The sequence below is a fragment of the Cyprinodon tularosa genome, unplaced genomic scaffold (assembly GCF_016077235.1).
Source record: "Cyprinodon tularosa strain WSP-4 unplaced genomic scaffold, ASM1607723v1 ctg278, whole genome shotgun sequence".
In the NCBI taxonomy this organism is placed as follows: Eukaryota; Metazoa; Chordata; class Actinopteri; order Cyprinodontiformes; family Cyprinodontidae; genus Cyprinodon; species Cyprinodon tularosa.
In genome coordinates this window covers 1,018,240-1,268,327 of record NW_024038983.1, presented here as the reverse complement: position 1 = coordinate 1,268,327, position 250,088 = coordinate 1,018,240, and the positions used below count along the sequence as shown (strand labels likewise).

The following is a 250,088-nucleotide window of genomic DNA, read 5'->3' as shown; positions in this document are numbered from 1 at the left end:
TTATTTACATTTATTGGCTTACTTACCAGGACTGGAATTGTTTGTTTTGAATTACCTGTATGTCGTCATTTTTACTTACGCACACGCCCACAGCTCTCGCGAGATCTCAGCCGCTCATCTCAGTCTAAATCCAGCCTTGTATGACTGAAATATTTACATTTTTCTAAACAAAATAGCTCAAGCACAGTCAGACTGGATGGAGAACATCTGTGAATATTAAATTTCAGGTTTGTCGACAAATTCTTAGTTGGATTTAGGTCTGTAGGTCTTAGGACACTGATCGGGAATGCAATTAAATAAATAGCTTTTTTGGTACAGTAGGTATGCAGTGCAGCTCTGCTATTTCAGAAGAATGAATAAACCATACTTCATGGAGTTTTCAAAGCCTGATATATTGTTCTAAGATGTAATTCTGTTTAAAACTTTAACACAACTTTATCCCTGACCTTTGTAGTGTGTTTCTTTGTTTTTAAGATGGTGTTTGTTCACTGAAGTTCTCTATTATCCTTTGCCTTATTACGGTTAACTGAGTAAGGGGGAGAAAAACAAAAGCATTTCATTTGTTTTAGTTTTTATTCCTAAAATGTGCATAATCTACCTCCCAAATCATGAATGTGTATCATTAAAATCACTCTAAATAACATTTTAGCTCATGTTTGTCAAAATCTGAAAAAGGTTCATTGGTTGCTAATACTTTTACAAGGCTTAACTGGTCTCCTGGGGACCATTTGTTACCAAAACTAACTTTGCAGTTTGGATTATCAGGCCTAGAGCTGATGCACAGTAAGTTCACAGCCTTCCTCTTAACAAGCTTGCTAGTCAGCTGGGTAAGAAACAATTTTGCTCTTTTATAAACAAAACACCAGATGAACTGATGATGCTTTCATTATGGACTCAAGGCGATGGAAATAAATGCAGATTCCAACACATTTACCAAGTTCTTTCTGGCTAGCAAATTGATTTCTTTGCTATTAAATTGTCTATTTTGACTCAAATTGAGCAATCTGTAAGTGATCCCAGAAACAAAGTCGAAACATTTGCACTTGGGGCAAGCAAGGATTTCATTCAATTGAAGAAAGGAACTACATTTGTTTATTATCAAATTACTGCACTGAGAATATTCAGTGTATTTCTGCTCTGAGAAGTGTGTGTGTGTGTGTTGAGGTATGCATTTGTGGGGAAAAGTTGCTGAATAGGTGTTATCAGGATGCAATACCAAATGCGGCAGCCAGCCATAAATAATGCAGTGACCTGTCTTATATCCCTGCTTGACTGCTTAGCACCATTTACCGCCACTTATCTTGCTTCTGTGTTGGTCTGTGTGTGCGTGTGTATGTGTGTCTGAATCAGACAAGGATAAGTGATGTTCAGTGGTTTGTGTTTGCACATTGGTTGTGAATATGTGGTGTAAATACAAACCTCTCCCTGATGATCTCCACATGCTCCTGTGGTTTTGGAAGAAAAAAAGCTGTGTTGTGTGAAAATGAGGGTCAACGGGAGAGAAGTGTTTATGGAAGGGACGGAAGCTGGGACAAAGAAGAATTTGGGGTTTCATGTGGTTTCTTTAGTCTTATATTAAAGTCGAAGACGGCTACTGCGCAAGTCTAAAAGAACAGCTAAAGGGTGGTTACATTTAGCTGTTCGATCATTCTTGGCGTGATCTCAGTTTTTGTTTTTTTTGCCAGCTCAGCAACTCCTGTATCCTGACAGACGCACACACACCACTCTTTAAAGAAGGCAGATCTGAGCTCTTTGGTGTTGAATACAAATTAGACTTCCAATTGATTTTGTGTTGGGAGCTGTGCCTATATGCTTTCGTCTACCTTTACCCCTCCATACCAAAGCATGTCTTATTCTACACGCCTCTATTTGCATGCAATGTCTAACAAAGCATTGATTTCTGCAGAACTAAAATAAGTTAGTGTAATTTTGTTTAACAGACTGACAGAAAGCGGTACATTATATGAAATAATGTTTTTTTTTCCCGTATGTTTTTCACAAAAAGAAATTCTAAAAATGTGATAGACATTGGTGTCCCTCAAGTAAAATGCAGTAGAACTTGTTGCCCTCTTAAAAAAAAAACCTAAGGCTAAATACTGTCCACCTGTCTGTAATTCAGTCTAACTATAAATCCAGCTGTTCTGTAAAATCCTCAGAGCTTTGGTTGGGTAACATCAGGAAATAACATCATGAAGCTGTATTAGGTTAGACAACACTAGGCTTTGCATCATACATCTCATTAAGCAGTGCTGAATTACGTAACACCACCATAAAATAGGTTGCTGAAATTATTACTTGATATTTTATTTTGATGGGAATGCTGCACTAATAAATATAGTTTAGAGTGATTATTTTAGCCAGCGGTATCTGGACACCTCAGGCCTTTAAGCAACTGGTTATGAGGCTGAGGAACCTAACTAAATATGGCCTCTTCTTTTTCAATTCTGGTTTTTGGGGCACAAAGTCAATAAGTCTCAGGAGAGCTGTTAGGTCTACAACCTTGTGTTGGTCACTCACAGCAATACCCCATAAAGTTTATTGAGCATTTCTATGGAAATTAATCTTCCTTTTGTTTATTTACAAACAGTTCCTAGTCCTCCCGCTTCATGTTTATATATATTGTTGCCTTATACCTTGAGAGACTTGACATTTTACTGAATTTCAACGTGCATATATCTGAATGATTACTTTGGCAGATGAACAAGTACAATCCGATCTACTTTAAATGATATCTAATGCAAGATGATGTCAGCTGTGAACCCTTGAGCTCAGTTTGTGTCACTCGTTGCCGTTTTTGGATGCCATAATTGTTGAATGACTTTGTGTGGATATCTTGGGATTGGTAGAGCTCTGCAGAGAAACAGACACAATGTTTAATTCAAACAGATCCATGTGATTCAGACTCCAGGAGAGACTGTCTTTACTCGAGGCTGAAGGAGAGAGATGGGAGTTCAGAAGGAACCATAATGTTTTCAACATTATGGTTCCTTCACAACATAAGTAGAGAACGGCTCTGGGCTGTTCAGTTAGGCTTTTGTGCTTGTATTTTTACAGTGCTTTCGACTCTAATTCTCTGTCAAATAGACTGGTGGTTGCAGATCGAAGTTAGCTTTAGGAAAAAAATAAATAGTCAGGGTATATTTTAAAGACCTGCCCATAGCGACTACTTTTTATGATAGGATAAATAAAAGATTTATCGCTTGACACACTGACCTGAGATCACTCTGATCTCAGGTTCTTATCTCCCGGTTAAGCTCTCAATGAGTTTTGTTAGTTGTTTTTATTTTTTTTAATAAACATTACAAGTAAAATGGAAGTTAAGATTTTTTTTTTCCAATTAACTTTTGTCTATGCTGTCTTACTCAGGTATGAGTTATTATGTTAAATGAAAGAAAAATATTTGATGTTAGTTTTTGGTACATACATTAACAATTTAGACACACAAAGACATACATCATCATGTATCTACATATAAATAAAAAGCCACAATGACAGCTGACACGTTTTTTTTTATTAAATATACAGCAAATTTTTTTTATTGAAGCCTTGAATTACAAATATATAGTTTTGATATTTCTTTAAAGTTAATTATAATCAGTTTCAGTTGGTTAAATTCAAGGTTTCAGCACAATGATGAAAAGTGGTCACCATGTCCTCCAGTAGTCTAATGCTATAGCAGCATAGCTATAGCGATAGCTCAGGTCAACCTAAGTCATTCTAACTATAAGCTTTATCAAAAAGAAGAGTTTTAAGCCAAGCCTGAAAAGTAGACAGGGTGTTTGCCTCACAAACTAAAACTGGTAGTTGTCTCCACAAGGGAGGAGCCTAGTTACAAAAAGATCTGACTAGTAACTAGTGTTGTATTAAAGACCAAACTGAGACCGAGACAAGATATACCCTTAGATGCTCTGAACAAGTCCTTACATTGCATTGGCCTTGTCTCAATACTACTTGGTCTCAGTTGGTTTGGTCTTCAATATAACACTACTAGAAACCACTAGCAAACCTGTGGATTTACTATGGTCGATTATTTAAGTAACAAATGCATGAACAAGTTTCTCAGCATTGCTTCTTATCAAGATAGTTCTCATTTTTGCAACATTCCAGCAGTAAAAATATATTGTTATTCAATAAAATTAAAACCACTTTAATCTGGTTTATTGCCAATATTTTTAAATTAAGTTAGTATTATAAGACAAGCTTAATAACAGTCAACATGTAACTTAATTTGTGACAAAATAAACCAACCACACTTAACTGAACACAGCTTTGCAATCAAATATATTATAAACTAAATATAAGTTTGTGCCTTTATATCTTTTACCTGACATTTTCTGCAGATTTTTATTTGATAGACCCTGCTAAGAAGGGATTCTATTACTGGTGTTTGGTTGGTGCTGCTGTCAGATTCTGGAGTGGTTAAACACTAATCCAGGTGGTGCTGACATAAAATGCGTACGGCTAGGTTACACGGCCCTTGTAACTCCACTCCTGTATTTCTGTGTGTCACCAGGGAGATTGGAAACAGATAGGAGATGGACAGGATTAGTTGGATCTTAGGGTGACGGAGGGGGAATTAGGGAGAAGCAGGCTGCTGATCATTAATTGTAAGCAGACAGAGAGAGGCAGACAGCAGGTATAAAAGCCAAAATGTCAGTCATGTTGTTTGCTGAACACTGAAATCTGATCTTTTCTCTAAACTTCCCTGGCTTCAGGCTTAAATGGTATCAGATAATAAGTTTGCCCCTTTTTGTATTGCATTAATTCGATCAGACTTAATTAAATAACTATTTGTTATTAATTATAACTGCATCATTTAAACGTAAAGGAGGTGGTCTGTGTGTTTATACTGTGCCTTATGTGTTCATATCTCTAGTCTTCTCAGAGTTGGTTTACAGTAGCTAGTTTATTAATAGCTTTAAACCATGTTGTATTCTGCTGAGCAGTTTGGCTTGACTATGTCAGCTCTCACAGCCTGTAATAAATAAAACGTCATAGCACAGAAGGCCTGATGGTGGTTTGAACAACCTCCTCAGAAAGACTCCGCTCTCTTCTACATTTCTCCTGGAGGCATGTCTCGTGATGCGTATTTAGCCATGGCTGAGTAAATAATGAACTCTGTCAGGAGTCCAATTGTGAGTTTGTTCTCCCTTTCTCTGGAAAACAGGAAATTATTTTAGGGTGTTGCATACCAGCCAAGTATTTTCCCATCAATCAGCCAGCATTCGCAGATGCTGTTTTCATTTAAATAACCTGGTCCATCGTGGCCATCGTTTCCCCAAAATATTTACTGAAAATCCATCTGTTTATTTGCAGATACACTGATGATTTTTTTTATTTAGTTGTTACTGTTGAAATAATGCCACCTTTTTTTTTTGTCTTTTAACAATTGCAGTAAAAAGAGGCTTTTCTTTTCCTTCTTTGCTGTAACACTGGTCATACAACTATAGTTGTGTACTAATTTACACAGTTCTTGGGATAACAACACAGCTTTTAATGTGACTTTAATTTTGACATTTGATTAAAAAAATATGTCACTGTAAACTTAATCTGTATAGAATTTAGTCCACTATTTCCTCTTTTTTATTTTAATATTTCCTTAGGTTTTGATATTTTCATTTTTTCTAAACATTTCTTAGTTTTTCATTGGTTATCTGGCTGCTTTTAATGCCTATTTGTATGTCATTTATTAGATTATTTTAGCAAATATGCTGCTACCATATGTGACAAAACAATACAAAGTAGCCTGAATGTGAAGTTTTATGAAAATTGTAAAAGTTTCATGACTTTCACTTTTTTCTTTCTCTTCATTTAACCTACAATAAATAAAATCTCATGCAGCCAACTGCATTTAGAACTTACTTAATTAGTAAATTGAGAAAACCTGATCACTATAAATCTATCTGTTGAAGGCTGAAGGTCTCAGAGTTTTGTAAGGGAACATGAATGGCCAAATAACATCATTAAGAGACTAAGGAGCACAGCAGACAAGTCAGGGATAAAGTTGAGAAGAATTTTAAAGCAGAGCTACACTGAAGAAAATGTTAACCTAAATAACTAATACTTTCTTAAAATAAGTGCATTTTTGCTTGAACTGAGGACGTAAGTTAGACTCTTTACCAATGAAACAAGACAATTTACATTTAAAATAAGAAAAAAATAATTACATTGTCGTATAAAAATCTTCATTCCATTGGCAGATCATCTTATTATCCTACTGAAATTAAAGGTAAATACACTTAATTTATGTCATTTTTACTTATTTCTAGATCGTTTTTGCAGTGTAGGTCATTGGATAATGTATGTAAATATTTTAAAGCCCATCTGAACATGGCTGTCCCTCATAAAGCAGGAGAGCTTTAATCAGAAAAACAGCCATTCTAGATCAAAAGGAGATGACATATTCCACAGCTCAGGTGGGGAAATCTTTTGAAAGGATAGATACTACTTATGCATCCCATAAAGCTTCCTTTTATGGAGGAGAGGCTAAAAGAAATTCACTGAAGAAGTGAAATAAACCAAAATGCTGTTTGCATTTTTTTTAATCAATGTAGGAGACGTATCAAAAATATAGAAGAAGATGCTTCAGTAAAATTAGATCATAAATAAAGATCAACTTGATTAACCCATCTCCATGCTGAGATACAGTAGTGGTAGTATCATGCTGTGGAGAATTTTTTTTTCCATGGGAACATGGGTACTGTTCAAAGTTGTTAGCATAGTTGCCGGGAAAAGATTAGTTGTAATATGACAGATGAAAAAATGTTAAGAGGTATGTATTATATTTCATGGAACTAGAGGAAGGACTGAACATGAAATCAGAAAAAGAAAAGCAAGAAAAGTCTCCTAAAAAGCTTTAATCATCCTTTAAAAAAACAATTAAAAAAAAGTTAAATATTCACTCATGATCAATCCGCAGATTGTGAAAAGTAAGGTAAATAAATACCATAAATCCACCATCACAGAACAACATTTAAGTTCCTGGACAGTATAGGAGTCCAGCGTTGAGAGTTAATTCCATCAGTTTAAAAGAGTAGCCACTGTTATGGTAGAACAGTTGCATGTGTTATGCTGCTGGGTTAAACAGACGTGGAAGTGCTGTCCATCTGTGTCAGACTGCATCTGCACCAGTGAATAAGTGGCATTGTTTATGACATGAGACAGACATATGACTGCTGACAAGTGAATCCGCTCTGTGACAGTAACTGGGGCTTCTGGAAGGCTGAGTGTGTAAGATATTAAGTTTGTGAGTCATCTTTCTCCACAACTATGCCTTTGTTTATCAGGTTGTTAAGTTTCTCATATCCTGCCTGCATTTCTGATTATAATTGTGTGATTTTGTAATTTCCTGTGTTGATTTTCAACAAACCAACAGCATTGGCACTTAAATAAAGATCTCTAAATAACACAGAATAAATAAAAAAGTTACTTCATTTATTATTCCCAGTGTCACTCATGTCTCGACCATTATCTGTTTTTCTTTACCCAGCATCTGAGCAATGCGGTGGCTATTTAGATGCCAGCGATGCCGGCTACATTACCACCCCTGGCTACCCGCAGGAGTATCCCCCTCACCAGAACTGCCACTGGGTCATCACAGCCCCGGAGCCATCGCAGCGCATAGTCCTTAACTTCAACCCACACTTTGAAATGGAGAAGCTGGACTGCAGGTGAGCAACAACAACAAAACACAGAAATGATCTTAATGGCTGGCAGACAAAGGATCTATTGAGAGAAAAATGGTTTAAATGGTGGGAGGTTTTTAAAGCTACTGTGATTCTGAGTTTCTCTAACTTGTTCTTTCTGCCTGGAGCTTTTGGTCTCGCCTATTTCAGAGTGAGAGTTAGTGGTGAACTTCAGCCCACTCTCCTTCTGTTTCTCTGGCTTTCACTCTGCCATAATAATCACTTTGGGACCTCCCTCCATCCCCTGTCTCTAATTATCAAAGTCTAATTACGACACTTTCACTGTGCCAGAAAGCTTTTTCACACTTTGACTGTATTAAAACAGATTACAGGAAATGATTTTCATCACGTTTCTGGGCTGTTTGGCTTTGGTTGCACATCGAGGTATCAAACACGCAGCAATAAAGTCTAAAACTTAGAATATATTTATGAAAAATTTTATTGTTGGATTAGAGTTCTATAAAGTAATCACAGATGTGTTCTTTCAGACATTTATGTGTAAAATAACAACACATACTCAATAACTATATCATGTTCTCTATAAAAAGAATGAAAAACTCAGTTAGGTTTATCCAGCTAATTTTTACGCTACTTGAGAGCTGTGGGACATGAAGTTGTGTGAAACATTCACCATATGTGGCTGAGATGCAAGAGTGGCCCACCGTCAATGAGCTTCCTGCCATGAGAAATAGCCCTTAATGTAACGGAGAAAAAGTAGTTCCGGTATGGTATGGGGACTTAAGTAATCAAAGGGTAGAAAAACTATGTATTTGTTTTGTTAAATGGTAAAAGTCCTGTACTTATATAGCACTTTTTCAAGTCAGGAGATTTTGACCAAAGCAATAAACTACATTCAGTCATTCATGCACAAACTGATGGTGGAAAAAAACATTTTAGCCACAGCTGCTCTGGGGCTCACTGACAGAAGCATGGCTGCCGTACACTGGCGCCACCCTGGCCCTCTGACCACCATCAGTAGGCAATGCAGGGGGAGTGTTTTTCCGAAGGACACAACGACACAAATAGACGGAGCCGGTGCAGGGTAAACTCCTGCACCTGATGCCACTGTCGTCCCTCTAGTTAGACTAGTTCAACATTTTTTTTAAATCTCAGAACAATTTCAGAACATGATGTCAGTTAGGACTATTTCTTGGCTGCTATCGCTCTGTCCTGTAGATGTAAAATACAGTTCCTGCTAACAGAATCAAACTAAACAGCTTATCAACCGTTGGTGGACGGATCCACTACGGACAACAGTGGGAAAGTGAGAAGGTGTTCTGGAATTCCGGAGCAGCAGGAAAGAACGCGATCTTACCTTTCCTCTGTTGTCCGTAGTGCAAATTGCTTTCGCTGGCCAGACATATTTCAAGGTTAGCAAAAAGAGACGAGGGGCAGCAGTTTGCAGGTGCTAGTTCAGGAGGAGACCAGAGGAAAACATGTGGTAGTTTGGAGAAGCCTGCCAAGCAGACAGCGAGCCAGAGCTGGGTTGAGGGTCTGTGGTCGACCCGTGTCTCCTCTGGAGGTAGGACCACAAAGCAGTCCTTCTACGGATAAATTAAACCTTCCTTTTTAAAAAGCCAACAACAAACCATTAAGAGCATTCTCTACTTCATCCTTTGTCAATGTTGTTTTTTTCTATCTTAAATTCTGACTTTAAAAATGGTCTTGTCTACTATCTTATAACAAGTGTCACAAACCTGAGCAGGTGTTCTTATATATAAACAATATATAAAATATATAAAAAATCACAAATAATGGTCTAATTGTTTACTTTCATAAACAGCTTTTAGGTGTTTGGCCTGTTGATTAGCTGCTTAGTTTATTTCCTTTTACATGAACTGTCGTCTACATCTATGCAGCAGAGTGATAACACCCAAAAAATAGTCGTTAATACTATCAAGGTCTGATGTAGTTATGGGATGTTTTAAAATTGTTGAAATAGTCCAACAAAACACATGCATGTTTTTTTCTTTCATTATATAAGTATTTCACAAACCTTTTTTTCTCTGGCATGTTGGCACGGTGGCAAGTTCATGTCCAATTACCGAAACTATCCCTTTTAGTGTTGCATTAATGAAACAACAACAAAATCAAAATACTCCACTATACACTGCTTAATCTAAAATGATACTGGGCATAAATAAAAAATATTTTTAATTAATAAAACTTACCCTAAATCTACATTTTAAAGATACATTCTAATGACGTATAGGGTCATATGAGGAGTTTGCTTTCTAGTGTGGGAAATTCCTATGAATTTATGTTAGATTAGTTGTGTTTGTTAGAATTAGCATGCTAACATTAGCATTAGCAGGGTTAGTAAGTTCACCAGGCAGAACACTATAATTATTTTGACTCTGCTCTGCTCTGTTGGCTTTTGTCTTTATCTTTTGACAAATATTTGTTGTACTGTATAATGTCCATTTTTCATTACAGAAAATATTTGTTTAAATTTAATATTAATAATGGACATAAAGTATCACCATACTAATGTTGTTGTATATTTCTTCTTCTATTTCTCAAATTTGCACTTAAAATCCAAGTCATTCTTACCTCCTTAAAGTAAATCTGAGGTAACTCAGGATCTAAGTGGAATCACTATTCTGACTTTGAGTGATATGTTCCAAATTTAAGCCAATTCTTGTTGGGTTTATTAATAAACCCACAAAAGTCAGCAGAGTTTGTTCGCATACACAGATCAGGATGTACTAGGACCTCTGGGTAGTACATTCTGCACATAAGTTTTACTGCATTACTGCAAACGTCCAGTTCAGCAAGCAAAGAAGAAATTGCCTTGGACATTTTATGCACTGACACAAATTTGCTGAATCACTACATAATGGACTAAGGGTGGACAGATCAAGGACAGCTGTTGACATTTACGAGATATCTGCAGAACTAAAACAGAAAATAAGACCCTGAAACAATGACTTGTGAAGTCTTAAGTATCTAAATCCTGCAAGTTCTTATCTCTGTGGCAGCCACAAATGAGTGATTGCTAAACATACACAGTAGAAAAAAACCTTTGGTAAACTTTATGAGTAAAAAGCTGCAGATAAAATTTTTGTGTCCCAGACAGCAACAGAGACAAATACAGAAATACACATAGTAGAGCATACAGTTTCCAGCCTCAGTTTCAGTGGTTTCTCAACCCATTTATTTCAGCAGTATCAATTATAGATAGGTGAATTCTTCCTTCTCAGAAGCACCAAAATCATTCAGACATTTCTTTCCTGGGATTGAAGTATCAATATTTTACAGGCTGCCTGTTTGTTAACAGGCAGAGAAGTAGAAAATGCCCACTGTGCTTTGTTCTGCTTTGCTTTCCCACAGAGCTGTGAAAATGAAAAACATACTTCTCTCTTTGTCCCTGGGCTCTAGGTATTTCTCCAGTTATACTCACTGTCCACATTATTTGGGGGTTTTGTCCATTTTTCTTTCTGGTGTTTTCTCTCTATATTTTTCCTCACTGCCCTTTTTCTCACACCCTTAACTTTACTTGTGTCCCACTCCTCTTAGATCCATTTAAGGTTGAGCCAGTTTGCAGGAGAATAAAATGCTGTTGTAATAAGCAATAGCATGGTTGGATTTTTTAGGACCTCTTCTTGCCTGCAGAGTGAGATATATGTAGTGTTGCTGGTGCTCTTTTGGTGAGGCGATATTTAGGTTTACAAGCTCCTGGTCCTCAGTGGGTCTTGAGTATGTGGGCCTGAAACCGAGCCGTAGGGTTCAGAGGGCAAAGAGAAGGAAGGGCTGTTGGTGTTTGTTCATATAGACATCCATGGTCGTCCACTGATTGTGAGTAACCACAAAATATAAAACATTCACCCAGAAATCTGGGTGTTTTCCTCATTTATCATATGGGATGTCTCTTGGGTATAAAATCACAGTTTTATACCTATTTTTGCTATTTTGAGAGTAAAATCATAAACGTATTTATTTAGAACAAAAAAATCTAACTGTGCCCATATACAGGGGCTAATTTATTCTGAACAACCCCCCCCACAAGCTTGAAATGTAGTCGCACTAGTGTATGTTGTACACAATAATCAATAAGTGTACACACAAGCACCAACAAAGGTATAGTTTTTAATCTGATAAATGGTTCTAGAGGGGGGATCTTTTGTAGTTATGCATTTCGTTTTAATATAAATAAGTAGAGCATTATCTTTAAAATATATATTTTTCATGGATAAGCATAAAAGGTGAAATATATGCTTATTTTCACTCACAGGACCGTGAATATATATGTTACATTATGCATTTTGCTTAAAGCAGCAGGTTTACAGTTCTTTGCAAATATGCTGGATTAGAAGAGTGCTGGTTGTACTGATCATTTTCATAGACATGGAAAGACAAAGACAACATTTCATAACTTATTTAATATTCTTAGTTAGGTTGGCATCAGTGTTGCTACTCATTTCCTATTGTGATGTTTTAAAAATGTTGTGGCCCTGCATAATAACTGGTAAATATGCTTAAAGCTACAGTGTGTAATAATTACAGGCATATAAAGTCAGAAATTTAATATATTATACATAACTATGTTATTTATCATCACCTATGAGCTCAGCCTTTTAACCATAATATTTGCGTTGCCTTAGAATTCGTTATTTATAATTACATAGGAGCGGGTCTCGCAGCCATGGAGGCTGACATCTTTGCGCTACGGCAAGCGCAGAGGCAACAAACTAGCGATTGCGAGATCTCCCATTACGCTCGAAAATAACTACGGCAAGTTGAGAGAGATGAACTGAGACGGTACTGAACAGTAGATGGCAGTATTATGCCTGAGAAGCGTTTAGTCTGCCTGAAACCAAAGAAGAAGAAGAAGCAGGTATGCTGCGCCTCAGTAACAAGAAAGGTGAACAAGGCGGCAGGCTTGAGTGACTTTGCAAACTGTTTGGCTCTGTGTGGCCAAACATCAGACGAATGGAGGATCATACCTACTCTGTATCACAACGAAAAGCGGCGGACACCGAACCCCCGTCATCTAAGAAGCGGAAACACGACGAGAATAAACGCAAGCGTGACAAGAAACGGCAAAAAACACGGATCAACATTGGCACGGCATTTACACGATGGAAGTCACTGATGGAGGAAAAAGGTTTTCAAAGTGACGCTCAAGTTGCCAGTTTTCTCTTGGACAGGTAATTAATCCTACACACACAATTGTCTAATATCACTGCAGTTTTTGGAGTACAGGATGCTCAGACCTGTCTAAAACAATAACATGCTGCGTGATGATGCTGTTACTCTCCAGTATACTTATTCAGCAACGTCCCTGACGTTTCACAGGTAATCATTCAGTAATTTTCTTTAAAATAATTTTCTGGATATATACCTCGGTTACTTCTCTCCGGCTCCTTTGGAGATCTTCAAGCCTTTCCTCCTCTGCTCTAGTCTGGCCCTAGCTGCACGCCCACCCCGGCCTCTCTGCCCTCTTCCTCGCCCTCTTCCTCGCCTTGTAACCCCCGTGCCACAAACAAGACTTGGACTCTGTAAACGGGTAATATGTATTCTTCCAGCGAACACAATCTCGCTGTTAAACTAATGACTACAATTACTTCGTCTGTTTATATCACCATGCAAAGCAGCTCACCAAAACGTCACAACGATGTAGAAAAAATAACGGGTATATTTATTATCTCAAGTCTACATGAAATCTATACCCTACACAGACTAATGAAATACTATCTGTAAAATTATCTATGTAAACAAACCTCATCACTTGAGAAGGTAGGTGATGTGGACGTCGTGGAAGACATTTTGTCCCGTAACGCTCGCCGTACTGTTGGGGGGGGGGAGAAGCGGTGGGGGGGGAGACGTTCATGTTGCTGCGGTCTGCAGTCTGACCGCTAGATGTCGCTGAAAATTACACACTGTAGCTTTAATAATATGCTTCTCTGTTTCCTTAAGTGCAGTCGTGGCCTGAGTCTGAGTGCACAACTAGTAAAACTGCAATATAAATTATGCACATTATGTTTTTAATCTAAAGGGTTTGCATTTTTCCAAAGTTTTAACCTTTAACTATGTTGTTTATCATCAAAAGAAAGTATTGGCTTCTACAGCTAATAGTCTTTTTGTACCATGTTACTTCCTTTGCTTTTGACTCATTTACTGCATCTCAAGCTGTCCAAAAGATCACAGTCTGCTATGTTCTTTATTTTTTATTTATTTATTGTTTTACTGTGTCCTATTGCAGTGGGGCAATAGGAATAATTGTCTTGATGCCAAAAAAGAGGCCAACAGATTTTGCTTTCACAAGTGGAGCAGTACGGCTATCACCATAGTGTTGATTTATGCATGTAAATAGCTTTATTATAATTCACGTAGGGAGTGTTACAGATTATATGGACACTGCAATGTACAGTAAGTAGAACAGGAAAGGAAAAACTGGAAAGAGGAGAAAATGAAAGAAGGAAGAGAAAAAAGGGAGACAATGAAAGAACCTTTTTTTATTGCTATGTTAGTAAAATACAAAAAGAAACATGCTAGTTTTGTCCTAGGTCTTTTACAAATTGGTTTTGTCTGAGGTATCATTATAAATAAAGTAATGTAAAGGACTAAGGGTTGAAAATAGAAATAAAATCTGAAAAGTGTAAAGTTTGGAATATCATTGGTGACTAATACAATTAAAATCAATGAGTTATTTAATTACGCTTAAAAAGTTCCACATTTTCAAGCAGTATATTCAATTATAAAAGTGTTCAGAAATGTATAAAATATATGTAGCAAATAAATATATATAGCAAATAATCATTGAAAGGAAACCTGCTTCTTTTAATTTATACTTTCTTCATTGCTTTTAAGTCCCAAGTTTTGCTGTTTTAGTCTTCTGGAAACCCCACACTGCCGTTCCTGCACTGATGGATTAAAATGATCTTATACTGAGAGACCTGCTCACAAATTGCTTTGATTGAGATTGTTAATTTGAAATATGGACCGTCTGTACAGAATCTACCAAGTAAAAAAAGAGATGGTGCACCTGCCAGAGGAACAGCACTTAGTAAATATAACTTCTAGTATATGGTGCTATATGTATTGAAAAAAGTTTCAATTCCTGAGGTTTTTGCACACCGCTCAGCATCAGCGTATCTCCTAAAACAGATTTAAAAATCTTAGCCATGCATGTTAAAATCAGTGTTTGAACAATGAAGGGCTGCATTTCAGATGTAAATTAAAGGGGCAAGCTTGTGCTTCCTATCATGTTTGATTAAAATACCAGAGAATAATTTAAGAGAGGAAAGGAAAGGCTTTAGAAATTAGTGATCCTCCATAGTGAGCAGCGCACAGTGAGCAGTCTGGGGTTAAGGGTCTAGCTATCCAGAGACCGTTTTAGTTTTTAATGATTACTTTGTTTACATGAAATAACACAGTATGATTCTCAAATTGTAAAGTTGATAGTTTTTAATTACATTCCTACATAAACAATACGATTGTTATCCTGGATTTGAAATGTACTCCTTTGTTTTAAAAGCTGCATTTGTCAAGAATAGTTTCTTGCTGGACATAAACATTCAATAAATTGAGCGAACTTCTGGGACTTCTGATGAACTGTATACAGTCGTCATTATGATGCAGAATATAAAAATTTAGTGCTTTGACTTACTGGTTTGGTTGTTTATCTCATGTTTGTCAATGGCTTGCTGCCCTGCTGTGCCTCTAAAAACAAGATCTCAATTTGGAGCATTTGGAGAGGGCTAACACACAAACACAGACGCACACACGGCCGCTTAGGGAAAAGTGCAGTGTCAGGGTCTGCTGAGGGCAAGCACAAATTATCCTGACAGATACCTCCTGTCGCTCTGTCTCCTCTCCTCTTTCCTACTGGCTCTCTGCCCCATTCTCGCCACTAGATTCATGTCCCCCACTCCCACCCTCGTCACCATTGCTCAATGGATTCCATCTATCATCTTTCATCTGCTCTTGCAACTTTGCCCATCTCACCTTCTTCGATCTCTCTTGCCCCCCTCCCTTCTCTATCACCTCTGCTCTCTTTTTTTGGCCTATATTTGTTTGATCCACAATGTGTCCTTAAGTCAAATTTATCTCCTTTCTTTCTGTCCCTCACCAAGCCGTCTTCATCTTCTATAAGCTGGTATATCAGAAAATGTTAACTGCAAGTTAAATTCTGGATTGTCTTCATTCAGTGATTTACTTCTTAAATCTTAGATCCATCTCTTTTCTCCCCCTAAACTTTCGTTCTATATTTGTGTCACCTAAAACTCTGTTTTTGACCTCCATTAATCCATCTGCCTCTTCAAAGACAGGAAGTAGACTAACATTTAATATGGTGAGTTCCAACAATAAAATGCTCTCATACAACATGAGGCATGAACTATGAAGTGAGAGAATATTTTTGGTACTTAAGTCCAGTCATGAATTCAACAAGCAACATATGGAGCCTGTGTGGAGAGTAGAAGGAAAAAGCAATAGTGTGCAGTGCCATGCAAAACTGTTTTCCATATTAGTTCATTTTTCATCCAGAAACTTGTACTTTTATCTGAAATAATAAACACAGAATAGTTTAACATTTATAAAAGAGTAAAAAACACAGACAATGTGAGTGCGGTGATAGATTCATGCCACATGTGTTTCAGTATTGCAGCTTTTAGTCCATCCAGCTCTCCTTCTTTCACATAGTCTCTAACATGAGCAGCAAACAGGACTTCTTATGCCCCTTTTTTGCATTCAGCTATAAAGGCCAGACTTTCACAGCTAGGAGCTGTCTTATCGACAATTTTCTACAACTCAAAGAGATGCACTTATGGTGGACTATGGGGCTCCTCCAGAGTCACTCTTACAGGCATAACTATCCTCCTTCCCAGGCAAACATTTAAGGTAGGCGGCGATGTCTGGTTGGTTTGCAGTTGCGCCGTCCTTACTCATTTTCTACTGATAAATTAACTTGCGCTCAATGAATTTTCAAAGGTTTCTTTTTAAACCCAACTTAATTTTTTGAATAATCTTTTACATTTTCAGCTGTTTCTCTGTCTTTACGATGATGTTCAAGTCTTTCAGATAGCAGCAAATCTATGTTTGTTATATCTTACTATTGGAGGAAACTGGATTTTTTAAGGGTATAAGATGAAAGAGAACTAACTACAAATGTAAACAACACTTTGTTAGATTGTTATGTTAAAACATTAAACAAATTATGAACAATTTCCCTCCCATCCTCATACTTTGTGTTGCTCCCTTGAATACATTTTAGGTTATGCACATTTCCGTTTGTGAATGGATCATAAATAAAACAATCTAACAAAAAACATCAAGAAATATGAGTAGGTTTGTATGTCTACTGTAACAAAAATATATGACAGAAACTAAAGTGAGTAATATAATTTTACCAGTGACTGAGACCTTTTTTTTTGCTCTGCCCCAATCCGTCATTTAATTTCATGCCCGTTTCCTTGTCTTCTCTGCGTGTCTCGTGTAATGTGAGTCACATATCAAATGTGAACACTGCTGTCTGCAAATGTAGGAATATTTTATCGCACATTCAGATACATCTGGCCGGCAGGCAGAAGTCCTGCAGACCTGACCAAGAGAATAGTGAAAAGATGGAGTGATGTGATGCGACACTGGCCTCGGGGCAGAGCGGCAGAGAGGAAAAAGGTGGAGGGAAGAAAAAGGATGGCAGAGGGAGGAGGAGAGAGCAGCAGCATGTGGAGTGACAGTTCGATTACCAGCTGTGGGCATTTAGCAGCAGCCTGCATGTTTGGATTAACATCACGGTGACTCTACCAGCAGGAGAGTCAAGCATCTAGACAGAAGTTCAAACAAAGAGCCAAGAAAGGGGTTATCACTCTGTTTAGGAAAAAGGAAATAAATGATCACTCAAGGAAATGAACATTTTTAGCCTATTTATGTGCTTTTTAGTTAAAAGTATCTTCTTTGGTTAACAATTATACAGCAATGGCAACAAGTGATCTCGGAGAAATGTCTTTTAGGATTTCTCTTCATGCCGGGGTTCCTTTTTTTAAAGAAAGGTGTCTGTATACAAATAATTGAATGGAAATTTTTTTTTTTTTTTTCAGGAAAGGAAACATGTTAGCTAGAAGATAATTGCAGCAATTAAATGAGAAAAACAACATTTGCCCTGCAGTGAAATGTAAATATCTGGGCATATGAAATCTGCCTGCCTGAAAGAGAAAGAAGATATACTGTATTTAATGTTGAATGATAAAATCTCCCAATGAGTAAACCTTTCTGTAAGTCTGCAGAGATGCATCTCTCTTTAAGCCCTCAATTATTTCAAATCTACCCAATCAATGGTGCCGTGTATCACAACGACCCAAGTTTATACAAAATCGACAGATTTTCTAAAGGCTCTAAATATAATGGAGTTTTATGTGTTCTATTGTTCACTTCACATCTGCTTGCCAACTTAGCTGTGTATGTCCATTGCCGTCTCACCAAGGTAATTGCAGACGATTGTCTTTAACTGTTATGCTGTGGTTTGTTGATAGATAAACCACTAAAAGCTGGGAAGAACCCACATCAAAGTTGGCTTAAAAGCGTTTCCTTTAAGGTGATCTAGTTTTACTGTTTTCAGGGTGAAAACACTGATACGCTATAAAGAAGAATGTCTGCATATTTCAAACTTGACATAAAAAATGTAATCTGAAGGTTTATGTCCTTATGGTGCTTCTGTTTTTGAAACATTCAGCAAAAATATTCAAGTCCTTTAATAGATTCTCAAAACAAGATTTTGGTGATGACCTGATTTTTCAAAAATCTGTTTATCAATGTTGAATGTGTTTCTAAGAATTTCAGGAAATACTTAGCATACCTGAGGAAATACTTATAGCCCTTTTTCAATTGTCACTCTATTTGTTTTTTCTATAACTTGCGGGAAACTAGAAGAAACAACTGTCAAAATCTTCACCTTAGCTCTGCTTTAGTCAGACTGAATTTGTTTATTGTAAATTATGACTTATTTAACGTCGGACTGTCCCCATAAACAACCCCGTGTCACATCCAGATAGTGTAGATGGAAAGTTTAAAATAAAAACCAACAGCAGAAGCAAAGGACCAGGCAGAGCTATCGGCTCTGCATTTTAGTTGATTTTAAGTTGATCATCGTTGATATCAGTAAAAAACATCTAATTTAGCTTTTTAGTTGTACGTTTAACACCGGTTCCCAAGCCATTCTAACTTCTGTTATGTTGTATCAACAAGTAGCTTTTCCATTTTAAACTTATAAAAAATGCGACCCAAATGAAGCATTTAGAGCATAATATAGTAGTCAATGGATAGCAGAGGTCATCTTTTATCCTTCCATCTAGAAGACCCCCCTTACCCCAAAAAAGCAATGAAAAACAAAAACAAAAAAATATATATATATATAAATATGATCATTATTTTTCTATGTGTTGTCAAAGAAAATGAGCTAAAAGCTTTAATGAAATGTTAACCTCTCATGTGTTGAGTTTAGAATAGGTATTTATGCATAACCTCCTTCAGGTATGTTGGCTATAATGATAATACTACTGCTGTGATTTATGGATACTGCCTGGAGCCCTGAGGGTCTACCTGATCAATGTCTGCTACTGTAATAACTCTATGCGTGTCAGTGTGTGTGTGCTTCAGTGAAGGACTGATTCTGATCAATGTGTGTTAAAACCATAATGAGGAATCGATTAGTTGTCCTGCAGACTATGGCTGAACACTTGTACATACTTCCACATAAACACTTACACACATGTACACTCACTAGTTTTCACTGTCCAGCGCAAAGCAATAAGAAACCCATTACCTGATATCAGTGAAGCTCGCTCTCTATTACCTGCTTCCCTGACACGCTCCCGACTGGTGCTTTAAGTCAACACCGTTGCTTAAATATGTGGTCCAAACAATACGCATGTGTTTAGGTCACATTAAAAAGTGCTTCTAACTGCTTTATTATGATATATAGCCTAAAGAGAAAACAGAATTTAAAAATCCTGACTTTAAGAAACGACAAATTTCATGCCATGAGTATAGACTCTTCTTTAAATTAATTTGGCAGATTTGATTTATGTTTTGGATCTAATCTTACGAATACCGTAAATTCTCTAATATTGGCCTGTATTCCTATAGCGGCCGGGTCTCTAATAATGGCCGGTCTCGCTGTCAGATGAGGTAAATAATGGCCGGTCTCTAATACAGGCCGGGGCTATAAATGTTTTTTTCTGGGCATACCTCAACATTATACTTGTGGTAGTAAGTAACATACAAGTACCACAGCCCTGCGCAGCTAGACGACAGGCCCTGACTGCTGCCCGTCTGCGCGAGGAAGAGAACAGACACGCAGCAGAACAGGAGGAGCGCGAGTGATGAGGAGATTAAAGGGAGAGATGAAGAGGAGGAGAAAAACTGAGGAGGAGAATTAAACAGAATTGGAGGATTTTTTTTATTTTTTTTACTTCAAACCAAGCGAGACATGGTAACTGTACTTTTTCAATAAATGAACCTAGTGTTTTATAGGTTCAAAAAGACACAAAATCTCATTTTTATTCATTCCACTGGTAGTCTGTTTTGCTCAAATAGCAATAGAGGCCTGTCTCTAATTCTGGCCTGTATCCAATAAAGGCCTGGACCGCAATGCACTTGAGTGAAATAAAGGCCCGGGCCTATATTAGAGAATTTACGGTAGTTTGCAGGAACTGAACATGATCAGATATGATTTGTAAGAACTCATTAAATCCCTCATGGGTTGTTATTAGTGTCTGGAAACAATCCTTTCAGCTGCTCCTGTGCAGAAGCCTCCCCTAAATGTACCAGCAGAGTAGACCTCAAATTCAGTCCATAGTCTGTCCTTCACTTTGTTCTGCTCTTAGCAGTAGTTTGGAAAATTAAAACTGGATCTTTGTGCAAAAACAGGCTTGGATCTCATTAGCCAAGAAAGACGGTATGTTTTTTTTTTTCTTCTCATTTTTGTAAAATCAATCTGAAAATAATGGGCCTGAATCCGTGTATCATTCGTTCTTTCTATTTTCAATTGCCAATCAAAAAACAAAAAATAAAAAATTGACTGGTTATTTTGTTTTTTGTTTTTTATCGTTAAACCAAAAGATCAAGAATACGAAATGGAAAAACGGACAGCAACGCAGAATTTGTTTTTAATATTTAATCGGTACAGTTTACGTGACCCGGAAATAGCTCTTTGCGCAGCAGTTGGGGTAATGAAGTGGCTACCATGGCGACGCTAGAACCATCAGTGATGGGACTAACGGCGTTGAAACTAACGGCGTTACTAACGCCGTTACCTTGTTTTAGTAACGAGTAATCTAACTAATTACTTTGACTGTAACTATAACGCAGTTACCATTGCAGGCACCCCGTTACTGCGCGTTACTCAGGTCGCACAATGAACCTTTTTTCATTATAGGACTCGTGCGCAGCTGCGTGAAGCTGACACCCCACCCACATCAAAAAACTCTGCAAATAGACTGAATGGTTAGTGCAACGTTAGTGCAGATTTGTGCAGAAAAAAATATTGTTTGTTCTACTTTTGTTTAAGAGATATTAAAGATTATTTTTTTAGGTCATCCAGAGGTGCGCGCCTTGTCATGAGAGAGGGGAGGATGAGATTCCGTCTGTCAGTTGAATAGGTGGGTGTTTCTGCTGGTGGGTGTTAACGTACAGCACACACAGAGAGATGGAGAGTGAGGATGACTCCAGCAGCAAAACAGCGTTTTCCACATGGAAATACCGGTGTTACGTCGAGCTGCGTTTCCCCATCACATAACGGTTACCTCTGCATCTCCACACAGCGCAGGCGGCAAGAGTCACCGCGCAAGCGACAGGAAACGCGCATGCTCGCTAAAGGCGCGCAACAGTCGCTCTGTGCTCGCGCCACAGGAGAACTATAGAGAGCGTGAACGATCAAATGAACCTGACAACAGCCAGAAATGATAGCCTGTATGGAGAAAGGGAGAAATCTGGATGGATGGATGGATGGATGGATGGATGGATGGATGGATGGATGGATGGATGGATACTCTGCCTTCTCAACCTACTGTATTTTTTATTTTAAACATTATTTGATGGCCTTTGTGGCAGGGATGGAGATCCATATTTTATGTCACACACAGAGTATACATCTAGATAGATAGATAGATAGATAGATGATAGATGTTGCAGTATCTATAACAACCCAAACACACAGGATTTCAGAATTAGACATCCCCAGTTATTAATTTCATATACTCACCGGACCTGAATGTCCTGTTATAAAACTTCACATCGCGTTCCCCCTGATGTCATTTACGTTGAGTTGCAATAAATGCTAAACTGTCTGCAGGTTCTTGTCTTTGTCGTCCGCTCTATTCAGCTGGCTTTGGAAACACAGGCGAGAAGGTGGGGGCCGGGTGGTGAGGTTTACGGGGGCGAGAAACGCAAAAGTAACGCAATAGTTACTTTTACTAGTAACTAGTTACTTTTATTGTGGAGTAACTCAGTTAGTAACTCAGTTACTTTTTGGGAGAAGTAACTAGTAACTATAACTAATTACTTTTTCAAAGTAACGTGCCCAACACTGAGAACCATACACTATGTTGATCGAGAAGCTGTTTGTTGTTGCTAGTTAAAAGTACAGTGCACAGAAAAGTTTCAAGAAAAAAGTTATACCTGGAAAATCCTGCAAATTTTCTCCGTTGTCATGTCCTCCTCAAGAGTCACACGCTTGGATCCTCGAAATAAAACGTAACTGTCCATGGCTGATAGGTCCGACTGCCTTATCTGGTGCAGTTTGATCGAACGTGGTGGGAGTAAGCCAATTGTTTTTTTAGCTAACGCTCCACCAAACTTCCGGGTCATGTAAACTGTACCGATTAAATATTAAAATCAAATTCTGCGTTGCTGTCCGTTTTTCCGTTTCGTATTCTTGATCTGAGCTTAGAATTGAAATATGAAAAACCAATCCTTTTTTCGTTTTTGGTTTAACGATAAAAAACAAAAAACAAAATAACCAGTCAATTTTTTATTTTTTGTTTTTTGATTGGCAATTGAAAATAGAAAGAACGAATGATACACGGATTGGCCTGTTGCCTGAACAAAGCTTTCAAATCTCCTGAATTCTTTTCTGTTTGATTGGATCCCTGTTTAAAAAACAATCAGGCATAAGTGAAGTGTAGAAGAAGAGGAACGACTGCAAAATTACAGTTTGCTTTTGCTTACAGGCATTGATGCTTTGCAAGAAGCATCTGTTATCGGTCAAAGGGGTTGGAGGAAACTGGCAGATTTATGATTTCTTCCTTTGTTTGACAGAGAGCCAACAGTGCGTTTTGCTTCTCTAAGAAAGATCTAAAAATACTCCTTATGGCTAAATTTTACACTGACACATGACTAAAGCAGAAGTGATATGTATGAAACGATTTACCCAATATAAAATTCCAGCATCTGCAGTTTGTATTAAAACTATTATTAACAACTGTCATTTTTATCTGATTCTCACATTTTTAAATGCAGACATTTGGAATCGCACCAAGAAAAGATGTATATAAAACTTTTAAAAAATATCTTTATTTAGCAGTAATGAATATTACTGTGGAAGTTTAGGTAAAAAAAAAAAAGACATTAGAAAAAATGTTGTTTTTCTTAATGTAAAATTGCTTGAGATAAACTTATTTAAAATCAATTTAAATTTAGCTTTTTTTTCTTTAGTAATTTACTTGACATTTATGCAAACTGATGTCAGTTCCTGTTACCATTTAATTAGTCATCCATGTCAGTCTGTTCATTAGACTTCATGTTTTTGCCTATTTCTTTGGACAGTTTGCCAACGTGCAATTTGCTATGGTACACAGTCTTGTAAGAAAGGTAAAAAAAAACTCTCCAAGGCTTAATCTTAGAAATGGCTTTAAGTTTCTATAGCAACCATCTGGATGTTTAGGAGATGCCCAGGAGAAAAGCGTTCTTCTGGCCTATGACAAGCTAAATGTGTAAAGTTTGCTAAGTACAACAGGGATTTAAGACTTATTGTGGGCTTTAATCAAATGAGACTGAGATTGAGTTGTTTAATTTACAAACACTCAATGATTGTTTATAAATAGTATATTTTATTGAGTTTTTTTTACTCATTTTGAAATGGTGCTATTGGAAGGTGTGGTCATTATGTTATTGGTCCTTTGTTTTTTCCCCTCCATCATCACAATGTTTCTCACATAAAGACACGATGACAACTTTGGTCCATAAAAAAGTCTGAAAAGAAATATAAATAAGAAAGCTGTAGGGTAGGATATTTATCTGACAGCCTTATCAGAGCTTCCTCGCTCATTACATTCCTTATGTTACCGTGACACTTACTCAGGTCCACTGTTAAAGTCTATTTAGTATCAAGAATTTATTCCCCTTCCATTTACTCAACATAAAAATGACTTAAAAACATGTGTGGGAGAATCTGATTTGGAGGTCTTGTTGTTCTCTTTGGCGAGTCTAAGAACATCTTGGAACAGCTACAGTGGAATATATTTGGGGGGAAAAGAGAGACGAGATGATGGGATTAAACAGTTTGTTAGAAGCCGTGTAACTCCCACTCTTGTATGGATTGGAAACCTCAAACCCCTCTGACCAGAGCTGTGTTAAACCGCTAGATTTGTTTTCATCAACATAAACATGCTGCATGAATGTAAGGCTTAAGAGTTGGTGGGTTTGTTTAATTTTAAAAGCATGCAGCAGAAGGAATGGAGGACACCTGTCCATGCTAGTCTGAGGCGTGGAGAAGGCAGCTTAGATACACTTCGGTGTCCTCTCAGATCAATCTGATATTGTCTTCTTTGCTTTCTTGTTTTTAGACAAAGTTGATACTATAATCTCTAAACTGCTTAACATTCATTAAGTTTAAAGCAAGAACAGAAGGGCAAAGCAACACATAGAGGAGTATTAAGAGAATGAGTTGCCATTACACAAAAGAGGTGTGGAGAACTGTCTGGATAATGAATCATTGTTTTAAGAAACATATGAGACTCACCCACAAGTGCTTGCAGAAGACAAGCATGCATATAAAGTGACAGTTTGCAACATAAATCTGAAGAGGGGGAGTTTCTGCACAAAGCATGATGGGAGAGAAGGAGGTGAGTGACCCTCAGCATGTTAGGAGGAGGCTCACCTGTCAGATCAAACACAAACATAATTCTTCTTTGCATTTGATTTTTTTTTACATGCAGGGATCTGTTAAGTTTATGTTCACATAGAATGTCTGTTATGTATTTGTAAAATGACACATGGGGTAATTAAAAAATGTTATTTGGGTTTCCAATTAAGAAAAACAATGCATAGATTGAGTCATATTTAAAGGAGTCCAAACTTTTCAAAGAAAGTTCTCAAGCTTTTAGTCTTAAGGTTTTTTTTTTGGCAGGACATTAGACAGAAATGTAACGTACAAACCCAGAACAGTTTTTACCATGTTACTCTGTACTTTAATTGAAACATAATAAAAACACTTTACCGAGAACACAACCTTCACTGATTCTAATGGAAAAGAAAGAGAAAATAGAAGAAAATGTTTATCATCTGGTCATCAGAAAATATGACCATATGGGACAGTTTCACACTCTTAGCACCTAAACATTATGAACTTAGTGTTAGATTTTCTTGCTTCTCACCATGTAGTCTAAAATTTCCATCAGACTATAAACATTCACTTCTTCACATATGAAAACAAGAATGGCTTTTAGGGATGCCCCCGGAGGAACGGCTCATGTCTCTAAAAAAACATGGCATCATCACTTCGACATGACGTTGCATAAAGAAAAAAAAAAGATTTATGGCTAGATACTGTAGATGCTCGTTGTTGACTTGTTGAAAATCAGAAACAAGCCTCAAAACTCTCAGCCTCAATGGACCCAAAGAAAGGTTTGCAGGATCAAATATCTGCAAACCTTAATGGTTGAAACAATGTTGTAAAATAAAGCAGGCTGAAATTTACCCTGGATGAAAAGAATCTTATAGTTGTTGCATGTTAATTTTAATATGCACACATTTTTTTCTTTTAATATTAAATGAAAATGTTATATTTTGTACAGCTAAGGTTTTCATTTTAAAGTATATCCTCCAGTGCCATAAGTCCTGTTTGCTTTTAGGTTCCAGGTTTGCTAACTATATTTAAAAAAAGAAAAGCTGCAACAAATGCCAGCTAACAAATAGTGAAAAGATTAACACCCTTTTCATATGCATGTATTTTTAATATGTGTGCTGTGTGGGAGCAGCTTACCATGAGCTTAACTTTTATTATCCAGAGGTACATGATACCTTCGTGTTATAAGTCAGTTTAATGACCAGGGTTGCTGGTGGGTGTTATTTTTAACAGCAATAAAGTCAGAAATAACTGTTAAACTATACAGAAACTCAATGCTGCACAAGCTTCAGAGAAATATATAAAGATCTGCGCAGCATAAATTATTCAGCTCTGATGTGGTCAGACGTAATTGTTATGCTGTAAACGAGCATACAGGTAAAGTTCACCCTAAAGTGTTTTGCTCTGCAGTAGTTAAAGAAAATTCCTAATTGTGAAGAAGATTTTAGTTTAAATCAAATGTTAAAACCTTCCTTTATAACGCCCTCCAGGAATTTATTCCCAGGAAGCTATTTTAGAGACAGGCAGGTGTGCCTTTGGTATCCAGACGCAGAGGCAGCGCTCCTGCTGTGAGTCCACAGATAGACCTTAACATTTGTTGTCAGAAAACATGAAAGAAACAGGAATAGAAATAGATTTCTTGCCAGTGATGTCCTTTTATGGTAGAAAACAATTCCCAGCATCCTGTCTGCTTATATTTAGTGTGAGGTGTCTTTCAAGTTTTTTTTTTCCAGTCCACTTTTGTAATTCTCAGTATTTCTTTCCAACAATAGATTAAGCGGACATTGATCTACGACCGAATGGTAAAATAATGAGAATTTATATTTTGATTTTAATCTGCAATTATTTCCATCCATCCATCCATCCATCCATCCATCCATCCATCCATCCATCCATCCATCCATCCATCCATCCATCCATCCATCCATCCATCCATCCATCCATCCATCCATCCATCCATCAGGACATATTGAGGTTGTTAGATTTTCCATCTCTCACAGGGTTTCCGCGGGTCATTAAAAATGATTAAAAGTCATTAAATAATTATTTATTTTTAATTAAGGCCTAATTTGGCATTAAACTTCTTTAATGCTATGATTTTGGCATTTAAAATGTTTTATTTAAAAAAAAAAAAAATTTATGAAACAATATATATATTTGCAAATATATTGTGATATATTTGCGCGGAACTGCTTCCGGTTGATCGGGATGTTCGAAAAAGAAGCTCGCTGCAGAGAAAAGGCTAGAGAATGGGGAAAAGGCTAATTTCAACAAAAGTGGCTGGAAATTGAGGAATTGCAGCCTGCCGAAGAAAAATATTAAGGAATTTACCGTGTATATATGAGAGTCATGGGTATTTGTTGATGGCATTAAAATAATTTCTAAGAGCATTAAAAATCATTAAATTAGAGTTAATAATTCCTGTATAAACCCTGTCTCACATCTCATTCAACAGTTCAAACAACAGATGACAGCATGTAAAAATGTTTTTTTTCCTGCATTAAAAAAAGGACAAGAAGCAGCACAAGTGTGGGATTTTAGTTTTTTAAGAAGATGGAAGGCAGGTTGTTAAAGTGCAAAAACATTATTTGCTTCCAGCAGAGCAGCAGACTAAGCTGGCTGTGTATCGAGTTCACCAGAGAGCCCTCCTTTGGGAAGAACATTTTTCTGTATTGGCTTATTTTTTTCCATTTGTTCTGAGATAAACATTAATACAACTTATGACCAGGATGTGTGGGGTCTACATCAATGTTAGCTACTTTTGCAAAACAAGAGATCAGATTCATAACGAGACTTGTTTGTCTTTTTCAGATATGACTATGTAGAGATCCATGATGGGAACTCGGAAGCAGGCGACCTGCTGGGAAAGCACTGCAGCAACATTGCCCCGGCTCCAATCATATCGTCTGGTCCATCTCTTCACATCAAGTTTGTGTCAGACTACGCCCAGCAGGGGGCGGGCTTTTCACTGCGCTACGAAATCTACAAAACTGGTAAATCACTGCGTTCTATCTTTTTTGGGAGAAACAATCCTAACTTCTAAAAAAACATGTTCTGATTGTTTATAAGAATATTTCATAGCATTTTAATTTTTTTTAAATCTTGGATTAAATAAAAAGCAAGAGTTTTATTTCGTGCAAAAAGGAAAAGTGGGCACGACTTGCCCCAAAAGCAATTCAAAGATTGGACCTTTAGTTAAAAAGAGTGGGTAGAAATAAAAAAACATTAATTGTAAATTAAAAGAACAATAAGTAATAATGACACATAGCGTTTGAAATCCGTAAAACATGCTACACACGTAGCATTCCTTCCCTCTCAAGTGAGACCAGTACATGATACAATTTCTGCTTCACTTCTCACCCCAGCTTCCATTTTTGCTAGCTGTTGTGTCACTACCCGATCCGTCCTGGATCCCTAACATCAGCTCATTTGCGCATTCGCTGCCAGATATACATCCAGGTCGCTTTTGATTTTACTTGTAAAAAAATCCTAAATTACTGACATCTTGTGTAAAAAAGTACCTATTGTCTCACTGTGCAATAACACATTCCAGCTACTGTGTAGCTTGTGTAATAATGTCAGTACCGGTACATCTCTGCAGTACAAGTGCAATAACCCAAGTCAATTGCTATGTAGTCTTTCCTCTGCTCTCTGCTGTGCAGATATTTTTATATCTAAAGGAAACATTTTCCAGGACATTACAACTTTTTTATGCTTTTTTGTACTATATACACACTTTTATATTGTCCGTTGTATTTTTTATCTTTAATGCCTTTTAATGCACTCTGTATAAGCTACTGGAACCAGAATTTCTCTGAAGGAGTAATCCCAAGGAATAAATAAAGCTGAGTCTAAATACAAGTCTAAGTCTAAGTTTTTCTGTCCTTAAAAATAGTAAGTGTACTAAACTATAATGTATTAAAGGTTAATAATGTATTTCCAGAGTAAATAAATGCCTTGAAATCCTTTCTGTTTTATCACTTGTCTGTGCCCAATCTATACTGGAAATGGGCTCCTACGCTACTTCCAGGAGCTAACTTTTTCGGCTTTGAATTTAAACATAAATCTAGTCTTTTTTTAGTTTTATGTTTTCCATTTGTGTTAACATTATGTTATATAGAGTCTAATCCGAAGAAAGAAACAACTAAAATGCAGATATACTTGTTTTATCTATATTTTGCCGGACTCCTCTGAGCATGTCTGATGATGATATTAGACGAGCAGTTTAATGGAGAAAATGTAAAAAACATCAAACTGTCTCTGGAAAGTCTTAAAATATTTTTGAGCAATGTTAGTGTTTTAGTATTTTTTAGTGATTTAAGGATGGAAATAATCTATTTTAGTTCCATAATTACATTATTTATGGCGACCTGGATGAATATCTTCCTGCACATGGCCAAATGAGCTGATGGAACAGATCGGGTAGCAACATGCTGCTCTTTTGCTAACATAAAACACCAAAGGCTGCCACCTGTTATGGCGACCCTGGAAACTCTAATATGATTGGCTCAGGAACCACTAGGTAAACTCAAGTAGTTCTGTACTGCATTTCTAAGTTAAAAAGGTCAGAATTTGACCAACGTTGCTGGGGAGGACTGATCCTGGATAAGAAATGATAATTATTGGGGTTAATTATTTTGGTTTTACGGTGAACGTCTTACTCATTGGTACTTTAATCAATAGAGTGCACTTTTAAAGAGGCTTTTATTACAAGTAACAAGACGACTAAACACGCTTCATTTGGTGATCAGGCTTCTTTTATCTCCCCGGTGTAAATGAAGTCGGAGAGAACATGTCAGGAGACACAGCAGAGGACCCCTGAGGGTCCTCCAGCCTGTCCAGGCAGGTCGTTTCTTCACTTCATGACACTCTGTGTGTGTATATAAATGTGCGTGTCTGACATGGCTCCCCTTCACGCCGCCATGGGTCAGCCGAAGCGAGACCAATTGAGATGAAGGGCAAGTGAGACACAGAGGCGCACATTGGCGACCTCATAGCCATCTTGTCCCGTTCCCTCTGAAAGCATTCCACTCATGCCGGCCTAATTGAGTCCTGAGCTCCTGTTCCCCTGAGACACACAAACACACACACAGAGGGCTGAGGTTACTAACACAACACGTGTGGTTGTTGGTGTTTCTCACTTGTTGGCATCAGCCTTTTGGGATTCCCAGAGTGTGCGTTTCTATGTGTGTGTATGTGCATGCCGTTGTTGCTTTGTATGACCACCTGATGAACTTCAAAAACAAGCCTGGTGTCAATATCCAAACACTGGTACCTGAGGGAAAAAACTAAGACAAGTTTGTTTCTGTGCTGTTCTATCAAAATTGCTCTTCTAGGCATATTTAATTCCAGTTTTTATAGTTTTGATTATAAGGCTTTATTGCAGTAGACAACATTCTTATGCTGGACAGAATATGGCTCATTTTATATGAGTTTGACAACATTTAGAACCAATCTATTTTGCCGAACTGCTGCTTGATTGAAAGTATGGTATCCATTTGAATTGTTCCCTTATTTTTAGCTTACCCCAACACTTGGAGATAACATGATGTTCACAGGGTCACCGTAAATTTATTTCTAACTGTAGACTTCAGCTAGCTTTGTGTTTGTGTCCGACCCTCTCTGGCACCGACGATGGAGCCATTTGGAACATTCAAGCTGTTGCCGGGCTGCTAACAGGATCTTGTTTTCCTGGAAGGTGCAGCCGAACGTCTGGTTGTGTGGGTGAATTTTGTTGGAGATGTATGCCAGTCGCAAATATTGTCCAGCCTTAGGGTGAAGCATCTAAATATAAAATATGTTGCTGTGTTTTGGTCCACTGTGCATTTTTGTTGAAGAAATAATTTGCTTTCAAGAAACAGACTTTGTCAATAGCTCTTGTCTCTCAGAAGTTGTTTTTGGACTTTAGTTATTTGCTACAAAATGTCATGTACAAATACAGCTAAATGGTGTGAGGAAAGCTTGCAAGGTTTGACCTACATTGTTTTTATTGAGTCCTCTGAGCTCTGATACCCTAAATCCAGCATGCAAGGAAAACATTAATTAGGTAATCTAGCAAGAACCACATAGTAAAACTGGAGGAGCAGCAAAGATCGACAGCTCAGGAGGGAAGACCTTTTTTTTATACTGTTAATGATGTTGTCTTTCTGGAAGAGCAGCAAAAAAGGCTTTTTGGCTTAAAAAAAATAAATCCTTCTTTCTGTTTGTTGTTAGCCATTTAAAGAAACATACAGTAGCAGACATGAAAAACAAGGAGCTCCAGTCAGATGAGTCCATGATTGGTGACCAAACACCATTGCCACCTTGAACTGTGGTGGTTGCCGCCTTCTGCTTTGGGGATGATTTTCTTCAGCAGGATCAGGCAGGCTGGTTAGAATTGATAGGAAAATGGATGGTGCTTAATAGAAAGTGATTCTAGAAAACCTATAGAGGCTTCTTTGCTGGAAGCCGGTAAGAGATTTTGAAAGACTGTTGTGGCTGGGGCAGAGATTCACCCTCCAGCAAGTCTATAACCTTAAGCATACAGTCAGGGTTACACTTTTAGCATTACGATCAGAGCACATTGGTGTGTTTCTATGGCACACTCAAAGTCTAGACTTGAATTTAATTTAATTTAACTAATTCTTTGTACTGTAAATGTGCAAAGAGAGTAGAGAAATATCTGCCCTGTAATTACAATGAGGCTTCTACAACATATTGAATCTGGGGCTTTAAATGCAAGCAAATGCTTAACAGTTTCAAGTTTTGGTTGTTACTGTAGCTTTATTTATTACTTTAGATTTTTCTTTATGTAGTGGAACACTGATTAGACATGTTCTTGTCTGTAAACTGTTTACCAGATAAAAAGCATTTTCTGAACTGAAAATACAATCAGTGTGAAAACTATTAAAGCTATCTGTGTGATTTTCTGCTAGATTTGAAATAGAGCAATAAGTCTTCATTGTAACAGAGGCCCTCTCTTTCAGTGTCGTGTGTTGCCATGTTGTTATCTTAGATAATGGCTTTGTTTTTTCTGTTTTTTTTGCCTTTTTCCAACCCCCATCTGTTACTGGGAGCACTGGGAAGGTTTGCCAGTGTGGATGAGGGTTTGCAAACCTTTTGTTTTTACCTAACAGATCGATGGATACAAGAACATGGATAATAATGTTCAGAAGAATCACAAACACACACATAAACAAGTTCTAAAACAATCAGGCACTCCTCTCTTGTTGTTGTTTACAGTCCTGTTACTATGGAAATAGTAGTAAATTTTCCAGCCAATACTGAGAGAAGCATGAGCATGTGACAACCAATCAAACTTTAGCACCCGGGCAGTGTTCCCCCAGCTGCCATTGTGACCCAGAACTCCCCACACGCACATGCACCCACACACTCACACACACACTTGAATGCACTGATGCAGGCTGGATGGATACTGACAAATACGGGACAGCTTGCATGTCTGCACGCAAATGTTAATTCACACATGCAGACATGCAGTCTTTCTCACACCACAAAGTGGGAATTTATTTAAGGGATATTTTCTGGTTTTACCTACAATATGTTGCTACAGAATAAACCTTCAAGTCACTCAGAAAGCATTATCTGTAACTGGAAAATGAAACAAAAACACTGATATTAATATTGCAGCCTATGGGCAGCAGTTTTAAACCTAACGTGATTTGAATCAACTAAACTCAACTGTGTAAGGATAAATCCACCTACATCAAATCACAGAAATTCTCACCTACATGCAGAAACTCACACAGTGGGCAGTGTGGAGTGGAAGTTATCGTGACAACCCCTTCCAATAACTAGTTTTGTTTACATTCTATCCAGTGCCTTTAGGCGCTTTAGGCGCTGCCTCTGTCCCTCTACTCATCAGCTCAGTTTATTAGTAAGTCTGACCAATCATATCACTGCCTCCTCCCTCTTCCAGCTCCCATTGAGGAAAGTGCTTCCAGATCTGACCTAGCAACAAGCCAAAGGTGCTTTGGAAAAACAATGATGAAATGATAAAGGAGACCAAAACAAGCATCTTTGATGGAATAGCTTCATCTGCATGACAGCATGCTTTGGCCTTTTCAAACTCAAATATTTCTATCATAGTATATTAAGTGGTGTTTTGGTCAGAGGGTGTCATCTATTTATGTTGGAAAAATGTAAAAATGTATTTCTTATTCTCATTGCAAACCTTTCTCCTTATATTGAAACCTGATATTAGTGTTTTAGCTTTTTTTAGCTTTTTTAATGCAATATTAGTTTAATATAACAGTCTCACTGAGGTCAAAATGTAAGGGGCTAAGTAGCCTTTAGAGACAAACCTTGTCTGGATAAAACCAGCTTCATTGGCTGCATAGCAAACAAATGCTTAGCAATTAGCAGAGGTGGGTAGAGTACCCAAAACTTTTACTTATGTAAAAGTAGCACTACTTCAACATATTTTTACTCAAGTAAAAGTAAAACATAAAATGCCTTTGATTTATTTTGAAGTTACTTAAGTAAATGTATCTGAGTAAATCTAACTACGTAGTTACTACCCACCCCTAGCAATTAGTATAATATTGTTAGGATCCGAAACTTTACCTAAGACAAGGTAATTGGGATAAATCCAGGATTCTTTTGACAACCTGCATACTCAGCTCTGCTGCTAGACCCATGAAATTATATTTCATTTGAATGCGTCATTTAAAGAAAAAAAATATATATTTTCTCTAACAAGCAAGAATAAAATCCTTTTTTCTGAGCCTATAGGATTATACCTACAGTATAGGATATAGGATAGCTATATAGTTTTGACCTTGTAAAGATTATAAAATTAAGAAGTCCAACCTTTACAATTGATGGCTATTCTGAGAATTGCTTTTAAAAAGTTGTTTATTGCATGGTCACTTGAGCTTAGCAAAGAAAACCGAGTAAATCCTTTAATGTCCCAGAGTTTTATAGCATTAATTGCCCTAAGGTGTAAATATAACATAATATATGTCTAGAACTGTACAGTATGTATGTTTTTTTTTTGCTTTTGATTGTTGCCAGCAGTATCCTGGGCTGCTGATTAAAGCAACCTGGCAACATCAAATCCTTCATTACAAAATCTGTACTTTATTCACACAATTTTGTTTATCTGAGGGCTTTTTCAGAATATGTTCCCATAGAGGATTTTAGAGCCTTAAATGTTTGTTTATCTGAAGCTAGGAAGTATGGCAGTTAAGAGAAATAGATTAAAAAGGGGGAGACAGTCTTTGAAAAGAGTGTAGGAAATTATAAACTTTATCTAAATGTCATTATGAGAATTTCAAAACATTTTTAGCAATTGCATCAGTAAGATATTGCTGGATTCAAACCTTCAGTAAACTGAAGTGACATAATTTTGCTGCTAATTGTCTTGGAGCTTGGTTTTATTTGTTCGTGGGAGTTTAGCTGCAAGTGCAGTAACTGCAAGTTTTTGAAAATAGAAAATAAGCGTAACCCCAATATAAATGCTGAAAGGTTGTTTCTGGGAAGTTTCAGCTGCACATGCCTCAGACCAAAATAACAACTGGGTGGTATCCCAACATGCATAATGCTGTTGGTTTTCACATTGGTATTGGTAAACTGTGTGTGGTCGCCTATAATGTGCGTCCTTTAGTGGGTGTATTACAGTAAATCACCTCAGCATGTGAACTGAGTGTGTTAGATGAGGGGCTGTAAGTTTGAGGTTTACAAATAAAAGAATCTAAAACTTCTGTCAGTTTACATATACTGGAGACATTAAAAGTCTCTGCACTATAGTTCCAGTGTTAGATCTTTATTCTGCAAAAGCCTGAAACTATAATAAATTATAGTGAAACACTTTTCACAAAAACTTAAATGTCTGTCCAATACAATTGAATAAAAAACAAACAAATTATTTCAAACAAATTATTTTTATATGTACCTTGGGGCAAAGATCTTAATTCGTGAAGGTCTGATAAATGTAGACCTAAGATAATAAGACACCCATTATATTCAAAGAGAGGAGGAGAAAGCTTGAATCAGCTAGAACAGAACATTATGTCTGAGGCACGGTGGAGGTAGTATTAGGATATGTGGAATTTTTGCTACATTTTAGCTTGTCATAAAATAGATGCCATTATAATGAAATAACAATTTTTGTAAATACTGAAAAATCCTCTCAGAATGTTGAGACTTTACACACAAACAGGTCTTCATTTGCTCTAAGCACACCACCAAACTAGTTACAAACAGTGGCGGCCGGCCCATAGGGGGCGCTGGGGCACCGCCCTCCCTGATAAGAAGAGAGAAACGTAAAATATATTTTTAGAAATTAACTCATAAATGTCAGTTTTACTCTCTAGACTGTGTACCTATAAGCAAAACAAATTATATAAACTACATTTCCCTATCTACTGTCATTCATTTGTGGATTTCCACAGACAGACTCCTACCGTCTCTGTTCTGGGGGCGCTGATCAGACTGACCCACATTTGCAGAGAATCTGTCAATCATGTACTATTGCTAGGTGAATTTAATGGCCAATCAGCATCTAGGAACTTATGGTATTGGGGCTCTGAAAATACTGCGCTTTAACAGGCTTCTGCACCCAAGCGCAGGTGCAGACAATTAGAGGGAAGATGGCGAATGTAACGAACGAGATGCAGCTTCCACCAAATTCGGTGAGATCCTTATTTATCTACCCGTTTGCCAGAAGAACATCCCTGTTGTAGGATATGAACATTTCCTGTCATGGTTATTGTGACTGTGACGAATCCACCTCGTCGCTTAAAACAACCTCTCTAACTTTGCGCGCCACACACACATTCCTGTTATACTGTGTTTGTGAGGACCAATACACTCGCGCTGAGCCCAGTAGCTCCATGAACTTAAAACACACAAGCTGTTCCTGGTTACCTGCTGGCATATTGAGGGTGCACACTTAATATTTCAGTGGGGTTAGCCGTGTGTGTGTGTGTGTGTGTGTGTGTGTGTGGGTGTGTGTGTGTGTGTGTGTGTGTGTGTGTGGGGGTGTGTGGGGGGTGTGTGTGTGTACGTGTTTATGCTACGGGGACTTGTCATCTTCAGTCTGGCTGCGTCTTTGCTGGGTTCAAACCCAGTTTGGTGTAATTGAATAAGTCAATGAATCTGTGTAAAAGAATTAAGTTGTAAAAATTATTTGTTTTTGTACATCAATTGTTTGTGGAGGTAATATATGGACAAAACTGATTAATGAGAAGAAATCAGAAATAAGAGAGCCTGATGTGAGGGGCTTAAACTATTTAATGAGGGCTGTGGGAAGAAAAGCGGCAATTTTTGTTTTCTGTTTCTTTGTTACATTGCTGGTAACTGGAGGGAGGCTGAGGCCCAGAGTATCTTGTATGTTTAGTTTCTTTTGCACCCTGTTTTGAGTTTTTGAGCTCAATAAATCACCAACACCGGTAACCCGACTGAGACTGGATTCTTGGAGGCCAAAGAACCCCGTCACAGTGACCCAAATCATCACTGTTACTGTTATTATATAGTAAATTAAATCATTACTGTTAAATTGTATGTATTGTCCAATTGTTTATTTGAATTCTTATTCCGGATTAGTTGGAGACATACACTAGGCTATATCAGCCCCACCAAAAATATTTTTCACCAGCCGCCACTGGTTACAAAGTGGATAAAGGACGATTAAATACTATTCTGGACTAGCTTTCATAAAGCTTTGATCCCATTCCAATCAATGATTATTGTTCAGAGCTGGAGAGGTAAGTGTGAGCAACGCATATTGCAAATATAATGCACAATAGTTCTTTTAGGGAACCTTTGAAGTCATTCAGATTCTTTATAAATGATGGTTTGTGCTAAAGAAGACTGAATACTATAATTAACTCAAAAGATATTTTAACAAAGATTTAATTAAGACACTTATGCATCCAATTATTGCAGCTTTTTATCTCTTGCATTGTTCACTCAAACTTCACAGCTGATTATAAATGATTTACTTTATGTCTCACTAAAGGTTGTAAAAAATGTAACAAATGGATTTTTTTCATACTTTACATAAAATATCTTGGAGTTTAAAACCAGATTTGTTGGATTTTTTTATATTCACTATATCTTGTGTCTTATTATTGTACAAACTGAACGGTAATAAACCAAAGTGGTTGCATGCCAACGATTTAAAGACATGCCGACAATCCCCATCCTGAATCCCCAAGATCAACAACATATAAGCATCAGATCTGCCCAGCAACACACAAAGAAACACAAACCGCCATGCTTCTTTCACTTAATCTGTTCAAACACATACAACATAAGTAAAGCAGCACAACTGGAAACACGATGAAGTAGGGATAGGTGTTTCTTTCAATGCAAAGAAAGGACAGATCCGAACAAGACAGGATAAAGGAGGGCATAAGTAAGTGTTTTTTTTTTTTGCAGACTCTATGAACATGAAGTAATGAGAGGGGAATAAAATCGCTACTGGCAACAAAACTGGTCAAGCGTGCACTCGCCACACACACACTTACTGACAGTCACGAAGCCCTTCAGCTATTCAGCAACTGCCTCTGCATGGGGGCCAGACGCAACAGAAACCTCATGTGTTTATGTCTGAACGTGTGTTTGTCTGCCACTGAGGTCACTACGCCGCCAAGAAGATCATGATAACAAAAAGTCTGAATACTATAACTAACTACTAGCTAAATGCTATTTTATTCAGTTTTACAGTGGAAGAATGATCTGAAATCATCAGCTGTTGTGACTGATGCTCATGCAAGAGTGACAGTCATTGCCATCCAAATGACAAATCAGAACCAATTAATCTCAAGTAAAAATATCAGTGGAGATGATAAAAAAAACCCACATGTTTGAGAAATGATAAATATCTTTAGTCACCCCTACAATTGCTTGGATGTTCAAAATTGAATGAATTAAAAACATAGCATCTGTCAGTCTGTACTGTACTTGTTGCATGAAAATCTAGTTTCCATGGAGATCTCCAAGCGGCCTTATCAAATTAAAGGCTTTAACTTTGGAGCTTTACTTCCACAGACACGCTGTGACTCCAACTGCCATGTCGCTCACAATGAAAAAGCAAGGCACTCATTTGCATTTGAAAGAAAAAGAGTTCAGGCTCTTTGAGTTCAAAACACAAGCCCTTAATCGGCTAGTAGACATGTTAGAACAAAAAAAAAAAAAATGCTTCCCCCACTGCTTTGATAAACACAATCTTGTGATGTATTCGTACTTCTCCTTTTTTTTATGGAATCATGTAAGTACAATAGCAGACACCCAAACAGACTGGGGAGAAATGGGTTACAATAAGAGGCTTAGACTGAGGGCGTGTGTGAGAGAGAGAGTCAGGTTTGGTCACACATGGCTGGCTAAGCTGAAATAATGGTCCAATTGGTGCGACTGTGTTCATTCTATAACATGTACTGTATGAATCTGAGTGTTAATAAGGGGGATATTACAGTTGTGTGAGTGTGTGGGTCTCTATGTGTGATGATACGTAGAGGGATCCTCTGTACTCCACATCCATCCATTGAGCCTTTGTTGTGTCTGGTAGTTTTTTGTAGAAAATTAAGAACTGTTATGGATAGTGGAATTAGTCCATGCTTTGCCACAATTTGCTGGCAACTTGAGCCACATGTTACTTTTTAGATTGTAAAAGCTACTTTTTTAGCAGCTATGTGTTGCTATACTGGAACAAATTATTAATTTCATGCACTGAATTAAAAAAGTGAGATTAAAGTTTAGCATCACGACCCGTAGCTTCTCAGAAAGCGGCCTATTAGTGCCATTATGAAATATAATGTTCTCATCAGTTCTTAAAGATGCATTTTAAAGATTATGGAGAGTAAGACATATATTCCAAAAGGATAGTGACTGTAAATGACTACTCTGGAAGGAGTCATAACTAGGTATTTTATATGTACAATTCTTATAGAATTGTTTTTAAATTGATATTAAATCCTATTTATGAAAAATTTTATTAATAAATGAAATAAATAAATAGAGTACCTTTGGGCCCCAAATATATATTATATAGCTATATACTATATACACAGTAGACTGTGGGTTATTTTAACGCAGAAGGTCTGCAGATGCTATGTTGGTGTAGCTTGTAGGTCATGAATGAGGGAGGGAGAGAGGCGGTGCTAAGTGTCACGGGGGGTTCTGGGCCATGTTGATAAGGCTGGTAGCGGATGGGAAGAAACTGTTTTTGTGGCGTGAGTAAGCATAAGTACATTAGCAATCCTCCATGTTTTATTTACCTTTGCTTCCTGTCTCTTACACAGTAGGAAAATGGTTAAAAAAGACATGCTGACTGCTTGCAGGTGAGTCCCTGTTTGTTAGAATCGCCCCCTTTAGTGGAATAGAGATTGAAGTGGTAAAAGAAAGGCAAATGTTTGCATCCTTCTACAAATGGCATTAATTTTGTAAGGGGCTCTTGTGGGCTTTTCATGTTTGACCAAAGAGCTTGCAAGAAAAAATACAATCTACTTTCACAGTGTGGATTTTTTCAACGAGTTTTAGCTGAAGCTAAACACCAATACACATGTTTAACATAAAAAAAAAAAATCAGATTTTCAGGTTGACCCATTTCAACTCGTTAAGATGAATTAATTGGTTTCTGACTGTAAGACAAACGTAAAAGCATCTTTTAAGCTTTGGGAAAGTAACATTAAAATTAAGGAAAAGTAAACTGAAGGCTGCAGGGTTAAAAATGAATAAAGCCAAACTTAATAGTTCTCTAACTTTCATGATTCTTTGATGGTATCAACTGTATACAAGAAGTTAGCGTGTTCTATACTAACACCCAAGGCTTGTTTGGATGGAATCCAATACGTTCTGGAAAGTAATTGTTCCTACTGTACTAGGATCTAAAAAAAAACTGTGGAAAGTTCTGTTTTGACTTATTTGATCTTTTAAGTTGACCATTTGTTTTTGGTTTGTTTTCTTTCTAGGCTCAGACTGTTCTCGTAATTTCACCAGTCGCACAGGGCTGATTGAGTCCCCAGGCTTCCCCGACAAATACCCACACAACCTGGAGTGCTCCTTCATCATCATTGTACCCCCCAGCATGGATGTCACTCTGACCTTCCTCACCTTCGACCTGGAGAACGACCCCCTGCCAGGCAGTGATGGCGACTGCAAGTATGACTGGTTGGAAGTGTGGGACGGACTACCTGGAGGTACAGTTTAATCTTTAATTTATCTTCCTATGTTTGTGATACACCAACAAATTAGGAAGTTGTGATGAAGCGATGAAGAATTATCTATAGTTTTCTTTTTTAATAAATGCTATTCATTTAGCTCCCTTGATGTTCGACATTGTAGAATAACCTCTTGCTGCAAATTACAGCTACAAGTTTATCATGGAATTATAAGCTTTAATTAAACTCAGTCCTCAAGAACTACCACTAGATAATTTTTTTACTCTAGTTCATCAGAATCCTTTTAATTAGTGCCAATCAGGCTTAATGACATGCTGACGAGGAAGTTTAAAGTTGAATAAATCTAAAAAGTGGCAAGTCTGAAAGTTTCCTACAAGCTTTCTTTCAAAGAATGTATTTATAGCTTTTTCAATGTTCGTATTAACTCAGAACAGCCTGCTTATCCCCTCTGACAGCAAACACTCCCCACAGAATCATGGTATCACTACTATGCTTTTCAAGAAGAACATTTGCCATAAAACCTCAGAGGCTTTTTGAGAAAAATTTAATATTTATTGAGATTAGATCACAGTGTCGTGGAATAATATATCCAATTGTCTTCTGAAGTACACTATATTGCCAAAAGTATTTGCTCACCTGCCTTGACTCACATATGAGCTTAAGTGACATCCCGTTCCTAATCCATAGGGTTCAATATGACGTCGGTCCACCCTTTGCAGCTAGAACAGCTTCAACTCTTCTGGGAAGGCTGTCCACAAGGTTTAGGAGTGTGTTTATGGGAATTTTTGACCATTCTTCCAGAAGCGCATTTGTGAGGTCGCACACTGATGTTGGACGAGAAGGCCTGGCTCTCAGTCTCCGCTCTAATTCATCCCAAAGGTGTTCTATCGGGTTGAGGTCAGGACTCTGTGCAGGCCAGTCAAGTTCATCCACACCAGACTCTGTCATCCATGTCTTTATGGACCTTGCTTTGTGCACTGGTGCACAGTCATGTTGGAAGAGGAAGGGGCCAGCTCCAAACTGTTCCCACAAAGTTGGGAGCATGGAATTGTCCAAAATGTCTTGGTATGCTGAAGCATTCAGAGTTCCTTTCACTGGAACTAAGGGGCCAAGCCCAGCTCCTGAAAAACAACCCCACACCATAATCCCCCCTCCAACAAACTTTACACTTGGCACAATGCAGTCAGACAAGTACCGTTCTCCTGGCAACCGCCAACCCCAGACCCGTCCATCAGATTGCCAGATGGAGAAGCGCGATTCGTCACTCCAGAGAACGCGTCTCCACTGCTCTAGAGTCCAGTGGCGGCGTGCTTTACACCACCGCATCCGACGCTTTGCATTGCACTTGGTGATGTATGGCTTGGATGCAGCTGCTCGACCATGGAAACCCATTCCATGAAGCTCTCTGCGCACTGTTCTTGAGCTAATCTGAAGGCCACATGAAGTTTGGAGGTCTGTAGTGATTGACTCTGCAGAAAGTTGGCGACCTCTTCGCACTATGCGCGTCAGCATCCGCTGACCCCGCTCCGTCAGTTTACGTGGCCTACCACTTCGTGGCTGAGTTGCTGTCGTTCCCAAACACTTCCATTTTCTTATAATACAGCTGACAGTTGACTGTGGAATATTTAGGAGCGAGGAAATTTCACGACTGGATTTGTTGCACAGGTGGCATCCTATCACAGTTCCACGCTGGAATTCACTGAGCTCCTGAGAGCGACCCATTCTTTCACAAATGTTTGTAAAAACAGTCTGCATGCCTAGGTGCTTGAATTTATACACCTGTGGCCATGGAAGTGATTGGAACACCTGATTCCAATAATTTGGATGGGTGAGCAAATACTTTTGGCAATATAGTGTATGTTTGTTGCTCTGGGTTGTATTAAGACATGTCAGAATAAATTAGGATAGGCAATCTATCCTCCTACTTTTACTTCACAATTAGGTTCTTCTTTAGGTTGGTCCATGCAGTAAACATGAATATATAGAATCTAGAAATTATATAGAAATTGGTATTGATCTAAAAAGTTGTGAAAAGTTCAAGGACTTTAAATATTTTTAAAGACACTGAGTATTTGTGATATTTTTGGTAAATTTGTTGAACGTTGTTTATAGAAATTTTCAGCACTACCTCACATACCTTTTGAGTTGGTACAGAGAAAACAGGCCCTGCCTACATCCTTATTGACTGCAGTAGAGCAGATACTATTTTAGCAGCTATGTGTCAGTAGATAAAAGCTAGGCTTACAGGCAGGATGCTGGCACCTGTTTTGGAGTAAATTCTAAAGGGGAATAAAGATTAGGAGATGTTGAGCAAAGGGAAAAAGGAGACTGGGGGTGAGAAGGAAAGTGGAATATGGTGAAGATATTTCTGGTCTAGCTGCTTGTAAACTTGGGATATTCTACAAGGAATAATCCATATCCTGCCAAGACCTTGGGTCTACTTTTGAACAATGAAAGAAGAAGAGGGAGCTGGAAGTGTTCATGAAAAGGCAATAAAAGCATCTCTGCAGCTGGAAATACAGGAACAAAGAAGGAGATGTTGGGCTGAGGTTTAAGGTTGAGAGGTTTGTGGTCTGTCTTTGAGAAAGGATAAACAGGATTTCTGAAACTGGGAAAGAAAAGTGGGGAAAGGAATTTGTCCAGATTTTGTATCCAGGCTTGTTTAGGCTACATTAATACTTAGAGTTTTGTTGTTTCTACAACTGGATGGTATTAGTTAAAAATATATCCACTTGCCAAATCTTAAACACTTGATCTTGAACAGTTGATTGTCAAAGAAACATTAAGCATTATTTAAAGAGAACCGACAGTTTCTTTTTTAATGTGCTCGCAATGAGAATAGCTTTAGAAATAAATTCAGCCTGCAGGGCAAGGGCAAGACAGAGCAGAAAAGACGGCTGCTTACAAGAATGGAGCTTAAAGACACAGCTGCTTTACGGCATTTTTAGTTGGAGAATAAAATGCTTTAACAGAGAAAGTCTACAAAACGGAGAACAAAATGAAATAGGATGACATTTCATAGGTGGAGGCCCTTTGATTCATTCTCAAAAGACACATGCTGGTAAATGGTGTGATATTACCTCAGAGGTTTCAAGACAAGCAAAGCAATCTGTTGTTTTAAAACATTCAGTTAGATGCCTAATTTTAAATACACCATAGTTGCATTCTGTTGGTCAGTTCCTTAAAATAAGAAAACTGCACTTTTCTTTTGCTTAACATCTTGGTGTAACAGAAATTAAAACCATAAGTGATACAGAAGGGGGCAAAAACACTTTTGCATGTAGTTACTTTTCTGCACAATATGCACTTGAAATCTGCAGTGTTGTGATTTTATGTTTATTCTATTCCCAGCCAGCTAGGAATTTATATTTCTGATACTTTCAGATGGTTATTGCCCTCCCCTGTAGGGGGGGGGTAAAATATCTTATTTAATCAGATATGATTTCAGCTGTTATATACTGTTTATGACACACAGCCCTACTAACTGTGTGTTAGAACAATAGATGAAAGAGTGATTCGAGCTCTAATTATGGTCAAACAGTTAATTCTGCACATACATGGAATACATTCACCACAACTTCTGTTCAAAATATAAGAGTTTATTAACAAGAATCATTCAGATCCAAGTCAAAAATAATTCAATTTAACACTCTCAACTAAGACTAGTAAAACTAAACTAAACTACTATGTACAATGAGGAAGGGGAACATGGTTCAAAAACATATTACAGTTTAAGATGGATTTTATGTTAAATGACGTAAAATGATGATGGTCAAACATTGATGGCCCCAACTTTTTTTCCAGGACAGGGAGGGATCGCTGCTCATATATCCATAAATGAAGTGAAATAAAGCTGTGGGCGTGATTTTGATAAAGGGAAAGCCTCACTGCATGGGTAAAAGCTCAAGAAGCTGATTTTGCATGATAAAGGCCATTTAAACCTGTGTACAAATTGGAGAAGTTTTTAAAACACAGTCTAAAATTAGTTTAGGCATTTAATGGAGCAGGGATGAGCAGCGTTATAAGTAAATTTTTACTTTAAACAACAAATTAAATAAGGTGAAAACTGAGATAAGCCTCAACCGTTCATAAATTTACCCCAGTGTTCATACAAGCTTTGGTATCCTCAGATTTTATCTCCTCAGATCAACTGACTAGTCAGCTGTTTGCTTTCATACTCATACATCAACCTAGGGAATGGGATGGAAATGAGATGAGCCCTGTCTGTAAAGCAGGCTGTAAATACATGAAGCCTTGTTTAAAAAATAAAAAAAGTTTAATTGCGCTGTATTTTACTCTTATTTCGTTCTACTTGTCTTTTTCCTTGTTTTCCCATCTCTTTGCCACCAACAAGAAAAGAGTTATTGCTATTATTTGGTCAAGAGCCGTATTTCAAACATCCAACCATTCCAAAAGGGAAGGAAAAAATCAATACCGCAGTTCGATCGCCGGCTATTTTCTCTCCTCCTCCTCTTTATATGTATCTCTCTAGAGCTAGGAGTTTGCAGGATAAATGTTTTACTATTTCTACACACACTGCTGTTCTAACATAGAAGCACACACACACACACCCACGCACACACATGCTTCTAGTTGTAAATCACAATCATCTGTTTATGTTGAGGCATTCACATTTTGTGCTACAGTAGGCCTCTGGAGTGGAAAAACAGCACAGGAATCACTTACATCCTTAGATTAATACAAAAACTATGTTTACGCTTTTAGTGCTTGTTGTAAAACTGTGTTTAGTCCAGAGATGGAGATGATAGATGAAGAAAAGCGAGGTGATGACACAAGGAGGATGAGCAGACAGCGCTGCTGGAGGGAGTGATAGAGAGGAGTGATAAAACAGTGGAAGTATCAGCAGAGAGAGACAAATTCGAGGGTTAAAGGATGAAGGGATTTAAAGATAGATGTCTATCCCAGCAGCAGTGGGATCTTGTGTGACTGACATAGTTGAAGTATACTGTCGTAGGTCTGACATCTTGAGTGGATGGAAAAAAATATTCTATTTTTTCCACATTGTGCCACCTTACATTTACAAGCTAAGCAGTGTACCTTATTAATATTCTTTGTGACGTATACAGTGCCTTGCAAAAGCATGAAGTAAGCCTCCTTGAACTTTTGCACCTTTTGCCAATTATCAAGCTTCAAACATAAATATTTAAAATTGTAATTTTTTGTGAAGAATCAACATACAGTGGGACACAATCAAGGGAAAGAAATTTATTGTATATTTTACACTTTTTTAACAAATAAAAACTGAAAAATTGGGGGCGTGAAATTATTCAGCCGCCTTGAGTTAATACAGTGTAGCGCCACCTTTTGGGGCATCATTTTGAGCTGGAAGGAATCTTCTTTTTAGATAAAAAAAAAGTGAAAAAGCATTTCTAATCACCCCATCAATTCCCTACGCCAACCAGTAAGATCAGATAAAATAAATACCATCAGACTTTATTGTATTTTATTAAAACTTAAAAATTCATCAGAGCTGTGAGGGACTTCAAGATTTATTAGAGGCTCAAGATTACCCTGAAGACAAAGCATTGGGAAAATTGATAATGAAATCCTCCTGTTTTGAGAATGTTATTCTAAAAAAGGGACTGAATATATAGTATATGGAGCTTAATACTACACTGCAACATGCAGTGGTTCAGATAAAATCATATATATTAAAGGTAGATGTTCATAGATGACTCCCATGTAATTTAACTGAACTTAATCGGGGGAAAAAATAAATTTTAGTCTCTATGCGTGCAAAGCTAATAAAGAAATGGCCCCAGAATACCAGATAAAACTAAAGTAAAAATGCCTCTACATACCATTCTATCCAGGGGCAGAATAGAAATGTATGCCACTGTTTTAGATTTTCAATCAAAACCTGAAGGACTTCTATCATTTTCTTGTCACTTCAACAACATTTAGTCGAATCGATTCATGAGATCAGAATAAAATAAATTTTGGTACCTCAGGTATCCCTCTAAAAGCTCTGTACACACACCAATACATTTAGACATTAAAACACAATCATCTCTTTATATTTAGGTCTTTACATTGTTTGATCCAAAGTGTTACTGTGGAGTTATGTTTACAATATACTGTATGGTTAATACAGAATCTCTACCTTCAGTATGATGGAGATTGTAAAACCATGTTTAGTCCAGAGATGGATTTGATAGATGAAGAGAAAAGTGGTAAAGACAGGAATTGATGAGCGGACGTCACGCCTGAAGGGAGCTTTAGAGATGAGTGATAAAACAGTGGAGGTAACAAAGGATAAAGAGCAGTTTGTGGGTTGAGGGATTAAAGGATTTGAATATAGAATAGAATTTCACTTTATTGCCATTACATTGTCACAAGTACAAAGCAACAAAATTCACTCTCCCTTTGGGGAGCAGTGGGCTGCTATTGTGTGGGGGTTAAGGGTCTTGCTCAGGGACCCAGACTGGCAGTCCGTGGGAATGAGTGGATCTCGAACTCAGAACCTCTGGGACCCAAGCTCAATACTCCAACCACTAGGCCAGCAAAATCCCAAAATCTGGCAGTGATGGGATTTGAACCCACGCCTCTATCGAGACAGCACCATAGACCACTTGGCCACACTACCGGAGTCTATAGATGTTTAGCAGAGTGATATCTTGTGTGTCTAACACAGTTAGGAATTTGGTCAGTAATAGGTATACATTTAAAAAACAGTATCCAGTTTTCAGCGAAATTGCTTTTTTGATGTGGAAATTGGCTAATTTATTGATTTCTATTGACAGTGGGCCCTCTGATTGGCCGTTACTGTGGGACAAGGGTACCTCCTGAAATCCAATCATCGACTGGGATTCTATCACTCGCCTTCCATACTGACATGGCCGTGGCTAAAGATGGCTTCTCAGCTCGATACAACATGACGCACAAGGAAGTCAGTGAGAGTAAGTTTAAAGTTTCCAGTTGACTTTTGAAATAAAACATGAGTTTTGGGTCATAATCATTTCCTTACAACATCCCTCTCCTCCTTCTCTAGCTTTCCACTGCAGCAATGCATTAGGCATGGAGTCAGGAAAGATCACGGACGAGCAGATCATGGCTTCGTCAAGTTTCCAGGATGGAAATTGGCTGCCGAGGCAAGCCCGCCTCAATTTTAAAGAAAATGGGTGGACGCCTGCTGAAGACAACAACAGGGAGTACATACAGGTAAAATTTTCCTCTTAACTAAAGTCATTAAAAATGTGTTTTTTGTTCAGCTATCATTGACGTGACTTTGGCCCATTTTCTGGTACATGGAGTTTTGCAGGTATTTACTGCTATCCTCAGCTATTATCTCTACACTTTAAACTGATTGAGGTCCTGACTTTTGTTGGGTTGTTAAAACTGCTATTACCATTTCTTTTTGCAGTTTTGTTCATCATTCTAGCATTATATCCCTGTTGATCATCTTATTTCAGCCAACTCAGCAGCAGTCAATTACTGTAAATGTCTATTCAGAACCATTATTTAAATCTACACGTTTTGTCTGGGTTTGGACCCAGACAGTCAAAAAGTGGGCTAAGATTAGATTAAAAATATAAAATTCATAAGGTTCCAAAAAAAAAGCTCTCAAAACAATGCAAGATTGCCAAGAGCAGTCGCTTAAAATCAATGATAGCTTTATTTAATTTCAAATTTTAGTCAAATTATTTTTCATCTTAATGGTATTATTGTATGGTTTGGTTTTCTCAGTTAGTAAAGCATAGGAATAGTAAAAAGAAGACCTGAAGTTGAAAACTGGCTGGTGTCTCTTTGTTTCCCCCCCCCCCCCTGTTATATTTGGGTAAATCAGTTCCAATCAGTTTAGACTTCTAGATATCAAAAGATGTTTTTACCCAAATAACTACCAAATGTTGCCTAGAGGTCTTTAAACAATTTAGACTGTATCTGTAAAAGCATTACCAAGTAGAATCTCACTCTGCTTTTCAGAATACTTTGAAACTGATGGCTGACATGATATCTGTAACATGTTTTGGGAAAACTGAATACATTTGATCATTCAGCATCTTCTAAAACAACATTTATCAGCCATAACTTGGTTCCAATTTAGCCGTTGATCACCCCTTCTCCACTGCAACTGATACATGGTACAGGTTATTAGCGTGTCTTTTGATTTTCAACAAACCTGGAGCTTTTCATTGTTGCTTTTCTTTGTCTCGTCCAAAAAAGGCACATCATTTTGGCTTTACATTAGTGAGATGCAGCTTCGTCCTTCCTTTTATTTTTTATTTATTTATTTATTTATTTTTTTATTTTTTTTTACAGTGTCCTGTCTGGCAAGGTGGCAATAAGAATAATTGTCTTGATGCCAAAAGGAGCCCAACAGATTTTACTTTCACAAGTGTAGCGGTATCGCAATTGCCATACTGCTCCACTTGTTTCATGTATATAAATTGCTTTATTATAATTATGCAGGGAGTTTTACAGTTCATATGGACACTGCAATATAAGTAGAGCAGAAAAACAGAAGAAGAAGAAGGAAAAAGAAAAAGAAAAAAAAGCACAAAAGATGAAAGAAAGAGGAGATAGGAAGGAGACAATGACAAAACATTTTCAGTCTGCTTCATCACCTGCAATGAGATGAAAAAAAAGAACAGCACAACCAAAAAACATGGTACGAGATATACAATAAAGCAAACACCTTGAAACTATCGCTAAAGTAATATTATTAAGTCTGACATGTACTCTGTGTTACCTGAAGATATGAATGTGGGGTTTCTGTTTGGAAGTGAATCTCTAAGTACCTGAAGCCTAGCACCTGTAGTTGTTTGTGAGGGTGAACTTGTGCATGTAAAGTTTTAACCATAGAAAAAATGCTCAATAGTGGTTGTGGAGAGCCGGAGAGGCACACCCCCCTTCCTTTTAGACATAAGAAGCTTTTTCCTGGTACAAGCCGGCAATACTTTTCTGATTTAGCTGCTGTTGTATTGATGTGAAACAACCTTTATCAATCTAAATGAGGTTTGTAGAGGGCCATACAGCTTGTGTTTTGCTTTTGTTTCTACATTGTGCTGTCTGCCCTTGGGGTGAGTTTTCTGTGACAGTAACTTCTAGGAAGATTGGCAGCTTCCTGCTTATTTTTAATCTTTCATAACCCTTACATATATTTTTTTTTCTGTCGATGACCTTATAATCTTCCCTGATTGACTAGTGCCAGATAGTTTTTCTCTACTCCGTTGCTGTCTTTTCTCCCTGACTTTCTGGTAATACACAGTTGTAATCTTACGACCAACAAACTCATGATTTTTAACATGGTCAGACTTGCTTTAAATTGAATTAACCAAGTAAATTTGATCACCTTCAGAATTTTACTTTTCATCTTAATTCCTTTTGAAGAAGGATTGTTGTACATAGTCTTTCTTTCATGTTGGAAACATTTCCCATGGGTTTTTCTAAACTTAACCAACCAAAATTAGGTTTCTTGGATTAGATTTTAGCCCTAATTTGAACATTACGTCTTTAAAAGCTGATGTCATAAAAAGGGAAAATCTTCCTTTTAATAACCTGAACAAAGATGGTCCTCAATCTTTATCCGCTGTTGACATAATAACCCTCTCACTGATATATTTGTGTCAGTGTTAAAAGGAGAGATAGCTGTGAGTAGGAGGGAGCTATGGTGTTGTTTGGGTTTAGCAGCCAGGGTATGTGAGGCTTTGTTTCCGGCGTTCTGTCATAGTGCCAGCTTTATTTTGTCCCTGAGCTAAGCTTGAGTTATGAGGCTGTCTGGCTCAGAGGGAGAAAGTGAAGTTAAGGTTCAGCCAGGCCAGCAAAAAAACAGGACTTTTTATACCGCTGCAGACCGTTAACAATAGATTATGGTGATGGTTGGCACCTTTGGAGAATCTTCCAAAGCCAGCCTAAAGCTTCACGTTTGAGGTTTAGAGACGTATGAACTTAAAGGAAGATTGATTTAGTTTCAGGAGGGTTATCTTTTCTACTCTATAATCTTTACAAGCACCAACTGCTGTAATACAAAGACAATTCAAGATTCTGCTTTCCTTTAGTGACTTTGCTTCTATATAAGTTTGTTCCAGTGTTTCTGATACCTGCCTATTACGTCATTAGAGCTTGCAGAGTTGGGTTGAAATCGGAAACTTAGCAGTGACTATGAAATTATTTAATGAGATTTTAGAAACAGAGTTATTTATCAGAACTGGCTCTTTAGTTGGAACTCATTCTCTATAGATCAGTGACTCAACTATCCAAGAAAACATATTTAGGTTTAGGCTTTGATTTTTATGTATACTGTAGATCTTTTGGTTATATTATCGATAACATAACCTTTTTAATGGATTATGTTTATGTTACTTTTGCTTGTATTTGTGCCTGTCTTTTGCATTATTGATGTTTAGTTTTTTTTTCCAGATTTGTCCAAGTACTGACATGCTTTGGCCATTCAGATTTGAGCTGAAACGGGGCCATATATTTTGCTTAAGCAAAAAAAAAAAAAAGATAAAACATGATTAAGATCACCATGGTTAAATCATAGTTGTGACAAAGTATTTTTTAAGGGTTAAATATTTAGCTCCATACAAGAGTACTAATTGAATATCATTTGAGCCCAACGGTCAACAGTATAGCAAATGACAATTTCCATGTGTTTATTGGCTTGTCCAAATAAGATTTTATTCTATTTAATTCAGTTATGTCATAGAGATTAAAATCTCAAAGTTCAAGTAACTTCATACTGTCTTCTTGACCCTAAAATATGTTCTGATCCATCACATGTCCAAAGTCTCACTTCAATATAACACCTTTGAATGTGCGAGAGAAAAAAAATGCTTCCCATAGTGATATCCAGTCAACATATCTGCAGAAACCAGCTACCATCAATATGGACTAAAATATCTGGAGAATGGTTCAGACAGCATGTTGAATCTATGCCAGTGTGTGAAGTGTGATGTTAAACAGACTCTCATAAAGTGTGACATAATGAAGTGCTAAGTGGGTGTAGTTATTTTTTTATTTCAGGACTTACAGTAATCAGTCTAGTCACCAGTGTTAATTCAACCTTGTTATTAGTATTAATAATAAAAATATTTTTATAGTGCAATATATGTTTTGTATTAATGCATATAATTATGAGTATAATTTAAACCAGATTAAGATTGATGCATAAATTAACTGCTTGTATCTGATTCTGTCAGTATGTATGTTGTCATGAAAGAGCAGAAGACGTGCTGCCTTGTTGCTGTAATACTGAATAAAAAATGTTGTAACTCTAATGTTGTTCGTAAGCAGCTGTGATCAATGCCACTGCATGTCACCTAATTAGATTATGTCTCTTATTGTCTTTAATATCTTAAAATGAATGTGGGACTTTGCTTGGGGAAAATAATTAATCCTCGTAGTACTTCAACAATGATTAGAGGAAAAATTCTATTATTTTCTATTCTGTTGGTGCGATGCAGTTTGATTGTGGAGTTCTTGTGGCTCTGTTATTCTAACAACTCTGTGATTGATGAGGAACCTTCCCTGGGAAAGCGCACTTAGCATTTCTCTCTTTTTCATCTGTTCTTTACCTCTGTTTTCCTTATTCTCCCTCTACCTTTCTCCTTACCTCTCCGTCTCCTCTCCCCTCATCCTCTACCCTGAACTATTGATTAGTTGTCTTGGTAGATCTTGTTCATGCCCTACTGGTGCAGAAGCGTGTGTGTATGTGTGTGTGTTGCAAGTAATCTAAAACACCTGTCTTCTTGACAGATAACAAACGCTGCATTTTCCCTCCCCTGGTGTTTTGTACCTTACCCGTGTGGGACATAACAGCACACATTCGCACAGCAGCCTCAGATTAATCTCCAACTTTCAGCAGCTCTTTTGGAGGAGAATAAATGTTTTGACCAACAAAAGGGACTTTTTTCATCTCTATCTGTCTGTCTTGAATTCAGATAACCAAAGTCTGAAGTTCATGTATAAGAAAACTTTTTTTTAAACATTGACTGATTATTTCTCTGGGGTTGTTTTTATTGTGGTTTCTGTTATTGATGATAAATTTTTGGTTTTTAGCCATGCATTTAATTATGGTTAAATCAAATAGAGATAAAGCTATTGGACAGTAGTCATTCCATGCATTACTTATAGTTCTATTATTGTATAATCATTCCATCATTACAAAACATCTTGGTGGTAGTGTCACAGTTTGTCTAACTTGCTAATTGATAGGCTGCCTTTATTGATTAAACAATTAATCATTGTATAGATAAATCAGTATGTAGTTATAGCAAGAACAGGCTTTAAAAAAAGCTTAATTTGGATACCTAGTCAATTTAAATATAAGATGTTCAACTCAAGTACAGACTGCTTTTTTCCCCAAAAAAATATATTACCTTTTTTTTTTTTGTTTCTTTCCAGATATTCTTCCATAAAATATTTCATAGTGTTTGCTTATTTATAATGATGATAATAATAATTATCTTAATTGATTGGTGCAATTTTATGCAATGAAAGGAAATTTGCATTTAACCCTTCGTTTGGGGGCTTTCATTTAGCATTACCCAAAGAGCATTCTGGGTCTAAGGGTTTTCTCTGCGATTCACAGTGGCACTCTGTGGGATTTAAACCAGGGCATTAAGTTCAAATGTCTACTTTAGAAAGCTGAAATAATTCAAGACCATAAAGACAAATCGTTATCTGTTGTATCCCTGTACATTCATCACAACACAGCCAGTAGCATAACAGGCAGAAAGCCAAATATCCACAATTAGCATAGGAGGTGATTATGCTTATTGAAGGTGAGGAAATTAAAAAGAGCCCCGGGTCATAATAATCGATTTGTTGGGAGAGAGCAGCAGCAGTCCAAGAAACTCAGAGGAGCAGATAAGGAGGGGTAATAAAAAACTAAATAAAATAAAGCAGAATGCTGTAAAGTGCAGGAGTTTTTCTGTTAAACATTTTTCCCACCAACAAATCAACAAGACATTTTCAAAAGTAAAATTCTCCTTCTTTTATCAACAGGTGGACCTCCATACTCTAAAGGTCCTCACAGGCATTGCTACTCAAGGCGCCATCTCAAAGGAAACTAAAAATGTTTATTACGTCACCACCTTCAAGCTGGAGGTGAGCACTAATGGAGAAGACTGGATGGTCTACAGGCATGGGAAGAATCACAAGGTAAGCACAAACAGCTGGCTAGAACTTCAAAACGTATCCGTGCAGGTGATTGTGTACCTATATGATCTCTGCCATTATAGTGAGAAGATGCTAGACTTTTTTTTTAGATTGGTGAAACTGCTCCCTCAACATCCATCGTAATGATTAAGGTAGAGAGAGCTGCAGGAAGTGTTGGTAGCTGAATCTGTTGAGAGGGCAACAATTGGCCGAGCACACCAAAACATCTGGCCTTTTACACAAGACTTGCAATAGGTTCTTGAAAGAAATGTGAAGGCCTAGCCAATGTCCAAGTCTCCATGGAAACAATGAATCAAGGCTAAAACTGGAGGCTAAGGGACTTTTAGAAAAACTGAACTTAAATCGAGTTGTCTCTCATTTAAACCTGTTAAACAGCCGGTAGAGACATATCTCAAAAGACTTAGAGGTTTGATTAAAACAAGTTCTACAGCAAATTTTGAAATTTAAGAAATGTGAAAATTTTACACGTTTAGAATTTTTTAGTCAAATATTTTATAGTCATGAATTCCTGTCCTTTTCCACTACAATCCCTCATGAGGTGCAGTTAACTGCAGCTGCAATCCACCACAAGTTCACGTGTTTAACCACTGTCCCAATTAAGCCTAGTCATTTGCGTTTTAAATGTTTGCAAGTCCAAAAGAGAGAACGTATATCTCCAAACTGCCTTGACTGTAAATACATTTATACTTTCTTCATCTGGTTTTCACATCACATCTGTTTCACGTTACTTTATGGTCAGAGCACTGCTGAATGGAAACAAGGCTGAGCAGGTCCCTGAGATGTTCCTGCCAGAGGTGTAAAATCGTGATATATCTGCAGGAAGCATGCTGCAGTCTTGTGGTTTAATGTAGAAGAAAAAAGCAGTCAGTATTTTGATTTTAACTGGTTGAAAAAGTAATCTAATTAGAGAAGTGGTTTAGTGCCTGTGGTTGTTTTCTTTTTTCCATTGCAGCCATTCTTCCCCATCTCTGTGGTCACACTGTGGTCTATTGCCACGTCTAGCCTTGTGCTGTAAACCTCAATTTCTTAACGAACCCTAATGAATGCACATACTAGCAGATGCATGTTTTTGGCTTAGTTTGACCATCTGGGATCTCTTTGTCGACTAAATATCCCATTAGACATCTGAAGAAATAATAAATGGGTTAAACAGGGTAGGAAATGAAACATGTTGGAACGGATGAAGGAAAAGGAATCTTAAGAAATATTTTTCAATTCCGAGTTCTGCTAATAATTTCAGCAGCATGACAAGGTTTAGGAACTAAAAAGGTCAGAAGATTCCAGATTTGTTTTTATCATGACAAGCGTGAAATTGTTAGCAAAAGTTGTAGGGCTTTTTATTGTAATCACATATTCAATTTTAATGTTGTTTATTCAGCAGCTGCAGCTTAATGGCACGTTGATACCAGACTATGGTATCAAACAATAAAGAAAAAAAAATAAAATCCAATATGCAAAACCAACTAATGACCAGTGTTCCCAGATTAGTCGCTGGTGTCACTGCGTGTAATCCCCCTTAATTCCCCAATAACCCTGGAAAGCCACCTCGAGCTGAATATAAATATAAATGGGTGTGCGTGTGATGTGTCTAGAATAAATCAGCTGAAGATTTTGGTGGAAAACACTCAGTGATGGTGGGGATGTTTTTACCCTTTTAGCTCCATGGTGCATCAGGCTGCAAAGTAAACTGATAATCAGAGCGTTTGATCACTTCCTTCAATCTAGCTGTGATGATTATAATCTCATTGTGAAATAATGGATTTAAACAAAATATTTGAGATTAATTACCTTTTTGCATCTCTGTCATATACTAAACCTGTCTCCATTTTAGACTAGGATTGTTTTAAAGGGTATGTTTGTATCTATGTGTCATTCATTGTGTTTTTCTATTTTTCCTGTATATCAGTGTAATCATTCATTTTATATAACTTCATAGGACTATGCTCGGGAGAACATTTTATTTCATTCAAGAACATTCAAGCATTTCAAGTTGAAAACACTGCTTGTCCTCTTTGAAGACACCATGTGCTGTCTTAAAGGTATAGTGGAGGATTTTTGCGAATTTTTGAAAAGACCTGACCCTTACACTTTATAAAAAAATGGGATTTCAGAGAGCGTACACGGGCCAATGTCTCCTCGTTTAAAATTTGCTGTTTGCAACGCTCATACAAGCTTACTTTCCAAAAGAAAATTAGCTATTTTTCCTCTGTCAGACTCACCACTGGTAAGTGAAAATGGGCATTACGTAGACATATCACCAGAATGATTGACAATTAGGAGGACCACTTATTTTGATGATCCACCTGGAAAAATAACAACCTCCACTATACCTTTAACCTGGATAATTTGGAAAAAAAGATGAGAAATATTTATGTTTGTATACATGCATCTTGATTGGATATGTTTTCCATCCAATACAATTTAAACTAAAACAAACATTTGTATAGTTGCATGTGATATATTATTTGTTCCCCTAGTGGTCAGGTAATTTGAAACTAAATCAATCAAGCATTCAACCATTTGGCACGATTTGGTGATCTTAAAATATTTAAACTTGAGGTATGAATGTCATCGCATTGGGTTTGGTATTACTACTGCTATATTTCCCTAGCACTTCAGTAAATTTGTCATATATTTATATTTTGATGCTTATGCCACATATTTTATAACAGGTCTAAAAAATGTTTTGCTGGTAGAGATTAAATTGAGATGTATAGAAGGGATATGTCAGAGTATTATTTGCTTCAAGCTACAGTATGTGTTTTTATGTCTTTGAAATGCACCATACACATGAGTGATTCTGTGGTAAGGGCAACAATAAGATTTTACATTTTAATGCTTCAATGTTGGACCAAAAGTTTTTAGTTTTTTATGTGTGTGTGTGTGTGTATATATATATATATATATATATATATATATATATATATATATATATATATATATATATATATATATATATATATATATATATATATATATATATATACACTACCGTTCAAAAGTTTGGGGGCACATTGAAATGTCCTTATTTTTGAAGGAAAAGAAGTGGGAGGCCACGTTGCACAACTGAGCAAGAAGATAAGTACATTAGAGTCTCTAGTTTGAGAAACAGACGCCTCACAGGTCCCCAACTGGCATCTTCATTAAATAGTACCCACAGTAGCCTGTTTGTGCTGACCTCTGAAGGGAGTAGTACACACCGATGTAGGAAATCTTCAATTTCTTAGCAATTTCTCGCATGGAATAGCCTTCATTTCTAAGAACAAGAATAGACTGTCGACTTTCAGATGAAAGTTCTCTTTTTCTGGCCATTTTGAGCGTTTAATTGACGCCACAAATGTGATGCTCCAGAAACTCAATCTGCTCAAAGGAAGGCCAGTTTTGTAGCTTCTGTAACGAGCTAAACTGTTTTCAGATGTGTGAACATGATTGCACGAGGATTTTCTAATCATCAATTAGCCTTCTGAGCCAATGAGCAAACACATTGTACCATTAGAACACTGGTGTGATAGTTGCTGGAAATGGATCTCTATACACTGATGTATATTATATTGCACCAAAAACCAGACATTTGCAGCCAGAATAGTCATTACCACATTAGCAATGTATGGAGTGTATGTTTTTAAAGTTAAGACTAGTTTAAAGATATCTTCATTGAAAAGTACAGTGGTTTTCCTTTAAAAATAAGGACATTTTAATGTGACCCCAAACTTTTGAACGGTAGTGTATATATAATCTTTATTGATCTATTTAACCATAAATTATAAACTTTACATTTCCATCTCTACTTTACTGTTTGTCCTAAAATTAATTTGACTTTACATTTATTTCAAACCTGTTTCTAATTTTTCACCCTTTTTTTTATCCTTCAACACTGTAAAATGTATACCTTTCAACTTATATATGTCATATCTAATCAATATAACCATAATGAAAACCTGGCAGCCACATTTTTACTGCCTATACCTATTGCATTTGCGCTAGATTATATTGGTGCTGAGAAGTAATTAGTTCTTTAGTCAATGATGCCAAAAAAGAAATTCATGAAAGACGCAAGGATTAAAAAATATCCAATAGAATAATTTAGGACTCTTTAAAAAGACACGTGTTGCAGAAATGCTGCATTTAAATACAGTAGGTTCAGATATGCATCATAGATACTCATAAATGGGTGTGTTTACAACCTCACTTTTCTTGCATGTTAACATTCATCCCAGATAAGTGCCTCTTAAACCATCCTCTTCACTCCAGCCACTTACTTAAGCATCTGGGAGGAAGCTCACTGAGGGGTGGGGGAGGTGCTATCACACAGCATCCTAATGATGTGTTTGATATTTAAAGATTTTTATAATGTCATTAAATGCATTTTTAGTGGTCAAAAAGAATATGCAAACTCGAACAGACTTTTTAACTCAGAAAATAATGTACAAGCACAAAGAGTTTTTAATTGGAGATGCTGTACTACCAGGAAAGTGCAGTTATTCAAAATGGAAAAGAATTAAAAAACAAAAAAAGGATAACTGCACAGAATAAATATCTACTTAAGTTAGCTTTACTCAACCACAAAGTGGGTATTGTGTCTTTTTTTTTTTACAACAAAGTAGAAGAAAAAAGCTGCAAAACAAAAATGGTTTTACTGACAATGTTTTCATGAAAATAAAGGCTGAAAAGCCTGTTTTTTACAACCCTGTTGTAACTAGGGGTTTGGCAAAAAATCGATTTGGCTTTATATTGTGATTTGTGGGTGCCCGATATAATATTGATTTTCCAGTTCCTAATACTGATTTTTTTTTAAAACAAAACATTTTACCTGCCACTCTGGCAGATAGAGCTGTGAGCCCTTTTGCTGTGCAGCGCAGCGCCATATCTGTATGTGAGGCGCTCACATTGGAAGACGTGGACTGACACCAACCCCTAACTACATAGATCCCGAAATAACTATAGGGTGGAAAAATTTTGCAATATATAGTGATATTGCAATATCATGATAATATTGTATCGTGACCCAAGTATCATGACACATCGTATCGCAACAACCAATCCAATACTCACCCCTAGTTGTAAAAGTACTAGAAATAATAAGAGAGATTTTTTAAACATGAATAACTTGGCTCAGTTTCCAGGGAGTTTTAGGGTTGGCAAAAATTGTTACGAGAACAGAACAAACTATAGACTGTATATCTATCATTTGCACTTTAGGTCATATACTTTACAGCACAATGTAAGATTTGAATGTTTGCCACACACCATGAATTATGAAGCAGAGCATGCAAAAGATGGTTTATTTTTTAAGCTCAAAAAGATAGTGGATACCGTTTTGCTCGTTGTTTATTTATAATGCATGACAGATGTAACAGCATGTTCAATTCAAATAATTAGTTGAAACAAAATGTTGTTTTAACTCTGCCTAACTGAAGGGCTTTCCTACATGAGCAGCTTATTTCAAGTCATGGCACATCATTCAACTGGATCTCAGTTCAGTCCAAAGGGCCTCTCTAAAATCTTCATTTTCTAGTTTTCACTTCTAATCCTTTCTGGAATGCTTCAGCTCATTCATACGCAATCCTCTTTAGAAATTCCTGTTCATGAAACAGCAAAGCTGTCCCAGATCTTAATACTGGATCTGGTTCACATGATGTTGACGAAAAAACAAAACAAAAACAAAAAAAAGATGTCATAGATTGATATATTCAACTTGCATCTTACAGTTTGAGACATTACATGGACTTTCATTGTTTTCATTGTTGTTATTATGGTATAAAAAAATAAATGCTTCCAGACCTGTTGCACTTCTGGATCCAGCCTAAGACACAAAGAAAACTGTATTACAGAGAAACAAGGATGGATTGAGAAAGGCAACATGAGAAAAGGAGAGGTACTTTGAAGTGGAAAAACATGAATATTTGGAAAAGAGAAAGGAAATAAAGCACAAAATGATAGGTTGTCAAGCATTAACTGATAGAAAGAATGAGCTGTGAAGAAGGCAGAAGAGAGCTGGAAGCCAGAGGGAGAAACACGAGGTTCAGGGGGGAAGAGGTGAGTGAAGGGAACAGGCTGACAGCGGGAAGAAGTGTTCATAAGGGAATCACAGAGCAAAAGAGAGAGATGGATGGATGAATTGAGGCAAGAAGGAGAGCGGGAATAATGAGAAAAGCAGACAGGGGTGTTGACCACAAATCCCTCTGGATAGATCGGAGGTCTCAGCAACACAGCCTGGAAGCATGTCAGGAGGGGGAAAGAAAATAAAACGACAGAGTGGAGCGAGGAAGGTTGGAAGGTGAGGGAGAAGCAGAAAAAAGTGGAGAGTCGAATCAGTAACAAATGAAGAGAGAAAAGTTGAGGGCAGAACTGAGAAAGAGGACAAAGGGACATATTACAAAGATGCCAACTGTAATTTTGTCTTAGAAACATATGTGCTGGGAAGTCGTCCCCACAAGGTAACAAAAACATGGCCAACCCACACACACACCCACACCTGGATTTAGCTGTCACAAAGATGTAACCTCCCTTAAGTCCCTGAAGTGCGTATTTGTCCTGGTGTTAGGAAATGGGAGGAGATGTGGAAGGCGTTTTACTATTTTATAACGAGACACATACACACATACAGAGCACAGTCAGCACGGACATCTGCATAATTCAGCAGGTCTCCGTGGGTCGACTCTGGCTGAATGACTGTGGCCCTACAGGCTCCGACTCACACATAGCTACACACACTCGTCTCCTCTTCGATATAGGTTAGATGACTGTATTTGTTTCTTCCTTTAGTTTCCTCTAGTCTTAATACCATTATTCACTCTTAGCCTACAAACTAGAGTCAAATACTCTAAACATCCAGTGCCAAACAAAAGTATTAACACCTGCTGATCTTATTCACATTCTCCATTGTTTTTACTGTGGTGTTATGTGACAGAAACAAATGCAGTTTATAATTATAAAATCAAATAAAATGATACATGGATCTAAATAAAAAAAAAAGGGATCAAAAGGTGTGGTAATTTTGTATACAGACCTCTATAGAGTCTGTCTAAAGACTGACATTTAGGCTTATTCTGTTATAGAAAATAGCTCAAACTCAGTTGGATGGGATTGTGAGTGTTTAAGGTTTTCAAGCTTTCCTGACAATGACTAATTGAATTTAGGTCCATTGACTGTCCACTATTCCCTTCAAACAATGTCTTCCATGTGTTTGTTCTGCTTCCTGTATGGCTTGTTATAAAAAGGGATTTGCAACACTTTGTTTTAAAAATGCTTTGTCATTTCTGCTCTTACATAAATACCAGTGTGAGTTACGTACAACCAATGGTTATCCCTTTAACTTAATTCCCAAGCTCTGGTTGTCTGCAGCTCCTCCAGGTTTACTTGGCTGCTGTTCATTCTTAGCCTGGTAGTGTAGGTACATGGCAATGTGTAGGTAGGTTGTAGTAAATCTCTTACTGTTTTTAAATGATGATTAAACAGTGCGTATTGTTATTGTTAACACTCATTTTTGTATCATCTGAATCTGCTATAGACCCCCCTACCAAATTAGGCAGCCTATTTTTTTTGCAATGACCTTTATTTAGGGTTTTCAGGACACTTTGGCTTCGTTCACACATCAGGCCTTGATGCTCAATTCTGATTTTTTTTTAATGAAATCTGATTTTTTGGCGTTACTGTTCACATTGCCAAATATATGTGACTTGTATCTCCTGTGTATAGATCTCCTGTGTGAACTGCAGTCATACAAAGCAAGTGTCCTGCATGCGCAGTAGATGACGTCACAGGCAAGCGTACACATGGATGCTAGTGCCGCCGCGCATCTAGCGGTCTTTTCCAACCCTAAAAACTCATTCTTTTCAATATGTTTAAACATAAATACTACTCTCCGCATCATCATCTGCCATGGTTGTTGTTTTTCTTGCCCCTTCTGCTTAGCAAGACACAGAATAGTGACATTTGTCGGGTATTAATGACGTTCCGGTCGGATGAATCCGACCTGGCCGTTCACACACAGGTCGCATTTGAAAAGATCAGATTCGTATCGGATTCAGGACCACATAGCCAAGTGGCCTGGGTCGGATTGGAAAAATTCAGATCTGTGTTGTTCAGAGAGCCATGAAAAGATCAGATCCAGCTGGCATATGGGCAAAAAAAATCGGATTTGGGTAACTTAAGGCTGCAGTGTGAACGTAGCCTTTATCATAGTTAATTGTTCCATACCAGGAGTCATCAACCTTTTTAGAGCTGAGAACTACTTCATGGGTATTAAATCATTGGAAGGGCTACTGACCTATGAACAGGAGGGGTTGGCATTTGCCTAAACTTTGTACATGGCAAACACTTTTTGTCATATTACTTAAAAATGTGCAAAGCTCCAAAAAGTTGATTTTGCATGATATATGCCCTTTAAAGGTTTTGAAACCATATGCTGCTTTCTTGCCACTTCACATCAACTTAGCAAATGATCTTGGTCAGTCCCATGCAGTAATAAACATTAGACAGTGTAGTTGTCAGTTAAAAAGGTTACATTTCTTTTAATACATTTTAAAACTCTCAGTAGGTTCGTATCTTCTTATTTCCCCTTGTTGGGAACCACAGGTGCTTAGTAAATGCAGATAGACTTGAGCATGCAGTTAAGAACCTTAGCTGTGTCACAGGTGTAGTTCATTAGCTAATTGTTACAGATGCCTTTTAGGAAGCTACTCTTCAAAGTGAATATAGGAGTTTAGACCCCCAGGGAAGCTCCATATCCTATTACACCCCTCTCTGTGTCTCTGTGGATTTTTTGACTGCACTCCAGGAGCTAGTACAGGTTAAGTGAAGACTAACACTGGCTATAATTAAATGTTTAGTGCATCTCTCCTTTCTGATGTAAATATTAATTATGATTAAGCAGTGCTTTATTTCTCAATCATATCCTACCTATACGGGTCCCTTAGAAGATTTTGTAGATTTTCCATAGTTTGACTTTGTTTCTCTCTATTTCTGTTTTTTTGTTTGTTTTTGTTGTTCAAGGGCTTGTTTTGCATTATGTAAGGCCCTAAAACCATTTTAACGTTTTGCATCCTTGCTCAATCTTACAAAACTTCATATGAAGACTCAAGATCTCTTCTTGTATATCGTGGATTCTGTAAAATTAGCCAATAGTACAGTAGATTAGATACGTTTTAACTTAAAGTTGAGATCAAAAATGTACTTCTCCTTGGGCCAAGAGGGGCCAACCAAACAAATGTGGTAAGATCCGTTTATGATAAAAAGTAACTGTTGGGATGTTTGGATGAGTCCGGCTGAGGCTTCCAACGTTAAAACGTTACCAGCTGTTAAGCATGGTGATGCTGGCGCTATGATCCATATCGTTTTTACAGAATGTAAGACACAAAGTAGCTGGTATAGTTTAGAAGAAGAACTATCGTTTTTCATCTTAAAATGCTAATGTAAATCCCTTTATTGTCACACACTGAGGAAATTCCGTCTCTGCATTTTGACCCATCCCCTTGCGGAGCAGTGGGATGCCATTGTGTGACGTCCAGGGACCAATCAGGGGTTAAGGGTTTTGCTCAGAAACCCAGAGTGGAGGCAGATATTGTTTAGTCAGATTTGTTTTTATGCATGCTTAGAACTGTTTTGTTCTTTTTTGAAAGCTGCACTAAATGATTTTAGAGTGGTGCTCCCCCTATAGGACTGTCCTCTGCATGCTTCTTACCCCAAAGCCACATTGAACCATCACTCTCAAACCAGCTGGAAGACACCTGATTAATTATACAATCGATTTTGCCAAATAATCAGCCAAACATGTAGGCAGTTATTAAGATGCTGCTCTCTTAAGAACAGTTAACCAAATAATACTTAGGGTGTATGTACTGTATATATATGAGCAGTGTCTATTTATGTCATTATGAACGTTAGAGAAAAGGCTTATAACACAGAATTAGTTTTATTAGAACAGATGCTCTGCTTGTTGACCCTGAACACAGCAGATAATTTAGAAAAAAGGGCTTCAAGATTCTTGTCAAAGTGAAGGGTGTACACAGCACTTAGGGGCCCGTCACGCTTACTGACACACTACACTCCACTTGAAAGCTGAGTCTGTAAAGGACAGCAACAAGGATAGACTTTCATATGAACATGCAAGTGCACAATGACTCAATACAGTATGGAAGTGTGTAAGCGTGTGTGCATGTGCTGAGGAAATGTTTCTTTGTGCACCAAGGGAAATCAGAAAGCACCCAGCAGCCTTAAACTCCTCAGAGTGAGACCTCATAATTACACTTTTACACATCGACACACAAACCTACAAGCGCTCTCACACTTGTAATTACAGTCTGAACCACAATCCCATTAATTCTTGTATGGCCTTTAGGCGATTTTCCATCGTTTAGGTGGTCACGGTTTCCAGTGTGAACGCCTTTGTAGGGACATGAGGTCACAGGGGCCGGCTTTGCTGCATTCACCCACTGGGTCACAGGTTCAGTTCCCAGCTGGCCCAGTGGCTCGCTTCTGTTCCCTGCAGTCAGAGACTCTCTTCATCCATATCTCTCCTCCCCACTGAGGGGTCCTGTTGTTTAACTGATGGAGAACAAGAGGAAAATAATAAATCCTGAACACAGAGATGCACATAAGCGCCTAGCCCCAAAACACCTATGAATGTGTAACCAAGCAAGTAATTAAATGCCCTCTGGCTCAGTTAAATAAAGCTCACCTTTTTCTTCTGTAATAAACACATTAGGTTGTGTCATCAGTTTAATTGTACAGCATCTTTGCAAAAAAAATTTTTGAATCTTTCGATTCTTCGAATCACATTGCGACTACAAAAAAAGGTGCTTCGATCAGACTAGATCACAATTAAATATTCTAGCCCTCATGGAAATTGTGCATGAGAAGGAAATCTAAATCTGCACAGACTGTAAAACAATGAGGTTGCAGCATTATGATGCACAAATATTTTTGTCAGAAAGGACAGGAAAACTTAAAATTATTTAGTAACCAGACATGCCCAAAGATGGTCCTCAAGGGACTGCTGTCATGCAGGTTTCCCTGCTTTAGCACAGCTGATTCTGATGATTACAGTTCAGCAGCAGCCTGTTAATCAGCTATCAATGAAAATCAGCTGTGCTGATGCAGGGAATCCTCTAAAACCTGCAGGACGGTGGCCCTCGAGGACCAACTTTGGGCATGCCTGGTAGTTGAATGGAGCTAAATTAAGAGTAGTCATGAAAGAAAATCTGCAACAGGTCACAGAGGGCTGCGGTTTACCTTCTTGCAGGAAAATTAATCTAAGTAAAATATACAGCCAGAGCTACAATGTAAAGGCCCACATCTCATGTGTTAGTTTGGCAGAGTAAAAGACAAGGCTTAAACCTAACTGTATGCCACACTCCAAAAAATACATATAATTTTCTTTCCTCTTGGCACTGGTTTCTGTGGACGTCCATCACATAAGTCACACATTAACACACACACCTACTCAGCTTAATAGCTGAACAACAAATTAGCAAGGCATCAAGGAGTACGAGTATTTGAGTATTCTGTGCAAAATGTAAAAAATATGTTTTGATCAGGAAACCTGACTGTAATTTGTCTGCGATTAGAAAAAACTATGTATAATTGGAACATTTATTCACAGCACAGAAAATCCCAATGAAAGATATTGAAGTTTGTGTAAAATGACGAAATGCAAAATCTTTCAGGAGATGATGGGAATACTATTGCAAAGCAGTGCAACATTGCATAAAATGGTGCCTTTTTCCCCACTTAAATTTACAGTAGTAAATCATCTAGGCAGGGAGGAAGATAGAGTTGTCAATGAGACAGACAGAGCTGAGGGCAGTAAAGCAGAAGCCCAGCTGTGTTTTCCAGCAGAGATGGCTGCCAGAGAGAGAGCGAGGGGAAAGACTTGACACTTTGTCAGATAGACAGTGATACAAAATCGAGATGTCAAGAAACTAAAAAAGGGTGCTTCTGGTCATGTGTTCTTTCATTCAATTTCTTTTTTATCTGTATTTTTTTTGCACTTTTAGAGGAAAGCATGTTTGAGTGTGTTTTACTGTGTGCTGAAGCTCAGACGGCAACCCGTACGGAAAGAAAGCTGTGTGAGAGCAAGGCCATTGTGTCTGGATGTAGTGCACACGGCAGTGTGTGTTAGTGCCCTGAAGGGTGACAGAGTGTGTTTATCTTTGCACTGTGTGCGTGAGGAATTAGAGTTGTTTCCCCGCCTGTGTGTGGTTGAGTCAAGAGGACGTGAGAAGAGGCTTCCTCTCCACCTACTTATGTATCTGATTTATCACACACTGCGTGCCCTCAGAGGGTACGCAGGAGTGTTGAAGTAAACCTTTGAGCTCATTCCTCCCTTTGTCAACAGTCTCCATTCATTTTATGTATTTACTGTAAGTAGCGTGTTTAATAAAGTGAGCAGAAACACTGTAACTCATGTAAAATCCTGTTTTTCTAAAGCTGTAATTTTTGGCACAGCTGTGATCTCATGGCTCACTGATTTATTAATTTATTTTAAACAAATACATTTGGATATCGCTTTCATATTTAACTCGAAGACATGAGAATTCTATTGGTGTTATCCTGCCAAGCTTGAAAAGAAGGCAAACAACTGTGGTCTCCAAGATGGTGAACCTTCATTGAAGGTCACAGTTTAATTAGCCTTGAATACCAATGATTTGTGATATGAAAACACAGCAGTCATTAAAAGCATATATTTTGGAAACACAATAAATACTGTCATTTTATCATTTATGTTTCTGTTGAATTCGTTATCCAAAAAATCTGAACTTTGAAATGAAAAATACACTACCGTTCAAAAGTTTGGGGTCACATTGAAATGTCCTTATTTTTTAAGAAAAAGCACTGTACTTTGCTATGAAGATAACTTTAAACTAGTCTGAACTTTAAAGAAATACACTCTATACACTGCTAAGGTGGTAAATTACTATTCTAGCTGCAAATGTCTGGTTTTTGGTGCAATATAATATACATCAGTGTATAGAGATCCATTTCCAGCAACTATCACACCAGTGTTCTAATGGTACCATGTGTTTGCTCATTGGCTCAGAAGGCTAATTGATGATTAGAAAATCCTCATGCAATCATGTTCACACATCTGAAAACAGTTTAGCTTGTTACAGAAGCTACAAAACTGACTTTCCTTTGAGCAGATTGAGTTTCTGGAGCATCACATTTGTGGGGTCAATGAAACGCCCAAAATGGCCAGAAAAAGAGAACTTTCATCTGAAAGTCGACAGTCTATACTTGTTCTTAGAAATGAAGGCTATTCCATGCGAGAAATTGCTAAGAAATTGAAGATTTCCTACAACGGTGTGTACTACTCCCTGCAGAGGACAGCGCCGTGCTTTTCTTTCAAAAATAAGGACATTTCAATGTGACCCCAAACTTTTGAACGGTAGTGTATGTTTATAACTGCTAAGCCTTTTACAACATAACGGATACCAAACACACCAATACAGGTGCTGGTCATAAAATTAGAATATCATGAAAAAGTAGATTGATTTCAGTAATTCCATTTAAAAAGTGAAACTTGTATATTATATTCATACATTACATACAAACTCATATATTTCAGATGTTTATTTTGTTTAATTTTGATGATTACAAATGACAACAAATGAAAATCTCAAATTCATCATATCAGAAAATTAGAATATTGTGAAAAGGTTCAAAATTGATGGCCCCTGGTGCCACACTCTAATCAGCTAACTAACTCAAACCACCTGCAAAAGCCTTTAAATGGTCTTTCAGTCTAGTTCTATAGGCTACACAATCATGGGGAAGACTGCTGACTTGACAGTTGTCCAAAAGACGACCATCGACACCTTGCACAAGGAGGGCAAGACACAAAAGGTCATCGCTAAAGAGGCTGGCTGTTCACAGAGCTCAGTGTCCAAGCACATTAATAGAGAGGCGAAGGGAAGGAAAAGATGTGGTCGAAAAAAGTGTACAAGCAAGAGAGATAACCGCACCCTGGAGAGGATTGTGAAACAAAACCCATTCAAAAATGTGGGGGAGATTCACAAAGAGTGGACTGCAGCTGGAGTGAGTGCTTCAAGAACCACCACACACAGACGTATGAAAGACATGGGTTTCTGCTGTCGCATTCCTTGTGTCAAGCCACTCTTGAACCACAGACAGCGTCAGAAGCGTCTTGCCTGGGCTAAAGAGAAACAGGACTGGACTGCTGGTGAGTGGTCCAAAGTCATGTTCTCTGATGAAAGTAAATTTTGCATTTCCTTTGGAAATCAAAGTCCCAGAGTCTGGAGGAAAAGAAGAGAGGCACTTCATCCACGTTGCTTGAAGTCCAGTGTAAAGTTTCCACAGTCAGTGATGGTTTGGGGTGCCATGTCATCTGCTGGTGTTGGTCCATTGTGTTTTCTGAGGTCCAGGGTCAACTCAGCCACATACCAGGAAGTTTTAGAGCACTTCATGCTTCCTGCAGCTGACCAACTTTTTGGAGATGCAGATTTCATTTTCCAACAGGACTTGGCACCTGCACACAGTGCCAAAGCTACCAGTACCTGGTTGAAGGACCATGGTATCCCTGTTCTTAATTGGCCAGCAAACTCTCCTGACCTTAACCCCATAGAAAATCTATGGGGTATTGTGAAGAAGAAGATGCAATACACCAGACCCAACAATTCAGAAGAGCTAAAAGCCACTATTAGAGCAACCTGGGCTATCATAACACCTGAGCAATGCCACAGACTGATCGACTCCATGCCACGCCGCATTGCTGCAGTAATACAGGCCAAAGGAGGCCCAACTAAATACTGAGTGCTGTACATGCTCATACTTTTCATGTTCATACTTTTCAGTTGGCCAACATTTCTATAAATCCTTTGTTTTTATTGGTCTTCAGTAATATTCTAATTTTCTGATATGATGAATTTGAGATTTTCATTTGTTGTCATTTGTAATCATCAAAATTAAACAAAATAAACATCTGAAATATATGAGTTTGTATGTAATGTATGAATATAATATACAAGTTTCACTTTTTAAATGGAATTACTGAAATCAATCTACTTTTTCATGATATTCTAATTTTATGACCAGCACCTGTACGTTATTTCAGAAAAGATACCCTAATCAAAAATGCCACAATTTAAAGTTTGCGAGTCATTCTCTACACATTTACAAGAAACTTATCCTTCACATGAACAGAAAAACCTTAAATACATTCATCCCACTGTTGGATTTAGCTTTCAATTTGGTTTCATCCACCCATTCGTCCACCTATCCATCTTCTATTGCTTATTCCTTCAGGGTCATGGTGTAGCTGGTGCCTATCTCAAGCAGTCTATGGACGATAGGCTGGGTACACCCTGGATAGGTCGCCAGTCTGTTGCAGGGCAACACAGAGATGCATAAAGAAATACAACCACGCACACACAGACACACTCACCTAAGGACAATTTAGAGATGCCAATTAACCAAACAGTCATGTTTTGGACTGTGGGAGGAAGTCAGAGTACCCGGAGAGAACCTATGGATACACAGGGGGAACAGTCAAACTTATTTGGTTTCATTCAACCAATATTTTTCTTTTTCAACAGGAAATCAGAAAATCATTTAAAGGAATAAATCAATAGAACTATACCTAAACTGATTCAATATCATGTTAATTAAGTTCTCTGTTTTAAAGAAGCATCCAAAAACATGTAGTAGTAAAGTATTTAAAAAATATTCATACTCTTGTGACCCATACAGTAAGAGCTGAATGACAGCGAGGAGAGACACTTCCATTCCATTGATTTAATTTCACTAATCAATGCTGGACCTTAAACCTCAGTGGAAATGAAGAAGAAACAGGATAGAAATAATCTATTTAGTTCCCTTAAAAAAAGTCCCAGGGGGTCAAAGTTCTTTGTGGTTCTGACTGAAATACGACTCATGCCACCCCCTCATTCCCACCCCTTTCTTGATTAAAACGACTCCTAATTGAGAACTACTCATGAATAGGAAATTAGACTTATGTCACTTTTTTTTTTATAGCTGTACTCTAAATAAATGCTAATTTGTTGTAGGCAGTAGGTGCTAACTGCAATAATGAATAAAAACTACCAATCTCACTCTAAAAAAACAGAATGTCATATTCAGTTATGCAACAAGGATTTAATTCATTTATTTAAATTTTTCAAAACTGTATGTTTTGAAGTGCAAATATATCCTGACGCTGCAAGGCGACTACACCCATAAAAATGACTGAGTCAACAGGCCAAAGGAAGCTAAAATAGGAAACTCCATTTTGAATCATAAGAACAATGTGCTCATAAAAGCCATTAACCAGTCCACACAACCTGACCTTCTAGGAGATGTGTCCCTTCAATAACTACTCGGATAACCATCAGTTTTTGTACCTTTCCAACAAATAATTTTGCTTGATAAAACTTGCAATACTTGGATCATGGGTAACAATGTAATATTAGTATTAACCTATGTGCTATTTTTATTTTTCATCCACAGGTATTCCACGCCAACACTGATCCCACAGAAGTGGTTCTCAACAGGATCCCTCAGCCGGTCCTCACACGTTTCGTGCGAATCAGACCTCAGTCGTGGAAGAACGGTATATCTCTACGTTTCGAGCTCTACGGCTGTCAGATTACAGGTAATGCAACACTGTTCATCTGCTTGGCATTTCCATGAGATCTAAGGAAATGTGTCGTTTACTAATTACTGCTACAGGATTCCCTTCCCTTACATCCAATCCAAAGTCTGTTCAGGGGATTCTCCAGCGAAATCCTTACTGCAGCAGATACACTATATTGCCAAAAGTATTTGCTCACCTGCCTTGACTCACATATGAGCTTAAGTGACATCCCGTTCCTAATCCATAGGGTTCAATATGACATCGGTCCACCCTTTGCAGCTAGAACAGCTTCAACTCTTCTGGGAAGGCTGTCCACAAGGTTTAGGAGTGTGTTTATGGGAATTTTTGACCATTCTTCCAGAAGCGCATTTGTGAGGTTGCACACTGATGTTGGACGAGAAGGCCTGGCTCTCAGTCTCCGCTCTAATTCATCCCAAAGGTGTTCTATCGGGTTGAGGTCAGGACTCTGTGCAGGCCAGTCAAGTTCATCCACACCAGACTCTGTCATCCATGTCTTTATGGACCTTGCTTTGTGCACTGGTGCACAGTCATGTTGGAAGAGGAAGGGGCCAGCTCCAAACTGTTCCCACAAAGTTGGGAGCATGGAATTGTCCAAAATGTCTTGGTATGCTGAAGCATTCAGAGTTCCTTTCACTGGAACTAAGGGGCCAAGCCCAGCTCCTGAAAAACAACCCCACACCATAATCCCCCCTCCACCAAACTTTACACTTGGCACAATGCAGTCAGACAAGTACCGTTCTCCTGGCAACCGCCAAACCCAGACCCGTCCATCAGATTGCCAGATGGAGAAGCGCGATTCGTCACTCCAGAGAACGCGTCTCCACTGCTCTAGAGTCCAGTGGCGGCGTGCTTTACACCACCGCATCCGACGCTTTGCATTGCACTTGGTGATGTATGGCTTGGATGCAGCTGCTCGACCATGGAAACCCATTCCATGAAGCTCTCTGCGCACTGTTCTTGAGCTAATCTGAAGGCCACATTAAGTTTGGAGGTCTGTAGTGATTGACTCTGCAGAAAGTTGGCGACCTCTTCGCACTATGCGCGTCAGCATCCGCTGACCCCGCTCCGTCAGTTTACGTGGCCTACCACTTCGTGGCTGAGTTGCTGTCGTTCCCAAACACTTCCATTTTCTTATAATACAGCTGACAGTTGACTGTGGAATATTTAGGAGCGAGGAAATTTCACGACTGGATTTGTTGCACAGGTGGCATCCTATCACAGTTCCACGCTGGAATTCACTGAGCTCCTGAGAGCGACCCATTCTTTCACAAATGTTTGTAAAAACAGTCTGCATGCCTAGGTGCTTGAATTTATACACCTGTGGCCATGGAAGTGATTGGAACACCTGATTCCAATAATTTGGATGGGTGAGCAAATACTTTTGGCAATATAGTGTATATTTAGGACATGGAAAAATAGTCTGTGGTACGAGTAACACACACTGGATATGCCATTATTGAAATGAACTTAAATGTCACAGCAATGAACCAGCAATAATATTGTTTAATGCTCATAATTGTGCTTCGTCTGCACAATGATTCACTCAACTAAAATTATATACTGTAAGCTGCTCTAGCTTTAGATTTCTAAATTTAGATAGGTATGTAATATATGCATGTTTAAGTTATGATATGATGATATTTCTACCATTTCCTCACAAGTTGAGTTTTTGTTAGATACATTGACAGAGGAAGATCATTGCACTGTTTTTTGCATATTGACTTTATTAAGCTAGCACTGTTTAGTGTTCCTTTATCTTTAGAATTTTAAAAGCTAATAAAAGCATAAAAAGCATATATTTGTGGACCACTTGGGCGATCACAGGCCTAGATGGTCCTTGATGGTCAGGCAATGAATAATTATTGAAAAGATACAAAAAGAGAGAGAAAAAGTAAGCTCCTTTTTTCCATTTACAGGGCAGCCAACAATTTCCTATCCTTAATTCCAATATAAATGAAATATAATACTAAACATTAACAAAATCTCTATGCTTCACATGATGCAAGAGAAGAACAATAATAGAATTTGATCAAGCATAAAGACTTATTAAAAAAACTGAAGTATGTCTCCTTTTGAGATTTTTGTAACAACACATAAGACACAGTTTAGGTGGGAAAAGGTTGGGTCAAAGATAAAATAGCTTTCATAGAAAACATTTACTGGAAAACAACAGAGGGACAGTGAAAGAAATGTTCTATTTCTTCTCACGTGTATAATCTAATGAAAATTCAGTTCATACTTTAATCTTTTTTTTTCTTCCATAACACACCCACTCCTGTGCACTCACACTCTTGCCCTCGCTCTTTCATATCCATATCCTCCTTCTCCGACTCCCACTCATATATCTCTCTCACACACACATAGAGACACACTTGGTCCTAATAGAATAATACTAGAGTGTCATGTGTGGGTGATAACATCAGAGAGTAACAGGCTCTCAGCTTTCATCTGTAGCTCTGGCAAACAAACACGATTTCAACCAGCATAATCAGCTCGATACTATAAATAGATAAAACTTAATTATGCTGTCTGTGTTTGTGTGTGTGTCGAAAAACTGTGAAAGATAGGATTTTAAGTCATGACTGGACCCTTCCGTGTGCGTGTGTCTCTCCGCTCCGCTGTATCATTATTAGGTTAGGGCCTCTCCCTGGTGCCATTGTTGCGGCCATTTAGGGGGGACAGATATGCTTTTATCCAGGAGGGCTATTTCAGCACCCACACAAATCACAATCGCACCAAAACAATATGACAAGAATGGTAGACTATACATCTATGTACAGTATATATATATCTATATTCAGCTATCCTATCTGCGCTCTTTTGTATTTTTAGTATATTTTAATGCCTCAAATTGCAATATATATCACCTTAAGTTTTGCACTGTTTTGTTTCTTCAGATCACGTCAAAAATATATTTACCAACAGATTTAATTTGCCTATTTTCCATTCATTGAGCTTTCAGTGGTGGAGCTAAGGAGCTAAAACTTAAAAAAAAAGTTCTCATATCCCTTAACCTTTTTTGCCTATTTTTTACATCACAAACACAAAAACCAACATAAAGTTGTGCAAAACTTTATGGAAATGCTGTTACATATGCAGTTGTTATGTTTTTCGCCAACAGATATCTAAACAACACTTGTTGATTTAGACCCGTTTAATCCAAGCCCCCTGGATAAAATTTAAGCCAACCAATTGGATTATGTGTAGTTAATTAGTTAGTTATGTGTAGTTAGGTGAGTGAAAGAAAAAGAAGATCTAAAACTAGCAGGGTAGTGGATGACAGAGGTTGAAAAACTCTTGAATAGAGAACATTAGAGGACAATCATCATCCTCAGACAATTTACATTAGTTTTAAAAGCATTTTCATCTTTAAACATTTTTAAGAACCCTTAGTCAATCCATCCACTAAAACATTATAGCACATGGAAAGAACATGTTCAGCCAAACTGACAGTTTTTTTTTTGTCTTTTTTTTTTTTTTTTTTTTTTTTTTAGAAAAGCAGCCAGAGGCTTATATCATCTATGAAATAGCTGCAGAGTATCATAACCTAGGTTGGAGAATGTGTCAACAATAAATAGATTATATGTGCACCTTTGCAGTTTCACCTAAAGGAAACAAAGATCTCAATTGACACTTTTTTATTGTTCTTAAAAGTTAGCCAGTACTTGTTTTTTGTCACAGTTTTGCACTTTTTGATTGTATTTAAGTTTTTTTTTTTGAGTTTTCATGTTTCATTTCCATTGTGTGGTCTGTTTATATTTCAGTTCTATGCATTTCTTGTTCACCCTCTGTTGCCCTCGTGTGTCAGTCTCCTTCCCTTAGCTCCCTTCTAGTTTCTTCTGTCCACACCTGCTCCCAATCAGTTCATTACCCCGGCTTTATTCTGTTTGAGATATATACTCCTCCTCTTCAGTCACTCTTTGCTGGTTCCTTGTTGTTTTTTGATCCTTGTGAGTTTTGCCTGATGTATTCTGGTTTTTGTTTTCTGTACTTTGATATGTTTTTTGGATTTTTACCCTCAGTTGCCACCTTTTGCATTATTAAATCTGCAAGAAACCACTTTAGCTTCTGTCTCTGCATTTTGGTCCACTTCAAACCTCCCAACAACCTGACATTTGTATTCAGTGCAGAACACAGTATAGAAAATTAGACATTGGTTTTGTTACAATTTTAACCAATGTTTATTCACATTTGAAACAAAAAAGTAATTCAAAGTGTATTGATTTGCTAGATGGCTTAGTAGAAGTCCAAACTTAAATCCAAATAACAATCTTTCGCAAGATTAAAATATTTTTAATGCTTTCCATTCATATTTAATAGCCAAAGTATTTTGCAAAAACATCTTGATTTTCAAAATTGGTGTAGATATATATATAAATATGCAAAACGCAATTTCTGATGGGCCGAATTGAAAAATATGTGTAATTAATGGTTAAACCTCATAGTTTTGCCTTTCTTTGTGTTAAACTATTGCATACAATCCTTAAAATAACATTTTGAAATGTGTCGTCATAACGTGATAAAGCGAGAAAACATTTAAAAGTAAGAAATAGCTTTGCAGGACACTTAATGCAAAATATTACCAGGTTCACCTTGTTTAAATGAGTGACAGGGATTTATAGACAGGAGGAAAACATCTGCACAAAAAAATGTTGTGCTGCAAGAAAATGTATTTTCTACAGTTTTATATCTGCTAACAGACATTACATTTCTGCTCATAGACATGAAGACAAGCCCGCAGTCTAACACACTCTCGCTATGTGATAATGCCCTACACAGGCCTATAAAGGCAGAAATAAAGCAGTCAGTCAGTGACATGCCATTAACTTAAATCACACTTTTATTTCTCCTGCTCTGCTGTTCTCTCACCCATCTCTCTTCAATGTCTTTGTGTTTTTTTTCTTCCTCCTCATTCTGGCTTCCCTTCCGATGTCCTTCTTTCGCCTTTGCTGACAGCTTCCATTTCCGCCTCTCTCCAGCCGTTTCTCATTTGCTTCTCTCCGTCTCGTCTTCCTTAAATCTTCCTGGTGCCTGCCTCCTTCAGCGGCTCCTTCCTCACCTTAATCCCATTTTATTTCAGTACTGCAGCTCTTTATCAATCACTCCCTTTCAGTACCTGTTATTATTTCCCTCCCCAGGCCTGTGAGGCACTCGTATCCAGTCATGTAGAGCTCCATCCGCTGTAGTGGGAGCTGGTTATCAGGGAAAAAGCTTCATGTGTGGGTGAAACATCAGAGCATACGTTGGGTGAAAGTGGGCTTCAGTGCATGTGTGAGACCTTGACGGTTTTTGCTGGTGTGCACATATCGGTTTGTGTAAGCCTGTGAGTTTAAGAGCTCTTACGCTGGTGTTTTACATCTGCCTGTTTTTGCAGGGATGAGAGGAGATGATATTCTTGTCGACTCCCACTGCACTCCTGATTTAAAAAAGGCCAGCAGCTCAGGCACAGAAACAGCACATATAAAACTAGACAATCATAGAGCTATGGCTAATAAGTTTTGCCGAATGTTGCAGAGCTTGAGGGAGCTCACGGAGCCCGTCGCTGTTTGTTGTGGATGAATTATTTACAATAACGAGGCAGTGCTGCAAACGTCACTGCATTAAACATTCATTTCCTCAAAGACCTGAAGAATGTCACCATCAATCACTGTCACCTCTCTTTCTTTCTCTTCCCCTGCATCCTTTTCCTTTTTATTCACTCCCCATTCTGTCATTTCATCCTTCTTCTTGACCTTTTGTCCAACCTTTAGCTGTTCCTTCTCCTTTATCCTACCTTTCTTTTCCCCCTCTCTTAGTTTAATCTAATTTTTGTTTCAAACCAATACTCTCCTTGAACATCTTCAAACAAAGGGTGGCCACATTGTTTGATTCACTTTGTTTTCCATCATTATTCATCACAGTGCTGTTTTTGAGGCTTATTAGATTAAAACTCATTTGTCTCTGTAATAAACAGCTCGGCTTTGATCTTCAGCATGCTTTTATTTAGCCTTTTTTTTTTTGCTTTTGGGAGAGCGCTGCCCCAATTCCCCACACAGGATCCCTGTCTGACTGCTCGGTTAAAGTTATGTGTCAACTTTTCAACCGCAGGATGAGAAAATAATGAAACAGGATGAAGGAAAAACAGCAGGAAGAGGCTCTGGGGTGTAAGACATCAATTGATGTTGTAACAAATTGTTTCAGGAATAAACAAAGATCTTTTTCTCCAAAATTATGACCAACATTAACTCTTGATTATTATGTTTATTGCATTCATGATTAGGCAAAAAACTCTTTAAAATTGTTATTGTGGACCCATTTTTTCTACAAGGTCTGGATCTTTTGATGTTGCACCGCCTCCTAACAATCATCTCTTGTTTATTTTAATGGTTAAGGGAGACATGAGATAGAAGAAATCAACCCTGGCCCTTCCTTGCTGCATATTGGACGATAAGCCAGATGCCCTCCTTTTTTTTAATATTTTAGAAAACTCTGCCGCCTTAGTGCTGCAACTCTTACTTGCCTTTTACTCTGCACAACTGCTGCAGAGTTGATGCAGCTTCCATACCATTATCAGACTGAGTAGTAACATTATTAGCTAGTACATTTTACTGTGCTCTCTTATTTACAAGGATTCCCTCATTTTAACATGTTGGAAATTTTAACCTGAAAAGTGAAACTGACAGCATTACCTCCGTTTTCTTTGGTTAGGCCACTACTGTATCTATCTGACCACTTGGAGGATTTAAAGGAATAGTACACCCAAAACATGATTAGCCTTCATTTTCTACTCACCCCCATGCTGAACAACACTCTGGAGTACTTTTTTGATATCTTAAATGCATCTGGAGATCTGGGAGGCTTCTTGCTGTCTGCTGACATTCAAATAATGGAGGTCTATGGTGCCCGAGGCAGAAAGGTCCATAAAAGTCCACAAAAAACGTGTCAATATTCCTCCATACTGCTCGTCCAATGTATTCCAAGTGTCCTGAGTGGGTAGCATCCAGAATTTACTGGAAACAAAGTTATTTAGAATGTTTTTAGAGCATAAACGGTAGTGTATAGGATTTCCTGAATGCGCGTTCACGACGCTACGGAAACCACGGCAGACCAAACCAGATGAAAGTGCGCAATCAGCTCGGCAAATAACTCATGCTCTTCCTCAACACTGAAGTCCTCAGACATTTTTCTTTCGTTGTTTCTTTCTTTGCACAGGTAAACAGCACATTTCTTCTTCTACGCTTGCATTATTGGCAGAGCAGACGCTGAATGCGCACTTTCATCTGGTTTGGTCTGCCGGCTTCCGTAGCGTTGTGAACGCGCAGGTGCGCGCTTTCAGGAAATCCTATACACTACTGTTTATGCTCTAAAAACATTCTAAATGACTTCGTTTCGAGTAAATTCTGGATGCTACCCACTCAGGACACTTGGAATACATTGGACGAGCAGTATGGAGGAATATTGACACGTTTTTTGTGGACTTTTATGGACCTTTCTGTCTCGGGCACCATAGATCTCCATTATTTGAATGTCAGCAGACAGCAAGAAGCCTCCCAGATCTCCAGATGCATTTGAGATATCAAAAAAGTACTCCAGAGTGTTGTTCAGCATGGGGGTGAGTAGAAAATGAAGGCTAATCATGTTTTGGGTGTACTATTCCTTTAACTTGTAAATATATATATATATATATATATATATATATATATATATATATATATATATATATATATATATATATATATATGTATATATATATATATATAAGCAAAATTGCGCAACACTGTAAATGTTTTCTATGTTTCTCTTAAAACAACAAGATCTAGAGTAAAAGCACACCTAGAGGAAACAACCTCGCCCTGAACTCTGTCCGGAGTCCAGCTATTTTAAATAGAAACACATATACAGAAAAAAGACAAAAAAAAGTACACACATTTAAACTGTGCGTGCATAAATAAATACAACATCTTCATTTGAATGCTGTTTGGAAATTCATTGGGAATTCATTCTGTAATAAGATTGATTCTTAATAACTTCACATTTTAAGAAGCAGTGAAGCTATTGTGCTTAACTCCTCACCTGCATCCATGACATCATGTCGTCAGCTGTAGACTGACCTGAGCTCATGTTGAGCTGTTTTCATATTAGCTTGATTAAATATGTTTTTATTGAACTGTGGCCTTATTGTTTACAGAAGGCAAAATGTATTCTACTGCAACAATAAAAGAAAGTCCTTCTGTATGTGTTTAATTTACACAAAGTGCAATTCCTGTACCCACAGTGCTTTACATTTGATCTCTATGTAAGGGTACGTTCAGGACTGCAGCAATTCAAAACAATGCAAAGGACAAGCTTCTAGCAATGCAAGTGTCAATTATGGCTGTAATTATGGCAATTACAGCGAGACGATGCTGCACCTGCCATGTATGACTGTCACTGGATTTGAAAAATCTGAACTGTTTTATCAAGATGCAAAATAAGGGACTAAACGTGTGACGTAGGATAAAGGAGCACCGCGAAGAAAAAGCTGGTTTCAATCTAAATAGAAGATACAAGAAATGTTAAAGAATATGAATAACTAAGGAATGCTCTTTATAGGTTCATAAGTGGCTTTAAAAATGCCTAGGTGCAGTGCTGGCCACATGCGGCTATGAGTTGAGCTCTGGTTTCTTGCTCAGATCTCCCACTGCTCCGTGTCACTGTACCTCTGTTTTTAGAGGAATAACAGTTTTGGGTCCTGATCAAATGGAAGTACCAATGGATCCAGCTGCAGCTCCAGGAATCCCCAAACTGGGAGCATCGCTGGAGGATCTGGTGGATTCAGTTCTGGGACTTTAATTAATTAGCAAACCATGTTGTCCGTTTAAACTTTCCATTATGTAGTTATTTCTACCATAAGTCGGTTATTTACAGAAAAATAAACAGTATAAAGTTACTTGAAGTGTAAATCCAAGCTAGATGTGATTGGTTGAAATGTTTTAAGTTGTTTGAATGATAGCAGCATTACTTGCAGCTATATTTTCATTTACTCCTTTTCCTTGGCAGACTCTTGGATTATAGGCACTCGGCTACAAATGTAATTCAAATTTTGTTGGCTTTTCATATCTTAGTTAGCTGATTTCAACAATTATATGTGTAAAAATCTTTAAATACTCATTTGAAACCTATTGTATTATCTGTCTCTTTGGGTATCTCTTAGATGCTCCCTGTTCAGAGCTGCAAGGCATGCTGTCTGGCCTCCTCCCTGACTCCCAGATCTCAGCATCCTCCATGAGGGACATCCACGGCTCAATGGGGGCGGCCAGACTGGTCGCCAGCCGGTCGGGCTGGTTTCCTAACCCGACACAACCTATAGCTGGAGAGGAGTGGCTGCAGGTCTGTGACTTTAACTTTATGCTGCAAAACTAATGTACAAAAGATCTTCCTGAGTAGAGTTCCCATTATCGGGTGAATTTTTCAGCAAATGCACATTACCGAAGAATTAACTGTTATATGACCATATTTGACTGTAGATGCATCAGAGAGGCACTAAATCATAAGTCTCATTTTATTATAAAGATTTGAAAAATATAATTAAATAGTTTTTGATTATGTTTTAACAATAAACATGATTTCAATGAGATGTTATACACAAAATAACTGCATGATAATTAGATTTGCTTACGTCATAAGTTCACCTTTGTGTTCCTGTTAACTGTGTAATGCACCATTTATAAAACCTTAGACAGCCATCTTTATTTTGTTTTTGTAAATCGAGTCCATTTTATATTTTAAAACATATCCCAAGTGATGTCTAACAATAGGCTCTGATATTTTGCGAAAAAATTCCATGTTTTGTCATTCAAGTACATTTTAGCACCAAAACTTTAATTTTCTTTGAAAAGTTGAGTCTAAACTCTATTTGTCACTGTGTGATGAATCTTTAAAACTGGATAAAAGTAATAATATTAGAATCCATAGAGTGTTACCTTAAAATACATCTTTTTTCGGCTTGTGTTGTAATCATGACTGTTGCAGTTTTACTTAACCAAATTTTCTTTCTGCATATATTAAATAATAGGCATTTTTAGGACACTTTAAGCTGGTATCAATATTGAGAAAATGCAATTAGTTTATCATTTTTAGGCATCATATTTGTACAATAAAATAATTAATGTATAAAATACAAATAATTTACTAATATTAGGAAAATATTTCATGAAAGAAACAAATGTCTGATATTTAAAGCCTCCTTTAGTCATGAAATTATGTCTAAATGTTTCTATGGTTTGAAAAATGTCCTTTTAGTGAAGAATAAGGACTAAAGACCACCACCATCCCAAACTGAAAGGTCTAGACACGTTTTTTCTGTATTGCAGGTGGATCTAGGTGTACCCAAGACGGTCCGAGGCATAATAACTCAGGGTGCCAGAGGGTTGGAGGGCAGCACAAGTTCTGACAGCCGAGCTTTTGTGAGGAAGTACAAACTGGCACACAGCCTAAATGGAAAAGACTGGAGTTACATCATTGACAGCAAAACTGGGTTTGCTAAGGTAAATAAAAATTAACCTAAAATAAACATTGCAAGTTCATTTTCTTTCGTCTTTATTCAGTTTCCTAACATGTACTTTATACAAACTCTTCATAAATCTAGAGATTTTTCTCTCAAATTTTATCTACCTCAACTTTAAAATGTTTTTTTTTTGTTTGGTAGAAAGTTAATTTCATTCCAGCATCACCTCTAAAAACAACTGCATTTAATCTGCTCAATCCCATTGCTTATTTCTGCCTTCTTTCCTTTTCCCTTTACTCTTTCTTTCTCTCCTCCACTTGTTCACTCATCCCCTATTTGTCTCTCATGGGTGTTAATTAAAAATGTCTTTTCTGCATCACTACTCAACACTGCTGGCAGTCTAACGCACCATGAGACAGGGCTCTTCATGCTCCTTTCTGAGACTGTCTTAAAATGCTTTAATAGTTCTACTACTGCCGGGGTTTTCAACTGATGTTAAAAATCCTGTTCGCTCTCATCTGGCTGTCTTTTTAAATGAGCATCCTGGGAAAATCATCTAAGTTTTTTTTCCTTTTAGTTTAGAAATCTTAAAGGCAGAAAATACAACTTAATCCATGAAACCAATAGTAGTCTTGTCTAGTCTTGTCTAGCTCTAGGTTTGTAATAAACCCTATTTTTTCCTCTTTTCTTTTCCTTTGCTAGAGGCTGCTGCTGCCTCAAAGAATATTTGAAAATCAAAAGGAACACACTTGTTATTTTTTATGACACATGTCACACTGAGATGAGAAACAATGTTGATTAGCTCTGCTGTATGACTTCAGACAGGCTTACTGTTCCTTTGTCGGTGAGAGTTAAATAGAAAATAGTAATATGTTTGTATTTCCTTGAGTTTTCTAACATTCAGGCTCACACTGCAAAAAATTGAAATCTAATTAAGTCATTTTTGATTAAAATAAGGGATTTTTTTCTTGAATTGAGCAGGTGAGTGAGACACTTTGCCCATAGAACAAGAAAATTTATATTTAAAATAAGAAAAAAAACTATTGCATTGTCTTATTTTAAGTGCATAATATCTAATTATCTTACTTAAGGAGTAAATATACTCATTCCATTGTCAAATACACTTGATACAGATGTTTTTGCAGTGCAGTGTCAGTATTGCCCAAAACTGGAATTGCAACATCCGTGCATAATCTGAAATGACACTTTTAAAAATGATTTTGGACAAAGCTTTTTTAATCTTGAAGAATGACATCATCTCTAAATGTGTTTACTCAGATCTTTGAGGGGAACAGCCATTATGATACTCCAGAAGTGAGGAGGTTTGACGAGATTGTCGCCCAGCACATCAGAGTTTTTCCAGAGCGATGGTCACCTGCTGGCATCGGTATGAGGATGGAGGTTCTTGGCTGTGACCTGCCTGGTAAGAGAGCAAGCACTTTAGCATAAGGCATGAATTATTTACAGCCTAAGACTGTTTAGGTCAGGGCTCTGAAACACCTGTCCTTGGTGACAAATGTGTGTTAGATGCGTGTCCGGGGTTCAATGCTTCCCAGAGATGCTTCCAGCATGACAAAGTTCTACTGACTGCTGCTAATTACCAAACTATTTAGCTCAGAGTTTGCTGAGGCAGATCCTGTTCAAAAGTTTCAGGACAGGAGTTTGGAAGTCGTGGTTTATTGTCTGGTTGCAGTTCAGAGGTGGTGCCTGCCAGTGACCAGGTCTGTAGGAGAAATTTGGAAAATCTTCCAACTTCCAAACAGCAGAAATTTTTTACTTTTTTTTAATAGTATCCATAATTTATTCTACAAGATGTAGTGCAAGAAAAACATCTAAAAAAGAATTTTGGTTGATATTTAAGAACCTGTAGATTTTGAACATTTTTGTTTCTTGTTTCTGCAAAACAAGACAACATTAAACCTTTTTTTGAAAGAAATCTTTTGGTATTAAAAAAATAACTCGATAGTTTATACTAGAATCATAACAGGTTGTTCTTTAGTTTTAAAGCTAAAATATTTATAAAAATTTAAATTACTTTAACCCAAAGTCAACAATCCAGTAAGAGAGAATCTTTGGGGTGAAAGATTAAAGAAAAGGGTAATGGCAAAAAGCTGCACAGACTCAAATACTTGGTGCTTATTTCAAAAGGGAAATTCTTTATACGAGTAGAAACCTTTTAAAGATTTGATTCCCTTAATGCCAGTTAGTATTTTTTACCTCCATTGGGTATTAAGTGCAGAGGTTGTGCTACACTTTTTCACTGTTTCTGATTTTCACTGACAAACTCAACAAAATTCTGTCATAATTTATTTTTAACTGTCAGCTTATTTTTCTGAATGATTATAATTTAACAGTTTGAAGCATTTTGTTAAATTGATTTTCACATTCACACCCAGTGAATTTTCACCAAATGAGGTGATCAGAAGTCAGTGAGATGAAGGTTTCCTAACCCAGCATGGACTTAATTCAGCAGAAGGAAATCTGGTTGAAACAGCTAATCATTATATCATATGCCATGAAATGATCAGGGCATGAATTGCTATCCGTCAGATTTCTATATCATGAAAAAAAAAAACAGTAAAATCTGGAAAATAGTTGGTAAACGTGACTTCAGATTTAGAATATAAACCATTTTTAGGTTTGCTTTTTCAGTAAAAGATTAGATCTTTTTTTACATAATTTTATATCTTTCAGAGATGACTGCCTTATTTCTTGTTTAAAAATAACTGCCTTATTAAATGAAAAGAATTAAAATTTAAAATGTATGTATAAGTTTGGCCTTAACTATACCTGGAGTGTTAAATAGACAACATAAGGCGATGGAGTGAAACACCTGAGTCGTCTTGTAAACATTGTTGAGTATCTTATGTAAAATTGTAATTTTAATTGCATGAGTAGAACCAACTAAGGGTAAGCACAATTAACCTAAACTTAAAGTTGGTTAAGATTAAACAGATTATTATGTCTTTTGCGCAGTCGCATCAATATTAAAAATCTTCTGTCACAATCTAATAAGACAAATTTGGATAGTTAATTCTGTGCACTATGCTGTGTGGATCAGTTGTTTGTGTCTTTTTTCTATATATATATATATATATATATATATATATATATATATATATATATATATATATATATATATATATATATATATATTTAAGGTTACAGTTAATAATCTTGCTCCATAGGAGGTTTTTCAACATGTCTGGGCGGGGATTAAAATGTCTAGGTCGGAGACTTAAACACATAGTGGCCAGCTGTGTAATGCATTGTGCTCAAAGCCTATTCGGTTGGTAACATCTTTCAGGAGTGTAGCAATGGAGCTGAGCTATGGTTTCGGTTCATAATCAGTTCTTTTAAAACTAAAAATCTGTATTTTTCTGACTTGGCTTGAAATATTCTTCTACATTAGGATTAGTGTGAAAGGAGAGGTAATTTAGCACGGTGATGAATGTGCTCCATCAATCTACATGTTACTTTACTGAGCTGTGAAAGTACAATTTATTATAATGCACCATTGCTCCATGGACCACTTTAGCTGCGGCAAGCATTTCTTTCCCCTGCTGTGCAATCATTTTAGGAATAAAGAAAGCCATTGTACCAATGCTCCTACATTTATGGCCTAACTTGCACAATAACATTGAGCTACATCAATTCTTCAACTAATGAACCAGAGACAATGGGTAGAAAATTTGTAAAAAAAAAAATGTCCTTGTTAATGTCCTGTGCTGTGTTTTTTAAATAATCAGGGATCTAACTCATTCTGCGTTGCCTGTCTAAAAATGCTGCTGTTATTTCCCGCTTCCGGATTTTACTACTGTAGTCCCAATGTGGCATGTGACAGGTGAAGACATGAACAGGATACGACACGTACCTGCTCCCAGTAGACAGCAATGGGGCTCCAGCTGATGGACACAGTTGTGCTTTTCTGAGCTTGTGTGTGCATACGGGATGAGAAACAATGCCCAAAGGGAGCAATATATCCCAGATGTGTCAGGCCCAACCAGTAGGCTGCTTATGATGGGGACACTGGATAAAGAGAGGGACAATTTGTTTATTTTTTATCTTCTGAGTTAATGAGGCACTGACCACTTTGGCATGTCTGATAAAGGTTTGCAGAAAGCCTTATTGATAATTTGTTAAAAAGGATTTCAGAAAAACAGAATTAATTAGAGTACGTTCATTACTGGTACTACTGGAGCAAATTTGTGGTATTATCTCTTGTTCATGTTTGATGTGACACCTTTGCACAAACTCCTGGCCCCTGCCTGTATTTTCTTCTCTGTGCCTTCAGAGTACAATGACCAGGGGAAAGATTGTTTTTTTGTTTAATTTCTCCTTTGAGTTTAAAATACATTTTGGGACAATTAGTGATGAGACAGTTTCAGTTTGCTGGCAGAGATCAGCAGAGTTTCAGCCAGAAGTTGAACTCTAAAAAGGTCCCTAATGCATTTGGAAGATAGAAACAGGCCCACAGGCTCGTATTTGTATCTGACCAAGGGAAAAGGATCCACTGAAAATCCCAATACCGTTTTGAAAACTCTATATATAGATTTGCCATAATAGATCCAAACATTTTTCTTACATATCTATCAAAGAACCAGTTGGCAAATTGGTGATTCCCTGATCACTGATTAGTCAAAACATAAACCCTCCTCCTTATCCAGCATTGTCAGAAGCTGCAGAACAAAGTTTCTTATATTTATGCTATAAGGATCAATCACAAATTTATTATGCAGACATTATCAGCCCAAGTTCAACTAATAGATTTTTCCAGTTAATGTATTTTAACAGAAAATTCAGATAGAGTATTATTGATGGAAATAAAACAATTCAGCTTCACATTTGGCTGTTAAAATTTCAATCACACAGATTTGCTTTAGTCTCTAGAGAATAAACTCAATGAGAGAATAACAATGTTCAAAAATAATCACTCATTAAACAGTAATGCTGAATTATTTTTCTGACATAAACATTATATCTCTACACAAACACAAGCAGTAAAACAACTTTTTTATTTCGTGTGTGATTGCATCTGATGCAAATCACGAGCAATCAGCCCCCGTTGCTGCAAAGATCAACATCTTTACTGCTCCGTGGCTGCAGTGATTGTCTGCTGGTCTGGCTGTCTGTGCCTGCTTGCCAGATGTTCACCCTCTGGATGTAATCCGTGCATTAGACATGATAACAGTTCATTCCCACTTCACTGGAACACCATAGCAACTGCTTCTTCTACCAACCTATAAATAAAGCCACATGGTGAGATAAGTCTACATTCTAACTTGAAGTTTCGCCATCTGTTTTTGAGGATGAAAAAAAAGCGTTATATATGATGTCACAGTTATTTTCAAGTTATAACTAACAACAAAATAACCCATTTCCTCCCTGCTATTGTTTATTTTGTTCCAGAAGAAAAGCTGAAATATTCAGCTGCACATCATCCTCATTCCACTTAGCGCAGCTGCTTCCACCAAAGAACCGCCTTTTAGAAAAAATGCAGACATTTAGCTCTAGTGGGCTGAAGGAGCTTCTTCTATAAATTCACACAGACAGACGGGGCTCTAGATGGTGAGAGATATGGAGAGTTCAATGAGAGGAGCAACATAACATCTGATCTCCATGCTATTTGTTTCTCTGGCTCTAATTAATACAGCTCAGGTCAAAGGTTTGCATACTTTCATCAGGGATAGGAACACCATGTTCTTTAAGCTTTTTCTGATGCATTTATAGTTTGTTTTTTTACACAACTTAAAACTACAGCAATTTAAAAAATAAGGAGTTGAAATTTGAACGAAACAATCAAATTTTCTTGAGGTCAAAATCATTCACAATAGAGATTCACTCATATTCAATAGATTTTTTATTGAAACTTGATAAATTTTTTACTAGTTACACACAGACTCATATTTTTAAGCCCTTATTTCTTTCATTATGACAATATACTACATTAGACAGATGAAATCACAACATTTAAGTTATGTAAAAAATTATATTAAAAGGTACATGTATATGATTTTAATAAAAAAAAAAAAAATCATATAAAGTTTGTTAATCCCTGCTTAAAGATTGGTATCTGAGAAAAGGTATTCCAGGCCTCATCTGAACTTATAATCATGTGTAATCTTTTGAATATTGCTGGATTAAAGGTTTAATGGATTAAATGTAGCTGAGAAAGTCTTACCAAAATGACAACCACTCCTCCTGACCAATTTAAATTGGTCAGCTTACTCCTGAACCTGGCTTTAATTAGTCAAATTTGTAATGGGGTTGAGATTTTGGAAAGGCTTAAGCTTAATCTAAACCAGATTTAATGTCTGTTTAGCCAAACAGTATCCAAGTTTAAGGCGTGTGATTCAAGATGTCTAGAGAATTGCTCAGAATATTTAAGAACCTCTGAGGCTCAAGTTTGAAATGAACTGGAAAATAACAGAAAACAACTTTCACTGTCCAAAATGAAGCCAGTTTATCATAGACTGATGAAAAGTAAACCCATGATCTACACTATTAGACTCAGATAAAATGTGTTGTTATTTAAGTGTTTAAGCAAATTCAGTTTTAAGAGAAAGGTTTTTAGGGAAATGAAAGAGAACATTTGAGCTCTTTGGGAAAACTCACAATGTGTTCAGAGGAGTTTAAATGAGGGTAGGAGGACTAGGCCTACTGTTAAACATGGTGGTAGCAGCATCATGCTGAGGTGCCATTGGTGGTGGTATATTGCATTAAGTCTGTGTCATAATTTCCATACAATTGAAAACCATCATCTTCTGCGCAATTTTTAAGAGGGATGAATGTTTAAATATTAACTTAAAATTACGCCAAAAGCTTGATCATGCCTACAAAAAATTTAGTTTCTTTGCAACTTACTCATAAACTTGTAATCAAATATTAAAGGAAGTGTATGCATGTAAATACTCAAGATTAAAGCGTATATTGGCTTCAGAATATATGTGTTAAAAATAATCTACTAAATTGAAAGTTGCACAACCAGTTGTTGTTTTCCTTTAAAAGTTCTGTGGTCTTATGTTTTGTTCAAATCAAATATTTATTATAGAACTCTTCTCATACAATTAATGTAGGTCAAAGTGGTTTCTACAATTAAAATAATTTCCTCATTGCCATCCAACCTAGAATATACATAATAAAAACAACCAAAATTATATTGCATTGATGTATTTACATTTATTTTTTCTCCTCTGTTTCTGCTCTTTTACTTTAAAATTATGTTATTACTATTTCTCTTTCTAAAACTGAATAGAAATTATGCAAAATGCAAAGTGAGGGTTAATATTTAAGACTCTTATAATTTATGGAATGTGATAAAAACATAAGTTTGCTTCTAGCTTAAGTTTGGCACAAATAAAAAAAACAATTTCTTTCCACAAATTACTGATCTACTCCAAAAACAACCAGAGTAGTTACTCATGTTGTTTACTATTCAAATATACAGGCAAAGAAATTGCTTTTCCATTACCACCCTTGTATTGTTTTCATTTTCTACAATCAATTGCACTGACCTAACAATTTCCTCACATGAGCGAGACAATCCCAGCTCCCAAAAATCCAATACAAACAAAGAAAGAACACATTCATAGGTTCTTTGGGGACACACAATAAAATGTAGTTTAGCATCTCATTATTGTGCAAAAACCTTCGGTGCAAACACAGAAACAAAAGCCAAGAGATTACTGCTCATTTCCAATCATCCACGCTAGCTATGGAGGCAACATGTAATTTAGGTGCTGTAACCTCAACTATCGGATGTGAACCAAAAGCTTATGAGCTGCCAGTTCCTATCACGTTTTTAAAAGAGTGAGCTATCAGAACATCTGTGGCACTCGCATCTCTTTCACTCCACACCTAGCTGTTGGAAGCGATGCAAGCAGGCACAGATGTATACACAAATAAACATTCACACCTGTTTGGTACAAAGATTAGCTCTTAGTTGAGTCAATGCATGCTTCACTTCTCATCTCCATTGACACCTTTAGTGTTATCATTGGAGTTATTGATGAAAATGAATGAAAGACTGCAGAAAATGAAGAAAACGAGTCAAAGCACTTCATTCTGAATCTCAGAGAAGCTAATAGAAATGTTGTCTTTTTTTTCATCTGCTTCTGGTTTTCCTAGACTCATGGAAAATTAGGATTCTGCCAGCCCGATTCTGAGAAACTGCGTGTCTTTTTGCCTCTTGCAGCCAACAAAACCACAATGATGTGGCTAAAATGAGCTCTGCAGTTATTAGTTTGCATGACTCAGACCCTTATGGCTTGCTTCTGATGACTTCGAAGTGAAAAATCTTCCAATAAGGCGGTTTTTCAGTGATATGGAGTTTCTCTAAATACAGCCTCCCTCCACAATTCTGGGTACACCTGGTAAAGATTTGTAAAAAGTCTTAAAGTAAATCATTACATAAGCATAAACTTACACATCTGCTAAGCCACATCCTCATAAAATGTTACCTATAAATATTATTCAAACATATTTGTAAAGAATATCATTTGGGTTGAATAGTAATGTAACTTTTCAATGAGTAATCTGGGAGTATCGGGAAATTCCGGAGTCTCTTAAAATTGGATAACATTGTCCTATTACTATTATAGTTGGAAATACAAGGGAACATCCCTTTAAACTAAAACATATAGTTTATGCTTTGATAAGGTTAGTATTTTAGGAAATGGCTCAATTAGATACCTTAATCATTTAAAGATGCCAATATTTATTGTCAGGATGATTAAAAAAAAGACATCAAAGCAAATGAAGATGAAAAAAAAACAAAAAAAAAACTTCTGGAAACCACAGAGAATTTGCTCAACCATTTATCTGTTCTTTTCCATAACTCTTTCCCAGACCTTAACAGGTACTTCCTCTAAACTCACAGTTGTTTTTTTTTTTACTAAACACTTCTATTTTTTTTCCTGAGCCTTCTTTCTGGGTTTTATCAGATACTTTTCAGGGCTGAGCTGCTTCTTTCAGGGACTTATCAGGTACATCCTCAAACTTTTTAAAAACCTAGTGGCCCCTTTCGAAGACTTTAAAGGTAACTTGTTTTTGTGTTGCTGTCAAAAAAATTGATAAATCTAACTTTGGGAGAAGTATGAGAAATACTGGCACCCCTCAAAAAAGCAGATGATGCAGTATCTAAAGAAGAGCCTGAGGGATTCAGGAAAGAAGATACAAAATGGTACTGTTTAGTTTTGAGCAGATTTTTAGGAATGATATAGAAAAATATGTTACATCCCCAAAAACAAAATGTTTATACTTCATTGTTAAAGCAGTGTAAAGGTAAAATTGGTCCAGAGAAGCAGGTCTTTATGGCAGCCCTGAGGACGTGTTGACGATAGCAGGAGAACATTCTGGAGGTGCTGTGGTTCCAGGTTTCCAGCCAATCATATGACTCCTGCCAACTGTTTGTATGTGTGTGTGTGTGTTGGGAAGCATTAGGTCCAGCTTTACTGATTACTATCACATGTGAGCTGTGGCTCCGGTTCAGATAGTCTCATGTGATCGGTGGGATGTGTCCTCAGTTAACACCCACCGATGTTTCTCCTTTGCTCCTCACTTCATTCCCACTTAGGAAAACCACAACAAGCGCAGGTATTAAACCAAACAAATGGAGGCTTCAGCCGAAGCATAGACTTAAATGGTAAAGTGATTGACTTTACTTGTACAACACTGCAATATTTTTACCTGTTCAGTATATTTCTTTTCATTGTGCTGCCAAAGGGTCCAAATTTCAAATGTTTCAGGCTCTAGAAGCTCTCTGAGGTTGTTACTTTGTATTTTTTTAAACACATGTACTACCTTCATTGCAACATATTGTGGCGAGTGAAAATAAAAACTAATGCATTGGTAAAATATATGTTGCACATAAATAATGCTGCAAAGACCTAGCAGAGGATTAATAATATGCTTTCATCTACTGCTACTTTCCTTTGTGCAATTGATTCAAATAAATAAATTGGAAAACATAAAATTTTGTTAAGGACTCCCCTTACTAAAGGGAGTGAGGATTCAACTGGGGACTTGCTCTCATAGTTTTCTTTTATGTTTTGACACAGCAGTAGTTCTTCTACTTGGTTAAGGAGTTTCATGGCTGCGAGCTTAAAAAATTATAGTTTAGTTCCTTTACAGATAGATTTTATATATATATATATATATATATATATATATATATATATATACCACACTCAGAATTTCAAGACATGAGAAAGAAAGTTTAGAAAAGAACGTTTAAAAGATTTTGCGGAAAATTAATCAAAAATATTTTCTTTCACATTTTTTGTTTTTTAGAATAAAATAGAATAGAATATACCTTTATTGTCCCACAATTTTGAAATTCTGGATTTCTGGAAATTTTCTCAAAGATCAAGTATTGGTTACGACAACTGAACAAATGAAAATAGCTTATTCCCTGTTGGTAGATATAAGTCATCCTAGTCGTAAACTACATTTTCTTACTAGTACGATATATATATATATATAATTGTGCTGTATTAGTTTTTAAAGTGGGTTAAAACATTCTGTATTGCTGGTACTAACTGAAACAATGTTGGTACAAAAGACCCCACAGCAAAGAGCTCAGTCAAAGGCAAATCAAGGTACACAACAGACTTTTATTACAGTATGAAATAAAGTGATAGCTGTTCCTATATGAAATAACAGGTGCTGTTATAAATAGTTTCCTTATTATGTAAAAATAGTCTATGCTCATAAATATCAATAGATGTGGTCAAAACCACATAAAATGTCCTATATATATATATCAGTAAATGTGGTCAGACTGACAACCAGCACCTTTCCAAACAAGCCAAATAAAATAAAAAATGCTACAGATTATAACAGTAAAACATTTTAGTCTACAGTATTAATTTAACTGCTGCTGGGAGGGAAAAATATCTGTGTTACTGCTCTTTTGTGCATTTTGGATGCTGTGGTTTGTCTCTAAAGTAGGCTCCCAGTGCCGTTAGTATAATTTATGGAGTAGAAAACATTTTATGAATTTATCATCTGATCACAGCAGCTCTATAAAAGCAGGATTTTAAAGGTTTTAAGGTGCATTGAGGTATGTTGACAAAGGACTTGAACCAATATCTCAAAGATGGGTTTATTTTATGATGTGAATCGAGGTACACTAAACAGAGTTCCATCTTTCTGTACTGAATAACCACAAGTTAAATTCACTCTTACAAAGGGGATTTCTAGTACATTATTCCAATAAGGACATCCTGCCAGCACTAGATGCTACACTTCCTTTTAAGTAACTAAATCTTAACAAATTAAGGAAAATAGCAGCTACTTTGAGATGCAAGTTATGTGCAATGTTCTAGTAGTGACAAAAGACGTAAGTTTCATCTCCTCTGACAGAGTTGTTGTTTTTTTTCTCTAGGGACAGACAGCATTTATCAGAATGTATTGGTGTCGTATGGCTGAAATGAATTACAGCTAGAGTACATGATATATTTAATTTTTTTTATATTTTACAACAATGTTTGATTTACTTTGTGATGCTACAGTAGATCTGTAGCCTTTCTTCCCCTCCTGATATATACCACACATGGAAGCACTTAGAGTTGGGCTAAGGCTCATTGTGGCTGCCTCTGTTTGTACATGTCTGTGTGCAAAAAAAGGATCAAACTTTTCCAAAATAAATATTTCGCTTTGCATCGCAGTGCCTTTATGAAATTTCCCAGATATTTGCCTATTTATTTTCCATTTTACAATACAGCCCTCCATGATTTCTTTAATGTCTTGTAAATCTTTTTAAGGGGGAGCTCCTCACATACTTTTGTATTGATGGGACTTTCCCTGGTTTGGAGAGGAAATATAATAATGAATCATGACTTTTTGTCACGCCTTGTTTCCCTACTGTTAGACAAAGTTGATTTTTTTTTTGTATCATTGACTAAACTAATACCAACATTATGGTTCAGAGACAACAGGTACTATGATGTGGTAATGAAGTTTAACTCCAGCTTATTAAGAAAAAGCACTCGAGATGCCAGTTGGTCTCAGCTCTGCTTAATAGATAAATAATTTGCACAAAAATAAGAAGAAAAGCAAAGAAATAAAAACTGTGGCTTACATACAGGTAGACTGAAAATGTCTGAAAAAAAGTCTATGCTGATGACAGAATGTTTGTCAATTAACTTCAGTGCAAGGGTTTCTATATATTTTTTTTTTTTTCAGAATTTCAAATGTGTTTTTTAACTAATTAAAAAATGCATTTTATTCTCATGGAAAATAAAATTTTTCTGATTTCTTACAAAAAGTATTTATGCCTGTTTATTACTCAGAAAAGACCAGCCAGGTGTCTTTGTCAAAGATATATCTTAATTTAATTTAGAAAATTTTCCAAGCAGGTATTACAAATATTTATTTAAAAGCTTTTTTCCCCCTAACTTTGATAATCCTTGTTAATAACAAAAACAGTGCTTTTTACTGACCACCTCTCCTTAGGTAGCATTATGCAATATATATGTATATATGAATTTTTAATCCTCTTAAATGCAAAAACATTTTGAGGACATCGTAAGATTTCTGTTATTCTTGATAATTATATTCATATGTGTTAGAAAATATATTTTTTTCCTTTACTGGAGAACCTAACAACATACTTTACTCACTTTTTATCAACTTAAGCTCATTTCCTTTGTAGCTTAGATGATGTTCTTAGCCATTCATTGCCAGAAGCCTCGTTTTTATCAACTCTCATCTCCTGACACTTAAGGCTACAATTACAATCACAGACTTTGTGGGCTAATTAGCGATTCACTGCCGATAGTTTCCTGACATAAATAGTGTCCCTACATCTCGGCTGTCAAGCTTATGCCTTTTCCCCTTTAGCCACACTTAAAGCTTCATTATTGTTGCCTTTTGAACCAATATTACATGCTTATTACCAGTCCAGATAGAGAAACTGTGCTTGCTACTAGACACAGCATCTTGCGGTCCAATGCAGCTTTGGTTTCTCATTGGTTGCACTATAAGATATTTGGGTAATTAGCTCTGGAAAAACCTCTTGTAAAAACCAAACCACCAAACAACCAAAGCAGAAGTCATGATTATGTCTGACACTTCCAGTTACAAACAAATCAAACCTGCAGATCTACTTTCTTCGGGGCAGTTGTCTGATTTGCTATTCAGACCATGATTTTCATCCAGAAAAACAGTCATGTTTTCCACCATGACTTTTCATTTAATGTAATACTTTAACAATTAACAGCTCTGCTCCCTGTTGTGGGATTACTATAAATGTTCTCACTATTTTCCAAGTTTCCTGTTTCAAAAAGCTAATGCTCTGCTTATGTGTGCCATTAGAAGAGGCACGAGGTTTTATAAGCATATACAATATTCCATGTTTAGAAAAATATACTATTCTAAGAGAACTACTAGTAAGCATATCCTAAGAATATCAGTTGAAGGCTTTAGATCCAGGAAAGGGGAGCTTGTTGTTTGAAGTTATTTTCTCTGTTTACAGATATTTAAGACATTCAGACATTCATCACTGTTCACTATAAAAATGCTTAAAAAGCTCCTAAGCCCATGCTTTAATGCAGCAACATTAACTGACTATGACAGGTCTAGTATACATTTATTCACTAACAGAAATCCCCCAAAGAAAAATATTAATTTCTTCAACCTGTTTGTCTACAGCGGTTTTCCCAAATAAACTGGGCCCTAGTTTTTTAATAAATGGGCGACATACAGAGAGAGAAACTTTGAGCCTTCTTCCTTACAGAGTCTCTCTTAATCTTTCAGACTATTGAGTTCTGATCTAAACCTCTTCATCTTATCCACACATTTTGATATAGGATTTAGGTCTGGGGACTGAGGTGGCCATGAAATATGTTTCCTTTTACTGAGTTACCTGGGGTCCATTCATGTAAATAGGGCAATATGGTTTGGATATTTTTTTATATTGAAAGATGCATTGATTACCTTTTATTGTTAAAACAGCAGTTTTTTTGCTTCATCTACCTCTTTGTCAGGCAGGGGGAACAATAAATGTAGAGGACGCTGTAGATCTGTTAAAAATCCAGTTAGGCACAGTCAAAACATTCATGTGTGGCTTTTCTGGTGGATGTCAGCACTATATTAAAGGAGTGTTTAACCTCTAAAAACCCACCGGGTAGCCAGCGACCCGGTGGACCTTAAGTGGGGGTTATAACTCAGAATGCATAAAATTCCACCGGTACATTTTTTATCAGCAGTTGAAGCCATTGCGCGCAGCACCAAGCTGACACCAAAAGTTCCATATCCAACAGCTCTGGAACTGTTGTAGCTAGAGGTCTGAAATTTTCTGCATTTGTGGTTGACATGATGTAGAACAAATATAATACAATAAAACCTGCTTTTTCTCAAGAATGTCTTTATTACTGCTGTTCAAAAAAGACCTATCATTTCCGAGAATTAAAAAAAACAACTTTGAGTCATGCTTGAACTGATGCAGGTTGGTCTCTGTTCTAGTCACCCAATTTTAATGTATATATTAGGAAACTAGAGGGTGTTAGCTTTCAAAAAAATTATTGTACATGTAATTTGGGCTTACAGTTCCTAAGTTATTTGCTTTTCCATTTGGGTATGCAAAATAGGAGAGGATTACCCAAAATGAGGTGGATGTTAAGAGGTTAAAACCTATGGAAAAGGTGTGAAAAATCTTTGGTCAAAAATGCTAAACCCTTTGTGAGGGTTTTGTAATAAAATAATTTTATGCTGGTTTGAGTTAGATAAATGTTTGCACCAAATTGCATCCATAAGATGGAAAACATTTTAGAGTGACTGTCATGGAGAGGGTGCTATGAAGCTTTTCTTATTGGCAGGCCAATTTGTGAGACTTTCAAAAATGTAAGAAATTTTGCCAGTTTTCAAAGATTTTCACATTTCAAAGTCTTTAAAGCAGAAATTTTAAAAAGCCTGTTTTTTTAATCTTTGGTGTTGTGAAATTCAGCTTGCATATGCATTAGGTAAGGCATGTTGAAAGTCACTGAAATGCAAAAACATTCTTCATCGTGCCCACAAACACAGTCGCTTAGAAGGCCAGAAGTCGTTATTTAAACGACACGGGTAGATTTACACGCAGAGCTCTTTCCATGATTGAAAAGATTTTTTGTTTCCGTTTCATCCTGCTCAGTAAGCAGCTTTACAAAGTCCCAATATGCCTGTGACACTTTCTGTTTCTTAAGGTCTGCTGTGTGTTTAGTTTCTATTTCATTGTCAAACAGTAAATGATCAGGGCTGTAACTGATGATTCATCAATAACTGAACTTCTGCAATAATTTAGAGAACGAAAATGCATTATAGAAAAATAGAAATCTTAACATAAATGCATACAATTGCTCCCCCAATAATGATAGAAAGTGTGGTAAATTATTTAATAACTAGACTGACCTTTAGTTACCACAGATAGACTGCTGATGAATAGAAAGAGCACATTGGCTGACAGACGATGGAGCCAATGAGGAATAGAGGAAGTAAAAAGGGGGCGGGTGGGAGAGTCGGAGTGAAAACTGAATTTGACAGGTGAAAGAAAGATGGAGGTAGATAGATGAAGCCTCCGGAAGCTGTGTGTGGTCACTAATTAGGAAAATGGTTCTACAAGGTGAAATGGGTCATGTGTCCTTTCCCTTAGTCTTTCCGTTTCCTATAGAGGGGCTAATTAGAGCAAGTAGGATTGAAAGCGCTTCATGTCAGCAGATAAGGACCGTTCAGTATTTTTTTATAAATTTCCTGTCTGTATTGTATTTTTCTATATTCATATTATGCAATAACTTGATGCTCATGTCTTTTTCACCACTTTCATGTAACATTTTATTTGGAATTTAAGTGATAGACCAAAAAAAGTTGATGTCTCAATTCACTTTATCACTGTAATGTAGAAGGAAATGGTAAAAAAATAATTTGCTCTCAACAGTTCTAGAGATTTCAGGAAAATATTTAGATATCGGCTTATCTTGTTTTTATTTATAAACTAAAGCCAATATCTAAATATTTTCTTGAAATATCTAAATCTGTTGAGAGTAAATTAGTTTTTTATCATTTGTGATTTGAGGTTGTGTCATGCAAAAGTCAATCACTAACTTCACGCTTCATATTTCACTCTATGGATGGTAAACTCCACTCCTAAAAAGATAATGTCCTAAAGTTCTGTTTACCTGCTCCAACACTGATACATCCCCCCTCAGTGTGCCTTAAAATATAAAGCAAGCACATAATAAACCCTTTATTAGATTTATTTTAGAACCAGGGGAACATCTACAACATACAGGATGAAGGCCCTTGATTACTGAAATAACAGTCATGAAGTTAAAGGAAAACTGTGCATGTAAAACAAGGTGTGCAGTTGTTTTCCTTTTACTTGAATATCTGTAAATAAAGTTCATCACCTCATTACCCCTAAGCCTTCAGAAGTCTGTAGGTTAAGTGAGGGTTTTTTTTCTTAAAAAACATAAGTGAACAAATAGGATTATGAAAAGGACAGGAAATAGATCTGCAAAAAAACCCTTTAGTTCAAATCAGACTTAGGAGTTTAAACCATGTAAAGGGCTTTGGACATCTCACAGTGATTAGTTTATTACACTCTTTGATAGAAGACAAGTGTTTGGCACAGGTGACATACCAAAACATTGGCTCTCTACAACAGCATTAATCACAGAAACAGCCAAGAAGCCTACGGTAACTGGAAGAGCTGCAGAGGTTCTCCACTTAACTGCAGGAATAGTATGTGTTAAACAACTGTTGTCATTTAGCAATATAACATAATCACATTTTTATGGAAGAAAGACAAGAAGTAGACCATCAATACACTATCCTTGTTGTGATAAATGATGGTGAAGCATCCTGTTGTGGAGAGAAAGCCACAAAATAGTATCGTCTGTAAATCATGTCAAAACATATATGCTCTCTGGGACTTTTAAGTCCAAAGAAAGACCCAACTGAGTCATCAAAAAACTAGAGAGTAATTATTTGGAGATGCTCCCTGTTCATTTGTGCTTATTTGTAATAAAGAAGAGGGAAGTATTTCAGTCTGTAAGCTTTTGAAAATATAGATTAAAAAAAAACTTTGATCACTACTTACCCACTTAAAGAGCTTATCAAAAATGCAAAGCATGTTGCATATTTTTTATTTGAGAAGTGTTTACTGCGTATCCTTATTCTTCTATCCTCTGGCTATACAAGTCTCTGAAAGAAGAACAACAAAAGCTGAGGCTTGCAGTGCAAAGGAAAAAAGGATCACAGAAAAGAGGGAAAGAAGAAACAATTTTAGGAGGAGTGAAAGAGATTTGTAGGCATATGAGAGCAAAGAAGAGCGTGGAAATCAAAATATAACTCAAGGAGTGGTGGCAGAAAGATGGTGAGAGAAGAGGTTATGAAGAAGAAAATTGCAGCTGTGGTAAAACAGAAACAACACTTAGATAGGATTTCACTTCTATAGCTTGATGGCAGGGAGGGAAAAAACCTTCATTCTGTGAGTGTGCCTGTATGTCTGTGTGTTACATAAAATTTTTGTTTATGTGTAGAGGGAACCATTTTTTGAGGGTGTTGATAGCTTTGTGAAGCAGAGCTGAACAGTAGTTATATATACTGGGACTACAGACAGATTGGGTGTGCTCAGCAGAAAGTTATAGGAGTTGAAAGCAGGGATTAAAAAATAGGAGCAGCTTTGGAGACTAATTTGGTGAGAGGTTTCTGGTGTTTGTGCCACAGAAGCCAGAAAATCTCCTGTTCCATTACCTCAATACAAAGAAACTAACTTCGTCTATGACTCTGAGCTCGTGTGTGTGAACTTTAAGCAGCCAGAATTTTAGGAGCTGTAACTAACAGCAGAAAAGTGTTTAGGATAATTTTCAGGGTCACGCTGACATCACTACTCCTGTTCTGGCTGTGCACATTTTAAGCTTTTATTTTTTCTATTTTTCCCACACATGTATGATATCATTGAACCAGTTTTAGTAACAGAAAAATACTAACTGTATGAAAACACAAAACAATGATTTCAATTATTAATGGAAAAACAGAGCAGGGTTGGAATCCTGGTTGTTTCAGTAAGGGCCTCCTTCATAAAATCCAGAACCAGTTGTATCGACTCAGTGTGATGACAACTGAATAAGAGAGCAGACAAAAGCATATTAACAATCCAAACAATCCAGCCTTATGTGAAAAACCTAAATACAGAAAAAAAAGTTCTCTAATTAGTAGCTAATTACCACATTTGGCAGTGGTATATATCTGTATAGGTATTCCTGCCATATTTGTTTTCTGGAAGAAGCTGTCCTTTAAGGTGATGCTGACACTTCCTGTTGGTTTTAAGACTGGACTTTGACTGGACCACTTCAACTCTTTTATTCTATTTATAGCATATTCAGAAGTGGACTTGTTGACGGGCTTTGAATCATCATCCTGCTGCATTGAGCTTAAGGGTTAATTGTTTCTTCTCAGTTGTTGAGTTTCTGCAGATCTGTACTTGATGTATTGATTTTTGTATCTCTTAGTCTGGTTGTTGTCATTAGGTTCTATAAATGTGATTTTCTGTCTGGTAAATCAAACAAAACTGGTTGATCCACCAGTAAAACCTTATTTTCGGCCCTATACTTTTATATTGGGGAAGGCTTAGTTATGTTTTCTTAATACATAGGATTCTATCCATTTCCAACATGCTTATTCACCGTGAGGGGTGCTGGTGCCCATCTCCAGCTGTCAATGGGCGAGAGGCAGGTTACATCCTGGACAGGTCACCAGTCAATCGCAGGGCAACATATAGAATAAAAAAGGAAAAACAAACACTCACAACTAAGAAGAATTTAGAGAAGCCATTTAACCTAACAGTCATGTGGGAGGAAGCCAGAGTACCCGGAGAGAACCCACGCATGCACAGGGAGAACATGCAAACTCCATGCAAAAAGACCCCGGGTCAGGAATCGAACCCGTAACCGTGCTACCCACTGTTGCACTGAGCATATAAATAGGATTGACATGTGAAAATAACTTGACATATTTAATTATTAAATAGTTAGATCTGAAACATGTAACATTAAAAACTAACCTGCAGAAATAATCTAAACACTGGCAGTTAAAACCTCCACTTAAAACCTCAAGAGTTGAGGTAGTTTGTTTTTCTTTTATTCTGTTTTCATTCTTATGCCTATAAATCTGAGTTATTCTAACCATTTTAATTATACCATTTCCTCACAGAAATCACCACGCTGCCCAATACAGTGACCCCAACCACTCCCAGACTGGAACAGACAACTCCTGCAATGAAATCAGGTAAACACACGAATGTTTCTCAAAGCATCACTGCATTGACAGATAAGTAGATTTCTTACATATGATTATATTTCCAACTGTGTAACATCCAAGCACATAAAAACACACTTACTCTTTTAAGGTCAAAGTCATGATGTCACTGTGCACCACTGGGCCTCTGGGCTTTGAAGTCTGTTACATTCAGAGTCCCATAGGAAGCTCTGTTTGAGGGGGAAATAAGCTCTCACAACTGGAGGATCTTAACCTCCTCATGCACATCGACTCACACTGGGATATGATTTCACAGCTATAGGTCAACTGACTGTCAAGCAAGTAGTCTCCCTGGAGTTTATCTACAGCAGTAGTTGTTTATGTAGAATATCTTATCATCTGATTTCCCATCTATCAACCTCCCTTCTGATCCTTTATTCTTTTTTTGCCACTCGCCCTTTATTGCCTTCGTTAATTCTATTTTTACCTCTGCATTTCCTGATAGAATCACTTCCTCATATGTTGTATTGCATTTACATTTTTATTTTATTCTATTCTTCCTTTTATATTTGTGAACATTTTTCTTTTATATAAGAAAACCCGATCAATCTCTCAGCAAAATCAAAACAGAGATAGGAATAAAAAGTGTTATTTTAAACTTTTCACTGATAATCTGCAATACTGAAAAATAGGGAAACCATCAGTTTGGTCCCTAGTTTGGATGAAAAAACACCCATATTCTTTAGTTTTCCATCATGATTTACAACAAGATCCATTTATGAGAACCATTGCCTTTGTTTTCTTTTTTCATCAAAATACCAATTCAGATTTTTCTTTTCTCTCTTGTGTTTTTAATCTAATGCATGATCTGTCTTTCTCTCTCAACCCACAGCCACAACTCCATCCCTGTCGGCCGTGTGTGACTTTGAGCAGAGTTTGTGTGGCTGGTCAGCTGATCCCCACACAGGTGTGAGCTGGTCCCTGCACATGGCCGGAGGCTCAACTGGACACAACACTCATGGGACGCGGCAGGACCTTTCCCTGGGATCAGACAGTAAGAACAGCCTTAAGAATTTCAATATAAAAATCAAAGCGTCTCAATCGTTACCTTGACTTGGTATGTTTGGATTTGTGAAACTGATTTCTGGTTATTGTATGTTTGATATTTAACAGCAAATGAAGCTTATGTTTAATCACAGTTACTCATGAAAACACAAAGTTTCTCTAATTTATGTTTCTAAATACTTGTAAAACACAACAATTTAAATAAATTCAACAAACTTGCTAGTAGGAATTAAATTGATGAAAATTAGTATTAATTGACCTATCTGCTGACCTCCAGTTTAAAGAAACCTGAAAGGCTTAAGACTGAAAATAAGTCATTGGAATTTTATCTAGTTCAGACTTTTTTTTTTTTTTATAACATCATTTTGACCTTTTTAGCTGTTTTATAAATGTTCCAATCTCTTTTTCCATTTAATCTTAGTTGTTGAAAACAAAAGGTTTTTCAAACATAAGTAAAAGATTGTGTATTTGTACATTTGGTATTCAGGTAGCTAATGTAAGAGCTAAGACTAATAATAGACTATCCATTCAATATGCACCTAAACTAGCATATTTTACCCTCCGAGGCTGGTGTAATGGAGATCCAAGTGGGACATTTTATTACCCAACATACAAACCATAGATAAATTGGAGGAATGTGCTCCTTTTTCAGTGCAATGTTTTTTTTATGCCCCTCAAAGGGTTTTTCGCAGTGCTCACATAACAAAGTGCGATCTTTTACAGTTTTTTTTAAAGTAAGATACAAAATAAGTATTATAATTAGCAGCAGATCCTATTAGTTGTGTTTTTATTCCCCTTTTACTTCAAACCACAATGAACTCCGTTCTGCTCCGTCATCTTAAACATATAGAATACACTCTGAAGCCCTGTTGTTTACCCTAATTACTGTTTTTACCAGAAACCATGACTAGAATTCAGTTTTGGACAGGGTTCATGTTGCATGCTTTAAAAAAAAAATTATTACATAAAGGTGAGGTCAGTGGCAGACATGATCTTTAGACCTTAGACTAATGTAAACCTTCCATCTTTTAAAACCTCTGCAGGTTTAAAACACTGAATTCCTCAATTTTATATTCAAAACTTCAAGCTGTTTGCAAACATTCTTCATTTCAATAAATTTCTCCTTCTTCAAGACAGTTTCTAAACAAATTTTAACCTTTCTTAGAACAAAGCTTTCTTGGGCTAATTAACATCAAAGTGTTTTTCTGGTGGAGAATTTCCACACGTCTCAGTGCTGTGAGGAACTACTGGAAGCAACCATGATGCAAGGATTTCTCTCTGATATGCTGGAAGTGCACACTTAATTAAAGTTCAGGAATAATGCTGGATTTAAGGGTTTCATTTTCCATAACCTAGTTTACTGAGTTGTTTTTAAGTTCTTTTACCATTTTTCCTTATACAGTACAAAGCAGAACTGCTTCTCTGTTTTTGTTTTGTTTGTTTTGGTTAGCACTTTTTATTATGCCTTTTATATACTTGTTGGCCACTTTATTACCAATAACTGTTTTATTGTTGTTAACAATAATTTGTAACAGAAATGTACTGCTTTAGGATATCTAGAAAGAGTCAACCTGAATTGTCAAATTTCAAACTGAGCGTTAAAATGGAAATAAAGTAGATTTCTGTGTTTTAATATTTCATTGTTGTTGGTCCTAAACTGGCTGGTCTAGGTGTTGTTTTTCCCTTCCGATTTTACTGCTCAATCATCTCTAAGGTAGAAAGAGAAAGGTATGGAAAATAGAAAATTCCTTGAGCAATAGTTGTGTTGTAAATAATGTCCTGTTGATCTTAGAGGTTAAAGAAAATGGGCATAGTGATGTGAACTGTTACAACCAAAGTTAAATACCATCTCTGAATACACACACATCAAACCAGCAAAATTTTCCACAAGGTGACATTTCTATCAGCTAAAATAGATTAAAAAATAAAATAAAACAAAACTGACGCTACAGTTTAGAGGCTTACTAAAAATGGACAGTATTATTTTGGTAACATTTTGCCTGATCTGGTAAGCCTTAATTTAATCTTCAGTGTTTAGATGATGAGGTCAGAATTTGGTGCAACAACCACTAAGGCTGAAGGATCAACAGTTCAGGTTAGTGTTGTTGGTATCACCAAACGAGGAAGGGCATATTTTGGCATGTCTTGGAGCGTTTAGTTTCATTTTATACGTATATCCATCAAACCCCACCTGAATATTGAGGCTGACCATCTTCATCCCTTTATGGTCCCTGTTTATCATTTTTCCACAACAATGATGCACCAGGTCACAGATCTTAGATAAGTAGCATGTAGTTTCATCAACATTACCATAAACTTAGTTAACAACATGGTATATTTTTGTCCCTTATAGTTATCTGGTTTGTATCCTCTGCTCTGCCTTTCTTTTTTTCCCCTTTAACTGGCATACATTTTATTTCCCACTAATATCCTTATAAACTCTCTCCATTCTCAGTCTTCCTCATCTCATTTTTTCCTGTTCCCCTTACGGCACCATGCCTCGTTCAATCCATCCCTCTGTTATAAGCTCTTCACCTCCATTTCAACTCTTACTGCTTTGTATAATTTTAGCATTCTCCCTCTATTCTCCACCTCCAGCCCTCTTTCTCCATAAGTCAAATTGCCTTCTCTCCTTGCTGACCTCTCTTCCATTTTCCTGAGGTACTTGCCTTTTCTCCACATCTGTGCATCTTTAATAGGAGAGCAGGATGATAAGTAAGACTGTTTTATCAATCACACTCATCATAAAGCTTACACATCTATAAGGTGCACACATATTGCCCAAAGCAGTCGGATGAGTCAGTTGATAGCTTTGACAGAAGTGCTGCCTTTGCTCTCAAGCTTCCACTCAAGGCTTCACCCACCCATCCACACCATAACTTTACCCTCAGACTCTCTATGTTAAACATTCAAGGTCTCCAGGTTAATTTCCCCCCCACCCCCCACACACATGACCTTGCTACGTAGCAAGGTTTTACTCGTATCTGTTGAAACCATCAGGTTCATGGTTGGCTGAGCAGCTCCTTCATAAACAACCTAAACCGTGACACAAGGCAAAGCTTGATAGCCTCTCTCTCTGGGCTGTGCTCTGCTGTGTGTGCTTCTTACTATGTTTATGCGATGATGTGAAATTGACTTAGCAGCGCCCCTGTATCCGTGTTTGACAGCAACATGACATTAAGACTTGTTCTACAGCAACATTAGCGTGGCACCCCGTCTGCAAGCTGTCTGTGTATGCAAATCAGATCTGAAGCCCCTGCCATTAATAGTTCTTTTTAGGGATTTTAAAGTAGAAAAGACAACCAACACACAGCTCAAAGGTGGTGTTTTTTTTCCTTTTAAATGTGCTGAAATTCCTCACATTGGTTTATATTCGTTGTGAATTTATATTGAGAAAAAATATAACCTCAATGCTAAAGAAACAGACCAAAGATTTTTACTCTTTCCCTTTCTTTGTTAATCAACCACCTTCTGCGGTTTGCCTAGGCTACCAGATAAAGTCCACCATTAAAAAAAATGACTACATCCTAATGATATTGCCTGTTTTTGTCTTTCGTGTTCTTTTTTAAACAGTTAAAAATAAATGTTGACCATTACAGAAGCTATTTAATGACTCTCCTGTTTACTATAGAATGCTTCCCACACTATTATATGTGCCTTGGGTATAAGTGGTGTGGAGACACGATACCATTCGACAAATAAATGCATTTATATCGCTTAAATACTTTGGCCAAAAGGTGCATACATAAAAAAACTGCAAACAACAAAGAAACGAGCTACAAACTGGTGAAAATGTGCAGCAAATGGTGAAATGAGCTGCAAACACACTTTTGATCCAAAGTAAAATAGAAAAATGCTGCAAACAAGCAACTAGGAGTCGAACAGAGAAAAAAATATATTAAATCTGAGTATTACTTATATTACTATCCATAACTTAAATGAGAAGAAAATGAAAGATGACAAACGTCTTCTTTCTTCTTCCAGCTTTCTTGTTTATCAATCATATGTTAAAGCTTATCTTCCTATTTGTATTGAGGGTTTGGTCTGACATTATTTGTTCCTTACTTTTTTTGCATTTGTTTATTTTTACTTGCATGTTTTGGTGTTTGCATCAAACATCTTTTTGCAGCTAATTTCCTCGTTTAGTGCACATTTGCACCTGTCGTCCACCGTACCTGACTCCTACGTAGCTAGACTTAGTTGCCATTTAGATGCATATTTTTCTTTAACTCTGCAAAGTAAGAATAGATATCACCATTGCCGTAAATAAGTGTTTTAGGTTTAAGCATCAGTACAGTTAGAGTGGTTGGTGTTGCTAACTCTAATGGCAGTCTGTATTTTTTATATTGTGACCATTCTTTACTTTTAGTGCGAGTCTTACAGCAATCCTCTGAGCTCCAAGGCAGATAGGGCTTAAAAGTTCAAAAGAGTAAACTAATCCAACCTTCTGATCAACTGATCCTCTAGTTTTTCTATCATTGCTGAATTTTGTGTGTGCCTTTCTTTTTGAGCAACAAACACGTATCATAGTAATGTCCATTTCAAGAATAAAGTGTTTTTTCATTTATAATCCAAATATAGATTGAATTTAGTCAAAGATAGCCTCATAGTAACCATTTTAAATCCCAGAAAGCTTAACTAAAAGCTGGGATTTCAAGGAGTTTACATTTAAGTTCTTTTGATTATGACAAAACAGAGAATTTTTCAGCAAAGTGCCTTAAAGTTCAACCATAGTTTGTCTTTGATCTTGTCTTGTTAAACAGTAAGCTTGTGCAAAAACACATGAAACTCACACAGCAGCAATGCATTCTTATATTATACTGCTTAGTGCAAGTCATGCTTATGCGCAGCAATTGATGGACAAACCACAAACACACAAACAAAGATGCAAAAATAAAGAAAAAGATTTAAAGTGGGGCCACCACACATGTACAGAGATAGTGGCAAGACGTACAGGATGTTTTTCTTCTTCCCCCAGAGCCAATTTTACATCCCTCCCCATTTCTCCCATGGAGAGATTTTAATTAATTCCTACCCTTTGTATGTTAGCCAAGATCAAACGTGGAACGACAGAAAAACACTGCAACTTTCCCCTAAGTGTACTTAATGAGCAATGGTAATTTAGGTCCTCCTTTTTTCAATGCCTCCCAGAGAAGAGCTGGGTTACCTCAGATCTAATGCATTATTTATGTAGCACAGAGCGCTGCCAAAGCTGTTTCTGGAAATTATGATGGATGGATGGATGGATGGATGGATGGATGGATGGATGGATGGATGGATGGATGGATGGATGGATGGATGGATGGATGGATGGATGGATGGATGGATGGATGGATGGATGGATGGATGGATGGATGCCTTTTCTTTTGAACCTCTCATTTATTTTTTTTCTTTCAAAAGCAGTTAGTTTTCCTACTTTAAACCAAACTGATTAATAAAACTGCATTTTTTGGAAAAGACAAAAAAGATTACAGCAAACAGAATGACTATATTATAATACTATATTGTATGTAAAATTTGGAAATTTTGTTGATGCTTATGAGGTAACTTGTTACACGAAGTGGGATGTATCATATAAAAAAGTAGTATAAAAGTAGTGTAAAAAATATTTGTTTTATATTGTTTTACTAAAATACAAAGTTTTAGCACTATATTTATATCAGGACAGTAAAATGTTTAACTCAAAGCAATACACTCTTTATGCATTTCTTCGCTTTTAATTTCAGCAACTCTTCTGGATAAATTATAACATTCTACATAAAAGTTTTATTTACATTTTTTATTTTACATTTAAACAGCAGAGCCTATTGAAATTCTTACAAATCGAACCTTTTTCAACTGTTCAACTATTTCAACTATGTGGAAACATAAAAAAAACTGTATAATGTTGGATTAGATGCTGTCAATGCCTAATTTTACAAAAAAAATAACTTTCTCTTTACATTACAACATGAATTTAACAGAAATCTAACTTGTTTATTACAATATGTGTTTATTTTCAAAATGAATAAAATATTTTTATTAATCTTGCACCATATACAGCTAACTGTTATGCTTATGATTTTTTCATAAAATAAGTTATCGTCTGATCTAATCTTTTTTTGGTTACTCTTTTAAATATTTAATGTTTATTGCTGTTGAAGTTACTTTTCACTTTAAAATCTGTCTAAAATGTCTGAAAAAAGGTTTCTTTTTGTGGTCATTGCTTTGTGTCACAGTCTCCTTTGTTTCTATCTTACCAGATTTTTCAGGGAACTACCTCCACCTGGATGCAGGCACTCACACCCAGCGCAAGAAAGCCAGACTTCTGAGTCCAGAAGTGGGGCCAGAACGTGGTCCTCTCTGCCTTCTCTTCTATTACCAGCTTCAGGGGGAGGCACAAGGGAGCCTCCGAGTCTTGCTGAGGGACGGTGACCAGGAGGAGACCCTTTTATGGGCTCTAAAAGGCGAGCAGGGGCCCAACTGGAGGGAGGGAAGAACCATCCTTCCCCAAAGTCCCAGAGAGTATCAGGTAGGTAGATGCTGACCATCTTTCTGGATAAAGAACGTGATGTCCTTTTAATGATCGAGAATTATGCTTTTACAGTTTCTTCAGATCTTTATATGATTTAAAATACTGGCATAGTATGTTAAAAAGTAATTTTGTGAGGCAAAACAGAGTAGAAAACATTTCTGATCTCTCTGTTGGTCTATGACATGTAAACCCAAGAAAATATGTTACTATTATTGATTATATTACTTGTTAACGTACAGGAAAAAAGAGCTGCAATATAAACTAAGCTCTAAAAATAATAATTAAAAAACGTGAAACTTCATTTATTATGTTATTTTTGCAAAAGAAATAATCTAATCAAAAAATAGGGTGGCCAGATAAATACAATGTTTAGTTTGTTTTATGGAAAACACAATAGTATAAAATGCTGAATCTGAATTAAACATTATCAAAGCAGAAGACTGAATTACAAGATATTCTACCTGCCCATCTTTGGTTATGCAATATCACTTGGTAAATGTTTTATATAGTCCACAGTATAGCCATGCTTTGGTGCAGAAATTTGACATTTCTGCATAAGAATTGAAACATTTTAACCAAAAGCAGTAAATCCCACATTTTTCCTTAATACACATTTAAAAAAAAAAGTGTTAAAATTTCCCTGACAAATACAGTTTCCTGGTCTTAATTGAGGTCTGACCTTCCTACTCATTCTTGGTTTTAACATTGCAAAAAAATGTATAGTTAATCCAACAACAAATGAAACACTATAACATTACCCATTGTCAATTAAAGCAGTTGTTTTAAATGTTTATCAAATCTTAATTAAACTCGAACAAAACAATTAGAAAGTAAATGCAGAACTAAGTGAGAGTTATTTTCATGCTTTTAGTGACATAAGGGAGATCTGTCTTTCTGTCTTTCACTGGACAATCGTTATCCACAGCAGATCAAAGGAACATTTTCAGACCTTTTCAATTTGATTTGTACATCAGCATTTTCTATAGAATTTATTCAATTTTGTCTGTGTGTTTATGTTCCTGGTGTAGGTGGTTTTTGAAGGGTTTTTTGATCACCCAACTAGAGGCCACATCAGGATAGACAACATCTACATGAGCAACAACATTGAACTAGAGCAATGTGCAGGTAAGTCACATATCGGCTCCATAAGGCGCTACCTGTTTGATTTTGTGTTTACCTGCATTCTGAATAAAGAAGGAGAAATGTTAATAAAGGAATTCTAATGTAAATTTGCAGATGATATATATATATATATATATATATATATATATATATATATATATATATATATATATATATATATATATATATATATATATATATATATATATATATATATATATATATATATATATATATATATATATAGAAATAAATAAATAAGAAATGAATTTAGGCAGCAAACGACCTGTGGGCATGGATTTTAATCAATGTTTCATTATATCCGCCTCCATCTTTTCCTGTATCATTCTCTCCTGCTGTTTCTTCCTTCCTTTTGTTCCTTCTTACCCTCTTTGTCTCCATATTTATCCACCTCTAAAATCTGAAATGCTTCTCCCTAATGTGTCAGACATCATGCAGAAAAACTATGCTTGCTACATCCAGGAAAAACTCAGACTGTTGTGACTAAACAAACTTTCAAGACTGAAACAAGACTTAAAATTATGCAAAATGAAATTTACAAAATCTATTAATAACAACAATTTCTGTTGCTGATACTATTTACCTTCTTTTTCAATTCTATAATTATTAAACTGTCTTTTTTCATAACAGATGTAATGTTCTCTAACAGTTAATAAACAGCAGAATATTTAGGTTCCTGTTCCCATGGCCTTTCGACCATCCTTCCTTCCCAGGCCTCCATTTCCTCTCCGTTCACGCTGTCCTGTAACCTTTTTAACTTTTCTTCATCCATTTCCGCTCCTCTTCTTATGATGTTTGCTGACACTAAAACTTAGTTTATTAAACAATCAGGGTAGACAAATGTTAGAGTTCAGTGAGAGAAAAGAAAAGGAAGTTTCTGTTTCCCCCTCCTTGTATCTTTCTTTATACAGTTTTTGTTTAAAAAAAAAATGTTGACAGTGACATCCAGAGGAAGCTAATTCATATGAATTATATATTCAGAGGTTTAAAATTCAATTTGTAAATGAACAATAGATCAAATACAATAAAACATGTAAATTAGAGACACGATATTCTTCTAACATTTCTGGTAACATCCTTCTTTCCCCTTCTTTCTCTTTCCAGAGCCTCTCCCTGCTTTGGCTTCTGGCATCCCCAGTAAGTTCTGCCTCTTGTGCATTTGTACATCCTTTGCCAATCTGTCCGGTCTTCCCGCTTGATGCTAAGCTAAGCCTGTTGCATTATTCTGGCCCAGAGTAGCATTTCTAAACCATGGGGAATCTCACTATTCTCAACAGCTCAACTCAAGTCCTAAGAGCCCTTAGAGATTTCTGTTTTTTATTGCAAAGGTTTTATTTGAGTACTGATGTGTCGTGGCCTGCAGCTTGTCAGCACTTTTTGCAGTAGTTTTATGAAGGGTTCCTTACGAATGACTGATTCAGAATGGATCTAGGTAACATTAAACAATTTTACTTCCCTAATTATGTTATCAGGTGCTCTACCATACACTACTTATGCAAACAAATAAAAGAATGAACATATTCTTATTTTTTTGTGATTTGGAAAGATGTTAGTCACAGGACAAATAATGATACATCAGATATTTTAGTTTGAAGTCAGAGAACTCGTTATGTACTGCATCAATACACCCCTGAAGTTCAAATTCTGATTTAGAAAGTTGAGATTTTTTCACCAACCTCGAGTTTAAAATCCAAATAAAGGCAGTGACAGACTGTTTCTTTGAAGTCTCCAATAGCAGTACATCTAAATCTCTGTTAAAGTATCCCTCCAGGGTTTGAGTAAAAAAACCCAGAGATACAGTACTCAGTTTCTCCTGTATTGTAGTAGTTAAGCATAAAAATTACAAATGCCACTTAATTTCCTAAATCAGCTGGTTGAGTTGTGTTTACAAGAATTCAGTATGATAAGGGAACATATTATTAAAATCGATATAATTTATGCTCACATATGTCAAAAATCAAAAACAGAATTAGATACGGTTTCCAACTTTAACTAGAACATTGTTTTATCATTGCAAGATCTAAGTTTTGATTTATTGAGATCTTTTTTGTTTTCCTTTTTTTTATTTTTTTTTATTTGTATTAAGTAATGTTGGTTGTTGCCTAAAAATGTAGCAGTTTTTAAAGGAACCAATATCTCTCCTATTTTTTTTTAAATGCCGTATATACAGGAGTTATTTTATAAAGGTTTCCATCAAAATTAACCCAAAGAAAAAGGCGACTGCATGATTTTTTTAATACTCCAGATGCATAGGGGTAAGTGTGCCACAAAACTAAAACTTGACAGCCGATCAGAATGCTTCAAAAACAACCATGACTTCCTGTTCTGTCATGAATTATGGATCAGAATCATAGATCATCTCTAAACAAATACAAACAAAAACAGTCTGAAGCAATGTAAAAAATCAGCCCCTCCCTGATGAAATTCATTTTAAATCCAATTTTAAAATAAAATAACCAAGTACATTAAAAATGGTTGAACTTGTCTGACACAAGGAAGAAAATATTCGCCTCAGACGGTGATGCGCCGGTCAGTGATATTCATCTTTCCATTTACAGGCCCAGGCTCAAAACCCCAGCTTTTATAAATCCGTGCTTCATACTTCATTTAAAGGGATGTAGAACACAGTTTATGAGTGGCTAAAAGGCATAACCGCATAAAAATGTGCAATTTGTACTATAATAATATCTGAACTCTATTGATCTCACATTGTAGAAATGTACCTGAACCCATCCCCTTGGAGAGCTGCCATTGAAGGGTGCCTAGGGAGCAAACGGGGGTTAAAGGTCTTTGCTCAGGGACCCAGAGTGACAGTCGAACAGAGTGGGGCTCGAACTCAGAAACTAAGGATTCCAAGTTCTATGCCGTAACCACCAGGCCGCCACTCCCACTCCTGATATTAGATATCCTGATCGGTGTGGACAAGGTCCCAGTTATGCAGAATTAATTTCCTAATGGGAGCCAACAATGCAGCAAGCTGCCATCTTGAATCAGACGCTCAAAGTTATTTCAGCATTTAACGATAATCATGCAGAAATACGAAACGAGGACCAAGTTCTGGTTTTTTACCTGATGTGGAAAAGACATCCACAGGAACTTTGATGATATTAAGAGAATTAAGTAGATCGCTATCATTGTAGCACCATCATATACCTGGAATATTTAATAAATAATATTGTTGTTTTAAACTTTTATAAAACTGTACATACTTTTTTCCCTTATATTAGCCTTAAGTGTGATGCTGCCAGCTGTAAGAAAATCATTGACCTCAGCTGTGATGACTAAACTGTGACAGCTGAGGTATAACATCCCCCATATAGACTAGCTTTAATTTACTTTACTCATCAGAAATTCTATCCTATTCTCAAGACTGAGTTTTAATCGACTCCAAAGACATATTTAGGTTTCCTCAAAGTTTGAATCAAATCTAAACAGAACTGTTGTACGATAATTCTTGCGATTGAATTGACAGCTTAACATTTTTAAAGGAAGTTGTGGGTATTTTACTGTAACATTTATATAGGTTGATATGATCAGCATAAGGGAACAATGATGAGGGTTGATGGAATGGATCCACTGCATGAGTCCCTGCATGTTAGACTGATGCTCTTTGTGATGCACACTTGTTATGATGGAAATACACTATATTGCCAAAAGTATTTGCTCACCTGCCTTGACTCACATATGAGCTTAAGTGACATCCCGTTCCTAATCCATAGGGTTCAATATGACGTCGGTCCACCCTTTGCAGCTAGAACAGCTTCAACTCTTCTGGGAAGGCTGTCCACAAGGTTTAGGAGTGTGTTTATGGGAATTTTTGACCATTCTTCCAGAAGCGCATTTGTGAGGTCGCACACTGATGTTGGACGAGAAGGCCTGGCTCTCAGTCTCCGCTCTAATTCATCCCAAAGGTGTTCTATCGGGTTGAGGTCAGGACTCTGTGCAGGCCAGTCAAGTTCATCCACACCAGACTCTGTCATCCATGTCTTTATGGACCTTGCTTTGTGCACTGGTGCACAGTCATGTTGGAAGAGGAAGGGGCCAGCTCCAAACTGTTCCCACAAAGTTGGGAGCATGGAATTGTCCAAAATGTCTTGGTATGCTGAAGCATTCAGAGTTCCTTTCCTTGGAACTAAGGGGCCAAGCCCAGCTCCTGAAAAACAACCCCACACCATAATCCCCCCTTCACCAAACTTTACACTTGGCACAATGCAGTCAGACAAGTACCGTTCTCCTGGCAACCGCCAAACCCAGACCCGTCCATCAGATTGCCAGATGGAGAAGCGCGATTCGTCACTCCAGAGAACGCGTCTCCACTGCTCTAGAGTCCAGTGGCGGCGTGCTTTACACCACCGCATCCGACGCTTTGCATTGCACTTGGTGATGTATGGCTTGGATGCAGCTGCTCGACCATGGAAACCCATTCCATGAAGCTCTCTGCGCACTGTTCTTGAGCTAATCTGAAGGCCACATGAAGTTTGGAGGTCTGTAGTGATTGACTCTGCAGAAAGTTGGCGACCTCTTCGCACTATGCGCTTCAGCATCCGCTGACCCCGCTCCGTCAGTTTACGTGGCCTACCACTTCGTGGCTGAGTTGCTGTCGTTCCCAAACACTTCCATTTTCTTATAATACAGCTGACAGTTGACTGTGGAATATTTAGGAGCGAGGAAATTTCACGACTGGATTTGTTGCACAGGTGGCATCCTATCACAGTTCCACGCTGGAATTCACTGAGCTCCTGAGAGCGACCCATTCTTTCACAAATGTTTGTAAAAACAGTCTGCATGCCTAGGTGCTTGAATTTATACACCTGTGGCCATGGAAGTGATTGGAACACCTGATTCCAATAATTTGGATGGGTGAGCAAATACTTTTGGCAATATAGTGTACATGAAGTTGTGTTATAAATCTGAAATAATTATCAGTGTATCATAGGACGTATATTTTACGCTGCAAAGAGGTTTATTTTTTGGATAGCTGGAGAAATAGTTAATATGGATAAGTTTTTTGTTCCTGTTTTTGGTCATATAGGAAGTACATTTTTTATTTTTCTTCACACTATAAACTTAATTCTATAACTTCCCTCTTTTTTGCTTCCTGTTTTCTCTCATTGTTTATTCTTAACTTCCTGGTTTGTGACAAGTCCTAAAAAGTCCCTGATCTCACCTGCATAAAATGCAGAGCTGATCAGCATCCAACTTTCATTTTTCTTTCTCTCTTTTATGTTGTTCCTTCATCCTGAAATAGCCCAGCCTGAGAGGAGATAAAAGGCTTACACAGATTATGCTCCCGGATTTCTTGTTTTCAAAGTCTGAGTTTGGGACGTGATCTGCTGGCTCTGTGTGTTCTGTTGTGTAGTGAGCTGACCGTGATGTTAAAACTTATCTAAGCCCTCTCAGAAAAATGTCAAAACTGAGTATCAGTGGTTTAAGTTGTACATCGCTTCAGGATGATTGCAATTGAAAATGCACTCTCTTTTGATCACAGTCAGGGTATTTGAACTGTCTAAGTAGAACTGTTTCCTACATCCAGATACCAGACCAAAAATGGTAGAAAGCCAAGACACTACTCAAGTCAGATGAGTCATGCCACAACTATTTTATTTAATCCTTACTAGGTTTTTTTACACAGTTAATTCCTGGACAGTGATCATATGACTCCCTTTTTAATAGTGGCACAGGTCCTACATTATATATTTAATGGGATTAAATGCCAGAAAGAAGGATTACATGTCTTCTTTGAGACGCTTGTTAACAATCGGACCCATCCATTATTGGTAATCCATAAAAGGCCCCAGTTTCATCCCTTGATGCCAATTTCTGTGTTTGAGTTTATGGGTTTCCCTGGGAGGTAAGATGTAAATTGTTTTTGTCACTGTTGAGAATAACTCAGTTAAACATTTTGCCTGATTAGTTAAACAAGAACTCTGCAACTATTTTCTATGTGAAACACATCATTTAAAAATGCAATTTATCTGGATATCACATTTATACAAATAACACATTTTAAGTGTGGTTGCAGAAGCTGTGGTATAAAAATATCATGAAAACCTGTTCAAAATGGATTCAAAGGAAAGGTCCTGCTCAAATATGTACACAAATATTTGTAATATTATCTTGGTTGGCCACTTGTGCTTGCTAAGCAGATCCTGTTATTTTGGTCATGACCCAAATTTCATGACCATAAAGGCGAGGATAGAGAAGTATCCTGATCTGCCTTTATAGAACTATTGATACCATAATATTGTCTCTTTGCCCACTAGAGGGAAGACAGCAGCTTTATAATCAAATTCAATTTAAGCTCTTAAGTAACACATCTACACCTTCAAATAAAGTGTAAATAAAGTCCACTATTTCCTTGTGATTCTGTATCAAGCTCCATCTTTTTTTTTCTATTTCCCTTCCCTTTCTTCTCCCTGGCTAGTTGTTGCCTGCCTTGCTTCTCTTTCATTTTTTTCTCCTCCTGGTCTTCAGTTCTCTCTATTTCTCTCCAAATCAACTTCTCTCTCACAACAGGTTTCTCTCACAGCGAGTTGACAGAGTATTGAAGTTTCAGTCAAGCCCTTTAATGCAGGATTAAAGATATCATGGCAGGATTAGCTTTTTTCCCTCCACTTCTCTACCCTCCCTCCCTTCTATCGTCTCACTTTCTACCAACTCCTCTCTGTTTCATTCCATTCTCTCCTCCAATAATACCTTCCCTCTTTTTCCTTCCCCCAACCCTGCAATTTTGTTCTCTCTCTCTGCTCAAATTCAGTTGCTCTTGACCCCCTCAGAACAGGAAAAAAAAAACTCCATCAAGTGCTTAACATTCCCAACCTTTTGTTTAGGTCAGGCAGCTGGTTCACAGTCAATCCTTTGCATTCACTGGTTGAATTGGAGCGCATGGCATGGGCCTGTTCGTGTAATTGTGCAACGAATGTTCGGGAGGTTTGCATCACTCAAAATAAAATGTTTTTGACTGTGTAGATCATGGAGAATGTAGTTGAAATTTAAAACCAATAGTGTTTCTGCCTCAGTTTGTGTGACGCTTGGCGAAAAACCTGCAGTGATTTTTTTGTCCTTTCTGACAAACCCTGTCCGTCTCTCAATTCTTGCACATATTTATGTCGCTTGCAGGGATAGGCATGAGTAGTGTGTTTAACTACTCTCTAAGTAGTTTCTAAGAAGTTTTTCTTTTTTAAATAGGGAAGCCAGGTGAAGCAATTTAAAGTGAGTTTTAAAAAAATTAAACAAAGCAATATGTCATCATCTGGAAAATCAAAAAGTCTGAAGTTTCTTAATTTGTATATTTTTACATCTGTGCATTCTTTGCTCTGGATATTTGAAGAGGACAAAGACAAATGACAGAAAGATTCCAGTTAAACATTTTAGTTTATTTTATTTTTGTTTTGTTTCCTTTAATTTCATACTTCACTTGTAATAAAAAAAAAACACATACGCATACTGTAATTACTTTTATCTAAAATGAAAAATAATAAATAAATAAACAAACAAAAGGCAAATATTGTACCATTATACACACTGACTCAAATTTAAGTCTTCAATCTAGTTCAGGAAATACTAGAAGAAGCCAGATTTTATTTAAATCGATGTTTGACCAGCAGTGGATCTGATTAAAAACTCTTTAATATGAAGATAAATGATCATGTACTGGAGTGTGTTCTCTACCTGCATTCAAGAAAAAGCCCCTAAAAAGGGATTTTAAGACACTGAAATGTTGAAGACATGGTTTGTATTGAAGTAGACTTTTCTCTTTGTTGTAGTTATGAATTTTCTCTTTACAGATCTGCATATAAGTAAAATGAGCAGATCATTTTCCACAACTGCTGAGATTTTACAAAATAAAAATACTCTCTATTTTACCCATTTGTTAGTGAACGAAAGAAAAACAAGTAAATAATAAAATAAAAGCCTCAAAATCAGTATTTTGTTGAATTACACATTTATTTGCATCTTGGCATGTGCTACCAAATTGCTTTTGGACGTTAGTAGCCAGAGTGAATTATTCCTCTCTTGGATTTTAACATTTATTAGATTGTTAGATATAAATTTTAGAGAGAGCGATGCAAGGGTCTCATTACCTTTTCCACAGCTGTATATGATATGATGTTGGTATTGTATTGTAAAGGTTGCATCCTGCTGTAAGCATGCAGAGAAATCAAACGCTTGAGAGAGCCGCCATGTGCAGATAAACAGCCAGTCTTCAGCTTTTAAGTCTGCAGTGCAGTCTGCATGCCTGCCTCACTCGTCACTCACTGAGCCAACCAGTAATGTTTCCTCCTGCCCTCCAGGGGGTGCCATATCTGGGATGAGGCCCACTGTAGCCGCAGTGAAGGTTCATCTGGTCCCCGCCTACTGGTACTATGTGTTGGTTGGAGGCAGCGCGCTCTTGCTGTTGATAGGTGTGACTGTGACGATGGTTCTCTGCTGCCAGCGCTCCCATTGGATGAGCAGGAAGAGCAACAGTGGCCACCACCATCACCAGCATTCAGTGATGTACCACAACAACCAAGCAGCCTATCAGGAAGCTCCAGAGAGCTACTATCAGTGTCAGAACCCCAGCTGCAACATGTTGTGCAGCACCAACCAGAGCCTCCTTTATCCAGGAACGGATTCAAGCCAGGAGCCGAGGCTCATCATCACGCTGGAGAAAGATGAGAGCTACAGCACCCGCTGCTGAAATGACTGGGATACAGTGAAACGTAGCGCCAACTGGATGAAATGATCAAATGCAGAGCTGGATGTGTCTGATTCTTTCCTTAAAATAACAAGGAACTCAGCATCAACAGCAATGTTCAGCAGTGGGGGTGTTCACAGTCAAAGTGCTTCAGGCCCTCTTCTCGAAAATGGAGCGCTGTACACCGCTGGATTGGCCGCTTTACTTGAAAGTCGTAACCGTCAGGATGGAAAAGCTTTAGTTTTCAAGTTCAAATGTTCCAACATAATGACTTTTGATGTCCTTTGTAGTTGCCAAGTGTACAGTAAACCAGCCTGAAGATTGATCGCATCGTCGATTAAGCAAATCACACATGAATGACCTAACAAAATTGTTGGAAAGACTTTGCATGGATAGGCAATTAACAATGTCAGTGTTCCTGTTTTGTCAAAAAGGTTCACACACAAGTATGGAGGATGCATTTGGTTTTAGTATTTCTTAGGGTCTTAATGAAGCTGCAATTCGTTGTTTTCCTGTGCATCTAGGAATCTTAGGGACAGGACAACAAAGAGAGGAGAGTTTTGGTGTGAAACGGGTACTGAGCTTTGAGGTGATGAATCATGCATTAGAAATGCCAAGCGGCAAATGCACGGACAGTCTTTAAAACCTTTTAAGCCTCGTCTTATTTTGCTTTTTTTCTTCTGTCCATCCCACCTTGGATATGCCTTTAATAAAAGTGCTTTAAAACCTTTACCTCCTCCCCCCATAGGCTGAGGTAAGGTTCTAGTTTTAAATCTAAATGAGGATTATTTCCTTTTTTGCCTGGATCGTCTGCCTGTCGGTCATCGTTTCAGAGTAAAAGTCAAAGATCTTAATACGTTTGATGGGGTGAATGAAACAAATAATCTGAATGCAAAGGAATGCTTTCATTCTGTTTTCTGTGCAATGATATGCAACAAACCTAATAGGTATTTTGTAAAATTCAAATCCACTTTGGATGGTCTGCTTTAATTCTAGAAATGAGACCAAACATGCTGTGATGCAAAGAACTCTGACTCATGTAGGTTGGATGTCCATTAACGATTTATTTCTAAGAGCCAGCTGCTTAAAAAAAAAAAAACATCTTAGTAACAATGAAAAAAATCCTAATTTCTTAAAAGCTTTAATAGTGAATTTCTGGTAACTAAGAAATTAAAGTGGCTTTTTGTTCGTCATCGAGAGCTTTTTTCTTATTATCATTTAAAGACACCCACCAACCTTCCTGTCTTTTTCAGATGAACACTGTTTTGACAAATTCCATAGGATTTAGAGAAAGTTTCTATATACAGTACAATCTTTGCTACAGTTTTCATATGATAGAGCAGATCCCAAGCATGTGCACCCATAAAATTATTTTTGTGACATTTTCAAAGCTTTTAAATGTCCTGAACAATTTAACTGAAAAAACAACATATTTGCAATCTGGAAAAGGTACAAATGCGTGATAACTTTCTTGGGTCGGCATTTTTTATCCATTTTGATCATTCAGTCTTCAGTATTGCACATCTTGTATTGGCGAGATTTAAGCACTCAGCCGTGTCTAAGTTCTCCAGATCTATCATTCTAATTTAAATCTATTGATTGTGAGGAAAACTGGTGTCTAAACAAACTCATTGGTGTATAAGACAGTTTTCTATGTCAGAAAAGACCTCCATCCTTTTCCTTCTAGACATATGGAGAATAGAACAGACTTCTGTCACAGAACCAAATCAGGAGTTTTTGCAAATGCATCTTTTTCAATGTTCCTGAAAACCTTTGGGCAGCCGCCTTGACCACTTTTAGTCCCTTCTCTTCACACAGTTTGGAGAAATGCTCAGGATATATAATCTCACTCTCTTCCAATATTTTATTCAACTATTAAAGCTACAGTGTGTAATTTTTAGCGACATCTAACATCCAGACTGCAGACCGCAGCAACATGAACATCTCCCCCCCACCGCTTCTCCCCCCCAACAGTACGGCGAGCATTACGGGACAAAATGTCTTCCACGACGTCTGCATCACCTACCTTCTCAAGTGATGAGGTTTGTTTACATAGATAATTTTACAGATAGTATTTCATTAGTCTGTGTGTTCAGTACCATCTCAGTTCATCTCTCTCAACTTGCCGTAGTTACTTTCGAGCGTAATGGGCGATCTCGCAATCGCTAGTTTGTTGGCTCTGCGCTGCCGTAGCGCAAAGATGTCTGCCTCCATGGCTGCGAGACCCGCTCCTATGTAATTATAAATAACGAATTCTAAGGCAACGCAAATATTAAGGTTAAGAGGCTGAGCTCGTAGATGATGATAAATAACATAGTTATGTATAATATATTAGATTTCTGACTGTATATCCCTGTAATTATTACACACTGTAGCTTTAATTGAATTTAAAACCTTTTTTTTTTGTAATCTGATTGATACCTTTGAACACTAAACCCCATTGAATCCTCTCCAACTTTCAGCCAGCAGCGACTTTAGCTAAAGGGTGCAATTGTTAAAATGCCATAAAACCTGAACAGCTAAACTTTATATGCATTTAATCAGATGCACTGTAATATAAAATGATTTGAACTCAAGGAGACTGAATGCACCATCAAAAGTTGGTTCAAAAATCAGCAACCAGGTTTTTTGCACCAATTTATTTTCTTTACATTTGTTAATCTAGATTGCATTGTTGTATAAAATGTTCACCTTTCAATGCATATACCAGTATACCTTTTGGATTATTTCTTCGATGAACTTTACTCAAAAAGCTTTACCCTCCTAGATGATTAGTTGTTAAGCCGTATCTGCATTGTTTTGATTGAGCACTTTTCTTTCAGTTTTACAAGTTATGGATTATTTGTTATATTTTCTGTGATGTTTTGAAATACTTGCAAACATTTAAGAAACCCTTCATTTTTTGCACGAAGGGCTAAAAACGTTTTTTTATGACAACTTGACTTCAGTAGTTCCTGATTTCTATTTATTACATGTCACTTCTTAACAGCTGAAGCCATTTGGATTCAAGTGTTTGATTCAGATAGCAGTAAATCATGAAGCGAATTGATTTTTCTGATAATGTTTTAGCTGGCAAAATAGACAGTTTAATGTCTGTTTGAAATGTCTGCAGTTGCAATCAGTGTCCCACCATCTTGTATCTTCTGCTACAATCCTACACCACTTTCTTCATGTCCAAATCCCCCCCTCCTTTCTGTATCAAAACCTCTTTGTTCCTATTCTGATACCTTCTTATACTGCAAATCCTCCCAGTATAAAAAAGAAAAAAACACAAGAGATTAAATGAGAGGCAGTGATGGAGGGGAGCAAAATCTCTCAGAGGAGAAGGGCCCATTAAGCGAGTCCCCTTTTTTCCTCCTAAGAATGCTCCCAGAGATGGAAGCAGATGAAAGAAAGGGAATAAAGGATAGCTGTCCATACTTTCTAAAGATAGATTTTTCCTTTTTACTCCATGAGGGAGACTAACGGGATGGCAGGTTAGGGGATTGGATTGAAGATGGAGGCCAGTTCGTTTCAAAAACAAGAGTAGATGAAAGAAGTCTTTTGGGATAACTGACAGAATGACACAGAGCTGCAAAAGTATTCATACCCTTTGACTTTTTTGGCATTTTGTCACATGACATAAAGCGTGAGTGATTAGATTTATGATAGATCAACACACTTTAGCACATCCTTTACAAGTTCAATGGACATATACATGGATTTAATGTTTTATGCATATAATTATCTGTTTTGACTAAGTTGATTAGTGCTTTGTTGTTGGTTGGTCATATAAAATTTTTATCAAATACATTAATTTGTTTGATAATTGAATGAAAAAAATGAGTAAAGATTCAAAGGGGTTGCAAATAACTGTGAGACACTGTGATTCACAGACACCAATATGTCCTGTAAAAACAAATTATATAGATTTCCAGCAAGCTCCGTAAACCAGTCAGTTAAATTATTGTTTTATGCATTAGTTATTCTCTGTATCGACCTATTTCATCATATTGCACATCACCAAATGCAGATTTGTGCTTCAGTAAACAAGAATTTCGGTTATTTTGTGCTTGCATGTCCATTCTCTGCCGCCCCAGCTCCTCTTTCTTCAATTTCAATCAACTTGTGCATGATTTACACATTATGTGACTCATTCCAGCAGCCCAGTGCCATAACCTAATCAATGTGAGTCCGAATTCAAACCGAGGAATGATATATGACCATATTTATGCTGTGCTACCCATGCACTTTTCTATTTTCATTCATCCTCACTGAATCAAACTTTTTAAAAGATGTGGAAAACATTTCAGAGTAAGCTTTTAAATCAGCCTCACTTCCCTCCATCATGGACTACTTTGAAGCCCTTTAATATTCCTAATTAGTTAATGGAGCCGATTGCATTCACAAAACCCTGCAGTCAGCATTTCTATCTTCCAAGGCATCTATATATTTTTTCTCCTCATTCCAACTCCTTCTCTTTTCTTTCCTGGAGAAACATTATCAGAGCGAGGACTCTAACAGGTCTTCAGGCTCCAGCCTGAACAACCAATGGTGGCAAAGAGCCATCCTCGTCTCTGTCTGAATTAAAAAGGCCCCCTTTTTTTATTTTTCTCTTCACTAATTGAAGAGAGGGGAAAAATGGGACTAAAGGGAGTTTTAATCCCCCCTCAGATCCATGTGATAAATCTTCTCAGGATTCCAGCCTGAGGGCTTTAAGCAGCATCATTAAGATGGTATTCAGCGGTCATCTACAGACTGTCCAAGCTCCTTCTTCACTGGTCTTATTTTTTTTTTTATCACCCTATAAGGGATTTCATGTTTTGTTGTCCACTATAGTTGTATTTGATTAAACTTAAAAGAAGTTTAGACTTCATATCGACTGTTGTTGGGGGCGAGGGGGCTTTTAAATATTCAAAAGACAGAATAACTTTAGAACAAAAACAGATTTCAGAAACGTATTAAAAAGCTCTATGTTTATAAAGAGAAAAATAACTTTCTGAATATATTTCTCTTTATCAAAATTTTTGAGGGGCTGCTGGTGTCAGATAACTAGGTATTTCTAAGAGATTTTTTGTTTGTTGCACGGATAACCGATATCCGAATTCGAATGGTCTCTCTTTTTATCTTTTTATCTTAATCACTCTATGAGCTCTTAAATGCACCAGTCTCTGCCAGTGAAACAGGCCCTCAGCCTGATTCCACTTCCACCGTGCCAACAGTTGATAGAGTTTAAGTTCAAAGCATCATTTTTACTTATCAAAGCGTTTTCTTTTTACCTTTTATGACCATAAAAACTTTAAAATTGTGATGAATGCGAATACTTTCATGTTTGCAGGAATAATCAACATAGTACTTCTTTCATTTTTTGTTTGACATTTTATCATGTCAGCTAAACCGGACATATTTTAAATCCTTGTATTTATCTACTTGTTTCCAAATTGTGTTTTTCAGTTTCGTTTACTGAGTGAGTTTATTGTTCACAGCGAGGTACAAGCAATAGTGACGAATTCTTAAAACTTTAAAACAGATTATGTCATTTTAAAAATAAGATAAAAATACATCCATGATTTTGTTTTTTTGTTTTGAATCTGTTTAAAGAGAAAGTATAATCCTGCAAGATGATCTAACAGATTTATGTAATGTTTAGCTAAGTCAAGCTGTGTCCAGTTTAGGCTCACTCTTCATGTTGTTCATCCAACCTACAGTAATTTCAGCCACAGTTATATTACCAGTAATAAATCATTCTGCCTCTGTTTTTCCTGCTGCTATCATTACTGGTTACTGGCTGGATTTTGCAATTTTGCAGGGAGTCGTTTATTTCTGCTCAGCCATTTATATTAAGCTCTTGTCAGTGGTTCAAATATGGTTATGATTGCCATGTTAATTTTAGGCCTTTAATCTTTTATTTTTATCATTATTTTTGGTATGATAAATGATTATTAAATTAACTGTTGAAATTATTATGAAAACATATATTATACATATATGCCTGACTTATACTTACAAACGTTTGTCAGCATCATCTTGTACAGTAACATGTCTTTTTCTGGTTCAATATTAGAAGGCTTTTTTTGTCTAATTCATAAAGTAAATTTAAATTCTAGCCCACTTTTCACTAAGGTTGAGGTCAAAGTTTAGCATTGGCACTTGGACGTGTAATCTTAGACTGCTTTATGCATTTAAAAACAAGTTCTGCTTCTAATCCAGATGAAACCAAAATTGCTTCCCCTTATTCTGTCAACTTAATGATTGATGCTATTGAAGTAGAAGAATTTGGAAAATGGAAATAAAGATACCCTTCCTCTTTCTCTTCCATTCAGTTTTTTTGCAATGTACCAGCTTCAAAATATAGTGAAACAAGCCCATAGCATGATGTTGCCACCACCATGTTTGAAAAATATGACAGTCCTCCCTTTGACTCCACCAAACTGGTGGTACATGTCACAAAGTGAATGAAATTATAGAAAAGGAGAACATTCAAAATTATCGACAACAAAACCAACATCCAGAAGGTTAAAACATCTAACATAAATATGAGGAAAATGAAGCCTAAGGCATCAAAACTGTTTTCAGAGGAAAAAAATCTAGTAAGTTCTGACCTCAGCCATTTTGAAATTGCGTAAAGTATGTTTACAGGCCAAGCCTGTGCCAGGAAATCAGACCACCAAATTCACCAAAATATTCAAATAAGGGATCTTAAAATCCTTAAAACCACAGATAACTGCTAAATTCATACAAACTTTTTACTAGAACTGTAGATGTAAGAACTGTTTAACAATGGTAAAACAATTAATTACCGCTGCAGCACAAAAGGAAATGTATTTGCACATTATTTTGTTTTTCACGTGAGAAAAGTTTACAGTTTTCTTTGATTTGTGTTTGACTTCAATATGTTGCATTTTTCTTTTATTAAATATTAATGCATGACCCAGAAAAGCAATGCAAAGACTCATGTTAGAAAGAGGAATTTTCCCAATCTGACTGAATATCTACAGGTACATCAGGGTTAATCCAGGGGTTTGCTTTTTGTTTTGTGCAGCTTTATATATGAATTTTAAGGTTTTACGATTTTATATGATGTTTTACTCATATTTCATTCATGAAAAATATGACACCAGGTGTCATTTCATGTTTTAATCTCTCTTTTCAGTTTGATGAAAATTTGAAGGTTGCAGTTTATTGAATCTACAATATAAAGATGTCAAACTTGTCTCAAGGATGAATGACCTTATATAACTGAGGAAATGAGGCTCTGTTTTCTTTCTGCAATAAATTAAGTTTTCGCCACCTGAATATCTATTACAGTTACTGGTTATAAAGTGCTTTTGGTTCCTAATAAATCATTATCAGTGGCCCAGATATTGCTCCTTTTTTTTCTTCAAATCAAAGTGAAAATGAACTGAGCCTTTACAGTAAAGCCTCCTTCTGGGAAAAATTGTAACTTAGCTTGTTGAATTTCTCTGGTTTGGTATGAAAACAAAAATTGATTGTGGTGAATGTGGTAGTAATAAAGTCTTATTTTTTCTACAAAGAATGATTGTGTGTCTTTTTCCTTTCTGTCTTCACACACTCTATTTATCTATTTATGACTTAACTTTCATTTATAAGCAAATTAAAAAGATCTATGATGATAATCACTATATAGGGACTGGCCTGCTTGACATACGTATTCTTGCTGAGTCGCTGGAAAATACTGGGGGATATTTTTTTTTCCTTCGACAGCCTAACAGAGACTGGAATTGGTTTTTAGAGAGGATTTGTTGTTTGATCTCTTCACAAAACTTTAAACAAGATCACTTTCTGTTTGAGCCGAATTTACCAAGAGATTTCCATCTACAAATGTAGCTAGTGTTTGCTGACAGCATTTTAGATGGATTGATGTTATCGGGGCATGATCTAAACTTTGGAGTAAGAACGGATGGTGGAGATTAATGCTGCTTTTCTTTCTGTCTCTGTAATAGATCAGAAGGCTAAAGATTTCGGAAACGATCCTGCTTTCAATCACAAGCAGCACATCAATGGAGGTAAGGTCCTCTCCTCTCACAGCCAGGGGCTACACTGTCTGTCTCACCCAAACCCTTCAATAGAAACACATCTGTAAGCAGAAGCATGCCTGTAGCTTTTCTTTATACATGCAGTTCCACCAGAAATGAGCCTGTGGCGATAGTCAAGCAGAGTTTGCACTGAGAACAATGTTACAGAGCTTTCAAAAGGTTTCTCTGAATGTCTTTGTTTTTCATGTGTTGATGACCCACAAAGTTTGACACAGCTTACTCCTGTACACGTAGAACATGACTGTAACAATCACAGCTTAGAAAATCTCCGCTATTCCTTGATTTTTCTCGTTTGTTTGCTTACTGTCTGTCTGAAGCATTGCTCTGAGTGGGTTTTCTCATAAAGTGCTTAAAAAGAAACATTTGCATAAATGTTTTTACACATAGTTAACCAAGCATCTTACTGCATCATTAAAAAGCTGTTCTGACATTGATGGAAAGCCTAAACATACATTTAACAGAAGTAATATGAAAAAATTAAAATATGTAAAGCTGCAGTCTTGCAAAAGTATTCATACAGTGTAAACTGGTTTAGATGCTATTACAGTATATTAAACTTAAGTCAATTTTCTTTGAATGTTGTGAGACAGAGACAGACAGGACAGCACAGTTTTCCTGTTACCGGTAATTCAGTTTTCCATTATATTCAGTACCTTTTAGTCTGATATTCCATAATAAAAACAGATGCAACCAAATGTTACTATGTAAATATCAGTAAATGTGCAAATTAATTTCAGCTGTTCTATGAGGGCTCATGAAGTTCACTGGAGATCATTAAAGAATAAATGAAACTGGCAGACAAAATGTATGGAGAAGAGTTATAGCATAGCTGGAGCCGAATGACACCTGGATATTAACCCTAAACTAACAGGCTGAGCAACAACAACATTAACAAAGAAGCAGGCATGAAAACCATAGTAGCTCTGGAGGAGCTGTAGAGACTCACAACTCAAAAGTCTGTTCATAGGACAACTATTAGCCGTGACCTTCAAAAATGTGGCTATAATTGAAGAGAGGGGGAAAAAACATTCATGATTTTTTTAAAGAAAATATGAAGTCCCTTTTCTAGTTTTTCCTAATTCCAGATAGAGGATGGAGCTAATTTGTGGAAGATGGTTCTACAGTCAGAAAGAAATTGTAATGTGTAACTGTGCAGCCAATATACTACATGTATGTCTTAAAACGAGTGCAAACATGTTTTTATGCACAGAGTAGACGTTAAAGGAAGGTGCAAAGTGATTGATTGTTTTTTTTTTTTTTTTTTTTTTATGCAAATCAGAATCTAATGACAAAGCTGAGCAAATTCAAGGATGATGGATATGACAATGAAACATTTCCCACGTGCAAATTCATTTTCCAAATTGGAAACCCCACTGGTTCTGCAGTTTTTGCATCTTTTTTAGTACTTGTGAAAGTCAGCTACAAACTGACCGCTTAAAATATTTACGATGACCACAAAAATAAAATGACAGAGGAGAAAGAGAGATTCTGGGTGTGAAGAATTATATTTATTAACAACAAAATGTTGTTAATAAAGAAAAACATATTTACAGACAGGCTCAAAACGAAAATGGATAAATATTATGGCGTACTTAGAATATCAAAGGATTCCTTCTATCTCTGTTTCCAATGGTTGAACCACATCTCTCTTTCAGGTTCACTCTCAGATGGTCAGTAAGGAAACCAGTCTGCTCATTTTAATGGGCAGAACCAAATCGGTTTGCACATCTTCACATCTGTTCAGTAAAGTTTGTAAATCAACCATTTATTGCACATTCTTAAAACAAATAAAAGTGCAATTGAAAATCAGGTCCTAAGTCTCAATAAAGTACTTTGAAATTTAAGTTTTAAATGGAAAAAACAAATAGAAATACTGAGAGAGTTATAATAATTTGCAAGGCAAAGTACAGTAGTTACATTGGTTTTATTTTTTTATGCTTTTTTTAAGTGATTTCAGTGATATATAATAAGGGGAGTCTTTGCCTTCAGTTGAGTTTCTTTAAGTGCCAAAACTCTTTTTCCTAAACTTCTTCTTTTGTCTCCAGATTTTGTCTTCTCAGGTTGGCCATCCTCCTTCTCCACCCCATCCTCTGACATGGACCCCTCCTCTGTGACGCTGGTGTCAGAGAAGGACAAGGACAACGCCTGGCTGTACACGCTGGACCCCATCCTCCTCACCATCATTGTGATGAGCTCGTTGGGCGTCCTGCTCGGAGCTGTCTGTGCCGGCCTGCTCCTTTATTGCACGTGTTCGTATAGTGGACTTTCCTCACGCTCCTCTACGACGCTGGAAAACTACAACTTTGAGCTATACGACGGGATCAAGCACAAAGTGAAGATAAACCAGCAGAGGTGCTGCTCAGAGGCATGAGGAACGACAGAGATCCCCTAAAGATTTTCTTTTCTTATTTCGACACAGACATGAAAAAGAAGCACTATCTGAAATTTCCATCCCTGCCTGAAATCTTGCTGTTCCTTTGCTCTGATGTCAAAAGGGGTTAACTCTGAACTCTCCATGTGTTGAAAGGGGGGGGGACATTTGATCTCGCTCTGAGGTCTAAACCAGAGGAACGTCTGATCGCAGTTTCCCCGAAGCAACTGAGTCCCTTTTTCTCCTCTGCCTGCAGAAGAAGCCCTGCTCGTTTCTACAAGCCTGTGAATGAATGATTGAATGAAGGAATGAAAATAAAGAATATAAATGACTAAAGTACCATAAGATACAGCCCACCAGACTAGACTTCAGCACCCATGACAATCTGGACATGTAGACAACAAATGGCAGCACAGTCTGGGGTGTCCTGGTCAGGACATTCTGAACGGTACTTTGCAGAACTTTAGATTTTTTTCCTCTCATCTTACAAGAAGAAATGAGTTGCAAAAAAAATCTCCACGTTTCTGCTTCACATTTCTTGCAAAGACTTCTCCAGTTGTCTGTTTTAGTGTGGGCGCTTCTGACTCAGATCAACACATATCAATTAAATGCCTATGATTCTAAATAGCTTAAAAAGATAACATCTCAAAGAATCAAGATTTTTTTATGGTAAAGGAAAGGAGGAAATTTAAACACTTATTTTGTTTCTGGAAGTTTCTGGTATGAGTTCTGTGAGTTTTAAACGTCCATAAGCCTGCCATGTGGCGCCCGCTAGCTCCTTCGTCCGCCTTTGGTCTGCGCTTTGTGAAACCAGTGTCATAGAGAAGTAATGGTGACTGTTTTTGTTATGTTTTAGACTTGTGTCTACTTGGATGAAAAAAAGATAAAGAAAAAGCAAGCTTCAGTTTGTAGCAGCCCTGTAGAGCATATGATCACATTTTTCAGACCTTTCTTTTAGAGTTTTGTTGGACTTTTAGCTGTTGCTTTAGTCTTTTAACTATTTTACATTTCCCATTACAGATTATCAATCTAAGAATAGGGGAGAAGTTATACATGGGACAGAAAATCAGAGTTTTATCAACAAAAAAAAGCTAACATGATGTTATGGAGTTGTGCTTTAGATTCAAAATTCTAGAGTTTGTTTTTTGGTATCTATATTTCTATATTTTTTTGATTTTCAGACTGTATGATGCCCAAATGATGGACAGACACTGTGTAAACAAAATGTCAGTAATTATTTTATTGCAACCTATGGATTGCCAAAGAGCTGTGTATGTGCTCGGTGGGTCTGAACAAGTGTTAAATAAGGCTGGGTGGACTGAGAGTGATGAATTGAACTGCTGTTGAAACATCATTCTCAATCCTAAGAGGCCTGATTTTTGAGGGGGGGGGGGGTGTGATTGGGAATCATACTGTTGACTTCTTTAGACACACAATCGAGCCTTAAGCAAATTACAGTATACGCTGTATCGGAGGACAGCCATTAAGGAGGGCCAGTGCTGCTGGAGAGACTGATAATTCATATGAGACACATATATTTTCAAAGACACACATCTTAGTACCTCTTTTTCAAAACTTTGTGTTTCTCAGGCCCACATCTTAACTTTAAAGGGTGAGTTTGGTTTGTTTGAAGCTGTGCAAAGTAGGTAGGAGCTGCCAGCATCTTATCAGCAGTGGCAGCAATCAGAGTGATCTCTGTTTTAGGGAATCAAATAGAAATTCTCACAGTGGAGGGAAGATGGGTGATGTAACTTTTTTTTTTACAGTAACAATATTTAATTGCAATTTCCTTGTCATAAAAGTAAAAAAAAAAATCATTTCTGATGTTGAATCCGACACACATTTACTATTACTACTAATTTTATCTATTACAGAGAAACACTATTAAGCTCAAACACAGTATTTGAGGGGGCAATTTCAGCACCATTACTTACCTTTACACTGCTGGTAATTTAGTAACTTTTTTGGGTAAAAAATGATGCAGTTTGGTGTTTTGAACCAGCAACCAAAGGCTAGTTTCATGCCCACTTTGACAATCAACAATTGAAAGTATATTTCTAATCAACACAGTCTACTGTAAAAAAAAAAAAAAAATAGTTATGTCACTTTAAAAATATTTCCCCCCAACAGAGATGCTTCTAAAAACCAGGCCTTCTGCCGGTATGATCTGATGATGTCCTTTTATCTCCCAGATAAAGGAGCATTTACCTCTTTCTAGATTCAGTTTTTTCTGTCCTGTTTTTATCAATATTGGTTTAGACCAGATCAAAAGAAATTCGTGTGGCAGATGAGGAGCTTGATATATTTTGGAGCTATTACTGGCAATTTAAATAATTTTCAGTCAAGAAAGTCAACAAAGGCTAATTATTTAAATCACAGCATGCAGAAGTAGTATGGAAAATAAATAAATTAAGTTTAGGCATACATTATTTTCCTATGGATAATTTACGGTCCATGGATGGAAGGTAGTGTTTTTTAGCTCGACCACAGAAATTCACTCATGATTCTCCAAACTGAGACAGCTCTGATTGCTTCCTGGTGCACATAAGACGCCCACATCTTGTCGTCACTCCACACGACCCCACTTCAAACACACAAATCATGCATCCATCAGAAACAAAAGATAAAACCATAAACTACTTAATAATTTGAACCTCTTCCCAGGTTTTTGGTTCTTGTATTGGCGCATCTTTCAGTTTATTTCAGGTGTGGTATATGACAATATACGCTCAAAAAAAAAAACACTGAGTTGAGTCTACATATGTATCAAACAGAACAAAGGGAGTCATCCAAGGGATATGCTCTCTGTTTTTACTATAAATGTGTTTAATGTCCGGAAGGAAATTATATGTCATTTCTTATTATTTAAGAATATGAAGCGCAAAAAAAAAAATTTATTAGGTTGATGGAATGAAGGCATAACAAAAAACAAAACATTTTACCATACAGCAGGGTTTGTTTTTCAAATAAAAATAAGATGATGGTGATGGAGGAATAGGAACATGTTCAGGGCCGGTCACAGACCTCGCCTTGTTTTTCTCTCTCTTCACGCTCACGTTTAACTCTGCTAGAACATCATCAGATTTTAAGTCCTTCAGAGACTCTCTTTGCTCTCTGGAGCCACTAGGATGCGAGTCACACTGCTCTCAGACAAGTGGAAGGGGCGGAACAAATTTCATCTTTGCCTGGGGCCCATTTTTCCTTTGTCTCTGACTTCCTCTCTCGTCTTCTCACTGTCATAGGCATGCGGTAGCCTTGAAATGCACACAGTAAACATAGTTTTGGAAGGTGTTTAATGATTGCCAAAAAACAAGGCAGAGAAAGAAAAAGGGAAAGAGATTAAGAATTTACAGTCCATCGATATTTTTATTTTTATTTGGACCTTTTTCCAAGTGCCTTGGAGCTTTCTATCTTTTTTGATCTCTGACTCTTTCTCTTTCCCTGCTGATGTCTCACTCTGACTCTTCTCTTTTACCCGATGCAACCAAAACATCAATGAGTGAGCAGTGAGTACATGAGCAAGGTTAACCTGTTCTGTCTCCTGCTTGACTGTTCTTTATTTCCTTCTGAACATCCAGATAGTTTTACCTCTTCTCTCTTTGCAGGCTACACACAGGCACACACATTTATGCACAACTGACTGACGCAAACACAGTACATTATGACACACCGACGGCACTGGCCAGAAACTAAACTCTTTGTAGACTTTGTACAGAAAAGTTTCTTTTTTTAATGTTATTATTATTTAATAAAGGCTAAATAACAAGTAATCTGACTGCATGTCCTTATTTTGTGTGTTTACTATTAATTCACATGATGATTATATAGATATACTGCATTACAGACTATAGAAATATGCAAGTTGTGTGCCTTTGTAGATTAATAATTCTATGATTTTGCAACCAAGTATTGGTAAACAACTTACCAAAAGTTTATTCATCAATTTTACTGTATCTTGTCTGTTTATATTCAAAACACATCATTTCAAGGCAGTCAGACTTCAATTTCATATCTACTTACAGTGCAATCATATATAGATTCAGATGTGTCCCCATTTTATCCAGTATGTCTGCCGTAGCACATTACAGTACTCAGTTCATCACTTAATGCCAACTTATAGTTATTTTTCTTAGGAAACCAAGCATTAAATCAGCAAACTTGTCATTTATCTCAAGCAAGCAAGAGGAAACTATGGTGGCCTTGAAGTGCGAACCGCATCAACCAATCTTTAAGGTCAAGGTCAACTTTATTTCTATAGCACATTTACAACAACCACATTGCCGGGGGGCAGCAGCGGCAAAAGCTGTCTCCTCTGGTTTTCATGGCATAGACAGACAGAAGCTCAGACAGATATAGAGGTGACAAAAATTAAAATAATCAAAAGAATCTTGAAGTGCATTCGGTGACAGACAGGGAGCCAGTGCCGACAGGAAGCATAGGTGTAATATGCCGCTGTCACCAAATGTGCCGATGCATTCTGGACCATTTGCAGCCTGCTTATGGATGCCTGGTCCAAACCACACTATAAGGCATCAGAATATTGATGCCTTGCAGACATCACAGACATTTGAATCTAGCCACGGCCACATTGAGTACCTACCCTGGTAGGTATGGACACCATGGTGTCCATATATGTTGCCGTGTGTGACAGTAAAAAAGGTGACCCAAATATTTTATTTTTTTCAACAGTGTCCTGTCTGGCAATGTGGCAATAAGAATAATTGTCTTGATGCCAAAAACATCTCCTGCAAAGAACAACACAATCAATGGATATATTATAAGAGGTACAGTACAATAAAGTAACACCTTGATACTATCGCTGCATAATAAGTAGTATTATTTAATCTGACATGTATACTGTGGTAGCTGAAGATAAGAATATGGGCTTTCTGTGTGGAAGTGAATCTCTAAGTACCTGGAAACAAACACCTGTAGTTGTTATATTACCAAATATTTTTTCAACACTCACCAGCGATCAGAAGGGCTAAACCAGACGTTGACTGCAACTAGCCATCTATCCAGTGTACATTTCTAATCAGGTGAGTTTCAAAACAAGTTGGGAGAGCTTGCCTGGTTGTTGCCAACTGGATTTAATGTGTTTTATATGTTAGGGTCTTTTTTTTTTTTTTAAATTAAGTGATTAGATTACACTGATTAGACACCTTGAGAAGAAGTGCATTTGATAACGAGTACTGTAGATTTTGCTACAGACTTTAAAGTTGTATTTAGCTGTTTACATAAAGTAAGCATGTTCGGTATTTTGACAGTAAAGCACAGAGAGCTGGTCTGTAGACTGTGATGTTCGAAGTCGTCATGGATAATGTGGAACGGTTCTCCTTAATTAACATGACGGAGCTGCTCCATCAGGTGGATGAAAGCATTTATGAATGGAGCGGAGCAAACGGGATGTGGAATATGGGGGTAAGCTTTATCAAAAAGGAAGGTTTTAATCCTAACCTCAAAAGTAGAAAAGGTGTCTGCCTCACGGACTAAAATTGGTAGTTGGTTCCACAGGAACCTGATAACTAAAAGAAAGAATTTAGAAATTCTAGGAACCTCTAGTAAAGCTCCATATATAGAGCGAAGTGCTCTGTTAAGAACATAAGGAACAATCAGATCTCTGATAGTTGGAGCTTGGCTATTTTGGAATTTTTATTTAAGGGACAAATTATTTTTAATTTGAGCTCTGCTCTATTTTGGTTTAGCTATAAACTTACAGTAGTGGACTTCCTGATAGTAAAGATATTTTTATTTTTTGCAAAAGTCTGGAGATGAAAGAAGGAATCTTTAGAAAAATGTTTAATGTGGGATTTCAATTATAACAATGACAACACAATAACACTGGATGCAATCCATGCTAAGTTTGTTTGTGTGTAAAAGTGACTTACTAATCAGGTTCTTTTTCAACCACTCTGGTAAAAGACATACATTCTGTTTAATCTACATTCAAAAGCAGAAAATCTTAGTAAACCCATTTTTTATCATCAAAATATAAGATGTAGGATGCAATTTAGTCACCAGTGCACAAAAACTAGTCGCACATCATAAAGAAACGAAGCGGTGCCTATTCAAGCTCAAGGTCCCAACAATATTCATAATTATCATTATCAAATGGCCTGTTCCTTTCCAGACTAATATGTTGTGTACATGGCCAGGCTACAACATGATGCCACCACCACTTTGTTTTTCAGTCGGGATGCTGTATTAAGGATAATGTGACATATTTTTTTCACAATACACAAAGTTTTACAGTAGTAGCCATTCAAAATTTCAACACTTTCCTTGATGTGCCCTTGGCTGGTCCCCTACAATTCCATTTTAAACATCTAAAATATTCTTTCTGTCATGATTTGTGGACATTGAGATCTAAAGAGAAGCTTTATCTCCTGGTCAGACCCTGTAATTAATTGAAAGGGAGGAGTCAGATTAAAAAATATGCACGCCCATTAGAAGGCCAGTGGCTGGAAGTTGGAGGTGATTTTACTGCCATTTGGCTGGTTTCTGACTGGGAAGGGCCATCTTGAATGGCTGCTACTATAAATGCGCCTTTCTTACATCTTTCCTTCTGCTGTTTTCCCAGAAAGGCTATAGATTCTCCTACCTGAGCTATGGATCCATACAACTCCTTCAGATTGACTGCGGACCAATCGGCTACTTTTCCGATCAGTACTTTTCCATCCTGCCTGTCAGATTAGGTGGATGGTCAGGTATTTTTTTCCTTGGTCTCCACTTTCTGTTTTTTTTATGAGACAAATTTATTTATAGTGAAAATAAGTTACAAACAGGTTGGTTCTATTCATTAAGCTTTTTGCCATTTTTACCTGTAAAATCTTGGAAAACGATGTGTCCATCTGTTAATAATAATTAATTGAGCACTGTGAAATCCCTTAGTTACAGCGAAGGTTGAACATGACTAGAATAATAACTCTGCCAATCATTTTCCACCTCTGGTTATTTAATTTTCACCTTCTCTATCCCTCACTTTCTCCCTGTCTCTGCACCATATTCTGACATTAGTTTTCTACAAAAGCCCAACTAATGAGGGAGTCAAAGATTTTCCCCTTTAATAAACTCCTAGATACTTTTATCCCATTAGCATGTCACCATTAACCCAGATATATTAGCTGTAAAGTCAAATCATACATGTTTTTCTCATTCATTTGACCTGTCCTAAAATGACCTTATAATTATAAGTCAACATAATGGGCTTTATCTGCAAACATAACTGTATATTTTTCTACTGGCAGCACTAAAGAGAGCTCTTCTTGCATTTTTATTTTAAATCCAGATGTTTGTAATCAGACCTCTAATTGTTTTTGGCACCAATACCATTGACCAATCAGCATTTCTTTGCCATTTTCTTCCTCCTGTTTTACTTCACTCTCATTCATCTGTCCATCATCCCAATGTTCCTTCTCTCCCCAGGAGACTGACCTGGTTCTCATGCTTCCTTTGACATAAACCGACCAATTTCAGGCAGAAGATGTGCATGCCTAGCACAAATGTCAAACATTTCTACACACTCTGAGTTGAACAGAGGCATACACAACAAACTGGAGCATAAAGCCCTCGGATGCACACGAGCACTTCAGACAGGTCTCTTGTGGTTGGCATTTGCTGAGAGTGTAACCTACTAACACAGATTTTCTTCTCTCTGCTTAGCAGAACAAATCATTGATCAAACACACACCCGTACATAACAAATTTCAGCTTCTTCAGCGGGTTCTGGATTTGATAGGCAATAATATCTGATCAGTAGAATTAGTGCTGCACATTAGATTAAAATCGACTTTTAGATTTAAACAAGTGCGCTTTAAGAGAGATAAACAAAAAAAGAAAAAACATTAAAGTTTAAAAAACAAAGTATTTTAGCCCATTTCTGTGAATAACTCCAGGCTAATTGAATCTAAATCTATTAGGGTTCAAGATTTTGGGGGTGTCTAAGCAGATGGTCAGGAATCATCATCTTCATCCTGAACCCTTCAAGCTTGTCTGCAGGGAAACTAAAGTGTTTCTATACCAACCAAAGGACATGATTTCTCAAGAGTGTCCTTATGGCAGGAAACAGCCAAAGCACCTCTATAAGAATGATAAAGATATAGCACAGTAACAACACATTAGTAATACTAGTAAAATATTTTATTCTCTACTCACTGCTTGAGACAATAAAAGAAGTCAGTAATCCACTATTAAAAATAATAGAATTAATGGGAATTATATCTTACTCTAAACAAATTTTCGAGATGAAGATTGATGCTCTCACTTTGGTGATAAGGATTACCCTGGATGATGTATGAAACATAATGCAGAAATTGTTCTAAAGGGTAAGCTGTGTGGCAAACTGTGAAAAGAAGCAGCCAGCTGACTATTTATGGATGCTTGGAATGTGCCGTGTGAGGATATTATTTAGAAGCCGGGCAGAGGAGTCCTTAGCAAGGGATTATTTACAGCTCCATGTGCATGCTGAGTGTACTATATACAATGAATAATAATATATGTTTTATTCTTCATTTTCCTTGCATAGATAGATAGATAGATAGATAGATAGATAGATAGATAGATAGATAGATAGATAGATAGATAGATAGATAGATAGATAGATAGATAGATAGATAGATAGATAGATAGATAGATAGATAGATAGATAGATAGATAGATAGATAGATGAAGATAGATGACATAAACTGATCTTCTCATCTTCTCGCTGTAAAAAACATACTTTTTTGAGAGTGGCAGTAATACTGAGCAGCATAGACAGCTGGTTGATGGCAAATTTTGCGCAGCAATAAAATGTGTCAGCTACGATCCTGCTTATCTGTATTCTACCCATGAGCTTCTCATATATCTGAAAATTAATTCAAAAGGCAAAGAAACCCACAGAATTATGCCACATTAACCACTGAGTTATCCTTTAGAGAATCATATTTCTTAACGTGATATCCTCTGCAAATATTACATTTGCATAATAAGCATCAGTGCACTACCAACAACCCCAATAAACAAAATTTATTGAGTAAAAACTCACCATTTACATCATGTAGATCAATATTTCTGCTTCACTGAGGCCAGAGTTAGCATGTTGAGAAACACTTTCTCTTTTTTATTTTCTTTTTTATGTAGCCTTTTATTGTTATAAAACAACACAGTGCAATTGCAGATCTACACTTTTCTCTCATTTTATGATACGTAGCTCACAACAAAAAAGGAAATAATGTATTTTTTCAAACCCATGAGCAGCTGTTATATATATATATATACATATATATGTAGAAATCGCATAAATGGCAGGTTAACAGCAGCTCAGCTCAGAGATCAAGTCAATGTCACACAGAGTTCTAGCAGCAGACACATCTCGAGAACAACTGTGTGAATCAGGCCTTCACGGTAGAATAGCTGCTAGGAAGCCACTGCTAAGGACAGGAAACAAGCAGAAGAGACTTGCTTGGGCTAAAGAACACAAAGAATGGACATTAGACCAGTATAAATATGTGCTTTGGTCTGATGAGTCCAAATTTGATATCTTTGGTTCCAACCATTGTGTCTTTGTGCGTCTCAGAAAGGTGAACGGATGGACCCTACATGCCTGATTCCCACTGTGAAGCATGGAGAAGGAGGTGTGATGGTGTGGGGGTAGGCCAACACTTCCCCACACAGAAGTATGTACTGAGTTTAATTTTTAAAGGATGAGAGAGTAAAACCCATCAATTTCTAATTACCCCATGAGCCAGATAAGGAGTCAGAAAAGTAGAACATATCCATTAAATTAAAATAAAATAGGCCAAAAATGGCACGTTTAGAAAGGAATGATAAAGTGGACACACGAGGTAAACACTGTGAAGCTGGCCTTGGGCATGGAAAAGAGTTAAGGGAGATTTCAGCAATGAAAAACCACTTCAGAAAAAGGAAAGGTAGGGTTAAGGAAATCAGGTGAAAATAAGCAACTGCTGACAAGAAGTAAGGCAGGGAGCCAATAGAGAGAGAGAGAGAGAGAAAGAGAATAACCAGCAGGGGCAAATAAAGAGGAAAACGGCAACAAAAAACATCTCAGAATGAAAAGGAACCAACTTTAAGCACATCACCAAACAACTGCTAAGATGACATAAAACAAATAAATAAGGGGAAAATGAATGACACTAAAAAAACACGGATAGCACTGATAATGGATTGAAGAAGGCAGGAAAACTGCTTCAAAATATTACATTTCCAATCTACTTTATAAGCTCTTGAATCTTTTATTTGGAAACCAAACGGAGAGTAAATCCATGTGTCTATTCCAGTGTTTATAATTCTAATATTCATTGTGCCTTTCCCACCTGGGAAGGTTTCTGAGAGGTGAGAGAAAGTTCACGGTCTTGGCGGCTTCTAGCAGCCTGCGCTGTAAAAGTCCCAAACTCATGCTGCAAAATCAAATTCCATTTCATCAGACAAAAGCTTTGTATTTCTCCATAATGGTTAAAGTTGGTTTGCTGTACACCTTGTTGCAGCATACGGTGCATTGCAAAATATGGGCATATCTAAAAATGAACTCTAAGGTTTGACCCATGTAAGTATGAATGGGCCTATAACAAAAGAGAAAAAAAATAGTCACTCGCTTCCTAACATTAAGGATTTGGTTTTCTATCTTTATTTTACACCAACCAGTGTTCCTTTTTATATCTTAAACTTCTCATTCTTCTGTGTCTTTATCATCTCTTTCATACTCACAGCGCCACCCATAATTCATATTGCATCCTATTTGTTATAGCTGTGAGGCAAAATACTCCCTTGTTAAAGGTCATATAAATTTTTCATTAAAGCTATTATTTTTGCCAATAAAAATAGATCAATAGAACATCTAGAGTGGTGCCAAATAAAAATTGTAATTTAACTAAGACAAAACGAAATTACTTTATGATTACTATTGAGCATTTATGTAGACTTAAAGAAACAATGAGGTTCAAAAGCCTCACAGATGCCACAGCCTTTTCTTCTGAACAGGTACATGAAAAGTGTCTTAATGCTAACCACAGGTAAGCATCTATGCTAAATATTTCAAAGCTTTTTTGTAAAAGAACACTCAAATACACAGTATAGCATGGTGGTGGTGTGGTATTCTGGAACTCATTTGCAACTTTAGGACCTTGAACACATGGATTTATTGATATAACTATTTAAGTTTTATCAATAATTTAGTCTTTGATCCAGGCATTTGTTGATGCCTCTACCTGAGTCTTCTGAAGTCCCTCACAAAGTAAGTCAGGCTGAATTGTGTTAAATGCACTGGAGAACTCAAACAGGATTATCCTCTCAATGCTGTCTGCCTTGTCTAAATGACAGTGGATTTATTGAAGGAGGTGTATTATGGCATCCTCAACTCCAACTCCATGGTAATAAGTAAACTGCAAGAGGTCCTGATAGCTGCTTGTTTGTTTCCTGAGGTGAACCAACAGAAGTCTCTCTAGGACAGGCATGCCTAAAAGTCGGTCCTTAAGGGCCGTTATGCTGTTTGTTTTATAGGTTTCCCTGCTCCAGGGCAGCTGATTTGATAGCTGATTAACAGGCTTTTGCTGAACTGCAATCATCAGAGTCAGCTGTGCAAAGGCAAAGAAACCTCTAAAGCCTGCAGGACAGTGGCCCTTGAGAACCAACTTTGTGCATGCCTGCTCTAGGACCTTCATGATCTGGGATGTAAAGGCACCAGGTCTTCAGTCACTGAGGATTGTTGGCGGAGTCTTGTTTGGCACTGGGCAAGGCAGGAGGTCTTACACATCAATTGAACTGTATCCTGGGTCAGGGAAAGGATGAAGAAGTGTTGTAGAATCCCAAAGAGCTGCTCTGCACAGGCCTTCAGGCTGACACCATCAGAACATGGTGACTTATTATGATTCAGTCTCTCCAATTGCCAGACATGCAAAAGGGGGAGTTAGCAGAACCATCTTCTGATTTGGCTGACAAAAGGTTTATTATTTGGTAAGCATTAAACTGTTCTGCTAGGTATGGTTTTATCTATGCAGAAGTTTATGTAGTCAGTCACATATTCATTGTATTGATGTCCTCTCCATGTGGCTGACACATTGCATCCCAGTCTGTTGTATCAAAACAACTCTGCAGGGCTTCCTCAGCTTCCTGTGACAATCTCTTTAAAATTATTTTTAATTAATATTGTCTCTTATAAACGGGTTTATACTATGACCAGAGAAAAACAAGATTGTGATCTGATTTCCTAAGAGGAGGTCTTATTTCAGAGATGTAGGACTCCTTGACATTTGCATAAAACAAGTCCAAAGTTTTGTTTTCTCTGGTAGACCAGCTGGCAAACTGCTGGAGCATTGGCAGTCTAGCAGAGAGTGAAGTGTGATTAAAATCTCCACTTATTGCCGGAAATGTATTCGGCTGTTGTCTCTGTAGCTTAGCGATACAGGAACTGACTAGCTTGCATCAAGTGTAGGCAATGATAGAACGTGGAATGTAAACGGTTACTAACTGAACACTAGTAAACTCTCTGGGCAAATACTGTACTGTAATATGGTTGGAAACCAACTGCCAAAAGTTCAATATCTTGGTTGCAAAATCAATTTTTACATTAAAATGTCATGGAAGACACTATCTATTGTTCACAAGCACTGCCAACCCACCAAATTTTCCAGTCGTCTTTAAATCTCTGTCTGCTCATGTAGTCAGAAAGCCTAGCAAAGAGATTGGAGTCCGATATATGATGCTGCAGCCAGATTTCAGTGAAACACATAATGCTTCATTGCCAATTTTGTGCCTGGGTTCTTGCTAGGGCTTGGAGTTCTTCTAACTTGTTAGATAAAGATCTTGCATTGCCCATGAAGATGGATGAAATAGATGGTTTACATTTCGTGTTCCTTTCTTGTCTCATTACTCCTGCTCTGCATCCCCGGCGCTGCCTTTTCAACTCAGCTGTTACTTGGGGAAGTAGATGATGATAATATTTCAGCTTTAGAAATGTCAATTACCTCTTCCTATAGGGGTAACAAATCAACTTGCTATGGTTGCTGTGGTTATGTACCACAACAAGTATCCACAAAGGAAAAAAATTTGGTACAAATCCTTGTGGTTTCACTGCATTCAACACCAGAAGCAAAAAACATTAGAAAATAAAGAATATCTGATCCACAAACAGAGAAACTAAACTTTTAGTAAAAAAAAACAATATCAGAGTCCAACTAGCAGAGTTACTCTACTTGATTGCTGGTTAATGACAATTACAAGGAACAAAATCAGCATCACAAATAAAAAAAAAAAAAAAAAAAAAAGGATCTTATTTTAACAGAAGCTAACATGCACGCCACATAAAGCAACACACTCTGGTATGACTGCTGACTTTGTACCCCATAAATAGTAACAATAGTCTTCAACAGGCCCTCTTAGGGAGCTACAGAGTGGTCTGCCATGGAGCCAAGTCTTTCATCTGGGTAGGTGGCACAAGAGCATGTGTGTACTTAAAGGGGTGTTGCTGGCACCAGAAGCAAAATGCCTGTTTAGCACTCCCTGTTCTACCACACACAGCCAGCTAACTTCCCTTAACTGCAACTGTACCCACACACACCTGTGAATATGTGTTGGATCAAACACAGCCTGCCTACAGAGCCTCATCTCACTCTGTCAGAACTTCACACTGAAATCATTCCATCGTTTCAAACTGGGTGTAAGCTTTTTATGGGACTTCAGCTGTCAATTCAAGTTTTGTATTTTTATTTTTTTAAATGGATCAATGATATATTAATACTGTTTTTGAAATAATACTAGAACGTTAAAGTAGGTACTCCAGATCAACATTACATTAACTGTGATGTACTGACAGTCTTCCAAAATCTTTCAAAAAATTGAAAGCTACTTTACTGCTGTTTATTTATTAATTTTATTGAATAATGACAAACTGTGTCAGGGTTTATATGATTTACGGTTTCTTTTTCCAAAAAAGCCACCTGTGTAGCTTGTCTACCATTAACCTATCTAACATAGAAAGTATTCCTGATCAGTGTCTCTGTTTTCCTATTGTGTCTATGTTCTATCTCCTCAAACCCCCTGTCAGTTGAGGCAGACAACCATTCATACTACCGTATGTCCAGTTCTACCGTTCTGATAAAGCGGAGTTCTCGTCCCCACTGGAGGTATATGTATGTCTGGTATTATGGGTCGCTGCAAGTCAAAGACTGAATTCAATCAGCCTTTCTTGAAGGTAGAGTTTACAACAAATATCCACACAAATACCAGTAAATTTTGATATACTTAAAAAAAGGAACTGTGTTATGGAATATTGAAGGGACTACATGATGCTAACTAAACTTCTTGATTCACGCATGCATGCAGCCGGAACTTGTCCTTGTAAAATGAGTGGCCAAGACATGTCTAAGTACAGCTGTCATTACAATACCTGCTGCTTCCAGGAGGCACCTTCCTTGAATTTGGCACCTGTCTTATAAATAACATGGCCACTTTCTCTAGTGAGTGACACAGATATGAGAACAAATGTTATCTCTGCTCAAAGCTGAGCTAATGTCTAAGTCTTCAAAATGTGTTCTTCGACTGGGAGGACTTTGTTCAGTTTCCTAAAGAAGACTCTAAACCCCAAGTGTGGTGTAATCTACCCCAATGTTATAAAATGGGCAACACCAACATGAGAGAAGGTGATGTTACAGTGAAGGCAAGTGTCTTTCTCAAAGGATGGAAGAAATAAAAACATTTTATGATAAAAACTCACTCCATAGTGCCATACTTAATGCTTTATCATATTTATGCCATAAGTTGACTTAGAGAGCTTAAAAAGAGCATGATACAGGACCTTTAAACATGCACAGCACACAAAACCTCAAAGTCACTTTATAGGACTGTTTATACAAGCAAACATGGCAATTGTTTATACAAACAAACTTTAAACATACAAGTGGAGACATAATTCCCATCTGGTATGATGGCCAGGAAAGTTTTAGATAACCATCATTTGATTTATTCAGAGTGTGGGAGAAGTGTGGGAGAAGCAGAATAGTGATCTATGTCGATTACTAATGGCGTTCAGGTTGGATGAATGCGACCTGGCTGTTCAGACACAGGTTGCATTCAAAAAGATCTGATACGTATCGGATTCAGCACCACATAGCCAAGTGGCCTGGGTCGCATTGGAAAAAATCGGATCTGTGTTGTTCAGACAGCCATGAAAAGATCAAATACAGGTTGCATATGGGCTAAAAAATCGGATTTGGGTCACTTCAGGCCGCAGTGTGAACGTGGCCTAAGTATCCCTGTTCAATAACGCGGTGCTTTGGGTCATATGAGCCATCGAGCAACAGATCCGACCATATCAAGTTACTTAGATGAGTTTTTGAGAGCCCACAATGAGCATCAATATGGGTAAAGCAATGTCTATTATATATATCTCAAATTGGGCCAATTCTTGGGTAGTGTTGCTTAAATGTAATTATTCTGTTCTTTGTATCTTCAGAATTGGTTAAAAAACATCTGTAATGATTGCCCATAAGCTGAGCCATTTCAAGACAAGCTAGCAGACTGTTATTATTGTTATTTTCATTATTGTCACAGTATTACCTCTTTCTTAATGCTATTGCCTGGAAACGCTCACATTGTTTGCACCAAAAGGATTATTTGATTACATGGATCCTTACCAGTATGGTAAGGATAGCAGCAGTAGACATCCACAAGTTAATTAAAGAGGAAACCCGAAGGAGAGCAGAAGATCATGGACATTGCAGACACCAGAAGCTAATTGTGCATCACATTTAGTAGTTAATATATTAAATTATTTGTTTTTCCCTTGTGTCTTCTCTTTAACAACCATTGAGTTCACCATTACCAATTTATTCACAATTCTTATTATTTGAAAATAGAAAAAATCTATGTAAGATTAGGGAATAAAAAGGCAATTAGAGTATTTTTTTTAAGGCTGAAAAAATTAATTGAATTAATCGTGATTAATCGATTATTGAAATAATCGTCAACTAATTTAGTAATTGATTAATCATTAACTGAACAATAGAGAATGCAAGACATGAATTTACTTGGAAGAGTGACCCACGTAGAGCAGTAATTATACCAAAACCAAAAAGAAAACCAGCATTTTGTATTTAAGATTTAAAAAAAAACGTTTTCTTCCGTCCACATGCTCTATCCAGAACTCACAAATGGAAAACTTTTAGTTTCAACTGGTTTAATTCTGTAAAAAAAAATATCTCAAGGAACTCTTTTCCATTAGATTATGTATCGATTAATCAAAAAAAATAATAACGACTGATTCATTGATTAACAAAATAATCGTTACGTGCAGCCCTTATATTTTTGTACAGTTGAAGAATGAATGGCCAAAACATTTTCTCCTTTGGTACATCCAACAGATGAAAAATTACCAATCTTCCTACTTTCAATGATTCTTGAGGTGGTTAAACATCTTGGTTACTCTCATTAGTATGGACCCCAGGAAGAGTAGTCTCTACTGTAGTAGAGACTGATGGGGATCCTTAAATAAATAAATGCTCATTGGTCTATTTAGATGCATTTCAGAGGACAAACCTACAGAAGACTTTAAAGTAAATCTCAGTAAGCACACAAAATTCGGCCAAGGGACAAATATAGACAGGAAACAATGCCAGATTTCTACATGCAGTAAAGAGCATTAAAAAAGGTCAAAGGTCAGAGCAGCAATTTAAAAAAACTCAGGCTTTATTGTGAGACTAAAATGAAGCTATGGTTAAATTTGAGTTTATCTTTTGTTCTTACCATTTACCCAAACCTTAAACCAGAGGTGGTGACATGAGTTTCAGAATTTGACTTAAGTTGCTCTCTGTCAGCGTTTTGCCCTCTGTTCAAGTTTATTTTTAGTTTCTTTGTATTTTTTGTTTTTTTTCTAGCAGTGTTTTGTTTTTGAATAACTGTCTGAGTTGGCCCCCTTGTGTTTTTTTTTCCTTCCCCCCTGGCTTCCTTCTAGATGCTTCCATCCACACCTGTTCGTTGTCAGCTCTTTAGCCCAATCTTTGTTCTGTCTCCTATATATACTCTCCCCGTGCAGTTCCTCAGTGCTGGTTCCTCGTCTTTTCCTGGCTCCTCATGTATGTTTTCCCCGATGTCTCCTAGATTCTGTTTTTTGTCTGTATTTGTTCTTTTGGATTTCTGCCTCAGTTGCTTCATTAAATCTACAAAACTCACCTCTGCCTCCTCACCTCTGCATTTGGGTCCTGAAAAACCTCAACCCAACAATGTCACTCCCAAGTTACGGTTTAAGTTATGCCTGAGCACAAATCCACTGTAATTTAATGTTAAAGGTAGATTAGGATGGGAGGAAAAGGTATTATTCTCCTATAGTAAGCTATTTGACTTAAAATTATAAATTTGACCTGAATTTGGCCCCTTGGACAAATAATGGATAAGTTGGATTATAGAAAAATTGTGTTCAAACATGTCTGGTCAGAACGCATGTGTCACCCTTTCATCATTCTTTCTGTGATATTTGGATACAAGCTAACACTTGTTTGGACCTACAAATTAAGACTTTTTAAAGGAAATCATAACCTCTGCTTGCATATTAAGTCACAAAGTTAAGTATTTCTCTCTTTTTTTAGAAAACTTCATACTAAAAAGAACCCTTACACTGTCTAGCCCAAAATGCTTTGTGTTACTTTACAGTGCATTTGGTGTTTGTATTAGTCTTTCTCAACAAGAAAAAATACACTTACATAAAACTCTGTGATGCTTTGGATAAATTAGAACATTGATAAAAAAACAACTGATATTTCAAAGAAGTGACTGCATGAAAAGTAATGGCAAATTTAAAATTTAAAGATATTTTTCTGTCTTTATCATTCTGTCTTTAACATTTTACTAATCAGAGGTGTCAAGTAACAAAGCACAAATACTTCATTACTGTACTTAAGTACACTTTTTAGGTATCTATACTTTACTCCATTACTTATTTTTCTTCCTACTTCTGACTTCTACTCATTACATTTTCACACAAATATCCGTACTTTCTGTTCCTTACATTTTTAAAACAAATGATACCTGTTACTCTTGGCTTCGGTTTTATGTTTATAAATATTTATTTCACGTCATGTGCGCTATATGCGCAATGCAGATCATTGGATGGAAATGGATGAGTCATATAAAGCAAACAGTCATTGGTTAGCTACTCATCAAATTTTTTCAGACGTCAAAGGAAATCAGCAAGAGCAAGCAGGTGTTCTTCAAACTGCAAACGCGAATTGTCTATGCCATGCTACAATGTCTGATTCAGAAAAAGATGTTAAAATGTCTGAAAGGTCGGACACAGGCGAGAGTGTATCGGGAGATGGAGACGGAGTCCAACAAGACCTCCCTCATCCTTGGCCCTATCTCAACGAATTTTTTGAAATTATTGTAAAATTTTGCTTTCAATTCATATAGTGGCATCTGGCTGTTTTTTTAAAGGTTACTTTATACTTTTAATCTTTAAGTAGTTTTTGGAGCACATACTTTTTCACTTTTACTTGAGTAAAGAGGTCAAGTTGATACTTCAACTTTTACCAGAGTGTTTTTAAACTGCAGTATCTATACTTCTACTTAAGTAACAATGTGTGTACTTTTGACACAACTGTTACTAGTAAAATAATAATAAATTGGGAAACTTAAAATACTGGGGTTGAGGTAACTCGATTGGTATCAGATTAAGCATTAAACAAAATTTCCTGGATCTGGAAAATACAACATCATTACCTTAATGGGCTATAGAATTTGTTTGGCAAATGGATCAACCATCTGATTAGAGACATTCTTTTGATATCTTTACGGGACTCCCTGGGTATATCTGACTCAGAGGAAACCTCAGGGCATATCTGATACTTTCTGGAAGGACTGTACCTTCAGGCTTTGGTTTGCCTGCGGATTATGATCGAAGAGCATCCCTTGGGCAAGAGAATATCCAGGACTCCTTTCATTCTAAGCCTGTTAAGTTTGGGACCTTACCTTAGACAAGTGAAGAAAATAATGACTGCAGCTTAGTCACATAAATTACCCAATCTAAAATTTGTTTTGGATTTCTTCAATAGCATTTCTTCTGTTTAACCATAGGTATTAAATGTTCCATTATATCAGGTGAAGTTATCTCTTGTTGGTTTTTAGACCAGAGGCTATAAAAAAAAATAGAAGAATGACCTTTTAAAAATCCTATGCATTGCCCTGAACAGTAAAAAAAACAGACATTCTCATTACTTTCAGAGATAGCATCAAAGACAGATTACAGAACCATTGTAACCCAAAAAACCTTCCATTGCTGAGCTAAAAAGCTGCCGGGAGGTAATGAAAGGATTTAAAACTGTCCTCATTCTTCCAAATAGACAGATTTTTTTCCTCACTTTGTGTCATTAAGTAATGGTAATTACTTAAAAATGTGTTCCTAATGAACTCCTAAAGGTATTTTAGACAATTTGCATACAAGCCACGAAATTACTATTCCTACCTGACAGCAGGAATTTGCTGTAATATCTGCCTTTGTTCCCCTTGTTTCATTTTACTCCATTCTTTTAAATGAAAAAAAGGCTTGTGGTGTTCTGTGAAGTTTTTTAATGAAAAAATGACACTTCTTCAAACCAAAGAAAAAATAAGCCATGATGTATGAGAGTGGATCTGCCATCATGTATAAGGGTTAGAATAATACAGCTGTTTTCCTCTGCATCTGGGTGTTTTCTACACCTGCAAGGGATGTGAGTCCACTATAAATTATTTTCTTATAATGCCCTCTTGGTTAAAAATGTGAACAAAGCTCAGTAGCATCAATCACTGTGCAGAGCGTGCCTGGCTGTACTGTTAGTAGTGTTTTGTCTCTGCTTGTAGGGAGGTTGTTTGCAGTTACTTGTTTGGTTTTCTTTGTGTGTCTCTGGGTGTGTTTTTGGGTTCTCCGCATGCTGTGCATTTACAGTACAAGCAGCTCAGGGCGGTGTGCTTATTGGATCGGTGACAGATTGATGCATTATTCATCACCTGATGGAGAGTGACAGATGACTTTCTTTAATAGTGCATGTGTGTTTGGACGCGTTCATTTAAAGAAATACATAATGGAAAGGTGGAAATGTACCAGCTGTATTTACAAGTAATTTGGACATCAAATATGTGTGTAAACATTTTCTCTTTGTCAACTGTATGAATACAATGATTAATATAAAAGTGAGAAAAGACCAAAACTATTCAAACAAAATGCATAATGGCCTTTAGACTGCATAATTTTCGTAAAAATATATTTTGCTAACAGTATCTAGTATAAAAAGTAATGAAAATTAACAATCTATTATTCTGCTTTTTTTCTTTTTTTGCTTTTTATTTACAGTAGGGGTGTTGCTATAAATTTAGCACTGATCTCTTTTTTCATAATTGATAATGTTTAAAAAAAAAAAAACTGAATTTGAATTGATTTAAGCACGTATTTATCACCAACTACAGTTTTAAAAGTGTAGCTTCTCTCAGTCAAGTTATATATTATACTTTTATTTTATTTGAGATTCATTACATACAGTGTACAGAGTAAAATTCTTCTTAACACAATGGATTTAGTACCATCTGATTCAGAGTGAAGTCTAAATACATGTATTACAATTTAATAACAATTGTATTACACATACGTTCACGTATGAAGACAGGCATACGTGAAATAGATATTTTTCTCTCTGCCTTTTAACCAGATCCAGATGTTGACTTTTGTGAGACACCAGGGAGAAAACACATAAGGATCAACGCAATGAAGAGAAACCAGCTATGAGGAACTGCACTGGAGGAGTATATATGGGAGACAGAACAAAGAATGTGCTAATCAGCTGATTTGGAGCAGGTGTGGATAGAAGTAACTAGAAGGGAGCGAGGGGAAAGAAGACTGGCAGAAGAGGGAGACAGAAAGTAACTCAAAAAATGCAACACTGGTTAAATATAACACAAAATGGAAAAGAAATCAATGACCAACAAGAGAACGACAAATAAAATTTTTTATGCAAATTCAAAAATAAACTTAAACACAAAACAAAAGTCTACAAATGGCAGGATCATGACGGTTATTTCACTTTTAATGTATTGATATTGTCATATTATACATTTTTAAATGTATTTCAGCTTTTAAAGTATGTAAAGCACATTGTGTAACAAAGTTTTCTCTTAAAAAGCTCCAAATTATTTGAGCTGAGGGATTTACCGTCAGATTCTAATAGTAACCCGATTGATCATATCTATCTTACGCATAATGGTTTATCCCAAACGTTTAAAGAAAGAAAATAAAGCAACTTCATTTAAAAAAACACAGAACCAGCTAATTGATTATGAGCCCTTGGTCATGTCTATTTCCTAATAACTGGGAAAAAAATGACAAAATCAACGGTCATCAATGGCCAAATCTATAGGATCTATTAAAGAAAGAAAACGACAAAAAGACTGAGTCACAAAATCACCAAGTACCTTGTGGAGGAGACTACCCAGAAAATAAACACAGATATATAAAGATGGACTAGCTTAAAAAAAAATTCATTGTCAGTTAAAAGCCATCTAAGACAATTTTAAGGAAAAAAGACAGCTATGTTAAAAGATAAAGTTAATAATGTAATAGCTTTATCAAACATTTGGTAGTGCAAAAAGGGAAAGGTGGCAGTGCTAGAAGTCGGTGCAGGCAGTGCTTCAGAGACAGTGGAGAAAAAAACTGATTCACTTTGGAGGTGCTTGTCTGAGTGAGGTGGTTTATACCTAAACAGGAGCTTCTGGTGACGAATGCCTGTTCTTGTGACTTACATGTCTACCACTTAGAACCGTTTGAACCAATAAAAAAATTCAACTGTAGTAGCCACATTCAAACACTTTTGCAGCAAAGATCATCCTGATGAAAAAAAAATAACACCAAGATGTATTAAGATTTTAAAAATCATCCACACTTGATGTAATAAAGAGAGACCTGAATAGCTTGATTACTTAACATTATAACGATATCTTCAAAGCATGTTTTAAATTGGATTGACTTATTGGATATATTAGGTTTTATGGGTAAATATAACAGTGCTTTTTGTTTGGTTTGTTGTTGTTTCAAAAATAAATCCCTTTGGTATTCCATAAAAAACTATGGTACCCAAAGGAATCTCTGAAATTTAATTCAAACCAACTGTGGGTTCTCTGATGACTGAACATCATATTTAAATCATTATTATTTCATAGGTAAAATTTGATTTGCTGCTTTAAATGGAAAAAAATTAAAAACACTTTGAAAGTAGAAAATCTTTGAAGATTTGTTTCTCACTTCTCACTTTCTCACTTGCAATTTTTACAAATTATATCAGAACCGAATAGTTAACTTTATAATAGTTAGCCAACTCACAATTTCTCCACTGCAAAAATTATCTAGAAATAAGTAAAATTGTAGATGAATAAGATGATTTGCCAATGGAATGAGTATTTAACTCTTAAAATAAGATAATTATATAATATGCACTTGTTTTTTCTTATTCCAAATCTAAACTGTCTTGTTCCATTGGCAAAGTGTCTCACCTACCTCTTTAATCCAAGAAAAGATGCATTTATTTTAAGAAAAAATGCCTTCTTTAGATTTCCATTTTTTGCAGTGTTGTGGGAAAGGTTGATTTAGCTGAACGTCTTACTTTAACAAAATTTAAATCGTTTTCTTATCAACAGGGGAGGCATTTTTGTAATATTCAAAGCAGCATTAAGTGAAACTTCTAGCTTAATACATCCTTGTATAGCTCCCTGTGATTGAGAGGTCTGTTATCTCTCCCTACTGTCCGCTTGAAAAATCACACTTTGTGCAACTTTCTGTCACGACCCAGTGGCAGTTTCACAGCTCTGTTCTCATTCTCACTAAAAATATGTACAACACTACCCACCTATACAGACCTTTCACCGTAATACACGTCTTCCAGCTGCTATGAGAAAACAGTGGGCTGTAGCTTTTGGTACAGGCACACGGTAGTTGGTGTTTATCTTATAATGTTATTTTCAAAAGATCCTGTCTGGCGTGTGCTACTGAAAAATTATTCAAGCTGAAAAGTATTAAAGCAAACTAAAGTGTTGCTTTAATACTGATAAACAAATTCCAGAAATAATCCAAGAACTAATGAATACAGCAACACAAAAAAAAACAATCTAAGAAACATTTTTTGTTATTCGTCTGCACTAAATTATGACCATTTACATCTAAAAATGTCTTTTTAGTGCAAAACAAGATTTAATACGTTTTTTTTTATCTTAAATAATATTTTAAATTTCAAGAACACAATAATATTCAATTTCAATTCATTTCAGTTTTTTTTATTCACAACACATGTCATTTCAAGGCACTTTACAGTTCACCAGATCATACAGAATACATACATAGAATACATAATAGAATAAAGATTAATAAATTGTTGAGGTCAAAGGAAGTCATGCACACCAACATGCAAACAGCAAGAGGTATTCATAAAAAAATCTACATCTATTTATGGTTTTAGGTGACTGATACACTGCTTGAATCATCCATCAACCTGCTAAAGTGAATAGAGTCAGCAAGAGTTGGCAAGGTTCCTTCATTTCCTGCTGAGTTAAGAGAAGGTTACTTACACTGAACACCTTCTGCACAGCGTGATGTGTCCTTGTGTGTGCGACAAATAATGCATTTTGTGCGCTTTCATGCTGCCTTTAATACATGTTCCTTTGTGTGTCCTTTTCTGGTCTCTTCTCAGCGTGTAGTGAATGACAGCTGGTGATTTTCTGTAACAACTGTTCAGACCTAAGGAACCCCAGTGTTTGGCTGTAAATAAAAAGCTTGTTCTGATTTAAACACTGGCCCCCCCACCAGTTTAGCCCTAATACATAACTAACGTGCTGCCTACAGCTCAGCAGGTAGATTTTTTTTTTTTTTTTTTGTAGTGGGAAAGTTTTGATAAACCCACTGTAGGATAAAATAAAACAACAACATATAGCAGCAAAGTGAGTCATTGCTGAAGCTGTTGCAGCAAAAGCATAAAAATTTTTAAAGAGGAGTTGTGTGTTCTGCAGGAATAAACATGAACTGTCAAAATGCCAAAATCTTACTTTACTTAAATAGCAAACAGTAAAAGAGAATGGGACTGATGGTTAATGAAAACAAACATTTGTTTAATTACAGCGTTGAGGTCCAAAAGTGCCATTCTCTTCCTGGAGTATTATTTTATCATTATGTTGCACCTGAATATAATTAAACAAGTACCTTCCAACAAATATAACACCTGATGCAGCATGTACACATCCTAAGTGTGCAAATTGTTACTGTGCTATTTATTAAACATGAAAGAGATAAACTTAAATATACTCTGTTCAAATCAAAAGATCCTCTTCTATACAGAGTATGCTGTATATAAAAAAACTAACAGAATATTTTTGTTTTTTCTAATTATTTCCACGACGTTCAGTGCTTATAATAGTTAATCTAATCTATTTTTTTATATTTACTTTCTTATACTTTTTGAAATAGCGAGCTTTTCCTGGAGCTAGCGTGCCAAACAACGGTCCCAACATAAATAATAAAATGACAATAACACAGGAAAAAAGTAAAGTAAAAACAATAAAAATGAAAAGAACAGATAATATATAAAAATATGAAGCTCAAATATCAAATAACAGTAATGAATAAAGAAATGGATAAATAAACCAAAATCGGCATGTTACAGTAGAGAATACGACTCAATTATGTCCCAGTGTTTCCAGCAATAGTAGGTCGCTGTTACACCTGCTGCTAAATTCCAGCCAGGCTGGACTGATGCACACTCAGTATGTAAGGGCTGAGCAGTTCACTTGCCCTACACACTACATGGTTTGGGAAAGCCCTTAATGTCCCAGACCTTCCGCAGGAATGTGCAAAGGAGCGCTTAGGGTTGGTATTTAGGGGCCCGCTTGGGCTGGGATGGGCCATTTAAGAGTAGCATGAAGAGCCACTCTTTCATTTATACAGTGCCAATTCACAACAAGTCATCTCAAGGCACTTTACAATTCAATCATAGTCATATTGGTTTTCTATCCAAAGAAAACCATCTGATTGCATCAATCCATTGACTCGAAAGCAATCCCTCACCTCAAGCATGCTTGTAGCGACAGTGCAGAGGAAAACTGTTTTTTAACAGGAAGAAACCTCCAGCAGAACTAGGCTCAGTGTGAGCGGCCATCTGCTGAGGACGACTGGGGTTCAAGAAGACAGAAGCAGAGATACAGAGAGAAGCAGGGATATGTGTCTTTTCAGTCTTTACCCAGGAATGGTTACACTTAATGTCACCTACAGGTGGCAGCACTGCAAGGGTACAGCTTTAACTAATCAAGCCAACTTCTAATGAAGAATTTGAACAGGAAATTTCTAGTTCCTGCCATGTACGGCCAGTGGGGTACCATCTGCCCCTATGCCATCATCCACCTGCAGCTCCTGGAGCAGATAGTGCTACTCCCCAAACTGTGAGCATCTTTGGAGAATCTGGTGGACCCTGGGAAGCCATGCAGCTCCTTTCCAACTTAAGTACAACACAGTGAGTTGGTGAGGTAATCATGGTCCACCATGTTGAGTTGGACAGACAAGAAGATCCGGCAGGAGGATAGAAGGTCCTCCTTGTTAATTGATTAGCTGAAGCGAGCTGTGCAAAATTCTACTTAAAAAATAGAGCCACTGCTTCTCTGAATCGATTAGATTCCATTGAGGTGGTACAGGGACCTGATCAGGATGGCCCCTAGATGCCTCCCTTTGGAGATTTTTCTAAACATGACCCACAGGGGAAGACCCAGGACTCACTGCAGGGATTATATTCAGTCTGGTATGGGAATGCTTTGGGATTCCTAAGAATAAACTGGACAATGGTGCTGAGGAAATGGATGTCTGGAGTTCCTACTGGATTCCACTGAGATTTTGTAAGACATGCATGTTCTATGGAAACTAACACCTTCATTACATCTTTACTGCTTTGTCGTAGAAATGTATTTAAAAATGAATTTTGTTGTGTTTTTACACTGCTTTTCTGTTTTTTTTCTATTGAGTTTCAAATAAATCTGAGTCAGCTACATTGGTTTTACATCATAAAGATAAATTATCCAGCTTTTTTCATTTGTCAAGGAGCCTAAATTATTCACGATGAGACTCACCAGTGTGTTTTATTTCTGCCAGCTAGCTTCGCTTTTGCTCAATAAATTCTTTGTCTTTCTTATGTTTTTTTGATATTTGCTTTCTTGTACATCTGTCCTCTTTCTCCCCTCTCCATGTTTCACTCCCTACAGGCAACAATGGCCCTTTTCTTATGAGAATCCTAGATCTCACTCGCAACTTTTACAGAGGCTCAATATTGTACCATCTATCACTCTGCACCGACCTGCAGGCAGCATTGGCCTCAGAGGATGGGGAACAAGATTTACAACAGAGGATGACGCCCTGAGTAGGTGGTGGGAGGACAGACAAAGGGAGATGGAGATGAAGTTGGACAAACTGAGACAGAGAAGAATCTATGCTGGATAGTATTCAACAGCAGAGAAAAGAAACGAAAGGTGTTCTTTTGAGATGGAGGAAAAAAAGAGAAACGGACGTGAAAAAGAAAAGTAAGCAGAAACATAGATGTATGGAAATAGAGGGCTAATGAACAACAGTAATTCAAAGTATAATGATAGTCTGCTAGTGTGTGGGAATGTGTGTAAGTGTTCGTGACAGATGTAGTGCTTAAAGGCCAGTGCATGGGACTGCGTGCCCATTAGGAAAGTGAGATTGGGAAAATATTTGTGCATTAAGTAACCATGACTCAAACCATGCGGTAGTCATTGATCACTGGCTGTAGCGACTACATCATTTTACCAGTATCGTCCTGTTTGCTATTTACCTTCAGTCACAAAGGAAATTGCGTGACATAAAATTCTTAAATATTGAGACTTAGTGTAAGATCAACCAATATTTACCCGTGATGCTAACTTTAACTATTCGTGCTTTCAACAATGTGTAGGATTGTGTTTAAACTTTGACCCTTTTTCCAGAATCCTGTTTGTAAAGTCATGATTGATGGTGGACATGGAGACCTGATACAGTCCTATTTGTACCAAGGGTGTTCTGTCAGCTTGAGGTTTAGAAACTGTGTAGACCAGTCCATGCACCAAACTCACCTATTTATATATTTGTGGAACTTGCTCTGTGCATTGGTTCAAAGTCATGTCAGAACATGAACGGGCATGAAATGGTCCAAACTGTCTTGGATTGCTGAGGCATTTGAATATTCCTAGAACTAATATTAGCGCTAGTATTATTACTAGTGTTAAAATCCTTTATAAAAAAGCCTTTTTCTTCACCAAACTTTACCCCTGACACAGTACAGTGTCATAAATTCAATTTCCCTGAAAACTGCCAAACCTACTGTAGAATTATCTATTAGATGTTCAAACAGGAACTACAATAAAGATGTTAAGGAAAAAGCAGTGATATCACACCGGTCAGCTTAAAGTCGTTTCCAGTTAAAGTCTCTTCTGACTGGCATTAGTCTACAAGCACTTTTTCTTTTTGTTCCTTTTCCACCCAGTATTTTCCTCTTCTCTCTGAGGCTAAGAAAGATCTTAAAAGTGTCTCCCTAAGGATGACTCTAAAAACAGGTGGATGATGGGGAGGTGGAGAAAAAAAGGCTGCATATCAGAGTACCAAGCATTGATAGAGGTGGGAAATGTTGCCCCTATCAGTCAGTATATTAGTTCGTTACCATAGTGCATTTTGACCCAGGCTGGTGGGGAGACATCAAGGAGTCCTTCTGCTGCTTGTGCATCATGGGATGCGACTGGTGTAGAATCAAGTAAGATGCTGGTTCAAGTTAATAAGAAGAAAACAATATGGTTTTGTTAGGCAAGCACACATATAAGAAATAAAATTAAAAAGTACCTTTCTTTCTTTTCTTTTCTTTCTTTCTTTCTCTTTGTTAGTCATGTTTCAGTTGTCTTTTTCGAATTCACTGTTTTCAGTGACAATATTTGCGATTTAGTGTGATGTGTTTTTATCCTGAATTTTTGTGGCCCAATCATTTGCCCAATGTAACAAGAATCAAGCTGAAAATGGACCCAGAAGAAATTCAGTTCTTTACCCAAACCATCTCCAACCCAGACACTTTCTTATGGGTTGTTCAATTGTCTCTCACTTTATTCCTGAAGAAAGGCCATTACATCAAGTCTTACAGTACTGTAAGATTAAACTTTGCTGTTCTTTAAAACCTATAACCTTACCAGAAATTGGTTTGTTTATAGATTAAACTTAAAAAACACTTCAATTAATTAATTAAATCTGTTTCTCCCTTTGCGTCTCCTTTGCATATGATTTTATTTCCTAAATCATTGTCAATAATATTTCATTTGTGGGTACCAACAGCAACCTTATGGCAAAAACCATAATAATCTGCATGTGGTAGTAAATATGTTGGACTATTATCAAGCTCTAGATCTGGGGTCTCTTCAACGTTTTCCAGGCCAAGGACCCCAAACTGATGGTGAGATGGAGCTGGGACCCCCTAGTTATATATATTGTATGAAACTGTGTTCTATCAAACTGGTCCTATAGTCACTCTATTACAGATAGAGTAATGTAACTAAAGTAATTTCTCCCTGGGATTATTAAAGTATTTCTGACTCTGATTCCTGGTTGATGGGACAGGTGTTGTGAATGAAACGGTGTCCAGCTTGAAAGAGCTCCTGTGTGTCGCTGAATGTGTGCATTGATGACTGAAAGACATCCATTTATCTGTTTACTACAGTCTGTTGAATTCATGTTAATGTGAATTTAAAGACATTTCAATTAGTGGAAAAAAACTGCAGGAGGGAATATAAAAAAAAAGTCTAATCAACCAAAACTTTCGTGACCCCCATGCAGTACCTCCGTGGACCCCCTAGGGGTCGCGGACCCCCTGTTGAAGACCTCTGCTCTAGAACATTGATCGCAGAGTTATCCTGGCAAAACAGCTACAATGGCAAAAAATGATGATCAATCTTTAAAACCATTTGGTACATACAAGAACAATGGACAGAAGGCAAAAAGGTGTGACTCATTTAATTTGATGCAATGTGAAAACGGAAAGGTGAGAATCCCAAGCACTCAAATAAAAGGCAACTAGATTCTGTTGTTTCCTAAAAACATTTCATGTTTTAGCCAGAAGGTTTCCTCAGTTCTATGCCTTGGTTGGAATCTACAGCTATCTACCAACCAGAGAGGTCACACATTAAGAAGGAATAAAGGATGTAAAAATTGCCATGAATGACAGATGGGCTTAAAAAAACACACATTATTGAAAGTGATGACATAAAGACAGAGACATGGACAGAAGGAGACAGAGAGAAGCTAGACAACCATGTTGGGTGTGTGTGTATGGGAGGGTGCAGCTATGCAAGTAAACCGACCTCAGACAGACAATCACCCGACTCCAACAGTCTGGATGCTCAACTGTTCTCAGCCTTTCCAATATAATTCACCCGTTCCACCATGTCAAGTTTGCTATCATGGCTCTGTAAGGCCCACCACGCCTCCCTTTCTCCTCACTTCCAAATATGGGCATCCTGTCCCCCCATGGAGCTCAAAGGGATTATTATGTTTATGTCTGTGCTGCTCCAGTGACTCTGTGACAGAAGAGAGAGAGATTGGCCTTCCCATTTCAACCCAGCATTCTGTGAACAGTTTTTAAGACTTCATTGTTGGACAGAGGGATGTTTGGGAGGTATTCTACAAAGACACTGGATAACATGAAACCCATGAAAAGTATTTGCACTTTTGAAAACATAAAGGCTCATTTTAAAAATGTATCGCATGCACTTCCCTAAAAAACAATAAATAGATTGAAATGTTTTAACAAACCTAAAAATTTAATTACATTAATGCCTACAGAAATATATGCTTCATGAAGAATAGCTATTAGCTGTTTAAAACTGATTTACAAAATTAATATTGTTGGAAGGTCTATTCCATTCATTTCTAATAAACTTTTGCCACTAGTTTAATTTTATTGCCAAATTTTTTTACTTAATGAGCAGAGATTTATATAAAAAACGTGTAAATGGGATGTCGTATTTCTTTGAATTTGGTCTGAAATTTTAAGTATTAATATGTTCAACCGAATGATATTTCTTCTTAGTTACTAGAAAATAACATAAATGCATATAATCAGTACATTTACACAATGCTAATCAAATATTGCAACACCATGAAGAGGCATGTCTGATATCACATGTCTGATAAAACTCACCCTTACATGATAATCAAACAGAAGCTGAAGACTCGTTGGAGAAATTATTATTTGAACATGTAAAGGGACTTTTGTAGCGCTAAAATGAATTAAGCATTCCTTCATTCCTTATTAATAACACTAATTATACAAGGAATGCAGTTTGTTATTTAACAAATGAACTGGTTGCGAATATTGTATATAGAAATTGAGAAAGATCTCTTCATTCTATGTCAGATTCTTGTTCTGAATTACTGTCATTTGACAGCATAGTGCAGAAGCTGCTGTTTAAGGTTTTTTTTTAATGTAGAATCATGTTTGCCAAGTTACTAGGCTGTTTCTCTGAGATGAAGAGAGACGGAAACAAAGATAAAGCCTGCAGAAATAAATCGCTCCAGCTCTCCAAAAAACGAAAAGATAAAAACGGGTCTTTAAAGAGAGGGTGGAAAAGTTGCCTGGCGTTGAAACAGACACGCCCCATCACACAATGTTTGAGACATTAACTTCTCTGCTCTGTTTTATTTTTTCACTTTGCCACCATTCTTTCTCTCCCTCCCTCTTTTTAGCTCTCCATCTGCTCTGCTACAGCACCTGGCCTCTTCACTTTCTCTCTCTCCATTTCCTCTCTTTTACTTCTTTTTCTCTTTTCAAGTCCTTCCTCCTTCTTTTTCAGTTTTCCCGAATCTATCCGCCTTCTCTTTCTTCATTTTCTCTTTGCAAAAGAACCGGGGTTCCCCCCAACCCCCTCTGCTCAGTGTTGTTTTTCCATCTGTGTCTTTACAGTTAATCTCTCCCGCCTGTCTTGACTAATTTTGCCATTTACTGCTTCAAAAAAAAATCACCAAATCTGTTTCTGTCTGCATATCCTGTGCTGCTTGGCTCTTGTTTTTAAGACAATCAATCCTTTTAAACCAGACCTTTCTATCCTCTCTATTCACCTCCAGTTTTTGGAATTGTTTTCCAGTCTTGAACTAGAATGACGGAGCCATGTGTGAACACAGAGTGTTAGGAGTTCCCTAAAATTTCCCGGAACCGTGGCCATATGGTGGAGCATTGAGAGTAAAGCTCCCAACATTCAGACAGACACAACACAGAGTCTAACAGACGCCCAGTGTGATGGAATAAAACGTGTCCTCTGTGGCCAGTGAGCATGTCCACCACTCATTTGTTTCCCATGGAGAATTGATATTATTCTGAGAACTGCTTAGCTTGCCACAGAGCTTAACCCTGACCTTATGAATAGGTGGATGACTTATGGGTGAGGGAATGAATGTGCAGGGTGTAGCACCATGATAGTTTAGTCTTATTAGAAAACAACTCCTTTTCATTTGGTGTAACAAATATAATGACATCCAATCTAAGCTTGATTTGGTATCAGGGTGGAGGTGGAGGTGTTTGGGTGCATATAAGTTTTCTCTGGTGTCAGATCCTAATGCGTCACCTGCAGCCATAATAAAGAGCAAAAAAAAATAAAGATTGATTGTTAACTTAAAAAAGGCAGTGCAATTGTAGTGTTCATCAAGAAGAAATGGACATGAGACAACAGCTAAAAAAAAAAAAAAAAGAGGAGGTGGTAACAAGACTGTTAAACCTCTGCAAAGACAATTGTGGTTACAAGGAAAATAGATATACATCAGTTCAGTGCAGAGGGTTTATGGATAGATTTTGTATATGTTGTTGTTTGTTTTTATTTTATGTGGTTTGATTCAAATGGAATTTTGTTTGGTCAGACTGTTTTTTTCAGTCTCTATAATGAATAAGCTTTTTGAATACTTTTGGCAATGCTGTTTACTGATTTTTAATCACCTTGCTTTTTTTAAGGATGGTATATTTCATCTTTATCCTCTCATGTATAAAACCAAACATAGATCAACCAGTTTTGTGCTAAAAAAAAATTTATCGTCATCAGGTCTTTAAAACTCCAATGCTTGGATCAAGCAGGCATCCTTTTGGCTAAAAGGCATAAGTGCAATTAATTGGCACATCCCATAAAACCTTGGGTGGCGCCGTGGTTAGTGCGCACGAACCATGTATGGAGGCCTTAGTCCTCGACATGGCCGACCCGGGTTTGAATCCGACCTGTGATCCTTTTGCTGCATGTCCCCCCTCTCTCGTACCCCCTACTTCTTAGCCCACTAAATGCTAAAATTATATGAGAAAAGATAACACTTATCATACAGTAATGCTCCTAATCTCTATTTCCACGATCGGAGGAGTACAAGTAATGTAGAATACTGTATTTCTTTCCAATTAAATTGTTTTGCTTAAACAAACAATGCATGTTTTATTCATATAGATTATCTTCAATATTTAAATTAGTTTAATGATCTGAAATAGATAGTTCTGACAAAAAAGACAAAAACTCTATAAAGGGTCAATTTTTTTCACATTAGCAAATTCTTAAAGTATTCTGACCAGTTGAAGGTATGAGAAATGCATCATGACACAGCTGGTAGAGTAGCTGCCTTGCAGCAAAAAGAAAGGTCCTGGGTTCAAATGCGTGGGTTCTCTCCTGGTAATCTGGCTTCCTCCCACAGTTAAAAACTTGACTGATAATTGCTTTTTCTAAACTGCCCTTATGTATGAGCGTGTGTATGGAAGGTTGCTTAAATGTTTTGCTTGTATTGGTTCTGCAACCTGTCCAGGATGGATGGATGGATGGATGGATGGATGGATGGATGGATGGATGGATGGATTAGTTTCTGATTTTGGATTACACTGATTATATTATCCCTAAATTCTTTGTGACAAATGAGGTGCTATAATTCTTTTTTATAGTGACATATTAAGCTCTAGTATGCATGTGAGGATGGCGTGTTTGCAATACGGGCAGTTGTTAATGTCACCCAAGTATGAATCATGATGTTGGGGGTCGTGTAAAGCTAAGAGTGTCCTCACATTGGCTCTTTTTCTAATAAGATAATTTTTTCATGCTTCTGATTCAGTCCTATTCAGTGTGTTCCTCATCATTACGCACATACCGCTGAAATTAAAAAGATTACTCACTTTTGACAATTTCAGTGTTCCTTTTTACGGTTGGCCCATCTCAGCCACAGTTCATGTAAATTAAAATGCCAGCTTTGAACAGAAACCCAGTTTGTCTCTGTGTTTTGTGGCGTTTTGGTGGATGTTGTGGTAGCTGAAGACTGGCTCAGCCTTCTGATTAAAGAGTCATCAGAGCACATTAAAACAGAGATCCCAGATAGGGTGGAGAGTAAACAGCCCTTAAACCTTCAAATGCTTTTCAAGCTTCCCATTTTTTGACTTGAAAGACAAGTACTGAACTTGGCTTTGTGGCTGTTTTTGCAGTTGAAAATAAAAGATTTCAGATAATTTCTCTGTGGTGCATCCAATGCCTTGTAAAACTATTAAAAAGGATTCAACATTTTCACTTTTCATCAAATCCAAATAATCTACCTTGATGTTTGGAGTTATAATTTGACAATAATCAACAACTTTCATAGATATGAATACTTCTGATAGTCATTGAGTTAAATTCATGTCTCCCAATCAACGTAAAACCTATAAGCCAACATTAAAGGTATAGAGGACGATTTTCTATCTCCAGTTGGATCAATAAGTGGTCCTCCTAATTGTCAATCATTCTGGTGATATGTTTGCATAAGGCCATCATACGTGCTCATCTCCTAGCTATCTTTTTCTGCGCATGTGCATTTTCAGCTGTATATCTGTGGTGAGCTACGGTTTCATCCGGTCGTTGAAGCTCACCTTTCTCTCCGCAGTTCTTTAAATATGGCCAGGGGTTGTAAGAGAAAAAGAGAAAAAGAAAGGGCTCGCAAGAGGCAGAAATATCCCAGAATGCTTTGCGTTGAGAGCTCTCCTCGCAAATCATTTGCTGTCACAGCGGCCTGCTGTCAACATAGGTTGTCACTACCTGACAGCAGGTACTAATAACAAAGATGACGCAGGCACCACCGGCTGGAGGAGGAGTTACATGATGTGACGGGAGCAAAAAGCAGTGATCATCTGTCCGAATGGTCAGTTAACTGAGTTCACTATAAAGTCCACTATATAGTCCATGCTCTATATAGTGATTGACGGATTTAGGGGTTAGGGCGGATTCAGGCCCAGAAAGCTTGTATGAGCTATGAGAACAGCAACTCAAAAGAGCGAGCACGAGGAGAAATATTTGTTTAATATTTGTTCCCTCTCTGGAGCAGGTACAGGGTTGTGTATGTGCATTTTTTTAACAGAGTGGAGAGGGCAGGTCTTTTAAAAAATTCACGAAAATTATCCACAATACCTTTAAGTTTCCTAACCCTGTCAGCTTTTTCATTAAATTAATTTCTTCTACTATCTTTATTGGCTGTAATGAACCAGCCAACCTCCTGGTTAAATATGAAAAGTCATCTTTGCATATTAAATTTTGTTTGTACCAGTTTTGATTTCAGGCTAATATAAGCTTCTAGAACAAAGCTGTGTGTTTTAACTGGGACATCCTAAAAAAAATAAAAAAAAACATTCAGCAAGGACAGCAGCTTGTACATCCTCTGCCATCAAAGTAGAGAAAGACACAGGGAGAAAACAAAGCTATCAGCTTTTTTTAAAATCAACTTTAACATAAGGGAGGCAACAACTGAGACAGGTGGTTTGTGGACCTAAACCAGCACTCCACCAGTTACAGGACAAACCCCTTCCTTCTACGCCAACAGCCTCCTCTAGCTTACAATTAAGCAAGTTTTTTATTTTTATCATGAGTTTTATTTGTAGTTATGCTACTTAACGCTTAGGCTGCTGGAGGACATAATGACCTTCTTTCCTTACTAAGCAACTTCACACATACTTTTCCATTAACTGTTTTGTTTAATTATCATTTGCTGTGACTAACTTTATGTTCTTTTTTTTCTCGTACAGTCACATCCAAGCCATAAGCAACTGAAGTGTTACCTTCCCAACTGCCTGTGTGCATAGTCTTTTTTCACCATCTTTATGTAATAGATTATACCACTGGCTTACAGTTTAAATATTTTGATGAGCGTTTTACCCTAGATGAAGCCATTTATAGAGCTACTGCTCCTCCTTTCTTCTCCAATCTACATACTCACTGCAGAGGGCTGCCAACAATAAGCCAGGTTCTGCTTGAGGTTTCTTTGTAAGAAGAGTTCCACTCACCCCAAAATGCAAGGTCAGTATGAGAGATTGCTGTAAAATAAACACTATGCATCCAAATGTCGATTGTTGCCACACAGGAAAAAATGCCTTAGTAATATTTCCAGAGTCAATAAAATACATTTTTCTCAAGCATAGCAGTTTTTGCTCAACTTTGGGAGAGAGAGATATTTCAAATACATGTGGGAGCAAATTTTTAGAGCAATCAATATAGAGGCTGAAGCTTGAATAAAGAGTCGTTTTCTTTGCCACATTGGTTCTGACTTCTCTGGTCATCTATGCATTGCTAATGGAATTTCGAAAGAGCCTTACTCCTGCAAGTGCTAAAATGTATTTAGTTTTAATTTATCTAACCATAACACAGAACTGTGGTTATTTTTTACTTGTTAAAGTCAGCTCTATCAAAAGACAAATTGTTCCTCCATTTAGAAGGACCAAATGTTATCTAAGTATGAGTAGAATTTTCTTAAATCTAATTAAATTTCACTCATTCACTGCCAACTACATGTAATTCAATTGATATCCTTTGATGGAAAAATGTTTTTTGCAAAACACAAAAATGATTCACTACCGACGTTTATAAGTATGATTAGATATAAACATACTGCATGCAGTTACATTTGAAGTGAGCCATGTAACTGGATGAAACTGAATATATGTTAGAATATTACCTGATGCATGGCTTTTTAAGTGTTTTCAGACAGAATTTGTTGTGAATCTGCACTTTATGCATAAACTAAATTGTACTACTTCAGGCTCAAGTGCTTTGGTGCTGATCCATTTATTTTACAGCTGCAATAAAAAAGCAATAAACACAAATATCGGTGATGTTTTAGCTCTTCCATGACATGAAAGTTATCATCATTGGAATCCGATGACTTTAAGCTTCCAGTCGCAATCAGAGGCTAAACTATCAGTAACTTACCAGTAAAATACCAAAGTTCGAATACGACACTCTTCAGTGTAGATGGTTGTTAAAGGAAAGCTCTGTGTCTACACCTAGGAGCGTTCTCTCTCCAGTTATTTCCTGACAAAGAGATCACTCACTCTTTAAATAACACTTCATATTTAAGGCAGGCCGATTTGACATTTATTAGAAGCGCTGTCCTCACTATTGTTCTATATGTGGATATCTAAAATAAGATTCTTCCTAGTCAAAACTTCATTCCTACTAGCCAGAAATGCACATATAAATATCCTAAATTACATTTTTGCCTGCAAAAATTAAATTTCAGGCTGCCAAAAAATATAATTGTACTAATAAGACTTGCCTAACCCTAGGTAATAAAACTTACCTAACCCTATGTAAAATTTACAATTTTGAGGGGGTCTTTTGACATTTATTAGCTTGACTGAATATATGTTTCAGATGTCTCAAATGCATTTTTTTCCTTGTCAAAAGGAACATTTCAGATATCTAGAATAACTTTCTTCCTATATATATACATTTCAGATCTGATTATACAGATTATAAAAATTGAGATATCTGGAATTCTAATTTAACTAGTCATAAAATAAGTAGTTGATATCTGTGATTATATTTAGAATGCATCCTAGTCTGAATTAATTTTAGATAGGAAGAATGTTTATTTTAGGTATCTGGAAGTAAAAGCCCAAAACACACTAATGGGAAACCTGATGTCATTTATACTAGTAAGAATTACATTTCAGATACCTGAATTTTTTTTGTTTTTTGACAATGAATAAATGCGTATATATTCAGTCAAGCTAATAAATGTCAAAATGGCCTGCCATACCTAACGTATATGTATTAAATAATCATGAGACATGACATTAGATTTTGATAGAGGTTGTAATCTTACTCAGATCAGAGAGAGTTACAGAAGCCAGCTGCTTACCAATCGGGCTCACTTCTCGGGAAGTGACCATGATTAACAGTTAAAGAAGCATTTTATAGCACCGCAGGAAGAAAGGTTCAATGTAGCAGTGAGGTGTTAAAAATCCAAAATTTAGGGTGAAGACCAAGAGGAGCTTTTGGAAAGGAATTTTACTTTTTACAAACGCATGTTTGTCTCTCAGTCATGATGATATAAGACACAGATAGATTCATGTGGTCGTCCATTTCTAAAACTTGTTTCTTTCAACTTTTAAAGGATTAAACCAGAGTCAGCTTAAATTTACACCACAGACTAACTGTATCACAGCAAATCTCAGCAAGTCACACATATGCATTTTTTAATTGCATCAAGGTAATTGTCTGCAAAAGTCAGAGAGGACAGACAGTAACTTATGATTATACTTTAAAATTAGAATAAACACAGTTTTATAGTGACTCCACAGAAGCCTAAACTCTCTGCAGACTTCAGTCCCCCGTTTTAGTGATGGTTGTTATGGAAACCATGTTTGGTGTGACAGATGTGTTCATGCCAATCTGGGTCTGGAGAGCCACAAGGGACACTCGTGGTGTGAGACAGTGCTGGGGAGAGATAGCTGAACAATGAAACGGACACAATGGCCCCTTTGGGTAAGAACATTCAAATTCATAAATAAAAAAGAGATTATAAATGCCACCATGCTGGCAGGAATGTCTCAGTCTCTGATATATTTACACCTGAGTAAAGATGTAAAGACTTAATTAAGTGTTAAATTACTACTCATATCATTCTCGATACACAACCGAAAGTTTCAACCGTGAAAAATACCTCAGCCTTTTGTTTATTATTTCACAGTGTTTCCTGCAAGTGAGATGAACTAATTAGATGTTTAAAAATAAAAGAAATTCAAATTATTATTAGAGTGCAAAAATAAAAGAACTCTATTCAGTGTTTTTAATTGTATTCGGCCATTTAATAATTTAAAACAGGACGGTGTAATGCTAAAACAACAGCTGTGGTTACCTTGTCTTTGGAGCCTGTTTCAGAAAAAGTAAGTGAAAACCCAGAATAAGTTTTAGTTCTGACATCAACAGTTTGATGAACTCTGCTAGAGCTACTCTGACATCCCTATCGTTGGCATAATAGCAGTGCAGCACAAAGTCCTTGTTGTTTCATCCCAAAGGAAAATGTTATAGCCCAAAGCTTGCTCTATAACTCATGAAACATGAGTTGATCATCTCAGCCTCATTTTACTTTCTATTTCGTTTTAAATGTTTCTCACCTTTTTCTCCGAAAGTTCACTAGATAAAATAAGGTGAGACATTATCATTGCACTATGCAAAACTGGAAATTCTCCTTTTCATATCCCCTATAATGGTAAATATACTGTACTTATATAGCGCTCTTTCAAGTCAGGAGACTTGACTAATGCGCTTTACACTGGATTCAGCACCCATTCACACTTTGTGTCACCATCACATTGCCGCCACAGCTTCCTTGAGGCGCACTGACAGAAGCGAACACCTGACAACCACCAGTTCTCTTCATATACAGTGTAAATCAGTTGCCCAAGGACAAAAAAATATTAAAAGATTAAACCTTAAACCCTCCGGTTGGGGCAAATGGACATGGTAAAGACAATCTCCTGCAGTTCAAACCGAGCATCAGTATGGGGAAGAAAGGTGATTTGAGTGACTTTGAACGTGGCATGATTGTTGGTGCCAGAAGGGCTGGTCTGAGTATTTCAGAAACTGCTGATCTACTGGGATTTTCACGTACAACCATCTCTAGGGTTTACAGAGAATGGTCCAAAAAAGAAAAAACATCCAGTGAGCGGCAGTTCTGTGGGCGGAAATGCCTTGTTGATGCCAGAGGTCAGAGGAGAATGGCCAGACTGGTTCAAGCTGATAGAAGGGCAACAGTGACTCAAATAACCACCCGTTACAACCAAGGTGGGCAGAAGAGCATCTCTGAACGCACAGTATGTCGAACTTTGAGGCAGATGGGCTACAGCAGCAGAAGACCACACCGGGTGCCGCTCCTTTTAGCTAAGAACAGGAAACTGAGGCTACAATTTGCACAAGGTCATCGAAATTGGACAATAGAAGATTGGAAAAACGTTGCCTGGTCTGATGAGTCTCAATTTCTGCTGCGACATTCAGATGGTAGGGTCAGAATTTGGCATCTACAACATGAAAGCATGGATCCAACCTGCCTTGTATCAACGGTTCAGGCTGGTGATGTCATGGTGTGGGGAATATTTTCTTGGCACTCTTTGGGCCCCTTGGTACCAATTGAGCATCGTTGCAACGCCACAGCCTACCTGAGTATTGTTGCTGACCATGTCCATCCCTTTATGACCACAATGTACCCAACTTCTGATGGCTACTTTGAGCAGGATAATGCGCCATGTCATAAAGCTGGAATCATCTCAGACTGGTTTTTTGAACATGACAATGAGTTCACTGTACTCAAATGGCCTCCACAGTCACCAGATCTCAATCCAATAGAGCATCTTTGGGATGTGGTGGAACGGGAGATTCGCATTATGGATGTGCAGCCGACAAATCTGCGGCAACTGTGTGATGCCATCATGTCAATATGGACCAAACTCCCTGAGGAATGGTTCCAGCATCTTGTTGAATCTATGCCACGAAGAATTGAGGCAGTTCTAAAGGCAAAAGGGGGTCCAACCCGTTACTAGCATGGGGTACCTAATAAAGTGGCCGGTGAGTGTAGACTGAGAGAGTGCTTCCTCTGCAATGCTCGAAATTCATCCAAAAATTGACATATCTCTTTGTAGCCAGTAATTAAAAAATGCATTTACTTTTCTTTATGATTAAACAAAATAGTCCAATCTTGTTTTGCTTATAATTCTTTGTTATGGTCGCACCTAAATCATTATTCCACTCTTATACCATATAGGGTACTGTATTTATAGTCATGTAAAACAGAGGATCTAGAGAAACGTTTAGCTTTTTCTTATCTAAGGGGGATCTGTTTTCTATCTTTCATAAAAGTAGTGGTATCATCAGCAAACTGAGTTATTAACAGAGGATAACCAAATATATTAAATGGCTCAATACCTTAAGGAGAACAGCCAATGTGGCTAAAGTTATAATAAAGAATAGCAGAGGCAGCCCTGTCTGATTCCCCTTTGCACTTCAAATCTTCTGGTTTTTCCTTTATAAAGAGGGAATTAAATGTTATTATCCTTATACATTAAATTAACCCTTTTATAAACCTTTCACCAAAACCTAAATACTCTCAGGATTTAATTAAAAAGGGAGGCTCTATAGAGTCAAAAGCTTTGTAGAAATCTAAAAATAAAACAAAGTCTTTATGTTCCAAGAATTATAGTCTATAAAGTCAAGGACCAACCTAATACTGTTAATAGAGCAATCCTTAATGAATCCTGATTGGTTTTCACAGTTTATGTGTCCCAAATCAGTTTTCAGTTGATCAAGGTGATTAATTTGTAATCTACATTCAATAAATTCATTGGTCTCAGATTATTGATATATCTTTACTTTTTTTCTGGTTTGGACAATAATGTAATGACTCCTAGTTTCATATATTCTTTTAAGGCTTTGAATAATAATTCTTTCAAGTCTTCCCAGAAAAATTATGAAAACTGGAAGTCAAACCATCTTGAGCAGGTAATTTGCCTACTGGCCGTTGTTTTACAGCAAAATGTAATTCTTCTATTGACATTTCAGTTGCTTAACATTTTTAATGTGGAGTCAATTCTATTAATTTTGTGTTTTCTGCTTTCCAGAAGGGGTATTGAAGCTGGGAGGAGAGTAGACTGAGTTCATAAAGAGAGTTCGGATCACAAGGAGACTTCTGACAGTGATATTAGGGCTTGTTGAGACTTTTCTGAAACTGGAAAGGAAACCAAATCGAGCTTTAGTACATCTGATTGCTCCAGAATAAAAACTGAGACGGGAAAAATGGACCTTGGTCTCATTTTGGTGTCACACATATCTCATAGTTTTACAGTACATGAAATTGATTGATTTATTTCAGATTTTCCTTTCTGCTGGGATATGATCGATATGCAGACATACACTTTACTGAGATGAAATACTGATAAATGGTATTGCTGAAAAGAAGTTTATGAACCTGGAATCTTAAAATACATCTAATAGTGTGGAATATTTGCTCTCCAAAAGGCTCCTCTGGGAAAACGACACATTAAACACTTTCAATGGATCCTGCTACCAAACAGATATGGCTCATGGGTACCAGGGACTTTACTTAAAATAACAGAAGTCTGGATTTTCAGATACTAAAAAAAACACTTGACAACAATGCACTTGGAGTTTGGGTAAAGCACAAAATCAAACTATTCAGACAATAAAAAATAATCCGTTTATCTGGTTTTTTTTTTATCATGTTTTTGCCAAGTTATAACAACCATCAGAAGATCAATTATTAAACTTTGTAGGAGCCGTGAAACATCAAAACATAAACCATTCAGTTATTCTAGTTTGTTGCCCATTACCAGTGTGCTGAACAGATAAGCACATACATTGGAACAACCTGAAATTCAAAAATCTGTCATTATTTCTGACACTCTGTTGTGCACCTGTTTGTGTTGATGCTCTAAATGTATTCTGTTCTGTTTACAGTTGTAAGAAAATGCCCTAACAAGGGCCAATGCGAGGTAAATGGGTCCTCATTATTTGGAACAGCTTGACATTTTCCAATATTTTGACCATTAAATGTACTGGTTGGTAGCTGACATACTGCTGGAGGAGAGTGTTTGTGTTTAATCATCTGATCCCAGCACAGATGAAAAAGGTCTGAAGCATGTTTGGATGTGAGGGCAAATGCTGCAGATGCTGCACCAGGTGCGAATGCTCTCGTGTGCCTGGATGGGTCAGTGTGTGGTCTCACTGGCATGAGAGATGACTGGGACCACCGGCTTGGGTCTGGCAGATAACACACAGGAGAACCTCCTCAGATGAGCGCTGTCAAGCTCTCACAGTTCACAATGCCTTTCTAACCTACACCCAAACCCGGCATCTTAGTGTGTTTGACAGGGACTTGGACTTTGTTTGTTTTACTCAGTAACACACATCAGACTGGGTAAATCCCCTCTGGATCGTCCGTCAGCTTCACGGTGGCCAGACAGTGAACCTGGCATACCGATAACAAGCAATCACAGCCCTCTCCAGCAGGGCAGCACTACATCATTGTTACAGTGCAAACCAGTTATTTACATACTCTGTGTTTAAATAAACACTGCTTTTTCCCTTTTAAAGTTTGACATTAAAGCGTGGGGGGAAATTTTCCAGTTCAGGTCAGCTAAGTTTACCAAAATTATAATTTCCTAAATGCCAGATTTAGGACATAAAGACCTCTTATGATTTCAAATTTACCATTTTAGTGTATTTCTTTGTAACTTTTACAGACACAGAGACAAGACAGACAGACAGACAGACAGACAGACAGACAGACAGACAGACAGACAGACAGACAGAATACAAAATGAATCAAATAAAATAGGAAAATAAATTAACATAGAAATGACATAAACATAAGATTATCATAAAATAATTTCTCCACTAAGAAATACAGAAAGAACAAATATGTTTAGAAATTTAAATATAAAACCAACAGGAGTAAAAGAGCTGCAGACCTAAGAGATCAGCATGGAGCGTAGGAAGGGCTGAGCAATGTGGCTGAAGCAGTTTTTTTTATATCAATGTTAGCATATTTTGTAACTTATTTTAGATAATAAATAGGGGGGAAATACTGGTTTAACATTGTAATATTAACCCTATCTGATTTTAACCTTTAATCTCTAAAAAGAGGTCAGTCACCCACCAACCTCCCTTAGTTTGGCTATTACTAATAAGGAGGTTACATACATTCCTCTACCCACATCCCCCAGAAAGCCATAAAGTTGTGGATAAAGTTCACTAAAATAACAGCAAATTCAGTTGGACATCATTAGCATTAGATAATGTTTATAGAGACATATACTGTTATTGTTTTATTGCCCTAAGGCAATTTAAAATCCATCCATCACACAGCAAAAATGATCTAGGAATAAGTCAAAATGTCTTAAATTAAGTATATTTACCCTTGATTTTAGTAGGTAAATAAGATGATTTGCCAATGGAATGAGGGTTTTTACCCTAAAATTCGGTAATTTGATAATATACACTTGAAATAACTATTAAATGTTTTTTTTTTCTTATTTAAAATGTAAATTCTCTTGTTCCATTGGCAAAATGTCCCACTTACAGTACTTCCTCAATTCAAGAAAAAAACGCATTTATTTTAGGAAAATTTTTTTATCTAAACTTTGATTTTTTTCCAATCTCCAATAGTCTATGGATTGAAGGTGGGGTACACACACACATACATTCATTCTGCCATTGTAGTGAGGACAATGTGTTGACTTCCATTGATTTTCAGTCATTTTGAACCCTTTCTATGTCCTAACCCTAAAACTAACCATAACCATTACCAATGCATACCTCACCCTAACCCTAAACAATTGACATCGTAGCCCTAAACCTAACCATTGTAAAATAGCATGTGAGGACCAGCAAAATGTCCTCAATTTGATGGTGAAATTGGAAAAATTATCCTCACTCTAAGGGCTAGACAGGTATACACCCACACACACAAATCTAAGGGCAATTAAAGTCACCAATTAACCTGACAGTCATGTTTTTGGACTGTGGGAGGAAGCCAGAACACCCGAAGAGAACCCATTCACAACGAGAATAAGATAATTAAGATTGTTTCTAAAATGAAAGAGAAGCAACTGAAATGAACTTTTTTGAATTTTAAATATGCTGAATCTACTACCTCTCACTGTGCCTTCATTAAAAGATGTGCCGCGGCATCTGTTGTCTGTGATGAAGACAAAAACAAAGTGAGTTACAGTGATCCAGTGCTGTGGTCACAAGAATATCAGACAGTCATTCCAAAATATTAACTTCATTATTCGTAAGTCCGTTTATAGTTAATATGGCTGGAGGATTTGGGTCACTGTCCATTAAAAAAATGGACAGTAATCTTACTTTATGTCTAAAATATGACTTCCTGGTCAAGGTGGAACTGTTACTTCCTTTTCACCTAAGGTTTATTCTCCATAATACTGTACCATATCATTTGCAAAGCACATCAGTCTCTTTTGCAGCAAAACACTCCACAGCACTATGTTGCCACCTTCGTACTTCACACTTGAGATGATGTTTTGAAGCTTGCATCCTTCTCCTACTGTGGCCAAGGGGTGCAAACACTGTGTAAATACATGACTTTAAACCAAATTCAGAAGGTCCTGAAAAGTCAACAAGTAGACCAGCAAGCACAAAATTAAGAGTAATGAGCAATAACAGAAAACACATTCAAACAATGTGTTTTCTGTTATTGCAGCGCTAGTCAGCAGCTCTTCTTAACTTGCGCTTTTGGGAGGTTTTTTGCTACTTGCAGCATTTTTCATTTGCATCTTCAGGGGGTTTTTTGTGTTTGCTGTATGCTTCTACTTTCCTGTTTTCTGTGATTGCAGCTTTTCTCCATAAATTTTTGTTTGTTAGTCTCGTTTTTTGTCCTCTTTTTTTGTGTGTTTGCTAGTTGGATGTTTGAGTTTGCAAGACCTTTTGAATTTGTTATGAAATCATGTATTTGCGCCGCATTTGAACCCCTCAACCCTCCTCATCCAAACACTTCAGTTGCTTTACAGTAGGACATAAGGTTTATGTCTGTTAGTGCCTCTGTAAACTCTAATCTGTCTCCTCTTCCTAGCTGAGTCGTATTTTAACCCAGGTGGATACTTAGACTTGGCAACTTTTGTCTGTAAAAAATTTCGTTTTGTGCAGCTCTCATGACATTTCCATTTCTTAAAGTGCTGCAGCGATCAAATGTAAAGAGTCTGTGAGAAAAACCATGGTGCAAAAAAAAGCATTGATAAGGAAGTTCAGAGCATTAAATATATACGATACAAATATGCAGTACTTTGGTTTAGTGTTATCAGTGTGATGCAGAGTCTGTGACCTGATTTAGAGTTTCTCAACAGTTCAGCTGTCTGATGGCGGTGGGAAAGAAGCTGTTTCGGAATCTGCTGGAATCTGCTAATGTTACGGACTCAGGATACGCAGCACTGGGAAGGAATCTTCTCTGCTGTTCTCACCACTCTTCTCACTTTCTTCCAGTCTGAGGCACTGCAGCTTCCACACCACGCAGTGAGACAGCTGGTCAGAAAGCTCTCTATGGTGCTTTTGTTGAAGGTGTTGAGGATGGGTGGGGGCAGCTGGGCTCTCCTCATCCTCAGCAGGAAGTAGATGCGCTTTTGTGCCCTTTTGACCAGTGATGTGGTGTTTTCTGTCACCAGCAGTTTCAGAATCTTTACAGAAGAAGCTCTTTTTCTTTTGTCCTGTTGTCAATATCCCCATTTAGCAAAGCGACATGCTTATTTCTGGTATACAGGTGCTGGTCATAAAATTAGAATATCATGAAAAAGTGGATTGATTTCAGTAATTCCATTTAAAACGTGAAACTTGTATATTATATTCATACATTACATACAAACTCATATATTTCAGATGTTTATTTTGTTTAATTTTGATGATTACAAATGACAACAAATGAAAATCTCAAATTCATCATATCAGAAAATTAGAATATTGTGAAAAGGTTCAAAATTGATGGCCCCTGGTGCCACACTCTAATCAGCTAATTAACTCAAACCACCTGCAAAAGCCTTTAAATGGTCTTTCAGTCTAGTTCTATAGGCTACACAATCATGGGGAAGACTGCTGACTTGACAGTTGTCCAAAAGACGACCATCAACACCTTGCACAAGGAGGGCAAGACACAAAAGGTCATCGCTAAAGAGGCTGGCTGTTCACAGAGCTCAGTGTCCAAGCACATTAATAGAGAGGCGAAGGGAAGGAAAAGATGTGGTCGAAAAAAGTGTACAAGCAAGAGAGATAACCGCACCCTGGAGAGGATTGTGAAACAAAACCCCTTCAAAAATGTGGGGGAGATTCACAAAGAGTGGACTGCAGCTGGAGTGAGTGCTTCAAGAACCACCACACACAGACGTATGAAAGACATGGGTTTCTGCTGTCGCATTCCTTGTGTCAAGCCACTCTTGAACCACAGACAGCGTCAGAAGCGTCTTGCCTGGGCTAAAGAGAAACAGGACTGGACTGCTGGTGAGTGGTCCAAAGTCATGTTCTCTGATGAAAGTAAATTTTGCATTTCCTTTGGAAATCAAGGTCCCAGAGTCTGGAGGAAAAGAAGAGAGGCACTTCATCCACGTTGCTTGAAGTCCAGTGTAAAGTTTCCACAGTCAGTGATGGTTTGGGGTGCCATGTCATCTGCTGGTGTTGGTCCATTGTGTTTTCTGAGGTCCAGGGTCAACGCAGCCACATACCAGGAAGTTTTAGAGCACCTCATGCTTCCTGCAGCTGACCAACTTTTTGGAGATGCAGATTTCATTTTCCAACAGGACTTGGCACCTGCACACAGTGCCAAAGCTACCAGTACCTGGTTGAAGGACCATGGTATCCCTGTTCTTAATTGGCCAGCAAACTCTCCTGACCTTAACCCCATAGAAAATCTATGGGGTATTGTGAAGAAGAAGATGCAATACACCAGACCCAACAATTCAGAAGAGCTAAAAGCCACTATTAGAGCAACCTGGGCTATCATAACACCTGAGCAGTGCCACAGACTGATCGACTCCATGCCACGCCGCATTGCTGCAGTAATACAGGCCAAAGGAGGCCCAACTAAATACTGAGTGCTGTACATGCTCATACTTTTCATGTTCATACTTTTCAGTTGGCCAACATTTCTATAAGTCCTTTGTTTTTATTGGTCTTCAGTAATATTCTAATTTTCTGATATGATGAATTTGAGATTTTCATTTGTTGTCATTTGTAATCATCAAAATTAAACAAAATAAACATCTGAAATATATGAGTTTGTATGTAATGTATGAATATAATATACAAGTTTCACTTTTTAAATGGAATTACTGAAATCAATCTACTTTTTCATGATATTCTAATTTTATGACCAGCACCTGTACACCAGAGCAGAGCCAATCTCTTTAGCAATGGGATGTCGGGGCGTCCCCATGTTTAATCCTGGCGAATAATTGAACATATGAATGTGGGACCATCATTTCAACAAATACTTCTCAGACTTTTAGATATTCACCTTGGCTGATTTCTTTTGATTTTCCAAAGATCCTTATGCAAAAATATGCATTTCTCTCTGTCTCTACAAACTCTTCCACAGGTAAGGCGCTGAATACTGAATAGTAATATCCAAAGCACACCATTAACACTAAACACATGACAGATACAGTAAATACTAATATTTTTGGAAAGAGACACAAAGTGCTGACACAAAAACTGCTAATTACAGCCTGTTGTTTGGTGTGTTTCAGTTCTTGTATGAATAATGAAGCTTTTCATTGAATCTGGCACATCACTGTCTCACCTGATAAACTCACAAATGCAGACAGCATACACTCTCTGGCACAATACAGCCCTTTAGGAATCAATTACCTCTCAGTACTCACATCTTTATCTTCTCAATGCTTCGACTGTGAATGCCTTTCCTACACCAAAGACACAAACACAAAGGATCTAAACCTGCTTGGAAAACGGAGACGTAAAAGCTCTTTTTTTATTTATTTTTTTATAATGCCAAATATTACAAAGATGTCCCCAAACAACACAATAGTCTTGAATGCAATAATGGACAAAAAAAAAATCACAATCTGATTTTTTTTTCCTGTTCGCAGAGTTTATCTGTAGAGGTTGCAGTACATGTGGGCACGGCGTTAATCTAAAAACAGAAAAGCAGCAACGACTTCAGCTCTACTCTGTGAAGATTAACTGAATGTAATCAAAGTCCTTTTTTTTTTCAATCTGATAGTGAAAGAAACAGATGTGAGGCTGTCTCATTAGCATCTGTGAACTTCACGCTGGTTTTTTTTAGTCAGTGATGGAACATTTTATTTTGCTCATTATCTGGAGGAACAAAGTATTACATCCTGATAGTGTATTTTTTACCACGATATGTTTAAGGAATCACTGGGTGATACAACATTTAGGATTAAAATCTGTTCTCTTTGTCTTTATGACTTATCTGAATATCCGAAAATACTGCCTTCTGCTATCCAGACTTCTGCTTTCGTCTATTTATATATAAACTAAAAACTTGTAGGGTTGACTTCAGAAAGATTCCAGCTTATTGCAGGGGTCTTCAATATATACAATACTATATATATATATATATATATATATATATATATAGTATGAAATTGTGTTGTATCAAACTGTTCCTATAGTCACTCTATTACAGATGGAGTAATGTAACGAAAGTTATTTCACCCTGGGATTCTGATTCTATTCGTTGTTGATGGGACAGGTGTTGTGAATGAAACGGTGTCCAGCTTGAAAGAGCTCCCGTGTGTCGCTGAATGTGAGCATTGATGACTGAAAGACATCTTCTGCCTCCATATATCTGTTTACTACAGTGTGTTGAAGTCATGTTAATGTGTATTTAAAGACATTTCAATTATTGGAAAAAAATTGCAGGGGGGGATATGAATAAAGTCTAATCAATCAAACTTTCGGGACCCCCCCATGCAGTACCTCTGTGGACCCCCTAGGGGTCGCGGACCCCCTGTTGAAGACCTCTGGCTTATTCTCAACCTACATGAAAATAAAACTTTTTTATTTAACAGAATGCTGTCAGGTTTTACTGCAGGACTGGGATTCCTGCAACATGCATGAGACCATAGATCCATGTATTGTATTCTTTTTTCATCTTTTTCCTAATTGTTAAAAAGCTTTTATGCATTTTAAAGTTAGATTTAAAATGAGAATTGCAGCAACACATTTTAAACTCCTTATTTTCTTCACTAGAACCTTCTGCTTCTCTGGGAGGCTATTTTAGAAATCCAACAATGTTACTGAGACATCGTTGCTCGAAAAATTGTGTAAAACCAAAACACCTGAGGCAAAATAACGATCAGTCTCCTATGGGGTTGTGTTTCCATTACAAGTGGAGAAGCTGAGATCAAACTACCGACGTGCCAAGTATTTTATTTCTACTGCTGGTTATTTCCAAAGGTTATGATTTCTTCTCTCATAGCATCCCCAGAGACCCTTAGTACATGATCCTTACTTTTAGTTTTTGTATTTAGTATGCAAGGGTTCAATAGCGCTTTTTCATTTTTAGATTAATCAATGTGACTATCAGTAATATCTTCCAACTAACCTCTTTCCAAAGTCTTTAGTGATCACCATCAGCTTTCATTTTTTTAAAGGTCGTCAGAGTTTCCAATGACCCATTACTCATTCTCTGTACTTTACAGAACCAATCATGCAGGCAACCCCAAGCTTTTTTCTATGCCCAGGATCAGTTATGTCAGTTAGTTAAGTTGCGGCGGCAAGTAAACAGTGGTGTGGTTGTTCATCAGGGTCATTTTCTAGAAGATCTTGCTGAAAACTAGGAAATGCTGCATCCCGCTCCAAAGCACAACGCATTCCATGCATCCTGGTTTCTTCAGCTTGTTGCATTTTCACCTTTTTGCCACACAGCTTCCATTAAAAACTGCCTACTTCCTATCAAACATCATGAAGATTATTACTTTCATGGAAAACAGTAAAGAAATAAAATAAAAAGCAACACTACTGTGGGTCATGGATCCAAAAAAGAAGGTGCTTTAAAAACATGCATAAAAAAATAGAACAATATAAATATATAATTAAGGTGTCTTTAAATAAAATTGACTACATTGTAAAGGCCATGTGGACAAATTAGTGTCCTATCAAGTTTATATTTAAGTCCCAAAAAAATGGGTTTGAACAAAAAACAAAGGCCCTTTTTAGGAAGTTCTGATCTCCTGGCACATTTGTTCCTGGATATCTTATTATAAAGAGTAAAATTGACCATTTGTATACAGGTGCTGGTCATAAAATTAGAATATCATGAAAAAGTAGATTGATTTCAGTAATTCCATTTAAAAAGTGAAACTTGTATATTATATTCATACATTACATACAAACTCATATATTTCAGATGTTTATTTTGTTTAATTTTGATGATTACAAATGACAACAAATGAAAATCTCAAATTCATCATATCAGAAAATTAGAATATTGTGAAAAGGTTCAAAATTGATGGCCCCTGGTGCCACACTCTAATCAGCTAATTAACTCAAACCACCTGCAAAAGCCTTTAAATGGTCTTTCAGTCTAGTTCTATAGGCTACACAATCATGGGGAAGACTGCTGACTTGACAGTTGTCCAAAAGACGACCATCGACACCTTGCACAAGGAGGGCAAGACACAAAAGGTCATCGCTAAAGAGGCTGGCTGTTCACAGAGCTCAGTGTCCAAGCACATTAATAGAGAGGCGAAGGGAAGGAAAAGATGTGGTCGAAAAAAGTGTACAAGCAAGAGAGATAACCGCACCCTGGAGAGGATTGTGAAACAAAACCCATTCAAAAATGTGGGGGAGATTCACAAAGAGTGGACTGCAGCTGGAGTGAGTGCTTCAAGAACCACCACACACAGACGTATGAAAGACATGGGTTTCTGCTGTCGCATTCCTTGTGTCAAGCCACTCTTGAACCACAGACAGCGTCAGAAGCGTCTTGCCTGGGCTAAAGAGAAACAGGACTGGACTGCTGGTGAGTGGTCCAAAGTCATGTTCTCTGATGAAAGTAAATTTTGCATTTCCTTTGGAAATCAAGGTCCCAGAGTCTGGAGGAAAAGAAGAGAGGCACTTCATCCACGTTGCTTGAAGTCCAGTGTAAAGTTTCCACAGTCAGTGATGGTTTGGGGTGCCATGTCATCTGCTGGTGTTGGTCCATTGTGTTTTCTGAGGTCCAGGGTCAACGCAGCCACATACCAGGAAGTTTTAGAGCACTTCATGCTTCCTGCAGCTGACCAACTTTTTGGAGATGCAGATTTCATTTTCCAACAGGACTTGGCACCTGCACACAGTGCCAAAGCTACCAGTACCTGGTTGAAGGACCATGGTATCCCTGTTCTTAATTGGCCAGCAAACTCTCCTGACCTTAACCCCATAGAAAATCTATGGGGTATTGTGAAGAAGAAGATGCAATACACCAGACCCAACAATTCAGAAGAGCTAAAAGCCACTATTAGAGCAACCTGGGCTATCATAACACCTGAGCAGTGCCACAGACTGATCGACTCCATGCCACGCCGCATTGCTGCAGTAATACAGGCCAAAGGAGGCCCAACTAAATACTGAGTGCTGTACATGCTCATACTTTTCATGTTCATACTTTTCAGTTGGCCAACATTTCTATAAATCCTTTGTTTTTATTGGTCTTCAGTAATATTCTAATTTTCTGATATGATGAATTTGAGATTTTCATTTGTTGTCATTTGTAATCATCAAAATTAAACAAAATAAACATCTGAAATATATGAGTTTGTATGTAATGTATGAATATAATATACAAGTTTCACTTTTTAAATGGAATTACTGAAATCAATCTACTTTTTCATGATATTCTAATTTTATGACCAGCACCTGTATAAATGGTAAACAAAAAGCTACACGAATGCAGACTTCTTGTATTCAGGATCTTACAACATTTAAAGAAAAAGTGATTTCAGAGCAAATGTTTTTGGCAGAATTCTGAGCATGCTCAAGAGATTGTGACCTGGCATAAGGTCTGTGTCTAAAATCAATTATTCATCTCAAAGGTGGAAGGAAGGCGGCCCATCTGCTGAGGGGAGCAGTCCTGGTTGACTTATTGAGCCGCGTGACGTTCCACTGCCTCATAATCCTCCAGCTACGCTCTGCTGTAAAACTTGGAGCTGTCAATAAAAAGTTAAGGCCCAGCAAAGTCCGTGTTCTGTTCAAAGATTCTTACTTAGGAATTTATCATTTCAATTATTGATATATGTAAACAAGCAAAAAGGTAAACTATAGCAGACTACAAAAGGTTGAAGAAGGATTTGTAATACATGCAGGACGGTTGGAATAAAATAAGTTTTCTTCTTCCCACTTCTTTTCATGCAACATAACCTGATATATGTTAATTCATACCTACTGTATGTTTGAATTTGATATTTTCTGCATAAAATAAGTTATGATGATGATGAATATTCTATTAGATCAAGGCTTTGAAGAAAACAAGTCCAAGAAAAGATGTTTTAAACAATGGGTAGAAAAAAGGTAAAACATTTAATGACTTGTGTCACACAGACACTAATTCCCTGAACTAGAAAACAGCTTCTTCTGAGGAGTCGGACTAATGGTGGAGCTAAACTGCATCCTAGAGGTTTAGAGAAGGACTGCAGTCCATTCTGCCAGAACTCCAACTGTTATTCTAGAGCTATATTTATAGAATTAAAGCTTTATTTTACAATGACTTGTTTCATAATTAGGAAAAAAAGGAAAACATGATTCTAAATAGTATATTACTTGTTGATATATACATATAAAAACTAAAATAAAACCAAAGACACTTAAGTTAAGAATTAGAGGGTTAGATTCAGATGTTAAGATTCTAATTCATCCATTAGTGGACAGTTTTTGTTTTGTTTTTTTGCAATCCGTTGTAAGAATGGCTAAATATAGAGTTGTAGTGCCCTCTAGTGGAAGCCAAGTCAACATGCAGTATCTTAAATTACTTACAGTAAACTATTTAAAAACGCTGCAGAAATCGGTTTAGCAGACTGAATGCTTGATAATTTAACTAAATGGCCTATTGTGACATATTGTACACTTATTTTAGCCTAAGTCAAACCAAACAGGTGTGTTTTATTGCCAAGGCAGGGCAAGTTTAGTTGTACAGCACCGTTCAGTAAATGGACAATTTAAAGTGCTTACATTAATTAGATAAAAAAATATAAGAAAAAGTGAAGCTGAAAAAAAAATACAGATCAGAAACAAACAAAGAAAAAAAAAAGTTGGATCACAACCTTAAACTAATAATACCTCATTTAACAGTTTAACAAACGCAGCTTTAAACAAATTGAGTTTTAACTTTGAATTGAAATATCTCAGGCTTTCAGGACTTTCCCAGTGTTCTGGGAGTTTGTTCCAGATAAGTGGAGCATAGGGAACTATATGCTGAGTTTTCATGTTTGGTTCTAGTTCTGGGTGCACAGAGTAGGGTTGAACTAGAATACCTCAATAGTGTGGGGCATTGATACACTGGCAACAGATCTGTTATGTATTATGGTGCTGATCTATTCAGTGATTTATAGACAAACAGAAGGATTTTAAAGTCTATTCTCTGAGCTACAGGGAGCCAGTGGAAGGACTTCTAAACAGGTTCCATGTGTTCTACTTTCTGAGTTCTAGTGAGAACACGGGCAGCAGCGTTTTGGATCAGCTGCAGCTGTCTGATGGAGTTATTTGGCAAACCTGTTGCAGTAATCGATTCTACTAAAGATAAATGCATGGATGAGTCTTTCTAGATCCTGCTTGGACATTAGACCTTTAATCCTGGAAATACTTAAGTGATAAAAGGCTGACCTGCCTCTGAAGGTTCGGTTCTGAATCCTTTATTACACCAAGATTTCAGCCATAATCAGTGGTTTCTGGCTGTAGTAGCTGAAGCTGTGAGATAACTCTGGATGTCTCCCACTTTTTACCTTTAAACAGGGTTTCTATTTTTTGTCAAAAATTCTCTATTCTTGACCTTGAAAACTTTTTTTAAACTTTTGTTATTGGACTAAAGTGGTACAAAATCAGACCGACCAATCGCAGCCCAATTTTCATCAACCATTTATGGACTAAATCAAGTCTATTTTTTTATTTATTTCTCCCCTACTTGCTGTAATTTTATTTTCCTATATTTTAATCATGTAAGGCACTTTGCATTGTCTTTGTACTGAATTGTGCTATACAAATAAATTTGCCGTGCCTTGCCTATGATGGACCAACCAGATTTAGTCTAAAAACCACAGTCTAAATGACGTCTGGTGTTTGGCGGGTATTACTTTTCATGTTTCTGAAAAAAATTACAAAGGAAGTTTTCTTGTTGAAAGCATGAAGAAGTTTAAACAGACAGTAAAAGGCTAATGTATGGTTCAAATGACAAGTTTCAAGTCTTCACCACAATATCACCTTCACTTTTGGTGAATATTGTTAGTCTATAGTAGTAAATAGAAATAGAATGTCTATAAGTGAGCCAACTTGTCACCATACCTCCATTTTACATTTTAAAACATAACTGAGTTCAGTTTTCTTCAAATAAACCATTTGTGTATATAGTTTGGCTGTTTCCTCATTTTTTTTTTTGGCATTAAATTTATAGCTACAACATCAACAAAAAAGGATTTGGTGTAATAATAGAAATCCTTGTATTAATAAATCTATGGAGAAACCTTGTAAATAAAGAGACAAGTAAATCATCATGCAGCAAAGAGACTTTAGTTCCTGCAGCGGAACAGCTTAGAAAACAAACTACTGATGTCCGATGCTACAAGGTATTTGCTGCACGCTCAGCTGCAGACAAGAAAGCCCTGAAGACGATAACCAGGATGATGAGGAGATCATTGGTTGCACTCTGCCCCTCAGAGGATATTACCAAAGCTGTCTGAGCAGGTCACCAAAGATCCAGGCAGATTTCTTCCAGTCTGGAAACCATCTGTTCAACCAGCTGCCATGTGGAAGGTGGTTCAGGTCCACAAGAAGCAGAACTAACTAATGAAAAAGCTTTTATCCGTGAGCCGTCAGTCCTAAACCGAGACCAAATTAGACTTTAGATCAGTGCAATAAAAATTTACTTGTGTTTACAGATGTACAATTACTTTTTGATTGCATAAATTAACTTTGTTTATATGGGTTGCAGTACTTATATTTATATTATTTTTCCAAGTCCTGTTCAGGTGCAGCTGCTGTACTTTTTCACATATGCCTGATGATTAAAAAAGCTATTCTAATAAGAAAAAGGAAAGTAAAAGTAACACTTCTACTGCAACAATTACCTGAAGTAAAGAATGGTGGAGGTAGCATCACTAAAGAAGGAGTGACAGCCATTTTCTACTGGCGGAAGGCTTTACTGAATGATTGATCCAAAAATACAGAAAATAAATTGTTAACATTTCAGATGTCACAAGTTGTTGTCTTCCAGTTTCATACATCTGCTGCTGTTTTTTGTTTTTACTTAGAAACAACCAAAGGCTAAAAAAACAGAACAGTCTGTACTGTATATGTAGTTTAAAAATATATATTTTTACACAATTCTACTTTTTATCTAAAGCCATATCCACAATGCTAAAACATTTTTTAAGACGACATATAAAGCTTGAACTAAGTATAAATTATATGTATTTGCTACAATAAAACAATATAAAACAGTGGTCTGTTTTATCGTACTGAAAAAAAAACAAAAAAAAAAAACACTACATATCATTGAAGTGAGTTGCCAAAGTAAAAAATAAACAAAGCATCAGTGTCATTACTTAGCAGGGGTGTAATGGTACATGTATGAACTGGTGTGCGTGAAGCTTAAGTCGGTCACAGGTGATCACCTCTCTTAACCAGAAGAGAGTGCACATTTATTTGCTATCACTTTCTATTCACAACGGCAGAAAATTAGGAGATTAGGTCATCCATCTATAGCAAGCCACACCAAATCAATGCAACAATGACTTTCTTGACAACAGGACGCTTTCTTGCCAACATTTTTTTTTTCAGTTCAACTGCAAAAAAAAAGCAGCTGGTGGTGGAAATATGGTAAACCAAATGGTCATATAATTGTGCAATTACTTTATGTTTTACCAGGCACTTTTATGGCAAGTAGTTTTTAACTTATATGCATGCAGGATATGAAAAATGATAACTACAGAGTAGTGCAGGTCTGATTAAAGATGAAAATGTCTTGCCATATTTTGCAGTGTGAGTTAAAAATAAAACCCAGCCATTATTATTCATAACAAGAGCCATATTTTGTTCAAACGAGGCTCCACAAAATGAGTGTCTTAATATTATAGAGACATTTTTTTTACCTGTAAAATTGTTTTAGTAAAAAAAATTTAGAAAAATATTTGTTAGATTTTTGGTGAGAAAATAAAGAGATGTCAATTTCGATACAGAATTTCTACACATTATTCTTCCTTTGAAAATCTACAGCCACCCAATCTCTTCATAGCCCTTATAATGAATTTTTCTATATAATTTAACTGATGGGGTTTAATTATCTATTTCTTAGCCGAAACCAAGTTTCCTATTAAAACAGCAGTGAGGTAAATCTGGCTGATCACAGCATTTTTGTTTTGATTATAATCTGAAGGATAAATTTTAATCAAACTGAAAAAAAGAAATGTTTGAATTAACTTGATTTCATAATGCCTTAAAATTAGACCTGCACAATCTGTACAAATGCACTTTCAATAAACAGCTATTTTACAAAGTGCCTTTTTTTTTAAGGATATTTGATGTTTCTTCTTTTTGAATTCCTTCATTAACCTCGAGCTTTAATTCTTTGACATCTAAACACAGGTTTATATTCAAATCTAGAACTCTGCAGCAAATGAGCTCAAATAGACTTTTTAAATGGTGTTTATTAGCAGGTTTTCAGTCAAAACTCTAATGATAAAAAGGCCAATGAGGTTCATAGAAAACGTACAGATCAATTTCAAGTTGTGATGTATCGTATAAAAGACAGAAAGTGAAATTTAAAGATATTTTTAAATACCACTAATTTGCTAATAAATCACAACCTTGAGAGAAATAAGAAGAAACCTATACTTATTAGATAAGAAAATGTGTAATTTAATTGAATGTCTACTTTCATAGAGAGTGCAGAAATCCAGCTAATAAAACATTTTAGGGCAGTTTCATTTGAACTAGATGAAAAAAGCAAAAAGAAAGAAAAAGAAAGTTATAGTTTAAAAAGTGAATCCATCAATTGAAAAATCCTGCTTTACTGTACATTGCAAAATAATCTTTTGTAATGGAGGTTATTTTTTCTCTCCCTGTTGCCATGAAAGCCGTTTCCAGTTGCACTGAAGTGAAGATCATTTTCTATTCCTTTTTTGCAGTTGAAACCAAAACAAAAACTGTGATGTATGGACCGCTACACCCCTAAAAAGAGAACAAACTTTCACTGTGTACAAAATCTGCCTTGAAGTTTTTCCCACATTTCTTTTCCCCGTCAGAGATTACCTCAGCTGTTGTGAATCTATAGAGCATCAGTCAGAAACTGTGGTATTTCCAGCATTAGATGACGTGTGTCGGGTACATTCATTTCATTTAAGGCATGAGAGAAGCTACAACACGTTATAAGACAGAGGTCGGGGCCACAGAGTCCCATCGTCACAGCTTGTCTACAGCTTTTGGAGTTTAAATGCCTGATTTTCAAGCTAAATAAATGTGCCTGATTACATACAAATATAAAAATTGTGAATTAAAATTTAGGGAAGGAAATTTTAATTATAAAAAACACAACTTAAAACAAGTGGTTAAGAAAAAGCTTACTAAACTGGATCAATAGAGATGCAGAGCTAATTTTTTTCTGATGCTACTGAATTAACCTGCAATGGGCATTTCACATAAAAAATGAGCAACAACACAGTAAAAGACATGTAAAACCATTTCCTCAAATTCCTTTGAAAAATCCAGTGTTGGAAAGAAAATCCAGTGAAGCTCTTGTATCCAGTGGCTGCAACAAATAAACGCCCATGTTGCCTAGTTAAAAAAAAAAAAAAAAAGTGATGTGCTACAGTACTGAAGAGTCAACATTCGAGGTTCAGATCAGTCCTTCATTCATTGTCTGCAGCAGCTCAGAGATCCAGTGGTCCCAAACTTCACAGCTACTTCACCAATACTGAAGCTCGTTCTCAATCATAACAGAGTTCTTTTTACAGTCTCTTCACCTTCGATCCAGGTTCAAGCTCCACCTTATTATCTCTCGTTAAAGATGGTGATTTCCACGGGGAGATCTGATCAGTTTGGATGGATTCAGGTAAGTGGCAGGCTGCCTTTGAGATGATAATTCTGGAGCTGTCTGCTTTACCAAAAAAATATTATTCATCCTAATGTTAAAGTGATCGTAGTTCGTGTGAACATTCTGCTTTGAAGCTGCCACAGTTTGTGGGAGAACAGTCAGGAGGAGCAGTTTCTTCATCAGAGCTCGGTGGTTAGGAGGCCCCTGGGTTTGGCGCCGTCCTCCATGACCGGCGGCTGAACAGCGGAGCTGTAAGGAAACGCAACTTCAGATCAGTAATAGAGCTACATTAGACACGCAGCAGAAGCTTCACAGAACAGAAAGCAGTTCAATACAATTCTGTTTATTTCTATAGCTCCAATTCACAACACGTCATCTCAAGGGACTTTCCAGTTCACCAGATCTTACAGTCAAATTAATTCAAAGATTTTTATCTAAGGAAAACCAGTTGATTGCATCGACTCATTGACTCTGAGGCAATCCCTGACACTAAGCATGCTTGTAGCGACAGTGGAGAGGAAAAACTCCCTTTTAACAGGAAGAAACCTCCAGCAGAAGCAGGCTCAGTGTGAGCGGCCATCTGCTGAGGCCGACTGGGGTTCAAGGAGACAGAAGCAGAGATATAAAAGCAGCTGTAAAAGGTGGCCCCGTCCAAGAAACACACAGCCAACACCCATGTCAGAGGATGAGTAGAGCACATCCAGCCAGTCACAGTCAGAGAAACAGGACTACGCCGGAAAACAGGCCGATCTCCAACATCTATAAACAAAGGTGTTGATGGCAGCAGCAGAGCTGATATTTCTCTCCAGGATGAAGTCACAGCCAAACAAGTTGAGCTCAGTTTCATGCTGAGCTTCACAATCTAGTTTGAACTGAGTTATAAAGACAAGATTCTTATTCTTCTGATTTTCCTACATATCAGAATAAAGCAGATCCTTATTAAAGCCTTCAGTTCAACCAACAGTGATGTGTTATTTGGTTGTATTGCCAACTGGACAACTCCTCCTGCTTCTGTTTCACTTCATCCAAAAGGCTTTTATTTTAGAAGAGAAGTCCTCAGGATGAGCAGCGAAGCATCTTAAAAGAAACCAGGTAAAAACCCAATCTGCACTTCTTAAACAATTATTACGCAATGAACATTAATTAAATAAGTTCTTTTTTTTTCATTTTGTAAGTATAGATTCACTGCATATAATTGTCTGTTTTTACTCCATATTTTCTTAAAAATACATATTTTTAGAGAGGCTTTTTGTATTTCCATTATTTACCTGGCAGTAACAGGGTTACGTGGATGAGTGAGGTGGACCGGGGCTGAAGCGAGCACTGCCCCCCCATCAGCAGAGGGAAGGAGTGGAACCACCTTAGAGGAGGGTTCAATGTCAAGAAGCCCATTAGTAAAGATGCCAGGAGGCTGCATCAGAAGAGGAGAAGCAGACGGGTCAGTCGTTATGCGACATCAACAACAGCTAGAATGCAGAACAATATATCTACACATTGAAAAAATTCAAATAAAACTTATTCTTATCCAAACTATGAACTCACGGCTGCAGCAGGAATGATCCAGCGAGGTGTGATGAGGGGTTTGGGAGGCTGCACTGGTGGCAGCTGGAAAACAACAACAGATTCATATTACCGTATTTTCACGACCATAAGGCGCACCGTACTAAAAGGCGCACTCTCAGTTATGTGTCCCATTTCTGTATTTAACACACACATAAGGCGCACCGGACTATAGGGCGCATTTTTTATATACAGGTACATGTCCTCTACTACCTTTAAATACCTCTACTGCGTATTTAAAAATACAGCGGGGGCAAAACTGAGTATGACTGTGCTTTATTCATGTATTTATTACAAACTATTAATCAAACCTGGGTGCTGGCCGTGAGACAGACAAATCGCAGATGACAAAGCGCTGTGATAACTCCTAAATTAACTTAAAATCCTTTGTTCGCTTTTATTACCGGTATCCTGGTGCCTGCAGTTTAAATTATTTAGATGAAAAACACCTGCCAGCAGCCGCGGTGAACCTGGAGGCTGCCCAGCCTAGAGGCTGCTGATGAAAGGATTTCTACTGTCGGTGCACCGCTGGTATGTGGGGGTCTGAGCGCCTCCGACAGAAATAATAATCTGGATGAACTGACTGCAATTATGAAGTTTTCAGGTGGACTTTCTCCCTTAAAAACATATTAAAACTACTTTATTCCCACTGATCACAGCAAATATAGCTGCAAGATTTACATTATTTAGATGAAAAAACACCTGCCAGCCAATTTCCCCTTCCTCGCTGTCAGAGTCACTTTCCGTGCAGCGCGGCTCCTCAGAAATAATGCCTGCTTTTGCGAAAGCTTGAACAACAGAGCCAGCAGACACGTTAGTCCAAGCATCTACAATCCATCCGCAAACGGTGGCGTAACTTGCCCGGCGCTGCCTTCCACTTATCCTGAAACTGTGGTCTCCGTCTGTCATCCATCGCTCCCACGCCGCTCGCAGCCTTACTTTGAACGGCCGCTTCACACCGATGTCGAGCGGTTGAAGTTCCTTTGTCAGACCTCCCGGGATAACGGCGAGCACAGTATCCATTTGATTCACCATGTTTTTCTCATCAGCTGTGAGATGGGCACGCATGGAGTCACAGATTAACTGCGATGGTGATGCGTGGAAAAAACCACCTGGTCTCCTCACATACACCTTCCTCAGCCACGCTTTCTTCATCTCCTCATCCATCCAGCCCTTTTTCATTTGCGTTAATATCATATGTCATCAGAGCGCTGTGTCTGTCTCGCTGTCAGCTCCCAGATCAGCTTCTCTGATTGGTTGATGCGGCGCGTCCAGCAGCAAAACTTCAATTTTTCCATCTTGAGCAGCAGCAGCGCGTTGGCGGTGCGTCAGATGCTTAAACGCTCCCGACGCAGCGCCTGCAGCTCAAAACGCGCTGCGGGACCTTTTGCTGCACCTATACACGCGTCAACCATTGACTTTGCATGTAAACTCGCTGCTTCTGCTGCACCTGCTGGATCCGGTTCACACCGATGTCGAGCGGTTGAACAGCGAGCACAGCGTTAATTTGTTTCCCCATGTTTTTCACATCAGCTGTGAGATGGGCACGCATGGAGTTACATATTAACAGCGATGGTGATGAGTGGAAAAAAAACACCTGGTCTCCTTACATTCTGCCACTCTTTCATCATCTCCTCAATGAGGTGGTCTCAAAAGTCGCAGTTACAACACACATAAGGCGCACCGCACCATAGGGCGCACCGCACATTTTGAGGGGAAAAAAAGACGTTTAAGTGCGCCTTATAGTCGTGAAAATACGGTAGGTTGAGCTAAAATAAGTTGGACTCATAGATGCCTGCTCTGTGCCACCATCCTCAAAGAAAAAAAACTGCTTATGAAACACAGGAAAAAAACGAAACATTGACACTTACTTGAGGGATCGGCTCAGTAAAGTCAATCAGGTTGTCAGACATCACAGCAACATTTTGGATTTCAATCTCCTCCACTTTAACCTGCATGGAAACAACAAACACTTTAACAGAACATAAAACTGATATAACCTGCTTTATAATCCTATCAGATTTCATTTGAACTTTTTATTTATGAGACTAAAGAAAAAGATAAAATGGCGTATGTAATAAAGCAGTATAATTTAACGTCACCTCAATGTGGTGACAAGATAAACAAAGTTCCTGTTCAGCAGTGTTTGTCACAGTTTTAGCTGTTAAGGTACAAAATTATTTAGTAGTATAGTTTTAGACAAATTTTGGTTGTTTTTTTCTTGCAGTTATTTCCCAATTTCTAAAGGTCAAAACACATCTTCCTGAAGGAAATGCTTTATTGTTTTTCCCATTTGGAAATAATAAGAGAAACTAATAAATGTCACTCTGGTTTCAGATGGTTTATTTCAATGTTCATACTTCAGAAATGATACAGTGAAAGATAATTTTCTTTCCTGCTTTTACCAGAAATGTCAATAATTGAAAGCCAACAGCTGTTTTCAGTTGTTAGATTGACAGGATTTTAAATGAGATCAAGTTACCTTTGGTGCCAAGCCTTCAATGACGGTGGGAATCTTGGGAACAGTGGGAATCAAGTCGTCTGCCAACCTCTCAGCACTGAAGAAGGAAACAAGAGGTTGGAAAGGTAAACCTCACTGTGAATATTCTAAGATTTCAGGAGCAATTAGAAAACATATCTCACATGCTAACAATAGCAACTACACTGACATAATTGACAGAGTTGTTTATATTTAATTAAACTCTCAAAATGAATTCAGGTAAACAGGCTGGAGGTTAAACTACACCATTTGGAGACTGAATGATCGAGCATGCATGCGTCTGTTCTTTCGCTCCGCCAGCAGTATCCGGGCAGAAATCATATGACAAACAAGAGCAGTACTGAAACAAACCAGCAGGTGTCAGCACAGACTGCAGACAAGATTGTGGATTAAGGCTGGGATGTTGTTTGGCTCTGATGAGTTTAAAAAAAAACATTATTTGGTACAAATGCAAAAAAAAAAGAAAAAAAAAATGGATTTTCTTATTTCAAAAGGAAATCATCAACTATTCATTCCTGACCATTCTCTGGTGTGCTTTCAACTCCTTTTGGAGTGATGTTTTTATTGAAGCCTCTAAGGATTTCAAATCAAAATTGACTCATTTTTTCTGTTAATCTGAGTAGAGTCCAGAATGGATAATTTATTAGATGGATGGGTTGACAAAAAAACAGATGGAAGAAAGCATGAAATGGAAAAACACCATATGGATGGATGGATAGACCAATGAATAAATGGATGGTAAAACTGATGAGACATGCTTAAAAAAATGAAAGATGGCTGGTTGGGTGATTTAGAAACAGAAGTGGGAAATACTAATTATTTGAATCAAGTTAATTGTTTCGAGCTTAAACACTAATCAGTGATCCAACACAAAGCTAAAGCAGACATCCTCTGAGGTTGCTTGTTTAGCTCCTCTGTTCTCCCTGTTCTTACATGTTCCCTCTACCTACAGAGCAAATATAACGGCGGCTACACTGAGAACCAGAAATAGAAAGAGAAGAACAAGAAACAGAAAAACCTCAAAGAAATGAAACCCAAACCAGCTTCTCAGAGATAAACATACAGACCTGGCTGCTGCAGACGAGACCAGAGAGGTTGGCTTCAGCAGGTCCCAGGAGTCTTGGGGGTCCGGTTGGCTGCTGACAGAAAGAGACGAGTTACTTCCCATCCGGCCCGCACGCACCTTCAACCTGGCAAACAGACAAACACCATTGTTGCAGTGAGCCGCGCTGTGTGGCAAGTTTTGGTGTTTTAACCAAAAGAAACAACAAAACTGTTTTATAACTCCCTTTCCTCCTGTAAGGAAATATAACACATTGTTTAGAAAACATCTTAAATAGTCAATTAATCATCAAATAAGATAATTTTTCCAATAATATGTTGGCAAACATACAGTATAAATATCGTCTTCAACTTATATCTGTAATTTATTAACTTACAAAGGAGCTTTTAGGCCAAAATGAATAACTAATACCTATACCTATAACACACACACACAGCTGGTTTCCTAATCAGTTTGTACATTTCAGAACACACCAAAGGAAAACTTTCCACAATATGAGAGAAACCTTTTTAGTTTCTGATTCTAAGAGTCCAAATGAGAAGTTTTAGGAGTGTGAACGGAGCTTGGCATAAATCTGTGAGCTTTACTGGGAATCTTCATGAATAATTAGGAGGTTAATCTGTTCTAGTAACAAAAATGTGGAGATTGGCTGAGAATGCGGTGAATGACTCAGCATCTGACTCGAAAGAATAAAGGAGAGTAGGAGCTTCAATCAAAGACCAAAAATACAGAAACAAATAACACAAGCCAGAATTTTTATATACAAAGAAAGCTCTACACCTTCAGAAGGAAGTTTCTACTTCTTTCTAATCAGCCCATGTCTTCACTAACATTGATGTTTTACTTAAATTACATTATGAGCTCAGTTTACACATTCCACAAAACAGTACTGGTTTGATGAGAAAAACATGTTTGCTATGTATCTAAGCAATCTGAAAAAAAGATGTTTTGCATTCAGATATCAGTAGCGTTCCCTTCACTGCAACAACCACAGAGCTGTTAGTAGTTCGTCTACAACTGCCTCCCTTTACCTGACTTTCAACACTAAGGTTTAAACGTATGATGATGACATTATGAATGAGATAATATGGTTAACTGTCTCAAAGTGTATTCATTTCCATCGTGTTTTGTCCATAAATGAAAGGTTAGTCTTCAAATTGTATTTTTTATTAAGACATGATAAAAAAATGGGAGTGGTATTAGTAGTGTCCTCTAGATACTTAAACAGAAAAAGTTGAGGCCATCTACAAATGAGAATTTACTTTGAAGCTTTGTGTATTATTTTGCCTATCTGTATGTAAGATCTTGGAAAAAAGCTTAACATTAAATATTAAAACATCAGGTTTTAGTAGTCAGTAAGCCACCTCCGCTTGAACCGGCTGAACCAAATTAGTAGGAGATCTCCAATTTATAGAAAAACCCATATTTCTTCTAAAAGACTGAATTAAGGGTGGAAATGTCTTTTTTTTAAGTTTTCAAAATACATCTGTAAATTCTAAGAGTAAAAATGCACTTTTCTATAAAGCTCTTCTTACAGTCCAAAATAGCAGTAGTATTCTGCTGCGTCTGTTAATCATTCAGCACATTTTTAGAATACTTTCATGTTTTCTGATAATGTTCTTATCTGAAGTGGTGAAAAACGTCCTCATTGTGTCTTTAATGAAACACATACTTTGCAGAGGCCTCCTGTAAGTTACAGTTCTTGTCAGCAGCCATGATAACAGGTTCCTCCAGGTGTCCCTGCATAGAAAACACGGATGAACATTAATAAAAGCAATGAAAGAATGAGGACACTCACTAACGACAGCGATCTTCCAGGTCAAATCAATCAACTCATTATTTTTTTTATTTTTTTTATAATTCATTAAAGTACTACATTTTTCCAAAACTGCAACCATTTTACATGCACATTTTGTCTGTAAATATAGAGATCTACTTATTAAAGATGATTAAACAGGGCAAATGGAAAAATGGAAGTAGTAAAGGTACATTAGAGTTTGTGCTCGGACTTCTTTACTGCCTGTCATTTTGACTGAAAATGTAAAAAAAAAAAAGTCCAACAAAATCTATTTTCACTTGTAAGTAGGGATGCACGATATTGGGATTTTGGCCGATATCCGATATGCCGATATTTTAAAACTCATGTATCTGATAACCGATATCGATACCGATGTTAAAGCTGGACAAAAATAAGTAGTCATTGAAAATAGCAGTTTTGTTATCCATTTCTGACACTTTGAAAAATAATATACTCAAATATATTTTCATATGCGGATATCAAATAGATTTTTAAAAACGCGGTATCGATCTATTTTACTTTAAAAATCTTGTGAAATTTCATCGTTCTGTTACAAACTCTCGTGATATTTTGCAAATTCTTGTGAGATTTTGTTAGTAAAATAGATCGATACTGCGTCGATATATCAACATATAAAAATATGGCAAAATTTCGTGAATTTTCGGGGGATTTCGTAGCATAACGATGACATATAGTAATATTTCATTAGTAAAAGAGATTGATATGGTGTTTTTTAATGGCAATATATCAGCATATTAAGATATATTGATATTTTAATGTATCAATATTTTTTCCCTCGTTTTTAGAAGTTTTTAAGTCTAAAAAAGAAGTTTTTGAGGAAGAAGAAGAAGTAGCATTTTTTTTTTTTTTTTTGACTTTAGAAACTCAGAAGCTGATCAAATATCGGGTTAAATATCGGTGGGGTGGCCGATGTCCGATATTCAGTTTTAAGGCCGATACAGGCCGATACCGATAGGGGGCCGATTATATCGTGCATCCCTACTTGTAAGCTTATTTCATTTTTAATTCACATAATTATAATTAGCTAAAGCATTTGCCTTCATACATTTTTACTGAAATCCAGTCCCGACAAACTGAACAGAGAATCCACACCAACCACATCAATGCATGCAGCTTTTTCACTGTGGGAGGAAAAACAAGAGTCTCAGAGCTTCCTACTGCTCCGCATGGAGTTAATTTGCACACCTACTTCTCTGCAATAACATTCTTTTAAGTTCTGGAGGCTGAATCCATGACACTGAAATTACAAGCATCGCTTCTGGGTAAATTTCACCAGAGGAGGTGAGCAGAAGTTGGTAAGATGAGGGGTTTCCTGACCAGAAAGAGTTTGCTGCAACGGGAGTAATTATTATTATGTGGGGGCCTAGTGGTTAGGGCATAGAGCTTGGAATCATGAGGTTCTGAGTTCGAGCCCCACTCCCACAGACTGCCACTCTGGGTCTCTGAGCAAAAGACCCTTAACTCCGCACTGCTCCCCGGGTGCTGCACAATGGCAGCCCACTGCTCCCCAAGGGGATGGGTTAAATGTAGCGAGTTCAATTTGTTGTTCTGTACTTGTGACAGTGTAATGACAATAAAAGCTAGGGGTTAAAAAAAAAAAAATTATTATACATTTATATATATATATATATATCTATATATATATAGATATATATATATATATAAATACAATATGCCACCATGTGGTAAGGTGAATTACCATCTGATGGCTTTGAAATGTTTCATCATCTTCAGGAAAAACCAAAAAGAAAAAAAAATGAAAATGCTCTAACACGACCCCTGAGGCGCAGGGTTAATAGATTTACTCAGGAAAACCGCAGACAGACAACATGTCTGACTCTAAGGAGAACTTCTGCAGTATAAAAAAACTATGACGGCTATCTCTCTATTGCTGCCTCACGAGTAACCCTCTGACTGTCGTCTTGTCAAATCTTAATCATGCACAGAACTTTGTGACAAAACCTTACAGAAATATCTGAATAATTAAATTAAGATTAAAGATTCCTCACACTGAACAATTCAGGGGGGGAAAGGATTTGAGCTCTAGCTCATGTTAAAAACTTTGAACATTTAGGAAATACATTCGAGTTTTCTTTGTTTTTATAGATGACATCATCCAGTGTGTATAAGCTAAGGAAGGCTGTAATAAAACAAGTCAATTTAATCAGTTTGACAAGTTGGGGCTTTTTTTTCTCTTAAAAATCTCAGTCTGTAGCTCCACTTAGGATGGGATAAATTTAAATACTTTGAGAGAAAAAAAAATGCTGAATTTTTGACAGACATTGGTTCCTGATACTTTATCAGAAAATGTACCTTTTTTTTTTAGACAAACTTCCTTCATGTTTAGTAAAAAGCAGAATGGACCATCTTATTAACAGGCTTAGGTTTGACAAAGGTTGGTCTACATCTGAACACCAACTAACTGCAAAACCTTTTCTGGTTTGGACACAGTCAGGTTCTGTTACTACTGGGTCAGCTGAATTAAGTTGTCCCACAGCCAATATAATGATCTTTAATGCTTTCCGTTTCCACTTATCAACTCCTCTGAATTCTCCTCCTCACCTTCAGTACAGCAGCTTCCACTTGAGCTTTCAGGATGTTGCTCTTGAGATCCTCTGGGATGCGCAGCGGAGTGACGACCGGGCTATTTCCTGCACTGTTCAGGCCACATTTCTCTATGAGCTTCACCACATTGTCCTAGAAAAATGGGAATCAGATCTCAGATCACAGAAGTCTCAAAATGACTTAGCATTAGCAGGACTGAAGCTTCACCTGGTTGTTCATGGCCACATTAACGTTTATATTATTTCTTGGAGTAACAGGGGGTGGAATGCTCTCCAACTCCAGCTGCTTTAAACGAGCTGCTGCTTCTGAAGAGATAACAGCAAAAATAATATTAGATGTCATTTACTTAATAATAAAGAACTTTCAAAACATCAAAACAAGGAGAACAAATACTATAGAAATATATATATATATATATTAGACTTAGACTACATTTATTGTCATTTTGTATACACAGAGATTTTGTATAAACTTCACTCAGTACAGTTTTTCAGACAGTAAATGAACATTTCCATTCTATAAAGTGCAGCAGTGATCAGATGTACATCGTGGGAGGAAAAAAAAAACATGGTGCAAAAAACCTATTGTTATTGTAGTTTAGAGCACTAATATATATGCCGCAAATATGCAGTTTTTAGTTTAAAATGCTTCTTTAAAATATGAATCCTTCTTTGTTTATGTGTGTTTGTCAATATTAACCAGTCTTTTTCTGCTATGTGCTTTCTACACTTTGTTTTTTTAATGTGGTCTGCTCTTGCTTGATGCTGAGGATAAACTGCCTTCATATGTACTTTTACTGAACAATAAAAGTGCATATATCTTAAGTAAATGTTAACAAAACACTGTTATTGTAGTAATAAACACCTTCTGACTAAAACAAGTTTGTCTTCATAGGACATTCATATATTTGCAGACCAAGTCCAGTTGGGAGAACAGCTTTTCAAGTCTTACCAGCGAGGCTGAGTGGGTCTTCAGCTGGTAGACTAGCAGCAGCATAAGCAGCACACGGTCTGACCTCTTCTGCCGCTGAGATGCTAGGAACAGCGGGTGCTCTAAGGACATCGTCGATGCTAGTCTCCATCAGATCAGGACTGACGGGCAAGCTGCAGATACAAGGACAGGGAAAGAAAGGGGGAAGATCTAAAGGACATGCCATATATTTTTCTTTTTCAATCAATAACTTAAGGACAAAAACTAATTTCTGACAAGAAAATAACCCAAAAATCAAAATGCTTACCTCTGTTATCCACAATAAACTCAGCAGTGATGGCGAAACTGCTCCAATTATTAAAAAAAACTTTACATGCAAAAATGACCGCAACATCCCCAGAAACGAAATTCCCAAAATAATACTGGAAGCATAGCATTAAGCTCCTGCAAAAACCATGTGAGGAACCTAAGTCGCTGTGTGGATAAAGACATTTAAGTCAAGCAATAACTTCTGAGAGGGGAAAAAATGAAGCAATATTCCCTGAATTATAGAAGCTTGAAGCAAAACATTTAATACACAGATTTTGTTTCTGGCATCTACCTCATATTCCTGTTGCCTGGAGATAAAACTTAGACTATGAAACATATTACTGTGCGGTGTCCAGAGAGGACAGGAGTCAAAGGATAACAAATGCATCGTGTATGTAGAAATACTCCAACAGCAGACAAAGATCTATGTGAAAAATAAAAAGTTAACAATAAGGATGTTTTTATCTTCAAAAGGAAAAAAAATAAGCGAAATGAAACAGAACATAGCTCCTATTATAAGTATTACCAACCCATGTTACCCATGCACTAACCACAGGTTTTACTGGGATATTTGGTGAAATTAAATGATTCATGGTTTTACACCTAATTTGGCCACAAATGTTCAGTGTAGCCTTGATCTATAACCCTCTTATTTTTCTTCTCGCATTCTTGAATAAAACAGGTTTTTAGGGATCTATGGCTCCACATATCAGACTTACCGGTAACAGAAGGAGTGGCTAGCAGCTCTATAGACTGTCATAAGAAAACCCACATGCTAGAAAGTGCTCTCATTAAAGAGACTATACATCACCTTAATAGACCATCCCCACTGTCAAACATGGTGGTAGAAGTGTTATTCTACGGGGGTGTAGCAAAAACAGGAAAGTAGGTCAGAGGTGATGAGGAGCAGGAGGAGTTTAAGAGGCCAATCATGGAAGGACCTGAGTCTGAATGGAGCTTCATCTGCCAGCTGGATGAAAGCAACCATAGAGCAAGAGGTACGACCACATGCTTAAGATCCAGGCTAGCTCATGTGATAGAGTCTATCGGTCCGGATCTGAATATAATTGGATATTTGATTAATTTAGCTGATACACACCTGATGATCTCCAGACTGTGGCTCAGGAGGTATGGGCCTTTACTGTAGGCAGTGGGTTTGCTAGTTTGGTCCCACTCTGTCTGTCTCACTTATGTTATTGGGTGAGAGACATCTCTACACCAACCACTGTCACTGTACAGTAGCACCCATTCAAAATGGCCCTTCCTTGTCAAACGGCAGCCAAATGTCAGCCCATTTTCCCTGCAACTCCCAGCAAAATCACCTCCAAACTACAGCAACTGGCCTTCTCCTGGGTGTGCATATTTTTTTATTCTGAATCCATCCTTTCACTGAATTACAGGGTCTGACCAGGAGATAACGTTTCTCTTCAGTACTTTATGTCCACAAATCATGACAGAAAGAATATTCTAGTACAAAGATTGATGTTTAAAAAGGAATTGTAGGGGACGAGACAAGGGCCCATGAAGGGAATTGGGGAAATGCTGAATGGCTACTACTGTATGAAATGGCGAACGACCAAATGTGAAGCACTTTGGAGTTCTTGAACTTTCATTTGGCTTTTTTTTGCAAATTGGAACAGGGTCATTTCAATGTCTAGGTGCGCCCAGCGCGTCGAGATACTTTAAAAGTTTTCCAGCTCTGATGGCAGTTAACTGAAATACGGGGGGTTAAAAAAAAATCCTAGTCCTTACTTTATCAAAACTGTAGAAAACCATTTATCCTTCAATTTCCCATTTACAGTTGAACACTAGTTTAAGTTGGTCTGTCACAAAATGCCAAAAATTAAATTGAAATAAAATAAAGAAACGCTGATGGTTGTGAGGGTGACATCCTTCTTTCTGCTGCAAAGAAAAAAAGCTAATTTCACAACAAAAGGAACAACTTCAAGCACTTCAAGATATTCATTAATCCAAAAAAAATAAATAAAAATGCACCTCTATGAAGTCAAGAAAAAATCTGTTTGAATACATTTTTTATTCTTTGAAATTATTTTAAATCAGTAAAAAGACAGAAAATTTGGTCGCAGTAATGAAAACAGTTCTTCGTACTAATATTGTTAAATTACCTTCATTTTTTTTGTGCAACAAATAATCAGACATATTGTGAAACCCTTAAATAAAACATTTTTTTTCCTACCAAGGTTATTTTTTGCAAATAAATTGCACTAATACAAGGTAATTTGCATTAACATATGATTCAGTGGAATAAATATAAATTGCATTGTGGCATAAGTTGGATGAGAAGGCACTTTATCTTAGAAGAAGGCATGTGACCAGGCTTAACACTGGAAGGACAGTCAGGCAGAAGATAAACATCTTCCTGCATTTCTATCAGTGAGGATATGGACCGCGTTGGGAATTTCTGGAATGTACCTCTGACAGAGGGAATGTGGCTTTGTTGCACACAGATGAGAGGAAAGTAATGACCTCTAATCTGACTCCCGATTACAACAAAACAGATGCACTGAAATGCAGGAACAAATAAAAATGACAAGAGTTAGAAAAAAAATAAAACACTATCTGGAAATAAAACCAACTACTTTATGTTAGGTTTTAATTAAAGAATAAAACACTGACAATGAAATAGAAAAGGTTGCCAAACACAGTTAGGGACTGTCTGATATTTGTTTCCCAGACAGTCGGGACTGAAATAAAATTCCTGAGCCTCACATTGATACCATCGGACTCCAGCATGATGATTTCATCATGAGGTTGGGAAGAAAGGTTGTGGAAATGAAAGAAGGAAACTTAGGGAAGTAGGAGAGGGAAAGATATCAGAAAGGGAAATGACAGAATCGAAACTGCCACATTTAAAAAAATGAAGGTTGAAGACGGATTGAGCCATTAGGACATGGAGGGAAGTCAATGTTTCACCCCATCAGTCCTTATATGCTGTGTCACCAAAAAGGCTCCTTCATAAATACAAGCAACTTTTTAGATGGAAAGTCACTTCGACGCAGGGCAACTTTCGTCTTTAAGTGGGTTAGAAAGTCATCAGAATGCAAACAGAGTGTTCTCAGTTGGCCGCATGAGTCCAGCTCCTGGTTTTGTGTTTTGATGAAACAGAGGCAGGAGGGATGGGTGGATGTTTGGAGGGAAGGATGAACGGAGGGAGATGGAGACCTGACAAAACATGTGGAAAGAAGCGGTGAAGGACAAGGGAACAAAAAAAAAAAAGGGAGTGAATATAAAAAAATATACAATGAGTGAGTGACAGTGGTCTGAAGGTTAGCAACGACGTAAAAATCAGGGAGAGAGTAAAAAAATTAAGAGAGAGGCCGAAAATGATCAGAAGAGTGTTAAATTGCTTTTGAATTATTTGGTAATATTTTCCCCTTATTCAAAAATAACACCTTTTTGCATGCGTGTTAAACAACAATGACATTTCTAGCAGTATAAACATAGCAAATAAGCCGTGAAACTTTTGTAGCAGCTTCCTTTCTCCTAAATTTCCTTTTTCTATATCTGGTTCTGTCTCCTTCAACCAAAGTCAGCCTCAGAAAAAGCAAGGTTCTATTGGAGGTTTCTTCCTGTTTAAACAGAGTTTTCCTCGGAATTATGTGGTTAATGATACCAGAAGTCACATCTATTATAACTGGGTCTTCATTCACCAAGTGATTAAAGGGAAACATTAAGTTTAAAAGGATGCTGGTCAAGCAGTAACTGATGACAAGACGCTTCTTTGATTATCTTTCAATGACCTTCATATTCTCATAAGTGTACGTTAAAGCAAATAGATAAATTCTAATCAACAGTATGGGCTTTATTTAAGCCCATTATACACTAGAAAAAACTTTCTATACAAGTGAGCTTTTTAAATTAGACGACTATAGCATTGTTTTTTTTTAAATAACTTCAAAGGAAATGGTTATACAATCAAAATAAAAAAACTATCAGAAATTTGTTTGCCTTGTATTTTGTTTAATCAGATTTTTTTTAGGTCTCATGTTAATTACTTTAGTCAGTATAAAAAAGTGGGTGGATGACATGCAGAGGAGGTACAGTAATACACCCATTTGATTTAGATTGTGTTGGTGCGTCTAAAAGCTGAAGCACAGCAGCACTAGAGGACTGGAGTTGGAGATCTCTAAAGAAGGTCAAATCAAATACTGACAACTGTTAAATGGTAGAGATGGGCAATAAATTCAGTTTGTAATCAAAATTTAACAAAACAATTTTCAAATTGCAGAGACACTCAGTTTGTCATATTATATTTAACAAGAGAAACGCTAAATTTCTCCCTCCAGCCCTTTAGGTGGCAGTAATGCACTTAAAGTGGGTTTACAGCCACACAGATGGGAGGGGAAGTTGGAGCTACACTAGCATGCAGGTCACTAACTGATCTGTACCATCAGCTCTTTTGCACATGTGTAAGCAGATATTTATTCAGGTCACGATAAATAATGTATATATGGTACTAAAATCACTTATTTCTATCCTTCAATCACCAAAGAATGCTAAATACAGCTATAAAAAATATTTACTGTCTAAGACAATTTGATGCTTTTTATATTCTCTCCGTTAAACTGCTTGTCTGAGTCATCATCGGACATGCTCGGAGCAGTCCAGCAAAATATGAATACACCGTGCATATCTCAATTTAAGTCGTTTCTTTCTCTAGTTTATGTACTAAATGTCATAAGGCTAAAACAAAAGGTAAAAATAAAACAAAAAAGACTAGATATATGTGTAAATCAAGAGACTTAACATAGGATCCTATTTCCGGTACAGATCGGGCACAGACGAGTGATAAAACAAAGCTATTTAAGCACATTTATTTGCCCAGATGAATCATTAACCTTTTAAACAGTGTAGTTTAGTATGCCAACTATTGTTAGAGAGAAAAAAAATTGTTTTGGCTATTTTTCAGAAAGTAAAATTGAGGGCGACCCAGATGTCTATCTGGTTGTGTATGCGCAAATGAGCTGATAGCATGGATCATGTAGAGACAGAGCAGATCCTTGCATTATGGTAGAAATAAAAACTTTTTCACACAAAGGTAACAGTAAAGTCCTAAAAAAAACGATCCTTGAAGTGAAACATCTTCAGGTTTTTGCTTAGTGCAAAGAAAAATCACCTCAATATCGGTTCCAAATGTTCACATTTTTTATTTTTGGTTAAACCGTTCAGCCCTATTATGTTGTATAGTCAGACCTAGTTCAGAATAAATAAGCTGCTTGTATAATGGATAGGATCCACCTGTAGTTCTTCTGAAGTGTAATGGAAGCCCTGGTTGCTTTGAAGTTGGTGTTTAGGTCATTGTTGCATCTGATGTAACATATAATTAGACAATAAGGGACAGACAGCTAGCCAATGAAGGGCAGTAACACCATAGTCATCGAACCAGCTGTTAGTACCTTTGGCATTGTGGGAAGGCGCCAAAGGTCTGCTGGAAAATATAAGCTTTTCCTTCCAACCTATGTTCTCTGAATATGCTTTGATCCAGCCCTCTGTGAACAACCAGATTCTTTACAGTAGCTTTATTATTCTGCAGCTCATCCTCGTGCAATGACTGTCTTCTGGACACCAATTAGGTCAGCAGTCTTCCCCATGATTCTGTAAGTAGCCAGATGGCCATTTTATAACGAGTTAATATCCTTATTATCAGAGTCACGGTCATTTATTTTTAATTATCTGTAATGCTTTATAATAAAAAACAAGAAATTAAGACCTAAAATATTTCACTCTGTGTGTAATGAATCTATATAATAATCGGAATCATTTGCAGCGTTTTTACATTCTCATAATATGGTCTTCGCAAAAAGAGAGCATAACCTTGATTAACCTTAATTCTTATTCTTATCTTGATATACTGTATATATAGTGTTTGCTTGTTTATTCTTAATGCACCTTTTCCTCCTTGTTTGCACCTTCTTTCATTAATATGCCAATATGTGACCAGTGAATTTCTCTGCTGTGAGATCAATAAAGCTAATCTAATCTAATATAATCTAGTTTTACATAATCTGGCCTTTACAAAATTCTTTGAATAATCAAAATACTGTGTTTATTATTTATTTAACAAAGAAGTAACTAATATCCAAAAGTGAAATATTAACTTTAACCCAATAATCCAGGGGGCATAGGAAGTTCATAAAAACAACACTGTCAACAATATTTCTTTTTATGATTCTTAAAGTTCCCTACATTATAAATAAGCTGATAATATAATTTCTTACTGAAAATAGACCCCAAGAGTTCCTGTCAGATTTTGTTTGCCTTAAGCGCAGGATTATAGAATAAAACCCAGTTTATCTGATGACTATCTGGCACTGTGCAGGTTTTTGAACTCATCAATATGAAACTCCATCAAGTAAGAATGAATCTATGAATGGAAACCATTTTAAATTTTAAGAAGTCATTGCAGATCTTTCCCTTTGGATGGGTTTGGTTAGGTTCTGATATGTTTTAGTAAAAGGTTTAGACAGGAGCATGCGGACAGGAAGCACAGGACAGACGACCAGGGAGAAAAAATTATTAAATACATTCTAGAGCAGAGGTGTCCAAAGGTGAAATGTAAAAAAAAATGTTTAGTCAAAAGTATTTGGGGGTCAAAAAAATATTGTTCCAAACATGTAAAATTACCAGAAAGTTATGTTGTGATTTTTATTTTCAAAAATGTGGGCATGCAAAACTTGTCATCTAGTGGTCAGTATTCTTTAGGAAAGGAGATCTGTAAATTATCATGCAGCCAACTATTAAAGATTTACACATATGCCTCATCAAAAAATGTCTAAAAAATTCCCTATTAAAAGATTGAAAATTAGTTTGAGCACAGCTGAAAAAACTAAACTTTTTGTATTTATTAGAGTTCAATAAGTGAAATAAAATGTTAATTTGATGCACAAGAGAAATTAATAAATATACAAAATGTATTTAATAAAGGACAAATATTTAGTACAAACATTTTAAGTTTAAAAATCTAAACTTGTCCATAATATTTTGCCCAAATAAAAACCCTAACTTAAGACTCCATCTCCATTGACCCTCTGCACTAGGGGCCAAATTATGGGGGACATTACAAAAAAAAAGTCCAGGGTGACAAATGAACCTGGACCCTACTTTGGACACACCTGGTCTAGAGGAAACCCAAGCCTTAAATAAAAAGAAGATGCCAAAAATCAAATCCGCTCCCCGATTCAAGCACCTAAAACATGACCCAAACAGAGCTTCCCAAATCACAGACATTTCCTCCACCGATCAGGTTGGCAATCCATGCTGATTCTAAAGAAGAACAAACAGCACATTACCAAGAACTGCTGCTTGTCTTCTGAAGAAAACATTTATCCAGAGCCAAAAACCAGGCTACCTGCTAAAGCACAGCGACTGATTGGTTAAAGCCAGAGCCGAGGTAAAGAGTTTGGTTGTACCTACCAGCCTGCTTCCAGACCAGGACAATTTATCCTCAGTACATGTTAATACTGGAACACACAAGGAACAGTGTAGGTTTATGGCAATTAAAGTCACTCGTGTGCATTGGATTCCTGACACAAAAACACTGGTTAATAAATCCTTAACCAAAATGAGCTATATCTTGTAGCCAGAGACAGAAGGTGAGAACAAAGGCAAGTAAAGGAAAAATTTAGACAAATGGGTAATAAAGCTCTATAATAGCATTTATAAATGCATGAAAATCCACCAATGAGATTTTTGGGGGGGGGGGGGGGGTTAAATGAGGATCATTGCATTTATTGCAACTGGATTGCTGCAATACCATATTAAGTACAAGATTCTGATAAGATCCTTTAACATTTCAAACGTTCAAAATTTTTTAAATGAGAAAGTTTGCCCAATTTTTTAATTGGTTATATATTAAAAAAGGAAGACCAACATGCACTTTCTCTCTGGCTTTACTCTTTCTCTTTCCGTCCTTTTTACTGCCTACAACAAGACAGGGTCAGGGGATAAGTCCTGCTAAGCCAATCACATGGCATTAGACCATGAAAACACACCTAGCTATCTGCCCAATTCCATCAGCGCCCAGCAGGGTCCAGCCAGTCTGGCCCAACCATTTCTAATCTGGCTTTGTTTTCATCATCATTAGTGAGCGACTTGCTGTTTTAAGATGCCAGCGAGTTCAGCTCCCTTATTCAGGAGATGCTACAGCAAGTCACAACAACTTGAACACAGACTAGGCAAATTTTTTTATGCGTTTCTTGACGCCATCGGGATTCACCCATATACAAATATCACATTTCAGATACTCATTCAGCAGCCTTTGCATCGATAAAATATAAAAACTCAAATTCTCAAGATACTAACCCTCGTTTTTCTCCTCCAGGACTTCGGGGTAAAGCCTCGATTTCTATTGGCCCACAGGTTGAGGCTGGTGGCGGGTTCACCACGGGCATGCCAGACCAGGGGCTTCTGCTTGAAGAAACCTGAACCAAACGCCAAACAAAAACTAGATGGTGAATTTAGGGCGCAAAAAATAAGAATACAGGAATCTAAACACCTAAAACAAGAGAGATGTTAACCATGTTATCAATGAGATAACATGTAGGACTCAATGTGTGAGCTTCACACTTCTAACCTTGTTTCCTTTGTTGGAGCTCACGCCATTACCTGAAGAAAGAACCCTGAGAGCAGAAAAAAGGATTTCCATAAACAACACAGCAACACTTAAAGCCTAAAGTTACAATTACCAAGAGATGCTCAATTTTTCTAAAAATAAACTATTGTTCATCCAAACAGGCTTTTACTTAAACATATGTAACAACAGCTTGTATTAGCTAGACCCTTAAAAGGATTTATTGATGTTACACAAATTATTTGTAATCCATTATGAGTTAATTTAAAAATTAATTTGTAATTTGGGGATCTAACTTCCTCCAGAGCCTTAAAAAATAAAGCCAAGCTGCCATGGCTAAAGTAACCTGTGAGAAACCAAACATTTTAAATCTAAATGCATTGTATTCCTATAAACAGTAAAACAATAATGTGTTCCATTGTATTAATGAATATAAACTGGGTGCTTACAACAGAATACTAAAACAAATAAAAAAAAAAAAAAACTGGTTATTTGTACTTACTCCTGGGGGTGGAGCTGTCCTGTAAAACATGAAAAGTACACAGTTAGATTTGAAGATCCCCAAAACGAATGCACACTTAGAAAAATTAACAGAGAATTACCAACTCTGGAAAGAAAAGGATTTTATTTATTTTTTTTTTACAAAAGGTTAATCGGTTAAATTAAGATGAGAGCAAAGTTGTTTTTAAGAACCTTTAAATTAACTAAATTGCAACATACATCTGAAAAAAAACTTATCTGGTTTGAATAATTCTAGGGAGTTAATCTGTGTTTAGTATTTTTTATTATTAATAAGAGAATTTTAAAGTCAGGGTTCTTACAGCATAAGGCAAGTTAAATTCAAGACTTTTTAAGGACCCGCGGGAACCCTGGTATGCACACTTAGAAAAATAAACAATGAATTACCAACTCTGGAAAAAAAAGGATTCTTTTTTTTTTTTTTTTTTACAAAAGGTTAACAGGTTAAATTAAGATAAGAGCAAAGTTGTGTTTTAAGAACCTTTAAATTAACTAAATTGCAACCATACCTCTGAAAAAACCTAATCTGATTTGAATAAATCTAGTGTTTTAATCTGTGATTAGTATTTTTAATATTAATAAGAAAATTTTAAAGTAATAAAGTATTGCCAGATGCAGGCTGGCAAAAATCCAATATCAAATATTTAAATTCATCCTGCTCTATGAATCCATTGCAAACTTAGGAAAGGAGTTGATCATATAAAAGCTGGTTACCATCTAATGTTATTTGCCAAGTGGAGCACTTATTTTACTCAAACAGTCTTTTGAAGGAAGTAAATGAATAATGCCCGTTGCTTTTTATCATGCAGTATGAACCAATTCAATTTTAAAGAATATGGGATTTCTCATTACTGCCACCTGTTGAATTGTAGGTCAGTTGTCTTTACAGCTGTCCAATAAAAATAGGTTGATTTACATAAATCAGAGCAACAGGCAGAAAAACAATTTCCCAGGATTCCTTTTACCTGAGTAAAACGAATCTTCAGGCTTGTAGTAAAGAAGGAGCTAACTATTACAGCTAATTAATAGATAATAAGTTAATGTTCCATTACAGTACCCCAAAGAGTAGTCTGTTGGGGTCAATGAGTCTCCATAAATGGTTTGAAGGTTTTCCTTCTTAAAAATGTGAGAATGTGGGCTTTTAAATGTCAGAATTACTTATTAGACTGTAAGAAACTGTTATTAATGGAACTTAAATTTTAGAAATAAAACAAGTTTAATATGGAGTTTATCAAACTCCCCTTTTTCCATCAGAGTTTATGAAATGAGTGAAATTAGGCGTGTGATTTTTATTTTTCTATGGTTATGTCACCTCTGTTTTGCATGGTTCTTCTGGAGTAACGTCGACTTGGTCTCCTTTCAAATGAGGCAGATCGCCTTGCTTTGCTGGCCTTGGTGGTCTGATACTCTGTCTTTCCACTGGTCAAGAAAGAAAAAAAAAAACAACAAAAGTTATTTTTGTCTTTCCTTACCCCACAAATCCTAAACCCACGATGAAATGTACTTTCACTGCGGCAACTATCAGAGCAGTGAACCTTGCTGAACTCTGAGACCATCCAGGCGATAGCCTTTTCCTGAAAACAAAACCATGTGTCCCCCTGTGTTAAATCAACACTACCACCACAGCTTATCTCACAGGATAACTTTAAACACACAGTGGGGAGCAAGCTGGCCTCTGCATTATGTTGACACCGAGTACTACTGTAGTGGTGTAATCATTTCATTTACATCCAACAATAGAATCTGTTCCACAGAGAAAATGATGGAAAGCAATAGCATTATATGCTTTCCTACAGCATTTTATTTCTCTGAATTTAAAATCAAAAGTCTAAAGCTCCAAATCGTTCACTTCAGTGTCTTTTCTCCAACACCAGTTCCTAAACAGTTGATGCACATCGACCTGGAGAACAAAGTTCAACCACCTTCTGCCTCAAGCTGGTTATGCAGCATCATGCTTATTGCAAAACTGCCTAAAGGAAAGTCAAACTAAACTTTCTCTTTTTGGATAAATTTTAACAACTTTGAAACAAGCCAACACCCCCACACATAATATTAAGATTCAACCCCTCTTTTTCTCCTGTGTGTAGCTGTTACCTGTATCTGAAGCGTGAGCCCATGCGTATGAATCCAGAGCGAGCAGAGTTTTTCTGTACTGGTCCTCTCAGCCTAAAGAAAGCATGGTGCTCCACTGCACACTTCCAAAGATGCTTACAGGCTTTGGGATGGTCCATCCTGAAGACAAAGGTGTGCTCCTGCTCTTTACCCTGAAAAAGAGTTCAACTAGCTTAAGTAGGAATTTAAGAAAAGCTTAAAGAACAATAACATTCACTAAAAAGCCTTTGGTGACTCAAAATGGTGCAGTGTGAGTTCAGCTGTCTTTGTATTCCAACTCAAGCTCCTCTCTAATGGTTATTGTCTCATTGTTAGCAAAGTCCCAAAGGTTTAGTTCACCTTTGGATTGTCAGTTTTCAACAGGTTCTAAGACTATCTTAAAGTAGAATGTTTTTTTTTTTTTTTTTTTTTATAAAACCTACGGTGGCTGAGAAGTGCAAAACACATTTACAATTCAAAAACACATTAACCAATAAAAAACAAAATAATATTTGAAGAAACAAAATTATATTTTATGAAACAAATGTATTTTTGAAAAAAAAGTTTAAATTTTTAAAAACACATTTACATTTTAGCAAACAAATTTACATTTTAGGAAACAAATTCACATTTTAGGAAACAAATTCACATTTTAAATAAGTTAGATTTTAGGTGAGAGAAAGTTTCATTTTAGAGAAAAAAAATACATTATAGTCGAACAAATTTACATCTAAAAAAAATTGACCGTTCGGAAACCCTTGTACAAGTGCAAAGACAAAACTGCAAGCGGCAAAACAGTTACATAGCCAAAAACAAATTAACAAAAGACGGCTACACGGAAAGGGAATGTCCCAGTGGCCGGATGTGACGTCACGATTACCCTGACTAGTAGTACAAACAGCTCAATCTGTAGTCCTCCTGCTCTCACCTAAAATCTAACTTATTTAAAATGTGAATTTGTTTCCTAAAATGTTAATTTGTTTTTAAAAATTTAAACTTTTTTTTTTAAAAATACATTTGTTTCATAAAATATAATTTTGTTTCTTCAAATGTTATTTTGTTTTTTATTTGTTAATGTGTTTTTGAATTGTAAATGTGTTTTGCACTTCTCAGCCACCGTAAAAACCAGTAGTTAGAGCAGCTCAAATGATCATGTTCCATCCTCCAGAAAAGGTTTTCATTTTGCACGAGAAAATACTCCAGACCAAATGTTTTTGTTATTTGGTTCATCTTAGAGGAGCTAAATGGATTGCACCTGCGGTACTGTTAATTTTACAGATGCACTGTATGCTCCCCGGCGCCGCACAATGGCAGCACACTGCTCTGCAAGGGGATGGGTTAAATGCAGAGGTAAATTTCTCCAATGGCAGATCAATAAAGTTCAATTATTATTATTATCATTATTATTGTTTCACTCCGTTTATGGATCAGTTTCGCCAGTACTAACAGGTTTGTGCATGTTTTTTATATACACAGATATTTAGCAAATCAGGTCCCAATTTCAATATACTTCAAAGACCGTAACAGTTATTCACAAAAATGTCCTCGTTAAGAAATAAGATAATATTTTGATTTCTTTTTCCTATATACTGTAGTACTTTCAAGTACATATTACAGTTTTGGGGCCAATTAAAAATATAAAACATAATTGACTTATTTTAACTTAAAAAACAAACAAAAAAATGAAGAAATTATACTAAACAATTATTATTCAAGCACAGCTGATACTCCTTTATTTCAAAGTGTGCCTCCAACAAGAGCAGTTTTTTCTGTCCTTGGTTCCCCTCTGCAGAAATAACTGGCACATTACTTGCTTTCATTGTGAACAAGCTGAACAAAAGGTTATGGCTTGCAAAGACGGTTAAGAGATGAACTGGGACAGAAATCCTGAGACACATTTCAGGCTTGGAATGCTGACTCATCATGCCAGCAACTCTTTCAAACACAATAAAACACTAAATAAGTAAATCAAAGACTTTAACATACTTACGGATCTACATAAAATCTTGACAAGCAGAATATTGAATAGAAAAACCCCTGGTTACTTAACATCTAATGGTTTGTAGACATTGGCATAAATGTTCAATGTTATAATCTGATCTGAAAAGGAAACTCAAAGCATGCATTTGTCCTCTTAGGAATACGAGCCAAACAGTTCAATTTAGGTCATGGTAAAGGGACAATATTGTTTACTTAATTTGCTCACTTGTTTAACTGAACAAGAAGTTGGTTTTCAAGCTGAAATTGAACTTCTATGTGAGGTGTGTGTGTGCAAATGCATGAGAGAACGATAGGGAGAGAGAGGGGAGGGGATGCATACCAGAAATACCAGAAGGGGCAGGTTTCTTTATTAACCCCACTCAAAGACCTCCTGGACAGACATAAACAGACTCTTTGTCTCTCTTTTACAGTATTTTTTTTTTTTTAACACTGTTACATATTGTACTCGGACATAACTTCAACTGAACATTTACTTAAAAAGAGTATTTCTTTTGGGGGGATGAACCTTTGTAAAATAAATTGAAAAACCTCTTGTTTGTTTCATTAGATATTTGGTAAAATTTTCTGATTTATATCAAAGTATGAAACTGTTTCTACACTATAGCATAACACCGATAAAAAGGTTTGTTTTATCATGACGCTGAAACCTTTTTGTTTAAAGCACCAAATAAGTTAAACACAATAGAAAATTCTGGAAGAGTTTTTTGAACACTGTCCTCCACCTGGAGTAAAGCTCAGGTTTTCTAGCATTTCCACTACAGTAACCAGGGCTTGTATTTTTGTTGGGGTTTTTTTGTGTTGTTTTTTGGGAAGCCATCATAACTTTGTATGCATGTATGTACTCATTTCCAAAAAAAAACCCAAAAAAACAACTACTCAGTCTTTACGTTACCTTTATCAAACAAATTTTACTCAATATGTATCTCGGTTTGTGAAAAATCTTTTTCAGCCTTTGAAGAGATTATAATCCAGTTTCAAAGAGCTGTCAAATGACCACAAGTTTGTGCTTAGAACAGCAGGATTTAATCCCAACTTCAGCGATTTCTTTTCTTTTTTAGCCTCAAAAGCAAGAGAACAATGAAATCTGGTTTGGCCCGGATCGGGTTTGTAGGAGTCTATATAGTCATACTTAGTTCTTATAAAACCATGATTGTACTGTATCTGCTGAAAACCATGGCTTTATTCACTTAATGAGATCCTTCTCCCACCCTATAAAAGCTCTGCTGTTAGGAAGAGTTACCAGTTATTCCTGTTTCCTCCACAAGGGAAACACTCAGATGAAACCAAAAATTTTCCAGGTCTTACTGTCGCAACACACCTCATCTGACCATGTGTGACTGGAGAAAAAACAGCTGCAGGCATGTTTACCACAGAGAGTTTGACACTTGTTATCAAGCATGACTAATGTGCATTTAACATGATGATCTTGTAGGTATTAGCGTGTGATTTTCACCTGGTCATCATCCTCCACCACCACAAGCGTCAGTTTGCTCTTCTTAAAATCCAAACGAGTGATCTTGGGCCTTCAATTGGAAAAAAGAAAATAATTAGATTCAGGACTTGCAGGAAAAAAGAGAGAAAAAAGTATATATCTGTGTAACGGTGGAACGTGCCAGAAGAAAAGCCCGATCTTGGTCTGGCCTTCAAACACCAGGACTCCAGTGGGTGTTAAACCCAGACTATACTCATTACCATCTCTTGCCTAGAGGGAGAAAATAGAGAAAATTGACTACCAATGTTTTTTTCTGTACATTTAATGCTCACAAATGAACAAGTTATATCTTATTTACCTTAACCATATGCATGTCCACCCCGTACATTTCTAACCACTTCGCTTTATTTAGGTAGTTGATCTCAGCCTGAGCTGGCATCTGACCTCTGAAAAATGGAAAGCCAAGAAAGAAATTAATGCAAACTCAAAGCAGGAAAAAAGGGATCAGTGTGAAACACCAGAATATGGTAGACTTATCAAAAAATGGTAGTTTTACATTTTTAAACAGGCCTTTAAAAAAAAATTTTCTACATAAGCCAAATACCTACCGGCACTCCTTCCATGCATTATAGATAGCGAGCTCCATTTCCTCTGTTTGCTCTGGAATAAACCGGAATTCTGACACCAGGTCTAGATTATGTTCTAGTGGGTCACAGTCACCTAGTTCAGCTAAAAAGAAAAGGACGAACACTAGTGAGTTTTAATCAGATCCTTATCAAACATATCAAAACAGATAAAATACCTTGAAATGTTCCTATACTGCTTAATATGCATTAAAATGTATCAAGTATGTAAATTATTATTAGAGAAAGATCCAAATTTACTAGTTTTGAGCAAATATTTTATACATTATTTTACAACGTTCAAAAAATATATTTTTACTTGAGCCAAAAAGTGTTTCTAACCCTAAATGAATTTACCTTGGAGAAGGAAGCTTGGATTATGTTCACACAATTGAACAAATCATAAGCAATTCATTAAATTAATAATAAACCAAATAAATTAACTGAACATAAAGTCTAACATTGCAACATTAAAATGACTGAGGGGAACCCAGCAAATCACAGGAAGTGCCTCATGCAAAGAAGTTAAGTGTAGAAAATGGCAGCTTCTACAGAGTTACAAAGAGGGATCAAACATCAATCACCAACTTAAGGTCTAAAACATAAAAAAATGAAGCCCTTTTCTATTATTATGTAAGAAAATTCTATAAATCTACCTCTTGGATATCTGGAGCTTTTTGTTATAAAATGGATTTCAATATTCTGTAAAAATAAATAAACTATGTTAATTCTAATTATAGACAAATGTCATAATTATCACAAGGACTCTAAAGCTGGCATCATGTTTTAACTAAATCTTACACATAACTATTTGTTTTTTAAAGTACTGCATGGCTTGACATATAAATCAAAGCAAATTTTCGGGTAAGCCTACATCCCAATCATATTGTAATCATATTTTCAGATATAAAATCTAAAAGAAAACAACTGAAGGCAAAAGTTACAGTAATAAAAACACAACATGGATTAAAAGTGCTTTTTATATCTAAATTATAATCCACCAATTTAGAAGCAAATTTGAAATACTCATTCAAACTGCCAGAGCACAGAGAGGGGAACCAGTGAAAAAGGATAGAAGGAGAGAAAAAACAGAGCGAGGGAAAGAGAGAAAACAGAGAGGGTGTTGGATTAGGGGGCCTCTGAAGAGGACTGAGCGCTAATGAGCTGGCACCTTACCCAGAGCTGGCTATGTATGTGTATGCACGTCCATCCAACAGATTGTGCACGCAATGCCATTCCATAAAAGCCTTACTCTGACTTTTATGAAATGTTTCTGAAATAAGCAGGATGACTAACAGCTAGAGGCTTGTTTTATATTAAAGAAAGAATCTGACAAAAGGTAATCAAGTTCAAAGAACCTCTTAAAAATTAACAGTAGATGTCAACAGAATCTCCCACAAAAGGAAGACTTGATTAATGTGATACATGACATCTAGATGATGGAAAAGTTTACATTCATTTTGAAACAAGACGCGGAAAAAATTCATGAATATTGGGACCCCTTGGATTACATATGAATCATCTTTTAGATCTGTTCTTCATGTGGCTGCTATATTTAACAACCCTCCACCTCCAAGCTACTCATAGTTCAATTAATTGTTAGTTTTTTCTCCTTTCATGTAACTAAGACTGCAGACTACACTGTAACTAAATGTTCATGTATCACGATGTAAATACAAATTAAAAACGTGAATAAAAAAAAAAATGTACCAAATATTTTCTAAAGTAAATGCAGTGTCATACAGAGCTACTGTTAAACTTTCCGTGAAGTTTTCCTTTCTCTGGTGGAAAGACTATTTATTGAAATATAAAAAATAAAATAAAAAAAATTACTACTAGAAGGTGCCCTGGTGCAAAAAATAATGGTGACATATTATGTTAGGTCAGCATCTCCATGAGTCAAAACTTAACTAAACTAACTGAGACCCGTGCAACTAAGGAGATGGAACGGCAACTAGTCAGAATTTATACTTTTAGGCTATTAAAATTTGTAGATATTATAAATAACAATGCTATAATTAATATTTTCTGCGTGAGTGTGAGTGTTTTCTCATAAATGTATTAACCAACACCAACTGGTCTGCACTTATATAGCGCTTTGTTCAGTCAGGGGACTCCGAAGCGTTTTACATTCAGTCATTCACACGCTGATGCTGGCAGGCTAAACTGAAGCCACAGCTGCAATGTGGCCCAATTTAGAAGTGAGGTTGCCATACAAACAGCCTCACTTGTAGGGCAGTTTGTATTGTTTTTTTTTTTAAAGAGTTAAGTATTAAAAAGTTTAAAAATCAGTCGTGGAAATATTTCAATCAAGTTAGTAAAGGGTCTAATTAATTGAAATGAATCATATTTAAATCAAAAACCATTTAATCGACAAAACAAACCACCTTTTTGATTCAAAAACACTTTTTCCTCCTCATACACGCGTAAAAAATGAGCCTCTAAGGCTAAATTTCTATGAAGCAGACAGAAATTTCAGCGTGATGGCCAGAAACACTGTGATTGCGCGATGCTGTTGTTTTTAAAGGTTTGGCTACAGGAAACCTGCTAAGACCTCTAGGTATACATAAGATCGCATATATGTATTTCACACCATTGAAGAACTGACCTTACAAATGGGAGAACCCTGCAGTTCTGCACAATGTGCATGTATGCCACTTTTATTTTACCCTTTAATAGTTAGCATCAGCTAAAAACAATTGGCTCATTAAGCCTCTAGGATACAACAGTGAATGCTTACATGTTAATATTTTGACAAATATGAATCCAAGGAGTCTTGTGCAATTCTGATACAACAAACTGATTTATTTTGATTTATTTGAAAATGAATGAAACCTTTTCTATACTTACCCTGTAAAGAGAAGGCAGCCAACTCCACGGCTGTGTCAAAGGGACATTCAAGCCTAAAAATAGAGATATAGGAAAGGTTTAGAGTGGGATTAAATTCCAAAATGATAGAGTTAAATATATTTGAATTTGAAATAAAAAACTTATTTTACAAGCCAATATGATACCAGGAGTTATAAGCACCAGATATATTTAAAAAAATATAGGAACAAGAATTACAAACTCACTATCCAGCTAGCCAAATTATGGAGTTACAATGAGAAAGATAATTCAGGTAAAAGAAATGTAATATTAAGAAAATGTGTGCTGGACTCCCATCAGTCCAGCACACCATGGAAGTTAATAATCTGAGTTTCTGCTGTTATTCCTCTGTTAGGTCCTCTGCATTTTTGGGTCTGGCGTCTCATTTCTAAGTAAAACTCTAACTCCACATAGTTTCTCTATTGGGTTCAGCTCAGGCCAGTTTGTCGGCCAATCAAGCAGACTAACATCACGGTCATTGAACCTGTTAGTAACTTTAGCAGAGTGGACAGATGCCAAGTCCTAGTACTCTGAAGAACTCTAAAAATCTTGGTAGATGGCTAAGTCAGGCGAAGTTAGCCGTAAACATCAGAAACAACAGGGGACCAACACCAGCAGATGACATGGTTGATCAGATTAATGGTGGAATGACATCACGCAACATAAATCATGTGCCTCTCCACCCCCCCTTCAGACTCTGGGATATTGATTTAGAATGCAAACTTTACTTTCATTTGAAAAGAGGACTTTGGTCCAGTTCTCTTCCCCCTCAGCCCAAGGTTTTGTGTGGCTCTTGATGTGCTGACTCCATCCTCCATCTAAACCCTGTAAAATCACTAAAATTCCTGTACATATGTTGCTGGTTCTCTTTGTCTAACCAAATGTTCTCTTTTTTCCCAACCTTGAACACATTTTCTTGGATACTGCACAGCATGAACAACCAGCCTCTTTAGCAGTGAACTTTTGTTGCTTATTCCTCATGTTGTGGCCTAAATTGTTTTATGGATGTCTATTAATTTTATTTTATTTTTTTTAAATGAATGCTTCCACGCGTGTATGCTTTTTCATGACATTTTATTTTTTTCCAAGAAGTACCTGCAGTGTCAAACCATGCAAAGCTGAAAATGATGAAAAAAAAAAAAACATGGCTATTGCGTTATTTCCTGATTTGAAAAGGTGTTCAAACTTTACTCTGTAATAGCTCATCTTTTTTTTAAATCTTCCAAACCATAAGGCAGAGATGCTCATTGTGAATATGCAAATTAACCGTGAAAGTTGATTAGTAAAACAAGTTGCCACAAAATGACAGGAAAGTATTTCAAATCTGATTCTACTGAAATTACTTCATCTAACTGGTTCATATAGTGTATGGAAATCCCACATACTTGCCACTGAGGATATCTTGCTTTAGCTGTAACACAAAAAGGTATCTGAAAGAAGAGGAACACAGAGCGGTGAAATACATCAATGGATGGTCTAAAAAAACATGAGATTTGATTAAGGTGATAACCATTTTAGCTAAAATAATATCTGGGAACATCGATTCAAAGGTTTGGATGAGGAATTCAGGAGAAAAAATAATTCTGCAACTGTGAGTTATTGTGATCTCTAAAGAATGCAAGAGAAAAAAAGAAGGACACAAAGAAAAAAGAACCGGTGACAGAAAGGACACAAGGAAGGAGGGAGGACAATATACAAAAAATTAGGGATGCACGATATTTGGATTTTGGCCGATATCCGATATGCCGATACTTTAAAACTCGTGTAGCCGATAACCGATACCGATACTGATGTTAAAGCTGGACAAAAATAAGTAGTCATTGAAAATAGCAGTTTTGTTATCCATTTCTGAAAAACAATATACTGAAATATATTTTCATATGCTGATATCAGATTGATTTTTAAAAACGCGGTATCGATCTATTTTACTTTCAAAATCTCGTGAAATTTCATCGTTCTGTTACAAACTCTCGTGATATTTTGCAAATTCTTGTGAGATTTTGTTAGTAAAATAGATCGATACCGCGTCAATATATCAACATATAAAAATATAGCAAAATTTCGTGGATTTTCGGGGGAATTTCATAGCATAACGATGACATATAGCAATATTTCATTAGTAAAAAAAATTGATATGGTGTTTTTAAATGGCAATATATCAGCATATGAAGATATTGGGATATTTTAATGTATCAATATTTTTTCCCTCGTCTTTAGAAGTTTTTAAGTCTGTAAAAAGAAGTTTTTGAGGAAGAAGTAGTAGTATTTTTATTTTTTTTTTAGACTTTAGAAACTCAGAAGCTGATCAAATATCGGGTTAAATATCGGTGGGGAGGCCGATTTCCGATATTCGGTTTTAAGGCTGATACAGGCCGATACCGATAGGGAGCCGATTATATCGTGCATCCCTACAAAAAATTAACCAAAGTATTAAAAAAGGGTACAGGAGAGTACAGGAGACAAAATAGGAATGCAAGAGGGAATGATACAAGAAAGAAAGTAAGAAAAACTGAAAGAAAGACGGACTCAAATAAGGTGGCAGAATTTCATAAAATCCAGAATTTAAAGAACTCTGTGGGAACCATTTGATTCATGTTCTTCTTACAAATTATTCACACTTTGATAGACAGGTTGTCAAAATGATGACAGGTGGGGAGTGACTGGGTTAAAATGTATACAAGAAAAACAAGGGAACATATAGAAAATGTTAGCATCTGTCATTATAATCTGTATTTCTTAGTGGAACTAAGTGTGAATTGGTCAGGAATACAAATCGGTTTAACATGGAGTTAGCAGCAGAATACGCATCTTCAGCCAACTTATCGTGCTTACTCCATAACCGTTCCCAAAGGCAATAATTTCAAACCACCTTAGATGTGTAAATCACTAAAGGAGTGTGTTCTTTGGCTTATTGGCGCATCCATCCATCCTGCCTCATCACAGTTAAAGTTGCAACAGTAACCTATTATTGAGGGAATCCTAGAGCAATACTGCCCAGTTTATTCAGGGGGGAGTTCATTCATTAGCAGGTTAGCTCCTTCTGCCGTTCTGGGTCCCTCCTGGGTCTCCTCCCAGTGGGATGTATAGTTGAAGTCTACATAGGGAGGAGCTGAGGAAGGCTGGTAGTTATCTGATGAGTTTACACCCAAGCTGTCTTTAATTAATCTCCAAGTTGGAGTTTAGTCAATCTGCAGATTAAGCTCATTTCAACTTTGATCTAATACCTGCTTCCTTCCATATCTAACAAAGAGGATCAGAAGGTCTTTTTCTTTTTAAGTCCCACTCTTTAACCTCCATGTATGAAGGGTTCCTTTGAGCTGCCAGCTCAACTTACCTGGTGAGTTCTTCATGGAGGTTGTTTGGTTCTGAAGAGTAGAATTTGACTCTCATGTGAAGGCAGTATGGTGGACCAACTTTATTAAAACAGAGCAAAGAATACGCTTAGTTGAAGTCAGAGAGAAGTAACAAGACAAATATCTTTCTAGAATCAAAGCAAACTGAATGCTTCAGTAAAACTTACTTTTTACTTGCTTTTTGATACTTTTTGTGACATCGAGCCAATGCTGCAACAACAAACAGGATAACAGATTATAGGAACCATAAATAATAGAGTAAACAATGTTTAGCTGAAAAAAGAGAAGCTTCTAAGTATAGTCCACATATTTTCAGTAAAGATAAGTTCTAGGCTTTTACATAAGGAGCACTTTGGAAACCATTTTGATCTGGATTTGGAATCAGTGACGCTTGGACACAACTGGGAATGCAGCCATCGCTCCCTGGTTATTCACAATGTACTGGTAAATATGGTGAAACAGACCCTCAGCATTAGGATTAGGCCACATTTCACAAATGGTCTCAGGATTGAAGTCCCGACTTTGACTCCTCCCCTGTGGCCAAACTACTCAATCTTTATCTCAGTGGACCATAAAACTTGGATTGAGAATGCTTTTGGCTTATCTATATAAACAGCTGGAAATCACAACTGAGTTAGTATTTCTCCATTTTAGAGAAGATGCTGTTTTCCTTACTACCACTGCCAGCCCAGTTTATGACAGTATTGAGTTTTGGTGATTCCTACTTTGCAGTTTCAACACGAAAATAAACCAGAGCCATCTAATCTAGGGTGACCAAACGTCCGTATTTCCCGGGACATATCCGTATTTCACGTCCTGTCCCGGGCGTCCCGGGTTTTTTTTAGAAAGTGAGGAAATGTCCTGATTTCACTGCGCACGACGCTCCGTGTGACGTAATCCCTGAGCCGCGTCAGTGCGGGCAGCCCTGTTCTTAATCAGAGGCTCTGTTCGAAATCCTGGGCTGCATCCTCCAAGGACGCGGTCTACCTAGACTGGACCCTTCGAAGTCCTTGAAAATAAGGAGGCCGGAAGAATTTTGGCTGTAAATTCGACCAGGTTCACCCTTCGGCGGGTTTTACCGCCGTATGCTCTGTTGCTTAGCAACCGTTAAAGTTGACACACAAAGCAGGAAAAGAATGAATACCGAGGTTTTCAAAACTGTTTGTTTATTTATTTATTTTTTTAAAAGTTAAAGTGAACAAAGACTACACTCACAAGAATCCAGAGTGGAATAAAGATTCCAACCACCGGGAGCAGGAACAAATAAAATGAAATGTAATGATAGAAACCTTAGTCATTTAAATAACCTGCTGCTGTCATTCTGCACATCTCTGATGTTGCTGTTATTTTCAAATATCCATTACTGTAAAAATGTCCATAGCTGCATATTGGTTATTAATTCTCCAGTTTTATATTGTTAAAACACTTTACAGAATTTTGTTTATCTTTTAACTCTTCCCTGTTATGTTATTCTTATACATTTTTCTAAGGTCCTCATTTGTGTGACCATTTTCAATAATCTTTCTGCTGCTGTAAATTTGCCCATTGTGGGACAATAAAGGGATTTTCTATTCTATTCTATAAAAGGGTTAGAAATATATAAGTAAATCTAAACAATGTATCTACAAAATATATCTGCAAAATCTCTAATATTCAACAACAAAAAATACTTAGTTAAGCATATTGTGCAAAACAACAATAAAAAAATTAAACTCCTATCAGATTTATAGTTCCCACTCTGCAGATCTATTAGAATCTGTCCTTAAATTACAGCCAAACTCATTTACACAGTAACAGATAAAAACCTTTAGATATACCAAACATTACCGCCACATATCTGACTCAAAAACCATTAAAACAACTATTTTCATTCATTTCAGACGGAACTATTCACAGAGTTTTATTATATTAAACTGAACTTCCAATTTTCACCACTGTTCTTCGCCAAGTAACATTTCCTCTTATCACGGAGCAAATCCCCGGTCAAAGGTGTCCTGGTTTTCCCAAATGAAAATATGGTCACCCTAATCTAATCAGTTCTAGAATGGATAAAAAAGATTCAAACTATGCTTATGGAAATCTCCTGGCATCAAACTTTAGCCTTAAAAAAACTTAAGGACTTGATCAAGCATTTTCTATCATTCCACACTCTAAAATAAGTAATGAAAATAAGTTTGATTCATGGTGATATCTTATTGGGTCAAGATCAGTACCGAAAATGTGTATGTCAGAGCCTTTAACATCACATTTTTATTAAACTTACTGTTTAGCTGTCCTACTTTTACTGATAATAGGCGATGACTAGTAGGAACTCGGGTGCATTGCTGTCCCTAAGGGTAAGGTTTATACATTGACCTGTGTTTATTTGCTGTTGGAATCTACCTGAATTTGACCCCTAGTGGGGCAAATTTCCATGACAACTTGCCTAGCTAGGTGATCTTGTCCTTGAGCCCCAGTTGGCCTCGGCAGATGGCCACCCACAGTGAGCCTGGCTCTGCTGGAGGTTTCTTCCTGTTAAAAGGGAGTCTTTCCTCTCCACTGTCGCTGCAAGCATGCTTAGTGTGAGGGATTGCATTCGAGTCAATGAGTCGATGCAATCAATAGGTTTTCCTTAGATAGAAAACTTTAAATCAATTAGCCTGGATGATCTGATGAACTGTAAAGTGCCTTGAGATGACATGTGTTGTGAATTGGCGCTATAGAAATAAACTGAATTGAATTGAATTATGGCCAGATTGCTATTAAACTTGCTGATCATAGCTTCTCATGATAGAATTGATTCCCTAGTAGCTACCCAATGACTATTGCTGCTTTTCTCAATCATCTATTAAATGGGTTGAAAAGGGCAATTTCTGTAAAATGTTTAAAGAAATAATTAAAACCATAGGAATGGTATTGTAGCAGATTACATTTTTAATATTCCAACTTTTTTTTAATAAATTTGGTTTAGGTAAAACTGTATTTGTAGACTGTTAATGAAATGTGGTCAATAGCTGGAGAACTATTAAACGTAGGAAAAAATAAACATTTTGATGGCACAAAAAATATTTTCGAAAAAGGATTCCAAAAAGATGCTTGCACAAATGCATGAGACGCTTTTAGCAAGATACCTGTGAATGAAAAGACTAAATGCAAACTGCTTCTATAGAGGGGGTCAGGAAGTATTGGCCAAGTGTTTTTGTTTATAACTTTGAATAAAATAAGAGGAACGCATTCATTTTCTTTAAACTCGTTTAACAACAAATCAGCCTTAACCCTAGAATAAAAAAAGAAATAAAAATTCACTTATTTTTCAAGCCAGTTCATGGCTGGGAAAATAAGGCTCAACAACTAAATGAAAAATGAGCTAATATTTTGGTTGCTCTGGGGCTTTTAGAGGGACAGACGCAGAAGGAGATGGAGTCATGGTTTTGTGTAACCAAGTTAAGTGAAAACAGCATGAAAGACGCAGGCTAAGACTGATAACGGAGGAACTTGCAGAGCTTTCTAGTTTCCTCTCCCCCACATTCCTCATTACATCCCTCCCTCTCCCACACTCCCTCAACTTAAACATCCTCTCTCCACCCTTATCCTGCATTCATCTCTCCTTCCACCACCTCACTGGGCTTTCTAGAGTTTCTGTGGAAGGAACAGGGTCACAGACATAAAACAGTTTGTGTAACGGGCAGCGTAACGGCGAGCCATGACAAATCTCTCTTAACCAATCCCCTTAAACCATTCACTGAGAGGGAAGAGGATTAAACCGTTGTACAGATGAGCAAATGATTTGGAAAGAAATCAAATGTCTGACTAAGAAACGCTGCAGTAACTGGCAAAGGTGACATTAATTGTTAACATGTATTGGATATTTCCCACCCCTCTAACCAAAATAATATACACATGCCTTCGTGCTTCACAAATCAAGTTATATAAAATATAGCTGATGAATGACAGTTCTTACCGGAACCTGTGCCGAGTCCATGAAGCGTAGCCCAAAATAGTCTTTCTCTACTATGTCCAAATGGTACATGATCTGTTCGAATAGTTCTTCACCTTTGGCTTTTTTCTGGTGGGAAAAAACACACAAAAAAAAACATTTCAGCACCCCAATGCTCAGTCATGTAAAGATAAACTATAGATTGATATTCTAATGTAAAACATATATCAAATGTACCAAAATGCACCAGGAAGCCCGAAAAGATAAAAACCTTGTTAAAGAACTCTTTCAAATTAGATTGTTTTGGTAGAAATAGTTGAAAATAAATTTAAATAGTTATTTTCAGGGTTTTTTGTCTCAGGAGACCTTTTCTTGAGGGACTGTAAATTTCTTTAAAAGACGAGAAAACCTCTCAGAATCAGGTGTTAGCCTGTCTGATCAGCTCGTACCAGTTACAGCCTGTCTTCAGCTTGGAACTGGGAAATCTCTTCTCAAACGCTCTCAGTCACATGCACCGACTTAAAAAGCATCTGAATACTTTACTGAGAATGCACATTTCCCCTTTACATTGGCATGTTTTTGTATGTATAAGCTTTAATTCCAATATTTATTACTTTTAGCAGATTTCTAACTCAAATATCACAAGAAAAGAGCATGAAAAACAAAATTATTACAGCCTTTATTACAGCCAATAAAACCGTTCTAAAATACCAAAATGAATGGTTTGGTTATAAATCACCTTGTATTACTCATTCTTCTCAGGGAAATACAGAATAACAAGCATGTAAGATAAAATATGTGTGTGATTTACACTCTTCTGACATTACAGATTAGATTCACCTGTGTTACTTAATCTTAGTATAAATCTAGCTGTTATGTGAGAGCCCTAGAAGATGCAGAAGAGCACGTTGGTGAACTTACAATAGCAAAAAATGAATGGCAAGAAATAATTTAAAATAATAAATGATAATCAGTAAAATGATCTGTCTGGCACAAGCCAAGTAAGGGACACACCATACATATTAGGGATGGAACGATTTATGAAAACCGTCCGAACCGTTCGGTTCGACTGTCTCGGTTCGATTCGCGTGTGTTGCGTTCAGTTCATGAGCTGCTCCTTTTTCTCATAGGCAAGAAGAAGAAGAAGCGAAGCAGCGTAGCCGGGTGTAGCAGAAAAAAAATCAGTTGTTGTGGAGAATTGTGTGTGTGTATGGTGAGTGGGAAAGAACAGGAGTTGGAAGACGCGCCAGGGGCACTTTATAGGTCTGCTGTATAGGACCACTTTGCATTTAGAGTGACCTACGATGACGGCGGAAAGAAAGTTGTGGATAAAAGTGCAACAGTGTGCAAGCATTGTGCAACACGCTTTATTTAAGCTAACAGCAACATGACCAACATGTCAGGCTAACCCCGAAATCCCACATACTCCGTCAGCGCTCCGCCCCGCTGCGCTCCAGACCGACTGCACAAAGCAAAGCATAGAGCCTCCACTGTGGCTCCCGTCCGCTCTGCTCTGAGTTCCTTGGAGATCGTAGAGGGCATGCGCGCGATGATTAAATTCAAAGCAGCAAAACACGCGGAAATGATCCAGGGTTTCCGCAGATCATTAAAAATACAATTACAATACAATACAATTACAATTCATTAATTTTTTGGGATTTTGTCATTAATTTCATTAATTTTTATGGGATTTCGGTGTAACAATCAACATATCCCGAACGGAACCGAACCGAAAACCGTGTCCACGAAACCGTGAATCGAACCGTGGATTTTGTGTACCGTTCCACCCCTAATACATATGGATCATTATTGCCCAACTAGATGAGATCAAAATCAAACTGACTGTAAAGCATGGTGGTGACAGCATCATTCTGTGTGCAGGGATTCCTTATCAGGAAATAGGGAGCATAATTGGTTGAGATTGAAATCACCTGTGCGACTTAAAGTGATACAAAACTTAAACCCAACTGAGAACCTAAGATTATTCATGTTTACAGACGTTATCTATTCGGTCTAACTAAATTTTAGCTATTTTACAAAGAGCAAAAAAAGACTGAGCCCAAACTAAAAAGAAAAGAAGCAAAGCAAGACAAACTTAATGAAGTAGGTGAAAAAGATTTGAGCAGAACTCTCCCCCAAAGACTTTTCAGCCAGCTCAGGGGGGCTGGCCCCATGCTAGCTGGCATAGCTACCAAGGCATAGCGCACCCCTGCAGCACCCATGGAGGAACAGTACAAAGGACTTATTGTGTGTTTGTGTTGCACCCAAGGTTCTGTTAAAGAGCTTGCACTGCTGTTTACTTTATGGTACGCTTTCTTCCTGTCTCTGAGGAGACAACTTTCTCTCTTAGACACCATGTCAAGTATTCCACTCATGAACAAAGCAACTGTAAATCACTGGTCCAAGAATCCTTTTGGTGCAGCCATGCATTCATCTGTAAAGAGCACAAACAGCAGAACAAGAAGCAATGGCACACTGGGAGACAGAAGAATGTACTTCTCTGGGTAGAATCATACAACTCCACCCTTGAATTATTTATTGGGAGACAGTTAAAGCGTTGAAGATCAAGTTTTGCTCCACAAATCAAGAGAGTAAAAGAAATAAAGCAGGGGTGAAAGGGTAAGAGGGGCAGTAAACTATGCATGAGATAACAGACACATACTGTAGAGTAATGCAAGCAAAACTTTTTGAGTCTTTTTTAAAAAACTTTATAATGGGTACTGAAAGGTTTTGGGGTTTTTTTTAAGAAAAAAAATGCTGTTAAAGTTTACAGATGAATTATCGGACATATGCTAACAAACAGGGAGGAAGCTACAAGGGACAAAATGAAATAGATAATTAAGTCATGATGAAAAAGATGAAAATTTAACATTAAATTGTTAAATGTACCATTTGTTTAGTAGATATAACATTAAACATTTCAACATTTCCATTAAATAATGAAATATAAATAACATTTAATGATTTTTCAGATATGAAGTAACAATCCCTGCTATGGGACAATAAAAGGCATTACATTGCAGCAAGATGGTGGTATAGAGGCTAGAGTTTATGGTTAATAAATCTAAATAATTTCCCAAAGTTATTGGCAATAATTCTTCATTTTCCAGCCAAGAGATTAAACTTAGTGATAGAAAACATGGAGGAAGTTGTCTTGACATGCTGTGTGAAGCAGCCAATCAAATATCAGGGGAGCCGCCCGATTCCCCCCTCTTGAATTTGATGGGTAAAGCTAACAGATTGAACTACTTCAAGGCACTGCTGAATGGGAGCCCTGAAACCAATAAAATATAAATATGACAAACAAACTGTAAAAAAAATCTATATTCATTTGAAATAAATTCATTTAAAAAAAAAAGACTTAATTATTAAATGAGATATTCATTCATCTATTCAACTGTTTATTTAAAAGTAATACATATTGGTTAATCACTAGGACATTTATTTAATCTAATATGCCAATTTATCCTTTTTCTGGTATATTTATCAATTTGAGTTTCTGCATTTTCAACATCCATATGTAACAAGTGCAAGGCTGCAAAACTGCAGTCCACAAATGGTAAAAAATAAGTACAGCTCTTTAAAATCTATGGCAAAGGTTTCCAGCTGCAGTTGTCAAAAACCACTGCCTGCAACATTTCAATGCATCCCTGGTTCCACCACATCAGAGCTTAGTTTCCAGCCACTAGATTTTAATGTGTTGGAGTGGGGTGCAGACCAATAGATCTTAAAGACTCTATTGGAAATCAGAAGCAGGCTTCTGTATCGCTGAATGCAATAGAACTGCACAGAAAAGGACCAAAAGTTTCAAAAAGAGGTCATCAACGCAAAGCAGAAAACAACTATTAGGACCAAGAAGTAGAACAGCACTCCTAAGTTTTGGTACACTGTACCATTACATTTACAATAAATATAAATATAAATCGGGCTCTACTTTTTTACGACTGTTGATAAATGCTTTTCCTGTGTAATTTAATCCCACCCTGGAAAATAACAGGCATACGTTTATCAGTCTGACTGCTATCCAACCTGAAACTTGATAAGAAACCACACCCTGAAATGATGCAACTTGACTATAAGACCCTAACAAACAAAGAAAATAAATATTATTACAGCAATATTGACCAATTTATACTGTGCAATGTGCCATCATTAAATATATATTAAAAAAGGACTTAGGCAAAAACTCCTTGGAGTCCACTTTAGTGCCAGCTCTACCAACTCACAGTCCTACAACCTTCCTTTGAATTACAACTTAGTTTTTAGAGAAACTAAAGGTAAGTGTAGAAGAAGTGAGTAGTTTAAACAGCACCAAAGTTTTAGGGGTTAAAATATTCAGTTTCTTTGCATTGACACTAAACTTTGTTTTATTCCCACTGTTTTGCTTCTATTCCATCATCTAAAAACCAGCTGCCTAAAATCCCTGTAGATGAACATCCTAGGTAAATCTTAAGTACAACCACATAATTACAGTACATCGTGCAATGAAGTATTTGTGTTACAAAACCTTCACCAGACCTGCTGAGTACGCTTGACACTCGACTTTGTGACATTAGGTTTTATTTATTTCCATACAGAGTGGGTACTATATCTGTTTATTTATGTTAATCTGACTGTAGAGCTATTTATGAGTAGTCATAATTGCGGCTAGTCAACTGCATCTAAATAGTTCACATAATGTAAAAAATAAATAAGTAAATAGTACTTATAATGGCCTGTATTTAATACTCTTTTGTACTCTTTAATACTAATACTCTTTTTTTTTTTAGCAACATTTGCAGAAAAAGGCATCGAAACCCAAGCTTTACTTGAACAAGTAAAAAGCCTTGTGCAAATGTATGATGTAAACTAAAGAAAATGACCCAGAATCATACAGATAGAGAAAAATACTTGTCTTTAAAACATTAACATTAAATCCCATCCAGTTCAACCGTGTGCAATAAAGCCATTACCTTAAATGGAAACAAACCATCAAAAGAAGCTGCATTGAAGTTCCCTCTAAAAGCATACGGCTTATTGTGAGTCTTCCAAGGAGGCTGCTTTTACCATCAATTGGTTGTAACAGCAGCCATAGTGGCTGAAAACTGGAAGGCATTTTACCTCAGAGATTACCTCATGATAACTTCTCAAATTTGAGATTAAAGGAAAATTAAACCTAACATATGCTGGTAAAGATTCTCAGTCATCCAGGTCATAGTCATTCAAAGAAAATTAAAAACAATCCACTGGACTTTGTTTCCAAGTTTGACGACGTTTTGCTTCCCCTCCAAGAAGCTTTTTTATTTAAATTCAAAATGTCAGGAATAGCGTTGAGTTTGCGGTTTTAAAAACTCAAACTCAATGCTATTCCTGACATTTTTAATTGAAAAAGTTTCATAGATGTTTTCAAACTTGCAAACTAAGTCCAGTGGATTGTTTTATTTTTTTTTTTATAAACCTAACACAAGTCTCCAAAGCAGTTGCAACTGTAAAAAGACTTTGAAAGAAGTCCTTCACAAACAGGACCTGCTAAAGAAAAAACTCAGAGGACAACTAAAAAAAGCCTTACAGCGACATTTAATAATGGCAAACTAAGCAGTATTACGGTTCATAAAATATAAAATGTTAACTCCATCTACTTGAATAGCAATATTATGTTTATAATAAATTAGCTAAATTGAAAAGTTTCATTTTAATCAAAATTTTACTGGTTAGGAAAAATACTGCAGAAGTGTGAATAATAGTCAACAGCTTATGTTTACCAGTGTTTGTTTTATTTGGTAAATACCAACCTCCATTTTTTAGTTTTCTAATGACACTGCCACCTCTGGCCAAAACACAGAACTGCAGGAATCTTCTGCTTGTTCTCGTAGCTCACACTCTTTTTGCTTTTTTTTTGTTTTGTTTTTTTTTGTTTTGTTTTTTTTTGTTTTTTTTTAACTTCCATACTTTAGCTGGATGCCAATCGCTTTTGGATATCAGCATAATCCATTTTGAATATCGTTGTCAAAGTCTATAACGCTTCCATTGTTTGCTAGGCTGGATCCATTTAAAATGGATGCACTTGATGTCACATCCGCTGAACAGCGTGGGATAGGCCGATGCTATAGATGCATCGGCACTGAACTACTGAGGTGTCAGTCTGCTCATCAAATTATGTGTTAGATGTAAAGGGTCAGATAAAAAGGCTATTTTATAGATGTTAAAGGCGTCATCCAGTACGTGAACGGCAAAGTGGTCCAAAGCCACTGCCCTCCTCTATAAAACTCTGTTTTGGAAAAAGCTGCCCAAACAACGGTCCTGCACAGAGATGTTCAACATCTCTTGGTTCTATTGCAAGTTGAGCAACAAAATTAAAGCTGATGAGGCGATTCACAGATACTGTGAAATCTCCATCGGTTCCATTAGAGGATCGATTGGGAGATGTTCTGGTGAACTGCCTGTTCCTCGTCCCTGCCAATCAGTGGCAAACACCAAAGGCAATCAAGGAGCACCTTTTACAGGTGAAACACCTTAATTTCTGACTCAGTTAAATTCATCTCTGCAATCAATGACTTATTTAATAAAAGTGCTTTTTACAGAGCAGCAGGGCTCAAACTTCTTCTATTTTTTGAGACAATTTCCAACAGAGGAGGCTGCTGTGATGAGCTACTGTTTAGCTGTGTGGTATAGATTTGGGTAACCTTGTGTCTTCTGCCCAATATTTCAGCAGATCCAGAGGAGGAACAGAGAAGTAATGCTGCACCTCCGCTATAGTACCTGTAAGACCAGTAAAACCAAAATGACAACCTGTTAGGTTGTTCGTCTTACCCGTTATGCATTTAGCATTAGTAAGAACTGCATCACTTGCATAACAGCCTGCACTCTGGGTCCCTGAGCAAGACCCTTAGCCCTTGATTGCTCCCCAGGAGCCGCAAAGTGGCATCCCACCGCTCCCCAGGGGGATGAGTTAAGATGCAAATGTGAATTTCTCCATTTCTCCACTGTCAATGATGTTCAATTATTATTACTATAAATATTATACTACTGGATAGGTTTTAGGCTTTCTAATAAACACATTGAATGTACACTACCTTATTAGGTGGCTTAAAAATCAAAATATTTCCACACTTAGGAAGGCTCCCTTGATGTTTCTATATAAAAGGAGAATCAAAATACTCTGAATATCCAGAAATGAGAGCTGTTTTTGATGTATAATATGTGTAGCATGGGGACATGAACCAGCGCTTGAGCCATAAATGCACCAAGTCACAGCAAATGTTCAAAGCTACGGCTCTAAACTCGAAGCAGTTAGGGGAGTTGGTCATGAATGTGGCAGTAAAGGTAACAAACAAAATCAGGAACATCGCACGAAGCAAGCTCTGACCCACTGCTTCACCATAATGACCCTGTGAGGTTTAAACCCTGCATCAAAGTCTCGGTGTTGGAGGCAACATCACTATATACAGGTGCTGGTCATAAAATTAGAATATCATGAAAAAGTAGATTGATTTCAGTAATTCCATTTAAAAAGTGAAACTTGTATATTATATTCATACATTACATACAAACTCATATATTTCAGATGTTTATTTTGTTTAATTTTGATGATTACAAATGACAACAAATGAAAATCTCAAATTCATCATATCAGAAAATTAGTATATTGTGAAAAGGTTCAAAATTGATGGCCCCTGGTGCCACACTCTAATCAGCTAATTAACTCAAACCACCTGCAAAAGCCTTTAAATGGTCTTTCAGTCTAGTTCTATAGGCTACACAATCATGGGGAAGACTGCTGACTTGACAGTTGTCCAAAAGACGACCATCGACACCTTGCACAAGGAGGGCAAGACACAAAAGGTCATCGCTAAAGAGGCTGGCTGTTCACAGAGCTCAGTGTCCAAGCACATTAATAGAGAGGCGAAGGGAAGGAAAAGATGTGGTCGAAAAAAGTGTACAAGCAAGAGAGATAACCGCACCCTGGAGAGGATTGTGAAACAAAACCCATTCAAAAATGTGGGGGAGATTCACAAAGAGTGGACTGCAGCTGGAGTGAGTGCTTCAAGAACCACCACACACAGACGTATGAAAGACATGGGTTTCTGCTGTCGCATTCCTTGTGTCAAGCCACTCTTGAACCACAGACAGCGTCAGAAGCGTCTTGCCTGGGCTAAAGAGAAACAGGACTGGACTGCTGGTGAGTGGTCCAAAGTCATGTTCTCTGATGAAAGTAAATTTTGCATTTCCTTTGGAAATCAAGGTCCCAGAGTCTGGAGGAAAAGTAGAGAGGCACTTCATCCACGTTGCTTGAAGTCCAGTGTAAAGTTTCCACAGTCAGTGATGGTTTGGGGTGCCATGTCATCTGCTGGTGTTGGTCCATTGTGTTTTCTGAGGTCCAGGGTCAACGCAGCCACATACCAGGAAGTTTTAGAGCACTTCATGCTTCCTGCAGCTGACCAACTTTTTGGAGATGCAGATTTCATTTTCCAACAGGACTTGGCACCTGCACACAGTGCCAAAGCTACCAGTACCTGGTTGAAGGACCATGGTATCCCTGTTCTTAATTGGCCAGCAAACTCTCCTGACCTTAACCCCATAGAAAATCTATGGGGTATTGTGAAGAAGAAGATGCAATACACCAGACCCAACAATTCAGAAGAGCTAAAAGCCACTATTAGAGCAACCTGGGCTATCATAACACCTGAGCAGTGCCACAGACTGATCGACTCCATGCCACGCCGCATTGCTGCAGTAATACAGGCCAAAGGAGGCCCAACTAAATACTGAGTGCTGTACATGCTCATACTTTTCATGTTCATACTTTTCAGTTGGCCAACATTTCTATAAATCCTTTGTTTTTATTGGTCTTCAGTAATATTCTAATTTTCTGATATGATGAATTTGAGATTTTCATTTGTTGTCATTTGTAATCATCAAAATTAAACAAAATAAACATCTGAAATATATGAGTTTGTATGTAATGTATGAATATAATATACAAGTTTCACTTTTTAAATGGAATTACTGAAATCAATCTACTTTTTCATGATATTCTAATTTTATGACCAGCACCTGTAAGTCTACTTAAGATTAACGTTGAAATATTAAACATTTTGCTTTTCCCTGGAATTGTTTGATCAGGTAAATGGGAAATAAACTGTGACAAGGCAACTTAAAATGAGTATGTTAAAGTAAAGAATGAATTGATGTGAATGCACATAAGGGTTTACATTTGAACTAAAATTTATTTTAACAAAAAAGTGTAGTGTTAAACTTAAATTTCCTACATTTTGACTTAACATGCTTTGGCTGTAAAAGTTTTATTTAGATTTGTTTCAGGGTTTATACACAAATGAATAACTCTAACTTAATGCTTTTTAATGCTCTTAAAAATAATTTTTATGCCACCAACAGGTACCCATCGACAGGCTGCAGCCATGTCCCGAATTCCTAATTTTTCAGCCACTTTTGTTGAAATTTGCTTTTTTTCCCCTATTCTCTAGCCTTTTCTCCGACTCAAGCTTCTTTTCTGAACATACAGCTTTGCGATCATCCGGAAGCAGTTCCACGCAAATAAATCGTGATATAATATGTCTGACAAAATTGTTTTTATAAACATTTTTTTTTAATAAAGCATTTTAAATGCCACAATAAACACATTTAATGATTTTTAATGCCAATTAAGGCCTTAATTTAAAAAGTAATTATTTAATGACTTTTAATGATTTTTAATGACCCGCGGAAACCCTGTGTTGGAGTTCATTTTTGGCTGAATTTATTATAAAAATATTTGATATTATTTAATTGAAAGGAAGTTTGGGATTCATTTTTTTATATCTAAAGGTTAAGCAATACGTTTTCTTGACAGCAATAATGATTTCCTAATTTTTACATTTTGTCAGTTTAATAGTCAATTAAATAGTTGCATTAAACTTCTTTTCCTTTGTTGAGGTTTTTCACCCATTTGACCAACTGTCTGTAAAAGCATCATTAACGACGCCTATATAAAAGCAAACCAGGCAATATAAAGGCTGTTTATTGAGTGAAATCCAGTTGGATGTAGAATCTGTCCCTTTCAAGTGAGAAAATGTACAGAGAAAATCCACCAGAGCTATTCAGTAAAAACCTACAGAAAGTCTCTTTCCAAGACAGAGCTTAATGCTGGCAGCAGAAGGACAGCAATGTAGTTTGGACACAGGAGTTTAGCGATGTTTACAGCAAACAGTAGCATATGAAGTCCCATAATATGGATTTAAGAAGCATTTGTAAGCTTGCAAGATGGAAACAGTAATAACTACTGAACAAGTGATTTAAAAAAAAAGAAAAAAAAAGGGGGGAACCGTTTTAATCAGGAAGGATTACTAACAATGATGAAGTCATACAGCTTCAAACTGCATGACTAAGCTACACGCTTTGTGCCTTTTTGTTTCTGTTTTAGTAGCACCTTGTTCAGTCCCATTAGCCTGCAGTGCTCAGAGATAAGTTACTCTAACAGATCTACTAAATAAACGCTGATATATAATCAAAGACAGAGCGATGGCTCACTTTACGAAGAACAAAGTGTGGTTTTATTTTATCAATTAAATTAGTATAAACAGACAAGCCTTACAGGGAAATATTCAGCATATTAACCACCTCAAGCTGCTTTTGTAAAAACCAAATGTTTATATTACATGTGAACATAATGTTTTAGCTGCCGTACAGTTTAAAGCTCAATTACATTGTGCACTGTTAAAGGTGCATTCAGGCTGCGCGCGGTGTCCAGTGGATAGCATGCAAACTGTGCGGGGAGGTGGCCAGCAGCATGGAGAGAGCGAAGCAGTGATCGCTGAAGTTGAAACAGCGGAACTTTTCCATTAAATTGCAACGCCGCAACCAATCAAGGAAGTTTGGAGGCAAAGCTTTTTTCAGTTAAAGGATAGAGGTAGAAATAAGAAATGCTCTTAAGAGGTTTTAAAGGTGGCTTTAAAAAAAAAGTTATTAAGCTTAATTTAGCTGTAGAAGAACAGCTTCCTCCAGCACAGACCCCGGTCTGTCGCTGCCTGCTGCCTAGCATCGGTGTATCTTGCGTAGGTAGATGTACAAGGAGGTACCGGACACGGTGCGGGGAGTAACCTGCACGATGAACTCCCCACTTTCGGTCTGAATGCACTATTACCGGTATTGTTTCCGTTATTATACACAATTAACATCTGGTTTTAGTCTCGTGGTCTACTCCTTGAATGACAGGCCATGATGCTCTACTATGATAAAATCATTGTTAAATATAATGATAGTTATGATGAATCCATTTTTTTTTATTTAATCTTAACTTCTGGGTCTCTGTGAACTTCTGTGTCTTTGGCACTCCCATCTGTGCAGCGGGAAAGCAGCCAACAAATCCTGCATTTCAAACATTATCTGCTTTCTTTTTAAGGCGTTTAATATTATTATATTGAAACCTAATAGGTCAGGAGTGCAGTTTCTCAGCTGAAAGCACAAAAACAGCAGAAACAAACAGGATTGTGCTTATCACCATCATTAGTTTTAAAGGGAAGCTAGTTTGTGTAGAATAAACAAACATATGAGAATCAGTACCCGGGAACTAAAATCTAAGGGATTCTCAGCACATAAAAAATAAAAAATGGAATTGAGAGAATCCATCTTTATTCCTGTTACACAACATTATCCCCTTAGCTAGTCTCCTTATTCAGCACTGATAACAGCCAAACTCACACGAACTGTTAGTTTTACTCACACAGCGTACATTCAGATGCTGCTAGATGATAAAAACCTCAACAGGAAACAATTCATGATTAGAGGACGGAAAGGATTTGGAAACCAATTTGAAATGACTGGAAAACTACATCAAGGTCAGAATTCCAAGGCGGCCAGGGAGGCTTGGAGGAACAGCATTAAATGACTGTAAATATTAAAGACCTCTCTGATTTAAGCAGCTGCAAATATAAAAAATGAACAAAAAATAAAATAAACCAAAAGGCTTCCATCAACCCCATTAATAATTGAAGCCCAAAAGGAAAGCAAAAGCAGAGAAAGAGGAGAGCAACAGAGAGAAAGTGTCCAAGCTGATAACGTTCTAATGGGGCCAAAAAAGCCTCAGACGGAGAACAATACACCTTCTCTGTCCAAACTGAAAATTTGAATTTAGTCAGTCTCAACTTGACACCGCTTGTGACACACAGGACATAAAAAAAACTGTTTTATGCTGCTGAGGAATTTTGCAGCACAAAGACCTTTATACCAAATCCAAAAAATGTTTCCAGGAACATTTGGTATGTGTGAGACCAAAGTCCTAAAAGATGACCGACCGTGAATTAGCTGCAGTTCTGTATCAAGGTAATTAAATCCATTAGCCACAAAATGGGTTTTGTCAATACCTCAATACAATTATCAAAGCTTTTTTTTCCCATTTTTGTCCTTATTATCATCCATTTTGAGTAGAAATCTTTTTGTATTTGATGCCAAAAAGCCAAATAACCCCTTTAAAAAAGTGTGATTGACAAACATTTTCTACCTTTTTATGTATATTTACCATAAATGGTTCAGATAACAGGACAACTGCTCCTACTTTTCATTTTACATTAACATTTATTTTTTATTTTAAAATTTTTTCTTTATTTTAATCTAGACTTAAGAAACCATATCCAACAAAAGATTTCCTTATGCAATCCAACAAAAGTGAAAAAACAGAAAATATTTCTCTTAAAGAAGCTCAAACTGTGGTTAAAGATAATCAGCTGAGGAGGATGAATCCATCCTTTGCTGGATTTTTTTGTTCCTCTTTTGTCTTTTTATCTACTTAGGCTCTTGAACCTTCTTTTTTGCACTTGCTGTTACTTTATATGGACTGTGCTAACCAATCAGCTAAAAACTTAAAGAAAAAAAACAGACATCAGTTTGTAAAGACCATAATAATAATGAAGCAAAACACAAAGACCTCAGGAAAAAAAAATTGAAGCATCTGGATAGTTCCCAATTTTAGCAGCGACTTACTTCGTGGAAAAAGAGTCATGGCATAAAATGTGGATGAAGAATAAAAGCTGGGTTTGTGGGGTGGGAGCATTGAGTGGTGGCTGCACTGATGATGAGTCCAACATGCCATGTGATGCCGTCATGTGTTCTCAGGAGAGGATCATGGAATTACAGGTGATCAACTGTGCTTCAACACACACACTTGAGAGGCTTAGCTGGACTGCTCTACTGATAGGGGAATACAATGGTCACCAGCTTTACTCCTGTTTTTTTTTTTTTATTCGTTTTAGAGGAAAGATTATGTCTCATACCAGCCTGAGAGCCAGTACTTAAAAAGTTTTAATGATTCACTGATGTTTTAGGAACCAAAAAAAGGGAGGAAAATAATAGTTTAAAAGCTGTGTTACATTTCGCACAGTGGTTAGTGCACACGATCCATGTATAGAGGCCTTAGTCCTCGAAGCGGGCGACCCGGTTTCAGATCTGACCTGTGCCTCTTTCCTACATGTCTCTCCCCCTCTCTCGTATCCATGTCATATGTGAGTCTACTATTTTAAAAATGATTGTATTTATCTGCTTTGCACACATGCACGCCTCATTGTCTTAGCCCAACTTGGAGCAAGCGTGCTTACCGGCAGGTCGACGCTGACATCTGTCCCGTCCAGTAGGGAAACACGGCAAGTGATGATAGACGTTGCGTCCCCAGCTGCAGGAATGTGAGTCGTGGCCCGCTGCGCTTCCCGTAAACGGGTTTTTTCTGCGTGTTTGCGAATGGATCGACGACCCAAAGTCCTGCGCAGAAAACTCAGCATGATGGTTGTGAGGGTGGGTACCAGCACGAAACCTGGAAATAGAGGAATATATTAGTCAAAAAGTGTCTCTGCACAACTTCAATGATTTTTCTTGGAATTGTATAAATGGTAACGCCCTGCAAGAGGGAGTATTTCTCAATAAAAGCAATGGGTGTAGAGTTACACAACATATTAATTAAACAGTATGTTCAGAATAAAAATAAAATAAAATAAAACAGTTTTATTTGAAGAAATTATTAAAATATAGATTTCAATGTAAAGAAATTCATTGTTTCAATAAGTTTGGGCCCTATAAACAGCTTTTTCTACAAGTAGAAAACGGTGCACTAATGATCGGGTTTGATTCTGCAATGTTGTAGAAGGTTTAGCAGCTTTTTGCATCTTTACAAACATGTTGCAATTCTTCAGTTTTCTATTGTAAGATTAACACAAAACAGGACTATCAATGTTTTGTCTGTGTATGTATATATATATATATATATATATATATATATATATATATATATATACACATACATATACACACGTATGTATACATGTATACAAGTATACATACATGTATACATACGTGTATACATAGATATATACATGTATACATACGTGTATACATAGATACATGTATTCAGACACATACATATACATATGTACATACATATACATACACATTTATACATATACATATATATATTTCAATAGTCTTTCTGTTGAAATCTGTGTAGCTTTTATTGAAATTAAAACTAAGAAAATGAAAAATACTTTTTTCTTAATTAACAAAGCCAATATATTTCATTGATTTAAAGAAAAAACTATGATAAAAATTGCTTTATTACTTAAAAGGTCCACACCTTGCAACCTGTGTTACACTTTCAGCCTTCAGAAGAAAGCAGACTGGAGGTTGGGTTTAACACACAACCAGAACTAGAAAGCTGAAAAGATTTATACCTTTGGTTGTTGACAATCAGCCAAAAATATCAGTCTCTAAACATACAATCAAATTAAAACTACAGAGTCCTGATTTAAAGGTCAGATGATTTTATTTTTAAAATCAGTCAAATGTAGGCCAGACTAGCCCTTTATTCCAGAGCCTAAACACAATGAAGAAAAAAACAAGTCTGATGCTAACTTCAGGGTCAAAAGGACTAAGCCCAGCAGAAGAAAATAGATGAACATATGAATTTGGGCTAATTTAAATATTATTTATTTAAATTAGACCCAGCAAATGCTTACATTCCTTTCTAAAATATGCGCAGATTTAAAAGCGTATGGTCCGTGTTTTCATTCCCCAAAAGGACATAGATCACCTTTTTCCCCCGTCGCAACAAAGCTCTTTTTACCAATCTGGAATATTCTTGCCCATATCTTCAGTTTTAATCTGAAACGAGAATATTGAAAGGAACACCTGTTTAATCCTAGCGACACCTGTAACGGTCAGGCCCTGAACTACCTGAATAAAAGCAACAGGTGGGCACTTGTTTTAACCGTTTCGTCGCACGGGCAGGAAGTTTTCGATAGAATTCATTGGACAGAACGCACCGAACGTGCTCCGCTACAACAAAACAAACACCACCGTTAGCTCCCACGGCTCACCGACTCACACTTGGATACTTACAAAACAAACAGGCTCCTGTAGGAAATTTACGGGGAAAGCGCGCCCACCCGCATTGTGCTCCTGTGAAGCGAAACTTTATAAAGGTCCATAATGTGTAATTTCTCTAAATCCCTTCAGTTTAAATGTTTTCTTTTTTCTTCTGCGCAATGCTCCTTCCAAAGGACAGTTTTTTCTCTCAGTCCCAACAAAAAAGTAGGAGCAGAGCTCCCCTCCGGATGTGACGTCAGGACAAATCCCGAGGAAAAAAGTAATTAACATATTTAAAGGGACAGTATTTTTTTTTTTTCCTTAAACGCAGTTTTATCATTTTATTACCAAACTACAAATAGTAAAAAAATAAAAATATATACATAAATACAAATATCTGAATCACTAGGCTTTCCTTAGTAATGTGTGTAGTAAATGACGATTGTTATGCCTTAGCACTACATGACTGAACCGAGCCAAGAGTACTAAGCATAGTACTATCATTAGAATACTTTCCAAATAATAAAGTAATGGTTTATTACACTTTAAATTGGCAGTCTGAGAATTTTTTACTACTGTGTGTAGTATCTTAGTCAGATAATATCTACTTGGCGTTCGTGTGGCTGTAGCACCCCCTACTGGTCAACTGATGAAAAAACCTTTCAGCCATATGCCCTCTGGACCATTTCTCATAAAAGTATGTTCCAAAAGTGCATCCAAGTACATCCAAAGTATGTACATTTAATAAAAGCATTGCTTTTAACAAAAGATTTTGAAACTCATGTGCAAATGCAACTGTTTTTATTTGGATGTGTACCCAGATAATAGTTTGGTATAAATGATTTTCTAGTATAAGTAAATGATCAGTAGCTTTGGTTCCTTAAATGTATTTTAGGGGGATTCTGATGTCACATACGAGAACAAAATAGCAGGCCATACAAATATTAAGAGAAGAAAACTAATATATAATTTTTAACAGGTTTACATAAAAAAATCTAAGAAACTGCGACATGAATTTATATAAATACTTTAAGTTTTCCAAAGTAAAAAAAGTATTAAATTAAATGCAGTCTTTAATACCATTTCGACTTGATTGGATTTGTTTAAAATGTGAATAGTCCAACACATTCTCATCTTCATACTTTGGACCTTGTGCTGACATATGGCATAGATTAGAATGTGAAAGAATAACTGTATTTCCTCACAACCATGTACAGTCTGACCACTTTTTTTTCGTAACATTCAAAATTACTTTAACAGAGTTCTCCTCCAAAAGAAGGTTTCACTTTAGCAGATCATTATCAGATAATGCACATATATATTTTAAAGAATCGGTTCCACTTTTTATCTCCTATATATCACTGAACAATACTGTGGAGGGAAACATTTCATTTATTCACTTCACAAATTGACATGTTGATGGGGTTACTAGTTCCCTGTGTACTGCCTTAGCCAACGCAGATGCTTTGAAAAAGAGGAACTTAAAAATAGAAAGCTGGCTGCCTGGTTTGATGCAGAGCTGCACACTTTAAAGCAAAATGTTAAGGAGACAAGAAAGAAAAAGGTGCTCTACATGTCTACAGAAATATTATAGAGTAGTGCAGATTAAACTAGTCATTGTCTTTGTAACCGAGTCTCTGAAAAGAAGAAGTTGATTAGTCAGTCACTTCATTTGGATGGGATTAAATTGATTGAAGTTAAAAATCTTGGTGTTATTTTTGATCAGGACCTGTCATTTAAATCCTATATCAAAGATGCCTCTAGAAATTCCTTTTTTGATCTGCAGAATATTTCAAAAATTAGAAATATCCTGTCATGGGGTGAAGCTGGGAAACTAGTCAATACATTTGTTACTTCAAGGCTGGACTATTGTAATTCTTTACTATCAGGAAGTCAACAAACTGTAGTTAAAAGCCTTCAGCTGATCCAAAATCCTGCAGCCAAAATTCTAATGAAAATTAAAAATAGAGATGATTTTTCTACTATCTTCCCTTCATTGGCTTCCTATTAAATCCAGTATAGAATTTAAAATGCTCCTTTTCGCATATAAAGCCTTAAATGCTTTATTTTATATCAGACCTCTGATTGTTCTTTATGTTCCAGAGTCATTGCTCTCAATCTGCAGGTTTACTAGTGGTTCCTAGAATTTCTACAAGTAGAATGGGAGGTAGGTCTTTTAGTTATTAAGCTCCTCTCCTGTGGAACCAACTACCAGTTTTAGCCTGCGTGGCAGACACCCTGTCTACTTTTAAGGCTTGGTTTAAAAACTTTCTTTTTTGATAAAGCTTATAGTTAAAAACATATTTTTTTATTTTTAGGTAAGAGTGTTGACAGCCCGATCAGGTGGGTCAGAGTTTCAGTCTGGACAGAAATTCTTCCTTGGCTCTACCTTTCTTTTACCTCATCCAAAACAGTTGGATGAGCTATTTTCTGTATTTGTGCTACCATATGTTTAGGCTGCTGGATCACATAACGCCACTTTTCCTTATTCTGCTTCATTCTATCTCTATTCTCCCATTCTGCAGTATTTTGGAAGATTCACTCACAACTCTATCCTCTCTCTGCTTTTTTCACTTCATAGTAGCATCTGGTCTTTCCCTGTTTGGCTGTGACACCATCTTGGAGGGAAATATCAGCTGTGCTGCTGCCATCAAAATCTCTGTTCATAGATGTTAGAGATTTGCCTGTTTTTCAGTGTAGTCCTGTTTCCCTGACTGTGACTAATGGTATGTGCTCTTTTTCATCCCTTGACATGGGAGCTGGCTCAGAGCTCGTCTGGATGGCTGTGTTTTTTTCTGGACCAGGCCGCCTGTGGAGCTGGTTAACTTTCTTCCTTTTAAAAGGGAGTTTTCCCTCCTACTTTTGCTACATGCATGCTTAGTGTGAGGGATTGCTGAAGAGTCAAAATACAATTGAAAATCATCAACGCAAGCTCCTTCAGGTGGAGCATGTCTTGTAAGTCAATGACAGAATGCAATCAACTGGTTTTCCTAACTAATCTGACTGCAGGATCTGATTGAATTGTCTCTGTAAAGTGCCTTGTGTTGTGAATTGAGGCTAGGGGGCTGCACAGCGGTGTAGTGGGTAGCGCTGCTGGCTGGCAGCAAGAGGGTTCGATTACCGGCCCGGGGTGTTTCTGCATGGAGTTTACAAGTTCTCCCTGAGCATGCGTGCGTTCTCTCCGGGTATTTCGGCTTCCAATCCAAAAACACGACTGTTAGGCTAATTGGCTTCTCTAAATTGTCCTTAGGTGTGAATGGTTGTTTGTCTCTGTGTTGCCCTGTGATGGACTGACAACCTGTTTGGCCCATTGACAGCTGGAGACCCACCAGCATCCCTCGCAATCCCAGCAGGAATAAGCGTAAAGGAAAATGAATGGATGTGAATTGCGCTATATAAACTGAATTGAAATTGTATTTTTTCCCCTCAAAGTATGATCCAGTTTTTAGCTATTAACTTTCCAGTTGTTTTGTTTGAAAGCCCCTAATGTCAACTTTAAAGCATGGTGGAGGACATCCAGTACTGATGGTTTGTTTCACCTTTAGAAGCTCATTAGCATGCATTGTGGCCAAATTAACAGAATCGACACAATTAGACAAAATCAACCTTCTTTCATGAAAATCTCTGCCTCCAGATCTAAACGATATAGAACAGTTCCGTAAAAGTTTTGAAGACGTTTCGCTTGGAGGAAGCTTCCTGGAGGGGATGCGAAACATCTTCAAACCTTGGAAACCATGTCCAGTGGATTGTTTTTTTTTTTTACTTTTACGGAATGACTATGACCAGGATGACTGAAAATCTTCATCAGCATGTAGAACAGTAGTGCGACTAGTTAACAGTGGATATAAGAAGTAAATAAATATTACTGTTTAGAGAATGTGGTTGAATAAAAGATAGTGCAGTTTGTGACTCTTGGCACTAAAGTGTTTTTTTCTAACCACAGCTATTTGCTTTTATTCAATGAGGTTCACTTTAATGGAAGTCTTCAGTTGTGAATCAATCTTGCTATGAGCTAATTTGTGTTGCCTAACCTCACTTTTACAGTGTGGAAAAGCAATGTGATCTGAAGCCAAAACTTCATGCTTTGACAGACAAGCTTTAATTGTTCAGAACCAAGCTTATAGACATGTCCAAAGCACTTTAAAACCATGGTACCAATAAGAAACCAGCAACTGAGGACAAACGCTTCTTTTTTTTTTTTTTTTAGGACACAAATAGGAAATTAACCAATGGCATAATACGGTAAAACACTTTCTGGTTCGTTGAACATCAAATAAACAAATAAAAACCTTTGAGTTACACAGTATTTGTGTCACATCTGGCATCATCCAAATAAAAATAAAACCATTTTTCTGCTCACAAATGATTTTCCCTTTTATTTTAAAGTTGTTTTTTTTTCATATACAACATTGTATTTACATCGTCTAGTAATATTTACACAAAATGAACAAGTGGCACTGTGTCATTAGGAGTTCTCTTCTTTGTTCTTTACAGGTGTCATTTCCAAAGTAAAACAAAGATAAATTGAGAATAAAAGTACTTATTTAAAATGCTTTACGTCTCTTAGATTTGCTTTTTATGTTCAGTAGCACTACCTTCCCACCCAGCCTCTCTACAAAGTGCTGTCCCCTTCCACTAACCAATTAAAACTGATATTAGTTTTTTTTTTTTTTTCTACAAAAATACAACAAACGTAAACACCTCCCTACATGTCGTCTCTCCCAGACTTGGATCAATCAGTACCTTCAGCTACCACTTACGTTATAAACTTACGACTCCCATCAATCTATAGAGGTTTTCCCGCTCTTGTTCAGTTTGTTTTCACGCTGATTTGCCAGCTTTAAGCTCACACACACACATACACACACATCAACAGAAACAGTTAAAACCAGTTTCTCAGCAAGTCATCGATTGCCTGGTTTAAAACTGAGCTGTGCTTCTGGACCCACCAAACTCTGCTCAGATGCGTCTTTTGCCTTGAGGCCAAGCAGAGAGAGTGGGATCTGTGTACAATGAAACAAAAAGAGAGGCATCAGGGTGGAAAAAAAAAAAAAAAAAAACAGGAGAATGGATGCTGTGTGGGCTATGAAGATGACTGAGGGAGAGTGACACACTAGAGAAAAGCTTAAGAAATAAATAAAACTGGAAGAGGATGGCAGCTCTTTGTTCATCCCCAGAATTATGATTCAACTCTGAAAAGGAAGATTAAACAAAGTAAATATTTTATCAACTGAAATGGATTTGGATGCAGTTAAAACTTCATGCATACATTAGAATACAACTGAGAAGGAAAGGGGGAAAATGACGTACAGTACCTAGCTTAAAACATTACTACGTTCTAATTTTTTTTCTTTTCTGTCCAATTCATAACCACCAAACTCAGTGCATTTGGTATTTGATAGGATAGAACAATACAAACTGTGCATGGTTTTAAAACCTAGAGAACTATCTGAAAATAAAATCAAGGAGGTGCCTATTGAAGAAACGTCATCAGACGCCCTGTCTGCAAAATTTGAACATTTTCTAAATGTGAAATAAAACCTAATTTCTCATAGTGAAACATGGCAGTAGCAGCATTATGCTGAGGGGCATGTTTTAGTTCAAAGCAGAGAAAAAAGAGAGTCTGGACAAAGCTGATGTGGAGATGGATGGAGTTAAATACCTTCACACAAAGACAAAAACTCTTAAAAACATAGAATCTGTTCCACAAATGGAGCTTCTTCTCAAAGCCCATTGATGCTCAACAATGGTCCAGTCAAAGTCTGAATCCAAATTCAGAACCAGAGTCAGAACTTAACAAATGATCATCATAGACTCTCCCCTCCACTCTGAGCTTCAGCTGTTTCAAAAAGAAGAAAATGGGCAAATAGTTGGAGGCGTACACCCAGAAGACTTGCTGTAGTAACTGCAAAGGAAGCAGATAGTATTTGCTCTGAAAATAAAAGCCCCATTGCACCAATCTATATCACGGTGAAAAAAAAACCATGCATCCTTTACCTTCAGCTTTTTTATTGCTTTTTATTGTAATGTCTATACTTCATATTTATATTTATCTTACCATTGTTACCTGTCATGTCCCGCACTTTATGTCAGTTTTTTAAATGTCAGTCTTGTATATTTGTATATTGTAGAGAGTAAACGTAATTTCATTTCCCTTGTATGTCTTGTACATATGAAGAAAGTGAAAATAAAAGACTTGACTTGAGCTTTACAATCACATTTGTTTTGGTCTAATCTGATCAAATATAACAAAACACACTGAAGTTTGTGGTTGTACGAGGGATAAAGCTAATAATAAAAAAAAAAAGATATGTTTATGTTGTTTTTTTGCTTGTTTTTATGAGGGAGGACACAGATCAACACAGGTCAGACTTTTCACATCAGGAGCTTTTTAAAGACTTAAATCAGCTAATTATAACACCTTCTGTCAAAGCACAACAGAAAAAACAGCAAATACTGATTGCATAAAACTCGTAGCAGCTCTTCAACCGACCCTGAAACAAACAAACAAAAGCATGAAATATATGGAAATATCCGAGATGTAAACTCATTCTGATCAGATAGAAGACGTCTACTGGAATGAGACAGGGCTTTACTGTTCGTGTCTGGCTCAAGGACACTTCAGCAGGAACACCAAACAGACGGGATCCCAGGTGTTGAGTTTAGATTCTAGTTGTGGAAACTGTTTTTCTGTTTGTCTAAGCCTGTTAAGTTGTATTGGATGACTGAATACTGCTGGGAATATTTGCAAAAGTGAAACAGAGATCTCCAGTAAACAAAGGCCCTGAGGATTACAAACTATGAGTATGTGTGTATGTGTGTGTCCAAGCTACGAAAACCACAGCACGGAGAGCGAGTAAGTACCTAGCTCACCACTGCGTGGAGGAAAAGAAACCAGAAAGTGCTTTCAGCTGTCCACCTGTGAGTCTATGCTGTCAGAAACGTAGACAAGAAAGCGGAGAAAGATCAAACCACATACAATAAATTAAATCACTGCGTCCCCCCCGCCACACAAAAAGCCAAAAAATAAAACAGAACAGAGCAGGAGTAACACTATATCACTAGCTAAGATTGAATCAGGAGAGCATCAAGCCCTACACTCATACAAACAAACAGAACATAGAGCTTTTTTGTTCAGTGGACAGGGTTGGACACAAACTAAAAACACAATAAATACTCTGAGGAACAAAAGATAAGATTTCTCTCTTTATCAGATAAAAGGACTTAGAAAAAGGCATGTCCACCTGGCAAACTTGCTCAGAAGGGGACAGGGCAACCCTTTGGGTAAGAAAAAAAAAGAGAAAGAAAACGGTTGGGGAGCTTTTCATCCACTGGGCAGCCCTTCCCCTTTAGACTTATGGCACTACAGCGATTTCCCAATCCGTACTTGATTTTTTCGTACTGTTTACTGTTTTTTACACCTGTTTTCTAACCCTGATTATAAAAACACGGCATCACTGTACCTATTCAACACAGCTGGATTTCTTTAATTCTCGTTTTTGTTCATCATTTTCATTTCTGTTTGTCAATTTTTTTCCATTTTTGTCAGCATAAAGTGCAACAGTGCTTCTGTTTTCTCCTCGTCCTGGTGACCTCCACGCTTAGGTCAAGGGTCAGCAGGAACAGGATCCGGATCTGGATTCACGCTGGTCTCGCTTGTCACGCTGGTGCAGCTGGCGACGCTCGGCTCCTCCTCCTCCTCTTCCGTCACTTCCCCCACGTCCAGCACCTCCACTTCCTCATCGTCCTCCTCGTCCTCTTCGTCCAGGCCTCCCTCCAGCAGCTCTACCACAGCCGCCTCTGCCTCGTCCTCTACTTTCTCAGTCTCTTCTCTGTCCTCTTTCTTTTTCTTCTCCTCCTCAGCCTTTTCCTCCCTAGGCTTTTCCTTATGCTGGTAGACGGCTGGTGCTTGAGGCTTAAACAGACCTTCCTCGTACACTTTCAAGATGGCCTCGCACACAAAGCGATACTGGCTCTGATAGGGTAAAAGAAAAAACAGATGAGAACATTTTGAGTGTTAATCTGATTCCAGGGTTCCTACATGCTTTTATTGTAACCTTTCCAGGATTTCTAAAAAAAATTGTCATTAAGGTTAATTTAAAAAACAAAGATTTAATTAAAATTCCTATGAACTTTAACAGGAAGCAGGGTTGACATATGGTGCAGGTTGGCACTTTTGAAGAGAAGGGACAGATGGACGAAATATAGAGGGAAGGGCACAAAAAAGGAAGGAAGAGCGGCTGGTGATGATGAAGGATTAAAGGAAAAGGAACACAAAAAATGGGGGAAGGACTAACGGCAGGGAACATAGAAGGAGAGAAAGAAATGAACACAAGACAGAAAATAATGGTTCTATGATGCATTGAAAGAAAGAACACAGATTGGAGGAAGGTAAGATATAAGGTAGGCCGAAGGACATATGAGTAGGAAACAAGGAAGGATTGGAAGCCGCTAACTAGTCTACTTACAGGCGTTTGTATCATCATTGCCCTCTGATCTCTCATGGTTCTGACAATATCTAGAGGATGCACAGGCTGACCGCACTCCATGAGACACAGCGCAGTCTCCATGGTGATAAGAACCCCTGTTCGACCAATGCCAGCGCTGAAACAAAACAAAACAAAAACAGGATGTAAAGAAAATAAACATGTTTAATGTTCTCTTAATTTACTTAAGATACAATAGAGAAAAACATTTAAAAATTCTTCTTAAAACAAAGCTAAACTTAGAATGAAACAGCAGTGGGTGAAAATCAAAAACTGTACAAAGACAAGCTAGCATATGGTAAGACAAGCTATAGTTGCTAAGTGATTTTTCTGTCTTTCACGCTGCAGTGAACTCTGAGTCTGACTTCAACTGTTAATAAGAGACAGCAAAACTTAAACTATCAGACCAATGAGCGCCCAAATCACCACAACTCTAAATTGAGGTGTTTGCAAATATGCTGTTTGGTTTCCTCCTAACAGAATGTATAATGTAGACACAATGTGGTGCTGTAATCATTTCAATAGGACAATGGTTAAGAAGTCAGATTAAACAAAGCAAACCTAAGTCATGCTGCTATGTTGCTTTTAGATTCTCTACATAGAATTGCCCTTAAAATCAACATACTTATTTTTGCCCCGCAGACTCTTCAGGTTTATAAACCATGGCTGTCCACTGAGAAAAGCATCTAGGCGAGCTTTAAGCTCATGCAGCTGGGATTGTGGAAGTATATGGAAGTGATGTGGCTTTCAACTTGTATCTGTTCTGTTTTAAGTCATGAACTGATGTCACCTGGAAGTAACATTCCCTATAAACAATCGTCCGCTTGAACAATGACTTCATTCAAACTTAAAGGTATGGAGCTGAATTACTGCGGTTCGATAAGAAGCCTGTGCTTACTTCCTGAGCATATGAGACTTCCCAGGGTCTCAAAAATGTCCAAGACGCCACTGCATCCTTTAAAAGTATTTGCATAACAAATTACTGTAGCAGTACTTTTTAGCTAATTTTCTCTTTAGACTTTGCAAACAAAAAGAGGGGGGCTTTATGTTTTATTTATTGTTCTGATTTAAAACATTAGGAGTCCTTTTTAATTATTGCTCCTTTAACAGCTGTTGCAGCTCACATGTGTTTGAAAGTGTCTCTCAATGCCATGAAAAACTACTTGTATGTTTAAAATAAAACAATTGTACCTGCAGTGTACCACCATCGGCTGGTCCTGTCCAGCCCGTTTGCTTCGTACCAGAGCTACAAAGTCCAGGAAATCAGTGGAGTCATCAGGAACGCCGTGGTCGGGCCAAGCCAGGTACTGTAGCTGAGTAAGTTCTCTCTGCTGCTCACTCTGAGAAAAAAAGAACATTTAACAAATGATAAATGACTTCATATATATAACAGTAATCCTTTTTTTCTGTTTGTCTTATATGGAGAAGAGTTTGAGTTTAACGTTTAGGACCACATCATTGAAGCTCGAAGCGCCTAAACATGCCAACAAAGCCAACTTTTCATTAACATATTCCATAAAAACAGCAAAAAATAAGTAAATATTCCTCCTACTCCTCGCTCTCCTCATTAGATCATCTTTTCTCTGTATCTGCATTGTGACTGAATGGGATGATTGTGTTGTCATGGCAACCAGAACCCACAGCATGAAGCCGGCGCCTCGGCGTGGGGATCCAGAAAAAGAACAGCCCACACTGGTCATAATGGCAACACACCTCTTCGGGGTCTTCAGCAGGGTGAGAGTATCTGGAGCCTTCTCGACTCCTTCCCTAGATGGTTTAATCAGTGTGTGTGTCTGTGTGTTTGATTACCTGTGTGTGATTGAGCGTCATCTCTCGAACCAGGAAGGCAGAGTTGCCCTCTTCGTTGTGGCACGTGACTTTGAAGTCTCCGTAGGAGGTGCTGCTGTCTGGGTTGGGCCAGTACTGATGACACTTCACCTGCAAAAACAGAGGATCCTGCAGATCAGATCTCTCTCTAAGAGCTTGCAAAGCTCTGCTTCTGGAGCTTTCTTTGTTGTTATGTAATGCTGGTTTCTGTCTTTCACAAGCTGCTGTTTAAAACTGAATGAATGAATGAATGAATGAATGAATGAATGAATGAATGAATGAATGAATGAATGAATGAAGAGAATCAGGGACGTTAAATGTCTGATTGACATGATTTTCACATAAAATTTCCAGGATTCATTGTCCTTTTTAATCTGGTTTAACAGTCTAAATTAACAAAAACAAGTCACTGACATATTTCTACATGAGACGGTCTTTATAATCAATGGTTAACAGAAACGGAGGTCTTTTAGACAATGGGATAGGGGCGAAAATCAAACCTATGATGGCGATTCGATTTAGTATCAATTTCCTGACCAAACTATTAGATCATGTTCGATACTCAAGAATACACCACAATACGATACAATTCGTATAATTGGTTAATTTTCTTTTTTTTACCTTACAGGCTAGAAAATTGTAAATATATCAATGAAAGCTGTATTATTGTTATGCATTTTATTTGAGAAACAACAGCAAATAACAGAAGTAGAAAAGTTGTACTCCCCCTAGGCCTATGAAAAACCTCATTCACTGAAAAATAATAATGCCTCTGTGTTTACGCAAGTGTGTGTGTGCAAGCGGAAAGACGGTAGTGGCTAAAGGAAGCGTTGTAGGAGGGTTTAGTGCCACCGCAGCAAGGGAGACAGAATTATGTCCAGGAGAAAATGGATAAAAAAAGAGTGAAGGAAAAATAACAACAACCATGAATCGATACTCTTGCGGACGTGTCGATGCATCGGATCGTCGGCTGTTGGATCGATGCATCGATACTAAACTATTATTACACCCCTATGCCTGGGGATATAACTTACCCGCCCTCTCTCCACCTGTGTGGTCAGCATGACCACCATAGACGAGCCCTGCTCCCAGGTCATTCGCCAGAAGTCAGGGCAGGTGTTGGGCAGTGGGCCCTGGCATGCGATGTAGCGGTTTATCAGGCTGGATGCAGGAATCTCCATCTGCACAGAGGGACGTGTCATATATCAGATAATGTCATCACTTTTTTATCTTTATCACAGGTAAGAAACACTGAAGCTTTAAAAGATAAGGAAGGTCATGCTTCTGATTAAGGAGAAACAAACTCACATTGATGTAATTTGCATTGATGTAGTCGTCCGCGCTTCTCAGTACGACCCGTGTGGCATCATCTGTGAGCGGAGCGCAAAAAAACCAACAGGGAACAGGGAGATTTAGATTTCATGATGAAAGGAAGCAGGAGAGAGTGTGAATAGAGGAAACATGAAGACACGCGAGGTCACGTACATGGGGAGATGTCTCTGTAGCGATTTTTGGAAACGTTCTGAGGTAATTTGGCACACAGCATGGTCATCCCCGGCCTCTTCCTGTACAGTTGCTGTGGGACCAAAGATGGAGATCATCAGGGAGATAAACCTTTTCCTGTCCGATTAATGCAGTCAGTCAGACGGAGTGAATTTCCTCCTCACATCAAACTGAGCCAGTATGGCTCCACTGCTCAGGCCTTCCTTTAAAGCCATCATGGAGTCCTTCAAGGCATGCTGGTCAAGCTGGGTGGGATCCTGCAGGGATTTCTCTGGGATGTACTGAAACTCTGGCTCAGAGTCTACCTTCTCTTCCACTACATCATAAATTGCTGAAAGACAAGGAGAAAACAAATCACACAACTATTTCCTGTAGATTGAGACCTCACTGAAAAAAAATCAAAATCTAAGTGCATTTGTTCTTAAACTGAGAAGGTAAGAGATATTTTGCCAATTGGTTAAGACAATTTACACTTAAAATAAGAAAATGCAATTGTATTGTCTTATTTCAAGTGCATTTTATTGAAATATATCATTTTAAGAGTAAACATACTCATTCCATTGGCAAATCATAGGATAAATACACTTAATTTAAGAAATTTTAACTTATTTCTAGATCGTTTTTCCAGTGCTGAGGCTAAATTTTCTCTGGGTTTGAGATCAGAGTTTCATTATCACTCCAAAACATTTGGGTTGTTCTCTTTGTAAAATAATTGAGGTTATGCTTAGGGTTAATTTCTTAAAATGCTGGTTTAATAGTTCTGTCCATTTTTCCCCCTGCTTGATGTTTTCAATGTTATGAGGTTTGTATTTACTATCAGATTATGTTGCATCTTAAGAACTTACCGTTCGGCCTGACCAGTAGGATCAGCTCTCCAGAGTGGCTTTCACAGCTGGCTTTGATGAACATTACCACCTGGTCATGAGTGTGGTCAGAGATGTCCCGCCCATTTATAAGGACCACCTGGTCACCTTCGTTAAGGCGAGGCACGCAGAGGTCGGCCTGAAGAGGCAGACAGGGATGAAAGGGAGATTTTATTGATCGGAAAAGCAGCAGGTGTTTGAGAGGCTCGTTCTTTAACTTACTGAGGTACCCGGAGCCACTCTAGAGACAATGATAGGCATCTTCTGGTCAGCTCCACCCTGGAGATAAAAACTTATGTTAAAATCTAATAACTAGCACAGATTTGCTTTTTGTTTTTTTGAAAGGCTGCAGACTGACGGATGAACCAATGAACAGCTGAATTTAAAGCTCACCTTCACATTGAAGCCAAAGCGTCCGTGTTCATCCGGCCTCATCTTGATGAGAACCAGATTATCATGCGGAACGACGCCGTTAAGCTGAAAGAAGCCATTAAAAACACAATCGAGTCACATTTGTATCCAGCTGTTCTCCTCCCACAGATCTGCATCATAACATTTGTTTCTGACAAATGTGTTTTAAACTGAAACATCAAATATTGAAGACGGGAGTGAGTTGACCACCAGGGGGCAAAAAGTCACATAAAGCTGCAAATCCATGTGGAATGACCGTTTTATAGCAGAAAACATTTTCCTTTTATTCTTTAACAAACACTATTAAACATCAT

The 250,088-nt window shown here is 37.0% G+C and overlaps 3 protein-coding genes across 8 annotated transcripts in view; 1 reads left to right on the top strand and 2 right to left on the bottom strand.

The window, feature by feature from the left end:
* Window positions 1-7,440: 7,440 nt before the first annotated feature.
* Window positions 7,441-127,494, top strand: LOC119786748 (neuropilin-2-like). Of its 3 annotated transcripts, XM_038290264.1 has the most exons (17): window positions 7,441-7,670; window positions 27,562-27,743; window positions 39,666-39,893; window positions 46,640-46,795; window positions 46,888-47,057; window positions 52,845-53,000; window positions 69,483-69,627; window positions 78,803-78,978; window positions 79,962-80,135; window positions 81,374-81,518; window positions 99,284-99,358; window positions 100,221-100,382; window positions 106,636-106,904; window positions 107,936-108,032; window positions 109,155-109,187; window positions 124,674-124,736; window positions 126,812-127,494. In XM_038290264.1, the coding sequence occupies exons 1-17, from the start codon at window positions 7,456-7,458 to the stop codon at window positions 127,135-127,137; spliced, it is 2,772 nt and encodes a 923-aa protein (XP_038146192.1). In that variant the 5' UTR covers window positions 7,441-7,455; the 3' UTR covers window positions 127,138-127,494. The 3 variants fall into 3 exon arrangements, with proteins under 3 accessions (XP_038146192.1, XP_038146194.1, XP_038146193.1); XM_038290266.1 differs by lacking the exon at window positions 109,155-109,187; XM_038290265.1 differs by lacking the exons at window positions 124,674-124,736; window positions 126,812-127,494 and adding an exon at window positions 116,345-118,599.
* Window positions 127,495-184,162: 56,668 nt separating this feature from the next.
* On the bottom strand, window positions 184,163-236,933 carry epb41l5 (erythrocyte membrane protein band 4.1 like 5). 2 transcript variants are annotated; one of them, XM_038290267.1, is made up of 26 exons: window positions 236,718-236,933; window positions 234,929-235,140; window positions 221,388-221,492; window positions 217,615-217,657; window positions 217,429-217,507; window positions 215,480-215,524; window positions 214,077-214,129; window positions 211,212-211,332; window positions 210,962-211,049; window positions 210,785-210,873; window positions 210,625-210,694; window positions 207,174-207,343; window positions 206,392-206,498; window positions 205,063-205,081; window positions 204,564-204,609; window positions 204,293-204,411; window positions 195,683-195,834; window positions 194,939-195,036; window positions 194,729-194,863; window positions 192,020-192,087; window positions 190,352-190,474; window positions 189,267-189,342; window positions 188,656-188,736; window positions 186,767-186,829; window positions 186,493-186,635; window positions 184,163-185,473 (listed from the first exon to the last, which is right to left on the bottom strand). In XM_038290267.1, exons 2-26 carry the CDS (start codon window positions 235,106-235,108, stop codon window positions 185,404-185,406), a joined length of 2,343 nt encoding a protein of 780 aa, XP_038146195.1. In that variant the 5' UTR covers window positions 235,109-235,140; window positions 236,718-236,933; the 3' UTR covers window positions 184,163-185,403. The 2 variants fall into 2 exon arrangements, with proteins under 2 accessions (XP_038146195.1, XP_038146196.1); XM_038290268.1 differs by having other exon boundaries at window positions 190,352-190,423.
* Window positions 236,934-243,006: 6,073 nt separating this feature from the next.
* ptpn4a (protein tyrosine phosphatase non-receptor type 4a) overlaps window positions 243,007-250,088 on the bottom strand; it is a 101,795-nt gene continuing 94,713 nt past the window's right edge. For all 3 annotated transcript variants that reach the window (XM_038290256.1, XM_038290258.1, XM_038290257.1), the window contains exons 17-27: window positions 249,757-249,840; window positions 249,586-249,642; window positions 249,346-249,502; window positions 248,665-248,831; window positions 248,483-248,573; window positions 248,306-248,367; window positions 248,032-248,178; window positions 246,980-247,108; window positions 246,362-246,510; window positions 245,153-245,288; window positions 243,007-244,659 (exon numbers count right to left, since the gene is read on the bottom strand). In XM_038290256.1, coding sequence (XP_038146184.1) covers window positions 244,291-244,659; window positions 245,153-245,288; window positions 246,362-246,510; window positions 246,980-247,108; window positions 248,032-248,178; window positions 248,306-248,367; window positions 248,483-248,573; window positions 248,665-248,831; window positions 249,346-249,502; window positions 249,586-249,642; window positions 249,757-249,840 — 1,548 coding nt within the window. In that variant the 3' untranslated portion in view covers window positions 243,007-244,290. The remainder of the gene's footprint in view (window positions 244,660-245,152; window positions 245,289-246,361; window positions 246,511-246,979; window positions 247,109-248,031; window positions 248,179-248,305; window positions 248,368-248,482; window positions 248,574-248,664; window positions 248,832-249,345; window positions 249,503-249,585; window positions 249,643-249,756; window positions 249,841-250,088) is intronic.

Coding starts and splice junctions, on each gene's coding strand:
- LOC119786748 (XM_038290264.1), top strand. CDS start 7,456: ATGTCTCGACCATTATCTGTTTTTCTTTACCCAGCATCTGAGCAATGC. Junction 53,001..69,482: donor GGCATGGGAAGAATCACAAG/GTAAGCACAAAC, acceptor TTTCATCCACAG/GTATTCCACGCCAACACTGA. Junction 78,979..79,961: donor CTGGAGAGGAGTGGCTGCAG/GTCTGTGACTTT, acceptor TCTGTATTGCAG/GTGGATCTAGGTGTACCCAA.
- epb41l5 (XM_038290267.1), bottom strand. CDS start 235,108: ATGCTGAGTTTTCTGCGCAGGACTTTGGGTCGTCGATCCATTCGCAAA. Junction 215,525..217,428: donor CTCCATGAAGAACTCACCAG/GTAAGTTGAGCT, acceptor CTCTTCTTTCAG/ATACCTTTTTGTGTTACAGC. Junction 206,499..207,173: donor GGCTCACGCTTCAGATACAG/GTAACAGCTACA, acceptor TTTCTTGACCAG/TGGAAAGACAGAGTATCAGA.